We start from the raw sequence: 243,793 nt of genomic DNA on the forward strand, positions 1-243,793 counted from the left end.
CAATAGGCATCCCAACAGGCATTTGGGTATTTGACCACTAAGCCAAACACCTCCTCTTCTCATCCTATGTCTTTTTTTAAAAAAATTCTTTTATTTTGACAATCTTTACTGAGAATACCTTGGCCTCCTAGCCAATGCTTGATAAATGGTGGCCATCAGTGCCACCACTGCTGTCGCTGTTATGCTCTCAGCATTGCTGACATGTTTACATTCTCATATTAAGTGATTAAAAAAAAAAAAACCTAGGTGGAGCAGGTGGCTCAGACATTGGAAGATTCATTGGAAACATCAGTGAGTAATCGGGTTCTGGAGCTGGCTATGTTTTTCTGCCATAGACTCTGTAGGAGGCTTTCCATTCCCCCAGCCTGTGGAGATCAGCAATGCAGAGCACTTCCAGACAGTGAGTGAATAAAATTACAACGCAAAACTCTGCTAAAATTAATAATGTCAGGCTAGCCATAAAGAAATTCATCTCCCAAATGACGTGCTCAGCAGAGCCACACTAACTTCTGAAACAGATGTCTAGACAACTTGACTTGAGGTGCATACCCCAAACCTAAACAGCCTGAAGTTTCCCAGCTGATGCCAAAAGTTCACAGGAGATCAAGCAGGAATAGAAGATTTGAAGATTATAAATAAACTTACTCATAGGGAAAGTGAAGCAAGGATAGCAAACTAAAAATTGATGGCCCTGAGAGAATGAGTCATCAGTGAGACCATGAAAGACATCTTGCAGTGATCACACACAGCAAGTTCAATGTCCTTAGACATTAACTGCCTGTCACATGAAACCTCCCATCAGCCAACTGCAAAAACCTAGAGATGCCCTTGTTAAGCTTGCCAGACAACTCCACTCAGCAAAGAGGCAATCCATCTCCCCTCCATCTTCGGAAGGCTCATGTGGCAATGATCACATCTGAAATTGGTGTCCCTGGTATCCTCATGTATCAGCCACTGGAAATGATCTGGCCCAGGTCAGGCTGGCTTGTCTGATCATTTTAAGACATTACATTCTCGTTTAGGTATTTTAGGGCTAACAACCCTAACAGATGGACAACGACAAGCCAAGTGCAACCTGAGATAGCCTACAGCTCCTGGGACAGCAGGAAAGTCAATTTTTTTGCTCTCATTTTGTTTTTGAAGGCTTGAAACCATCCTTGGCAATCCAGCCCAGCCATTTACAATGTTCTGTTTTCCTGTTAATTGCCTCTGCAGAAGAGCAAGCATGTTTTCAGACACTTGAAATTTATCTGCAGAGCCTTGAGATTTTTACTACAGAACGAGCCTCTGAATGATACTGAGATTCAAGGGTATGATGCAAAGCAAATTATTATGAGGAAAGCCAACAGAGGTGCCATTCATCCAACAAACATCTCCAAAGCCCTGGAAAAATACTAGGATAACTAGATGAGGCTGCATCAATCCTCTTGTCAAGGAATTCCAGGGTTTGGGAGGGGCAACAGGGCAGGCTATGATCCTATAGAAATGGATAGAAATATCAGGATCACACAGGAAGTATAGGTAAAGGGCTAACCTGTAATAAGAAAGGGACCACTTTCATTTGATGTAGTGGGTCAGTAGTGACTTGATCACTTGACAGTATTTTAGTTGAGCCTTAAAGAATGGATATGAGGAGAATGTGGAAGAGTGATATTACAGCATACCACCAAACGGGTGAGTGCCTTGCAGTGAGGGCCAGTACTGGCAGGAAACCAGGAAGGCTCAAATAAAAGTCAGGAGTGTGCCTACCACGGAATGCTCAGAAATCACAGATAGGTCAGTTAGTCCAACAACCACTCTTGAAGAGCCAAGACCGGAAACACGTCACCCAATATATGCACAAGTAGCAACGAGCACCAGAATCTATTATATCTTCTGAGACAGCAACTGGCAAAAACGGTTAAAGATATACTATAGCACATCTTTTTAGCAGACTATACTCACCCATCAAATGTGTTAATATACATTTATATTTACTCACATAGAAATAAGTTTTCATTATAAGAAGTTGGGAAAAAATAGGTTAAGGAATGTCTTATACAAAAGATTACCTACATATATTGCAATAGAAACCCTACTCTACAAATTTATGTGTGCAAGAAACATATATTGTTCATTCATACGAACATGGATCTTACTTGTGACCTGTCTCAGTCAATAGTGAGTTTCCTTCACATTCATTGCACCAGAATCTCAGATGGTATCCTCCCAACAAAATGTGGTCTCTTCTCCAGTCCATGTTACCTACTAGTCACCTCATTGTCCATTCCTCCATGTGCCTTGAAGTTCACCTGTGCCAAGCATAAAACAAGAAAATCCAAAATAGCTATTAATAAGATGGAAATGGCTCTCTCAAACAAAAGACGATAAAGATGGGAAACAAGGGCGGATAGGGCAGTTCCTCAGAAGGCCTTCTATTTCCTCTTCCTCTCCCCTACTACACTGGAACATGGCTTTTACCACTAAGGTCCCCTCCTATTCAAAAATGGTTTTAGAATCTTCACCATTACATCTTTATTTCAGGAGAGAAGGATGAAAAGCACAAAAAAGCAAAAAAATATTCCTTGAAGTGCTATATGAAATTATCATTTCTTTATCATTTAGTTGCAAAGGAGGTAGGGAAATGTCTTTACACCAGTGGTTTAGGTGTTCATCTAAAACTCAAGTTCTGTTACTAAGAACAAAGGAGAAACTGGATGTCAAAGTGAGCGAACAGCTCTCTCTTTCTTCAAAGTCTGAGTTGAGAAGAGGAGGATTACAACAGATTTTTGAGGGTCATCAACGATTGAGGGACAATCAAAAGACAAGCAACACCCAGAATTGCCTGCCAAGGACTGCTAACATTCCATGAATATGAGTTCTCTGTGTGTGTGTGTGTTTAACATGTTTGTATGTAATGAATACTCAAAATGCTCTGTGAAGCAGCATCTTAGTCCGTTTGTGTGGCTATAACAAAATACCATAGATTATATGGCTTAAACAGCAAGTATCTATTTCTTACAGTTCTGGAGCTGAGAAGTCCAAAACCAAAGTGCTATAAGATTTGGTGTCTGCTGAGAGCTCTCTCTAGCTTTGCAGATGGCCATCTTGTTTTATCTTCATTTGGCACTTCTTTGGTTTGTGCATGGAGAGAAATGTCTTGTATCTCAAACTCTTTTTATAAAGACATTTGTGCATGATGAGGACCCTACTATCAAGACCTAACCTAACTAAATTGATTCTCAAAGGCTTAATTTCCAAATATGTTCACATTGGGGATTAGGACTTTAACAAGAATTTTGGAGAAACACAAACATTACATCCATTGCAGGAAGATGTTATTATCATTTTACAGGGTGAGAACTAAGTTACTCACCCAGGGGCAGAGGTCATTTGGTTCCATGTCCATTGCAGCTTCTGCAAACACAACTGCCTCCATAGCAACAGTATATTTTAGAAAATTTCTCGTTATATTTAGAAACAACTCCTTTCTTCTACATTCCAATTTTGTCTGTCATCCTCTTGGCTATGATGAGTTGGAAACCTAATTAGCGAGCTAGTGACAACGAGGGTTTCCACAGAGCAGATCATTATTTTCTTCCCAGTGGGAAGAAATTCAGAGGGACTTGGAGGTCAGAGGTTCCCCAAATTCTCTAGATACTTGAAGACATTTTGACCATATTATCTGGAAAATAATCATAACGGCTAATATATATTGGGCACTTATACTGTAAGCATTTAACTTGTACCAACTCATATAATCTCAACTCAAAATGGATTTTTAAGGTAAATAGAATTGCTATTATTCCTGTTTTATATTGAGAAATTGTATTTTGAGGTACAGAAAAGTCAAGGTCAGTTTTTCAAAAACCAGTTAGTGAACACGGAATCTTGAACTTGATCCAAGCAGAATGATTCTACAGACTGCACATTGACCATTCCCTTACAATAAATTGTTCTAATAGTGAGAGAGTGGTTTACTTAAAAGGGTATCATGTCTGAATCTATCGCACCTCCACGAAATAACCCTGAAGGATCAATTTCTGGCCGTTCTTATCAGAACAAAAGTGAAGAATGAAAATCTGCTCACCTTCCCAACATAATCCTTAGGAGGCCTCCCCAGGCCCTCTGATGTCTAAGCTCCCAATAATGTTTTAAAATGTAGGTGGCGGGTCAGCATGGTGGTCTAGCAGCTAAGGTCCTCGCCTTGAACCTGCCAGATCCCATATGGGCGCCGGTTCTAATCCCGGCAGCTCCACTTCCCATCCAGCTCCCTGCTTGTGGCCTGGGAAAGCAGTCGAGGATGGCCCAAAGCCTTGGGACCCTGCTCCCATGTGGGAGACCTGGAAGAGGTTCCTGGTTCCCAGCTTCAGATCGGCACAACACCGGCCGTTGCAGCTCACTTGGGTAGTGAATCATCGGATGGAAGATCTTCCTCCTCTCTGTCTCTCCTCCTCTCTGTATATCTGACTTTGTAATAAAAATAAATAAATATTTTTTTAAAAAATGTAAGTGATAGGGTCAGACTACCCAGCCAACCATGGCCAATTATCTGGAGCTGTTTTCAGCTTCCAGAAATAATTCCAACTGCAGGAAACAACAGCGTGACCAATCCACTGAGATGCAAACAGGGGCATCTATGAGTACTCCATGGGGGAAAATAACCTGTGAACCATTCCGGCCAAGAAGAAACACTCCAGATGGAACAAAGGAGCTTGTCAGAACATCTTCATGCAGTTAGTGTCAATTCAAGAAGAGAGACTTTTGGAAAGATGGCAGTTGAGTAAGACGCGTGGGTGATCATTTCCCCACAGGACACCAATTTGGACAGCTGTTCATGCACCAGCTCACCTTCACAAGAGCTGTGTAAGCCAGGGAGGCACTGAAATGCCTGGCTTTAGTATAACAATAAGAAAAGATGCATTGAAGAAGAAAAGAAGGAAGGAACTGCTGTGTCACTGCCTCTCAGTTCCAAGTAGCATCGCATGGGGATAGGCATCCTGCCTTGAGAGAAATGGAGAACAGAGAGCAAATTAAATTCAGAGTCAAATTTGGAATCAAGTCCCAGGCATGCCTCAAAACACACACACACACATACACACATACACAAGCTAGTGCCTGCCAGGTCCTGCCTGAGGCCCTGCAAACTGAGACCCTCCTGAGCCAGGCAATTAAGGTACTTACTCCTCCATCCCTTCCCTAATACTCTTGCAGACAGAGCCAGACTCTAGCCACTGGAGCACAGGGCAGAAAGGGAAGCTCAGAATACTGTTCTAGAGCTCAGAATCCGGTGACAGGTGTGTCTAGAAGCACTTGATAAAGCTAAAGGACTCTACCCCCATGCCAGTGCTGACAGATGGATCCAGTGTTGCCCCAGCATCACAATTTTGCACCCCATGTGGGACTGGTCCTCGTGTCATCAGCACTAACCTCATGTGGATACAACACACGTTCTCAAGACTACGCAGAACAGGTGATTGTGAGACCAGTTGTGATCAAGCTCAGTACACGCCTGGGCCTCCAAGCAGCTGCATTCATAACCTCACATCTCACCTCACCTCATCTTTAGGAATACAGCAAGGAACCGCAAGACAATCTTCGCACAAAACACAGGGAAGATACTAATAATCACCACCTCCCAACAATTTACAGAGCCTGAAGATTGTCTAAGTGCCAAGGGATGATTCAATGTCCCAGGTAATTGGACTTTCAGGCCAGCCAACATCATCATGGTTCAGAGCAGCAGTCATGGGCTGTAAGGCCATGTTAGTAGCAGGTAGCTCAGAGCAGTGTGGTGTGGACTTTGATCATATCCTCAGGCTGTACTAGTTGTGGTGGGCTGTGGGTACCAGGTACCAATCTGCATTATGTTATTGTAGGTCATAGGACTGACTGTCTGGGTCTTTTCTAGCCCCCCGGGGGGCTCTTGTAGGGATGGATGCCTCCCTGGTTCTGAGCAGTACAGGAATTGTGGATTTGGAATAAATCTGAGCTCAGGGACTCACTGAGGCAAGGACACCTGAGGCAAATCTGGATTTAAAGTGTCACCTATTGCCAAAGCTCCAGAAATATTCACAGCCTCAGAGGAAATATGTGCACAGCTTAGACTATCTGAAACAATAGCCACAAGTGAAGTGAAATTACAAACACTGGAAAAGAATAACTAATCCTGCAGTCTGTAGACATTATATGCCAACAAGCAGTAAGTACTCTTAGGGAACGATGTTGTGTCTCAGCTACCACACATCCATTTGTGATGCTGGCATCCCATATCAGGGTTTCAATTAGAGTCCTAGTTACTCTGCTTTGGATCCAGCCAATTATAGAATGGGCACTGTGGCACAGCAGGTGAAGTTACTCCTTCGGACATCAACATACCTTACTGGGGTGCCAAAAATTGAGGATCATCTGACCCAGCAATTGCAACGACCAGCATGTGCATAAGCTGATTGGGGCAACGGACTGTGCCGAACCCTGTACTGGCAAGCACACACAAGAATCAGGTTTGGGATCACCTCAGATGAAGTTTCTTTGGAGATCCCTCCAACTGAACTGTTGATCTCAGAACCCCAACCATGATGAGATTATGTCAGTCAGTGGATTCTGAATAGATTTCATTGCAATTGGAACAGTGAGATTGGCAGCAATTCACAACTGTTGAACTGTCCAAGCTGCTTGAGCAGGACCCTCAGAACATGTCCTATATCGGGGACCTGGGATGGGTGGGAGGCTGAGTCGGGCTTCTCCCTTTGTTTCTGATATTACTGTGGAAACAACAGTCTTACCCACTTTCTTGTAGCCCTTGACCTTCTGTACCATAATCAACTAAGTAAGATTATAAAAAAATACATAAACAAATAAATGTTTTTTTAAAAATTACAAGGCAACTAAATAGACAACATAAAGAAATAAATAAAGTTCTTGATACACACACCTTACAAACACTGAATCATGAACAGAATACCTAAACGGAACAATGAATAATGAAATTAAATCAATAATAAAACTACACATCAAAGAAAAGTCTAGGACCAGATGGCTTCATTGCTGATTTCAAGCAAAGATTTAAGGAGGAATTAGCAATTCTTCTGAAATTAGTACTCCCTCACCCCCAAAGAGAAAAAGAAGAAGAGATGAGACTACTTCTATGCTCATTTTAAGATGCCAAGACTACATTGATACCAACATCACACAGGGACACAATCAAAACAAGGGGGAAAAAAAGCTAAAAGCCAATATCCTTAATGAACATAGATGCAAAAATCCCCACTAAAACACTGAAACACAAAATTCAAAATCCATCAGCACATTAAAAAGGTGCACTGCAATGGATGCTTAACCTAGCAGTTAGAATGCTGTGTCTCACACTGGAGCACTTGGATTTAGTTCCCAATTCTGGATTCTGACTCAGCTTCCTGCTAATACAGACCCTCAAGTTCGTGGTGATGGCTCAAATAACCGAGTTCTATCCCAAATGGAGTTCCTGGTTCCTGGCTTTGCCCTAGCCAAACTCTTTTTTAGCTCTCTCTCTCTCCCTCTCCAGCTTCTTTCTCTGACACTCTGCTTTTTCACCTAAATTTAAAAATTGATTACATATGAACACAGAAAATGCAAACTATCATATCAGTAGGTGCAGAAAAGGCATTTAATAAAATCCAAATCCCTCCATGATTTAAACTGAATAAATTAAGTATAAAAGGTGCATGCCTCAACAAACTAATAAAAGGCACGTATAACAAGCCAGTAGCTTACACAGTACTAAATGGGGGAAAGTTGACAGTTTTTCAGAGCTTGAGAAGTATGTGTGGAGTCGGCAAGGAAAAAAGACACAGACATGGTCACTTGGTGCCCTTCTTGTAACAGCTCGAGAAGCTGTCCTTTCTATTTACTCAGACACAATACAAGCCTCTGCACATTTAATTGTTCTATTTTTAACTTCATGACTAAGCAGGCATGCACATATGTTTGATTATTTTATTTTTTACTTCATGGTTAAGCAGGTGCTCTTAAAGATAATTCTGTAATATACTATAATCATTTTTTTCTTCAAAGCAAGCCATTATTCATTCTTCAGTAGTAGCCATTAGGTGACAGCCAGGACTCCAAAGCCAATGCACATGTGGTTAACTATTAATCAGTAATACATTCCTACTACATTTCTATTTCTACAACTTACCTATCACTTAATGAGAGAAATATGCCACAAGGAAAAAAACATTTAGATCCAAGACAAAGTTTCAAATATTAAATCCCCCTCCAACCATAGGCTCTACAACCTCATAAACAAACAACAATTAAAATATATTTCTATAATATTAACACATACATCCTTTAATTCCTCTAGCCAAAGGATTATAAAAACAGCTGAAACAAATACATTTTCTACATATGCATTTTTTATACTTTCTATACATTTCTATAAATCTATAGAAAATGTATTTTCTATGTTTATATGCATTTTCTATATTTATATGCAAAATATAAATACATACATATTTTATATGTGCATACAATTATATTTATATACAATATATAAATGCATATGTATTTAGACAGACACATATAACAGGGATATAATAATTATAATAGTGTGGTATTAGCACAAATTCAGACCCAAAAACCAATGGAAAAGACTAGAGACCATAGAAGTAAATATTTGTAGCAACAGCCAAGTGATTTTTAGCAAAACTACAAAGAATATACATTGGAAAAAGAACACCCTTTCAACAAATAGTGCTGAGAAAATTGGATAGCCACATGTATAAGGATGAAACTAGACCCATATTTCTTACCATGCACAAAAGTCACCTAAAAACTAGTTAAATATCCAGAAGTAAAATTTGAAGCTTTAAAACCACTGGTTAAGAGATCGAGAGAGACTGAGAGAGAGAGAATTGAGAAAACTGTAATGCACATGAATTTTTTTCTTAGACCCTAATTTGTAGAAAGTTCCCTGCTAATGTGCTTGGAAAAGCAGTGGAGGGTGACCCAAGTGCTTGGACACATGCACCCACATGGAAGACTCAGAAGAAGCTACTGGCTTCAAATCTGCCCAGCCCCAGCCATGCCAGCCATTTGGGGACTGAACTAGCAACTGGAAATCTCTTTGTGTTTCTCCCTTTTTTCATATGTAACTCTAACTTTCACATAAATATAATCCTTAAATATAAAATAAATAAAAGATAACAAGTGCTAGCAAGGATGTAAAGAAAAATAAACCTTTACACTTTATTGGTTGAAATAGAAATTTGTACAGCCTTCACAGAAAATAATGGTGGTTCCTCAAAAAAACTGAAAATAGAACTCCCATAGTCAGCAGTGCATAAATCCCACTATTAGGCATTCATGCAAGGGAAACAAAGCTAGTCTGAGAAACATCTGCACTGCCACATTCACTGCTGCATTGTGTGCTAGACACCGAAACAACCTAAGAACGCATAATCTGAATAATGAATCAAGAAAATGTGACTACTTAAACAATGAAATATTATTCAGCCATTAAAAAGTATGAAACCTGGTCATTTGCGATAACATTGGTGTAAAATGAAATAAGTGGGTTTGGGCCTTGGGTTTGGGGGCAAGTGCCACTCCTCACGGTGTGGCGGCTGTGGGGGGTACCCCTGCCAGTCGGACCCAATGCTGGGGGCTCACGCCAAAGATACTGCCGCAAGGCAGTGAACGAGTCCTCGGCCTCACCCAGGGCGGCCAGTTCACCATGTGGTGCCAGGCTTTGCCTGCTGGCCACCTGGCGGTCTGCTCTGGGGTTTTTTAAGATATGTTTGCTGCCTGGGGACACCCATGACTAAGTCCAATTTTAGTGTAGGTGAGTAGTGAATCTTGGGTGATTCCCAGTGACAGGGTCATGGAAGTTTTAGGCATGCTTGGGGACTGAGACCTGGTGGTTTGGAGGGAAGTACCCAGGAGACAATTATGGTTAGTCAGATACACCAACCCAATTCGGAATACAGAAATGGCCTTTGCCTAGAACATCACTGATCGTCACACACCAGCCCACACCAATACTATGGATGGGGGCCTCTTTGGCAGTGATGGGTACCATTACCCAACTGTTTGGTGGAATAGTGGAGTGGTCACATTTGGCAGGGTCAAGACTGTATCCAGCACGCGAGAGAACTTGGTCTGGGGGTAGACTCTATGGGGTTGTGTGGGCCCAACCCTGTGGAAATACAAGTTCCCCTAGTTGGACACCCTAACAGGGTTGAGGCTCCCACCAAGGGGCGCGTGTGCTGGAATGGGGGCTGCGTTCTATCTAGGAAACAGTTGCTGTCACCCAAGGCACTAGTGTGGGCTGGGATTGGATGCACCAGGCCAGTTCAGACCCCAACACCATCTGGTGTCATGGAGAACCAGGGTAGATGTGGGACTGACTAGGCTGGGTCTCAACCCCTTACTGAGCCATGTGTGAGCTCTATGTGGGTATGGACGAGCCATGGCTGGGCTGAAACATCCAACAACAAGAACCAGAATGGGGTGAAAGCCAGCCGGGAAAAGCCACTGTTCCTGCTAGGACAGGAGGTGAACTGAGTAGGGTTGGCTCAAGGACCTACTGGTATGTGCAAAATCTGGCATTGGGAGGGGTTCTGATGGAGGAGCCTGGGCAACTCCTCTGGCAGGACACAGTCCCTGCAGGTAAGCGCAAGAAGCATGATAGGAAACAGCCCAGAATAGGCCATGGAAAGTTTCCCACTGGCACACATTCGGCCTGGGTCAGGGGCAGGCCAGGCTGAATCAGTTCATGTCATCCACTGGCAAATCCGAACACCAGAACAGAGTGTGGGTTGGGCCAGGTTTGGTCGCAACAAAACCAGTACACATTATGGAATGCCAGGGTGAGGTTGCCTGTACTGGATTTGACTGCAGCACCCAACCAGCACACATGAGATCCCCTCGCCGGACAGCTACTCCCACTGGAGAGCGTGGGCTGGGATGAGGACAGACCAGACTAAGCAAGGCTGCAACACCTGTGCGCTGCATGTGGACTAGATCAGGGAAAAGCCAGGCTGGGCTGACTATTCCTGTTGGTGCAAGCATAAATTAGAGTGGGTGAGGGATGTTTGGGCTTGGCTGCAGCATCAGCTGGCAGAAGCTGGCACTGGGGACTAATTCTGTCAAGTCAAATCACAGAACCACCTAAAGAGTGCGTAAACCGGGACTGAGAGAGACCTGGGAGGGAAAAAGTGGGTTCCCCCTTCCTGGGTCACTAGTCCCGTGGGAGGGCATGAAAACTAGGACGGGGGCTGGGGTGGCTAGACAGAGAGGCATTCAACAACATCCGTGAGGGCTGGATAGTTGAGTTGGTTAGATGGAACTAAGCTTTAATACCCATTGACAAGTACAAGAGCCAAATGGGATGGGGGACAGACTGGTCTACTGCTACACATACTGGCAAACCAGGGTAGGGGGTGGGCCTGATGGGGGTTATTGTGGGTCGCCCCGACTAGGCTGCAGCTCCCACTGGTTGATGTAAGGGCCGAGTATGTGCTGGGCAGAACCAGACTGGACTGCAACACCCACTGGTTCCAGTGCAACTCGGGCCTGAAAACAGAACCAACCCAGCAATTGCAACCACCAGCTGATCAGGGTGATGGACTGTGCCAGGCCCTGTGCTTGCTAGAACATACAAGAATCTGGTCTGGGAATACCTCAAGGTTTCTTTGGAGATCTCCCCAAACGAACTGCTGGACTCAGAACTCTAACCAAGAAAAGACAGAAGACAGAACAGGTCAATCATTCATCTCACCTATATGTTGGCAGCGAAATATGGGGCAAACGGAGACTTTATGATGGACCATATCAATCAGTGGACGACCTCATCGAGCGAAACTGGCAGCGATTCATAACTGGAGAATTATTAAAACCACTTGAGCAAATATCTCAGAGCATGCCCCATATCTGGGACTTGGGGTGGGCAGGAAACCAGGTGGGGCTTCTCCCTCAATATCCCCCTTTTACCTCAGATACATGATGAAAACAATATGGACATAATAGTGTTACCCACTTCCCTATACCCCCTGAACCTTTTTTTTTTAACCGCAATTAACTATGTAAAGATTATCAACAACAATACAATAAAATTTAAAAAAATGAAATAAGTCAAACTCAGAAAGAAAAGTATCATATTATCTCACAAGTAAAATACAAAAAAATCGATCTCATAGAAGTTGAGATTCTAATGGTGATTGTCAAAAGCTGGAGCCAATGGTTGGGACAGAGAGATGAGGTAAGTTGGTCTAACAGGGATTAAGCCATGATTAGAAAACAAAAAGAAGTTCTGGATTTTATTCTAAAGCTGACTGTAGATAACAAAAATGCACTCTTATTTCTTAAAACACACAAACAAAAAGATGGAGGAAAGAATTTTGAATGATTTTACCATAGGGAAATATTAAATGTTTGCAGAGACAGATACGTTCACCCTGATTGAACACCACAGATTATACACATGTACAGAAATGGTACTCCATAAAATTTGTATAATTTTCATGTTAGCTAAAATTATCTTTAAAATACATTTTATTGTCTAAATAGACATACGAAGAAAAACTTGGTACTGCTTTCCCCAAAACACTTTCAAATTCAGTTAACGAGCAGCTGAAATAATAGTAGTAATAATAATAAAACACTCACATTTTCATTTAAAGGACTGAAGCCCATGTAAGTGTTAAAAGTACTTTGTTTCTATTCCCACACCTCAGTTCCCTCACATCCTACCATCTAGGAATCTGGCAGGCTTAGAAATAGAACATTGGGCCTGGCGCAATAGCCTAGTAGCTAAAAGTCCTCGCCTTGCACGTACCAGGATCCCATATGGGCACCGGTTCTAATCCCGGGAGCCCCACTTCCCATCCAGCTCCCTGCTTGTGGCCTGGGAAAGCAGCCGAGGCCTTGGGACCCTGCACCCACGTGGGAGACCCAGAAGAGCTCCTGGCTCCTGGCTTTGGATCGGCTCAGCTCCAGCCGTTGCGGTCACTTGGGGAGTGAATCATCGGACGGAAGATCTTCTTCTCTGTCTCTCCTCCTCTCTGTATATCTGCCTTTCCAATAAAAATAAAAAGAAATAGAACATTAAGTTCTGGATCATACATAGGAGTTGGTAAAGGATATATTAAATGTGATTCGAAGAGAACAGTGACTCTGAAAGGAAAGGTTGGTAATGCCAATGTTCTTACTCACTTTTGGATTCTTGAAAAAAAAATAATATTTAATTGCTTTATTCTGATTCTAGGAGATCAGCAAGCCCTGCATGGTCTATGTGGTAATACGTAATGAGCTAACATATTTGCTCAACCATACCACCTCTATTGAGAACCACTGTGGTTGGCTGAGACTTGCAGTGAGTGGATCATGGGTTCATGGATGAAAGAGACCACATGCATCTCTTATTTCTCTTTCACACCTTTCATCATCCGTCCTCTAAGCAGGAGGGTCAGGGCCCCAGTTGAGGTTGCTGATACACATGTACTGAAATAAAGACTCTCAGACTTCTTCCTCTCTCTGGCTATGAGAAGGCTGACAGCAGGCATATATATATATATATATATATACACACAGATGCACACACATACACACAGTACAGGAAGATCTTCCTTGTGAAGTAGAATGAGAGAGCAGAGCTAACCACACTGGTAAGTGCTGTCAGAGGATTCCCGTTGAACAGTCCAGTCAGATCACCCATACTGAAACCCAGAACAGACAAGCCCTATCCACACAGGGATTTCAATCTACTCTACTACTTGATGCTATAAAATGAACAGACAGCCAAGAGAATTACGCCTGTTTAAAATAACAGGGAATACAATAAAATAGACCCCAAAAAAGGCAGTGTGGGTGCTAAAAGGAAGAAGAAAATAACAAAAATTCCTATCACTAATTATCAGAATGATAATAGAGTATGTTGTACCTATAAAACAGGATTCTATTTTTAAAAGGAATATGTGAAAAGACATAATAGAAATTAAGAGGAAAATAATAACACAAGTGAAAATTTCATCAGCAGGTACAGAGAATAATTTTAAGAAAATGTTTTAAAAGAAAAATACAGTGGAAAATAAAAAAAAAGAGAAATACAGTGGAAATAGAGACTAGTAAGAAACAATTTTAAAATTGCACCAACTAGAATGTGTAACTCAAATACTAGAATTTAAAAAAAAAAACAAATATAACTCAAAAAGTTCCTCATTACTGAGAGACATGCTTTTCCAGAATGAAAGTGTCCAGCACAGGACCAAAATAATGTCACACCCTGATACATCACTATATCACAAACAATATGGAAGACAAGGAGAAGATATAACAAGCTCCCAGAGAACTAGGGAGAAATAATTTTCATGTACAGAATTAGGAGCCAGTATGGCTGACTTTTTAACATCATCTCCTGAATCTAAAACATATAAAGTTCTGTCCTTACACTGAGGGAAAATTTTGGATTTTGTACCCAGTCAAGTGTGAAGACAGAATAAAGACATGTTGAGATATGAAGCATTTCAAAACTTTTTATCCTATGTACATTTTCCTAGAAAAAAAAAACATGAGCTCTGGTAAAATAGAAGGAAAAATAAGAATTTATAGCAAACATAATCAATAGAAAGAAAATCCAGAGAATAGAGAAACTAAGGGGAACTCCAGGATGCTTGTGAAGAGAAATTAAAGATAGCAGCTGTAGCTTAGGCCTAAAAGCCAGCAGAGAGATCCATGTAGATCCAAAATTCCAGTGATCAGCAGGGATATGGAGCAGAAGTGGAGCAGCCAGCCGAAACATGAACCGATACCCATGTGGGATGCTGACGTCACAGGCACTGGCATCAACCACTATCCCACAAAGCTGGCCTTATTTCTTTTATAATTCATTATTTTTTATCTCTTCTTTAGGAATTAAGACTCACTGAAATTAACAACCCATATTCTCTTAGTGAAAAATCGAATAAAGATTTTATACAACAGGAGCCCCAGAACCTACTCTTCTAAGTATGGCCTCCATTGAATCTTAAGGAAACCCAACTTCTTCCAGAGGGTTTCCTATCTAGAAAACTCCCTTCCATCCTCGTTAAATTAATTTCTGTCTATCCTGATGTCTCAAGGCAAGACTTTCCTAACCCACAAATCTAGGACCAACTCCTTTGTTACATGTACTCACAGCACCTGCCTCCCTTCTTCAGAGCATTTTCATTATTATGGTGGTCATATACTCCCATATGTGTGAGCATTTACTTACACATTTTCTCGATCAGGACAAGCAGCATATCTGATCTTATTCAAACTATCCCTGGATGAAGTCCCAAGTTCATGAGCAATGTAAGTTTCTGATCTATAGTTTAACTAAGACATTCTTCTAGAGTAACTAGATCACTCTTGCCATTCATAAAAACCTACTCTTTTCAGGTTCCCCAGGGACACAACAGAGCAAGCACTACCCATAGCAATGGTGAAAATCGCCAATCTGGTTGTCACTTTATGTTGTGTTATAATGAGGTTCAGGATTAAGATTTACCTTGATTAGTAAAACAGGCAATAGTATTCACTGGCGTAGAATTTCTGTTCACCTTCTCACTATTCTGGACTCCCAACCCTGAGAAAAGGGAAGCACGAATTATTGAAGGAACATTAAATCACAGAAGTAGCATTCTGACCTGCTGGGTCCCTTCTCAGCAAGTGCTAATCGTTACGAGATTCCACTATCCACTTTTCGCTGGCTGCTTTGGTATTAAATATGCAGAAAGTCACCCATTCTGACAACATAGTTCCCATTGCAGAAGCAGAATAAAAACACCTACAAACTAGTGGCCCATGTAAACATAAGTCAAGAAACAAATATTTGATTGGCTACAGCAATAACAGTACCACATCACTCCACACTTGAACATTTTGCCTCCTAAGAATCTTCTCTGACCACTCCTGTAACACAAAACTTGTCAGCATCTGTCATTAGGTGAGGCCGTTTAGACATCAGGAGAAAGGCTATTCAAGGCCAGAGCCGCTTATTTGACCAAACAGGAAAACACATTCTAACCACTGTGCCATTTAGTTGCAGACAAGTGATTTCCCTGGATTAACACAGTTTGGCTCTTCTTTTTTTTATTATTAGAGAAATACATATCTTTGCCTATAATGGAAACACTCTTATCCATACAATTTAATAGCCACTGTACGATTCAGTGACATCTCACTCAGCCAAGGCTTCAAAGACCATGCATATGAATGAAAGTCTTCTGCCCTTCCATCACATCATCATTAATAGAACTCAAAGACAGGACTCTGGATGGTGATGTTAGTTCTTTAGCTCTGTTTTATAGCACAGCTAGACTGATAGGAAGAAGGTGCATCAAAGACATTGGTGATTTTACATTTCCCTGCCCTGCCTGCATCCTTTCTTGTCTGTTATCCTCCCTGAGATCTGAGGCCCCGTGTGTCAGGCTGCACTCCTCTGCTCATTAGCTGCATTCTGCTCTCGCCCAGACCGAAGAGGGTGCTCTTTGTTCTCCGCTTCTTCGCCTTTCATTCTCAGAGTCATATATCAATACTGCTCACCCCGTTCCCAGTGTTCAGAATCAGGAGTCACATTAGCAATTCCTTCTGAATAGGCCCTCCATTTTTATAGGGTTTTAAAAATTTATTTATTTACATTGACTCTTTTTCACATTTAAAAAATACACACACATTTGCTTTCTGAGGCAGGTACCCTTTGATCCTCCAAAGGACTGAAGAGACTGCCTTTGAGTACCTCATGCTCATATTTAATGACACATACAGATTTGACTTTCACTTCATCCTATCCTCATTTGATCATTCATAGGTAATGCTACACATGCCTGGCTCCTTGACTTTTTAAAATTCCATATATGGCATGATGTACAAATTAGTCCCATATTTCACTATGCAGCAACTTGTCATTAATTATTATCATGGACTGAGCTATCATTATCATCTTTTCATTAGCTTTTGAAAGATTGGAGTCTCTTCTCATGTGTAATCTAGCTGTTATTTATTGTATGCTGTCAATAAGTCTTCTTTTCTACCTGCTTTATTCTGGTAGGTCATCTTCCGGGCCACACTTTGCATGAGCGTCAGAATTATTACTTATCAGCTATCAAGGTTAACCTCAGTGGGGTTCACAGCTTGGATAGACCAAACTCTGACATCCATTACCAGTAATGTCTCAAGACTAACCAGTCTGGCAAGTACTATTTTCTGTAATTCCCACTGAAAAAAGCTACCATCTGCCTACCCAAAAATATTGTAACAGCAGAACCAGACCTTTAAGGAAATCAGACTACCTCATTTGGAAAAATCTTGTGCTCATAAATGTTTTGGCAGGACAGGTGCTGGCTAGCAATATAACCCCACTTAACAGTGCTTCAAAGTTTTAGATAAAAGAGAAGCCCTAAAATGGCCACGTTGCATGCGTCTCAATGCTGTTTTTTAAATCTCTCGCAAAGTCCATTTCCTGGACTAACAGTGTTTGGCTTCTGTATTTTAAGCTCATGCACAGCAATAATCAACATTCACCCAGAGAGCTTAATGGCATTAAACTCAAAACAAAATTGGCCTACCAAAGGGCTGGCTTATCCAGGGTTGAACACAAGCTACATTAAATCAGCATACACTTCATGAATACCAGCAACCAATGTGATATCCTTGGATGAAGAGCACCTGTGTCTTCTTCTCATGCCATATTATTATCTCCTGGTGTACTTCCATATGACTAACCACTTAGGCTATGGAGGAAGGTCACAAAGTAAAGCCAATGGCTAAGGTAGCCCCAGAATTCAAATGTTCACATATTCCTTAGCACAAATCATGACCCCCAAAAAAGTCTTCTTTATTTGGCAAAGGAAATGAGAAAATAGCAAGGACGGATTTTTTTTCAAATTAGCCAAGATTGTGAACAAAATATAGAAAGGAAAACTCTAATTTTTTCCCTAAATTCAGCTGGTGTTCATCAACACTTGCAGAATTAGAGTCTTTCTTGAAAACTGTATCTTGGCAGTCAACATTTATTTCAGCAGTAAGGAAAATAAAGCTCACAAGCGAATCACAGGGCAAGCTCTTTGGGAAAGAAGTCATGTTTTTTATTCCTTCTATGCCAAGTTAAAGGCAAGTGTCAATAAATATTTATCAAATGAATGGACCAGTGAACAAATAAACACTCAAATTCTGCAGAGACTTTAGTTCTCCAGCAATGCCTGCACTCAACTGCAGTGCTTAACCACAGTAAAATGCTCCTTTTACCATTATTACAGTTGAAATTTTCCATCATTAACTTAGCTTGTATGCTTCAAGCTGAGGACATTTTTATTTGATTAATAGCATCTCCTCTTGCCTTCTTCTCCCTTACAAAGACAGTTGGGTTTGTATTTATCACCTACAATGTAGCAGACACAGGTGTTCCTACAAATTTCGTGTTGCACTGCACTGCAGGACTTACAGCATGTTTTATCATGGAACCACATTTTGGCCTTAATAAAACACAACACTGCACAGCGTGAAATTCACTATAATCTAATTAAATACAATGCCAAGGGAAATATGTCACTGTGAAGGTGAAACATGCATGCTATTTCCTTCTCCTTTCCATGCAAGGGGCAGCTGAAGCATAGTTTAGGAAGATCTTTAGCATAGTGAGATTCTGCAGCTTGACAGCAAGACACGAGGCAAAAGAGAAAGGACACACGAGAGAGAACACAGAAATGGAAGGGGGGAAGACACTGTAAGCGATCGGCTATATTTCAACCATTTTCTCTACACCTTAATGATTTCAGAGAAGTGGAGAGTAACTCTGAACAACAATACATGATTATTTTTAAGGTAAAACAAATAAAAACCTTGTTTTTAACTGTAATACTGCCAAAATTCTAAAAGCATTTATTAAACAGCCTCATCCCAATACAGTGAAAATTTGTTTTGCTTTCTCCATCGTTCTGTCACAACACGTATTTAAGGTAAAATATCCTCACCAAGAGGTAGGATATCTGATTTCCAGTAATGGCTAGATACCAAATAGACTGTAATTTAAGGCACATCGTTGCAGATTTAAGACCTATGGTTAGCTTATTTAAAAATCTGAAGGCATTGGATTTAGTTATCAATAGTAAGATTCCAACACTGGTTTTATATAAGGAAATCTACGTATTTGTATTTCTGTCTTCACTGCAATTCCCTTTAGAGTTAGTAGAAGCAATATACTTGTGTCATTTGGGTAACCCTTTCTTCAATGAGACCAGCAGTCTCTGGATCCATCCCTAGTGAAGAGTTACATGAGAGATTTGAAAACTGTAATCCCACCATTTATTTGGACAAATTGTATATTTTTAGTGATTCATGAATTGCAGCTTTTAAAAAACATGAGAAGGAATTACAGGAGAGTGTAATGTGGAGGGAAGGAAAACAAACATTTTTAAGAAAAGCGTGCAGGGCCCAGTGAGATGGCTCAATGGATAAATCCTCACCTTGCAAGTGCCAGAATCCCACAAGGACCCAGTTCATGTCCCAGCTGCTCTACTTTCCACCCAGTTCCTTGCTGTGTTCTGGAAGAGCAGTAGATGACAGCCCAAAGCCTTGGGACCCCACACCCATGTGGGAGACCCAGAAAAGGCTGCTGGCTCCTGAGTTTGGATCAGCTCAGCTCTCGCCACTGCAGTCACTTGGGGAGTGAATCAGCAGATGGAAGATCTTCCTCTTTCTCTTTCCCTCTCTCCATAAATCTGATCTGCATTTCCAAAAACATTAAAGAAATGTATAAAAAAAAGAGTGCAATAAACACTAAACAAAAATAATAAATTTATTCTACATCTACATTTTAGTGAAAGAAAGCAGCATGAAAAAAAGTGACTAGGCAAGGGAAAGCAAGAACAGAACAGGACTACTGGAAGCTCACAGGGAAACAGGGTAGCATTTAGGATGTAAACTAGTAGAAGAAAGATCTGCCTATGTCTGCCTCTCCATGTCTTTCAAATCAGTAAAGAGTAAACTTTTTTAATGTGATGACCAACACTGTGAGCTACTGTATTTTTACTGCCAACAAAACTTGAGACAGTTTGGGTACAGAGAAAGTAATCCACAAAACAGTAAATCCTTAAAATGCATCCGTGATACAGCATATTTAGATTCATGTGTTTAATGATGATGGATTCTACACTCAGGATAAGGCAAGCAAATAATTAGGAAATGTGTACTTGCTTGGTGTGTCATGTGCTAAGCTCTCCCAAAAATTAGGTAAAAGCCAGAGAATTATTTTCAAACCTTTTAATTTTTTCTGTCTTACAAAAAAAAATGAAGAGGTCACATTTTTTTCTTCTTCATAAACACTAAGTTGAGAGAAGACCTTTTACAATCGGTTGTAACTAGGAACACACATAACCCTTTGACAAATGACTGCATAAATATGTTCAGGTGAAACTTTCACAATGTTAATATCCGTCACCAGCCATTAGTATCATCATTTTTACTTCATCATGTTCCAAAAATACTGAAAATGCGCACCTTTCGCTCCTAATCCATGACAGTGATCAATGGAAACACTTCCTAGGGAACGTGCTTTAAAAATGTGTATTTTCTTTTTGTTAGTATTAAAAGACATTTTTTGTAACATTGGCTGTCACATTTTTGCTTCCTACAAGCTTATACACACTAAAAAGATTCAGAAAAGCTTTAATCTCTCTAGCCAACCAGTTACTGCACGTAATGAAGAGTCTGGCAACAACCTGCTTTTTTCTTTCTTTTTTTCAAATAAATATGGCTGTTGCTATGAAACTGTGTCATAAAACTAAATAAAAAAAAGAATAGCAACAGACCATCAAGAACTTAAAAAAAAAACAATAACAATATGGCTCTTGTTGTTAGTATTGCTGTTGTTATTGCTGCTGCTACTCTTGTTGCTTGTTTGGTTGTTGCTATTGTACTAACTAGGCAGAGCAAGAGCTTCTGTCCACTGATTCACATCCCTAGTACTCTCCACAGCAGAGGCTGGAACAGGCCAAGATAGCACCAGGAACTCAATCCAACTCCCCCACATGGGCAGCAGGGACCCAAATACTTGGGCCACCACCAACGCCTCCCACAGCCAGCATTAGCAGGAAGATGGGAACACGGTCAGAGCTTCAACTCAGGCACTACAACACCAGATGTGGGCATCCCTGTATCCCCAGAAGCATCTTAGTTGCTAAGTTAAATGCTTCTGATATTGACACAAATGGAGAGATTTGAAATAGTCCAACATTTACCTGAAATCTTGATATCATACTCTATAAAAAATCCATAGCAAGTAGAGGATTGAGTTAATTATCTGGAAATTTTGAAAAAAAAAAAAAAACTCATGGTATCAAGAGGAAGGGATGGGAAATAGGGAATGGAGACTCAAATTACCCATCAAGAAATCATTACCTCTATTTTAACCATGATTAGTTAACAAATGAAATGCCTCATTTATATGATTAGAATCTCCAAAGCAAAGACAATATTTTAATGTGACTATGTATAATTGTTTTTAAAGCACTTGAAAAATAATTACATCTATAAGAAGAATTTTGTCTATGGAATCATCAGTAAAATTAAATTATTTAAGTTTCCCTACATTGGTAGCCTTGCCCAAATATAAGTTAAGACAGAAGCAATAAAGTAGGAACTTGAACCTGGTTAGCAACCTGATAAAATCCCTTATCCTCTCTTGGTCCCTCCAGTAAAATCAGGGCACTTGTAGAAGACAGGCAGCAGTGAAGTCAACAAAACAACCTGAAGGTGGCTGGAAGTGGAAGTCAATTTGAATCACAAATACAAGTATCATCAATACCATGAAAACATTTTATTTTAGCTATAACATCCAGATTTACTAAATCTTCCCCTGCTCGAAACCTGATAGAATGTAAGATAGACTTATAAGCCCAGACCAATCTTTCTGCCTTCCCATTTAGCAGCCTTAGGCTCCAGCCTGGCTTTCCAGGACAAAATGAAAAACGCACCTCAGCAGAGGGCATCAGTCTAGGCCCCTGGCCCATCATCTCACATGTCTATCAATTGTTCTCTAGGAAGGAGCCATACATCAAGCCTTCCTTTAACAATTTAGCATGAAATGTTGTGTCACACTTTTCTGTCCCAGAGTTCATACTCCTTGAGCAGGTTGAATAAAGTAAAATAAAGTTACCATCTGTTCCTGACACATGTTTAATTTTGGAGGGAATCAGAAATGTGACTAACTCTGTAAGAGGAGCTCAGGAAACGTAAACAAAGCCTCTTAATTTAAAATTGACTAAACACGTGTTTTCCCGGATCCAGACAATCTGCTGTCTTCCAGCTGTGCTTGCTCAATTCTGCATGGTTCTGAGAGCCCTGGTGTCACAGCAGCAAACAGGCAGGGTTCGGTGGAGATGAGAGTGTGCCAACCTGGCCTCCCTTCCAGCATACAAATGAGTGCTCTTATGAAAGGATTAACAATGCACAGCACACCAAGGTAGACAGCTTGGCATGGTCCTGAATGCACATCAACAGAGGCAGCCGGGACTTGCCAACCAGGATGTATCTGCGCAGTCCGCCTGCAAGTGTGCCTGCTCCCCTAATCACCAGTCTCCTTTCCCGTCACCCTCAAGGGCTTCATGAATAAAGATGAAGGACAAACGCTTTCTGCTTCCCTTTAGTATCTCAGCAGGTGCACACTTAATAAACTTTCTTATCTCTTTGGGTACAAATGACCTCAGAGATTCTGCAAGCCCAAAACTGTCATTATTTTTTCTCCTTTCATCCATAGAAATATGCCGAAGTCACTGAGGATGGGGAGTAGAGTTTTCACGGTTGTCAACAAAAGGAGAAACAGACTCATCTCAAAGACATGCAGAATGGCCACAGAGAAAATACCTTTCCACAGCCACTGATGTGCCTTGCTCCATAGCAACTCATCTGCTGGACTCACCAAAGAAACACCACCAATTTTTTTAAAATTTCATATGTTAGCACATGATAAGGAGTTCCTAGTGACACCAAGAAAGGAGAATAAGTACCTTTGGAGGGAAAATTTTTGGATTGTGTTAATTTAATCATCTCCTGAAGAGGAGGCTAGTCCCAAACATGCAGCCATGTCAAAAAGCAGAAACAGGGGTGCTGACATTGCAGAGTATTTTCACATTGTGATTTATATTTAGGTTACAAATGTTATATATCTCCAACATTAATAAATGCTAACATATTCACAAAATTATTACAACTGAAAGACACAAAATGTGTGAATGCACCAGTCAATATTTAGACACATCTGAGTTGTGACCATCTGACAATAGTTTTGTTTTATATATGGCAGCTTCTTTCATTTTGCACTGACTAGCACACAGTGGCATTTGCTCAGTTTCCAGAACAAATGGGTGACTTCACACTGACATGTTGTAGATAAAGCCTTTCGTAAATATTTCTCATTTCCCTAAGTGTCCATTGCCTCTTCCTACTAGCAGTTGAAGAGGCTTCCTATAAAATATGCATGGCCCCTGCCAAAAAAGGGCAAAATGTAAATAAGAAGACAAAGCAAGAAATTCAATAGATACATAAACTAAAGCATAAAGATAAAGCAAGGTGAAGATAAAAATGCAAATACATTGTGTCTAGCTCATAAAGGCCACTTGTGCTGCTTCCAAGCTTTCTGAAAGTCAAAGGGAAAAAAGGGGAATGTCACTTAGCAACACATAAGTGTATTACCAGAGAGGATAAAAACATCTCAATTTCCCAGGAGTCGAATTCTAGGATAATGTCAGTAATAAAACAAAATCCTCATGTGTAGTTCTGCAAAAGGGTTCCCTGTCCTACTGTCACACAAACACATCTGGGTGGTTCCTACCTCAGGCCTCTGTAGCCCCTGGGCTACTGTCTGGACTGCTCCTGTCACTCCCATAACACAGCCTTTCACTGCCTCTTGCCATATTCACTGTCTCGCTGAGATATTTGACCAACAGCTAAAATGGCAAGCCTCCCTTGGTAAGAACCTAAAAACATAAGACACAAAAGCAAAACTAGACAAGAGGGATTATAACAAATTGACATGTACAGCAAAAGAAACAAACAGTTGTAAAGATAAAAATGACATATTGGGGAAAATGGTAAACTATTCATCTGACAAAATATTAACATTAAGAATATATGAGCATCTCAAAACCCTCAAATACAAGGCCTGACACAATGCCTCAATTTACTTATCCACTTCTTACAAGCACTGGGATCCCATATGGGTACCAGTTCCTGTCTTGGCTGCTCCACTTCCAATCTAGCTCCCTGCCTGTGGCCTGGTAAAGCAATGGAGGATGTGGTTCAAAGCTTTAGGACCCAGCACCCATGTAGGAGACCTGGAAGAAACTCTTGGCTCCTGGCTTTGGAGCGGTTCTGCTCTGGCTACCTCTTCTCTGGCTGTTGTGACCATTTAAGGAGTGAACCAGTGGATGGAAGATTTTTCTGTCTCTCCTTCTCTCTGTAAATCTGCCTTTCCAATAAAAATAAATAAAGTTTTTTTAAAAAAAAAAAAACCTCAAAATTAATTCAGCAAAGATGTGGGCAGAGAATCTAAGTAGATTTTGCTCAAAAGACAGAATAAAATAGGCAACAAACATGAAAAAAGTGCTCAGCAGGAAAAATTTAAGTCAAAACTATGGTAACATTTCATCCCACTCCAGTTAGAAAGGCTATTATCAGAAGACAAAAAGCAGCAAATGCTGGCAAAGATGTAGAGACAAGGAGATAAGAATTACACAATCATTGCAGAGAACACTATGGAAGTTTCTCAAAAAACTAAGATCTACCATATTATCTAGCTATCCCACTTCTGAATATATGTACAAAAGAAATGAAATCTTGTGAAAGTAATAACTGTATCCCTATGTTCACTGCAGTAAAACTACAGAATAAATCTAGATATCCACTAATGGATGTGTCCATTAATTTATATATTATACACGTATAAATTTACAGATTTACACATACAATAGACTGTTATTCATAAAAAATAAATCATCACATTTACAGCAAAATGTATAGAACTAGAGGCCAGTATTAAATAAAATAAGCTAGATACATAAGATAAATATCACATCATATGTGGGAAGTAGAAGCAGTCAACCTAAACCAAGGATAAGTGTTATGAGAGGGTTGGGAAGGCTGTGGGAAGTAGGGGGTACAAGAAAATTGGATAAAAGTTATCAAAACATACTCATATGGAAATAACAGGCTCCAGTGTTCCATAGCACAGCAGGGCAACTAGATTTTACAACAGTATTATAATGCTGCACAAAGACCTAGAAGACAAGATCTAATAAGCACCAAACAGAAGGAAAAGATAAGGAATGAAAATCCTAATTGCCTGACTTGATCAGTTCATGCTGTATACATGTGCTAAAAAACTGCATTACATCTATTCAAAATGTAAAGTGTTGCAAATACTCTAACACAGTTAATACAGCTTGAATATGTTACCTCCGACTTAATTGTAAATGTAGTAGAATTAAGAGCTGAGACCATTGTGAGATGATTAAACTAAGAGGGTAAAGCACTTAGCAATAAGATTAATGATGTTACATCAGGCATAGTAAAGGGCTGTTCTGTTTTGTCCTTAGTAGCCCTTTTGCCATGTGAAGATGGCATTCAAGGTCCCAACCAGGTCCAAATCAGGCAGGTTGCACTTGGACTGCCAGCCTTCAACACTGAGAAACAAGCTTATATCACTGATGAGTTACCTGGGCTCGGGTATTTTCTATTAGTAGTACAAACAACAGAACAGAGCTGCCCATTAGAAATATAATGTGATATATCATGCTATATTTTCTATGAGAAGCCACTTTTCAAAAGTAAAATCAATTGTGATCATTTGTATGTCTAAGCAGCATGTAAAAATGTAAAATATCATTCAGGAATTATATTCCCTTTTTTCAATAAATATCTGAAATCTAGCATCTATTACGATTCTGATTACAGAGACTCGTTTGAAGTGCTCTATAGTTGTTGGTGGGTATCATACAGGATAGCACAGTTCTAACAAGACAAATTTCACAAATATCTACACACAGAAAATTAAAACCATAATTTTAGGCATTCCAAGCTGAATACCATCTATGGATTCCCACAGAATTCTCAAAGTTTGGTTAAGAAACTTTCTAAAACTGATTCGAGAGGAGTGAGTGAAGCCCCGTTTACTGAGTCACTCCCCAAAAGACCCTGACAGCCAAAGCTAAAGCAAGGTCAAAACCCGGAGCCAGGAACCCAGTCCTGACTTCCCATGTAAGTGTCGCGAACCCCGTCACCTGAGTCCTTACCACTGCATCCTAGGGTCTGCATTAGTAAGAAGCTGGGGTGAGGAATCCGAGGCAGGCATCCAACCCAAGTGCTCCAGGACAGAAGACAGGACACCTGAACTGACAGACCAAATAAAGAAGTATCGTACAAGAGAAACTTGTTCATTATTCATCCATTGCAATTCTTTTCTAGATCCCTCACTTGACCCTCAGAAACACAGAAGTTGGTTTTATCCTGTCATTTTGAATGAGATTGCAATAATTTCCAGCTTTCCTAGTCTCAGAATCCAGAAAAGAATTTAGTGATCGCAAGTGAGTAATTCAGCCTTCCCAAAGGAATATGGTTTCTTTTCCTACTCTAAATACATTCTTTTTAAAAAAAAAAAAAAAAGCTTGCTTTATTTTATTGGAAAGGCAGATACATGGAGAAGAGGAGAGACAGAGAGGAAGATCTTCCACCTGATGGTTCACCCCGCAAGCAACCACAATGGCCAGAACTGAGCCATCTGAAGCCAGGAGTCAGGAGCTTCTTCCGAGTCTCCCACACGGGTGCAGGGTCCCAAGGCTTTGGGCCATTCTCAACTGCTTTCCCAGGCCACAAGCAGGGAGCTGAATGGGAAGCTCCCAGGATTAGAACCCGTGCCCATATGGGATCCCAGAGTGTACAAAGTAAGGACTTTAGCCACTAGGCCACCGCACCGGGCCCAATACATTCTTATACTCTTTGTAAAATGATGTGCCAGTACGTCTATAATGTTATATTGCTGATCCCTTTTAGAAGAGAAAAAAGTCAAATTCTGTAGCTATAAGTTCACAATCAGCTGCATGCCGTACAATGAAATGAAAGCTTCTCAATGGGTTAATGGTGCTTGGCTTTTCCAAAACAGAAAAGAGATTCACCCATGATCACTGTCTGCAATTAAGTCTTTCTCTGTAACAAATCCCCAAATTCTTCAAAGTCTCAATAATGGGTAAAGCACAAAATACTAAGAAAATTTGGGCCCGGCGGCGTGGCCTAGCAGCTAAAGTCCTCGCCTTGAAAGCCCCGGGATCCCATATGGGTGCCGGTTCTAATCCCGGAAGCTCCACTTCCCATCCAGCTCCCTGCTTGTGGCCTGGGAAAGCAGTCGAGGACGGCCCAATGCATTGGGACACTGCACCCACGTGGGAGACCTGGAAGAGGTTCCTGGTTCCCGGCTTCGGATCAACGCACCGGCCCGTTGCAGCTCACTTGGGGAGTGAATCATCGGACGGAAGATCTTTCTCTCTGTCTCTCCTCCTCTGTGTATATCTGACTGTAATAAAATGAATAAATCTTTAAAAAAATACTAAGAAAATTTAAATCTATAATAAAAATAATTTTTCATTTTCTCATGTAATCATTAGCACAATATATCAAAAAATGGGTTGTATATAAAATTCAGATTTAACTGTATTTTTATTTGCTAAATGAGAAACTCTCTTCCTCTTACATTTATCCTTAATTCTACAGTCTTGAGCAAAACCCTTGGAACCAGGAGGGAAGACTTTAATCTACAGCAACTTCTCCCCTGCTCCCCCACAAGTAACTAGAAATCTTCAAGAATTTATTTTGAAAAAGCAATAATTTCAAGCACTAGATAAAATAATAAAAATCAACATGAAATGAAGAACACTTGGATATAGCAAATACATGAATTAATACAAAAGAATATTAATGTATTTGGGGAAGAACAGCATATCAGTATAAGGAATAAAGCTACCTGTGACATCAGCACCCCATAGGAGCTTCAGTTTGAATTCAGTTCAAGCCCTGCTGCTCCACTTCTGATTCAGATCCATGTTGATGTGCCTAAGAAAGCAGCAGAAGACGGCCCCAAGTGGCAGACCCAAAAGCCCCTGGCTCATGACTTCAGACCTGCCCAGTTTCAGCTGTTGTGACCTTGTGGTGTCAGCATACTATATGGGCATTTGTTCTAGTCCCAGCTGTTCCACTTCAGACCCAGCTCTCTGCTTATGGCCTGGGAAAGCAACAGAGGACGGCACACATACTTGGTCCCTTGCATCCACATGGGACACTGGAAGCAGCTCTTGGCGCCCAGCTTCAGATCAGATCAGCTCTGGCCAGTGTGGCCATCTAGGGAGTGAACCAGTGGATGTAAGGCCTTTTTTTTTTTAATCTCTCCCTCTCTACATAAAATCTGCCTTTCAAATAAAAATAATCTTTTCTAAAAAGAGGCAGGAGCTTTAAAGACAAACTTTTTTTAGTGTATTTTCTTAATTTCTCTTAAATTCCTTAAGAATATATGGCTATACAAAATTATACTTCAACACAACAAATGGCTAAATACTAAAATGAAATAGACACGAGACAGCTGAATGGTACCTTATAGCCATTTTAAGGTATATAGCAGCCGGTCCTGTATATATACTAAAATTGAAATGTCAATGAGCTAATCATAGGTTGTGGTTAAGAACTTGCTTTTTTTTTTTTTTTAACATACTGGTTACTCAAAACCATGTCAATTCCATAATGTTGCAAATTGCTGTTGATGTTATATTGGGACTCTTAATTGACTGGGATGATATTCTACCAGCTCTAACTTCGGACCAGAAATGGTCTCCCCAAGAAACTGTTCAACCCATCTGGACAACAAGTAGCTGGACTCTATGCTTGATATACATATGCAAGGAAAGAATCTTGATTGAATTTGAACTGTAATACTACATCAAGGTGGAGGAATCCACCAGGAGGGAGGGGTGTGGGGGGGGGGGATTCCCAGAGCCTACGAAACTGTCACATAATGCAAAATAATTAATAAAAAAAAGAATATATGGCTATACAGATGTAAATTTGTAATATTATGCTTCTTATATTTAACAATAGAGATGCAATACATGAAGAAATAAGATCATGAAAACGTGAAGAGACTATGGAGCTATATTGCATCAATTTCCACTTTTTTTCCCCATAATTAACTTAGTGTTACTCTAAAGTACACCATGAAGAATTAGGAAACATATTGCAGTCCTCAGAGCAACCACCAACGAAAAAACATCTGTGTGTGAATATATGTATATATACTAATAGTATGATTTAAATAACGCATAAAAGTCTGTAGCATGAAATAAGGCAGTAAAGAACACAAAAAAGGATATTAGACACAAAGATGAAGTAAAATGCCAAGTATGATAACATCAATAAGCACACTAAAAATGGATGAAACAAAAATTAGAGATTTTTGTAGGCAACAGCAAATCAGAATATATCATATACTGAAAGACACAAAAAAGGTTGATAAGAATCTGAGTGGCTATATTAAAATCAAAATATTTTAAAATACAAAATATGACTCCTTACAAAGGACTATACCATTGTAGCAATGTATGGAAAAATCTGTTGGGGGTGGGATCTAGGGGCAAGGGAAAACCAAGTCTCTGTGAAATTGTACCTTAAAATTCAAAAATTCAAAATAAAAAATTTAACCAAAAAAATAAATAAAATAAAATACAAAATATTTTATAATGTTAAAGATTAAATCACCATAATAGTATAAAAGTATACACTTTGCATACCTAACAACAGTTGCAAAACACATTAAGAAAAAACTGAGAAGTTTAAAGGAAAACTATATAGTAATTATAGTTGAAGATTTTGATAATCCCTCTTCTGTAATTGATAAAACCAATGAAAATTCAGCATATATATAAAATAAACAACACTGTCTATAAGCTTAACCTACCTACATCTGGAGAATATTCCTTATGTGCTTGAAAAGAATGTATATCTTCCAGCTTAACCCTGAAACCAAAATTCAACAGGATATTAAAGAGAAGAAAAGCCAATACTCTTTCATAAATATAGATACAAAAGTTCTAAATAAATGGAATTCAGTAACATGTAAAAAGGCTAATTCACCACAACCAAATAGTGAAAAATTTTAGATTGATTTTAACATCTGAAAACAACAGCCTAATCCTCCACCCGGCATCCCATCTGGGTGCCAATTTGAGAACTACTTGCTCCACCTCCTATCCAGCTCCCTGCTTATGACGTGAGAAAGTGGCAGAGGATGGCCAAGTGCTTGGGTCCCTGCTCACACATAGGTAAGTGTGAACAATACCAAAATGAGCTAAGTTCTCTGTGTTTCATCTCCTCCTGATGCCAAGGCAGGTTTAGAAAATCTGTGATACTGGGAACACAGGCCTTGGGGCTTTGACAGGTAGGTGGTCTCACAGTGGTACACCTGGCTCTGAATTCTAACACTAAGGTATCTTTCCTGCTGTTCTCCCCAGAAACTGGATTCTTACCCCACAGTTGTCCAGGGACAAGGTGTGTTTGTGCCTGTCATTAGAATCTTGGTTAAGGAGGATCCAAAAGCTCACTCTGCACTCACAAGCCTGGAGGCAGAGACTATGAGACCCTGTTGAGCATCAATGTTTATCATCATGGGCCTGGCACTGGGCTTCAATGCCTTGGTCTAGAATGAATTTTCTCTCCCTACTCCAAGTGGGAGGCTCCTTTGTTGTGTTGCTTGGAGCTAGGCGAGGGGTGACACAAACAACTCTCCTTTCTGCTCTCTTCCACAAACATTTTCTAGGAGGTGGCAAATGAAGGCTTAAGGAGCTAAGTTCCTACGACCCATGGGTGAGACATGAAGTGAGGGCATCCTGGATTTAACCTTTGGCCAGTCCTGGCTATTATGGGAATTTGGGAAGTTGGCCCACAGATTCAGAAGAGCGCTTGTGGCCTAGCTCACTCATTCATTTTTTCATTCTCTCTCTTTCTCTCTCTCTCTCTCCACAAATAAAAACAGAAATTTTAAATGGTAAATTGAACCAGAGGTGCCAGACAATGGGGAAAATGAAGCAACCAATCAAAGGGACAATAAGAATTGTAGAAGAAACCATAAGGTCAAGGGAAGGCTGTGTCAACAAGTTCACACATTCCTCTCCAGAAAGAAATCTACATAGGACAATGAGCCCCACGGAGCTTGAAGGAGTGAAGATAACGACAGAGCCTGCATCAAAACCGTGGTCAGCCAGCAGCAGATACTGACAGGAAGAGAGGCAAGCACACTGTCTTTGTAAAAATGATGGTACCATTCTCTCCATGGACTAGTCTCTCTTATCTGCTCCTGTTTCCCCACTGATCCCAAGCAATGACTTTTCTCTCCACATCCAACTCCCCCACTCCCACCCACATTGCCTCATCCTCCTCAAGCCTCAATTGCTCCCTTTCCATTTAAACACCTCCAACTAACTGAAGATGCCACTAACCTTCCTGACACTGACTTCCTTCTACATGCTGCAGCATCACATGTGTAACTCTATTATACCCCATCGAGCAGGTGTATAATGTTCTAAGGTATCACTGACTATAGGCATCTCCTAAGAAACCACATACAGTGACATTAGTTAGCTTAAAAAACATTTCCTAGTCTGTAGGCCTAGACACCAAATGTGTCATCACATTATGAGTAAATGTTTTCCTAGGAAGGACTTTACATTTCCAGGCTAGAAACATCCACTTACTTGGAGCACAGAATAGTGGTGGTGAGTTCAAACACCAAAGCTAAATTCCCTAGTTTCAGACACCAACCTCACCACCTACCAGTCATACAACCTGGGGTCAAGTACAGAGCCTGCCTGGGCTATGTATCCCTGTTTGTAAAGTGGAAATAGTAACATACAACAATATCTCAAACACTGTTGTATGATTAAATGAGTTAGTATGTATAAAGTACTTGAAGCTACTACCTGCTCATAGCAAACACTCAATAAAGGTTAGATATCATTTTACTAGATTAGAACAGTGATTTATTAATTTATAGTGATAAATGTAAGTGTTCCAAAGAAGCTAAACTCATAAATTCTAGGTTAGTAAACATGCAGGTGACATCTGCTATGCTGGCATCCCATGGGTGCCGGTTTTAAATCCGGCTCTTCCACTTGCAATCCAGCTCCCCACTAACAAGCCTAGGAAAGTAGTAGAGGAAGCCCCAAGTGCATAGACCCTTGTACCCAATTTGGAGACGTGGAAGAAGCTTCAGGCTCCTGGCTTAAGACTGGTGCAGCCCTGGCTATTGCACCATTGGAGACATTTGGAGAGTAAAACAGTGGATAGAAAATCTCTGTCTCTCTCTTCCCCTTCCCTCTCTGTAACCCAGGCATTCAAATAAAGATAAACCTTAAAAATATATACTGACCAAAACAAATACTCTTTTACAAAATTCAAATAAAAAAATGTTTGTATCATGGTTGAGAACCTGTAGTCCTCCACTGTACGAGCTGAGCTATCAGAGACTTATGTGGTATATATACACTGTGAAATATCACTCACCCATAAGAAAGAATGAAATCTTGTCTTTTCCAACTCAGTGGATTCTATTGGAAACCATTAATGCATAGTGAAATGAGTCAGTCACAGAAAGACAAATATCATGTTTTTTGTGTCTATGATAGCTAATACATTCAGCAAAAAATGTTAACTCCATGAATGAGAATGACATCCCGGGATTCAATTACTGCTTAGAACCTTCATACATACTCCTGAGAAACAGTAGTTTGGTTTTTGATATGTTAGTAGCCTTACCTAATGGAATGTTAAACCTGTGATTGCAACGTGAAATGAAAATAAGTCATTGTAACAATAAGGGGAAAAAAAGAAGGAAGGAGAAGGATGGGTGGAGAGGACAGGCAGGAGAGGCATAGAGTGAGAAGTACTGCTATGCTGCCAAATCTGTGTATCACAAAATTGGTTCACTTTATACAAATAAAGCAATCAAAATATTTTTAAAAGAGCTTGAACTTTTAATCCTGGCTCTAGTTCTTACTGTGCCCCCTTCCTATGTCCTCATCTATAAAACAGGGATGATGACAGGACTTCTTAGGCTGGTTGTTGGATGGATAGAAAATGTTCACACAGAGTTTTGCAATGTGCTTAGCAAATACAAACAAGTCAAAAAAGTAGCTATGGTCATTGATACATATATTAATCATATATATGTGTGTATATATACAAGTGTGTGTATGTATGTGTATATGTATGCATGAGTATATGAATATATATGATGTATGCTTCACTATTCTCATCTGCTTCTTAAAACAATCAGCCCTTCCTCTCACTCGTTTTATTTCCTTAAACACACAGATGGCATCTTCTGACATCATAATCCTTATGCAAACTAATAAAAGAACTTTTATAGCGCCTAGATTACAACAGAAAACACTTGGAGTCTATACTACAAAGGCAGGTGCTAGGCAAAAAGACTACATTTGACTATAGCTACACTATATTATGTGTGTTACCTTGGGCTAGATATTTCACATCAGTTTCATTTCCCCACATTTTAAGACATTCACAAGCAGCAGACAGTTTAAAGCGTCATGCAAGGTTAACCACTAGAAGCAACAATAAGAAACAATATGGCTTAATCTGGAAGCATTACACAAGGAAGGGAAACATCCAAGACCCTAAAATGGAACAATTTGGATTTTGCATTTGCAGGTCACAGATGTTCATGATTTTTCCGTGACACTGGCCTGAGGTGTGAAATGAGTGATAGAAAACTCTTTGAAGGGACAGACCCTGTAGAAATGACAAACAGAAAATAATCCCTGTGTGGGAAGACTACGGGGCACCTCACTTCTGGCAGCACAGCATTACAGTGAGCAATGAAGCACAAAATGAAACCAGAATTTGCTCCTCGGACTTCGTCCTCTCCTCATTCATAACTGCCAGCTCCCCAAGCAAGGACCAAGGACTGAGGCTCAAGCCTGGCAGAATCCCAACCTTACTCCTCATTTATCTGGGCTTGGATCCATCAGAGATCATAGGACTGGGTTTTAGTTTTCTTCTATTCCTGGAAAAGTGTTGTACCTGCAAGATATAAACACTGAACTATAGAGTAAATAACTGACCCTCAAAGAGCACTAATAGAATATGTGTCCCAAAGTCTTTGAAATCCGTATTACCTGAAATAGTTACAGATCCTCACGAAGCAGATGTACCTCAAAAGACCTCACAGCTCCTGTGGCTGCACATCAGGGAATAGGAATCCTTTTACCCCAAGAGTCTGCTTGTTAACTGACAACCAGTATTCCATGACTCATTTGTTGGGTGGACCACACATGCTGAAATTCAAAATGCTCCAAGAAGATTTTATGTCAGGAGATGCAGTGGCTCATCAGGATAATCCTCCTGCTGCAAGCACCAGGATCCCATAAGAATGGTTTGTGTTCCAGCTGTTCCACTTCCCATCCAGCTCCCTGCTTATGGCCTGGGAAAGCAGTGGAGGATGGCCCAAGTCCTTGGGACCTGTGCCTATGTGGGAGACCAGAGGAAGCTCCTGACACCAGGCTGTGGATCAGCTTAGCTCTGCCTATGGTAAACCAATGGATGGAAGATTCTTCCCTGCTTCTCCTTCTCTCTGTAAATCTGCCTTTCCAATAAAAATTAATAAATCTCTTTTAAAAAAGACTTCATGTCAAAATTCTGTGATTTTCAACTGAACATTAATAACCATTTGATCTTTTTGTGAACACAATTTACTATTACACCAAATCAAAAAGCAATGGACAGCAGCCACCTTGTGATTTTTCTGTAGATCAGGCCTGATTCAACTGATTTTAAAGGACCACTCCATATCTTGGACCTACTTCATCTGTAAGAGGAATGATACTGCAGTTTTCAATGTGACCAACTGGGCAGGAAAAAATGGGCTACAATCAAATTATGCACAAACCACACTCAGTAGGAAAAATATTTTGAGAGAAACTGTGGTGCATCATAAAAATAAAAGATAATTGCAATTCTCTAGAACACTGAGAAGATAGAAAACAGAAATACCTAGCAGGTCAGTTTGTTTCTGTAATGGGACAGATTATTTATTTTCTCCAAAATGACTGAAATATATTCTAATGTCTACAAAGGAGCTCTTGGAACAGGGAAAACAAAGAAGAAACTCTTTACAGAGCTGCAGTTTATCTAAGGCAAGGAAACCTGGGAGTTTTGCTGCAGTACTTGCTGAGTTCCGCAGCTTGATTGCAGAATGAGGCTTGATTTGGGACAGCAGGAGTCTTGCTGTCCCACACTTTGCTGAGCATTGGCTAACCCAGACCTAGCAGGGATCTTGGTGATCCAAGATCTGCAGGATCAGAAAAGACCCTGGAGGGCCCAGCATGCTGGCTCAGTGGCTAAATCTTTGCCTTGAATGCACTGGGATCCCATATGGGCACCGATTTGTATATAGCTTTTTGATTGTAGCCTGGGGAAGTAGTACAGCATGGCCCAAAGCCTTGGGAGCCTGCACCCACAAGGGAGACCCAGAAGAACCATCGGCTCAGCTTTGGCTGTTGGGGAATAAACCAGTGGATGAAAGATCTTTCTCCCTGTCTCTCCTTCTCTCTGTAAATTTGCCTTCTCAATAAAAATAAATCTTAAAAAAAAAAAAAAGAAGAAGAAGAAGAAAAATCTCTAAGCATAGAGCTTGGAGTTTCACCCAAGGGCCTTGAGAACTCATTCTGGGCAGACCATTTGAGAAAATAAATATGACACAAAACTTTTATAGCCTCAAGAGAAGCAAACACTTTCCAGTGTGCAGTTACCTCAGGAAGGGCTGTCAGTGACTGTTTCCTAAAGCCAGGAAGAGTTGTCTGAGATTACACAGGTGAAGAGGACAGATAAGGGTATTCCCATGTCCAGCAGGAAGTACAGCCAAGTCTCCATCTCTCATTTCAGCAGACTGAAGTACAGGAAAGAGGTAAGCCAAATTCCACCTCAGGATAATTGGTCCAGCACACTGTCCACTCCTGGTCAATGAAATAAGACTTCTCAGTGAAACCAAATTTTAGCTGATTTTGACCTATTTAAGTTGGTAATCTGATTCCCTGAATCACATTTTATATTGGACATCTGCCTTATTGAGTGGAAGTTTTCAACTCTGACTAATAACCACAATCATAAAAGAGGACATAGAACAGGTTGAGGGAGTCTTGGGAAAAAAAGGGCCAAAGAACCACTAATCACCATCTCCAGGATGAGGTTTTGGAAGGAATACACATTGTCTCCTAATTTGTGCCTTTTTTCTTCACAGTCCCACACTAGTGAAAAAAACAAACTTTGTGACAAAAGAATGGATAAACAAATGGAAATGAAATGAGATCACTCAAGCAATCTTTTTTTTTTTAAAGATTTATGCCGGAGTCCAGCTCCAGCTGAGTTCAGAACTCAAGAACAGTGTGTGGATGAGGCGCAAAGAGGAACGAAATGGACCACTGCAATTCCAAGATCATAATGGACAATGCAAGAAAGCTGTCCTCTTTATTTCTACAGAAGCAGTCCCTAGCTCTGGCACAGACTTGGTCATCATGGTCAAGTGGGTGTTTCTAAGGATAATTCTGCCATTTATTTCACCTTAAAGCAGGATGTTATTCATCCTGACCCTACGGTCAAGAAGTTCTCAATAGATGGTGCATATCAATCAGTAACACATTCCTACTACAATCCTCATTCTACAACTTAATCTTGAATCAGTTAAGGGAGGAAATGCATCACAGAAGCAGGGAGCTAAAGATCAAGGATGATCAATGGGGCAGCAGAGACAGAGACAGAGACAGAATGAATTGTAAAAGGCGCTTTTGCTAAGACGCTATCAGCAGCATCAACTTCCAAGCTCACATTGATAGTAAAGACCAACTCATCAGTGGCAGACAATGGCTAAATAGATTACAGAAATCCCAGCAGGGTTGTCTGGGTATCTGTGCAAAGGCAGGTGGAAATGCCTTCAGGTGGTTGGAGAGACATCCACCAGGCCCTGCCCTGCAACGGGAAATTCCTTGCTGCCCTGCCTGCATGCAAGGTGAGGACTTTAGCCACTAGACTACTGCACTGGGCCCCACACAAACAAATGTACTCATAACAACATGAATGGATTTCAAAAATATATGCAGCATAAAAATATTGAAAACAATGTAAACTGATTGATTCCACAGTTACAAAATTCAAGTAAAGATAAAATTAATCTACAATGATAGAAACAAGAATAGAAACTTTCAACTGTCAATGGATTTTGATTTTTTTCATTTTGACTTTAAAAAGACATGCAAGATTTTTCTGGAAGCAGTAGATATGTAAGTGTATGTAAATATATAATTAAAGCATGTAATTCAGAATAATAAAATTTCTCAAGTACAGTATCTTTTAAAAAAGTTATTACTAAATAGATACATTAATACAATGAAAACTATTCTTTAAAGTTTGGTAACTCCTTTCCACTATACTAACTAGGATATATATATATATGTGTGTGTGTGTATATATATATATATATATGACAAACATACACAGTCATTCTCTACTACTTTGCTGCTAGCCATACTGTTGAATTCTCAGTCTAGGGTAAATTCTACATTAATAAAAATGAGCTATGCATTTTTAAATCTAGTGAATTCTATAAATTATATCATTTTCGCTGCTAGCACAGTATTAACATTCTTAATAGGCTTTTCATCATTTCTTCTCAGATACCGCAACAAAAACAAGAATCAGCATGTAATTAATACAAACCAGTTACACTAAGGAAAATCATAACCCCTCTGTTGTAAATTATTGTACAGATACGCTTACCACTCCATTTTGGTCTTAGAAGTTACTTACACAAATATTTTTTAAAGTATGACTTTTCTAATTATAATTCCTTTAGTCTCAGTGACTTATTCCTAAATTTTGGCTTTCATTCTTTAAAAAAACTGAATGACCTAAAATCCCAATTTTGTTGTACAACCAGTTCCCCCCAAGGGTTCCATTTCATAAGTAGTAGGACACTGTTGGAGTTTCTAGGGCTTCTGCCTGCCCCAGTGACTGCCCAGCTGTGTGTTCCAGGACATGTTACCCCCTGTGTTTATACTTCTCCTGCTCCCCATCCCCTACCCCAGCCACTGATCCCAGCAAGGAGAGGTCATCTGATTCCCAAGAACCTGCCAAGGGTTTCTAAGTGAACTGCTTTGGGGAAACAAACCTTATCTCCTTCCTCTGCTGTACAATGATACCAACCATGTATGATTATAACTCTGGAGCTTCAGAAAGGAATAAAACAGCAGTTACATAGTTCGCAATAAATATTTTGCTCCTACATCTCATTACCCAAACAGCAGATCAACTGAAAACATGCCTTTGCTTTTAGAGGGGTCAGCTCTGCATATGCTGTAATTTAATGCAGGTCTGCTTTTCAGCTCACACCTGCAGTTCCAAATAATACTCCTAAACAGTCTAACGAATGCTCTCATGAAACAAACAGGGAAACAAACAACCTAGCACAGAGCCCAGGAAAGTCTGCAAATATGACTCTACTTCACTGACAAACATAAACAAATATTAAATAAGAAATTGAAACACATTTAAGTATTAAAAAAAGCACTTGTTACAGCTCGTCTTAGCAAAGAACACACATTTATCTGCCTGCCTCCTCCCATATATTACTAAAGCTCTCTGACTCAGCAACCTGGAACTTAAACACAGCTGAAGCTTGGTCAAAACTTTGGTTTTATATTCCTTGACTTCCTTCGATCTAGGGACTTCTAGACCATGACTGTCCATTAATGCACAAGGTCAGACCAAGAGCCCTGTGTGCTGTTCCTACCAAACACAACTTCTTTACTATAACTTTCAAACCTGGTCATCAAAAGCAAATTTCAGATGGGGGCAAGATGACGTATAGGGCGTGAACTGGTTTAAACTGATGGAGAATCACTAGCCAAGATGAAGCAGAGAGCAGATCCTGGGACACAACAGAAGACAGGCCACCAGCCAAGGGACACAGGGAAGAAGCAGAGACAACAGAGCAGTGTTGCAGTGACAAGGTAACCCAGCAGTGGTTAGTAAGTGATGATCTGAGCCCTACCAGAAGCCAGAGCTCCAACAGCAGCCATGTGGGAAAGGGAGTTCACCAGGAGCTCAGGAGGAAAACAAAGGCAAAAAACTGCCCAACCTGCTGATTTGTTTGATCCGACCAGGAGCAGAGACACAGTGGCAGAGTCCAAGGGATGGTGCAGGAATAGGGTGGATCTCACAGCCCAGACCACCACCAGTGCCACAGAGGTGCCGTTTTGTGTAGTGGGGCAAAGGCTGTGGGACTGGAGGGATGGCTGGGATCAGGCTTGTTTCTGGCCCAGCACATTGCACCGATCCCACAGGGAAAGTAGGGACAACTTTACATCCTGCATGTTCCACTTATGGTGGATCTGTGTGGTCAGCAGACCTAACCACCAGTACCACATCAGGTGCCATTTTCTGTGCTATGGCAAAGGTTGTGGGACTGGAGGCACAATAATAAGCTGTACATGCGCTAAACCAGGAGCAATCAGGTGCCATTTTGTGCATGATAGCAAAGGCTGTGAACTGGAGGGACAGCAATGAGCCATACATCCACTAGACGGCACTAAAATCACTTCCAGCTCAGCGCACTGCACTGGTCTCCAAGAGAAAACAATTCCAACATGGCATACTACAGGTTACACCCAAAAAATGTCTGGATGGTTCCAAGACCTGACGGCCAACAGACCCAGGTTTAAAAGTATATTTAATGAAATAATAAGGGAAAATTTACCTAATCTAGAGAAAGAATTGGGAAATAACATCCAGGAGGGGCACAAAACTGCCAATAGGGTTGTCCAAAAACGATCTTCACCACAACCCATGATAATCAAACTCTCTTCAATTGAACATAAGGAAAAGGTCCTTAAATGTGTACATGAAAAAAAATCAATTGACATATAGAGGAATGGCAATCAGACTCACAGGAAACCTTTTACAGAAAACTCCATAGGCAAGAAACGAATGGAGTGACACATTCCAGATTCTAAAAGAAAACAATTGTCGGCCTAGGATAACATACCCAGCAAAGCTTTCCTTTGTCTTTGAAAATGAAACAAAATTCCTCCACAGCAAAAAAATAAATAAATAAATAAAAAGCTGAAACAATATGCCTCTTCCAGACCTGCCCTACAAAGGATAGCTAAATATGTTTATTGACAGAGAAAAGGAATAGCACCTACCAAAACCAAAGGCAAATAGGAGAGCATCCCAGTAAAAGGACGACAGAAGACCAAATCAAAGAATAACCCATTGCTAAGATGAGAGGACTAAACTACCACCTATCCATGTTAACCTTGAATGTAAATGGCTTAAACACATCAATCAAATGTCATAGATTATTGGACTGGTTCAAAAAACAAAACCCATCATTGTCTACAGGAGAAACATTTTACCAACAAAGATCAAGGGAAACTGTCAGTGAAAGAATAAAAAAGATATTCCAGGATAATGGAAAGGAAAAGCCATTCTTATATTAGATAATATATACTTTGACATGAAACACATTAAAAGAGATGAAGAAGGACACCACGTAATGATCAAAGAATCCATCAGCAAGAGGAGATCACCATAATAAATGTATACTCACCCAATGCCAGGGCACCTAGCTAGATGAAATAAATATTAGCAGATTTAAAGGGAGAAATAGACTCCAATACTACAATAATGGGGACCTTAATACCCCATTAACATCAATGGACAGATTGAAGAGATTGCAACTCAGCAAGAAAATAACAGAATTCACCCAAACACTACAGCAAATGGACTTAATTGCTTAACTGTTATCTATTAAACCTTGCATCCTACAGAGAACACATTTTTTTTCATCATTACATGGAAACTTCTCCAGGATTGACCAAGTTACAGGCCACAAAATAAGCCTCAGCAAATTTAAAAAATAAAAATCATATCATGAATCTTCTCAGACCATCATGGAGTAAAATTAGAGAGCAATAAGTCAAAACACCCAGGAAGAAATGCAAATACTTTGAGCCTGAATAATATGCTACTAAATGAGCAATGGGTTGGAGAGAAAATCAAAGGGGAAATTTAAAAATTGCTTGAAACACAACAAAACATACCAAAACTTTTGGGATACAATCAAGTCAGTGTTAAGAGAAAAGTTCATCTCAATCAAGGCTCATGTTAAGAAATTAGAAAAGCACCCAGTAAATGAGCTAATCTTACAGTTGAAGGAGCTAGAAAAACAACAGCAAAGCAATCCCAAGATTAGCAGGAAAAAGGAAACAACCAAAATAAGGGAAGAAATAAAACAAATAGAGACCAAAAGAATAACACATAAGATCAATGCATCAACAAGCTGGTTCTTTGAGAAAATCAACAAAATGGATTCCCCACTAGCCCAATTAATAAAAAAAAAGAAAAAAAAACGAATCAATAGCATCAGAGAGAAAAAATAGAACAACAAATACCTCAGACATACATCGAATTATTAGGAATTATTACAACCAACTGTACACCAACATCTCAGAAGAACTAGAAGAAATGGATAAACTTTTGGACACACACAATCTACCAAAATCATGAGGCAATTAATAATCGAAATAGACCTATAACATGCACTGAAATCAAATAGGTAATTAAAGCCATTCCAACCAAGAAAAACCCTGGACCAGACAGATTCACAGCTAAATCCTACCAAATGTTTGAAGAATTTACCCCAATTCTCCACCAGCTTTTCCGAATAATAGAAAAGGAGGCAATTCAGGCCCTGCAATGTTAGCCTAAAGCTAAAGCTAGTGGCTAAAGCTCTCACCTTGCAAGTGCCAGGATCTTAATATTAGTGTCAGTTCTCATCCTGGTCACCCTACTTCCCATTGAAATCCCTGCTTGTGGCCTGGGAAAGCAGTAGAGAATAACCCAAAGCCTTGGAACCCTGCACCCATGTGGGAGACCCAGATAAAGCTCCTAGATTCTGGCGTCAGATCCACAGAGCTCCAGCCATTGTAGGAGTGAAATCAGCGGATGGAAGACCTTCCTCTTTGCCTCTCTTCCTCTCTGTACATCTGACTTGCCAATTTAAAAAAAAAAATCTTTAATTAAAACAGGCAGGCCCAGCATGGTGGCCTAGTAAGTGGTTAAACTCCTCATCTTGAATGCACCAGGATTCCATATGGGCACTGGTTCTAATCCTTGCAGCCCCACTTTCCCATCCAGCTCCCTGCTTGTGGCCTGGGAAAGCAGTCAAGGATGGACCAAAGCCTTGGAACCCTGCACCCGCATGGGAGACCTGGAGCAGGTTCCTGGCTCCCAGCTTCAGATCGGCGCAGCACCAGCCGTTGGGGTCACTTGGGAAGTGAATCATCAGACGGCTCTTCCTCTCTGTCTCTCCTCCTCTCTGCATATCTGACTTTGCAATAAAAATAAATAAATCTTAAAAAAAAAAAAGAAAGAAAAGAGGCAATCCTTCCAAACTCTTTCTATGAAGCCAGTATCACTTTAATACCAAAGCCAGATAGAGAAACAACAGAAAGAGAAGTGCAGACCAATATCCCTGATCCTCAACAAAATTCTAGCAAACAGGATCCAACAGCACAGCAGGCAGATAATTCACCCAGACCAGGTGGGATTTATCCCTGGCATGCAAGGATGGTTTAACATTTGCAGATCAACCACTATGGAAGTAAGTATGGAGAGTGCTTAGAGAACTACAAATGGACCCGCCATATGGCCCAGCTGTACTGCTGCTAGGAACATACCACCAAAAAATGAGATCTGCATATGAGAAAGGGATCCGTGTTCCTATATTCACAGCAGCACAATCCACAATAGCAAAGACACGGAAACAGATCAGATGCCCATCAGAAGAGGAGTGGATAAAGAAACTGTGGTATATCTACTGTGTGGAATACTACTCAGCCATCAGATGTTTGTAACCAAATGACTCCAGCTACACACCATTACGCTCGGTGAAAGAAGTCAATCCCAAAATGACAAATGCCATATGTTCTCTCTGATGTAAGGCAATCTTCATGCAAAACACAGGATCAGTAGCCCTTTCAATACTATTTTTGCTGCCACTCATGGGTTTTGATGTTTTGTTTTTAACTTCATTTCTTCAAAATAATTTTTCTTGTTAAATTTTTTACTTACTCATAGGTCATATAGTATCATCATTTTATCCGGGAAGGTTTTTTGTTTTCCTTTTTATTTCTTCCTCGAAACATTGGTCATTCACTATTATGTTATTTAACTTCATGGTGTTGTACATTTTTTTAACTTTATTCCTGTGGATTTTATTGTGTGGTTTTTCACAGAAGGAAATGTATGGTAGCTGTGTAATAGAGACTACCATATCCAGATGTGAAGTTACAATGCAGTATGCATCTGCACTTCCAAACTGAAGATGGACTCCCAATGACAGCATTAAATATAACTTGACAATGGGAAGCTGGAGTGTCTGCCATCATCTATACTCGCAATGTCAGGATACACTTAGGTAGCAGAATGGCTGCTTATGAAGAATTATACTATTGTAAAAATATGGGGGAAATTCAGTGAGGGGGAAGGAGCTAGGGGCGGAGGTAAGGGAAATCCCAAATCCTATGAAATTGCATCATAAAATAAAAAATAGGGCGCAGCGCCGTGGCCTAGCAGCTAAAGTCCTCGCCTTGAAAGCCCCGGAAGCTCCACTTCCCATCCAGCTCCCTGCTTGTGGCCTGGGAAGGCAGTCGAGGACGGCCCAATGCATTGGGACACTGCACCCGCGTGGGAGACCCGGAAGAGGTTCCTGGTTCCCGGCATCGGATTGGTGTGCATCAGCCCATTGCGGCTCACTTGGGGAGTGGATCATCAGATGGAAGATCTTCCTCTCTGTCTCTCCTCCTCTCTGTATATCTGACTTTGTAATAAAAATAAATAAATCTTTAAAAAAAAAATAAAATAAAATAAAAAATAAAATTTAAAAGAGCAAATTACATAGTATAACAGAGACACATCTAACTCTTAGGATTTTAGATATAAGTAGGGCTCCTAAAGAGTTAAGAGAAAAAAAAAGTTTGGGCAACTCTTGATTTGTCAACACTCAACAAATTAGAAGAGTACACACACCTACATCTTATTGATCTAGTGGGAGATTATTTGGACTTGCAAGACTGAAAAAAAAACAGTATTTGTCAAATCTGACACCAAGATGATTGTGAGTATAAGTCTTCACATAGTGCTAAAATTAATTATTAATCATTAGGCTCTGAAAACATCTTTAGTGGTTTATGAGTTCCTGGTGAGCACAGTTAATCAAACTATGAGGTTGAGAACAATATTTCTCTACACTACAACAATCCACTAATCCACTGACTGCTACCACAAATTAGTGGTAATTAGGGGACATGAGTGGTAGAAAACCTAAAATGCTTTTGGTCATGTTTGTTTCAAATTGAGATCATTTACATTTAATAAATCACATAAGCTTCTAGTGTGTGTTCGATGAGTTTTGACACAGGTATATAAACACATGTCACACACACACACACACACACACACACACAGAGACACACATTGTAACCATGACACTGGGTCAAGCTACAAAATATTTCCATTACCCAAATTCCCTCACCCTTTCTCTATCACAACCCCACCACCTCCCATGAGTAGCCACTGTTCAAATATCTAGGACCACAGGTAGGGTTTGCCTATTCTGGAGCTGCAAATCAAGAGAAACACAAAATGTGTGCCATTTGCCCTGACTTTGTTTACAGGGCAGAATGTTTTCATCTTTTCTCTTGTTTTTTTTTTTTAAAGATTTATTTTATTTTTATTACAAAGTCAGATATACTGAGAGGAGGAGAGAGAGAGAGGAAGTGGAGCTGCAGGGATTAGAACCAGCAGCCACATGGGATCAAGGCGAGGACCTTAGCCACCAGGCCACGCCGCCGAGCCCCTCATCTTTTCTCTTATCCATTCTCCCCTCTTGATAACAGATGTTTGGAATTTTTCCCAGTCTGAGGCTGTGATGAATACAGTTGCTCTGCACATTCTCAGACAAGTCTTTTGGTGACTCTATTCTTCCTTTCTAGTAAGTAAACACCTATGAGTAGACTTGCTGAGTCACAGGGCAATTTTATTTTTCTTTTGTTTCTTTCTGCTTGAGCATTCGAATTGGCAGGGGCAGTGTTTGCTCCAACTACTGCATGTGAATGACCATGCAAATAAAATCAGAAAAGGGTTCTCAAAGACTTTTTCTCTGCCCATACCAGGACACCAGAAACTTGGCCATAGTCAACAACCTGTTTTTTTGTTGTAAAAGCATCACCTCCTCTGTTACCTCTGAGCTTAGGTTCATGGAAACTTTTTTATTCATAGTATCATTTGGTTTTAGCAGCAACATTACTGCTCCCACAGGGAGGGTATTATTCAAGTTCATATTCTGCTTAAATGCTTATTACTGACATAATCTGAGACAAGTCCTCTTTGTTTCTGCTTTGGAGACTTGGAGTTCCCCAGATGCCCTTAGGTGGCACTCAGTGACTAGCACAAGCAAGAGTGGGAGGGGAGCTAGTCACACTATCAAGACTCCACTCTGCATGATCAGCAGCTATGCTCTTCACAGCAGGAAGATTCATCCCTCCGATAATTCGAGAAACAAAGAAGTTAAAGGTGCTGCTTGAAAATAATGATTTACCACAGAACACACTTTGCTTTAGTCAAACCATTTTTTTCCAAAGGAAAAAAAATGTGTGGGCTTATCTCTTGAAAATGCCAGCATGCCTGTGAACACCAGGGAAATTAAAAGACTGAACAGAATGGATTTCTTAGGAAAAATCAGTATGAGTATGCAGGGAGTTGCATGGCTTATTTATTAAGTTGTGAGCTAGGAGAGGATTATCTGCACTGGACTTATCTATTACTTTGTGGCAGTGGTTTTTAAATATGGAGTATTTTTGCATTGCACAAAATCAAGCTCAAAAGGAATATAAATAACTGGAAGCTTTGGCTATGACACAGAAATCAGAACCTTAGAGATGCAAGTATTGTATCTGCCATCACCCCTTGCCCATTAAAGGAAGAAAATGAAGATCATTCTATAGCCTTTTGCCATAGCATCATTTCTTTCTTGGAATAGAGGTTAGTGTGCCAGCATTGTAACATAACAGGTAATGACACTACCTGTGATCTCCAGCACATTTCAGGCCACCAATACAGGAGACCTAGATGAAGCTTCTAGCTCCTGGTTTTCGCCTGATCCAGTGCTGGTTGTTGGGGCCATCTGGAGACTGAACCAGTGTATGGAAGACCTCTTTTTCTTTTTGTTTCTTCCTCTTTCTCTATAAACTCTGACTTTCAAAAGAGAATAAAAAAAAACTTCTGGCTAATGACAGTGCCTCAAGTAATGACTGTCAGCCAGCAAGGTTGATGGTCAGTATATCCCAAACTCTATTGTTCCCACAAGGTAATTATGGATGAGGAAAAGAGTCACAGTATCAAATCCCATGGTACCAAGCGAGAAACTCCCAGTTCAAAGGAAAGAGTTAGCTCATGTATGAAATGAGGTCATTATGAGTGGGTGCTTTGAAGTTGTATGCTTCTAGTCAATGACAAGTGTTGCACAGTAATGCTTTTTGGTTTTAATTTTAAAAGCTATCTATTATTCTGTTAGTCCAGAATGTTCCTCAGAAGCTGAGTTAATGTTACTACTCTTACTTTGCTTGAGGTAGGGAAGGGAGCTAGGAACAGAAAGATCAACCAGGGAATAAAGACAAATATTGTTCCTTAAGAAAACCTTCCCTGGGACTGTGGAGCAACAGATTGGGCTTGACTCCAGGCTCCACTGGTACTTGAGAGAGCCAGGTTGGGTGTAGAAAAAGCCTGGCTAGGTTTTGACTCCTGCTGGACTATGGCAAATCTGTGTCTGGGTGACGACCAGGTATCACTGAGTTTCAACACCCAACAACAAGAATCAGAATGGGTGTGGGCCAGTTGAGCAAGGTCACTGTTCTTGCCAGGACAGGAGGTAGATAAAGTCAACCTGGGTCAAAGACCTACTGGTGTGCGCAAGAACTACCATTGGGAGGAGGCTCAGTGGAGGAGCTTGGGAAACTCCTTCACTGGGATGAAGTCCCTGCAGGTGAATGCAAAAAGTAAGACAAGGAGCAGCCCAGACCACGCCAGAATACAGTACCCGCCAGCATACATGTGGGTCAGGTCTGTGGACAGACCAGTCTGGGCCAATTCGTAACACTCACTGGCAGATCTGAGAACTAGGTCAGGGGGCAGGAGGAGCCAGACTGGGCTACAACACCAGTCAGTTCACATTAGGACTGGGACAGCAATCAGACTGGGCTGAGATGGGCTGGGACAGCACCCACCAGCATGAGCTGCAACAGGGGGCAGACTAGAACAGGCCAGCCTGTGCAATAAGATTGCAGATGCTGAGGTGAGGCAAATCATGCAACATGGATCCAGTGGGATCAGGTACATGTGTCCCAGGAACAGGGGATCTGACAGGGCTCGGGTAGCTTGGCTCAGGTCCTGGGACCTACCTTCTATGTGGATGCTGATTTTGTGAATCCTGGGGGATATGGCAGGCCTTGGGACCCCTGGCCCAGGCCTTGTGGGCCCACCTACTAGGTGGGTATCAGGTTCGTGAGCCCCAGGGGTAGGGAATTTAACAAGGCTCAGGTCACCTGTCTTGGGTCTTGGGGCCTACCTGCAAGGTGGGAGCAGGTTTATGAGCTCCAGAGGTAGGGGATTTGGTGGGGCTTAGGTCACCTGGCCTGGGTTTTGGGGCCTGCCTACTAGGTGGGTGCCACGTTTGTGAGCCCCAGGGACAGGGGATCCAATGATGCTTGAAATACCTGGCCCAGGGACTTGGACTCACTTGCAAGAACATGTCCTATTTAATGAAAAAGGTGGAGCAGTGGACACAGGCCTTGTTGCAAAAAGGAAAATATGGCAGCACATTTGATGCTATAGCAGAAGGAGAACAGAACAAACTACACAATTATGCCCAAACAAATGATGACCACAAAATATCTCTGTGAATGGAGCCAATGGACATCAGGAGGATGACATCATTCTTGGTTCGGTGAAATCAACAGCATTCCAGAACTATCCAAACCACTTGGACAGAACCCTTAGAATATGTACACATTGAGACTCTGGGTTGATAAGAGGTGGCGGTTCCTCACTCCTGGGTACTGGGACATGTGGAAAGTCATGAGTGGTTCCCCTTTGTCTCTCCCCTTACCCCAGGAACAACAAGAAGAAATAGCAAATTTGGAAACAATGAGTTAACCCAATTTTTCCTAAACATCTAGACTTCCCACCCTGATCAACCATGTAATCATTATTAAAAAATAAAATAAAATAAATACCTTCCCTCCAATCCTGACCAAATTATGTACTTTGAGCCTAAGACTTATCTCTACAAAGAATTTTTGAAATATCCTGTAAGAGCACTTCAGAATGACATTATCAAATATTATAATAGTTATATAAATGACATATTTGATAATGTCATTCTGAACTTCCCTGCAAATGGGATGTGGAATGCTAAAAATTGGATGTATTTTGTCCTAGTATGACCTCCTATTACTCCAACTCCTGCACAGTTAATCCTGGTATTGCCTCTGGGCAATAACCCAGCTGGACTAGCTAGCTAATTAGAACTTCTGAATTCATAGGGTTCTTACTATTGGAAAATAATTTCTAACTCAAGAAAAGTGTATACTTTTTGTCAAGAAAATGAGTGGTCTCTTAAGAGTCTCTGCCTCCGTTGATAGGTCAGTAGTATTTGTTACTTTTGAGAACCAGAGTTCTAACCTAGCAAATTCTTACATGCATTGACCTGACAAACATTCAGAAGCACAACTGCAATAACACAACAGAGCCCCTGGAATCTTCTGGGTACTGGAAAGATTTGTATGGTTTGCCACACTATTTTAAAAACCAGAAAGAACTAACAGTCCAAAATTCCTTCTAGTATTTCCTTAAGAACCCCAGGAAGGCAGGGGCAGGGGTGAGAGGGTGCTGGAGGACCTCACCATAACCTGAGTAAATTTGTTCAGAAACAAGTCTGTGCTGCTTCGAAACAACACTCTTACTCTGAGGGGCTTTGTTAAAGAAGCCCAAGTGGGCTGAGGAACCACTCAAGTACCTGAGGTAAGGATTTCGACAGACCTTTGGGAAGGATCTAATGCTATAAGAGAATGTCACCCCACGTTCACAATTCCAACGGCTCTCAACTCTGAACACACATTACAACGCCTTGAGAGAAAGTTAGAAATAATAGCAATGACCCTTCCACTCTTTCACCACCATAAATTAAGCTGGAATGGCTGGAAGAAGCTTGAACATCAGGAGATTCCGAACCCCGCCGACCCCACCCACAGATTGTTCTCACAGGCAGCTGATGTCAGTAACCCTCACAGTGTGGAGAAATGACGTGTGTAGCAGAAAACAAGAAAAGCTTTCACTGCATCCTCCTTTCTCCACAATGTTGCCCTCCAACCTGCCTAACATATTTTCATTTCCTGCAGTATCCCCAATTAAATTTGAACTGGCCATATAAACTGTGCATTTTCTTCACACAAAGAATCCCCCAACATTTATTTTACTCAAGGGGGGAAAATCTAATTATTTCATTTTAAAAGCCCACATTTTTAAAATGCAGAATTAATGTAGATAAGGAACTGTTTTTTACTGACCTGAAACTTGTATTAGAACAAAACACTTCATGTTATTCATTGCAGACAAACTGATAAATATTTCCAACTAGGGAAAACTTTGACCTTTCTAAGGTGATTGCCAATCCAAACCACAACTTTATTTTTTTTTTTCATGATAAGGATTTGATTTAAGGGAAAGATTTCCTGGGCAGGCAACAGGGGAGGGAGGGTTGGAGAGGGGTTTCCTGCACTTTCTTACTGTGTTGAGGCTTTCTCTCAGATTAAACTGGAGTTAGGAAGGCAGTTCTGCTATTTGCTTCCTCATCCTCATTACTAGTGGTTTTTTTTTTAACTTAAAGTTTCAAGAAGTGGTATTTTTGAACAGTTACGCTGAAATAACCAGCTGCACTCCTCCTAAAATCTTGCTGTGCCCTCAATGAGCACAGAAAAACAAGGAGAAATGACAAGGTATATTCGTTTACACAAATCAAACTGTCTACAGCTCAGCCATCTGACTTCCTGTCGCTAAACTCTGAACATCAACATGCCCACAGAGTATCCATCAAGGCGTGCTTCTTTCCTGCCAGCCCTGGAACAGGAAAGATTCACTCCTCCTCCTCAAGGTGTCAACCTTAGTTGTTATTGATGCATGCAAGCCTGCATTTACTTGCTGAAGCTAATGGGTAAAAGCACTTAGAGGGCTACGCTTTGTGGTTCCATTGTCATAATCCATGTAAAACAAATCAGACACAATACAGCCTGACATGCTTTCAGACTATTATTATTAGGGGCGTATTTAAATTATAGGTTTGACTAAATTTATAATTTACACATTACACTTAGCATACTTTCATTTTTCTTTTAAAAGTAGCCACCAAGAGAGACATTTACAAAGTTCCTTTCTTCATGTTTTCAGATGAAAACAACAAAACAAAATGAAACAAAAAGTCAAGTAGCATGGGCAGCCAGAGGAAATGGTTGAAAGTGTGCTCAGAATAGTGAACTTAAATATAAACGGGATTTTACAGCTAACTACTCTTTACCCACATTGCCATGGATATAGCACATGAATTCATCCTTGTTTTAACTCCCTATTCATCCTGTCATTGCCCAAGACTGGTGTAAAAACTCCATCCATATCATCATCTCCTCTTTCTTCCTTCTGCCTGATTAAATAAGCTCTTAACAAAACCTGAAGCAGTTGCAATAAAATTTAAAGTTTTAGCTGAGGAGGAAGTTTATCACTTCCAACATCTTCTTTGGACAATATTACCCAGATAAGTCAGCAACATCTAAGACAGGTAAGTTAAATGCACATGCACATTCAAAATATGCACCACTGTAAGTGATAACTGGTGTCACTGTTACCAAACACAAAGGTATTTTTCAAAAAAAATTAAGTCTAACAAGGATGATGCATAATGAATTCGTTTACTCATTTATTCAACACAGTTACTGAGCACAGACTCAGGGTCACACATCGCTCTGGGTGTTGGGACTGCACAGACATTGCCTGAGTGATGAGCTGGGCACACACCTGACCATCACAATAGACTCTTAATACACTCTGTAAGGAGCTCAAGATGAATAGACAAAGGAGAGATGATATCTCTGCCTGGTTAAGACATAAGAGAGAGACTGAAAAAGGTTTAAAACAGAAGGTAACTAGAGTTTGGATTTTTAAGGGTGAATTATTCACAAAATTAATCCAATAGGGAAGGACACTGCAAGGAATGGCATGTGTAAGGGTATGAAGTGACAAAAGGGGGAGAGATGACTAGGGAAAAGTATGGTGTTCAGCAGTGAGTAACCACATGGAGTCTGAAAAAAAAAAAAAGGTATGAAATAAAGTTTGAAGCACAATGGGCCAAAACATGAAGTTTATACATCAAGTCATATAGCTTGAGTGGCATCTTGTAAGCCAAATGCCACTGTCAGGTAGCTCCTACATATTTTTAATTGATCCTCACAGTGTTGTTTATTTATTTTAAACTTTACCTAATATGTAAAACTCAAGAGTTGCCCACAAAGTTTCTACCATTCTCTGTGGTCTCCAACTTCAGTCCGTTTATCATTATCTTGTTTTCATGGTAGTAGAGAGAAACATTTTTCTGTGTTCATGTCTCAATCCTAGATGAGCAAACAAAATGTAGTGAGGGGACGGACACATAGTGGTACAAAGCCTAATTTCATCTACCTGGCTTACAAACGTTACAAACTTGGGTCTGTCATTCCTGCTCTCAATAGAGACAACCAAGGTTAGGACAAGATAACACGCCTTTATCTAATAAGTTCTGCGGCTTTGAAAGACTCTGGAGTATTATTAAATGCTGTTTGACTAGAGGATTTAGAATACTCGAATTCTGTCTTGGATTTTCTACCTTGTAATGTTCCTGGAAGAGATAAACTCTTACAGGACAGGAGAAAACCACGACGGTTTGGGCTTGTGCCAATTTTCCATCCCACTGCAAAACTTTGCTTGGAATGGAGCTAGAGTACATGGTTTAGGCCTCACAGGGACAGAGCCTACCAAGACCTCTTCCAATTGGACGCACCCCAAGTGATACTGGGAAAGCTTCCAAATGCTTTGGAGAAAGATAAAAGGCCACACCCAGGTTAGGGAGGTGGCTTTTCACCTGGGACAGGACTCAGGATAGGGAAGTCATTGGTGGCCACGGTGAATGTAGCTATGTATGCAAGAAGAGGTGATTCACAGGACCACGGTGGCATGGAAATAACTTGAGTTATGAATGGTACAAACAGAGCAGTGTGGTAGTGCATTTTGGTACTCCTATATGTCTGTTATATAGGTTGCTCAGCTTCCTAGGTGCCCTCAGACCACAAAACAGGAAAATGAGTCGGACACAACAAAAGTGGCTCCCTTGGCAGCATCACTCTTTTTTTTTTTTTTTAAGATTTTATTGTTATTGGAAAGCCAGATACACAGAGAGGAGGAGAGACAGAGAAGAAGACCTTCTGTCCGATGATTCACTCCCCAAGTGAGCCGCAACGGGCCGGTGCACGCCGATCCAAAGCCGGGAACCAGGAATCTCTTCCGGGTCTCCCATGCGGGTGCAGGGTCCCAGAGCTTTGGGCCGTCCTCAACTGCTTTCCCAGGCCACAAGCAGGGAGCTGGATGGGAAGTGGAGCTGCCGGGATTAGAACTGGCACCCATATGGGATCCCAGTGTGTTCAAGGCGAGGACTTTAGCCGTTAGGACACGCCGCCGGGCCGGCAGCATCACTCTTTACTGAAATCAGAGCAGGCAGAGGTCTTGGGGAAGCAGACCATGCCCCCAGTCACCACCACAACAGACTCAGTTAGAGGCTCAGACTGCCCATGTGCCCCAGGAGAGAAGGCTCTGGTCAAGCGTTACAAGCAGATCATGCAACAACTGTGCCCAGAGCCATTTGGGAATGACCACTACATGGTTCTGCCTCCCCAGGCTCCCTCTTCAGGAAGAGAGTGCTCAGTCATGCATATAGCTGCATGTGAGCTTTTTGGTGACACAAACAGAAAGCACTTTACTGAACTCACATTTCAGTCAAGCATCAGCAGCAGTCCAGGGCCACACTGTGATTCAAAAATGCTACCAGTGATGCTGGAGCCCTCTCCACCCTCACCCTCATGCTGTCACTCCGCAGCTGTCAGTAAATGTTTCCAGGCTCCCCCACACTGTCCTGGGATCTCAAGTTCACATTCAAGATAGGATGCTGTCTACAAAGAGGAGAGAGACAAAAGGAGCACCTCTCAGAACAGGTTCACAGCCACATGGTTCAATTCCTGTCCACGGATTCTGATGACACTCAATATTGTTGTAATACACGACTTTCTGTTTTGGGTTTTTGGTTTTTTGGTTTTGTTTTGTTTTGTTTTGTTTTGTTTTGTTTTTTGCATTGACTATAATCACTCAAATTCATTTCTCTTACTTGCAATTTTTAAGTGCAACTCAGTGCATTCATGAGAGCAAATTCACCTGTTAAGTCACAAATTTCTTAGATTTGAGGCCTTTTAATTTTACATTAGAGGCCTACTTCATTTTATTTTATTTTATTTTGTTTGGGATTCCCCCTCAAACTCCCACTTCCCGACAGATTTTTCCCATTTTACTAAAGTAGTATAGTCCTTCATAAGGAATCACAATTCCATCAGTCTCTTACTTAAGTGTACCCCGACACTGCCGGTACAAACAGTGTCAGACAGTCCGGCATCCCATTGTCTACACATTTCCAACAGTTTCATTGGGAGTCCATCTTTTGTTTGGAAGCAGGAACGCATGTTGCATTATACGCCCACATCTGGATATGATAGACCCCAGTACTCCATCACTATACATTTCCATAAATGAGAAGCAGAGGCCTACTTCTAAGCATTCATACAATAAAATAAGCGGAAGGGCAGCTACTATTTATTGAACACACACCACACGTACTGTTGGAAGCATTTTCCATTTTTCCTGTCATCCTCACCACCCACCCCTGATGAGGCCATGTCTTTCTGCATAAGGGACCTTAATGCTGAGAAAGGCAGTGCTCCTGAGATGGACCACCTTGTAGTGACCCATGGAAGGGACTGCCCCCAGAGCTCACTCTACACAGCTATCACTTACAAAGTGTGATCTGGAGATGATCTGCATCAAGTTCACATTAGGTATTATCAAAAATTCAAGATTTCTCAGTCCTTTCTCAGAAAGACTGCATTATCCATGGGGGTGGGTCTGGAAGCTAAAGTCAGGAATCTGCAGTTTAAATGACTTTCTCCAGTAAATCTTGCCCCTGTTCAGCATTAAAAAAACACACAGCTTCTCCTGTTTCCTGTGGTTAGTGCCTACTGGGTTGTTTCTTTGGCACCCACAGTAGTGTAGGGACAAATAAAAATCACAAACAAGAGACTTAATCCTCCCAGCTAAAATGCATGAAAGGGTTTTTTACATCTCATTTTTCTAGGAGCACATGCTTTAGAATACTTAGCCTTATGGAAATTTTCTTCTTTCTTTGAAATGTATAAGGGGTCTCCAAAAAGTTCATGAAAAGTGCACATTATGAAAAAAATAGCACCCGGATTTCAGATTTTTGCCTAAAAATAAACTGATCATTTAATTTCATTTTAACATGAACTTCCTGAAGTACTCTCATAGGTAAGTTCCTTTGAAAACTAGACAGGCCTTTTATTTGCTTCATAACCCAAGCATACCTTTCTCTTTTTTTTAATCAAGATTTATTTTTATTGGAAAGTCAGATTTATAGAGAGAAGGAGAGAGGAGAGACAGAAAGATCCTCCATCCGCTAGTTCACACCCAAGTGGCCACAATGACCAGAGCTGAGCTGATCCAAACCCAGCAGCCAGAAGCTTCTTCTTGGTCTCCCTTGTGGGTGCAGGCTCCCAAGGCTTTGGACCATCCTCCTTCTTTCCCAGGCCACAAAGAGGGAGCTAGAAGGGAAATGGAGTAGCCAGGACACGAACCAGTGCCCAAATGGGATCCCAGTGCATGCAAGGCGAGGACTTTAGCCACTAGGTTACCATGCTGGGAGCAGGATATCTTTCTCAAAAAACTGGAATATCTTTTTGAATGTGAACATCAGGATAATGACACCCCTATTTCCCACTTTACGTGGAAAGGTAGGAACCTAACTTCAACAAAAGATGGATCCCAGCTGGCAAAGCTATCGCTAGTCACAAGTAAATGAAATTTGCTGTTTCTTCCTGTTAAAGCCAATGGGCTACACCTTGATGGTGACCCCAATTTCCAGGTAAAGTTAATAGGACTTATATGGGGCAAATGGAACTCTCAAGCCTCTTACATGAGGACTTCATTGTTTAGCTTAGCAAAATACACCTAAAAGCTTGGGTCTACTTGGCCAGATAAGAGAATGGGATTCCTTTCTGTGTTTGCAATCTCTTAGTGGGCTGCCTGTGATATGTGTCACATTCTGGTTTAATGCTTGTGCATAATAAAATAGCTTTCTTTCTTACCTTTATGAAGAGTCCTCTGGATTAGAAAAGAGGATTCTGATTTTATCTTCCCCTTTGAAGTAAACCTTTAAAAGGTGCTTTCCCCACCATTGATATGGGTCTTTTCACTTTTCCTCCTGCCACTATGGCAGATGGTAAACGTCCTTTTTATTTCAAAACCCCCTCCTGTCACTAGGACGGGGGTCTCTTTTCTGAGCTTTTCTAATAAATCTTGCTTTAAAACTAAACTGTGTCCACACGAAAATTCTCCTTTCCTGTGCGACAAGAATTGAGCTTGCTGCCGTGTTCAGGCTCAAAAACCCTACAACAGTTTTGCAGGGTTGGGACTGATTGGAATTCCCCCATCTCCCATCTGAGTAACTGGGCCCAAGTCCAACTCTGCTCCCAGTTCCAGCTTCCTGCTAATGCACATTCTGGGAAGCATGAAGACTTTCTCAAGTACTTGGTTCTCTGCTACCTTGCATGGGAGACTTGGGTTAAGTTATTACCAGAAATGCCCAGTGGGTTCTTTCCTCAGCTTAGTATAGAAATAAAAAGCCGGGAATCTGTTGCAAACAGGAAAGTTTGTTTGCAAAGGGACCAGGTAAGCTGGGAAGGGAGAGGGAAGGAGAAAGAGCCTATGGAGGTGGGAGGTGGGAGCCTCGAAAGGGGAGGGAGAGAGGGAGAGAGACACCAAAGGCTTAAGAAAGTGTCTTGGGATTTTAAGCATACCCTGACCCCTCCTTGTTAGGCGAGGAACCTGCAGGTAAGATGTTCCCCATTGGTGATCTCTTAATCAGTTAGGAAATGGGTGGGCAATGCTGGTGCCGCCCACCTGAAGGTCTGGCCAAGACCTCAGAAGGCCTGGATGGTCTCAGAGTCCTGAGCTCCAGTCTTGTGCGTAGTCATTTGGGAGTGAAGTAAACCAATGGATGGAAGATACCTCTGTTTGCGTGTATACATGTACATGTCTCCCTTTATTTCCCTCCATCTCTCTCTCTCTCTTTCTTTCTGCCTTTCAAATAAGTCACTTTTTAAAAAAACCTTGAAGCCTTTTTGGTAGAAAATAATCCTAGAAAAATGATATGATATGACCTTAACAGACACAGAAATAACAACATAAACCACCAGGGCTGCAGACTGCAAACCTCATCTCATATATGTTGCACCCCAACCCTTATATTTTAGAAAAATCCCCACATAAGAACAGCCTTGAAGCCTTTACCTGTGAACTGGGATTCCACAATGACAGCCATAGCTGCTCAGCACTTGCAGGGACTTCCCCCACATACATTCCTGAGAAAGCAATTATCCCTGAAAAGTTCAGGTTAAAATGATTCCACAAACCACACTTGTAAAAACTCATTTCAGGAAACAGCATACAATAGGAGTAAGATAATCAAGTGCAGAAAGGTTAAAACTGACAACTTCCACCCACAAAGCCCCAGAGACAGACTGTGCCAGAGAGAGCTGAAGGGGTCTGGGCTGTCGGAGCAGCTCAGGAGCAGGTTGCTGCAGTCAGTCAGGAACTTACCTACCAGCAGTGGGGGATGATGGGTCAGGGGAAATAGATTCCTCAGGGAACCACATCCTTCCTGCAAGATTACAGAGGATTTCTCCTTTCTGCCACTTTAGGGTCTTCACCTGCAAGGCAGATAAGGGGAAATTTAGCTGAAAGAATTGGAAGAAATGAAAATCAAGGAGATTTCAGAACTTTGCTGCTTGCTGTATTTGCTTTTCAGTTATTTTGGAGCTGCAGAGAAACAGGTTGAAGCAAAGGGCCAGTGACAGGAGAACACAGTACTCAGTATCCCACTGGACAACAAAGGGGGACATAAGTATCATTTACGTCTAGAACAGTGTTCCCACAGTTACATAAGAAGACTTGTGAATTCTATTCATTAAATGAACATTTGTTTATGCCTATCCTGCTAGGTGCTGAGGACACAAAGGACAATAAGCTAAATTCTGTTCTGTCCTCACAGAGCCTACAATCTAGGTAAAGAAACACAGAGCCTGGGTATTGTTCCCAAACCATTCACTGATTTCTAGTTTGGTTCCAGAGTGTGGGCCACTATTGTAAAGCTAACAGCTCATCTAGATTTCAATTTAGATGAATGTACTTCCCCCCTGAGATGTGCCCAGCCCCAGATTCCTCTACAGTTTCCTGCAATTCTTCACAAACAGACCCATAACTGACTCTAAAGAAAGCTACACAAACTGCCCAACCACTCTCTCACATCAGTAATGCAGTAATTTGTACATATAGAATACAATGGGAAACAACATAGAGGCTCACAAAATTCATTATCCACTAGATAGAAAAATAAAGAAAGGATTTGTTGCATATAACTTCTTTGGATTCTTCCAACATGGCTGCCCCCAAAAGGGAAGAGAGAAATTACAGTACGAAAGAGGTCAGTATTAACAACTCCAGAGAGGCAATGTGGCACACCCAGTTAAACCTTGGCACCAGAGTCCCCTGCCACCCACATGGAAGACCCCATTAGAGTCCCAGGTTCCTGGCTTAAGGCTGGCCCAGCCGCACTTATTACAGCCACTTGAGGAGTGAATCAACAAACGAATCTCTCTTTCTCTTGTTCTTTCTCTCTCTTTCTGCCTTTTGAATACATAAATAAGTCTTTAAAGAGAAAGCTTTTTCTTGGTGCTGCCCTCACGACCCATGCATGGGTGCAATCTGGTAATGGGAACACTAAGCCAATGCACGGCTGTGCAGCAACCAGCAGGTGGCAGCTCTCTCTGGCACAGGCACAGTGTGTCCTAGCAAAAAGGTGTCCTCCCTGAGGGCATGGGGACACATGGCATCATCAATATGCACTCTCCATCTTACGCCCCTCTCCCTTTGCCTATCTCCAACCCCTTCTCCCTCTCACGGGATTGTAAACCAACTAGCTGAAAGTCAACTTGATGGCTAGTAGGGGAGAAAGCATTCTAGGACAAGAGAATATTAACACAGGACTGAAATACAGTCAGCATGTATTCACTCTACTTATCTTCCACAAATGGTAAAAACCATGCTCCCCTTCTACTGCACAGAGCCACAGCTGTGACACTACGCCAAATTCTTTCATCCTGCAGTATCTCTTGACTTTATAGAAGTTTCAGACTTGTTTTGCTTTTCTTTGTTTTTTAAGATTTATTTTTATTGGAAAGGCAGATTTACAGAGACCAGCAGAGAGAAGGATCTTCTATGCTCTGAGTTACTCCCCAAGTGGCTGCAATAACCAGAGCTGAGCAGATCCAAAGTCAGGAGCCAAGAGTCTCCTCTGGGTCTCCCATGTGGGTGCAGGGGCCCAAACTACCTTTCCAGGCTACAAGCAGGGAGCTGGATGGGAACTGGAGCAGCCGAGACACAAACCAGCACCCCTATGGGATGCTGGTGCTTGAAGAGGTAGGATTAGTTAATTCCACCATTGCACCAAGTCCATGTTTTTCCTTTTAAACACACACACACACACACACACACACACACACACACACACACACACACACACCATCTGTAGGCTAAAAGAGTCATCCAGGACTGTCTCACACTGTCTCTTCTATGATCAGCCCAGAAATGTCATATGGGTGATTATGACAAGAAAAGCTCAGCTGTTTGCTCTGTATCTGTCAAAAAGTTTGGGAACAGTGCTTAGAGGAAGGTTGAGGAACCAGGTTACTCTGTTGGTCTCCATATACAAAAGAGCTGGAGGAAGAAGTGATGATTTGAAAAGTCACAGCTCTCACTGCAAGAACACTTTCTGCTTACCAGGCAGGTGTCGGGAGGCTGCTGTGTTCTGAGTGACAGCAGCAGTCCGGTTGCAAACACTGGGCCTCTGACAGGCCTCCACAGAACAAGCTTTCCCAGGAGATACACTACAGCAAAGATGACTGAGACAATCAACCCCAGAGTCCGTATTGTGAGCTGCCAGAGCATTCTCTGTTCCTCCTTTTTGCTAATGAAACCATCCCAGAGGCTGAGTTTTATTCAGCTGTATCAATCAAGATCACCCCCATTTCCCTCTTCCCAGCAGGTTTTGCATTGAAGAAGGCACCAGGTTAGCCAGTCCTAGTAAAGACCTAAAAAGGAGTCAGGCAGGGGCCTGCAGCTAGATGTGGATTTCTTACACAAAGCAAAAGACACACTTGGCACCACCCTTTTCTTCCTATTTTCTTTCTGTCTTGAACACAAATGTGTTGTCTGCCTAGATATTTTGCTAAAAAACAGTGAGGGGGACGAAGAGAGTCAGAGATGTCAACTTTAATGTCACTGAGCAACCAAACTAATAATTTCAGCTTGTTATATGAACGAAAAAAAAAACCCTACAATCAGAGTCTCTGCTTTTCAGAGTAGAAATCACTGCTGGATTAGAATATTCGCTTTTCTATTACTTTGATAGAAGAGTACAGAATGATATTTCTCCTAAAGCACACCAATTCTTAAATTGTCCTGATGTTTATTCATAATTGATTATTGGGGTTTCCCCTTCTAATCCATCATTATAATCTCTTTACATCTTTTTCATAATATTTCCACAAGAACCTTTGTGCAGGACAGACATATTAAAACATGACAGTGCTTTTACCTTCCCAGCTCAGAATACTCTTAATCCAGACAAGGTAACTGAATTGGATTCTCCTGCACAGCCTCCCTGGCCTCTGTTCCTCCCACCCCTAACTGCCCACGATCTGCCATGGCCGCACCAAGGGATGGTTTTCACAGCCAGTCAACACCAAAATGTGGCAGGAGACTAAGGTATCAACAGTGAAGGTCACTTCCAGGCAAAACAAAGGACAAAAAGCTAGCAATAGTAAGAAAGCAGATCTCACAATCATGAAAGATATGCAGTCTCCTAAGGAGGGAAGAAAAATGTAAAATGTATCCAAAAGGTGAAATCAGCAAAATAAGAATGACAGTCAGTCACCCAGGACCCCACGGTAACTCATAGGCAAACAAATTGCTCAACTGGTTATAGTCTTGTGTCAATTTTAAACAATTATCTGTTCTCAGGTAGCCATCCAATTTCATGGCTTTCCATGCTCATATGCTCATCCTGCCAGGTACTCTAGTTTCTGCAAAGTTACACCAGCCACATTTTAACTTACATAGAAACATACGAGCATGTGGAAATAAAAATTCACACAAACTATTACAAGATGACCTGCTTTCTAATGAATACCCCAGTGGAGGGCTGATGGGGAAACTACTTCTTTGTAAATCTCAGCCTGCTGAATAGAATGATTAAATCTCAGAAAATTTAGGAACTTTCTTCTGAAAGCACCAAACCACCACAAGTGATCTTTCAAGATTCTTCATAAGACCCAAGTGGACAACATGGTTCATATAAAAATGTCTCTTTTAGGGGACAGCATTTTGTTATAGCAGGTAAAGCTACTGCCTGAAATTCCAGCATCCCATATGAGCAGTAATTTCTGTTCCAGCTGTTCCACTTTTAGTCCAGCTCCAATGGCCTTGGAAAAGCAGCAGAAGATGGCTCAAATATTTGGACCCTGCCACCTATGTGGGAGATCTTGAAGAACCTCCTGCTTCCGTCTTTGGCCCGGCCTAGCTTTTGCCATTATAACCATTTGGGAAGTGAATCAGTAGATGAAAGATCCTTCTCTTTCTCTCTTCCCCTCCATCCCTCTTTCTCCCCCAACCTCTCTTTCTCTCTCTCTCTGTAACTCTTTCAAATAGGCAAATAAATATTTTTTTAAAAATGTTTCTTTTATAAATTCTTCCAAAATTATGATGGAGTTTGATGAATGAGGCAATAGACAAGATCCTTTATCACCAAGAAAACTGACCACAAAAATGGGTAAGATTTACTGAATGGCTGTTATGATTTGGTGCTTTTCATTTAATTCAAACCTCAAAGGTACCCTAGTAACATTACCCTAATAACATCACTAATGTTATTCCACACTATACATCCTAGGAAGCTGGCAAACATCAGTATTTCCAAACATTGACCACTGAACGGGTGGGCTCAACTTGAAAATACAAGATCATCTAATTTCAGAGCCCATCCTCAAAATTACCCATGTGTTCTACAAAATTCCTGGACTCCTCCGGGCTGCTTCCTGCAAGCTGATGCATGTTTGGACTCGCTGGCCAGGAATTGCCATTGGACAGAGAAAGGACCTCATAAAGACTGAGAGAGCTCAATCAAGGCCCCCTAGTTTTTCCCCATATTCTCGTCTCCCCTCCACACGCCATACCATCTAATAACGACATAGGAAATGTGTTTAATTTGCCATTTGTGCTTTCCTTGGTACTCCTAGATTTCTGGAGTTACTTTAGGCTCATGAGACACCTTTTTCCATGCCTAGCAGGGATACACTTACAACAAGCGACTGTTCGTTGCCAAGTTATTGTTCTTATTTAAGTTTCTCTATATTTCATTTTTTCTCCTTGTTCGGGTATATTGTGCCGTTCCATCATGGTCACAATCTGACAACTGCTTCTATAAGCATTCTATCAGCATTCAAAGCCAGAAGAGGAAGACAGTCAAACATTTGCACCAGTCAAGGTTTCTTCCTTAATCATGAAAGCAAAAGCTTTTCCATAATCCCTCTAGCAAATTACACTAATATCTTATCACCAAAGATGTGTCACATGGACCTCATTAGCTGTAGGACAAGCTTCTGTGACAAAAGATTGGAAAGGTAAAAGAAGATAGAATGTTGGAGTGAACCAATTCTAATTCACACAGAGGTTCACACAACCAGTCCTAATCCACACATCAGGTTCACCAAGCAGCAATGCTTGCTCTTCCCTCCAGGTCCCTGTACACCTTCTTCCTTCTCCCTTCAGTCACTGGGAATATGTCCTCTTTCCTGAACCCTCTCCTGACTCAGATACCCCCACACACTCCCAAAGTAAGAAAGCAACTCTCTGTTCTTTAAGCCCTTGGATTCAGCTGCCTTGTTTCTTGTCTTTATTCTCTGCTGGACCCAACTCCTAGAAGGCGGAGCCATGAATTCCTCATTACTATATTTCAGATGCCTATCACTGCCGGTCAACAGAAGCCATTACGGAATGAAATGAAGTGACAAATCAAGGGATCCAAGTTGGGTCTTTCCAAGCCCAGCAAGTATGTTCTATTCACTATAGAATATTGACTGCTTGGAATAGATCAGTATTGTTTTAAATCCACAGGAATATTCACCAGCTCGCCCCAGAGAAACCCCAGGGTTTTACTACTGTCATCATCATCATCAACACCACCACATCTCTAACCTTCCCTCTAATGGAGGACCCAGAAGCATTTGGAATAACCATAAGCCAGGTATAAGGACAACAGAGCCTGAGAAATAGTCAAACTGGGTGACCAGTCTCAGGTTCCCAAGAAAAATTACAAGCTGAATATAAGTGTATTTCAGAATCCAAGTAGGTATACCCCAACTGCAGCTTCAGCTCTAAGGGGCATTTGTTTATATGTTTCCATGTGTGCTTAGTATTTGCAGTCCCCAGCTCATGGTTTGTGATATTTTTTAGCTAAACTCCAAATGTACAGCAATGGCTCAAAGGTAATTCTTCATGCAGAAGAAACATATCTAAGCTTTTAAACAGACAAGATCCCTCAGACATGGTTTATAAAACATTATGCCCAACCTGCACAGTGCCATTAGACAGAAAGATCATTTCCAGTCACCTGTTGTCCTCTACCTGCTCCCTCTGGACCCACACGAGAGACAAACCATCATTATCACTGCCTTGGCCACCTACATGAAAGAAATAATTACCTTCCTTTGGAAGTGTACACTGTTTTCTTCGGCATGAAGCTTCTTCCTTGTCTTTTTCATTCATACTTCCCCTGCTCAATACTCAGAACTCACAATGTATGGGCCATCCACAGCTCTGTTGCAACAAGTTTTTAATTAAAAGAAACTTTTAATTACCATGGTGATCATAAATATAGCCATAAATGCTTTGATATGCTTTCTTTCAAAACATGAAAATTAATTTCTCACCCTTCATATGTGAACTATAGTTAGTGACTCACTTCTGAAAAAAGTGGAATAAAATGAGAACAAAGGTATATGACTGTAAGAATAGGTCATAAGAAAAGGGGTCTCTTTCCTCCACCTCCCTGCCTTCCTCTCTACCGCCACCCCTTCTGTCCTCGCTCCACACCCCTACTCTGTATCACAAGTACATTTGAGATGCCCCAAGGAAATCCCAGTCAACAGTTATATAAGTGAGCTCTGAGGCAAATTCTCAATTGCTTTAGTCTCAGATTACTGACTATAATCTCAAGAGAGAGTTTGAGCCAAAACCATCCTATTATGCTGCTCCCAAATTTCGAAAGCACAAGAACTATGAAATAAGAAACATTTATTGTTGGCCCTAGTACAATGGCTCAGTGCCTAAATCCTTGCCTTGCACCTGTCAAGATCCTATACCGATGCCGGTTCATGTCCCAGTTCCTCCATTTCCCATACAGCTTCCTGCTTGTGGCCTGGGAAAGTAGCAGAGGACGGTCAAAGCCCTTGGGACCCTGTACTGGTGCAGTAGACCCAGAAGGGCTCCTAGTTTTCAGTATTGCTCCGTAGCTGATCTTCTTTTTCATGTTAGAGGATACATAAGCAGTAAGCAGCACAAAGCTGGTTCTCATATTCTATTTTAATAACTTGACAGTACAAATTACTGGCATAACTTCCACCACATTGGCACACATGGACTATTTCTATTGATCTCTAAACTTAAAAGAATCCATGACCTCATCCAAAGTATGCTATTTAATAATTTACTCCATTTAAAGGCCCATTAAAATGTCAGAACTGTCATAAGCCTTGTAAACACTTGGTTACCTCTAATGTCTTAAAATAATAATGCATTATTGATGAAGCTCTGGTTTGCAACCACTTTGCTCCCATTTGACAAAGCTAATACAATATAAGCTTTCTCCGCATGGCCTCATTCCTGAGCCACTCAGAGTTGTTGCAAAGAATTCTTTGGTTTTTTTCTCTTGTCCCCAGTCAGGATGATTGACTTTCCTGTTCCCATGTTTCAAAGGGACAATGGCATGATTATGAATGTTCCTGGATAAACCAGTTTACAAAAGAAGAACCAGGAGGTTAGAAATCCATTGCCAGATGAATGTTTACTTCTTTGAATATATACAACTTTCTTCAGTAGAGATTTCTGAGAGAGTTAAGTGTACAAACTTGACTATAAGTACTTTCTCATTAGAGAATAAACACAAGGAACAGTATTCATCTGGTCATCGATCAAACCAGTAAAACAAAAACAGTTCTCCAACATATAGGGAATCCTCTCCAAAACTAAATTTGCCCAAGAAAATATAGATGCCCCAGGTAAATTTTAATTTCAGATAATAGTAAATAATTTAAAAAAAAAGTCCCAAATATTTTATAGGACATAGTCATACTAAAACATTAATAGTCATCTATTTAAAAGCTCAGATTCAGTTTAGCATTATATATTTTTGTTTGCTACAGCTAGCAATCGTACCTAAAAGGCAAGTCTTAAAACCCCACCTAGCATTAAAAACACTGATGGTATGAACAGTGTTTCCTAATCCTGGATATATATTAGAATTATCTGTGATTGCCTGATGCACCCAGGAGAGCAGTTAAACCAGTCTGTGGGAGGGACCTAGACATTCTTTTAAGCCTCCAGGGAGTTCTAGTGGGTGTCCAGAATTCAGAACCACTATGACAGAAAACTGCACTAAGTCCACTGCAAAATCTCAGATATAAGGCACATTAAGGGTAATTTCGGGATCTCATGGCAGGGAGCTATGTAGATATTTTTAAAAGTATATTCAATGCTTTAATATTTTACATTTGAAAATGAAAAGCAGATTTGTTGCATTATAAACTATACAAGAATTAAGATTCAGTGATTCATGTCTGAATAGTTAAAAGATAACGAAAGACAAGGTGTGGGTCTAAGGGAACTTCCTAGATGGGACAAACCACCTGGTAACAGGGAACAAGAGTTAAGATTCAAGAAGCAAGGGCCAGCATAGTGGCATATAGGCTAATACTCCATCTGCAGTACCGGCATCCCATATGGGCACCAGTACTAGTTCTAGCTGCTCCACTTCCCGATCCAGCCCCCTGTAACAGCCTTGGAAAATGATAGAGGATGGCCCAAGGCCTTGGGACTCTGTACCGCCAGGGAGACCCAGAAGCTCCTGGCTTCCAGCTTCAGATAAGCCCAGATTGGCCACTGCAGCCATTTGGAAAGTAAGCCAGCAGACTGAAGATATTTCTCTCTCATTTGACTTTCAAGTTAACTAAATAAAATCTTTAAATAAAAAAATCCAAGAGGCATGCAGGATTTAGTGGACCCACAGATGTCTCAGATCAGAAGGTGATGTGGACCATAGTTCAAGTAGGCATGCAATAAAATTTCAGCTCCCAACACTAGAATCTCTAGTCACCAGCAGTCTGAGCACCAGCAGATGCACTGTTGATTATGTAGTTGTGCCAACTGAAGAATGTTTTAGGGCATCAGTCTCAGCACCTGGCAGACCCAGGAGTTGCAGGTGATGAGGAACAAGCATTTGTCTAGACTGGAGACAGAAATAGAGAGCAGAGCAACTACTGAGCGCAATACCATGCATTCTGCACTTACAGTGTGCTGACGCTGAGTCTGACACTGACAAAGATACACCTTTTAGTCCTGCCTGCTCGAAGGACGTTGACTTATATTGCTTCATGTCAGAGTTCTTTTCTGAAAAACAAGGAACATGTTTTTCTTCACACAGATGTGGGGGTAGCACGTTACATCACACAAGATGCATGTATAAGAAACGAAATTCACTCGTCAGTATCTAAGGTGGAGCCTATCACTTTCCTTGTAACAGACACTACTGGCACGTGCCCTAAATCCTTCCATGTCATGGACCCACCCTTGAGGTTCCTTCGTCTCTTGTTCACGTAACATTTTTTAGGTCACTGTTTTTTAGGACCCGTGTTTTTAGGACACTGGGACTCTAGCGTCTGACATGGCACTCTACAAAACAAATGATCGATGAGTGTTTACTGCTTTAATTGGACTTAAGAAATCTATGCCGAAGTTCTGCTTTCTAAAACACATTTTGGTATTCCAGACATGGTTTATTTTTATTTTCTCTCCTATCAGTCAATATCCGTGTAAGGTCTGTATTTACTAGATTTGTGACCTTTAACAAGTGATTTAACTTCTCAGAACTTCAGCAAAATGGAAGTGTTAGTGGTATCTGCCTTAAAGGTTTGTGGTAAGCAATACTTTACATTATATATGAATATCCTTGACCCCTTTACCTGATGTATCATAAGAGCTGAGGAAATATTTACTGTGATAGAAAGATCACCACTCAACTAGGTCAATAACCCAGCAACCCTCCTGGTTCAGACATGTGCATTGCAGAGCAGCCATAATCCCGGTACCCTGCAACAGGTTAAACTGAATGTGACAACTTACACCAAAAGCTACAGCCCCAGAGCAGCAACTGGAAATCTGAAGTCACCTACTTCCTCAGAAGCTACAAAAACATGCTGTAAATATCCCACAGCTCTCACCAACTACACAGTAAGAAAAGTCATTCAATACTAGCTGTATTCCCCTCCATCTCCATTGTCTGTCCCAGGTCTGTATTTTACTATACTCCTACCGAAACAACATTGTATTTTTATGATCTTCTCTATGCAAAAAGTCTTTTTTTTAAAAAAAGATTTTATTTTTATTACAAAGTCAGATATACAGAGAGGAGGAGAGACAGAGAGGAAGATCTTCCGTCCGATGATTCACTCCCCAAGTGAGCCGCAACAGGCCGGTGCTGCACCGATCCAAAGCCAGGAACCTGGAACCTCTTCCAGGTCTCCCACGCGGGTGCAGAGTCCCAAGGCTTTGGGCCGTCCTCTACTGCTTTCCCAGGCCACAAGCAGGGAGCTGGATGGGAAGTGGAGCTGCCGGGATTAGAACCGGCGCCCATATGGGATCCCGGGGCTTTCAAGGCGAGGACTTTAGCTGCTAGGCCACGGCGCCGGGCCCTCTATGCAAAAAAGTCTTAAACTTTCCTATCTTGTCTCCCAGAGGCATAAAAGCAAACCCAAAGCCATGTGGCACTGGAATTAAAGTAAATGTATTGTTGCACAATGTAATTCACCATTATTACAAATGATTTCTTGGTGATATTCTGAGAGTAACCCACTCTTCTGTGCACTGATTCATTATAGTTATAAGTTTTCCTTTGAAGCCCAGTGGCTGTCTTTCAAATGGAGCTTGGCTGAATGAAGCCACACAATCATTATACACCAGAACCATTCCCGGGCCCAGCTGTCTCATGGAAACCACCTATTTCAGACCATCCATACAGCTTCCATTTTTCAATACACAAAGAGTCCTACAACTCCATTTTCAAGATTTTTTTATGTATTTGAAAAGCCGAGAGGGACAGGATAGCAGAGGGAAAAACAGAGACAGCTTAATCTGTTGCTTTATTCCCCAAATGGCTGCAACAGCCAGGGCTGGGCAAGGCTGCAGTCAGGAACCTGGAGCTTCCTCCAGGTCTCCCATGTGGAAGGCAGACACCCAAGAACTTGGGCCATCTTTTGCTGCTTTCCAAGATGTATTAGCAGGAAGCTAGTTTGGAAGTGAGCAGCCAGAACACTAATTGATGCCAGCATTGTAGGCAATGGCTTTGACCCACTGAGACACAACATTGGCCCTGAGTTCTCTTTTTGGTTTATGGAGTAAGTTCTATCCATGATTAAAGGCATCTGATATTTTCACTTGAATTGTGTTAAACATTTTTGAATCCAGTACCAGCTGCCTTCCTAATTTGTTCATTTGCAAATAATAAACAGAATTCATAAAAGAAATTGTGTAATTTGACAAGCAAATAAGGAAAATGTGCATTTCCTTCCTTCAGGGAGAAACTTAGTAATTACTAAAAATGTCAACATACATTAAAAATAGCTCTTTGGGCAACCTGTCTGTATATATAAATAAATCACATAATATACATACACTCACAAATATGCTTGGTACTTTGATAGTCCCAATCTTACAGCTCCCTGGGTTCACTTTGTCTTCAATATTCAAGAAAAATAATTCAAAAAACAATTCCATTGAGAAAGAGACAACAGCCCTGATACTTGGGAACTCACCTGGGACATCTATCGGGCTGGCCTTGGTGCTGCCAGGAGCTGGCCTGGCACATGCAACTAAGCCTTGGAGTTCTATTGAACATAAGCAACTTTATGCAACATCAAGATCTGACAAGGCCATTATGTGGCAGTAAGGAGTCAAGACAAAACAAGGCCACTCCATGCCTGTGAAGACAGGAAACAGCACTGTCCAACCAACACATTACTAAGCATCCCCCTCTCCTGGCTAACAACGGTACTGCTGCTTCTTTACTGATTGATAGTTTGGCCTTGCTTTAATTTTCCCTCCTGAAAGATATTTAACACATGGAATTACATCTATTCCTTGACAGCATCCATTAAGAACAAAGACTTACTTAAGACTTCCCCCAAAATAATCCAGTCCAAGCCCAAACTGCCTCAGTCCCTGACAGCATCCTCTCACTGAAACACTTCACAGATCACTACAGTGCACGTTTCCCCTCCTGCAGCTACAACAAAGGTCAGACCCAATTGGTTCCACTATACGCATGTCATTAGTGGTGGTCTTTCGCTAGGACATTGACACCACAAAATAGCAGTCTTAATCCTTCCTACCTTTCAAATATTACTTCTGCTGCATCAGAGTTCTCTGAAAAACAAGAGAGAAGTGTTATCTAACTTCTAGGCTTGGGTCCCTCCTGTGCCATGGCTGCCTTCTGGATCTCATCAGCCCTCTCCGCTCCACCTCGGAAGCCCTGGGAGCACCTCATGCTGCGCTGTCTCTCATTTTGCAGAATATGACAAACACAGGCTGTGAGCAAGAGACATCTGTGTGATGATTTCGAAGTATGCAGCATGGAACATGTGACCTATAAGCGAAAGTTTCTCAAGGACTCCCTCACTCCTCTTACCCACCACAAGTCACCTGTTCCCCTACTTCTTGCCCCTTAAAGAATTTCTATCTGGGTTCACCTTGCAGACTTATCTCCACTGTACCAGCTTTGCTTACATATTTGTCTATCCTTTTATCACAATCATCAACCCTCATCCTCCAGCAGCTACTCCCACATTCTTCTCTTGTATATTTGCAAAGCCCTCCAAACCTTGGCTCTCTTGCCAACAGGAAGTAGGTAGGACGGTAGTTAGTGACATGGAAACTCTGTCAACCAAATCACTTCTACTTGTGATTGTTTACCACAAACAGGCCATGTAGCAGTTGGGATGGAGTTAGGTTGAGTATTTGGGAAAATCACAATGGCTGTAAAATTACGCCCCCCCCCCAAGAGATATTTTAAAGTTTTAAAGAAAGAACACATTTTTACGTGGAACTCTCTAATTCTACTACAGTGTGACTTAGAAATTTTATGGGTTGGGGATGGTGTTGTGACATAGCAAGTTAAGTTGCCACCTACAACTATAGTGTCTCTATGGGTGCCTTTCAAGTTCTGACTGCTACTGAACATTGGGATGCAGACGATCATGGTCCAAGTGCTTGGGACCCTGACACTCATGTAAGGCACCCAGAGATCTTAGCTCCTGGTTTCAGCCTGTCCTGGCTGTAGCCATTATGGCCAGTGGGGGAATGAACCAGGAGATGAATGCCCTCTTCCTTCTCCCTTTCTTCCTCTTTCTGACTTTAACTATGGCTTTCAAATAAAATCTTTCTGAAATTTTTGTGGGTTGAGAACCTCAATAAAAAATACATTTAAGGTCGTGTTGAGGTATCTGCATTCAAGTCCTAGCTCTGCTCTTAATTCCTGCTCCCTGATGCTTAGCACTCTGGGAGGCAGCAGATGAGAGCAGTCCACTTGCAGCATCTTCACCCTTCATTCATACATCTTCTCAAACAGAGGTTTGTAAATACACATTCACTATCTTTCCCTAAAGTTAAATTTATTTTCAATAATTCTGGAGCTCAAGACAGCCTTGCTGGTATGTTTACACTGTTGTGTTTATTTTCAGAGGTAGAAATGCAATAAATGAAAAATATTTCCCCTCAGTAGAAAACATTATACTTGGATATTTATAAATATAGCTAGTTATTTTTTAAAACACTATGTCAAAAATATAATTATTATACATTCCTGGTGATAATTTTCTGATTATTTCTAGTTTACAGACCAGAAGTAATATTCATGACATGAACTACACTTAGAGCTGAATATAGAATAAAAATGGATTAAATAACCAGAGCAAACTGCATATCTGAGTAGTCAAATAAGCTCAATTATTTTATGTTAGAGTTACTGTAATGGGAAATCACCATATGAAGAAATAATAAAGCCACCATTTTTTTAAGATTTATTTTTTATTACAAAGTCAGATATACGTAGAAGAGGAGAGACACAGAGGAAGATATTCCATCCGATGATCCACTCCCCAAGTGAGCCTCAACAGCCAGTGCTATGCCGGTCCGAAGCCAGGAACCAGGAACCAGGAGCTTCTTCCGGGTCTCCCACACGGGTGCAGGGTCCCAAAGCTTTGGGCTATCCTCGACTGCTTTCCCAGGCCACAAGCAGGGAGCTGGATGGGAAGGGGAGCTTTCGGGATTAGAACCGGCGCCCATATGGGATCCTAGGGCGTGTTCAAGGCGAGGACTTTAGCTGCTAGGCCACGCAGCCGGGCCCTAAGCCACCATTTTTTGAGTACCTGTTTTATTTCAAATATTGTGAGGGATATTTATGCTACATTATATTTTCTTTTATATTCAGAATAACCACAAGAAACAAGCACAGTAAATCCCATTTGTGCAGAGAGATAAATAACCTACCCAAGGTCACACAGCCAGTTAGTGATCACACTAGGGTTGAGATCTATATTTCCCAACACAAGTCTACATGTGTTTCTTGTTCCTACATTCCTTGTTCTGTCTCAGGCTTAAAGAGGGTGACATGCAGGTGCTTATTCTGTGACTAGGCTTTGCCCAAACACCAATACCTGTAGAACCTGCTAGAGAATACAAAAGGCAATGACTTCCACTAGGATACCAAGGAATAATCAGGCAGTGTACTCACTCATGCAGAATGAAGGCAGGTGGGCTTCAGAGGGCTTCTTTTCCAGGAGATGTATTCTCAGCAGGTGACTTTTACAACTGCAATTTCTCCAGCGTCTGCCGTAGCCCTTGGATTCAGATAGCATCGGATGGTCACCTCTCAGTCTTTTAGCTAAATCAAGTACAGATGATATGGGATGTTTCCACCCAGCAGACTATAAGCTCCTTCCAGTCCAATGTACCCAGCATCAGGAAGGCCATTCACTGACAACACTAGACAAATGCTGATTTCTGCTTGGGGTCCTTCTCTCCTGTAATGATCTATGCTGTTTCCTGGAGGAATCTTCCTGAGCTCAGAAGCGTGTATTCCAATTAGTGTATTAGGGCAACATGTCTGTGTTTTATTGTGTTCCTTCTTCACTGGTAGAGAGGGGGCTTGAGGCAGATTCCACACCATCACATCTGCATAAATTCCTCGGTGGCAGCCCAGGTGCTCTCTGATAATGAAGCAAAAATGGATTCCTGAAGTGGGTAAGACAGTACTATATCCTTTAACAATAAGGCATTTTGCATTACAAAACTCCCATGTTAATAAGCTAGTAGCTAATGCATTTCTTCAGATTTGGAAACTACATATATTACCTTTAATGTGCACCATCCTCTCTCGGGAGTAGCTATCACTAGTTTTTTTCCCCCAGTTAACACTATGAGAACTAATTATGATTTCTTATACTAACAGTAAGAGTGTAAAATTTGACTAGGGAGTGTGGACTAGAGACCAACCTTGTAAGTTTTACATAAATGGAACAATAAACAGTCATGAAGGAAATTTTGATGACACAATAATTTTTATTAGCTTGATGTGCTGACTGAGGAAAGAAATAGCATGCATTTTTAAAAAGTGACTTTTTAAGGAAGAATAATTTGTTTGCATAAAATATGATTACTTACCCTCATAAATGTTTATTTGAATTTATTGCACTATAACCAAAGCCAACTATATCTGCCACAGCAGGGAAACCAATTTCTGCATTGAAAAACAAACCAAAGGTATGACTGAGAGCACATCAGCACCTAATGCTGACTCAAGAAATCAAAGCCATTAAAATTCTGCTGATTTTTCCAGAATGCAAGGTTCTAACAAGGCTGAATCCTTAAGAAGTAGAAGAAAATACAGCTCATTCTGGGGCCCATTCCTCCCACTAAGAGGAGCACTGGAAGATGCCAGTGAGCACCTCTCAGTTTCATCTGAGTTTCCACCTGCTCTCTACCTTAGAGTCTGTCAATTGGCAATCCGAGGCTATAAAGATAAGAAGCAAGAAGAAAGAAAAGAACAAAGTTGGAAGAAGAGACCTTTCTTGATCCTTGACAAATGCTTCTCAACTAATTTTCTCCCTTAAGGCTACCCAAAGAAACACAAGTCAAAATAGACCGCAAAACCCAATCTCATTTTCCAGAGCACTGCTCTTCCGAAGTTGCTAAACTACCTCTACTCCTATTTGAACAGAAGTTTGATAAGAACTTTGAATAAGAAGTTTGATAAGAAGTTTGATGAAGGAGCCTAGAGACTACTAAAGAACATCTTGGACTGACTGGAGAAAGAAGGGCAAGGCTGTTGGAGCTGAGCCTGACATACTGAAATCTTCAAATTTGCAAAAAGGAATTTTTTTAGCGATGATTCTTCCTAATCGAATAACTTGTCTTAATTTCATCAAGGGATGTCTCATCATTTTTGTTTCTAAAGAAACAGGAACCTATGCTTTCTGATATCATTTTGTTATTCCCATTTAAGTTTCTCACCGAAAACAAATTAGCAGAGAACCAGGAAAAGGGATTGAAATAAATCAGCAAAAAGGCTGAATAACGATATGCTGAGCACGTGGCTCGGTATGTCTCTCACAGGTCGTCATCTTGGAACTTCTTAAATTCCATAAGGTTTCTAAGGTACCTTCATAGTTACATCTGCCGTATCTAAACAAGAGTTAGCTAGCCTGGCCAAGGTCACAGAGCATGAAACAAACTTTCTGGCCTACACTTAATCTTTTATAACTGCCAGCCACACAATGTACAATCGGGACTTCACTTCGTAATTATGATTCATTACGTTTGCCTTTGATTTTTTAAGATTGAAGTAAACATGCAACATGTTTATGATATTTCTTTAGTTGGAAAATTTCCACTTTTCCTTTAGATATCTAGTTAAGGTCTCAGCGGTCCATCACTCATTGACTAGGCACAATTATTAAACTGATTTCTAAGACTGTTCCTTCAGAATACAGTCATATAAGACAGATACATCAGCTGTAACTATGAAGGTACCTTAAAAACGGGCCCAGCGCTATAGCGTAGTGGCTAAAGTCCTCGCCTTGAACCCGCTGGGATCTCATATAGGCACCAGTTCTAATCCCAGCAGCCCTGCTTCCCATCCAGCTCCCTGCTTGTGACCTGGGAAAGCAGTCAAGGACGGCCCAAAGCCTTGGGTACCTGTATCTGCATGGGAGACCCAGAAGAGCTCCTGGCTCCTGGCTTCGGATTGGCTCAGCTCCAGCCGTTGCGGCCGCTTGGGGAATGAACCATTGGATGGAAGATCTTCCTCTCTGTCTCTCCTCCTCTCTGTTTATCTGCCTTTCCAAGAAAAATAAATAAATCTTTTTAAAAAAAAAACTATGGAAAAATAGGAATAGAAGATAAATTTGCTTAGGTGTGAAATATTCTGAAAGCCATGTATAGTTTTTTTCTGGTAATTTTTCCATGCATTTTTAAAAACTCCTCAACCATGGACTTTAAATTTTTCCATGCCAAAATGAACTTAGCTTTTAATCCTATTTTCCACAGACTTTCTTAAGAATATAAATGCACCAAGATAATTATTGGGAATGTAACCTGAAAAAAGATTTTCTGAATTCGCGATTTGTGCTGCCTTTCTTGCTTCCTTTGGCCACAGGACAGAGTTGGGTCAATAATTTCAGCCACTTCACTGGGCACTTCTCCTCATCTGAAGCTCCAGCAATTACCCAAAATGTAAGGGTTGATGACTATATTTTTAGTCATTATGTTATGATTGTGTCTACTGAAGAAAGTTGGTTTTGTCTTTTTAAAATATCATCATGAAAGTATCCTCACAGTGTGAAACTTGAGAAACTTGAATACCTCATGCAGTGTGTCAAGAGGAAAGTTAACAAAAAAATTGCCATATTTTATTTCCACATTATTTCCTGAAGCCCCCTGTTGTCTGGACCCTTCCGGCCTTTTAAAACACAGGTAGCTTCTGGCAAAGCTGGAGACAGATGGCAATGTGGAATTCCTGGCAACTGAGACAAATGTGCATAATATTAAGCACCCACCTTACAGCTTCAGAGGCTCACAATGCCCCCAGCTTCTATTGAGGCCTCAGGAAGGGTTGCTTGCTAAAATAATTTCCTGGTTAACAAGAAATCTATGCAACATTTCATGCCTGGGTGTTTTCAAAAGTCCCCTCAGAGGGATCCACAATATGCATTTTAATTTAGGTTTACACGTTTCATTTTTAATAGAATGAGCCGTGCATAACAATGTATTTTACAATATGAAATAAAAAGCCTTTGATACAGTTTATCTACTGGAAGGTTTTAAATCCAGAACAAATAAAGCAAAATAAACACAGCAGGACTCCCAACTTTCCTCTTCCAAAATTTAGTGATATGTTTGGGCATGGGTTTAGGAACCATTTGGGATACAGAAGAGAAAGGAACTAATAAGGTGCAGAATGTTAGTGACATCCTGTGTAATCGACATTCTCACCTGGAGTTGATGACCTCCAGTGTATATAAGACATTCTCAAACCTTCTTGGTCATTTTGTCACATTCGCTGGAAATCAATCCTTTTGCAATCAGCTCTGATTCCAAATAACCTTTGAGAAGCTTTTTAGCATTGCAGTATGTAAATAGGGATTTCAAATTCATTTGAAAACACAGTAGGAGAGTTGATTTGGAGATAATAGACATTTTCTTTTTGTTTATGTTCGGGCTTTATAGAGCTCCAGGTTGGTTAACACAAATTTTCTAACAGAAGCTCTGTCTGGGAACTGTCAGTGGTCTTACAAAACATCCACCACTTCATCCCAACTTCTGACTGAAGAGTGAGTCCCAGAGCACTCAGATGTTTACCTGTAACACACAGTGTGGGAAAGAGCTGCCTTTAAGCATCTCTTCAGAAGGCTATACTCTGTGTTGGCATTTGTTTCCAAGTCACCATCAGCAGTTCTTGAAAACATCAATATCTTCTGGAAGACTGACCCTTTCCTCCAAGGACTTGGATGATTTTCACTAGTGGGTTTGGGTAAAGGATACTTCAAAGAATCTCTTACAATTAGATTGATCATAAACAACCTTGCTTCATTCCACAAACCTGGAAATTTATGAAAATCTAGAACTTTACTCTCAATTTCTTTTCCTTTTTGATATTTGTTAAATCCTTTTTCTGGTCTCACAGGTCATTTGTGATAGGAAAATAATTGTACTATTTCTCCATACTTCATTAGCCTAAAAGCTAGAGATTTCAAATGAAACTTTAAGACTCACTTCTTTTTTTTTTTCTAGTATTTTCTAAACTCTAAACAGCCTCCAAAATTCGGCCTCAATGAATCTTTAATGAAAACCTCCCAAGATACTCAATCCCCACCCTGACTTGCCATAGACATTAACTTCAATTTCATATACGATCCAGGCCTCTTCTTAATCTGGTTTTTGTAAAAACTGAGGGTTAAGACAAAGAATAAAAAAGGAGATAAAAATATTCACACCCCTCCCCCCTCCATGAGGGTTGCTAAATCCAACCCTAGCCTTTTAATTAAGGCAAAACTACCCCCAATGACCTTGAACTTCTCAGCCAATGAACTTCTCGGCCAATGACCAGAGTCAGAGGAATATATGCCCAAGTGGAACACACACCTTGGAATAGAAACAGGGCGGACAGTCCATGTTCTAGGCGAACAAGCCAGCTCCCAAGAGAAAGAAGAATGGAACTATCCTGAGCACATTTTATCAGTCACATAGGTCACTCTCCCCTTGTGGGGTAGAGTGAATAAAGGGAAAGAAACTGACTGGAAAGACAACCAGTGAGTTCTGAAAAAAGCCAGCAGCGGGCATTTGATGTAGCAGTTAAGATGTTCGCTGGAATACTTGCACCCATAGTGCAGCACCTGTATTTAAGTTCCAGTTCTAGTTCCTGACCCCAACTGTCTGCTAATATCCACCCTGAGCACTTCATGTGATGGCCTAAGTACGTGGGTCCATGTCACCGATGGAAAACTTATATTGAGCTCCCATCTTCCATCTTTTGTATATCCCCTATTCAGCCACTGTGAGAATTTGGGGAGCAAAACATAGGAGAGTCTCTTTCTCTCTCTTCCACTCTCTCCGTCTCTTCCACCTACCTCCTTCCCTCTCTCTCAGAAAGAAAGAGAAGAAGAGAGAAACATGTTTGATGCCAGACACTGGGGAAATATTCCTTCCAATATGTAGTTTTGCATTGTTTCTTTATCCATTCATATTAGTTCTGACCTTCTTCCTGAATTTTTAAGCCTCTTCAGGACAGGAACCAAGTCCTATGGCTGTGTCCCCCACTAAAGTTAGCACAATGCTAAGTAATAAGGTGCCCTTAATAAATATTTATTTCCTTTTTTAAAATATTCATTTGTTTTTACTGGAAAGGCAGATTTATAGAGAGAACGAGAGACAGAAAGATCCTCCATCCACTGGTTCACTCCCCAAAGAGCCACAATGGTCAAAGCTGAGCTATCCAGTCAGGAGCCAAGAGATCCTTCTGGGTCTCCCAAACTAGCACAGGACCCCAAGGCATTGTGCTGTCCTCCATTGCTTTCACAGGCAAGAAGCAGGGAGCTGGATAGTAAGTGGAGTGGACGGGACATGAACCAGCACCCATGTGGGATGCCGGTGCTTGGAGGCAGAAAATGCACCTCTCTCCCAAATATTTGTCTTCAAAAGGACTAATAATCAGCAGCAGTTTGACTAGCTTGTACCTAGGTCCTAACTCATATACAGCTTTATTCTCTACTGCAAAAATCCTTTATATTTTATTTTTCAGAACATAATGGATCCAACTAAAGACCTTAATAAAGTGGTTATTTAAAACACTACAAGTGGGCCCGGCGGCGTGGCCTAGCGGCTAAAGTCCTCACCTTGAAAGCCCTGGGATCCCATATGGGCGCCGGTTCTAATCCCGGAAGCTCCACTTCCCATCCAGCTCCCTGCTTGTGGCCGGGGAAAGCAGCTGAGGACAGCCCAGTGCATTGGGACACTGCACCCGTGTGGGAGACCCGGAAGAGGTTCCAGGTTCCCAGCTTCGGATTGGCGTGCATCAGCCCATTGCGGCTCACTTGAGGAGTGGATCATCGGATGGAAGATCTTCCTCTCTGTCTCTCCTCCTCTGTGTATATCTGGCTATAATAAAATGAATAAATGTTAAAAAAAAAAAACACTACATCTAAAAAATAGAAATTGTAAGAAATAAGAGCTAGAAACCACAGTTTAAGGCTTCAATACAGCAGAGATAGACACAAATTCCTACAAACCAGTTGATGAAAATTTTACAGTTATACCCTAAACAGAAAGAAAAAATAACTGTCCTCTAGAGAAACATCCAACCAGCACATCACCATGCATTTTGTAAGTGGTTTACACACTATCTGCCAAAACACTAAAATTGCAGTTCCAGGCATAAAGGGAAGTACAGAGAATTTAAGAAACTTCCAAACTGAAATGTTCTGAAATCCAAGCTCTGTAAGGCGTCCCCTTCATTCTGAACAAGCGCAGACCATAAGAGCAGTAGTGTCAATTTGTTGGTCAGTGTCTTCCCCTACAAAGCAGTGTCTAAATACCCCTAGGATGAAAAGTAGGGAGAACTCTTCTGGGTTTGCCTCAGCCCACTTTATCCACAACTGAGAAGCACTCTTCTGTGAAGGAGATTTACCCTCTTTTTTTTCCTTTTCAAAGATTTTATCTTATTTTTTATTGGAAAGTCAGATGTACAAAGAGGAGGAGAGACAGAGAGAAATATCTTCCACCCATTGATTCACTCCCCAAGCAACCACAATAGCCGGAGCTGAGCCTATTCAAAGTCAGGAGCAAGGAATCTCTTCCATGCAGACTCGGGGTCCCAAGGCTTTGGACCATCCTTGACTCCTTTCCTAGACCACAAGCAGGGAGCTAGAAGAGAAGCAGGGCTGCTAGGGATCCTGGTGCGTACAAGGCAAGAACTTCAGCTGCTAGGCTGCCATGACTGGCCCAGGAGATTTACCCTCTTAAATACCATGGAGACAATTGTTTACATACACTCTGGGACAGGTGGGTTTTGTAACCTCCACGGTCACATCTGAGGAGCATTCTGCTAGGCATGCATGACCTGTCAACTGCTTACAAAAAAACCAGGCTCAGGAGGTGAAGTTTTAGAGTATGGGTACACCTTAAGAAACTAACTTCAAGAAAAGCTCCTGGGTTTGGCATTGGGTTCAGCATGTTAACCTGCAGTGGCAGCATGCCATATGGGTACTGGATATGGCCCTGGCTGCTCCAGTTCCCATCTAGCTCCCTGCTGATGTGCCTGGGAAAGCAGTGGAAGGTGGCCGCAGTGTATGGGCCTCTATACTCCTGCGGTGAGAGACCTGGAAAGATACCCTGACTCCAGGCTTCAGTATGGCACAGTCCCAGCCTGGCACAGCGCTAGCCTTTGAAACCATTTGGAGAGTGAACCAGCGAAAGAAGGATCCCCCTGCCTTGTGTTCACTTCATCTCCCTTGGTCTGTAACTCTGCCTTTGAAATAAATAAGTAAATCTTCAAAAGAAAACTATTACAAAAATAAATGAAAGGCTCCAAAACCTGTGAACCTCACCAGCAGCTCTGTGATTTTTTTTTTTAATTCTTATTGTAAAGTCAGATATACAGAGAAGAGGGGAGATAGAGAGGAAGATCTTCCACCCGTTAACTCACTCCCCAAGCAGCCGTAACGGTTGGAGCTGAGCCAATCCAAAGCCAGGAACCAGAAGCCTCCTCTGGGTCTCCCACACACACATGCAGGTTCCCTCGACTGCTTTCCCAGGCCACAAGCAGGGAGCTGGATGGGAAGCAGGGCCGCTGGGATTAGAACCGGTGCCTATATGGGATCCCAGCATGTTCAAGGCCAGGACTTTAGCCACTAGGCTTCTGTGCTGAGCCCAGCTCTGTGATTTTAAAACTATTCCTTGTACTTAAATTAACCTTCCTAAAATTTCGTTTTAATTTCAAAGACTTTTCTAAAGTTCTGATTTCATTATTTTATTTTCATTTGAATAATAAAAATAGGTATCCTCCATCCACAGGTTCACTCCCTAAATGCCAGCAAAAATCAGGGTTGGGCAAGGCTAAAGCCAGGGGATCAGAACTCCATCCAGGTCTCCCTTGTGGATGATAGGGACCCACGTGCTTGAGCCAACTCTTGCTGCCCCTCAGGTGCACATAGCAGGAAGCTGGATAAGAAGCAGAAAACGCAATATGCAAACAAGGCACATGTCCCGAGTAAGCAATGTAAGCCACTATGTCAAATATTAGTCCTCACCATTCATTTACATAGTACTTCACTATGTGTCAATTAGGGTTCTAAGTGTTTTATTCCTCTAATCAAGCCTACTCGGTAATACTTTCATGATCTGTATTTCACAAATCAAGTCAGTAGGCATAAAGAGACTAAGTAACTTGTCTCACATATCTCTACCACATTTTCTTTATCCAGTCATTAGATAATGGCCACCTTGGTTGATTCCAATTTTTGGCTATCGTGACGAGCACAGCTTTAAACACAGTGCTACTGATATCTCTCTTGTGTTCCTGTCTTCTGGATCTATATCCACTAGCAGAACTGCTGAGTCATATGGCAAGTCTATTTCTAGTTTTCACTTGTGCTGTTTCTAATTTCTCAAGAGACATCCTTGGCATGTAATCTATTCCTTTGCTTGGAACATTTCAAATCCCTAAATTGAAGAAGATTGTGCCACAGAGGATGAGTTTGTGTGTGTCCCTGTGTATGGTCAAAAAATACAAATGCATGTCATTGTTTTAAATGGACTATTCCTAAGAAAAAATAGTATCCCTTAGTATTTTATTAGGATGGGAAGTCATTCCTAGTGTTAGACATACTCTAATTCTATCAAGTTTGAACATTTATGTTTAGTAAAATGATATGACTACATAAACTGCTATTTTGAGTAGCTTGTAAAGTACTGTAAAAATAATAAAATTAAAAAGCACTGTAAATCCATATTAATGTGTCCATTCTATATGAAAGGACATGCAAATAAGTAAAGTTGAAACCAGATTCCTTTTACAGCATTGGCTAAGCATTTAAATATCTCAGAAATTTTACTTATAATATGCAATTCTGAATGTTGCTTTGTGTTGAATTAATGTTTATGATACATGAACAAAATTGAAAACAAAACATTAATATTATGCTCATATTGTGAGTTATGATTACATATTAAAAACAGAAAATAAAAACATTCATATACAATATAATAAGTATAAACATATAGGAAATTGAGACAGCAAAAATGTGTTTTTGAATTATCGTCTTAGGAACATACACTAACTGTAACATTAATATTATTACTACTTTTGTTCTTATCATTACCTACAAGAAGTATACTATGTCTAGAAATGTAGTTTAGTGTGAGTATAACTGAACAAATCTTTGATTATTCCAAGTGGTGACTTTGTTAAGGTCTTAGACTTGCAGATTTTGTTTATACTTTTGAAAAGAAGGAATCATGACATTTCCATTTTTATTTTTTAATAATAAATTCATTTTATCTTTAACAATGTTTACATAATTGAGAGGGATGCAAGCCCACGTGGACCACTGATTATGGAATTTTCATTAAAGTCAGAATTTCAAATTTTAGGCAAAGAACTATGAATTTTTGTTCTAATCTATAATGAATTGCATAAAATGTAAAACTCAGTAAAATATAGCTATAAATCTCCCTAATATGAGATCTAATGAGAAACTTCATCAGGCTTGTTAGAAATAAGATAAATTTGGGCCCAGTGCAATAGCCTAATGGCTAAATCCTCACCTTGCAACCACTAGGATCTCATATGGTACCAGTTCCTATCCCGGCTGCTCCACTTTCAATGCAGCCCAGCACTATGCTTGTGGCCTGGGAAAACAGTCGAGGACGGCCCAAAGCTTTGGGACCCTACAACCACATGGGAGATCCAGAAGAAGCTCCTGGCTCCTGGTTTCAGACTAGCTCAGCTTCGTCTCTCCATAAATCTGACTTTTCAATAAAAACAACAAATCTTTTCATAAAATGGGAATAGGATAAATTTTATGAAACCAATACTGTTTTATTCCAATCATAACCAGATGGAAAATAATTTTTGCAATAAAATATTTAAGAATCAACCAATGAAATAATAAGATCTTCATGGAGAATTTCTGTAGAATATAAAATGCATGTTATATGTATTGAATATTTATATCTATCACAGGGCATAAGGAAAATATTTGAATACACAGAAGTGATAACATAATAAAGAAAGCAATTGTCTACAGATTCATTTACAGAATTAGTATGACCCCAAATAGAATTCTGGCTTACAACTTGGTAAATTCACTCCAAAATGTATACAACAGGGAAAGAATATAAATTACCACATCAACCTTGAAAAGGAGCAGAAAGTGAAGACTCAGTTTACCAGATGTTAATATGTTTCACAAAGCCTTCACATTACAGGGAGTAAACTGCTCTACAAGAACAGACACACACATGAAAGAACAGAATTGCACTCCGAGTCACATGTACATAAATTCATGTTCATAACACACAAATGTACGCATACAAGGCACACACATGCAGGCACACTAAGGCACCTGATATATAATCAAGAAAGGTACCATAAGGCAATGAAGGAGAGACAGGTTATTTAGCAGATGTTGTGCTCACTTTGATTTCTACAAAAATTTACTATCTAATCTTCCTGGTTCCTCATGAGCCATGAGAGCCAGTTTATTATTAATCCTGTTAGCAGTGAAATCTGGGCAAGTGGAGACTCTAGGGTGGACTATGTCAGCCAGTGGATTCTGGAGAGATTTTATCGTGCTTGGAATGGTGAGACTGGCAGCAATTCAGAACTGTCGAACTATCAAAACCACTTGAGCAGTGCCCTCAGAGTATGCCCCACATAGGGTACCCTGGGATGGTTGGAAGGCTGGTTCAGGATTCTCCCTTTATCTCTCCCTTCCCCCAGATACAGGAAAGAAAAAAGAGAATGTGGAAATAATGGTCTACCCACTCTTCTGTAGTCTTTGTCCCTTTGTGCCCTAATCAATTATGTAAAGATCATCAGAATAAAATAATAAGAGAATAACCAATCCTGTTAAAACAGTCAAATTATGCTTGTATTTTGAAAATACCAACAACTTGGGGTCCGGCTCGATAGCGTAGTGGTTAGGGTCCTCGCCTTGAACACACTGGGATCCCATATGGTCACCAGTTCTAATCCCGGTGGCCCTACTTCCCATCCAGCTCCCTGCCTGTGGCCTGGGAAAGCAGCTGAGGACGGCCCAAAGCCTTGGAATCCTGTACCCACGTGGGAGACCTGGAAGAACTCCTGGCTCCTGGCTTTGGATTGGCTCAGCTCCAGCCGTTGCGGTCACTTGGGGAGTGAACCATCGGACAGAAGATCTTCTTCTCTATCTCTCCTCTTCTTTGTATATCCGCCTTTCCAATAAAAATAAATAAATCTTTAAAAAATAAAATACCAATAACTAAAGATACAAAAGACTTTTTCTAGTCCAACAAAATGAGGCAGAGAATAGTCAATAATTTCTACATATTTTCTATTAGTAGACAGTAGCTGACTTACATATATCTGAATTCACTTAATCTCCACAACAAACCTCTGAAAAGGCACTATTATTTTTCCCATCTTAAGAAAAAGGGAGTATAGAGTACACCCATTAGTACAGGCAGAAGCCAAGGCTAAGGACCAGCTGGGCTACTACACCTTTAGGTGCATAATAGCTGGGTCTGGGAACTACAATAGTAGTGTAATAGTTTCCCTAGCTAGGTCACTATACACACCAATGAACACATGGCCTGGGGTGGGGTGTGCACTGGGCTTGGTCACTGTATCCACAGCACACACAAATCTGGGGATTAGCTCGGTAGGGTTCGCAGGGGTCACCCCAACAGGACTGCTCCACCCAATCTCCGTTCTCAAGAAACATCACATGCATCTTTTGGTTCAGTCTCAGAGCACATGTTGGGCTGCCTCCATTGTTGACTCCTATGCTAGAATAAACAGCATACCGGGATGCAAACAAAAGACAGGACATCCTGCCTCTCTGACTACTACCTTGAGTGTCTCATCAAAAGGTGGAAAGAAAAGCAGGTTGAACAACAGTATAGGCCAAGTTCCCCAGCAAATACCAAAAGTCATGGACATAGACATGCAGAGCCAGCAGATACTGGAAGTGGAAGTGGTTTCTCACCTCTGGCATACCAAGCCAGCAACATCTCAGAATAACAGCTGCTACTCAAGTAATATGTTCACAACATTCTGCCCCCAGAGTCCCTGGGAAGAAGCTGGGGGGAACATCGTTGTCCCCTGGCACTGATATGATCCGGCAGTAAGGAACAGCACATGTCCCTGTTCCACGGTCACAGGAAGCAGGGCAGGTGCTTTTTCCTCACTCACCTACTTCTTTCCTTCCTCTCCATCCTACTCAGAGGCCTGCACACTCTGTAACTTCTTCATCTATGTAACAAACATTAAAAATTAGACAAGGATTTTTTTTTCCAAAAAAACAGAGATGTAGCGGTAAAGTGATTTACCAAAAGGCTACAGGCTACTTAACCTGTCTAGATGCAGAATTTGGATCCAAACTTTGGAATTCTGGCTCCAGAATATTTATGAAAGGATAATAGTATGAGAAGATTAATTTGCTAGAATTATAAATCCTCCACAGGTTTTAATTAGGATATTAGTCACAGTGTTCATAATTGATTTTATGGCTATTATTCAATTTTGCGGTCAGAGAGAATTATTATAAAATGTATTGCAAAAATCCAACCTGTGGTGTCACTCTGTCCCAGCTTTCTGATATTCTCCTGCCTTCTGTGTTTACCATGCTACTTTTTCTGCTCCTTGGCAGCATGCATGGGAGACCTTTCCTTGGCTCCTTGGTTCTCCACTTCACAAAGTAAACTGGCAGAGACCTGTATGTTCGAGGTCAGTACTTACAACTGGTTGTGATACAGCAGCATGGATATGGAGATGGGGCAAGACATTACTTGGTTTTGCTGAAACAACTATAGACTGAAAAGGCAGAGGAGGGCCATGTAGTATGGCTGCCATGACAGGGGATACCGTCTACAGGAGTCAGCTCACAGTCTAACACGAAAACCACCAACAAAGTTTAAAGCAAGAAAAGTAATACAATGTGCAGGACAGACTGAGGTGTGTGTGTCTGTGTCTGTGAGAAACAGAAAGTGGGTGTTTAGTGTCAAGACTTTCCTGTGCTAAACAAACTACACATTTACACAAGCGTTGCCTGAAGCACCTCAATTATCTAAATTATCTAAAAAGTCAGGGACATTAACCCAGAATAAAAAACAAAAACTGACCTCTGTGACCATAACCTAAGGGGAAGACTTAATTTAACTCTAAACATGAAAAATTGGAAATATCATTCACCTTCCGGGTTGAACTTGAGGATTCTAGCAGGCAGGAGGGAAACTGGCAGTATATTAGCTATTAACAACTGACAGTATTTTACTTTGAAATTTAATAAATGTGTCTTTAGAGCATTGTACTATTATCATTTAATTTTAACATTAATAGCATGTCTAGAAGTGCACATTATGGCACAGTGAGTTAAATCACCACTTGGAAGGCCTGTGTCTCATATCAGAGTGTTGGGTGAAGTCCTGGCTACTCCCATAGTTTTCCAGTCTCCTACACATGCGCACCCTGGAAGGCTTCAAATGATGGCTCAGATTACGGGCCCCTGCCACAAACATGTGAGACCTGGATGAAGCTGTGGCCTCCTGGCTCCAGTATGGCCCAGTCCTGGTTGTCACAGGGCGTTTGAGGAGTGAACAAGCAGACAGAAGATACTACATCTGCCCCTGTCTCTCTCCCACACAATCTTCCAAATAAAAGGAAACAAAATTTTGAAGAGAACAAAATAGTACAAGTTCCGGTCCTTTGTATTTGTTCTACTCCCTCTCCCTCCTAGAAGTGAACATAACCTGAAACAGGAGTTTCATCATTTGCAAGCTTTCTTTTATATCTGAACTTCATATATGTGTATATTTAAACAATGGCTTGTATTGTTTTACTTATTTATTTAAATAAATGGTGGTAAGACCACACCCTCCCTCAGGAGAAATGTTACACCACTCCTTGCTCCCAGATCACATCAGCACCACGGGACAGAGATGATCGCCTGGTTTCATCCCACTGACCCTGATGGAGAGAAGAATGTCCTGAGAGTGTTAGTTGAGTAGTCTTGTTTGTTCTGACATGGCTTTGGCCTCATTGCACCAAATATGAGACATCACTTCCCAAAACTGCCAGCTGTCTATATTTTGGTATATCCATAGCCTTAGATGCTTGGTGGAAAATTTGGCCTGTAGCTTTATTCAACTTGTTCTTTTTTCCATTTTAAAAAAATTTTTATTTATTATATTTATTTATTTTTGGTGAAGCATTCAAGCTTCTGTTGAATCAGAGTCTGGCTGTCTTGTCTGGCATGTGCATCCCAGTACGTTGTCTCCCTTTATACAGAGCCAGCAATGGGGGCAGCCCAGTCCCACAACATGAGCTCCGAGGTCAGATCGGATATCCCTGTGGTGTACTCTGAGGTTGGGAACTGGTTGAAATGGACCCATCAGGTTGACTCATATGTGCTGGCAGATGCTGCCACCTGTTCAGGGTGACCCCCAATAATCCCAACCAGGCCCTTGCTAAGATCCAGCTCCTATGCATGCCAGCAGATGCTGCAGCCTGGCCCAATCCATTCCCAGACCCGACCCTTACTTATACCAGCGGGTACTACAGCCTAGCTGGGAGATCACTGAGGATCTTCTCAAGGTTCATCCCCTGACATGGCTCTCACATTCAATGAAGGGTGCTGCAGCCTAGCCCATTCCAGCCTGCTCCCAGACCTGGCTCTCATGTGTACCAGAAGGTGTTACGGCAGACTCAGCCCACCCCTACCTGGCTCTCATGTGTACCAGAAGGTGCTACAGCCAGACCTGACCCACCCCTAGCCCTGGCTTTTGCTTGTACCAGCAAATGCTATGACCTGGTTGGTAAAACACCTGAGGACCCCTACCAAGTCCATCCCAACCCAGCTCTCATATCCACTAATGATGTTGCAGCCTAGCCTGTACTGACCCACCCAAGCCCAGCTCCCACTTGCCATTGGATGCTGTGGTCTAGTCAGGGTGACTTCCAGGAACCCCAACCAGGCCTGCACCCACATCTGGCCCCTACCTATGCCAGTGGGTATTATAGCCCAGACTGGCCCAGTATGTCCCAGTAATGACAGGTGTTGTGCTCTGGTCCAACCCACCCCCAGAGTCAGCTCTCATGTGCACCAGTGTGTATGTGGCCTGGCCCCACCAACCCCCAGACCAGTGGGTGTCGTGGCCTAACCAAGGAGAATATTGAGGCCCCCTTCCAGTCCTAACCCCTGACCTGGCTTTCATGTTTGTCAATGGGTGCTATAGTCTAGACCAGCACAGTTTGTCCCCTGCCCCAATGGATGCTATAGATCTCTGAGGACCACTAACTACTTGGCCCATTCTGTGACCCAGTTCTCATGTTTGCTGGAGTGTGCTGCAGCCTAGCCTGGCCCAACCCACCCCAGCTCCACTGACGTGTATTCCAGCAGGTAAAGTTGCCTAATAGGGATGTCCCAAAAGATCCCCTACCAGGTCCACTCCCAGCTCTGGTTCTTGTGTGTTCTAGTGAATGCTGTAGTCCAGCCTGGCATGGTCTGGTCCCAACCCTGACACCCTGCTGGGGCCTAGTCAGGGTGACCCCAAAGAACCACTACCAGACCTGCTCCCAACATGGCTCTCAGGAGCACCAATTAATGCTGCAACTTAGCCCAGCCCAGTCTATTCTCATTCCCAGCTCTTGTGCATGTGAGCAGGTGCTTTGGCCTGACCCAGTGAGGTCCTCCTTATTCATCCTTCTGGTCAACCTTGTCTTAGTTCCCTTGATTACCTGTGGGTTCAGTGGCCCAGGCCATGGAAGTCCCAAGGAATCATATTATGTATGCCAAGCAAACTCCCAACGGCTCCCATTCTGACCCTTTCTTAGTCCCCAAGTCCCTAGCAATGCATGGCCCCATAACATACAGTGACAGTAGGGTGGTCTTGGCTGACAAACACCCACAGTGGTACAGTGGGTGCTCCGTTGCCTTCCCCCTAGACCTTTAAAAAATAGAAAAAAATATGATAGGTGACTATGCTGACACACTGGCATAGTTAACACAAAACTGTCATTTAAACAGGCTCAGAATGCCCATAGCTGCTGGCTGCTATCCTCCCAACAGTAACAGTTGCTTAGGTACAAGACAACCTAGGCCACTGCCTACAGCTAGGGGCCAAATAACATTCTACTTCATGAATACATCACAATTTGTTAGTGTTGTCTTCTGCTGAGGAATATTTAAACAGCTGTGATTTTTTGCAATTACAAAAATACTGCAGTAACCATACTTGTGCTTTCTTCTTCTGTGCAGATCCTTTCACAGTGTATTTTAAGGAAGGATTATTAGGTCATAACAAACACAAACATTCGAATTTAAAAGATGTAGAAGCTCTAGGTTCACTGGTAGGGCAGACAAAAAGAGGTGTATGTTAGCCACACTTTGGGATAAGCGCTACAGAAGCTCACAGGAGGAATGGAGTGAATAGAAAAAGGAAGGTTCCCTGAGAAAATGACCTGTAGTTTAAGAATTCATGGTGGTCAGAATCAGAAGGGAAAAAGAGTAAAAGTGAAGAAACAGTATCTGCAAGTACAAGGAGGTATAAAGACCCTGGTAAATCCAAAAGGGTGACAACTAGTTCTAGCTGATGAAACAGAGTCAGCATGAGGCAGACAAGTCATTAAACAATGGAAAGGGCAACCAAACAGTGAAGATCTTGTTTCTGCCCTGACTGTATCAATCAAAGGAAGCCATTTAAGAGCTGTGAGCAAAAAAAAAATCTCAAGATCCCATGTGGTGCAACAGCAGGGCAGGAATGAAAAGGAATGAGCTCCGATAGAGGCAGGACTATGAGCAAGGAGAACAGTTAGCAAGCTGCAGTGTTGGTGAGAGCCTGCACAAGAGCAATGGCAAAAAAGCCAGAAGGAGAAACTGAATGTAAGGGATTCCTAGACCAGGGAAGCAAGAGAACTTGGGAGTCTATTTGAAGGACATTGTATGTAGATGTTTAAACAGTTGATAAATAGTGTTTCCCTTTTTCTAGCCTGAGTTTAGAAGTCAATTAAGAGATACTGTGTCAAGGCAGATGATTACGAATTTACCAGCTTTATTACTGAAAAACTCTGCATAGAATGGTATGTATTAGGTGTGCAGCAACAATGAATTTATTAATGCCAAACACATGAAAATTATACTTGTCAATCCTGAAGACCTAGGCTCCCAGCCATATAAGGAGGCTTGCCCAGGAGAACATAAATCCTTTGCAGGCAGATGGAACTCCAAAGAGAAGCAGGGTGAACATGAGCCACCTACACCTCAATTGTTCTAGCAACACTTACCAATAAGCTGGATCCTCTTTCTCCGGGGAGGAATGAGTGTAAGTGTGTGTTCTGAGGCTCCCTCCAAAAGGAATTTTATACAGAAACGGATCCTTCAGCTCTAACTAATCATAATATCCCATTTTGGACAGTGAGTATGACCTAGCAGAGTCAACCAGAACTCCAGCCCTGCCTTATCACTTCAGGTTTGTATGAATTTGGGTAGACAATATATAAGAGTACAGCTAGGACTCAGCATAATGACTCAATGGCTAAATCCTCCCCTACAAGTGCTACAACCCCATATGGGCACCAGTTCATGTCCCAGCTGTTCCACTTTCAATCCACCTCCCTACTTGTGGCCTTGAAAAGCAACAGAGCATGGCCCAAACCCTTGGGACCCTGTTACTACATGGGAGACCTGAAAGAAGCTCCTGGCTTCTGGCTTCAGATCAGCTCAGCTCCAGCTGTTGCAGCCACTTGGGGAGTAAACCAGGGGATGAAAGATCTTCCTCTCTGTATATCTGACTTTCCAATAAAAATAAATAAATCTGTCAAAGAAAGGAAGAGAGAAAAAGGAAGGAAGGAAGAAATAAAGAAAAAAGCACAGCTAACTCCTATGGAAGCACTGCTATGTACCTCCTCACTAACTGCTGTCTATACACAAACTCAATCTTCACATAAACTCCATGAAGAAAATTTCCCCAAGCAAACTGTAACTGAGCCCAAAATTTACAGGGTAAATCCTAATATTCAATGTGACAGTACTTTGAGGTGGGGGGTTGGGAGATTAAGTCATGCAAGAGGCACCCCCATGCACAGGATTATAAAAAAGGCCCCAAGTACTCCCTCCTCAAAAGCAGGTCCTCTCCAGACACCAGATTTGCCAGCACCTTGTTCCTGGACTTTCCAGAGTTCCGAGCTATAAGAAATAAGCTTCTGTTGATAAGTTATTCAAACCATAATATTAAATCACAATGGTCCAAACAGACTATGTCAGTTCGTAAGGCCATAAAACACACTTCACTCCCAAATCATGCAGATTTTATTAACTGGCAAAGGGACGAGCAAAATTACTAAAATTGGAATTGTCACCATCCTTCAACAGTCACAGTAGTGTTCAAAGCAACCACCACTTCTTTGTAAAACAGGCCAGAGTGAGTTGAGGTAAGACTAAGCCAAGTGTTTCTTGACATGGTAATGATGGTATTTATTCTAAAAAACAAACAAAACAAACAAAAAACAACTTCAAGGTCAAAGCCACCCTCAATAGAGGAAATGTTCCTCTTCCCTTGACACTGATCTGGTATTGGTTCCAGGAACCATGAATAATTGCCTTGGCAAAGTAGCTTACTTTTAAGGAACTGAATAAGAAAATTAGCTACTGAATTCTTCTTGGCAGTCAAACCACTGATTTTAGAGAATTCACATGGACTCAGGTGTAGGACCAGAGGCCACACCACCACTGCCCAAATACTTGGTGAACCGCTCACTGTTAGAACTGTAGGGAACTTCCACTGCTTGAACTCAACAGAGCGGCCCTCCCCAAACTTCCCCTCCCCTCCCCTCTCTGCTGCTCCTCTCTCCTTTTCTGCTTTCAGAAGCAGAGAGGCAGAACTGTCATTCATTGGCTCATTCTCTCATAATTGCCACGGGACTGACTCTGGGAGCCAGAAACTCAATTCACAACTCCCACATGAGTGGCAGGAGCCCGATCATTTGAGCCACTGTGTCTCCATCCTTTGAGTTCCTTTACCCGTAATACCATCACTGCTGCCTATCACATTCCACATTCCTGCGTTAGCAGGAAACTGGCGTCAAAAATCAAACCCAGGCACAATCACACAGGATTCTTATCCACAGTCTTCACTGCTAGGCTAAAAACCCATTTTCTGTTCTGTTTCAAGTATGATAAACTCACACAGAACCACAAAGGAGAGACTGCCCTGTCCCAGCAATCAGCACTCGGCAAGAGCTGCAGAAGAGATCCTGGAGGCAAAAGCAGCAGGAAGGGTAAACAAGCGATTCTCCAAGTTCACATTAGGCCTGGAGGAAGACAGTGACCTTGGACTGAAAAACAAGGCAAAATTCCGGGCTTGTCCAGCAGGATGCCCCATTACCTGATAGGATGAGGGATCAGCAGAGTGGACACAGAAGGCATTACTATGACACTGACTGGCATTCAAGAACCATACTCGGGGTATAATGTGTGAGGCATGCGTGGACCAATCCCCTGACACTCTGACCCCATTGGACAGTTTAGAAGGGCCGGTGGAGTCTATGCAGGAGGCATGACAGTCTATAGGACGCTCTGGGCTGACCAGAGCAACCTCTGGCATAGTTAACAGTGGCTGGCAACAGGCCTGGTTGGAGAGCGTGGTGGAGGCCTTGGCTGCGTGGAGCCTACCACTAAGGGGCACAGGAACTGGAGGGAGGCTGAGTTCTGGTCGGGTCACAGTTGTAATCCCTTGGCACAAATATCAATTCGGCTTTGACGCACCATGCCGGATTAGACCACAGCACAGTTTGGTGCTCCGGAGGACGGGCTCGGCTAGGCCTCAACCCCATCTGAGCCATATATGAGATACGCGTGGGTATGGACGAGCCGTGGCTGGGCTGAAACTCTCAACAGCAGGAACCAGAATGGACTGAAGAGCGGAGCTGGCCGAAGGACCTGCTGGAATGCGTGAAGCCCGACACCATGAAGGAGTCGGAGGGAGGAACCTGAACAGTTCCTCTGACAGGACACTGACTCTACAAATAAACGCAAGAAGCATGGAGGTAAATAACCCAGAAGAGGCTTTGGAATGTGACCCACTGGAATACACTTGGCTCGGGTTGGGGCAGACCAGGCTGAGTCGGTTCACATCATCCACTGGCAAGCCCAAGTGCTGAAACTGTGTGGGGGCCTGGCCGGGTTTGGTTGCGATTAAAAAAAAAAAAAAAAAAACAGTACAAAACACAAAATGCCAAGGTGAAATGGCCTGTGCTAGTAGGGAATGCAACACCCGACCAGCACTCCTCCCACTGGTTTACGTGAGGGATGAGAGTGTGATGGGCAGAGCCGGGGAGAGATGCGATACTCATTGGTTCCAATAGAGGTCGGGGCTCAGAAGAGAACCAATCCAGGGGTTAAAACCAGCAGCTGATCGGAGTGATGGACTGTGGCGGGCACTGTGCTTACTAGTAGTACATGTAGGAGCCTGGACTGGGAATGCCTCAAAGTTTTTTTTAGGGGGATTCCCCTGAACAAAATGGAGGAATCAAAGCATTAATCAAAAAAAGATGGAAAATGGAGTAGATGAATCAACCACCTCAGCTTTATGCTTGCAGCGAAAAACTGGACAAGGGGAAACCCTAAGACGGACTATGTCAATCAGTGAACTCTGCACCAGCCTCATCATACCTGGACTGTTGCTGATGATATGTTGGAGCTTCTAATTGATCGAGGTGACGCTCTGCTGGCTCTGCCTACAAACCTGAGAGGGCCTCCCTAAGAGGCCGTTGAACTTGAACTGGACAAGTGGGATGCTGGACTCTGTATGGTGTAAACTTTTAATTAGGGAATCTCAACGGAACTTGAGCTGTGGTTATGCATCAAGGTGAAGGAATTCATGATGGGGGAAGGGTTTGGGGTGAAGGGGGGGGAATCCCAGTACCTATGAAATTGTGTCATGTAATGCAATGTAATTAATGAATAAATGAATATTAAAGAAAAAAAATAAAAAAATAAAAAAAAAACAGAGAAACCATTTAGCAAATCTGCAATTCTACAAGCATCTGCTACATTTAAACCACAACCTTTCATAGAATCTAGTTCTCTCAAGGTTTTTTTTTTTTTTCAGGAAACCAAGAGATCCATGGGACATTTCAGCCCCTAAAATTTGGACAAAACTAGCTCAACTGCATGCTTCCTTGCTCTTTGGAAGTCCAATGCCTTCTCTGCACTTCTTATGAAGTTCCAGGACCCTCTGTAGCTGGCTCCTGCTGAAGTCGATCTGTTGTCTCCGCTGCTCAACAATACCCTCTAAGTCTGACTTAAAAACACGGGTGGATTTAGCATCATTTATTGAAGGCCAATCAAACAAAGATGGTTTGCAGCAAGCACAAATGCCCCTTCAAATGAGACCAGAGGCAGCACCATTCTTAAGGCTTTGGTGGCCAGGCCCCTCCATTCTTTCTACTTTCTTTTCTTCTCTTTTTCCCTCTTCCTTAAAGAAGGAAAAACAAAAAACAGCCTTACCATTCAATGCAGTAGTCTTTTTTTTTTTAATTGCCCATCCCTTAGAGCCTCACTCTTTACCTTCATCAGAGTCAAGCTTTTTTATTTATTTATTATAAAGATTTATTTGTTTTTATTGCAAAGTCAGATTATATAGAGAGAGGAGCCAAGAAGGAGAGGAAGTCAGGAGGAGCCAAGAGTTCTTCCGGGTCTCCCACGTGGGTGCAGGGTCCCAAGACTTTGGGCCGTCTCAACTGCTTTCCCAGGACACGGCAGGCAGCTGGATGGGAAGTAGGGCCGCCAGGATTAGAACCCATATGGGATCCTGGTGTATACAAGGCGAGGACTTCAGCCACTAGGTCACTGTACTGGGCCCTATTTATTTATTTATTTAAACAGACAATTCCCTTTTGGAATTTTCAGGTCAGGTAAACAACTCAAGATTCAGATGAGTCATTGTAAGAAGATGAATGAGTTATTAAGTAATCAGGGTCAGGTCCCTGCTGGAGTAAGAAAAAGGGAAGCCTCTTTAAAAGCACACCAAATGCTTGCTTGGACCCAGAGGTACTTACGGTAAGACAGAAGTACCTTTCCATCCTTCTGAATTTTTAGCTTCTCATGAGAATGGAAAGAAGCTACCAGCTACACCCTTCAAAAAAGGGTGTTTTGTGCTGTGCAAGCTAGACAGGATCATAGTCTGGCTTTGTCCTCACACTCTTGTTGATTGTTAGCAGCTATTCTGCTCACCTGAATTGTGCTTAATAGACACCACTTCCAACATTTTCTTGAGTTTTTCTTGAAAACACACCAGCACCCAGCCACCACCACTTATGCTGCAGCAAGAGGTTTCCATCTTTGATAAGCCTCATGTTGCTCACTGCAATTGTCTGCATGAAAATTCTTCCTTCAAGTGAGATAGGAAGAATCTCGGTCACTTTTGTTTTTTTGCATGATACAATGACAAGATGAAATGCTGATACTCTAGGCCCTCTCACATACTAAGTGACTCATTAACACTGGTTGTTATTACTTTCTGCATGCTGTATGACAGCTGTGATAGCCAAATAAGTTGATTGCTTTTTGACGTTAGGCCTCCTAATTTTATATTGTACCCATTTAATTGATGACATTATTTGAAAAGTTATGTTCTTAGCATGACAAAAATTAATTTTATAGTAATAAATGATACTATTCTTACTCTTTCTCTTCAAGATATATTATTTTGAAATATTTTGAAGTCTAGTCCGATAGACTAAGCGTCCCAATCCAAAACTACATATTAACAGAGTGTGATGGCTCCATCAGCTAGTCTTCTGTCTTCAAGCGCTGGCATCCAACATGGGCCTAATTCATGTCTGACTGCTCTACATCCCATCCAGCTCCCTGCGTGTAGCCTGGGAAAACAGTCGAGGATGGACCAAAGTCCTAGGACCCTGCACCCTTGTGTGAGATCCAGAAGAAGCTCCTCACTCCTGGCTTCAGATCGGTTCAGCTCTGGTTATTATGGCCATTTGGGAAGCAAATCAGAGGACAGAAGATCTTTCTCTATTTTCTTCTCTCTGTAAATCTGCCTTTCCAATAAAAATATTAATAGAGTGTGCAAATGTTAGGATGTCCACAAATCACCATCTTTTCTTTAAAAAGCAACCACTTAATGTTGAACTTTTATGTGTTCTGTGAAAGCTGCATAGGAACTTTAATCTTGTACCAGCCCAACAAATTTTTATAGATGGTAAAGGAAGCTCAGAAAGGAGAAATAATCTCCCAAGTATAATGCATCTAATAAGTAGAAGAATGGAGGGATTTGGGGGCCCAGCTCGATGACTCAGTGGCTAAATCCTCACCTTATATACATCGGGATCCCACATGGGCACAAGTTTATGTCCCGGCTACTCCACTTTCCATCCATCTTCCTGTTTGTGGCATGGGAAGGCAGTTGAGGATGGTCCAAAGACTTGGGAACTGCACCCGCATGAAAGACCCAGAAGAAGCTCTTGGCTCCTGGTTTTAGATCCGCTAAGCTACACTCATTGAGACTGCTTAGAGAGTAAATCTGCTTTTCTAATAAAAATAAACCCAAATCTTTTTTTTTTAAGGAGGAATTTTTAATGTTTGTTTATTTAAGAAAAAAAAAAAAAAGATCTTCTATTAGCTGGTTCACAAATGCCCACAACAGCCAGGGCTGAGCCAGGTCGAAGCCAATCCAGTTCTCCTGCATGAGGGGGCGGGGTATGTACTCAGTACTTCAGCTATCATCTGCTGCCTCCCAGATGCATTAGCAGAAATCTGGATGGAAAGTAGAGGTAGGACTTAATATCAGGCTTTCGAGTATGGGCCAGGGGAGTCACAACATTCGCCCCTAGAATGGAACTGGGCTGGTTGCTTTGCATTGGCTTGTTCCCAGATCAGGAGCACTTCTCCTTTACAGAATTCTCCATTTATCAGTGACTGTCACCACATAAACGGGAAAACAATGATATGGCAATAGCTCTCCAAGACTGATGTGCTGACGCATGTATGTTTCCTCTGATGAAATCTTCTGAAGAGAGTCAAATGCTGGATTAAGTCTTAGAATAAAAGAAAACTGAAGAGTTCTAAGAGAGTCTGAATACAAGTTCTTTGTTTACATCAACCAGATTTCAAGGTAGCACAGTTTATGCCTTTCCAACAAGTCCTAAGAAACCCAGGGATGCTCATGGATGCCCAACAGGAAGAAAACCAAGCTGGAAAAAATATGCCTTATCATTGTCACAAAACTAAAAAGGTGGCCAGGGGCAAATGAAAATTAAAATACTTGAATAAACTCGGTCTATAAATTCACTTGCCAGGCAGGAGGGTTGAGCAGTTGGGGCTTTTGATGGTTCAGATGCTGTTTCATTCTTTTTCTCCCACTTGGTCTACTTGGAGTTTTTTTTCTCCTTCAAATGCTCTAACACTGCTGATATTGTTTGAAATCAGCATGGGATTGGAAACAAAAGATGCAGATGCAGTTATAGAAGCATGAACAGCTGAAGCATGAAACTAATATGATCAAGAAAAGTAATAAAAAAAATCCTGGAGGCTGGCTTTTAAAATAAAGGCAATGCTAGATCCAAATACATGTTGGACAAATGAGCTGGAAGGACCATTATTGAAAGGAAAGTGATCATTATTCATACCTCCGTTAGCTGGGGCCAAGGCTAGCTATGAGCAGCATGCTTTTCCTTCGAGGTATCGGGTGGAAGCAACGAAACAGGCTCTTAGCTGTGACCTTCCTCATTTCCTTCCCCTCCATCCCTGTGGCCTGGTCAGAATTTTCTGGGACCAGGTTCTAAGTCTGAGATCAGATTTGGAAAGAAATTCCTGCCACTTTCTGAGATGCCATTAACCCAGCTAGAAACCCCAAGCCTCCACAGTAGTACCATATCATGCTTCCTAACAGTTACAGCTCCACCACCTCCCAGGCTACTGGCCAAAATTGTTCACACAGGAGGGAGGCATCCTCCCTGCAGCTGAGACGAGGATGTGTTTTTAGAAAATGTGAGGCAGCGTTTACCATTATTTACTCCTACGGACTCAGAAAAATAAGACAGAACAAATATTAGTCAGGAGTTACTTTGCATTCTGGGCAGATTTCTGCGATATGAGGCCACCGGGCAGCAAAATGGGCCCTTCAGACGTCACTGAAATCAACAGTAATGTGGCAAGCAGGAGACACTAGGAAAAGTAAAGCAGAGGCAGTTCCCATGGATTTCTGATTCCAGAAACTACTGCCAGAACACTGAGTTCAGAGTTACAGGTGAGTGCCACCATATTGATTCTTCCTGTCCTGCATTCTGTTTACACACTAATCCCTATCCCCTACAAGATGCCCTTATATGCCCCCAAATTTCATTTGTTGGAATTTTAATCCCCCAAATCACACATTAAGAGTATTTGAGAGGCAGAACCTTTAAAAGGTAATTGGTCATGTGGGCTCTTCTTAGGACCACTGCATTCACAGATTCATGGCTTAATGAGTTGTTGCAAAAGGACCTTCATCATAAAAGTAAGCTCTTTTGGAATGAGTGTTTAACTTAGAGGTTGAGGGCTGAGTCACAGTGAGATGCTGGGCTTGATTCCCAACTCCAGCTCCTGACCCCAGCTTCCTCCTAATGGAGATCCTGGGAAGCAGCAATGGTGGCTCGAACAATTCTTAACTGATGTTCTCGGCTTGGACTCTGACACAGCAGACTTGAAGGTGCTGTTCATTCAGCCTCTTTTGTTGTTGTTGGCCATCCAGCCTCTTTGCAGCTTAACTATCCTTATAACAAGCTCCTCAGGTTAAACACAGCCTTTGCTGGAACTGTAGCCTTCTTGTTGCAAACTATATCATGAGTTGGAAGGTGTGTTGTCCAAACCTATTGTTTTTTTCTTTAAAATGTAAAATATAAACAGAAGCCACAGCACTCCATCACACTCAAAATCATCATGCCCTATACACCTCAACATAGTTCATGTTCCTGGGCCTCTCCTACCTCCACAGCGTCCCTGTGTATCACAGATGAAAGAAAGCCTTTAAAAATGCATTGCCAGGGTCATTCCTGCCTCCCTTGTCACTGACAGTGAGACTGCTGAGTAATCCAGTGAAGGGCTCGCACAGCCCTTGTCAGGCAAACACTCACAAGGCCCCTCCTGTACATGTGCCCTTAGGTCCCGCAGTGCCTCTAAGGTGTAAAGTATTTCTTCCTGAAGAAAATATTTAGCTTGGCTTCCCTCAGACAGTGGAACCCAAGTCAGGATCTATACACCAGCGTTTTATTAGAGTACAATTCTGGGGGATGAGAGTGAAGAACCATTAAGTGAGGCACAGAAAGACTGAGAGCCAAACTACTGATACATCACTGAATGGCCACCACAATGTGTGACTGCTTGCCTGGCAGGCGGGATTGTACTCCTGAGAAGCTGCATATGCACATTCTCAGGATCACAGGAAATGGGGGAGAAAGGTTAGGAAATCATCCACTGGAGCAAAGATTCAGCTTCAGATCCTGATTACAACTTCTTCAGAACACAGATCCTGGCAGGCATCAGTGCTGGTTTCCGTAATTGGGTTCCTGCCACCAATGTGAGACACAGGCTCAATTCCAGACTCCCAGCTTCAGCAGAGCTCTGCCCAGCCCCAGCCACCGAAGGCATCTGGATAATGCACCAGCAGATGGAGTTCTCTCTCAGTGCCCCTCTCTCTTTCCTTCTGCCTCTCAAAACAAACACATTTTAAAAAACTATCCATTGCTACTCATGCCCCTTTCTTGGATGTTCACTGCTTATGGGTTGTGAAGAAGGGGGCCTGGGTTTCCATGGCAGTGTTAACAACAAAGCACTGACTGTGGAACACAGAGGTTGATTATGCAGCAAGAGAAAAGGGGGAAATGGGTTATCAAGTTGTACCTGGACAAATGCACTCAAAGCCTACAGAACTGGAATAAGATACAGGCAACACAGAAAACACATGAACAGGTGCAAAAGAGGTATCTAAAACAATAAATGTTCTATGCTTTGAAAAAACTAGAAGGGCAGACTACAGATACTGGTTTAAAGAGTAAGATCATAACCTCTAGACAATGATAAAACCAAACCTGGAAGGTCAATGGAACACTGATCAATCTTCTTTTGGATACATCAGGAGAACACAAATTTTTCAGCTGCACTTTAAATATTCACTTTTATGTGTTCATCATGATTAGCATTCACTAGATCCATCAACAAATACCTGCTAATATACTCATAATGACTTTTGCTACTTCTTTTATTCACATTGATATGGCATTCAGGTCTTAAAACAAGCTGTGGAAAGGTAGCAAGAGGCAAACATGATGAATAGCTAGGAGGGGAAATATAACAGAATAGTCTCACAGTGCAATCATCTCCACATACTTCTCTAATATTAACTACTGACCAGCACTTTGCAAACTACAGGTCACAGGCTACATCTTGCTCCCGCCCTTTGTGTAAATATGCAAGTTTTATTGCAGCACAGCAATACTGCTTTGCTTAAGTATTATCCGAGGCTGTTTTCACTGTTACAAAGGCAGAGTTAAGTAGTCATAACAGAGGCCATATGATCCACAAAGCCTAAAACTAATTACCTGGCCCTTACAGAATGACTTTCCCAAGTCCTAGCCTAAAGGCTTTGCACGAGGTTTCTCTTACAGCTGGTATCTCCAACTTAGCAGTGACCCAGAACTAGTAATGCTCCCTCAGCCAATAATCAGAAAATTCCATTTCCTATTCATAATCATGTACAAACTAGGCAACTTCTTCTGCCAGGACTAATGCAAAGTTTGCAATGCTGATATCACAGAAACCAGAGATTCATGCAGGAAAACAATGACAAAGGAAAAGTGATGACTTATGCTAGGTTTTAACCAAAAATTCTCAGAATCTTCTGCTGAAACCCATGTTTAGAAAACTACCCCATGCACTTCACCCTGATTAAAATCAAGTCGCACCTAGGCCATCCCAGCATTATGGTAATATGAAGTAGGTGCTAGAAAAGAGAAAGAATCACTTTTTAACAAGCTAAATAAATAACAATTTCCACACTGCATCTAAGCAAAGCTTGACAGCATGCATGTTTATTACCCTCTGTGAAGGTGAGTTCAATTCTGTAGGCTCCTAACTTCCTCTTTGGGTGCAATTTAGGTGTCTTGAAGAATAAACTGGGCCCTTCCAGGCACCAGAGGCCCATCTTATTAGTGTTTTGTCAGTAAATAATGTGTCAGTATGTTTTTATGTGATTCCAACTCAACTTCTAAAAGAAAGAAAGCAAGATAAAACAAAAACATTCCTTTTGGCAAAGAACAAAACATAAGGAGATGCAATTTTGCTAGGTCACAAAACCCCAAAATTTTAATTTGTGATTCGTTGATGGGCATAATTAACCTCATAACTTACTGAACTGTGCTGTAAATGTAGAACTTAGCCATTTTTCATCTTTAATTGCATCATGGGTCTAATTACATCCCCACAAACACAATCACAGACAGGAAAATCCTGAAAAATGACCTACTGCCTGTTGTACTACTTCCTTGGGCATGGCAATGCCATTATTAGTGGTTTCTCAGCTTTGGTTTCTCCCCCTTCAATTTCATACACATTCCAATCATGTTATGCTTCTAAAACATACTGCACAAACTTTTTTGCTCCTCTGATTTAAACTGTTGCAACACTTCCATGCTTGTTACATGAGGATCCAAGTTCTTGGGAAGATGAAGCTTTTTGCAATAGGACCCCAGCTGAATCCACAAGCCTCATTTCTGTCTTGCCTCCACACATACAGGACATGGTTGGTTTGCCATCAGGTGTGTTAAGGTAGTTATCACACTGTCCTTTGCTTGTTTCATACACATGATCACTGTACTCTTCTGGACAGCCAGCACGCTGACCATAAAGTGTTAGCACACACTGCATTTTGTTAAGACACTGTTTCAAGTGAGTATAAGGTCTCATCTCTCAGTTCTCCCAGGTCTAGCCCCGGTGGACTAGACCATGGAAACAAGTATGATATTGCCCTCAAGCTACTGCTACATACACCCTTTCAAGTGGTCCTCTCTCCCTGGTGTGACTAACAAGACCCAGAATGGAACACTGTTCCCAGGGGCTGTCTGTTGATGTAGTGGCTAAGGGGTCTCAGTCAAGGCGGCCCTCCTTCTCTGCCTCTTTCCCTCTCTACCTGCCCCTCTCTTTCTCCCTTTTCCTCTACCTCAACTTGTCTCACACACAGTGATGCAGCTGAGTGGTCCAGAGGTTCTGCAGGGAATCTGTAGTCTGTTCAACAACATTCACTTACCCATTCAAGAAACATTTTAAAGGACTTACTATGTGCCAAATCCTTTTCAGCTGTCAAACTGTTATCACTACTATCCAATTGACCACATTCACTTTCACCAAAAGAGAGCCTTTTTAAAATGCTCTCAACATTCAACAATATGAGTGCATGAGAATTCACCATATGCTTCCCAAAGCCCTGTCCTTTCAACCTCTCCTCTGGGTAAGCGCAATGGCCTACAAATCTTAGATTCAGGTCTGATTGTTTTCATTCACCAACTAACTACAAGTTCTGCTACTGAATTAAACTTTCTAAAGGTCAGTTGGATCATGCTGCTCTCCCTAATGTGGAAATCTTCAAAGGCTCCACCAGTCTTCTGGCCAGATGCCTCATGCCAGCAGCATTCAGGGCTTCATCACTTGGTCCCAAACTTGTTTTCCTAGTGCGAACTGTTTCAGCTGTCAAACTGGTATCACTACTATCCAATTGACCATGTCCACTTTAACCAAAAAAGAGTCTTTTTAAAATGCTCTCACCATTCAACAAAATTCTCCCCAATAACTCAAATGTATCCAAAGTATCATGCCAATGTGTCTTGCCCACACGTTCTAATCAGCATAAAGGCACTTTTGCTCAGGTCCACTCATCACAGAATGCTATCATGCTGCCAAGATTTGCAAAGGCTGTCTCTCACCTCTTAAGCTCTTTTGGAATGTGGAAGACAAATATTATTGTTCCCATATTTAGCATCTAAAATGCTGCCTCACTGACATCCTTAAGAAGGGATGAATGCCTGTAATTCTCACACAAAGTAGACTGAAGAACCAAAATTGTTAGTATCAAAGGGCAATCAACTGTGGGACCTGCATCCAGAGCTTCCCTGGACAACTCAGCTACCTACTTCTCCAAAACACCCGACTCTTAGCCAAGCCAAAGAATTAAATCCCAACTGCTAACAGGGAAAAAAAAATTACAGGTTTCAGGATGTATCCTTAAAGTCTAGACCCCAGTCACTGGAGTCAAACTTATAGTTCATATCTAATTAAGGAAGGCAGGCCCCTGAGGAAATGCAAGTTCAAATAAGCACATTAAGTATGTATTCAGTTCCTTCTATGCAGTGACATGGCCACCCATACTCTGCCCTCCTTCACTTGAATTTTGGCATAAAAATGACTCTATAGGATATTTTCCTTTAATAAAAAATATATATATTAACAAAAAACTGAAAATTTTCCAAAGCCTAGAACCTCATTACGCCTAAATGTCATGAATTAGTCATGGTGCTCCAAGAGAGAGTGACTGGATTTCATTATGTTCTGAGGGTGCATCTAGAATTAAATGGAAAATATCCTATTTGTCTACTGAGCTGTTTTAAGAACAAGTTATCATGCGCTTTCTACAAAAATGTATTACTGAGAAACGAAAAAAGGCTCAATGGATCCACAACAGCAGAAACAATATGAAACCAGACAGTCCTCTCCATTTCTACATGGAGCCTGTTGCTGAATGAAATGTAGCCAAGAATGACACCGACACCAACACATGCAAACCCTAATAAATTAGCTGTACCCGATTATTAAGAGGCAGCCTTAGGTCATAAAAATGATTTTGTGAAATTGATCCTAAATGAAGAATGTGTAATTACACTAAAGCAGTTACAGGCTGCTAGTCAATGAAAAATTTATATTTCCTGTGGAGTTATGCCACTTTCTGTGCATATAAAATTAGCTGGACTAGTAGAACTTATATTACAATTTGAACTGGTTCAAGAGACAGCAACATTTTTCAATACATTTTTCTAAATGACCCACAATCTGGCTCATTATATACCCAATGTACATGTTTAATTTTACTGATTTTGGCCAAAAGCCACACTTAGGATCCACTGTTCAGAATTCTAAGCATGATTCGCAATATTCTGTAAAACAATGCATACGTTATTTCCTATATTTCTTTAGTTATTTTTTATTGCTGTTGGGTGGTGTTAAGATTTCAGAGTCTCAGTTGCAAAAGCAACCTTGAGCTAGAGGGTATACACGGACAAAGTAAAGGATTCATTACTGAATCCTTGATTTCCTCCCTCATTCCATACATCACAACATCTGTAAGTTCTGTGCCCAAGTGAATCTCAATGCTATGTCCATCTCTCCATGTCCACTGCTAACTCCCTGGCCCAGGCCACCAAGGCACCAAAATTTTAATTGGCTTTTTTCCTGTTGCTCCTGACCGACTCAATTCATTCTCCCCATAGTAAGCTGAGAGGTTTGTAAAAACACAGTCTGAACTTGTCATTGTTCTGCCTCAGACCTTTCAAAGGCTTCCTAGTGCCCTTTAAGAACCCCAAACCCGGGGCCCGGTGGTGTGGCCTAGCAGCTAAAGTCCTCGCCTTGAAAGCCCCAGGATCCCATATGGGTGCCGGTTCTAATCCCGGCAGCTCCACTTCCCATCCAGCTCCCTGTTTGTGGCCTGGGAAAGCAGTTGAGGATGGCCCAAAGCTTTGGGACCCTGCACCCACGGTGGGAGACCTGGAAGAGGTTCCAGGTTCCCAGCTTCGGATCGGAGCGTTCCGGCCGTTGCGGCTCACTTGGGGAGTGAATCATCGGACGGAAGATCTTCCTCTCTGTCTCTCCTCCTCTCTGTATATCCGGCTTTCCAATAAAAATGAATAAATCTTTAAAAAAAAAAAAAAAAAGAACCCCAAACCCGAAAATTCATAAAGGACACACATTATGAACCTGGAGGGGAGAACGGGGGGAGGGGGACTGGGGGAAGTGGGAACTAGTGGGAGGCAGAGGTAGAGCCCAGTGCCAACTAAATTGTATCAGAATTAATTAATTCATTAATTAATTTTAAAAAAAAAGAAAAGAAACCCAAACCCCTTCAGTATCATAGGAGATCTTACTTGTTCTGATTATGAGCCGCTTCTTCAATCTTCTCGCTTCTCATCCCAACCCTCTACTTAGAGGACCATTCCACTCCATTCTATTCCTGAATTTCTCACATGCTCAGGGCTTTAGGGTTCCTCTTTCTTTCCTTCAGAACATTCTTTCTCTGATTCATGATATCTCAGTCCTGTTTAATGCCTAGAGAATCATCATTTATTGATTTGCTTACTTTTGTGGTCTTTCGTGAATGCAATACAAGTGAAATAATAGATTTCAGGAATGTAACATTGTTCAGAAATACCTGTATAAATAATCAAATTGCTTAAGGGAAGTTCAAGTTAAAGCATATAACTTTCTGTTAAAATAAAACTAGCACCTTTCATGTACATATACATTTTAACTATATTAAAAATTCTACTTTGCTTGCTATTTTTTGCTTCTTACCTGTGTAGAAACAATATTAAAGAAACAATCCTGATACTAATACATTTGTAACATTTTATGGCATTTTAAAAAGAGATTTTAAGGCACATAAGAATATACATATCTATGACGCACCATGTGATGGTTTGGTACATGTAGACATTTTCTAATTTCCAATCAAGATAAACACATCTACCTCTCCAAATCATTTTAAAAAATTAAATGATGGCAACATTCAAAATCGCATAGAGAAAGATTTCCATCTTCTGGCTTATTCCCAAGTGGTTGCAATGACCAGGGTTTGGCCAAGCCAAAGCCAGGAGCCAGAAGCTTCATCCAAGTCTTTCATGTGGGTATAGAGGTCCAAGCATTGGGACCATCCTCCATTGGTTTCCCAGGCACATTAGCAGGAAGGTGGACTAGAAGTGGAAAAGCCAGGATTTGAACAGACAGGGGATGCCAGCATCACATATGGTAGTCACATATATTATGCCGCAATGCCAGCGCCTGCCTTTCCTGCCCCATTTTTTAAACGTATTTATCTTACTTATTTGGAAGGCAGAATCACAGAGATAGGGAGAGAGAGAAAAGGGTCTGTAATATATGTTAAAGTCAAGCAGCATCAGACCCAGCCTGAATCCCAAATGGGCTCTCTGGGTCATGTCCCAGTTGCTCCACTTCCCATCCACCTACCTGCCTGTGGCCTGGTAAAGTAGCTGAAGATGGCCCAAGGCCTTGAGACTCCGCACCCACATGGAAGAACCTGAAGAAGCTCCTGGTTCCTGGCTTCGGATTGGCTCAGCTCTGGCCACGGCAGACATTTTCCAAATGATCTGATAGATCATGAGAGCAGAGAACAAGTTAACCTCAGATAAGTCACTTGAATCTTTCAGTTCAATCTCAGTTCTTTCTTTGGCAATCCTAGTATTTCCATACACCAATTTAGTAGACGTACATATATGTAGCACATACTTTACTTTTACAGAAAAAGTTCCTGGAGAATAAACATTCAAGTACTTTTCAACATGGTACAAAAAAATGGAAAAACATTGTGTGAAAAATAAAAGGCATTTTAATACTAGAATACTAATTAGGGAGCAGGGGGTTAGAAATCAGTCAAAAGAAATTAATTCATATAAATAAATACCAGTACCTAATTAGAGTTATACTAACAAAATATTTAAGTTTAAATTGAATATGGAATAACTTAGACAGCCTTGATCAGTTATGTAGCCACCATGGTTGGAATTTCATTCAAAGTACAGTGTTTCTGTAAGCTGAGGACACTAAACTCAGGGCAACTCTTAGCAACACTGAGAGATGAGGTAAGGATCAGGAAATAGCTCTTAGACATTGGCAGATATAAAACATGAAATGCTATAACGGGACAGTGTCCTTCCCTTTTCCTAACAGAGCTAATGGAAATCTGTATATATAAAGTATCCCAAACAAGGCAACCTAGCAATTCCTGCGAGTGTCTTCCTTGATGGTTTATTCTACTTTAGTCTTTGTTCCACATTCAACTCTCACTCATCTATGTCAATGGGAGAGAAATAACTTGGGGAGTATGGACGGTAGAGATTGGTGATCAATTGTCTTTTTCTGGCTTGTCCTCTTGAACCCAGCAGGAATCTAGCTGCAGCTCTGATGTAGAGCAACAGCAGTGAACACAGTGAACAAAGTATTTTATCATCACTGGTTTGTGCAGCTTGAGAAAACATTCCCAGGGACACAAAGTAAGTGAGTAGTAAGCACAGAACTGGAAATATTCATTTTAGGGTCCCAAACTTCTCCACATGCCACACAAACAGTATGCTGCTTTCCAAAATGGCTGAGGCATGCAGTGGCTAATCCTCTACCTTTAAGGGTCAGCATCCCACACCCCAGCACCACTTAATGTCCTGGCTGCTCCACTTCCCATCCAGCTCTGGAGGATGGCCCAAGTCCTTGGAACCTTGCACTCATGTGGGAACCCTGGAGGAGCTCCGCTCCTGGTTTCAGATTCACTCAGCTTCAGCTGTTGTGACCATTTAGAGAATGAAACATCAGATGGGAGATCTTTCTCTCCATCTCTCCTCTCTGCCTTTCTTATAAAAATATTTTTAAATGATCAAAATGACATTGAACTTAAGCAACAAATGGAGCACATTAAATCACTGAACATAAATCCATTTGTGCCTCTACACTGTTAAAGTGAAGACGTTTGATTCATTAGGGCCAGAGTAAGATTACCACTTGCTAGATAATTTGCAATTGCTCCCATCTTTCTGGAAGTTTTTTTCCTTCAGGCTACATATTTCACAAGAAATGCATTTCCTTACAATACCCTCAATGGTACCAGCATTCCTTATGGGTGCTTCTTTGAGTTCTTGCTACTCCACTTCCCATCCAGCTCCTTGCTAGTGTATCTGGGAAAACAGCAGAAGGTGGAACGGGTGTTGGGGCCTCCGTATCCATGTTGGAGATCCAGAAGCAGCTCCTGGCTCCTGGATTTTGACTGTTTCAACTTCAACCACTGCAGCCATTTGGGCAGGTGAGCCAGGGGATGAAAGATCTTTTTCTCTTTCTCTGCCTTTCAAATAAATAAATCAATCTTTTTTAAAAAGAAAGAACTGTCCATAAATCACAATGAATCTGTCAAAAGTTGAATAAAATCTAAATAAAATTTACATTAAAAATGTGATTTTAGAATTAGGCATACTTTAGTTCACTAATATATCTTGCAAAATATATGTTGACCCAATGTTGGACTAACTAGAACATATTCTCTTTCAACTATACCAAACAATAATGTTTGATATCACATAGATTCTTTTTTCATTTACTTATTTAAGTTATTTTTTATTATTGTTTTATAATACAGTTCCATTGGCGCTGGGATTTCCCATCCTCCTCCCCAAGTTCCCTTCCTTCCCGATATTATATAGATTCTTTAAAGTGATGTGTGGGTAGATACACAATAGTTTTTGAATGTTCTTCATAGCTACAATGTAATGTCCTATAGATTCTGATGCCTAAATTGTAAGTCATATTTTTACTATACTTTTAAAAAATTAATTATTTTTATTGGAAAGGCAGATCAGATTCACAGAGAGAAAGATCTCCCATCCACTGCTTTACTCCCCCAGTAGTCGCAACAGCCAGACTGAGCCTGTCCAAAGCCAGGAGCTAGGAGATTCTTCTGGTTCCCAAGCCCTTGAACATCCTCCACCACTTTCTCAGGCTACAAGCAGGGAGCTGGATGGGAAGTGGAGCAGCTGGGGTATGAACTGGCATCTATATGGGATCCTGGCATGTACAAAGTGAGGATTTAGCTACTGAGCCATAGCACTGGGCTCTCTACCTCTTACCTATGATTCCTGACTAGAGTTTTTATAGAAGAAAAACTCCATTTCTTAATTTTTAGATTCCCTCTCAACCACCTTTGCTGTTCAATATTGACTTGAATTCAGTGTCCTCTTTCTAGACATGTGGTGGTCCAAGACACTGAGGTCTAAGTCTTGTGGGACGAGCCAGGAATCATCATGCATACAGTCAAGTGACAGCATTTTGGGAAGGAGCCAAACCAAAACAAACTACCGAGTGGAATTATTATCCAAAAAGATAAAAAACAGAAACCAGTGTTCAAGTGTAAGCCCCAAATCCATGACCTTAGGAATCAGCTGCCGCAGGATACACCTGGAAAACTCCCCAGAAAAAAAAAAGAAAAGAAGAAAAAAAAAAAAGACAGAGGGAAGATAAAATTTTAAACACATCAAATTTTTGGCTTCTATATATTTTGTGAATAAACATAACGAACATATCACACACTTTCACATACTTCAGGTGATGGAGGAAAATAACAATTAACAAACAGTTCCTTTGCCAGGTATTCCTGAACTAAGCAGAAAGTGGACTTAATAGACATGTAAGATGGATTCTACCATGTGAAAAACTGACAGTGGTATGGTCCACAAAATGATTTCTTTTAAGGGAATTTCCTCTACTTGGTGGAAGTGGGAGTAAGGCAAAGTTACACTAGCTATTTATTTTTTAAAGACTTATTTTATTTATTTGAAAGGTGACACACAGAAAGAGACAGGGAGAGGTAGAGCCCTTCCATCCACTGCTACACTCTCCAAATGGCCACAATGTCCAGGGTGGGCCAAGTGGAAGCCAGGAGCTAGGAGCTTCATCCAGAGCCCCCAAGTGTATGCAGGGATCTAAGCACTTGAGACAGATTCCACTGCTTTCCCAGGCATATTAGTAGGGAGTTAGAGGAATGCTAGCATCTCAGGCAGTGGCTCAACCTGCCACAATGCTGCTCTAGAACCTACTATTTAAATTAGGGTCTTCTAATTAGGAGTGACAAGTTTATGAGTTCAGAAAGGTTCTTAAGATGCCACATATTACCCTAGAAATTATGAATACAGTGGTGCACTAACATCCTTAATCAAGTTTAAAGTGACTTCATATACAATAACAACGATACAGAAATCTAAATACTTGGGATCATCATAGTATTCTCTCAAACTTGGGCTGTTCTCCAACACCCATATCAGTTCCTCTAACACACAGGATGAAAAGCTACTCAGAAAGGGAAATGGTCCTGCCATTTCTTTTGCAGAGTGTAGTAATGTAAGTTTATTGCTTAGTCATTAATTCCCCATTATTTTCCAATGAGACTTTCATTTCATTAAAGGCATTAGAGTTGGCAATATATTACTCTCCTTGAAACCCTGAATTATTATTGTTATATTTTACCATAGAGTATAAAAATAATATACACATACTTCCATAGATCATCAATTCAAAGCAAGACAACTTAAGACTTTTAATATTCAATGAAATATTGTGTAGGGAGCTATATTTCCTGTTTGGGCATTCTAATATTTTCTAAGTGTCCAAAAGAGGAGACCAATAAGTTGTTCTAAACTCATCTCCATTATCATTACTTAAAATAAACAGAATGCTAAAGGCAGCAGAATTCTTAAAGCTCCTCCAAATCAACATGGAGAACATCTTTTTCTAAGACAAAGCCACAAATGTAAATCGTCAACCAACAAAGAATAAATTAAATTGATTAATTGGTATAGTGAGGTTAAGGAAGGAAAAAAGTAAATGCTATTTGCCATTTGATCTTGAACTGATTTTGCTATATTTATAATAACAATAACTTGAATGGGTATTGTGACATAGTAAGTTAGACCACCACTTGGGATACCAAGAGCCTATATTATAAAACCAATTTAAGTCCTAGCTCTTCCACTTTGATCTAGCCAGCTTCCTGCTAATGCATGTTGGAGGTGGTAAAAATTAAACATACACTTGGATTCCTATCATTCATGTGGGAGACCCAGATGGAATCTCTTGCCCTGGTTTCAACATAGACCAGCCCCAGCTACTGCTGGAAAATTTAGCAAGAGATAGAAAATGTCTCTCTGTATAAGTGCTTCTCTATCCTTCTCTCCCTTCCCCCGTCAGAATGCCTCTCAAATATTTCTAAACAATAAATAATAAGAATAGTATCTAATTCAAAGCACTTATTCCAATACCAAGAACATAATTTAAAGTTTAGAATTCTTAGTTGCCATTGTAGTTTTATTTCCTATGAGACAGCATTATCACATGAGATTAAAAATATAAACAAAGATAATTGTTACTGAAACATAAACAGCATGCCAAAGAGCCTGGACTTCAAATGGACAGAAAGAAATAAGAAAACATTTTAGTAACAATTAAAACACAACCCTATCTCACTTTTAGGAAAAACACAGTATCTAACAATGAAAGATATAGAGATGTATCTGTGCATGTGTACAGAAATAGATATAGATTTAAAATTTTTAATTTCAATTTTGTCCATTCAAAAAACATCCAAAATGCCCTCTGAGGCCGAGAACTCTGAGGTCACCCACCCCCAACCGGAGCTTCCGCAGGGGATGGAAGAAGTCCAAACACTACCGTGCAGAAACCAACATCATTGGAAAGATAACCAGAAGCCCTGAGCGGTCCGCAGAAACAGAACAATAAACGTACCCTGGGACCAGGGAGGAGAGCTTTCTCTGGTCCTAGCCTGGCTCCGGCTCTGGACCCCCACTCTCCCTCGCAACGACCATCGAGATCGCTCCGAAAACCCCTCATAGCAAACAATCATACAAACTAAAAAAAAACCTAAAATAAATAGACAAACAACAAAAAGTAGAGCTTGGAATCTGACAGGAAAGAACTGGCGTGGATCTGCTCATGCCTCGCTGGGTGGGACACAAAGATTAGTCACTCCTCACCATGGTGTTGAGAATTTTCCTGCACACCCCCCACAAAAAAAAATGTTCTGCACCTTAATTGTCGACAAATGTCTTGTTAGAGTTACAAGCCCGTCTAGATACCTAAAATCTGCCAAGATCAGCAAATCATACTTCAACACAACAAATGGCTAAATACTAAAATGAAATAGACACGAGACAGCTGAATGGTACCTTATAGCCATTTTAAGGTATATAGCAGCCGGTCCTGTATATAGACTAAAATTGAAATGTCAATGAGCAAATCATAGGATGTGGTTAAGAACTTGCTTTTTTTTTTTTTTAACATACTGGTTACTCAAAACCATGTCAATTCCATAATGTTGCAAATTGCTGTTGATGTTATATTGGGACTCTTAATTGACTGGGATGATATTCTACCAGCTCTAACTTCAGACCAGAAATAGTCTCCCCAAGAAACTGTTCAACCTATCTGGCCAATAAGTAGCTGGACTCTATGCTTGGTATATGTTTGCAAAGAAAGAATCTTGATTGAATTTGAACTGTAATACTGCATCAAGGTGGAGGAATCCACCAGGGGGAGGGGCGTGGGGAGGGGTGGGGAGATTCCCAGAGCCTATGAAACTGTCACATAATGCAAAATAACTAATAAAAAAAAAACATCCAAAAGCTTCCTTCCTGGACATTAACATCTCTCCTTAAGTACTAGCAAATGCTTATATTGGCAACCTGCTGCTCTGAGTGTAAAGATGCCAAACAGGCAGGTTTTACCAGTCAGTCTTCCAATCAGTAATCTTCCATAGCAGGTACTATCATAGTGTTATTGATTTTTAATTGTCACCTCACAGCCTTGCCTCTATTTGGCTGTCATTTCAGCTGGGCAGATTCTCTTAGGATATCCAAACTGATAGTCTGAGACAAACAACACATTTGACACAATATTTTTTTTAACTTAAGTTTCATTTATGGTAGGAAGGCAGAGATGGAAATCTACTGGTTCACTCCTAGCTGTCTTGCAAAAGCAAGGGTTAGGCCAGGCTGAAGCTGGGAGACAAGAACTCAGTCTGAGTTCCCATATAGTTGGAAGGAATCCAAGTACTTGTGCCATCACCTGCTGCTGTTTAGCACCAGGAGGAAGTGACAATCAGGAGTGAAGACAAGACAACTTCAGGAACCTCAATATGAGATGCAAGCATCCCAACCAGCATCTTAACTGCCACACCAAATGTCAATCCTTGACATAAGTTCTTAGAATATTAATTTAAAATGTTACATGAACTATTTATTTTTTTATGATTTACTTTTCTTGGAACAGAAGATTGACAGAGAGAAGGAGAGACAGAGACAGAGATCTTCCATTTGCTGACTCATTCCCTAAGTGGCCACAATAGCCATAACTGAGCTCATCTGAAGCCAGGAGCCAGGAGTGTCTTCTGGGCCTCCCATGAGGGTACAGGGTCCCAAGGCCTCGGGTCATCCTTGATTTCTTTCCCAGGTCACAAATAGGGAACTGGATGGGAAGTGGAGCAGCTGGGACACCAACTGGTGCCCATATGGAATTCCAGTACTTACAAGACAAGCATTTATCCACGGAGCCATTGTGCTGGGTCCATACAAAAGTTTCATTAGAAAACAACCATATTCCATTCATGGACACATGATTAATAGATGTTTTCATACTACAGTAATAGAATGAGATTAAAAACTGCAGTAAATGGCATGGTCCCAAAGCCTAATGTATTTATTATACTGCCTTTACATGAAAAGCTTACTGATCTCTTGATTAAATAAACCATGACTTGATCATAAGTTTATGCAGCCATTTAAAACTGTATAGAAAGTATTTACTACTGAGAATGCATAATGAACTAAGTAAGATTATATATATAATAGTGTATCAAATTAAGACCACACTTTTGCTCATTTTAATAATTACAACATAGATGGGGATAAGCCCATGGCTAGCAAACAAATCCTCTGCCTGCTGTGCCAGCATCCTATATAGGCACCATTTTGTGCCCCAGATACTCTATTTCAATACAGCTCCCTTCCCTGGGAAAACAGTGGAGCATGGCTCAAATACTTGGGCCTCTGCACCCACATAGAAGACCCAGAGGAAGCTCTTGGCTCCTGGCTTCGGATCAGCTCAGCTTTAACTACTGTGGCCATTTAGGAAGTGAACCAACAGATTCAAGAGCTCTTCCTCTGTCTCTCCTTATCTCTCTCTGTAAGATATGCCTTTAAAAAAATGAGTATTTCAAAACAGTATTAAATATAGTAACATAAAATAGAAAATACTAGATGATTATGTCAAAATAAACAGTTTTTGACCTCTAAGATAGAATTTATATCTATTTTTGGAACTTATCCACATTATACTTTCTAAAACAATGTATTTTAATACTAATAAAAATAATATTGTGACAGGCAGACTTGAAAATAGACTCTGGAGCTATCTTCAGCTCCTGGCACTCATGACTTGCTTCTAAGCTATGGAACATGGGCCGAGCACAATAGCCTCGTGGCTAAATCCTCACCTTGCATCCACCAGGATCCCATATGTGTGCTGGTTCATATCCTGGCTGTTCCTCTTCCCATCCAGCTTCCTGTTTGTGGTCTGAGAAAGCATTAGAGGGTGGTCCAAGGCTTTATTACCCTGCACCATTATGGGAGATCTGGAAAGAAACTCCTGGTTCCTAGCTTTGGATCAGATCAGATCGGCTCTGGCCATTGTAGCCACTTGCAGAGTGAACCAGCAGATGGAAGCTTTCTTTCTCTCGCTCTCTCCTTTTCTATATACATCTGCCTTTCCAATTAAAAATAAATAAAAATAAATTACAGAACATGGGAAGTCTGAAAGACTATCACTTCCACAAACAAGGTATGTAATACCAACTTCATTCCTGCCAGCACATCTCCCTGTTGCCTTGTTGCTTGTACACTTTACAGCTATGTAAGACAAAACCAGGTGGTTAAGCAACTGAGTGTGGTCTTTGGCAAAGAGACAAAAAGAAATAAACAGCCTCAGTTCAAAGGCTGCAGCAAAGGACATCTTGCCAACAACCACCTAAGACTGGAAGTAGATCCTTCACCAGTCAAACTCTCAGGTAAGATCCTTTTGCTGGCCGACAGGTGGACTGCAAGGTCACGAAAAGACCCTGAAGCAGAGAATTCTCGTAATCCATGCCAAGATTTTTTTTTATTATTCTTGGGATTCCCCCAGTAACACTTGCTTTAAGCTGAATTGTATTCTGTGTGGACTTCTGGTTCTGAACACAAACTCAAGCCTTACAACTATCACCACAGAATAATTGTGGCTGGGATGCCCACACGGCATCTCAGAGTCCAATCCTTGACTCCAAGTTTCCACCAAGATTCTGACAGGAAGCAGCCAAAGTTCAAACAGTTCCCTTCCTATCTGCCAGGAGACCTGGCCTGAGTTCCCAGCTCCTGGGTTCTGCCCAACCCAGGCCAGTCCTTGCAAGTATCTGAAGAATAAATCAGCAAATTGGAGTGCTTCTTAACCTAAATAAAGAATTTTAAATTTCAAGTAAAAAAGAGTTAACTGCTCTGAAATTGTAGCCACCAACAAAGTCTAGTCTCTTCCCAGGACTCCAAAAATAAAAAAGAGTAAGATACTCTCTAATAGGATTAAGTAAATGTAAGTTACTCATTTTCACCTTGATCAACAGGATAATTACATATGTAAATCTCTCATTCTGATCCCAAAATTGTCTTTAAACAAATGTCATCTAATTTGTATGTCTAACAAGCCATTGCAGTTTATCACTGAAGCAGTAATAGTACTTTACTAGTTTTAGAAGTGCCGCACTTCCTCAAGCAGTTCTTAAAAGAAAAAGCCATTGTCAGCATTAGTACTGGATACTGGCAATAGATCATAAATATCCATTTCTTACCACTGGTATTTGGGGAAGTAAAATATAACAAAATGGACAAACTGTCCCCTGAGTCAGGTAAAAGCATCTCATTTAGGCTTATAAATATCCTGGAGATGTAGTGGAAGGATTGTCAAGACCCTTATTATTTGCATTTTTCTAATGAAACAAGAAATCGATGAACATTGACTTTGATCTTATCTTGCCCCCCCCACAAAACTCCACCACAGATACTAAATGGAGGGGGAAAAATCCACCTGCTGAATTCCATCCCTCTGAATAACACTTCAAATTTTACTTACAGTTACTCTTGTTACAAACTGTTCTCACATTCATTTCCCCTAAGAGTAAAATCTCGGTTTTAAAGGGCTCCTCGGTCATTCTGAGAGCTGGTGATGCAAATTATTTTAGGAGATTTTACAGCTGGAAATTGAAGACTGCGAGAATGAAAGTTCAAATCGGCACTAAGGATAAATAACCTTTAGTGAATTGTTCCAACAGAAATCATGACAAATAGATATTTTATTCATTCAGTCATGACTCTTGACATGTGTGAAGTCCTTTGGAATGGTGGAACTTTCCATGCTTTATTTCTCTTTGGCTCCTATGGTCTGATTGTTTGCATCCTACCTCCCTGTCTTCCTGCAAGATTCATATTTTGAACCCCCAATCCTCAGTGTAATATTGGAAAACAGATCCTATGAAAGGCAAGGAGGGTGGAGTTCATGATGGAATTACTGTCTTTATAAAAACAGAAGAAGCAGAAGATCCTTCTCTCTCTCTTCTCTGTCTGTACCAGACAAAGCTATAGAAAGAGTCATCTGGGAACCAGAGGCTGGACTCTGGCCAGACAATGAATCTGCCACTGATCTTGGACATTCCAATCTTCACAAATGAGAGAACAGATACTTGATCCAGCTTCCTTCCAAAAGCAGAGCCTAAATCCTCACTTGTTGAGTATGAATAACATTTGGTGATTTGCATTTAGCAAATAGAATGGATGTGAAACCATGCTGTTGGGACCTTCAAGAAGATAGACATTGTGGCATATGACTTGGTCTGGCTGTTAGATCAGTTGCACTGGTGTAGAGAAACTGACGTGTTGTGAGACAAATTGGACACCTCTATGAAAAGTATCACAAGAAATGAAGGCCAAATATGAGCTCCAAACATCCACATCACTACCAACCCAGTTTACAATCTAGATGCAATCTGATGACAGATCCTGAGCCATAACTACAGTCTTGAGTTGAAACTTCAAGGTACTTTGAGTTACTGTCTAAAGCTGCAACATTCCTGAAACAATTCAGTATATAGGAATGTATATCCCATACCAGCAGAAACAAGGAATGTACTAAATGGCAGCATGCAAATACACCTAGCAAAATCTAGGCAGTAGTAAATTTTGCAAGAAACAAATCCACATCTTCAGTCAAAAAATTTTTAAAAATCTTAACAACTTTTTACATGTGAATTCAAACAAGGTATTTAAAAGGTTATAGGACAACAATGTGTAAATTATGGATATTTGATGATGTTAAGGAATTATTACTGATTTTTTTTTTTGAGGAAGGTCTGATGACGGCATCACAGCTATGTTTTAAGAGTTCTTGACTTCCACCGATACATACTAAAATATTTACAACTATTTTGCCTGGAATTTATGAGAAAGAGAGTCAGTAGGGAGAGTGGAAAGGAAATAGGGTTGGCTATGAGTTTATAAATATTGAAGCTGAGTGATGGGAACATGGGCATTCAGTTTGCTTTAGATTTTCCACAACAAAGATTTTAAAAGGGAAAAACTATGCAAATATTCCAACACACATAATCAAATAACATAGCTTACTTAAGAGTGCACTCAGTAAAATCAAATAATTAAAAGCAGATAAAGGGGCCCGGCATGGTGGCCTAGCGGCTGAAGGTCCTCACCCTGAACGCCCCGGGATCCCATATGGGCGCCGGTTCTAATCCCGCAATTCCATTTCCCATCCAGCTCCCTGCTTGTGGCCTGGGAAAGCAGTAGAGGATGACCCAAACCTTTGGGACACTGCACCCACATGGGAGACCCGGAAGAGGTTCCAGGTTCCCGGCTTTGGATCGGCGCGCACCGGCTGTTGTGCTCACTTGGGGAGTGAATCATCGGACGGAAGATCTTCCTCTCTGTCTCTCCTCTCTGTATATCTGAGGTTGTAATAAAAATAAGTAAGTCTTTAAAAAAAAAAAGCAGATGAAGACCATAAGGGCTCAGATTCTGTCATTTAATATAATTAAAGGCAACAAGCCCAAAATCCAGACTGCACATTACGAATGAATGCATCTACTTAAATGACTGGTTTGTAGTTAATATCTTTGGCAAGTATTACTTGATCCAATAATCCATAACAATGTCAAAGATATTATGTCTTCATTTTAATAGTTCAATTCAAATCAGGGTCATATTTAGTCACCATATGGATTTTCTTCTTCATCTTTTCCATCATGTTAGAATGAGTGTAGATTAGAACCTTAAAATGATTCATGCTAAACTTTTATCATCCACCTAGAAAAGCAGCAAGGAGAAGGTTATACTTTCTGGATGGTAAAAGAGACATAAACAGATGCTCTTCACAAGTCTCAGTGCGCCCATGGCAATTATCACCTGTTCTGCTTCATCTATTAGTGCTATGCAAGAAAAAGAAGCCAAGAGACAGAAAAACACAGACAAGAAACTTTACTGCCATAGTTGTTTCAAATTCCTTTGTAAAAAAAAATACATACCACATCATCCGAACTACATAATGGAAAGGATAAGCAATTGTAAAGCTATCCTGTGCCAAGACCAGATAACTAGAGCAGTTCACAAAGATCTCACCTCTGTTCCCTTCTTCCCTTACAAACAGAATGGAGAAACTACCTTTCAGCAGAAAAGAATCAATCTAGAGATCCCTCATTTCCTCCAATTCAGAATCTGTTGTGGTAACTCAGGGCCTACCTTGGCAGCATACTTCATTAACATGATAACAAAACAAGATGGATCAAGATTCAAATTGTAAAAGTGGCTTAACTATGAAAGCAAAAAAAAAAAAAAAAACTTTATAGATCAAAAAAAAAAGGAAGAAAATATTCTAACATGTGGGTTAAAAATAGGTCTGAACAAGAGGACTAAAGCTCCATCTCCTTTTCACATTTTGAAATACGTTCTCTTGAGTAACGTATTTTATTAAATGTCAAACATTTCAAATGTCCAATTCTTATTATTCACATGTAAGATTTTTTAAGACTTCACAGCACAGCTACGGGTTAATAGATGTTCTTTATTTAAAATTTAAATAATTATATTCACTAAAGCAACTCCAGAAAATATATACTTAAAATCTACGCCCAAGTTATTTCAAAATAGATGGTTGGCATGAAAGATATAATTACGACTGGCCTCCTCTCAGTGTGAATTACTGATGTGGTACTGCATATAGAAGTTATACACTATTCTCCCAATATGTCAAAGAAATACTAAGCATTACCAGTTCTGTCTCAACAAAAGCACACAAATGTACAGAACAAAGGTAGCTTACTTACTGCAAGGTACAGTGCTCCAGTGACTGCTTGCCTTTTAGTAACAGCAACACTGATAATACAGATGAAAACAGATACTTCAGCCTCAAAAAAAAATAAAGAGGAATCAAAATAAGTAACCAAAGTAACAATATTAGGGAGTATTGAATTTTTCTTAACACACCAACTCTCTGTTTTTCCATAAACACAATGGAATTTCTTGGTTTGGGCTCCATTTCCATCTTAATCTGGGGAGGAGGGAGAAGGCAAGTGCTCCAGTATGGGAAATTCATAGTACCCAAAGTGCTATTAGATATGTTCCTAGCAACCAGGAAAAGCATTAGAGATTCCTTTCATTTAGAAATCCTCTTTGAGTATTTGAATGAAGCCTAAGGGCTAAGCTTCCATTCGATTTATATAAAGTAGAACATGAATTCAGAAGACTGGAAGGCAGTGTATAATTTTACTCATTTTTCTCCCCAAATTGTCAGATTTAAAACATTTGGTAATGAATACTAAATGGTCCCATTACCAACAACTTCACTAGCTCTTAACCCACCATTTAAAATCTTTCCTCAACAGCACTAACACCTGCTGCCTATAACTACACTAACAATTTCACTTCAAACAAATACCTCTATGACTAATCAGAGAATACCATTAGGGAATATACTTTTGAAAATAGACAGGCTTATAAAATGAAAGGCAAATTTTTAGATGAATTCCTTAACTTCCTTCCACATTCTACTCTGGCAGAACCATCAAGTTCTATTCCAATATTCCAGAAAAAAAAAAAAAAAACCAATGTGGTTACTTACATTCTCATTAATTGGTGATTATAATATGCTTTTAGGACCCAATAAAATCACAGCAAAAGCTTTACGGTGTAACCAATCAAAGTATTCATATGTTTTTCAACTCTATCTCACACAACACTCCAAGATATATATTGAGCCTGGCGTGATACTCTAGCACATGCCGGGATGCCATATGTGCACGATTCTCGGCCCCACTTCACATCCAGCTCCCTGCTTATGGCCTAGGAGGGCAGTTGAGGACGTTCCAAAGCCTTGGGAGCCTGCACCTGCATGGAAGACCCAGAGGAGGCTCCAGACTCCTGGCTTTGGATAGGCGCAGTTCCAGCTGTTGCAGCCGCTTGGGGAGTGAGTCATCGGACGGAGAATCTTCCTCTCTGTCTCTCCTCCTACTCTGTATATGTTTCCAACAATAAATAAATAAATAAATAAAAACATCTTTTAAAAAAAGATACATAGCACCATTTTAAAATGGATTTAAAATTCTGTGAAAACAATTTACTAATTGGTCACGTGACATATATATATATAACACAGGCTGCAAGTCAAGAACTGTCACTGTTATGGGTGACCATTGGACACAAAAGGAGTGTAAATTATCTCTTGGAAGTAAGGCCATGTGCAGCTGCTTGTTATTTGTAAAAATGGGGAAGAAAATGAAAAGAATCACTGTCTGGGTTAACTGTTTTAGTCAGACAAATACATCTTACAACAGGAAGGACCAACAGTAAACATACTTACAAGTCAGAAATCCATTATCAAGCCACTGGCTGTGTCCTTCTCTGATAGCATGTACCATCATTAGAGAACTATAGTGTTAGGGTTTTTCATGGCACTCCCCGAGACTCTATGCTAAGTATGAAAGTCCCACTGTGCACAAAGGGAAGGACTTAAAAGTTCACAGTAACTAACTGTACAATTTTGATTAGAAGATGTAACTATAAGGGCCGGTGCCATGGTATAGTAAGTTATGCCTCAATATGTGGTGCCGGCATCCCATACGGGTATCAGTTTGTGTAATGGCTGTTCCACTTCCTATCCAGCTTCTTGCTAATCAGCCTGAGAAAGTACAAGAAGACAGCCCAAGTTCTTGGGCCCCTGCACCCACATACAGAAACATGTGAGAACCGGAGGAAACTCCAGGCTCCAGACCAGCTCAGCTATGGCCATTGCAGCCATCTGGGGAGTGAACCAGTGGATGGAAGACTTCTCTCTGCTACTCTTTCTCTCTGTAAAACTGCTTTCGAATTAAAAAAAAAAAAAAAAAAGGTGTTTTTTTTTTTTCTTAAGTAAAAGCTACAAATCATCTACCTTGCATACTGTTAGATTGCATTTTCCAGAGTTTTTGCTCTAGGTCAGAAAACCAAATACTTTACTATAGGAAAGCCTAAAAGAAAGGCACATTGTATACAGGCAAAATCGTTTATCAAAGATCAGGACTTTGAAGTGTTTCTGAAGTATAGCTGCTCCTTGACTGACAATGAGGTTACGTTCTAATAACCCATCAGTAGTTGAAAATGTCCTCAGCTGAGAATGCATTGAACATATCTGACCTATGGAACATCCCAGCACAGCAGCACAATACCCTGCAGAGCATCAGCTCTTTCCGCACGTTCCCGGGAGATGAGCCTCCTGTCAGTGTCCAGCATTACCAGAAAGGCAAAGATCACAGTGCACATCACAAGCCCAGAGGAAGTTCACAATCAAACTGGTTTCTACTGATTACATATTGCATTCACACCATCACAAAGTCAGAAAACCTTAAGGAAGGTGCCCTCTATCTGATTTGAAGATTTTTAATAAGTATAGCACAGTGAGTTTTTGTTCTGTATTTGAACATAAACCACAAAACAATTCACTTTCAAAAATAAACATTCTGTGTACATTTGACCCAAAGCAAAAATCAAAGAAAAAACTGACGTTTTATACACGGAGTTGAGACAATGAAGTATATGATAACATTTTAAGACAACATAGTGCATGTACAGTTTTGCAATTTGTTACACTTTTCAGAATTTCCACTGGGTGGCTCACACTGAACCTTATTTCTGACTGCCCCTCTCATATCCAAACTATCTCCACACTGCAGACAGCACTGTTTCTGATGTCAGAGGTTGGCCATCCTTTGTGATCTTGCTGTTGCCTCTCTCAGTCTGCCCTCATCTCTGCTTTTGTCAAATAGCAAAGGCCTTTCAGAGCAGGGTTCAAGTGACACACTTCCATCTACTTTAAGCCACACGTTCCCAATAGGCCAGGAAATTTATCTCCTGTGGACCCCAGTTTTGAGTGTGTACTACAACAGTGATACTCTCACAACCCTCTGTCCAACCTCCCACACAGCTCGGTCAAGAGAGCATTCAGTTTCCTCCTAAGTAACTGTGAAGAGAGATGAGGCAGTGCCCCATTAACCCAGGATTTCGAGGTCTTTATTTAATGGACTGTTTGATAATCTGCCCACGTACTAAAAGGGAAAAGCACTGCAATATTAATAGGCACAGCCATTAATGCTTCATGGGAACAAAGCCACTCTGATACTGGGACAGAACTAAGCCTGAATGTCTTATTTGCCATTACCTCAGGAATATATCCTGTTCTGTCTTTAAAGACAATGGCACAGAAACACCATTAAGATTAATACTCTAACTCTGACAGAATGCTTACTTCTATCAAAACTTCAATTTTTTTTCAACTGAACTGTTTTTGCCTTTGCCAGTTAGAAGTATGAGAAGCTTTTGGTCAAAGCCTATGGAGAAACTGCATGAGGTGACAGGACAGCAATATGGCTGGTTTTTCCCCATTCCTTAAAAAGTTCCCCTCCTCCTATCCTGAGTTTACAAGGGAAAAGGTAATGAATAGAGATCAGCTCTTCTTAAAGAATGACTAAATTAAGGGCCCAGCACAGTAGCCTAGTAGCTAAAGTCCTCACCTTGCACATGCTGGGATCCTATATGGGCACCGGTTCTAATCCCGGCTGCACTGCTTCCCATTCAGCTCCCTATTTGTCACCTGGGAAAGCAGTCAAGGTTGATTCAAAGGCTTGGGACCCTACACCCATGTGGGAAACCTGGAAGAGTGCTCCAGGGTCCTGGGTTCGGATCGGCGCAGCTCCAACCGTCGCAGCTATTTGGGGAGTGAATCATCGGACGGAGGATCTTCCTCTCTGTCTCTCCTCCTCTCTGTGTATCTGACTTTCCAATAAAAAAAATTTTTTTTTAAAGATTTATTTTATCTTCATTACAAAGTCAGATACACTGAGAGGAGGAGAGACAGAGAGGAAGTGGAGCTGCCGGGATTAGAACCAGCGGCCATATGGGATCAAGGCAAGGACCTTAGCCACTAGGCCACGCTGCCGAGCCCAGACTTTCCAATAAAAATTTAAAACACTTTAAAAAGAGTGATTAAGTTAAAACATGAGAATAGAATTGCAAGACAGGAAAACTTGCCATTTTATAAACATAAAAGATATTCAACTCCCAATAATAATAATAAAAGATTCAATACCAGTTACAAACACTTCTAAGTTAAAGTTTTACATATTCCATTCTTAGCTCCTAGCATCAGATAAACATGAATCATGGTAGAAATAAAGCCAAGTTTAGTGTTACAGGCAGCTTTTATTACCAGAATGAAGCAGAAAATGATCAGACAAATAAATATTAAAACACAAAAGGTACTGGTGATGACACTATACTAAAATAACATGGAGGAGATTTACAATATTTTGGAAGGGGCAGGGAAGCCCTACTGTAAACAATTACTTTAAACTCCACGCTCATCCCCTCAAACTGAGCAAACCTCACAAAAATTATCATCTGTGCCTGTAAAATCATGAAGTTTGTACTCATGGCTCCTTCGCTTCAGTGTTTTTCAGAGCAGGAAATGAGCTACGTTAAGTTGTCTCACTGACTTCTCCATCTTGAATAGCTGTGAACTCTGGAATCTCATTCATCCTCAGAACGTCTGAATACAGCAAGTAATTATGTAGGCTCCTGGGAAGCGGCAGCTGACAGATACAACTGTCAGACTGCAGATGTTTTGGTTTTAGGCTGGACCGAATTTCCAAACGGCAAAGATGGGTCAAGGATGGGACAGAAACTGAAGAAACAAAGAAAAAAGCAGCAAGGTAAAACATTTTTTAACAGAAAAGATTAACAAGACATGAAAGTAAACGCCATCCCCTTCCCCTGCTCCCATCCCTGTATGTAAGAGAATTAAGGTGTTTCTTTAGACTTACTTTGAAATAAGACTTCTTAGGCCAGATGACACTTGCTACAGCCTTCAGCTGATTTACTTCCCATCCGTTGTCAGCCACACACTCAAAGTTAGTACAGTACCCGGTACCACAAAAACTAAACATTCACATTCTACAAACCTGACAATAACAATGGCACTTGAGAAGTGAATGAATTACTTTTAGAAATGTTAGAAGTTCAGAGCAACAAATGCTAAATCCCTTCCAGACTGTCTCATTGTAAACCTTCTCAACGAAGTCTCTCAAGTGAAGGGATGGGAGGCTTACAAATTCTTTTTGTTTGTGACATAAAATGAATTTTTTAAATTGGCACAAAAAAAGGAACATTTACTGAGTGCCTTCCAAGCCATATGCCAATGCACTTCATACATATTCTGTTTCCATCTTCACGGACCCTATGGTGCTATTCTAGAGGAAAGAAGTTTAGGCAGGTAAAGTAGGTTTCCAAAGGCCACTAAGCTAGTAAACAGCAGATTCAAGCCCAGATCCATCAGACCCAACACTGTGTTGCCTAAATGTTTGCTGAAGCCACTGCCAATTAAAGAATAATCCACATGCAAATAATTAAGAGGCATGTGACAACCATTTCATTTTCCAAGATAAAAACTGGAGAGTCCTAAAGCAGTACTTTTATGTGAAACAAAGTTACATCCTTTTGTTAATAAAAGATATGTTTTATAAATTTCTCTGAGATTGGGATCAGACTGGGACCAGAACATCAAAGACAAATTCTAGCAAGAGCGCAACTAATTCCAGACCAGCTAGTCTGACTTTAAATCTAGGGTTCACTACCTACTAAAACCCCACTGGTCTTCAGACAAAGTAAGTCCACAATATTTTCAATTTTAGTGCATTAGTTTATTTTAGTTTATTCAGACTGTAAAACTCCTCAAATTAGTGTTTTGAAATGCTAAATAAGGAAAAGTTATCCATCAATCTACATGAAAGGCAGAGAAACAGAGAGAGGGAGAGAAAGAGAGATCTCCCATCCACTGGTTCACTCCCCCAAAACGTTGCACCAGGCCCAAGAGAGGAGTTCTGCACTTCATTCCCATCTCTGATGTTGGTGTTACGGACCCAGATCTAGAACTATCAGCTGCTGCCTGCCAGGTGCCCATTAGCAGGAAACTGGATAGAATCAAAGGCACACACGAACCCTGGCTGTCAACAGGGGATGTAGAGGCTAACCACCTTCTGCTGTTAAGTATCAAGATGTTCAACCGGGGTTGGTGTGGTGTCACAACGTGCTAATCCTCCTGAAATGCCAACCTTTCACACTGGTGCCCTTCATGTCCAGCAGCTTCACTTCCAATCCAGCTCTTTGATACTGGGCTGAAAAAGCAGTAGCGTATGGTCCAAATCCTTGGGCTCCTGCATCCACATGGCAGAATCAGAAGCAGCTCCTGGCTGCCAGCTCACTTCTGGCTGTGGCAGCCATTTGGAGAGTGAACCGGCAGATGGAAGATCTGTTTGTGTCTCTCCTTCTCTCTCTGTAAAATCTGCCTTTCAGATAACTAAATTTTTTTGAAATGTTCAAATACTAGTAAAGACCAAGAATAATAATTGGCCAGTTAATGGAAAGTCACCTTAAAGAGGGTGACCAAACCAGATATATTTTTAAACATCCTAATTTAAAATGTATACATGAATTACCTTCATAGTGCACTGTGATTTATAGCTTTGCTTTCAGGCAAGACACACACGAAACAATGTGAGTACACAATCCTTCTACATTTTCGGAACTATTTTCATATCTTTCAGTTGCCTTACATCCATGTCAGATGAACACTTCATAAAATCTTTTTTAACAAGATTTACTTATTTTTATTTGAAAGGCAGATTTACAGAGGACAGGCAGAGAAAGAGATTTTCCACTTGCTAGTTCACTCAAATGACCTCAATAGCTGGAGCTGGACTGGTATGAAATCAGGAAATTGGGAGTTTCCTCCAGGTCTCCAATGTGGCTGTCGAGTCCCCAGGACATGGGCCATATTTCGCTACTTTATCAAGAACATCAGCAGGGAGCTGATTCAAAAGCAAAGCTGCAAGGACTTGAACTGGCGCCCACAAGGAATGCAGGTGGAGCTTTAACCTACCATGCCACAGCACCAGTGCCTAAGAAATGTTTTGAAAGCATTTAACTTTGCCTTAAAAGAAACAGTGATTCTCTTCTCACAGTCATAATTCATTGGGTTACGCAATTTGGAATGAAATAATTGCAGTAACTTGCCAAATATCATAAAGTTTCATAAAACACAACTAATTCTTGCCAGGCACACAATTCAGTTGGTAGAGATAAATGTAATGTTTGCACTCCAGACATTAGTCTCTCAGATGCAAAAACACAAGCATACCATGGGCACAGTCATATATGACTAGGAGAGGAAATATCAATGCTAGTTAATCCTGTGTAGGGATGGCAGGAAAGCTGGTTAAGAGAATTTTTACTGCTATTGAGGTAGAGTTTAATAAGTATCTGATACATTGGATATCTTCCATTCTGCCCAATATTGGCAGTATGGATACTTACGATGTACCCAGAAGAAAGATAAATAATGGTCGTGCTCCTTACAGGAGAGCTGCCCACTAGGGATGAAAGACTACTGTTGCTCCAGCCTCTCCGATTTAACAGATGGCTCAAAACACCTCAGGCTGACTGGGAAAGCTTCTTTGGCCATCACAAAACCTCCTGCAGTGCTAACAAACCTTTCCAGAATATATGACAATACTACAGTCCTAAGCGTAAGGTTTAATGAAGAATTTGATTGTGTTTCCATGAGTGTGGAAACTTAACTATTTGCCATCAAGCTAAACTGGTCCCCACACACATTCGTATAGGATTCTTAAGATCCGCTGTGACTCTATATATAGCTACTATTAACTAGACTGGAACTATCTTGATCCAAGTCTAGGGTTTTTTAATTGTAAAAAACCAAAAATATTTCTATAACATTTTTCAAATCACTGCACCTCTTCCAAGTTTCAGAAGATTTTGCTATACAATAATAATTTTAAAGGGTGGGTAACATTATGTCAGATTCTAGCTCCAACTCAAATCACTTTACTCTGGTTTTCCTCCAGGGATCACCACAGACCACTGGCCTAATGAACAATTAAGAACTGTGTTCAAGGGGTCTGGTGCAATGGCCTAGTGACTGGATCCTTGGTTTCCATACAATGGGATCCCATATGGGTATCACTTCCTGTCCCGGCTGCCCCACTTCCCATCCAGTTCCCTGCCTGTGACCTGGGAAAGCAGTTGAGGATGCCCCAGGGCCTTGGGATCCTATGCTCATGTAGGAGACCCAGAAGAGGTTCCAGATGCCTTGCTTCAGATTGGCTGAGCTCTGGCTGTTGTGGCAACCTGGAGACTGAACCAGCAGATGGAGGATCTTTCTCTCTGTGTCTCCTTCTCTCAGCATATCTGCTTTTCCAATAAAAATATAAATCTTAAAAAAGAAAAGAAAGGAAGGAGAGGAAGAAGGAAAGGGAAGCGAAGGGAAGCAAAGGGAAGGGAAGGGAAGAAAAGGGGAGGGGAGGGGAGGGGAGAGGAGAGGAGAGGGGAGGGGAGAGGAGGGGAGGGGGGAGGGGAGGGGAGGGGAGGGGGGAGGGGAGGGGAGGGGAGGGGAGAGGAGGGGAGGGGAGAGGAGGGGAGGGGAGGGGAGGGGAGGGGAGGGGAGGGGAGAGGAGAGGAGGGGAGAGGAGAGGAGGGGAGGGGAGGGGAGAGGAGAGGAGAGGAGAGGAGAGGAGAGGAGAGGAGAGGAGGGGAGGGGAGGGGAGGGGAGGGGAGGGGAGGGGAGAGGAGAGGAGAGGAGAGGAGAGGAGAGGAGAGGAGAGGAGAGGAGAGGAGAGGAGGGGAGAGGAGAGGAGGGGAGGGGAGAGGAGGGGAGGGGAGAGGAGAGGAGAGGAGAGGGGAGGAGAGGGGAGGGAAGAGGAGGGGAGAGGAGAGGGGAGGGGAGGGGAGGGGAGGGGAGGGGAGGGAAGAGGAGAGGGGAGGGGAGGAGAGGGGAGGGGAGGGGAGGGGAGGGGAGGGGAGGGAAGAGGAGAGGAGAGGAGAGGAGAGGAGAGGAGAGGAGAGGAGAGGAGAGGAGAGGAGAGGGGAGGGAAGAGGAGAGGAGAGGAGAGGAGAGGAGAGGAGAAGAGAGGAGAGGACAGGAGAAGAAATAATGAAGCAAAGAAATGGGGATCAGGCCAAACCTTGTGGAAATACTAGCCCCGCTGGTTAGTTCATGAGTTGGGGTGGTGATGGGCTGCGCTAGGTGTGACCATGGAACCTGCCATCACTCACTGGTAAAGGAACTGACAACAGTCTGGGCTGGTCAAGGTAGCAGCACCCAAATTTGCATCCTAAAATAGGGTGTGGGGTGGGCTGGGCTGCAACATTCACTGCGGGCTACTCCAACTAGGCTGCAGCTCGCACTGGTTTGTGTGAGGGCCGAATGTATAGTGAGCAGAATCAGGTTTAATTGCAACACCCACAGGTTCCAGTGGAAGACAGGGCTGGAAACAGAACCGACCCAGTAATTGCAACCACCAGCGGATCGGGGCAACAGACTGTGCCAGACCCTGTACTGGCAAGCACACACAAGAATCTGGTCTGGGATCACCTCAAAGTTTCTTTGGAGGTCTCTCCAACTGAACTGCTGATCTCAGAACCCCAACCATGAAGAGAAGTGCAGGTTCCATGGTCTGATCATGGAGTGCAACTGTCAAAGCTGAGCCTCCTCAGAGGCTCAGACAGAGCAGTGGACAGCGTATCCAGGTGCACATGGAGGGTATGGCAGTGCATGAGAACCTGCAGAGGATACCTGGTACCACAACAGAGGATGGAGGACAGAACAAATCAATCAACTACTCCAGCTATGTGCTGGCAGTGAAAATCTGGGCAAACGGAGACTCTAAGGTGAACTATGTCAGTCAGTGGATTCTGGAGAGATTTCATCGTGTTTGGAATGGCGAGATTGGCAGCAATTCAGAACTGCTGAATTACCAAAACCACTTGAGCTGGACCCTCAGATCATGCCCAACATAGGGGACCTGGGAGGGGTGGGAGGCTGTGAGGGGCTTCTCCCTTTATCTCCCCCTTTACCCCAGATAAAGAAAAAAAAAAAGCAATAATGTGGAAACAACAGTCGTACCCACCTTCCTGTAGCCCTTGACCCTTTGTACCCTAATCAACTAAGCAGATTGTCAAAACAAAGCAATTAAAAAAAGAAGAAGAAGAAGAAGAAAAAGAAAGAAAGAAAGAAAGAAAGAAAGAAAGAAAGAAAGAAAGAAAGAAAGAAAGAAAGAAAGAAAGAAAGAAAAAGAAAAAAAGAAATGGGGCCTAGGATGATAGCTTGGTAGCTAAATCTTTGCCTTGAATGGACAGGGATCCCATACAGGCGCTGGTTGGTTTCCCAGCTGCTCCACTTCTCATCCAGCTCCCTATTTGTGGTCTGGGAAAGCAGTTGAGGATGGCCCAAAGCCTTGGGACCCTGCAACCATATGGGAGACCCAGAGGAAGTTCTTGGCTCCTGGCTTTGGATCAGCTCAGCTCCGGCCATTGTGGGCACTTGCGGAATGAATCAGCTGATGAAAGAGCTTTTTCTCTGTAAATCTGCCTATCTAATAAAAATAAATAAATCTTAAAAAAAAATAAAATTCAAAAAATTTTAAAATAATTGTTCACAACTAAATGGAGGGAGTTTTTCATGTACAGACTACTGACACGGATAATACCATACCCAAGCCCATCAATGTCATTTTAGTTTAATACGCCAGTGAGAACTAAAGGAATATGCAATATTTCAAAGCATGCAAAAGTCCTATGAAAGTTTTCATGATGCATATTATTTCCAGATGTGTTGCTACTAGGCTGAGAGAAGATCAAGTCATGCCTTGAATTTATTATAAGGAAAAGACTGCAGAAACAGTAAGTAAAGCATACCTTTATGGAAACCCTTTAAACCTGGATTTTAATTTGTGCAATAAATCTCTGTGCTCTTGAATTAAGGCACTAACCATATCTCATGAGTAATAAAACCATGGTATAGTTCTAGGTCACTTTTTAAAAAGGATTTATTTATTTTTATTGGAAAGGTTGATTTACTGTTAGGAGGAGAAACAGAGAGGAAGCTCTTCCATCCATTGATTCCCCAAGTGGCCACAATGGCTGAAGCTGAACCGATCCGAAGCCAGGAGCCAGGAACTTCTTCCAGGTCTCCCACATGGGTGCAAAGTCCCAAGGCTTTGGACCGTCCTTGACTGCTTTCCCAGGCCACAAGCAGGGAGCTGGATGGGAAGAGGAGCATCCGGGACTAGAACCAGAGCCCATATGAGATCCCGGCGCATTCAAGGAGAGGACTTTAACTGCTAGACTACCTCACTGGACCCCTCTATGTCACTTTTAAAACAATCATTTTCAGGCAGAGGATCTTGTACTCAGTCCCTCCTCCTCTCTGTATATCTGACTTTTCAATAAAAAATAAATACTTTAAAAATCCATCTAATTCATTTTCTAAGAAATATTTTTTATTTTCCTTTGAAAGGCAGAGTTACAGACAGAAAAAGAGACATAGAGAGAGCAAGACACATAGAGAAATCTTCCATCCCTAGTTCATTCCCCAAATGACCACAAAGGTCAGAACTGGGCTAGTCCAAAACCAGGAGCTTCATCCAGGTTTCCCGTGTGGGTATAGGAACCCAAGCATCTGCCCCATCTTCTGGTACTTTCCAAGGTTCATTAGCAAGGAGCAGGATCAGAAGTGAAGCAGCCAGGACATGAACAAGCACCCATATGAAACGAGAAGTGCTGCAAGAGGAGGCCTAGCCTTTACATCACAGAGCCAGCCCCAATTCATCTCTTGATCCAAGGACTGTTTTTACACCTAAGATAATGAACAACTCTCTGATGTATAAGCAATAACAATGATCGTTCTTATTTTATTAAAAAGTATAGCAAAGATAACATATCTAATATCTAATAATATAAAATTGACCTTGTGTTATATATATTTAATCATATATTAATGTAATATATTATATATATATATTTAAGATTTTTGGACTTTCATTATATGTGATTTTTTTTTTAAAGATTTATTCATTTTATTACAGCCAGATATACACAGAGGAGGAGAGACAGAGAGGAAGATCTTCCGTCCAACGATTCACTCCCCAAGTGAGCCGCAACGGCCGGTGCACGCCAATCTGAAGCCAGGAACCAGGAACCTCCTCCGGGTCTCCCACACGGGTGCAGGGTCCCAATGCATTGGGCCGTCCTCGACTGCTTTCCCAGGCCACAAGCAGGGAGCTGGATGGGAAGTGGAGCTGCCGGGATTAGAACCGGCGCCCATATGGGATCCCGGGGCTTTCAAGGCGAGGACTTTAGCCACTAGGCCACGCCGCCGGGCCTATATTATATATATTAAAGGTCAAATTTTTTTAAGATTTATTCATTTTATTACAGCCAGATATACACAGAGGAGGAGAGACAGAGAGGAAGATCTTCCGTCCGACGATTCACTCCCCAAGTGAGCCGCAACGGGCCAATGCCCGCCGATCCGAAGCTGGGAACCTGGAACCTCTTCCGGGTCTCCCACGCGGGTGCAGTGTCCCAATGCACTGGGCCGTCCTCAACTGCTTTCCCAGGCCACAAGCAGGGAGCTGGATGGGAAGTGGAGCTGCGGGTATTAGAACCGGCACCCATATGGGATCCCGGGGCTTTCAAGGCAAGGACTTTAGCCGCTAGGCCACGCCGCCGGGCCCTTAAAGGTCAATTTTTTTAAAACTTTCTACAATCATAAAACTCTGGCTGCAAGCATTTTCCTGAGTTAGCCTATTAATGATGCAATAAACTCATTTCATAGGTCATAATAATTCCATTAAAACTGATCTGCAAGGTTTTCTTTCCTCATCCTTATTAGCAATTTTCCCATGCTCATTCAATAGTGTTTGCAAATAAGGAATGAATTTTACCCTAAATTTAGTCACACTGTGGCAGGCAGAATACCTGTTTTCAGAATGACTTAATCTTTTGTCATTTCATAAGAAAACACATACACAACCTCAAAAATTCTAAGCACTCATCAGTAAGTTCTGATAATAATGGACTGAGACATCTATAAATTTAAACACTGATGAAGAAAAAAAATCACAGGGTTTATCTTTACGCTCCGGATATTTAGAGTATCCTTCTGATAATGAGTTATGCAGCAGTCAATACCTCAGTGTACACTGCGCATGTAAGACTTGGGGCCAGCACTATGACACAGCAGGTTAAGTGGTCACTTAACAACACAGGCATCCCATATACAAGTGCTGGTTCAAGTCCAGCTGTTCTTCTACTCCAGCTTCCTACTAATGCACCTGGGAAAGCAGCAGTAAATGGTGCACGTGCTTGGGCCCCTGAGACCCACATAAGAAACCCAGATGGAGTTCTGGCTCTTTGGCTTTGGCCTGATGAACCAGTCATGAAAGATTCATTCATATATTCTCCGTCACTTTGCTTTCCAAATGATTCCACCCCCCAAAAAAGCAAGGTTTATCTTTAACATTAGAAAAGATAATATCTTAAATACTTCCCTTGGTAATTCTGAACTTGTCAGCTCCATAAGTGGCAGTCATTGTTATGTTGGCTCAATTTTTAGTCTGTTATTATTATTATTATTATTATTATTATTATTATTATTAGTTATGTTCTTGTTTTTTACAGAGACAGGGAGAGACACAGAGAGAAATCCTCCATCAGCTGATTCACTCAAAGGCCAGAGCTGAGCTGGTATGAAGCTGGGAGCCAGAACCTTGTTCTAGGGCTCCCATGTGAGTGGAGGGGCCCAAGAGCTTAGGCTATCCTCTGCCATTGTTCCAGATCATTAGCAGGAGCTGTATCAGAAGTGGAGCAGTGAGCTGTATAATTAGCCTCCATATGGGATGATGGCATCACAGATGGAGGGTTAGCATGCTACACTACACTGCTTGCCTACTTCTTGTTGTTTTGATTCTATATTATATATTTATGGTATATAACATGATTTTTTGATATAATTAACTTAATTGTAACATGTGGTGATGAATAGTTAAACAAATATGCCCAACACCTCACACAGTTACCTTTCTGGTTTATATATAAATATAAACATATATATAAAGATGTAATAATTTTCATTGGAAAGTCAGAATTACAAACAGCAGGAGAGACAGAAAGATCTTCAATCTGCTAGTTCACTCCCCAGTGGCCACAATGGCCAGAGCTGAGCCAATCTGAAGCCAGGAGCTTCTTCCGCATCTCTTCATGGGCATGCAGAAGCCTAAGGCCGCCTTCCACTTCCCAAGTCATAAGGAGGGAGCTGAATGGGAAGCAGAGCAGCCACGACATGAACCAGCCCCTGTATGTGATTCCAGTGCTTGCAGGTGGAGGGTTAACCAATTGAGCCATTGCGCTGGGACTGTGTATACATTCTTGAAAGATATCTAAATTTAATTTCTTGGGAAATCATTAGTATATAATGTAATATTACTAAAAGCAGGCCCCATGCTGTTCAATAGGTCTCTAGATTTTTTCCATCATACAAGGTTGGAGTCAAGGGACCCAAGGACTTCAGCCACCCTACGCTTCTCTCTTGGGCCATAAGCAGGAAGCTAGATCACGAATGGAGCAGCCAGGACATGGGAGACCATATGGAATGTTGGCTCTCAGGTAGAGGCTTAACGCATTACACCACAGTGCTAGCCCCATTTTAATATCATTTTAAAACACCTGAATGAAAAGGCTTGTATCAAGTCTACTTGGATCTGATCTAGAACCTGTGAGGAATGAATGATTATTTCCCTGTGGGGGAAGGCCTTTTTAGTGGCTTCATTACTATTAATTACAAGTTCCTAAATTAACTAATTTACAAATAGAACTTGATAGCCTTGAAGGTAGAATAAGTCTAGGGAGATTTTTACTAACTTGATTGCAAGAATAACATATTACAGTTAGCTCTTCTTTACTTTCTACTGTATTTAAAATGAATATTTAAGATTCAGAATGCATGTTCCTTCTGTTAGAACTGGGCTATAGCCATTCCAGGGGTCTGCCTGCACAGTAATCTGATGCAGTGGGTATGCAGGAGAAGTGATATGAACGTTAAATCTACACAGATGGCCTGAATACTTTGGGCACATTTCCTTAAAGAAAAACTGTTTTAATTGCTGTCAAGGAATCATTTCTCCTCTTTTAACTTACCAATAGACTACTGGTAACTTGAAAGCAGTTTTAACTTTAAAAAGTTTCAGCAAACATGAATATAATCCTTTAGTCCCTACTTTTTTTTTTAAAGATTTATTTTATTTTTATTGGAAAGGCAAATATACAGAGAGGAGAGACAGACAGGAAGATCTTCCGGCCGATGATTCACTGCCCAAGCAGCCGAAAGGGATGGAGCTGAGCCAATTCGAAGCCAGGAGCCTCTTCCAGGTCTCCCACACGGGTGCAGGGTCCCAAAGCTTTGGACCGTCCTCAACTGCTTTCCCAGGCAACAGGCAGGGAGCTGGATGGGAAGTGGGGCCACCGGGATTAGAACCAGTGCCCATATGGGATCCCAGCGCATGCAAGGCGAGGACCTTAACCACTACGCCATCACACCGGGCCCTAGTCCCTACTTTTAATAAAGATTTATCCCTAAGAATAAAAGTCGAGATCATCATGAAACTATGTGAAGCTACAATTGTGTACATAGTTGCATGTTATTAAAATTTTGATAGGTTTTTAAATTCGAAGGGTAGAACCAAAGACAGAGATTCACTGGCTAGTTTCCCAAACACAACAACTGGGTTTTGACAAGGCTACAGTCAGGAATCTGGAACTTAATTTGGGTTTGCTATGTTGGCAGCAGTGACCCAAGACTTGAGCCAACACTGGCTGCCTCCCGGGATGTGCATCATAAAGAAGCTGGAATCAGAGTGAAGCCCGAACTCAAACCCAGGGATCCTTATGCGGGAGTCAGGCATCCCAAGCTGCATTTTAATCACTACACCAAGTCTCCAACACCTGGACGTCTATTAAATTTTAAGTTAACCATGAATTTCTCATTTTTAAAAAAAGAACCAACTTCTGGTGTTTGTGTCTAGAAAACACTTGTCCTGCAATTCGCTCTTATTATTATATTTAAGAGTTTGACTTAGGTTTTTGCTTTCTTCTTTGTAAAGAGAAATTTATAGTTAACTTAAAAATCAATACACAAATCCGCTAGAGTTGTGAAGGTCCACAACACAGTTGATGTCTGAGAGATTCAGTTCCCCACTGGACAAATGGAAAGGCATATGTCCAATTTTTTAGGATGACAGGCAATTATGGGTAGAGTTCCTAGCAACAACACCTCATCAGATGAACAGCATCCAGAGGAAATGCCTCTAGGAATAGTGGCCTCTGATTCTCTATATTTAGGTTTATTAATTCCACCAGCTTGGTCCCCATGGCTAGACACAACACACAATTTATCTTGTATTTAAAAAAAAAAGTACTCACCAAATTTAGAGAATTTGTATCCAAAGACTCCAAGTTCAGGCTTTGCACAACAGTGTGCAATGTAAGGAGCAAGTTGACATTAAACAAGGAATGGCACTACAGAGTACTCACATATTTTCAATACCAAGTATACTATTCAAGCATATTTGCTTTTCATTGACCTTGCTTTAGTCACAAACTCTGCGATAGGATTTGCTTACAGGTCAGCTTGGTTATAGGCAAGGTCATGTCATGGAAGCAAACAAGCCTGAAAACTCAGGGACTTAATACAACAAAAATGTATATGCTGTTCATGGAAAATCCTCTGTAGCTCAGGCAATTTTCCTAAAGCAACAACTGATTATTCCAGGTTCTATCCATTTTGTTCCACCACCATTTTAAATGTAGCCTTCAAATTCTCTCACCAAGAAAAGTCAGAGCATAGAGTATTCTCCCCCATGTTACACTCTGACCACTTTATTTGTCTCAAGGAATTAAAAAACCAATAAAATCCAATTAATGCAAACCACAATTTCAATGTCTACGAAGAAAATGATATGACACAGGTACTATTACCTTTTCTTGAAACTGGAGAAACCAAGGTTCAGAAATTAAAGTAACTTCTCCCCAGCTAGAAAGTGGTAGAGATATGTCAGAGAGTCACCCCTGCATCACTGTAACCTGTTTGATGTGCATGTGGAACATGCACCAGATCACTATCTTGACAGTTAAAATCAGCAATGAAGTTAAAATTTTTCATTGGCATTAATAAGATTGTACTCCACCTTTTAAACAAATAATTTTATCACAGGCTATCACTTATAGCCTATGTTATTTATATGCTTATGTCTACATAATCTGTTATAAAGCCACCAGGATTTAATTGCGGTAGAATCTTCCCTAACAACCTAATCAATCCAATCACCACCCAAAGGCTCTGACTGAAGACACCACAATGGGATTAAATTTCTACTATTTTAGGGTTGTTAATGTAAGAATTTGGAAACATTCTTTTAACACAAAGGCCTTTGGGAGTCTTTCAACATACAAATTAACATTCAAACCACAGAAATATTACATAGGTTTCAGTTTTCTTTTCTTTTTTTAAGATCAACTGTCTAAGTTCAACCTGTAACACAAAATAGTTGCAGTGATACTTCCTAGATAACTTAGTTCTGAATTCAATGCTACCTACAACTATTATAAATCAAGTTGACAGATGCACTATTTAGAGATGAATTTTCAAACAGCACACGGACTACCCACTCTCTGGATATTCTAAAACCTAGCCCTTGGTCAAGTAGGAGCAACAGAGACTAGAGTACATAAACCACACTGTATCGACTACTTAAAAATTGCTTTCTGCTAAATTATGCTCTAACGACAGAAAGAATCCACTCTGAAGACTGGTAAAACAAAGTCCAGGGGCCTTAATGTGCACAGTGGGATAGCACAATAAGCCTCCAGTTGTGCTGCCAGCATCCCATACAGACAGCAGTTCAAATCCCGGCTGCTCCATTTCTGATCCAGCTCCTTTTTAATAAGCTGGAAAGGCAGCAGAGGGGAGCTCAAACGTTGGGCCCTGCATCTATGTGGGAGACCCAGAAAAGCTCCTGGCTCCTAGTTTTTGACTGGCCCAAATCCAGTCATTGTGGGCATCTGGGAAATGAACCAGCAGATGGAAGATATCACGGTGTGTCTCTCCTTCTCTCTGTGAAACTCTGCCTTTCAAATAAAAATAAATAAAACTTTAAAAAAAAAAAAACCTCAGAAACAATGGCTACCAAGATAAAGTCTAGCAAAGCTGAATAACTTTCAATAGTATTCATATTTTTGAATACGAAGTTCTGTCTGAACTTATCACCTAGTATTAAAGACTAGACAGCTCAGGGGTTAATGTGGTAGTACAGCAAGTTAATCTTCTACCCGCAGCACTAGCACCCTATATGGGCGTCAGTTCACATCCTGCTCAACTTCCAATCTAACTTCCTAATTATGCCTGGGAAAGCAGTGACAGACAGCTCAAATCCTTGGGCACCTGAACCCATATGGGAGACCCAGAAGAAGTTCCTGGTTTCTGGCTCCTGACTCCTGGCTTCAGATCACCACAGCTCTGGGCTGTTGTGGCCTTTTGGGGTGTGAACCAGAGGATGGAAGACCTCTCTATGTATCTCTCTTTGTCTCTGTAAATCTGTCTTTCAAATAAAAATTTAAAAAAAAAATCTTGGGCCCGGCGGTGTGGCCTAGCGGCTAAAGTCCTCGCCTTGAACGCACCGGGATCCCATGTGGGCGCCGGTTCTAATCCCGGAAGCTCCACTTGCCATCCAGCTCCCTGTTTGTGGCCTGGGAAAGCAGTCGAGGACGGCCCAAGGATTTGGGACACTGCACTGCGTGGGAGACCTGGAAGACCTGGAAAAGGTTCCTGGCTCCTGGCTTCGGATCGGAGCGCATCGGCCCGTTGTGGCTCACTTGGGGAGTGAATCATCGGACGGAAGATCTTCCTCTCTGTCTCTCCTCCTCTCTGTATATCTGACTTTGTAATAAAAATAAATCTTAAAAAAAAAAAACTCTTAAAAAAAAAAGAGTTCAAAGCTAAATTTACAGCTTATCAAGTTACCATGACTATGATTTCTTTTACATCCACTCCCATGTTTTCTGTTTTCTTTCCATTTTAAAAGATTTATTTATTATATATTTTGGAAGTCAGAGTTACACATAGAGAGGGAGAGAGATGGATCTTCCACCTGCTGGTTCACTCCTGAGATGGTCTAAACAGCCAAAGTTGGACCAGGCTCAAGTTACAAATCAGGACCCAAGAGCTTCATCTGGAACTCCCACATGAATGGTGGCAGCCCAAACACTTGGGCCATCTTACGCTACTTTTCTCAGGTTATTAGCAAGGAGATGAACTGAAAGTAGAACAGCTAACATGCTGACATCCTAAGTGATGGCTTAACCTGCTATGCCGCAATGTCAACCCCCTTTTTCCCTTCCTTTTTAAATTCCTAACTATTTTGTAATAACATAGTCACACATAATGTCCTGACAGGAACACATTCTGACAAATGCATTGCTTGGTGATTTTGCTGTCCTAGATGAAACAGGTCAATGACTTGTTATAGTCATTTGATGTGCTCATGAGACATAGTAAAGGAAAGGCTGGTGCTAACCTAACACAGGATACTAAATAGGAGTACTCTCCAACAATGCTGAAAAGTATACTATAGTAAATCATACATTAGTAATACAGTCACTTAGTATCATTATCAGTATTATACTTTACATAGTTATAGTTATTATCTTTTTATGACACGTAACACAATGAATTTGCTAACACAAAGATGTGAAGAACACAATGTTACAATGTTATGATGTCTCAGCAATAGGAATTTTCAGTTCCTTAAAAATACTGTAAGATCACCATCACATATATGGTCTAACACTGATCAAAATATTACATGGTACCATGAAAGTATACAGTATTATAAACTCATTTAAGTCCTTTTCTCAAACAAAGTAGAGGAATGTTTGAATAAAAAGACCAAGACAGTTTCCCTTTAGAGGCTCTAGATGCAATTAACACTGTGACAGAACTAAGTATGCTTGATCATTGAAGGTTCAGGATGAACTATAGCCATGTGCTTTTATACGAAATGAGTCGTTCTGGGTACATTTCGATTGGTGTTAAAACCATGAAATGCTTCTGCTGACTACTGAGCTGCAGCTCCAGGAAAAGGAAGGAGTCTATATGACCAAATGCAGGAATTAAGTATCCTGAAAACTGAAGAGAAAAGGGTGTACCAAGAGAACCTTCAACAACAGAGATTACTAATACAAGAATTATGACGGATTAGGACTTTTCAGCCTCAGCAATTGATACCTGCACCTGAGTAATTCTTTATGATGAAAGGTTGTCTTGTGCGCCATAAGGTGTTCAGTAGCTTCCCTGGCCTTTACCCTCTAGACAGCAACTGCATTTCTATCAGTTGAGACAATTATAAATGTCTGTGGGTTTTGACAAATGACTCCTGGAGGGCAAAACCACCACTGTGCAAAACCATTACTGTGGATGAAAGGATGAAAACTGCCAAGCTCAACTTAATTTCTTGGTCATAACATCCCCAAATCATCTCACCTTCCAAACCAGAAAACACAGGTTTGTGTGAAAAAATAGCATTTTCAATTTTGGATATGTTGAAATCTGAAATGTCAAATGGAGATGGCCAAAAGGTACCTCAATATGTAAAAATAAACTGAGAAAAGAGGCCTTGGCTAAAGAATCAGACCAGAAAAGCATTAGCTATATGAATATCGCTGAGAAAGATTTTCTGCAAATATTCAGGCAACATTAAATCTTCGTAAGAGATAAGGATTATTTTCCTACCCCAGACTTACCTAGCACCTAATCAAAAAGAAGCCCAGATTGGTGAAATGGCTCAATTGGCTACTCCTCCCCCTTCAAGTGCTGAGATCCCATATGGGTACCAGTTTGTTCCCTGAGGCTTCAGATTGACTCAGCTCCACACATTGTGGCCATCTGGGGAGTGAATCAATGGATGGGAGATCTTTACCTCTCTATCTCTCCTTCTCTCTGTAAATCTCCATTTCCAGTAAAATAAATAAATCTTAAAAACAAAAACAAAAAACAAAAAACAAGATGCCCATGATGGGTTTACTCAACAGTAGGGTAATGTACTCATGTACAAGTTTTACCATCATCTGGACAAACCTGTCATAGGCTAGGGTCTTCAGTTCAGCGTAAGCTCTCATGTATCTTTACTAATTGATACTTTGTAATAATTCGTCCATTTAGCACTGTATCTCCCTTTTGTCTGTCTGTTCCCAAATCCATTGTTCCTATTCTTTCTGTTCTGAATAGTTAACTCAGTCTTGTTGCTGCAGATTCATAATTAGTATAACTAAAAGCAGATGCAATTCCCAACATTACGAATCACATGCAGGTGGGTGTCCCAACATTTCTATTAAAATAAATTCTAAACCAAAAGGATGAGAGACTCCAAGCAGATTACTTTTTAGCTCCAGTAGAAAACTAACAAACTATCTGAATACACCTCAGTTCAAAAACATATTTTTCTGAATGGTTATTTTTGATTGAGAAGATTTATTTAAACATACTTTTCTAAGATTAGAAGACTTGTTTCCACATATGCATAAGTTTGTTTGGTAAAAACACATTCAAAGTGTTTTATGAAGAGTTACACAAAAATAGCAGTGAAGAAACAATTTTCCTCACACCAGGAACCCAGAACTTCATGCAGATCTCCCACATGGGTGGCAGGAAACCCAAGCAACTGAGCCCTCATCTGCCACCTTCCAGGGTGCACATCAGCATAGGGACTTAGAGAAGGGAATTCCAGGTGGGTTCCAGGTGGTCATTTTACTGCACCACACACCCACCTTTATGCTTAGCTTAAAATAGTTTCCTTGTGCAGGATTTTCCCCTACCTGCACGCTCTTTAATTTTTTTAACTAACTGAAAAATGCTTTTAAATTTTAAAATGCTTTTAAAAATGCTTAAAAATTGCTTTTAAATTGTCATTTAAAACGTCATTCAATTCACAGAATTTTCACTTAGATCACTCCCAGTTATACCAATAGACTAAAACACATTCAGTAAAGATAAGTGTAAATAAAGAATGGTAACAATTCTTTCTAGAGAGAATAAAAATGTCATAGCAAGAACAAAAACCCACAAATATTCCAAATTTTAAAAATATCTTTGGCAACTTTCTAACTACAAATTAAAATGTATTAATGTCAGCAGATTTTTGGGATCACTTTTGTTGATACAATGCTTATCAGAAATAAAAGGATATCATTTAATAAAAGTACCAGTAAGCATTTGTTTTTAAAAATGCCCTCTGTCTGGGCCCGGCGCCGTGGCCTAGCGGCTAAAGTCCTCGCCTTGAAAGCCCCGGGATCCCATATGGGCGCCGGTTCTAATCCCGGCAGCTCCACTTCCCATCCAGCTCCCTGCTTGTGGCCTGGGAAAGCAGTTGAGGACGGCCCAAAGCTTTGGGACACTGCACCCGTGTGGGAGACCCGGAAGAGGTTCCTGGTCCCAGCTTTGGATTGGCGCGTACCAGCCTGTTTCGGTTCACTTGGGGAGTGAAACATCGGATGGAAGATCTTCCTCTCTGTCTCTCCTCCTCTCTGTATATCCGGCTTTCCAATAATAATAAAAAAAAAAAAAAAAGAAAGAAAGAAAAGAAAAAAAAAAGCCCTCTGTCTAAATTTATAAAATCAGATATAATTTTTATTGAAGTAAATTACTATATTTCTCTCCCACAATCCCATTCTTTCCTGACACTAAAAAAAATGCATATTGTGTAGTTTAATATGTACTGCCCAATGAATATTCTTTTCACTTAAAAATACAACAGAGTGGGCCTGGCGAAGTAGCCTAGTGGCTAGTCTTCACCTTGAACACGCCGGGATCCCATATGGGCACTGGTTCTAATCCCAGTGGCCCTGCTTTCCATCCAGCTCCCTGCTTGTGGCCTGGGAAAGCACCTAAGGATAGCCCATGTGGGAGACCTAGAAGAGGTTTTTGGCTTCTGGCTTCGGATCAGCTCAGCTCCAGCCATTGTGGCCATTGGGAGAGTGAATCATTGAATGGAAGATTTTCCTCTCTGTGTCTCCTCCACTATATAATCTGACTTTCCAATATAAATAAATCTTTAAAAACAACAACAACAACAACACAGCATTGTAGCACAATGTGTTAAACCACATCAGATGCTAGCATCCCATATAGACACTGATTTGTGTCCTGGCTGTTGTTTCACTTCCAATTCAGCTGCCTACTAAAACCCTGATGAAACAGAGGAGAAAGGTCTGATTGCTTGGTTCCTTGCATCCATGTGGGAGTTCTGGGTCTCATGGCTTCAGCCTGGAAAATTCCTGGCTGTTCTGGTTATTTGGGGAGTGAACTAGCAGATAGAAGATTTCTCTTTCTCTCTCTCTCTCTGTCCCTTCCTCCCTCCCTGCAACTTTACATTTCAAGTAAATAATCAGATAGATAAATAAATCTTATCAAAAATGTAACCTAGCTTGCAATACAAGAAACGAAAAAGTAGTTGAAAGCATGTAAAAACTGTTCTTGTTTCTTACCAATTCGTTGCTGCAACAGCCCAGAGGAAAGTGAGGCACGAGCAGAGAGCATCTGTTCAACAGAGGACGGAAGTCTTCTCCAGTTAGTAAACTCCAAAGTGAAAATTAGGGTGTCTTCGCTGACTGAGTCAATCCTATATTGTCAACATGTTAACAAGTTACTAGACACCAAGCATTCATCTTGGAAACAAAGAACACACATATTTTTACATCTTGATGAAGAAGGCAGAAAAAAACTGAAGCACAGGAATATTTAACTGAAGGCTAGTTTAATAAGTATGAATAATCATCTACAGGTGCCCACTGGAAACTGGATTGATTCTTTGTAGTTGTCCAGGAGAAGAGGAAACTCTGCCCTCAGAAAAAAAGAAAATCAAATAATCGCCTTGGTTTCCAGGAGTCCCAAAGCAAAGGATACCTGGTTTTAGTTCCTTATTTCTTGTCTCTGTGTGTGTGTGTGTGTGTGTGTGTGTGTGTTTGCTGTTTTAATTTTATTTTTAATGATGTTTATGTAGTTGATTAGGGTGGGAAGGGTCGAGGATTAGGGGAAAGTGAGACCACTGTTTCCAAATTTTCATTTTCTTCCTGAATCAGGTGGAAGTGGGGAAAAGAAGGGGAGAAACTGCACTCAGCCCCTCAACCACCTGAGCATTGGGGATAGGGAACGGCCACTAGATGTCATCCCAGGGTCCTCTATGTGCAGCATGCTCTGAGGGGTCTGCTCAAGTGGTTTTGATAGTTCTGAAATGCCATTGATCTCATCAACCCAAGGATGAGGAAATCCTTCTAAGGTCCATCCATTGGCCTACACATACCACCTTAAGGTCTCCAGACACTTTGCTGTCAATGTTTGGCTGGGGTAGTTGATCAATTTGTCCTGCCCTCCTTCTTCTGCTATGGTACCACATGTCCTCTGAAGGCCCCAATGGGCTGCCATATCCTCCATCTGGCTATCCATCCACTGCTCTAAGTCACTGAGAAGGCCCAGTTCTGACACATGCACTCCACACTCAGACCACAGATCCTGTCATTCTCTCCATGGTTGGAGTTCTGAGTCCAGCAGTTCAGTTGGGAGGAATGCCAAAAGAAACCTCATCTGAAGTGATCCCAGACCTGAGTCTTGTGTGTGCTTGTCAGTACAAGATCTGGTTCAGTCCACCACCCAAATAAGGCTATGCATACACTGGTAGTTACAGTTGCTGGGTTAATTCTGTCTTTGAGGATAGCCAGTCTGCAACTGGCAAGACGATTTAATCAGGAGGAGATAATGGAGAACCCACTGTCGCTGGGACTGTCTGCGCTGAGATTTCCCTTTCTCTTACATAAACCAATGGATGCTGCAGCCCAGTCCAACCCTCCCCACCACATACTCAGCCCACATATACTCGCAGGAGCTGCAGCCCAGTCAGAGCAACTCCCAATAACTCTAACTAGACCTGTCCCCAGACCTGGTTCCTGTGCTTGCCAGTTTGTGCAGCAGATTGGTCCAGTCTGTCCCACATCCTATTCAGCTCTCATACATGTCAAGAGGCATTGAAGCCTAGCTCAACCTAACCTACCCCTCTATTCAGCCCATACTCATTTTGGAGGGTGCCAACACTTGTCTAGCCAGGTCCACCTCCAGTGCTGGTTCTCATTCTCACCAGTGGGAATTGCAAACCACTGTTTCACTACCGGGCTCATTCCCAGTGTCAGATCTTGCATTCTCTAGGTGGTTCTGCAGTCTAGCTTGACAGGATTTTCCCCGAGTCCCAGCATTTGCCAGCTGATGCTGCGGCAAAGCCCAACCATCCTGCTCTTACTCTGGCCTATACATGACCAGTGGATACAGTCAGTCCAGCGTGGCTCTCTCCCAAACCCACTTCACAGGCAGGCCAACAGGTGTTGTAACCCTGCCTGACCTGATCTGTCCCCAATCCCAGTTCTCATGCTCACCAGTAGGATCACTGGCCCAGCAGGAGAACCACCCTCATCCCCTATACCAGGCTTGCACTGCCTCATCCCAGGTCTAACGTGTGCCTGGTGTGCCCCCATTTCCAGCTCATACTGGTTAGTGTTGCAGCCTAGCCCAGTCCAGCCCGGCCAGCCCCCAGTCCCAGCCCTAATATGGAATGGTTGGTACCGTGGCCCGAACCAGCAGGTGAAGTGAACTGGTCCAGCCTGGCTTGCCCCAGACCTGAGCCAAAGGTAAGTCCATGGGTGCCATAACCTATCTTGATCTGGGTTGCTTCCTTCCTTGGTTCTTGTGCTCACCTGCAGGGACTGCATCTTGACAGAGAAGTTCCCCAGGATCCTCCATCAGAACCTCTTCCCATGTCAGATCTCACACACACTGGTGGGTCCAAAGGCCAGTCCTACTCAGTTCACCTCTGGTCATAGCAGGATCAGTGGCCTTTTCTGACTGGCCCTCACCCTTTCCGGTTCTTACTCGGGTGCTACAGCCCAGCCAAGCTAGTCCACACCCAGACACAGCTCATCTATGACTCTGCAGGGACAGAGATCTAGCCCAGTCCGTCCTATACACACCCTGGGTGCTGCAGTCTAGCCCAGTTGGCATACCCCAAACCCAGTCCACATCCATGCCAAGAGACACTGTGGCAATGTCCAGATCAGACCACAGCCACCGCTCTAGCCCCCGCCTCACTAGTAGGAACCACAACCCAGCCAGGGCATCTCCCTAGCTCCCCAACCAGGCCTGTTCCCAGCCACAGATTTCACGTGCGCCAGTGGTTGCACTGACCCAGCTTGGCATAGTCCCTCACCTGTCTTAGCCTTTGCCGTGGGATGCTATAGTCTGGCCTGGCCTGGCCTGGCCAGCCCTCCAGTCCCAATTCTAGCTGGTGGGTGGTACGTCCTAGCCCTACCAAGTCTGCTCCCATCCCTGACTCATGCAAACTGGTAGGTTTGACAGGCTGGCCTGGCATGTCCTGCACTCCACCCTAGCTCCTGTACCTGCCAGTGAGCTAAGGTTGGTCTGGCCCTACCCAGTCTAGCCCCTTCAGAACCAATCCACAAAACTGCCAATGGGTAGAGCTACCTTGCCTGGCGTGACCAACACCCAGGCCTGAATAACATGCTCACCAGCAGGAGCTATGGTCCATCAGAAGAGTTTCCCAAGTCACCCCACTAGGCCCACTCCCAGACCTAGATTTCACATGTGTCGGTGGGCACTAGGCCCTTTCCTGGCAGAGTCTGCCACCCTGTTTCCCGGCCTTTGTATGAGTTGGTGGATGTTGCAGCCTTGCCCACCCCAAACTCTATTCTTGGGTGCACATGCATGTGCTGCAGCCTGGACCAACCCAGCTATTCCCAACCCAGCCATTCCCAACCCAAGTACCCATGAGCATCAGAGGGTTCCATGGTCATGTCTAGCTCACACCAGTGACTTCCTTCCACTTTTATGGAGCTGGAGCCGTGGCTACACTCTCTTCCATGAGCTCTGGGGTCTAGTGACTCGCACAGGGGACTGTCGGAGCAGGCCAGAGACCACACACGTATTTAGGTCCCAAGGGCAAGTGGAGAGAAGGCAATGAAAGGCCTCAGGCTAGCATGGTATACCCAAGGGTCTTTGCCCGAGGTCTTGCGCATGCACTTTTGTCCCAGGCAAGTGGAGAGGCAGGTTCCCAGACCTGCACATCTCTGGGAACCCACCTATGATCTTGGTCTCTGGTAGGCAGGCAGAGCTCCATGCCAGCATGCCATCCCACCAGAAAACCGGGCTTGGGAATTTCAGGCTGGGGAACCCATGTGCTCCCAGGCACAGGGACTATGCATTGGTCCGAGAAGGGGGTGTGGGGATGTGAAGGAAGGAAGACCACTGAGGGAGTATGTTGCAGGTGAGGAATGGCTTTTGGGGAATTTCCACTAATAAGGCCACTGTACTTGCAAGTAAACAAGAGGGCTGAAACTAAGCAGTTTGGAGAGGGGAAGCTGGAAGACCTTTCTAGGACAGAATGATGCACCTGCCCACATGGGAGACCTGAGCTGGGTTAGTTAGCATCAACCACAGTCAATGACCATCCACCAGTACACACAAAAGCTAAGGCTGGAGGCAGGGCTAGATCACAGTACCCACCAGTGAGTGCTGAAACAGAGGATGGGTCACCTGAGGCTGGGCCATGACACTAACCAGCACATGTGAGAACCAGGTCTGGGAACAGATTTTTGTGGGGGATATGTGAGACCTACTCTTGTGGAACTGCAATTCCCACTGGTTTTAGTTCCTTATTTCTTTCTAAAATGGTTTCATTTTTCAGCCTTAATGTGCTTTCAGTCTCACTATGACCAAATACAGTCATTTTTACGCGGTCATCCGAACATACATGAGAAATAAATTAGTCTGCACAGCTGTAGCTAATATAATTTTATCAGCAACATAAATGCCAATGGAAATGTGTTGTTACTGTACATTGACCATTACACTGTACACATTACACCGTACACCTGATCATTTATGTATGATCATAAATGAGTGACAGTTAATCAGCCACAATGCTCAGATGACATTTGTTTCCTATTATTCTCCCATTACATTCTGGAATAGGAGAGTTAGTCTTGCATTGAAAATTTTTTTAAAAATTCAGCTTTGTAGATTATATTATGACAGGCAATTATTCAGGCAGATACACTTTTAAGATAAGCAATACTAAAGAATGACATTTATAATTTATATGACAAAGATTAAGCAACAGGCTTACCTGTGATATAAATAAGAAACAACAAAAATCCACTTGGACAACAAACTGGAATTTTTATGAGAATTTTTCTTATAATAGTTCTTTGAAAATAAATTTGATCAAAGAAAACAAAACATTTATCATGTTTGATATAAATACTGGTCTAACCAATAAAACATTAGTAAATAAAAATGTGACCATGTTGGAATTTTCTTTACTAAAGTTAAATTTTCCAATGTCATTTTTCTAACAAATGCAAAGCGATTAAAAGCTATTCCTTAAGAGTAAAATATACTTAGTTCCCTGTTGGATAGCTGAAACCGCCATAATTTACTTCAAAATAATTTAGTTTGCCAGTACTTAACTGTTTCCTAACATAGCCAACAAATACAAAGACAGCATAACTCGGTGGTTTATTATCACAAAAGTTTGCAAAATTTCACATGGAGGGCTGGAGAGGTTGTTTCTGAACTGGGGCAATGAAGAGTATGAGGATACTTCAAAAGGCTCATGGCCAGTATTGTGTCTCAGTGGGTTAAGCTACCACTTGCAGTGACAGCATGCCACATGGGACTGCCAGTACAAGTTTTGCATGCTCTACTTCTGATCCAGCTCCTCTCTACTGCACCTGGGTAAACAGTGAATGATGTACTTGGGTCCCTGTCATCCATATGAAAGATCCAGATGAAGCTCCAGCTCCTGGTCTCAGCATGGCCCATCCCAGCTATTGCAGCCATCTGGAGAATGACCCAGGAGATGGAAGCTCTTTCCCAGTCTCTCCCTTTCTTCGTCAGTTTGCCTTTAAAATAAATTAGTCTTTTCATTTAAAAAATATGATTTTATGAAGAAATTGTTCATGGAATTCAAAAGTTCTTATGTCCGATAAACCTCTTAATTCCATTTTCCACAAACTTTTTGAAGTACCCTCCTATTTTTCGAAAGCCCACTAAGAGAATTAAGTTAACTTAATTCTCAGTTTGTTTACTTGGCTGTGAGGGAAGGAAAAGAGTCGTTAGTTTTGTTTTTGCTTTTGTTTTCTCTGTAGAAAACCTTAACACAGAAGCAGGATGGAGCAAGAAAAATTGGCACTGATCTCCAAGTTCAGGCCAGGTATTTAAGCACCTAAAAGGTAACAGGAGTCGGTACTGTGTATTGGGTAAAGCTGCTACCTACAGTGCTTGTATCCCATCTGGGCACCAGTTCAGTTCCTAGAAAAAGAGCAAATGATGGCTCAAGGACTTGGTTCCTTACACCAACCTGGAAGACCTGGAAGAAACTCTTGGCTCCTGGCTTCAGATTAGCCCAGCTCCAGCAACTGTGGCCATTTGAGGAGAGGAGTGAACCAGTATCTGTAAGCTCTCTCTCTCTTTCTGTATAAATATGTGTCTTTGTAACTGCCTTTAAAATAAAATAAATATCCACAAAACAATGGGTGTGGGCCCGGCACTGTAGCCTAGTGGCCAAAGTCTTCACCTTGCATGCACCAGGATCCCATATGGGTACCGGTTCTAATCCTGATGGCCTCACTTCCCATCCAGCTTCCTGTTTGAGGCCTGGGAAAGCAGTTGAGCATGGCCCAAAACCTTGGGATCCTGCACCCGTGTGGGAGACCTAGAAGATGCTCCTGGCTCCTGGCTTCGGATTGGCACAATTCTGGCCATTGCGGCTGCTTGGGGAATGAAACAACGGACTGGCAATCTTTCTGTACCCTCTCCTCTCTGTATATCTGACTTTCCAATAAAAATAAAGCTTTTTAAAAAAAGGAAGTATATCACACTGATTAGTAACAGCATTGATCCACATTAAAGGACAACACTGATTCCAATCTAAGCAGTGTGCTAATTAGCTATGTAAACCTGTGCAAGTATGTAAGATACTTCGTACCTCAATTTCTTCTTTGATAAAACAAGAATACAAATACTAACTACTATACATTATGGTAAATCACAATTACCAGGTGTTAGGGAGTAACCTAAGTTTGGGATAAAGAAATAAACAAATTAGAAAACAGGAAGAAGAATACTAAAAGTGGAGTTGGCAATTGGTGCAACAATAAAAGTGACATTTGGGATACCTGCATCCCATAGCAGAGTACCTGAGGTCAAGTTATAGCTCCTACAGTTTCAACCAAATTTTCTAAAGATCATTCTGGGAGGCAGCACTGATATGGGAGACCTGGGTTGAATACCTGACTCCTAAATTTGGCCTGGCCCAGCCCTGGCTGCTGTGGGTATTTGAACCAGGAATAAATATCTGTCTCTCTCAATGTTTATTTGACTCTCATGTAAGAAAACAAAACTGAGGAGGGCAAGGGTCAATGACACAGATCCAGTCACCTGGAATCAGTCAACAGCTTTAATGGAGGAGTGTAGTAGTGTGACCAGGACGAAAGCAGGCACCCTGGGGACAGGTGAGAGTTGAAAAGGCTGTCTGCAACCACCTCATGTATTAGGATTTACACCAGTGGTCAGGGAGTAGTTTCTGGAAGTCAAAGGGGCAAATGCTGCCAGCTGTGTAGACACTAGACACAATCATGAAAGGCAGAAGTAAAAAATTAAGGCCACTTAAACAACTCTGCCAATACTGAGTTACAGCATTCATGAGCAAGTGTTCCATAGCTTACCAGTATGCAAATATATGTATGCATGTACATGCAAGGATGGAGCATTGCGAAGACAAATATCATACACTAATACATTTTAAAACTTACAGATGCCTCAGTAAATTGACAGTAGTCTTTATACATCTCATTCAACTACCTGAAACAAGAATGAATTTTTGCAAAACCCTTTTTTAAACAATAAAATGCACAGGTTTATTTGCTGTCTGTCTACCTTCTGCAGGACATAAATGCCATCATGGCAGGGATTTCTGCCTGCCTCCAGCACTGCTATATTCCTGAGACTAAACCTGGGGAGCACAAAAACAACAGCTGCCAAGCAAAGTGGCCCAATGACTCATGCACTTGCCCTTCAGGTGAACAGATGCTCCTACCTCTAGCAGTAAATCGTCTTCACAAACATCCACAGAAAAAACTGTCTGTCAGTACCATGCAGGTGAACAACAATGTGGGGTTGGGGAGAAGGAGCCTGGTGTTGCAAAGCAATTTAAAAAGTAGAGAAAGGAATGACAGACAACTATGTATTTATTATTCAACTGTTGAAGGGACATTAAATACAACTAGGAACTCAATCAGTTATAAACTACTAACAAAAAGTAAGGTGGACTCAAAGGTGTACCTCAACTCTACTTTTACTTATATGTTCTCCAACTTATCTACCAGAAGGCAGTTATGATGATGATGATGATGATGATGCAGCACATATCTGAAATACCATCAGAAAGAGCATAACACCTCTACCTAATGAAAATTCCTGAATTCCTCCACTTTAGTAATGGGAGACACAATAAAAAGGTGAGTTACTGGAATACTATAAATAAAGAGAAATGTCACCAGGTGGAAAGTGGAGTCTTTACAAATGCAAACAAAATTAATAAACAGGGGCCACAGGAAATGAATGAAGAAGGCCTCTTTTATGAAATATGTAACAGAAAAACAAAACACTTTCGGCTAATATATAAAAAACCTAAGTATTTATCTCTACTTCAATGAACGTATTTTCTAAAGTTTAAAATGAAGGTTTCTAAATGTTATACTGAAATAATGTCTTCTAGGTTTCTGCAGACTTCGATTCAGTTTTCTCATTTGGCTAGCCCAGCATCCTCTCACTGCTACAATTAGGTGTCTCAGGACACTAACAACTTTTTCTTTTTTTAAGATTTATTCATTTTTTTTTTTTTATTTGGAAGGCAGATTTTACAGAGAGAAGGACAGAGAGAGAAATCTTCCTCTGCTAGCTCACTCCGCAAATGGCTGAAACGGCCACAGCTGAGCTGATCTGAACCAAGAGCCAGAGCTTCATCCAGGGCTCCCACATGCGTGCAGGGGCCCAAAGCCCTGGGCCATTCTCTGCTGCCTTCCCAGGCCACAAACAGACCTAGTCATGAACCCAGGACATGAACATGTGTCCATACGGGATGCTGGCAACTGCAGGTGAAGGATTAGTCTGTTGAGTCGGCTCCAGAACACAAACGAATTTTGCAAAAACCATGGGGCTGATAGAAGAAAAATTTCTTGCCCAAGAAAAAATTCTGTCCTAACATTCACATAAATCTCTTGCAGAGGGCTGACTTCTGAAAACTATCTAAATTTCACAAATTACATCCTTATACTTCAGAAATCAGTGCTTATTAAGGGTGATATCCCAACATAGAAGTTGCTTCAGGGCAGGAATTTTCAGTGTAGGCTGTTGAGGGAAAAGAGAAATCCCCAAAATCCCTACAATCATTCTTCTATCACAGAAAGTTTAAGAGCACATTAAGTATCCAGAAGTAGAAAGTTTCCCTCTCTGAAGAGTTCACTGGCATCTATCCCTTTTGTTCTCCCTTCTGGGGGTCTTTCATCCTTTGCTAGGACTCTGTGCTTAATCTAAACCTCACTATTAACAACACCAACACCAACCCAGCTCAGACATCAGAGTCAAACCACACAAGTAGATATCAAGAAATTAGGAATAATCAAATATGACACATTCACTCAAAAAAGGGTAAAGCCCATGATGGTAGCAGGTCTTCTTACCAGGAACTGCATAGTAGAGTCAGCGGGTCAAATCCAGCAAGCAGGAGATGCGGCAGCCATTCCTTGTATTTTGTTTGTGCTTTAACTGCATAACTTATAAATTCAGATATATGGCTCCAAGGTGCCACAGGGCAACCTTTCTTCAAGAAGTAGCGAAATACTGAAAACTTTTCATATTTCAGGCAATATGCCAAATGAAGTTCATTTAGCTGGGCTCCATATTTCAAAAGAATATTCACGATTCCAAAGGACTCACAGCTCCATTACAAAATAAGATAAAATTAAAAAGTTAGACCTTTACACACAAAAATTTATTCCTATATATTGTTAATAGTAATTATATACAACAGATAACAACTGTAGATAGGATAGATATTTTTTTAACATGTCTAATATAACGGAGTTGGAAACTTTTACTTTGAAAATTCCCCAGAATGGTTTTCAGTTTTTCAAAGATTTATTTATTTTTATTGCAAAGTCAGATATACAGAGAGCAGGAGAGACAGAGAGGAAGATCTTCCATCTGATTATTCACTCTCCAAGCAGCTACAACAGCCGGAGTTGAACCAATCTGAAGCCAGGAGCCCGAAGCCCCCTTGGGGTCTCCCATGTGGGTGCAGGATCCCAAAGCTTTGGGCCATCTTCGACTGCTTTCCCAGGTCACAAGCAGGGAGCTGAATGGGAAGCGGGGATGCTGGGATTAGAACCGGTGCCCATATGGGATCCCAGCGCTTGCAAGGTGAGGACTTCAGCCGCTAGGCTATCCCACCAAGCCCTTCAGTTTTCAATGGTTTTTAGTAAGTACTCCCCTTACAGGTTAAAGCAGTTGTATTACTTAAATACACAGCTTTAAAAATTATCATTAATAGAAACTCATATTTTCATATAACTAAATATTTCAATTCTATCAAATACCTACTAAATAGAGTTAATAAACAATGTGGTTGGTCTCTAAAGATTTATGATTCATTCCACAAATTTCGAAGATACCACATCCCATGTATACATTTACTAATATACTTCATTTATTCTCCAACATGTTTTTTAAAAGTTTAAACAATATTTGCTTTATAATTAATTACTCACATAGCAATTATGGATATTTATAACTTCATAATCTTGTAAAAACCAATAAATGTCTCCTGTCTGCTAACATGCCATTTGTTCTTGACGGGAAGCATGCCACCATTCATATCATTGTTCTAGAATATTACGACCCTATTCAGATGTATCTTGTTCCTCTGGCTAGCTTTAGACACAGTAAAAGCTGACAGTCTATTGCCTGTAGTCTTGCACTACAAAACATGCAAAGGATATCCTTCTGAATGAGGCATCCAAACAGTTACCACTTTAAATTTATCTCAATCACTTTGACCTCATTTAACTAAGCTCACATTATTGCCTGCAGTTATCTCTTGGAGAGTATGCTACAGAAGAGAGAAACTACACATGGGCTGCTAAACAAGACACTGCATCATTACAAATGTCCTACACAATTTTCAAGAAACTAGAAATAGTCTAGACACATGTGTATATATGTACAATTTGGAGCCTGTCAACCATTCTTCCGTGAAGCAACTGAAACCATCAGTAGCCTAACCACAGATATACTAGCACTTAAAAGTACACATCAGAGGACATACTTTTGCTACAGAATATAAGTGCTTGCTATTAATATCCCCTAACTATGCCTTATGAAATCAGATGCTACAGATAGGCCTTCTAGCCACTTCCCATTTTAAAAAAGTTAACAAAACCAAGAAAAACTTTTCCCCAACTATAGACAAACTGCCTAGGTTGCCTTGTACCTAGGAAAATGTTACACTGTTAGGAGAAAAGCAGTATATAGCTGGTGGGCATTCTGAGCCTGGTTAATATCAAATTTGTGTTAATTATACTAGCATGCCAGCACGTTGCTTATTCATTCATTCATTCATTCATTCTCTCTCTCTCTCTCTCTCTCTCTCTCTCTCTCTCTCCCTCTTTCCCTCCCTCCCCCTCTCTCTCACTCTCTCTCTTAAAATATGGGGAAGGTAGGGAATGTCACATGCTAACCTATGCCCTGGTCAGGGTGCTGCACACTGCCCAGGGCAGGGGATCGGGGGACAAATCGGAGTGGGAGAGGCCAAGGGCAAGTTTGACAGGAAGGAATGACTCCTGGGCTCTTCCATGAACCAGGCCACTGCACTCTTAAGTAGGTGAAGGGGCTGAGATGAGGTAGTTTAGAGTGGGGAACCCTCCGGCTGATAAGTATGAGAGCCAGCGCTGAGGGAAGGAGGCAACACTTGTCAGCATGTGTATGAGCCAGGTTGGGAGCAGGTTAGGCTGAGCTAAACCATAGCTTCCACAGTGTGCACAAGAGCCAGATGATATAGACTGGGATGGGTTAGGCCACAGCAGAGGTTGGCACACACAAAAACTAGGGCTGGGAGTAGGCCTGGTAGGGATTATTGGGGGTTGCCCTGACTTAGCCATGGCACCTGCTCATATACATGAGTACTGGGTCTGTGGTGGGTTGGGCTGGTCTAGGCCGCAGCACCGATCAGTTTATGAGATATGGTGCTGGTGTGGAACTAACCACACAGCTGCATCTATCCATATGGGCATGTGCTCATGCAGGTGACAGACCAAAACTGACCCTACACCAGTTGGCACACCCAAGAGTCGAATCTGAGGTCACCCCAAATGAGATTTCCAAGGGGACTCCCAGACTATATCACTGGACTCAGACCCTGGCCACATGGAAAATCTCAACATATATGGTCCAACCTTGGAGTACATGTGTCAGGACTAGGCCTCTTCAGTTGGGTGATGTCTGTGCAGTGGACAGCGTGTCAAACTGCACTCAGAGGACATGATGGCCAACTCAGCTAGGACATCAGGGGACATTAATTGCCTAGCCAGAGGATGGAAAGCAGAACAGGTTAGACGCATCTCCTGGCCAGGCTTTGCAACTTGTTCCTGGGTCTGTGGATGCACAAAGGTGGACTCGGTCAACCAACAGACATAATGAAGATTTTCTCAACCCTGAACAACAAAACCAACAACTTCTCAAAAGTATTAAAACCACTCAAATAATAGCCTTGGAATACTCTTTCCCACATCAGGGTCTTCAAGTTTCATCAAATGACCATCCCCCATCCCCAGGTGCTGATGTAGCATGACAACAGGAAGTGGAAAAAAATGAAGTATTTGTCCCACCCATCTTCCTCCATATCTGACCCACCCCACCCTAACTGGAGACCCACATGGGCATGAATCCCTCTCAAGTATGTAAACAAAAAGTAACAAAAATTTTAAATAAAAAAAAATCTTGATCAAAATTTCAATATAACACATAGACCTAAGACTCATGCTATGAAAAATTTTAAGGGACAAAGCCAAAAGATAAATTATCCTTCTCTAAAGTGTGAGAAAACACGGACACATAAATTTTCTAAATTAACAAACTTTACAAAGCATTTTTTCTAGGCACTGTGTTAAATGTGCTACACGCAAGATTTCCCCTCCAAGATAGCCCTTGGAGACTCTACCACTATTTACATTCTGGATGTAAAACTGAAGCTTAGCCAAAAAGGCTAGTAATTGGCAGAAGTGGAATACGACAACACCAGAATCAAACTGTGATTATGACACAACAAATTCTGAAATATCTTAATTCTAATTAGGAAAACTGAAGACTTCTTGAAATAATCAAATTGAAGCATGTTTTAAAGCTAAACATATGTTTCTGTAGGTATACTGCTTAAAACTTCAGCATCTGAAATTATTTGTATAAAAACAACACCCTAGGGCCCGATGCCGTGGCCTTGCAGCTAAAGTCCTCGCCTTGAACGCCCCGGGATCCCATATGGGCGCCGGTTCTAATCCCGGCAGCTCCAATTCCCATCCACCTCCCTGCTTGTGGCCTGGGAAAGCAGTCGAGGACAGCCCAATGCATTGGGACACTGCACCCGCATGGGAGACCCAGAAGAGGTTCCTGGTTCCCAGCTTCAGATCGGCGCAGCATTGGCTGTTGCGCTCACTTGGGGAATGAATCATCGGACAGAAGATCTTCCTCTCTGTCTCTCCTCCTCTCTGTATACCTGACTTTGTAATAAAATAAATAAATCTTTAAAAAGAAACCAAGACTCTATTAAAAAGTTTAAGAAATTACAAACTACAAACTAGAAGAGAAATACAGAATCTTCTTCAACAGAATGTTGGTTACATTTTCAAAGTGTATCTCAACGTTTCCTTCAACCTCCAAACACTCTTTAGAAGTGTTTACTCATTAATCATAAGAAAGCAAATAATACAAAATGCCCCTCAAAAGTCTATAAATACGAGAATAATAGTATATCTATAATAAATATACAAGTTCAGCGTATATCTCTGGGTTTTACAAACCATTGTAGACACACTGCCCTCTCAGGAATCCACAAGGCACATCACCACAGGTAAAACACCAGAAAGTCTCCACTAGAGAAACCTATTCAACACTGTTTAATTTGTGTTTTTCAGAATTATTTAACTACAGAATTCTATACATCTCACTTAATACCTATTAATAAGCTATGAAGTTAGTATTCTACAAAACATCTACCAGAAAACCAGCTCTAAACTTCTTCCAGTTATTGTACTCACATTGCCTCATGTTAAAGGGGAAAGAGTATACTCCTGGAAACCTCATGAAATGATCTTGTACTAAAAGCATTAAAATACATAACTAAACTATAATTTTCTATGAGATTAAAAACTCAAAATAAATTGGAGAATTACAAACAAAGAGGATTACTGAGAATTTCTCAAATATATACACACATTCCAGCAATGTATGCCCCGGGATCCCATACAGGCACTGGTTCTAATCCCAACAGCCCCACTTCCCATCCAGCTCCTTGCTTGTGGCCTGGGAAAGCAGTCAAGGACGGCCCAAAGCCTTGGGACCCTGCACCCACGTGGGAGACCCGGAAGAGTTCCAGGCTCCTGGCTTCAGACTGGTGCAGCACTGGCTGTTGAGGTCACTTGGGGAATGAATCATCGGATACAAGATCTTCCTCTCTGTCTCTCCTCCTTTCTATATATATCTGAGTTTGCAATAAAAGTAGAATAAGTCTTTTTAAAAAAAAAAGGAGAAATTTAACAGTGAAAATGTATAGACCTTATTCAGGGCTTGTACATGTTGTACATTGTGTTCTTGGAAATTTAAGAATGTGCAGATAAACAGTAGTCACATAAAAATAGTACAGTAAGAGAAAATTCAATGAAGTTATAGAAATAGGCAAATACCTGGAACACTGAAAGCTTATTCAATTAAGCAACAGAAGAGTTAACCAATTCAAGAGTGTGCAGATAAACAGTAGTCACATAAAAATAGTACAATAAGAGAAAATTCAATGTAGTTATAGAAATAGGCAAATACCTGGAACACTGAAAGCTTATTCAATTAAGCAACAGAAGAGTTAACCAATTTGTTAGCTGACACATGAAAAGGCTGTTTCACTGTTTTCACTTCAGTCCTTAGCTGAAAATACCAAGTATTGTCAGATATGCAAAATATGATAACCCAATGCATACAATGGACTCTAAGAAAGTGTGATAACAATGATTAGAAACAATGAGAATGACAAAATGTGGTCAGAAGAACTATGATAAGCTATAGCCTTATATAACAGCCATTAAATCCTTGTTCAAATCATCTTGAAATTTCTCAACTTCCCTCCCCTTCCCTACTTCAGTGGCAATAATTTTTTTTTAAAGTATGTTCTCACTTAAGTTTAATTATTCAACTATGCCCTTGAAAGACTAGTTACGTATCAGTGCAGTATTAACCTTTTGGTCCCAAAGCTTAATGGTTACTACTTTTAAAAGAAAGTAATGAATACATTGGCCCATTCACAAGTTCTTACTTGGAAGAAAACAGCTTATAGAACTTTGTGGCAGCCCCCAAAACAGACCTAATTGTGCTTTGTAGGAAGCTTGGAAGACCAACATTTCCAAGAGGATCAAAAAGCAAAGTTTCCTAGTTCATATCTGTGACCAGAGACAGCTGTATGCCATATTCCTTATCCTTTATTTATGGTTTACAGCAACTTGATCCTGAGCAGACTTTATTCCAAATAATCATGCTTAGATTTGCCAACCTTCTTAAATACACAAATAATCCAATGTTATACGCTTTGGGCCATTAAAATTTACATATATTATTCTACACCAATATTTCCTCTTATTCTGGACTTAATCTATTGATATTTTCCCTTGGATTCCTAATGCTCTTGGTTTGTTTTTTTTACTCCCTTTCCACTTTTTTTTCTATGTTCTTCTATGAAAATTGTTTCTATTGGTCCATCTTTATATCAATTTATCTTTTCTCTGTCACTTCCGTTTTGCTAGAGAAGCTATAGGTGAGCTTTTCATTTATGATACTATATAATTTCAGTTATAAAGTTTATTTTTGGTTCTTTTTGAAGAGTTTTTCTGCTTAGCTGAAAATTCCCACCTTCCTGTTTATTCCATATGTTTAGCTTCATTAAACAACGTGTACAATATTTGCTTTCAGTTATTTGATATTTATAATATCTGAATCATCTCAGCATTGGCATTTGCTAACTGTCGTTTTCCTTCCTGTTCAGTCATGTTTTACAGAGGTTCTTCATTTGTCAAGTCATTTTAGGTCATGTCTTAGACATTGTGAATACCATGTTGCAGAAACCCTCAATCCTATGTAGGTCTTGTTTTAACTCTTATAAAAATACTTTATTTTAGCAACCTAGTTAGATTCACACTGTTTAACCTTCTACAGGGGATCCAACTCAGTTTATTTCTCAAAGTCTTTACTATGCTACTTTGGGCCTGATGCCATGATTGCACCACGCAGAGTTCACCCTTAGTCTTTTATTAGCAGTTTGCATTAAGCTTCCAACAATCTCTCTTTATGCATTTGAAACTTTGAGTGAGTGAATCCAAAAACGTACAAACTCATACACAGAAGTAGGGGGCCTTCATCTTCAGGATGTAAAAAAAGAAATCAACTGTAGAGTTCTTCAGAAGTATGACTCTGGGGGCTGGCATTGTACGTAGCAGGTAACAGCATCCCATACAGGTACCAGTTTGAGTCCTAGCTGCTCTAGTTCTGATCCAGCGCCTGCTAATGCTCCTGGATAAGAAGCAGAACATGGGCCCGGCGGCGTGGCCTAGCGGCTAAAGTCCTCGCCTTGAAAGCCCCGGGATCCCATATGGGTGCTGGTTCTAATCCCGGAAGCTCCACTTCCCATCCACCTCCCTGCTTGTGGCCTGGGAAAGCAGTTGAGGATGGCCCAATGCATTGGGACACTGCACCCGCGTGGGAGACCCGGAAGAGGTTCCAGGTTCCCGGCTTCGGATTGGCGCGCATCGGCCTGTTGCGGCTCACTTGGGGATTGAATCATCGGACGGAAGATCTTCCTCTCTGTCTCTCCTCTGTATATATCTGGCTGTAATAAAATGAATAAATCTTTAAAAAAAAAAAAAAAAAGAAAGAAGCAGAATATGTCCTAGCGATCAGGTCCCTAAGCCCACGTGACAAACAAGGAAGAAGTTCCAGGCTCCCAGCTTTGGCCCTGCCTAGCTCCTAAGGTTGTTACAGCCATTTAGGGAGTAAACCCACAGCAAATTCTGTGTGTGTGTGTGTGTGTGTATGTGTCTCCCTCTCTCTCTGTAACTCTGCCTCTCAAATAAATCTTTACATTAAAAATATAATAAATATATACATATACACACACACATACCTCTGGAGTACTTGCAAAAGAAAAAAATTATTTTTTAAGTCACTATTTAAGAATGATGTAAATATTCTGCAAGCAACAGTAAAAGATCTCTTGTTCACCAGGAATAAAATATATAAAAAACATTTTTGTGGGGCAGGAGTTTGCCGTAACCGTTAAGGTACTGGCTGAGTGTACACTTTCCACATTTGTTTGGTAACCAACCTTGCCTCCTAAACTACAGCATTCTGCCTATGATGATGCTGGGAGGCTGAGTGGTATCCCAAGTAACTGAACTGCCACCCATGGGGGAGCCCTGACTTGAGTTCCCAGTTTCAGCTTACCAGACTCTGTCCTGGCCACTGAGGACATCTTGAGAATGAAGCAGAAAATAGAACAGCAGCTTGCTCATTTTCTGCCTCTCAAAATCAAACAAACTCCAAAAACTGAATTTTTAAAATAACATTTCCTTGATAGAGGTAGTAAAAAAAAAATGTGTATAATGTAGTTAATATCCACATGATTAAGTTTAGCTTTTAGGCTCATAAGAAGTTTTACAAACATAAATTTAAAATGATAAATCACCTAAAATATATAGTAACCGACTTACTTGATAAAAATTCTTGTATTATTCTGAAGAATATAGACATCAGAGAATTATTACATTTACTTTAAAACAATGAACATGTTCACTAAAGTTATCATACTAAAAATGCAATCCAGAACCAAAGAAGAAAAGACATTCATCTTACTTTTGCTACAACTTTAATTAAGAAAGTATCTCACGCAGGAGTTTTACTGTTTGTTAGCAGTGTAGCACTGACACATACTAAGTTCTGACAAGAAAGTCACTTGCAAATACATCTCCACAAAGAAATCAAAATTTAGGGCCAGGCGGCGTGGCCTAGCAGCTAAAGTCCTCGCCTTGAACGCCCCGGGATCCCATATGGGCGCCGGTTCTAATCCCGGCAGCTCCACTTCCCATCCAGCTCCCTGCTTGTGGCCTGGGAAAGCAGCAGAGGACAGCCCAATGCTTTTGGACCCTGCACCCGCGTGGGAGACCCGGAAGAGGTTCCTGGTTCCCGGCATCGGATCGGCGCAGCACCGGCCCATTGCGGCTCACTTGGGGAGTGAATCATCGGACGGACGATCTTCCTCTCTGTCTCTCTTCCTCTCTGTATATCTGACTTTGTAATAAAGTAAATAAATCTTTAAAAAAAAAAAAAAAGAAATCAAAATTTAGCAAAAAATACATACTCCTTTTGGAAAGCCATGCACATGGGAGAACTGAATCCAAAGACCAGGCACATCTGGGCATCTGGGCTGTAGCCACTGCAGAGAAGCAGCTCTAGGCACTCTTCATGTCCTCCAAACACTGCTGAGTACACAGGGCTCACTTTGTCTGGCCGAGTGTCACGAGCCCGGTTAGTGACTGGTATCAACAAGTCCAAGATTCTACAAATACACACATTCAGGAAGACATAATGTTTTCATATGCTTATACAGATATAGGCAACATTTCCACAGCACATACCTTAAGAATCACCCATGGGCCCGGCGGTGTGGCCTAGCAGCTAAAGTCCTCGCCTTGAACGCCCCGGGATCCCATACGGGTGCTGGTTCTAATCCCGGAAGCTCCACTTTCCATCCAGCTCCCTGCCTGTGGCCTGGGAAAGCAGTCGACGATGGCCCAATGCTCTGGGACCCTGCACCCGCGTGGGAGACCTGGAGGAGGTTCCAGGTTCCCGGCTTCGGATTGGCGCGCACCGGCTGCTGCATTCACTTGGGGAATGAATCATTGGACGGAAGATCGTCCTCTCTGTCTCTCCTCTCTGTATATCTGACTTTTTAATAAAAATAAATAAATCTTAAAAAATAAATAAGAATCACCCATAAAGGATGTTGGTTTGTTTCTTACATTTTGAAAGGCAGGGCTTCAGAGAGAGAGGAAAGAAGAGAGACAGAAATCAATCTTCCATACACTGGTTCACTCGCCAAATGTCTGCCGATGGCCAGGACTGGGTCAGCCCTAAACCAGGAACCAGGAAGCCCATCTTAGCCTACCCACAAAGATGGCATGAGTTCAAGTCCTAAGGCCATTTTCAGTTGCCTTCCAGATGCATTAGCAGGAAAATGGACTAGAGGCAAAGCTGCTAGGACTTGAACCAGTACTCTAATTGGGATACCAGTGCTTTTACAGGAAAGTTTAACCCTCTACGACACATTGGCCTCTATAGACGTCTTCTGTCTTCAATATACCGTCTATGTACACTAAATCACTACATGTTACGTACTTAACTTCAGAATATTACATTTACTGTTGTTTAATAAAAAGGTCCTTTAATATATCTGAAACAAACTAAGTAATATTCTGGTAAGTAAAAAGGTAACCTGTTTTTCCTTTTAGTCTGTTTGTCAAAGATTTATTTTATTTACTTGAACAGCAGAGAGGGAGAGAGAAGGAGCTCTTCTATCTGCTGGTTGTCTTCCCAGACCAAATTCAAGAGCCTGGAACTCTATCCAGCTCACCATGTGGGTGACAAGGGTCTGAGCACTTGGGCAATCATTTGCTGCCTTCCCAGACACATTAGCAGGAAGCAGGACCAGTAGTACAGCAACCAAGTCTTAAAGCTATGCTCTGATACAGTATGCCAGCATGACAAGTGCAGGCTTAACCTGCTGTATCACAATGCTGGAAGAGCTTGCTCTCTCTGTCTTCCTCACTGTATGAACTCCACGTTTCAAATAAAAACAAATCTTTAAAAAATACTTGTTTTCTTATTAAAGTACCAACTAGTTTCATTTTTCCAATTAGTAAGAACTTTTAAAGAGAAACATGATATGAAAAATAATATTTCCACCAGGAAGAAAACAAAAAAGAATATGAGCTCATTAAAATCTGAGCTGGCTGCCAGGAAAACAAACTTCTGAAGAGAATCATTAAAAGGTCCTTCTTAGATTATTTGTAAACTTACCTCCAGCAGTCAGTGGGAAAAAAGTACAGTTCTGATCTTTAAAACTAAAAACTTCAGGAATGAAGTAGGCAAGAAAACTCTTCTTTGTGAGAAAAAGAGAGAGAGAGAGAGAGAGATGTTTCAACTGCTGGTTCACTCTATAAGTAGTTATAATGGCCAGGACTGAGCCAGACCAGACTGAAGTTAGGATATAGGAACTCCATTCGTGTCCTCCATGTGGGCAGCTGGGGTCCACATATGTGGGCTATCTACTGCTGCTTCTGTCAGACCAGTGGTAGAAAGCTGGATCAGACGTGGAAACGCCTGGACATGACCTGGCACCCATATGGGATGTCAGCATCATAAAGGGCAGCTTTATACACTATGCTACAACGCCAATCCCATAACTAAAGACTTTTTATAAGATTTATTTATATTGACTTGAAAAGTAGATTTTGCAGTGAAGGAAATACACAGAAAGATCTTTCATCCACTGGTTTACTCCCCAAATGGCCATGGTAGCTGGGGCTAAGCCCAGGAGCTCTTTCTCTGTCTCCCACATGAGTGCAAAGGAAGAAAGACTTGGGACATCCTCTGCTGCCTTCCCAGGCCATAATAAATAGGGAACTGGATCGGATGTGAAGCTGCTGGAATATTAACTGGCACCCACATGCATTGCAGGCAGAGGATTAGCTCACTACACCAGCACACTGGTCTCATAACTAAAAATTTTAAGCAGACATTTTAAAAACTGCCTGCCAATTTATGGCAGGCAGCTATATTTTCATAAGCAAAACCAGATTATTGGCTTATAAACTTGCTGGAACTCTCCATTTACTTTTGTCTCCGGAAAAATGCCAATAATTTTATGGAAATTTTTTGTTTTGAAACAGAGTAATAGAACCAGAGAAAAGTAGTGGGTTTGACTTGAGATAAAAGAGAAATCCAATCAAAGGGTTTAAGGTGGAGAAGACTACTCAGCACATATGAAAGGAAAAAAAAAAAGATTCTACTCCAACAGGGGTCACAAACTCAAAAACCTGCTGGGATATGCGAGGCAATGTGAATAAGGCCATCAGATTGCCTGACGGGTAGGGAGGTTAATTAGAGGACAGCCAGATTACCCTTCTCCAACTCTTCCTGCCTTAAACGAGGAAAGCGTGGGAGAAAGATTAGAAGTAGATCTGCTCACCATCAGATTGGTAGGAAAAATTACACTGGATGTTACCTGTAGATAAAATGCCTGGCCCAGATTTACTCCTTAAGCTTTTTTTAATTCTCTGGTTTTAAAGAACTGTTTGAGAAACAGATAGAAAATCCCCATCTACTGGATCACTCCCCAATATGCCCAAAACAGCTAGCAGGGTTAGAAGCTAAAAGTTCAGTCCTATGAATGAAAGAAGCCAACTACCAGAGCCATCAACGGTCTGTGGTAGCAGGAAGTTGGCAAGAGAAGCAAGAACCAGTAAAAGAACCCAGGAAATCTAATACAGGAGATAGGCATCCTAACCAGCATCTTAAATGCTGGACCAGATGGCCACCACCACAATTTTCTGTCTTTGAACACTTACTTTGCATGGCCCATTTGCGCAGCAGCATGAATAGGTAACTGCCAGTTATCCTCATTACAGTAAAGATCAGGATCTGCCCCACTAGACAACAAAAGCTCCACACATGTCGTGTGACCCTCCTGAGCAGCAATAAACAAGGGAGTAGCTTTGTCCAGAGCTTGACAATTGACATTTGCACCTAGTGAAAACAAAACATTTAATAGATAATTCTCATCTATGTTAAAAAAGTAATAAAGTCCAAAGCAACTACTCAAAAAGGGTTTTATAGCATACTAGCTTTTTCCTCCTCAGTAGATGTTCTTGCATAAATATACTCCTTTTTGCTAACTTATTGGTAATCATTTAAACAGTTTTTGCTTTAATGACAACAAGAAAACAAGTGATTCATATTTTAGATTCCTTTTTAAACTAAAATACTACTTATTTTAATGAATGCACATTTCATTCTGATCCTTCCTCAAACACCAAAAAGTGTATAAAATGGAAAAATGCAAACCATCAAATACAGATAACATTTCTGAGCATTATTTTTAAAAATTCTAAAGCCTAAGATGTGAGAATCTGTAGATGATAGTCACCAATTTAGGCTAAGATTTATCAAAAGAGATTCCATTAGAAGCAACATAAATGAGACTAGACCTTAAAACTAGCCCATGGTCTTTTTCATATCTCTTTCTTCATTACCATTACATGATAAAGCACACAAGAAAGGAAAAAAGGTATTAATAGCTTTCTAAGCAGATGTTCACAAAATCACAAACCTAATGAAGTATTTGCATGACATGAAGATTTGAAAAGTTGAAAATGACCTTGAAACTACAGAACTCTTCAGATTTCTCTCACTGGAAATGACATATTAAATATGTTAAGTATGGCATTTTTCTATATGATCAGGAGAATTTTTAAATTTCTTGAGTATGAGAGCACTTCAGAAAGCTTATGAAAAATGTAATTAAAGGTAAGTTTATTTGGTGCAAAATAATTTGAAATTCATACTTTTTTCATAATGTAAATTTCCCATAAGTAAGGGGAAAATCATTATAAGGGGAAAAACTATCTCTAGTTAAAGGGATATTCTATTAGTGCACACTGAATAAACCAAAGAACTCAGATGGATAAATACTATGGAAAGCACAAATGGTAATTTAAAGAGTTTAATGGAATCCTGGAAAATTCCAAATATACTAGACAAAATCTTGACTTATAAGAGGACCTGCTTGCATCTTCATAAAAAATTCAACAGCATTCTTGAGAAAAGACTAACTCAACAAAGAAATTTGCCTTTCTTTCCAAATTAATGTGTCCTTCTGAGAATTTCTAAACATCAAAAATAAGAAATCAGTCAAAAAAACTGCATAATTCACTACAATTAGAGCCATTTTAAGGAGTTAAAAGCATATACTTACAACACAAACATACCTAAATGACTTTCAAGGTGCTATTCCTAATATATCAGATTAAAAGAAAATTTTTAAAAGAACAAAACAAAAAGGTGTCTAGAACTCCAGATGACAGGAGACAGGTTGGCTGGCACAAACATAGATCCAATAAGGTCAAGATTAGCCTATTTTATTCTAATATTACTTTAACAGTAATAACTGGAACATACTGGGGCTGAAAGTCATCAACTGAACTAGGCTAGTCCTCAGTATGACATAGCAGATGAAGGAAAATCAGAAGTCAGAATGCCTCGTCCAAGTCCCAGTTCTGCAAGGAAATAATTCTTCTGGTACTTTAACAGTTAGGGCCTTGCATTCTTAGCCTAAAAAATAACACATCTGAAGAAACTATTTTTGGTGATGCCTCTCAAACATAAGATCTGAGCACTCATTACTGCCAAAAAAAATCCTGAAGATAGCACTTAATAAGTGTTTATTGCTTTCACTTCCTACTTCATCTTAAGTATCTGGAGATTGATAAAGAGAAAGCATAAATAAGAAAACATATGCCCTGATGTCTAAGTATACTTTGTCTTGCCTGTCTGGAAATAGTTCCTGGCAGCAAACACATTTGTCTTTTCCTTCATCTTCACTATACATGCTTTGTCAGGTTAGGACAATGACAGCACATACACAGAGCACAAGAGGAGTTTAGTCTTTGCATGATTACATTCTGGCCACATAAATATACAAAATAAGAATGCCACCACAACACCGTCTCCTCTGGTATGCAGAACATGCAGTGGGTATCACTGAGCAACCTTTAGCCAGCTTTATGTATCCATTAACCACAATATTAAGTGGAAACATGCTTGGAAATAAAACTAAATAATAGCTTAACTATCAAAACCTATAACCAAAGGCTATATATACAAAACAACCATCTAATAAATTATCTTAAAACAATCATGCACCCTATTGAGTTCAAACAGCTCACATCCCTATAGAAAACACAGTTCCCTCTTCAACTTGCAAATGAATCTCCTTTAGTGACAGGTCGTTAGATTCCAACTCTGATACCTTATTAACTGGCAATGAATTGTGAGAATAAACACATAATAACCAAATTATAAATTAATTTGTATTTACTCTTAATTACAACATCTAAAAATCATAAATTTCACAATCATATTTAAAAAGTATTCTTCCCTAAGAAGATACAAGGTTAATACTCTCGATCTCAACAGTGCAAAAGCTAATGGATTAATCTTACCCGATGAAATAAGTGTGCTCAAGCTCTCTAGCTTGCCATACTGAGCGGCCACAAACAAAGGTGTGATTCCAAAGTCATCCTGGCACTCCTGGCTTGCTCCTTTCTTAAGCAGCAATTTTATTATCTCAGCATTTCCCTAAGGCAAAGATTCATATTTTAAATATGAGAAAAGAAAGACAATAGAAGGTCTGGTTTTTCTTTTTTTTTTTTTAATTTTAATCCACTCTACATTCACAGGTTTAATTTTCAAGAAATCAAAATATTCAACAAGTATTTAAAATGCCACAGGACTACATTTCCACTGGAGTACATGCACGAGCTAAAAACAACAGTCCTGTCCTACACCTTTTAGTTTATTCTGTATTAGTTGCCAGAGGGAATACGATATTTGTCTTTTGAGGGGAGGTCTTTTTTTTCTTACTATGCTTTGTCTGCTTTTTCTTTTCCTCTCATTAAAGGTAAACTTGAAAACTAAAAACAAAATAAAGCAGACTGGGTGCAAAGGAAAAGGCAAAGTAGATTATCCTATACCTCTCACTAACCAATTAAATATGAACAGATGAAACACATAGCTCTAGGAATCCTAATCCTTATAAAATTCTGCAAAATTAGCTTACTAACCAAGGACTAAGGAGCTATCTCAATTTCTAAACATACTGTTCTAAATAAAGTAGAACAACTGTTCTTTGTTAATTTATATCCCACATACTACAATGGCTTCTTAACTGTACTATCAACACTTGAGAATTTAGATAATCCCAATAGCCTAAAACTACTACAGCTACTACAGCAGTTAGCTTATTCAGATTGATCATTAGCATTTAGACTGCCTTTTCAGGATTACACTAACCATCATAAATCACAGGCAAGCGGGAAGCAAAACCAGTACAGTGCTGTCATTTTAAAAGGGTAAAACACACAATTTACATGGAAATGGAATAATAAATTCAGAGCTTACCTGAAAAGAAGCCTGATGCAAAGAGTTCCATCCACACATAGAATGGGATCCATTAACATTTGCTCCATGTCGAAGTAACAGCTTTAATGTATCTATCTGTCCACTTTCAACAGCTGCAATATAGCAGTCAGAAAAATTATTGTCACCAAAGAAGCATGTCTGTAGGACTGAACATTTCATTGATACCCTCATCATTTATTCACATCAGAACTCACAATACTGTGATCATTAGGAACAGTTCATCACAATTGTCTCAGTCCAGACCCATTAACAGAAACCTACCACTACCTGTCCACTGGAAAACTATTTTCAGTAGTAAAAGAAACAGAGGAAATGGAAGCAAGAAACATTCATTCTCATGATAGACACATGGTTCTGGTTTACTAAGATACAGTTTGAAGAGGGATAGGATGCACAGTTAAGAAGCAGCAATAACAGCTTGATAAAGAGAACAAAAGATTGCTACCGTTATCACTTGATCAAAAGTGGCATGAGTCACAAACAAAGCAAAAATGCAAATTTTGTACCTTAGATAATTCTTATCATCGTAAACAATAACCATTGTTAAGATGATGCCCTGGGTCCAGCGTGGTAGCCTAGTGGCTAAAGTCCTCGCCTTGCATGCACTGGGATCCCATATGGGCACCGGTTTATATCCAGGCTTCACTTCCCTTCCAGCTCTCTGCTTGTGGCCTGGGAAAGCAATACAAGACCCTGCACCCATGTGGGAGACCCAGAAGAAGCTCCTGGCTCCTGGCTTCAGAACGGTTCAGCTCCAGCCATGTTTCTATTTGGGGAGTGAAGCAGATCCTCTATTGCTTCCCCAGGCCATAAGCAGGGAGCTGGATGAGAAGTGGAGCAGCTGGGAGACAAACTGGCACCCATTTGGCATTCTAGTACTTCCAAGGTGAGAATTTAGCCATTTAGTCACTGTGCCAGGCCCTAGTTGTTCTATTTTTAATAGTATTGCCTAATTTATAAATTAAACCTTGTTAGAGGTTCCTAAACCTTGTTTAGGAAGAAACATAATATCTACAGGGTTCAGTATTACCTGTTCTTTCAGGCATCCACTGGAAAAAGTACCTAGCATGGATGGGGAAATATACAAAAAAGGACACACACATGCACACAAAACACTGGAAATAAAGTATATCATGAATGCTATTAAATGACTGCTATAAATGGTACAGTTGGAGTAAGAATAGTGTCTGTTAAGATAGTTAAAATTTGGATAAAAAATTTTGGATTCACAGTCTTGGGTACCAAAAAAGAGGTTTTAAAACTTTCAACTTTAATTATAACTGTTTTGTTATTCACTCTGACTGTAGTAGACGGAACAATATGGAAATCAAGAACACTCATTCATAAAATTAGAAAGGCACCAGACATTTGAACAATGGGTCACACTTGAAAATGTTAACAAAGATCAAACAAAGAAAAGATAAATCCTTAAAAATTTAAGACAAAAATGATAAGTATACTCACTATTAAAGAAAACATGCCACCGACACTCTATTAATCCAATAAATTGAATTTACACAAATGCTTATTTCCCCATCAGGACTCCCAGAAGTTCTTTAACTGAAAGTTCTCTTATCCTGAGGGGCTTCAGAAATGTAACCAATGGCTGTGATAGCACCACTGAGGTAGAAGTTCAATATAACTTGTTTTATTACTAAGTGGATTCTGAAGTGATGAAGTGATTTTATCGTGGTTGGAATGGCAAGATTGGAGGCAATTAAGAACCTGAATTGTAAAAACCACTCGAGCAGGACACTCGGAGCATGCCCCACATCGGAGACCTGGGATGGGTGGGAGGCTGGGTGGGACTTCTCCCTTTATCTCCCCTTTTATCCCAGATACAGAAAAAGAAAAAATAATGTGGAAACAATAGTCTTACCCACTTTCCTATAGCCCTTGACCCTTTCTGTCCTAATCAACTATGTAAAGATTGCCAATACAAAGTAATTTCAATTAAAAAAAATATATCCAGCAACATTATAGGTGAAACTAATTTTCTATAGTCAATCTAATCTTGGATGGCAGTCATGACAGAAAACAAAATTTCAGATCCAATTTAAACATTTAAATAATTTAAATCAGTGATTGCTGACCAAAAAATACTACAGCCAGATTCCAAATTATTTCCCATCTATTGGCAATGTTTTAGTTTGCCTGGTACCTAAGCCATTGCTAAAACTGCTAGAAGAAAAGCAGCCAAAGTTGGCAGGCATTCTAGATCTGGCTAATGCCAAATCTGCGTTAACTATACCTGTGTGCCAGCATAGTTGTCTATTTTTTTATAGGTGGGGAAGGCAGGGAACACCTGGCTGGGAAACGCCATCCTGTCCCCCAAATGGAGAGGGTCACAGATTGCCTTGGGAACCACTGAAGTGGCAGCAGCAGAGGGCATATTTGACAGGGGAACAATGACTTCTGGGGGTTTCCAAGTACCCAGCCATGCGCTTGTAAGTAGGTATGAGAGATGAGATGGAGTGGTTTAGAGGGAGGAAAGCCAGAGGGAATGTCTGGGTTAGGCCAAGGCACCTGCCCATGTGGAAGACCTGGGTTGGACCAAATAGTATCGCCCATTGGCTGCTGGTACACACAAAAGCTGGGGCTGGGAGGTATGCTTGGATGGGCTAGGTCACAGTACCCACTTATGAGGTCACAGCAGGAGGTGCTCCACACCACCTACCAGAATGTGAGAGAACCGGATCTGGGGGCAGATTCTGTAGGAGACTCATGAGCTAGCCTCTGTGGGACTCTCCTCTGGTTATTGTGCTAGGGTTAGTGATGGGTAGAGCCACGATGAACCACCTGACAGGAACAAACCTAACACAGGAGTTGGGGCTGGGAGGAGGCTGTACAGGCTGGACCAGGTTGCAGCACCTGCTGGAACATGCAAAGGACAGGACTAAGGGCAGACTATGTCAAGCAGGGTTACTGTACCAGCTGGTACAAATAAGAACCTGGCCATGGTAGGGAAGCTTGGGAAACTCCCTTGCTAGGCCATAGCTTCCACTAAGGAGCATATTATTGGGTTGGGGCCTAGCTAGGCCAGGCCAGGTTACAGCACTTGTAAGCATTTGTATAGGCCAGGTCTGGAGGTGGGCCAAGATTGGCCAGATTGCAGCACCCACTGCCACACAAGAGAGCCAGGACAGGATGTGGGCTACGCCCAGCTAGGCTAGGTTATAAAACCTACCAGTCAGAGCTGAGACTGTGGGTGGCCCATGGCAGTCTGTCAAAGCACCTGCCAGCAAGCACCAGATACAGTGCTGAGAATGGGCCTGGTAAGAGAACTTTGGGAACTCCCCTGACAAGCTGCAGCTCCCACTGGGAAGTGTAAGAATCAGGGCTGGGGGAAAGACCATGGTGGGCAAGGCTACAGCACCCATCAGCATGCATGCAGGCTGGGTTTGAAGGTGGGCTATGCTCCAGCACCTGTTGGTGCTCACAAAAGACAGAATGGATGTGGGACAGGCCAGGCTAGACCCCAACATCCTAGAGTTCACATGAGAGCTGGGTCTGGGGGTGGGCCAGGCTGGGCTAAGCTTTAGCACCTACCAACAAAGAGCTAAAATGGGTGTGGGCCATTTGGGTTATCCCTTAGCACCCACAGGCACTCATGATATTTGGAGCTGGGAGCTGGCCTGGTAGGGGAACTTGGAGAAACCCCCTGCTAGGCTGCAGCTCCCATTGGTGAGCGCAAGAGCCAGGGCTTGAGGCAGGCCAAGCCAGGCTGGGCTGTCGCACCCACTGACATATGCGTGAGCCAGGTCTACATCAGTTCACAGCACACATTGGCACAACTGAGAGCCAGGATGAGGCACAGGCCAGGTTAGATTGGACCGCAATACTTGCCAGTTGACATGAGGGCTGAGGGTGGGCTAGGCTAGGCTAGGCTGCTGTACTAGCTGGAGAGAGCTGAGACTTGGCATGGGCCGGGCTGAGCCAGGCTACAGTATGCTGGCGAATGTTGAGACTGGGATCAGGCCAACTCAGACTAAGGACATTATCCGCTGGTATGTGTTAAGACATGGGGCCGGGAGCAGGTCTGGTAAGGGAAATGTCAAGGATTCACTTGCTGGGCTGCTGTTTCCATTAGTGAGCATGAAAGCTGGGACTACGGGTGATCTGGTCTGGGTTAGGTTATCACACCTCTATTGTGCACAAGAGCCAGAATTAGAGCGGGCGGGCCAGGTTAGGCCACAGCATCCACTGACAGGTGATGGGACTACGTGCAAGTCATGTCAGGTTGGACTACAGTGCTCCCTGGCTAGCACAAGATCCAGGGCTGGGAGCAAGCCTGGTTCGGAAACTGTGGGTACTCCTCTGCTAGGCTGCAGCTCCCACCAGTAAGCATAAGATCCAAGGGTGGTGGTAGACTGGACTAGGCAAAGCAGCAGCACCCATGGGCATGCAAGTGGGCTGGTCTGGGAGTGGTGTGGGCTAAGCTAAACCATAGAATCCATGGGTGAACATGAGATCCAGGTGGGATAAAGGATGGACCGGACTACACCACAGCACATGCTACACATGCAAAAACCAGAGCTAAAGGCAAACCTGTTGGGGGTAATTTGAGGCCGCAGCACTTACTGGTGTGTATAAAGACCAGGCCCTTGGTGAGCTGGGCTAGCTAGTGTAAGTCACAGCACCCAGTTTGCATGAGAGATGGGGTTGGAGGCAGAACTGACTAGGCAACTGCATCCACCAGTATGTGCACTGCCTCATGCAGGTAACAGGCTGAACCTGACCCTGCACTGGCTGGTGCATACAACAATTAAGTCTGAGGTCACCCCAGGTGAAGTTTCTCAGGAGACTCAACAAAGAGATGGCTAGACTCAAACCCCAGCCACAGGGAAAGTCACAATATATAAGGTCCAATGCCCAGATGCACATGAGGACCTAATGGCCAGCTCATCTAAGCCAGCATAAGATATTGAGTGTCTCATCAGAGGATGGAAAGCAGGACAGGTTGAACCACTGCCCTAGTTAAGTTGTGTGACATGTTCCTGTCTACGGATGCACTAAGGTGGGTGATTATGAGCCAAGAGATCTTGAAGGAATTTTCTCAACCCTGGTGCAACAAATCTAAAGACATCTCAAAACTACTAAAACTACTCAAGTAATACTCTTGGAATATTCTTCCCTGTATCAGTCTCAAAGATGCCATCAACTGACCATTGTCCCCATCCCCAAGTGCTGACGTAGTTTGACAGCAAGGGGTGGCTCTCTCCTCTTCCCTCCCTGCAGACACAGAAGAAAAAAAAAAGAGAGAGAGAGACATTTGTCTCACCCACGTTCCTCCATATCTCAACTCTCCCCTGATTAGAGACCCACAGAGACATGTGTCCCTCTCAAACATGTAAACAATATTAAAAGGAAAAAGAAAAAAAACAGAGAGAAAAAAAATAGCATGACTGGCCTTGTAGTGTTGCGTGCTAAGCTGCCACCTATAATGCTAGCATCCCATATGAATGCTGGCTTGGATCCCAGTTGATATCCCTGCAATCCAGCTCCCTGTAATTGTCTGGAAAAGGCAGCAGAAGATGGTCCAAGTGACTGGGTCCTGGAACCACATGGGAGAGATCTGAAAGATGTTTCTGGGTCCTGGCTCTGGTCTGGCTGTTGCAACCACCTGCAGAATTAACCAGCAGATGAAAAATTTCTCTTTCCCAAATAAATAAATTAATCTTAAAAAAAAAGATTACCATGTTAATAGCAATGATATATGAAGCACACTGTAAAGGTAAATTTGCTTTCCACAAATTAGAATGACCTTCTAAAATTGAAGAAAAAAATTGTTTTGACCATTTAACACAGTACAGAAGTCAGACAGAAAAATTGTTTTTGCTTTTAACATCATACATACATTAAGACATTGTATTTCTAATGAAAACATTTCCCAATGGCAAAAACTTAGACCTATCTATAAGTAAATAAATGGGATTTGGCAGCTTTTCACATCTTTTTCAAAATAAATTAATAACAGAAATGATGGCTTAGAAAAATGTACTTAGAGCTTAGATTTACCATCTACCTACATCCCTACTTTAGAAGAAGCTGTTTTTACATAACAATTTGGAGCCACCAAATTGAGGAATGGGAGAGGTTACAACTGTGCTTAAGGATTTGCTTCCAAAAGGGCAGACATTTTACACAGACAATCCTACCAAGAAAATTAAGTATAAAAGCATACTGAGAAACAACCCAGCACCTAAAACAGACTATATAGTCCTCTTCCGAGAACAGTCAGTCACTGAGATTATCTCCACACAGCGGGGACTCCAGCTCTATGAGATTAGTGGGCACATAGGTGAGAGAAGGAAAAGGAGAGCAAAGAATCAGAAAAGTGCTTCTGCTTGAGGGCTTTTCAAATAGAAATATGATAACTCTGTCAGTGACAGCAAACTCATGCCACCCAACCAAATCTGTAATGTTAACAGGAATGGCCCATATAAGGCATTTTACAATGGATTTTGTGTAGAAACTTGATTTACTTACCCCTTCCTTCCTATCTGAAAAGAAGAGCTTCCTCCTTTCAGGTGTTATATCTGTGTCCCAGCCCTCACTTGCACATCTTTTTGTTTGTTACTTTTTTGAGCTTTCTCTTTATACTGTCTCAAGATTTTGCCATCATTCCTTCTCTATGAGGTTCTACTGCTCAACCTACAAATTGATGTATCTTTTCCTTTAAAAAAATTAGAACAAATATTTCATGACTCCTCTTACCAATATGCTAATTTTTCTCCCTTTTCTTATCCCTCTAAACATTACTCTTAAAAACAAAAACAAAGACTTATGTTATTTATCTGAAAGGCAGAGGGGGAAAGAGAGACAACAAAAGAGTGGGATCTTTCAGTCGTTTATTTACTGATCAAATGGCCACAATGGCCAGGACTGGGCCAGGTCAAAGCCAGGAGCTTCTTTCTCCTGAGTCTCCCACATGGGTGTCGGGCCTAAGCACTTGGTCATCTTCTGATGTTCCCCAGGATCATTAGCAGGGAACTAGATAGGAACTGGAGCAGCTGGACTAGAACTGGCACCTACATGGAACACCAGTGCTGCAAGCAGTGGCTTAACTTACAGGGCCACAGCACTGATCCAAGATTTTTCTTCTTCAGTTTACAATGATCCGATTTTTCACATATTATTTATTCATTCAACAAATATCTACTGAGTACCTACTATGTACCAGGCAATACTTCAGATACTAGAGACACAGAAATGAATGAGAGACAAAAAATCCTGCCTAGGTAGATTCTACATGTCAATGTCACTGTCGTAACTCATTAGAAGCTTCTCCACTGACAATCATTAGTGATTTCTGAGTCATCAGCTCCCATTGCCTTTTTGTCAGCCTCTCATCTCTTACACTGTTCCTACTGTCTTTGACATTAAATTCCCCATATTTCTTTAATACCAACTTTCTTCAGTATTAAATAGTTGCAGTTCGAACAACTCATTTTCTCTTTATTTTTTCTATTAATTTCAAAACTATGACAATTTATCAAAATTCTGTCTTCAAGCCTTACCTTTTATTCCTTTTATTCTCAAACAGTGAATGTGCTAAATTTTGAAGCTACAGTTTTCAGTTTTTTGCAAATATGTTCTCCTTTCTTAATCTTTCCCTCATGATCCAGAACCAAATTTCCAAATATCTACCAAATACATCCACTCAAAGGTTCTGTCCTGTAAAATCAGTATGCTTAGCACAGAACTGAAAGGATAAGTCAAAGAAATTGTATTAAAAACCGCATTATCAGGCTAGGTGCAATGGCTCAGTGGCTAAGTCCTTGCCTTGCAAATGCTGGGATCCCATGGGGCACCAGTTCGTGTCACAGCTGCTCCACTTTTCATCCAGCTCCCTGCTTATGGCCTGGAAAAGCAGTCAGTGACAGCCCAAAGTCTTGGGATGCTGCAACTGTGCAGGAAACACAGAAGAAGCTCCCGGTTCCTGGCTTCAGATCGGCTCAGCTCCAGTTGTTGCAGCCACTTGGGGAGTAAACCAGCAGATGGAAGATCTTTCTGTACCACCTTCTTGCTGTAAAATCTGCCTTTAAAAAATCTCATCTTATATATATCTAAAAGGCATAGTTATAAACAGTCAGGAAAAACACAGAGAGAAAAGGATTTGGCATCTGCTGGTTCATTCCCTAAATGGCTACAATGGGCCATGGCTATCCCAGGCCAAAGCCAGAAGCCTCTTCTAGGTCTCCCATGTGAGTAAAGGGGCTCAGCACTTGGCTATCTTCAACTGTGTTCCTAGCTGCTTAGGGAGCTGAATCGAAAAGTGGAGCAGCTGGCACTCAAAATTGTGCCTCTTTGGGATGCCAGTACTTCAGGTGACTGTTTAACCTGAAAGCCACAATGTCATTCCTATTCAAAAATCTTTATATTGGGCCCGGAATGGTGGTTCAATTGGCTGGTCCTCCCCGCCCAAGTGCCAGGAAACCATATGTGTGCTCGTGTGTATCCCAGCTGCTCTACTTCCCTTTCAACTCCCTGTTTATGGCCTGAGAAAGCAGTCGAGGATGGCCCAAGGCCATAGATTCCTGCACCCATGTGGGAGACCCCAAAGCAGCTTATATCTCCTGGCTTCAGATCAGCTCAGTTCAGGCTGTTTTGGCTACCTGGTGAGTAAACCTTTTCAACAAAATAACTGCCTTTCCAATAAAAACAAATAAATCTTTAAACGTTGAAAATTCTAAAATACCACCAAGAACAATAAATATCTAAAACACAGCAGGCTACACCAAAGGAAGATCCGCTACTGTAAAAACACAAATTTGTCACAAAATCATGTAAGTTTACATGTCAGCCTACTCAGAACACCTAAAGGTGTTATAAAGATTCTTTTCATAATTAGAGGGGAAAACTGATTCACACACATGGGAATGCAAAATACCAGGTAAAGCCAAAATAATCAGGTATCAGGACTCACAAAGCTAGAATGGTTAAAATAACATGGTATCAGCAGAGAATAGATAAAATGGTCAAAGAAACATTAATGAAATTCCAGAAACACACCATTTCCATTCCCCTAAAATGGTCACCATTATGCCAAAGATGAAAATTAAACAGTCATAAAAGGGCAGTTTTATTCAAAAAGTAGTGTTGGGTCAATCAAAAATCTGTACAGAAAAAAAAAAAATCTTGACCTTTGCCTCCCCAATACCATAGATAATAATCAATTCCAGATATACTGGGGTTTAAATTTGAATAATAAAGCTTCTAGAAAAAAAAAGGAACAATATCCACGACCTGAGCTCAGGGGAGAAAAAAAAAAATACTTAATCATGAAAAACAGTGATAAATTAGACTGTGTAAAAATCAAGAACTCCTGGAAATCAATAAAAACATTTATTGGATTTCTTATCCATTAAGTATGCCTACACTCTCTCTCCAAACTAAACAGGCATCAGAATTACACTTCTGCCTAAGACAGTGGAACTGGTATGAAATTCGCCATCAGTCCACAAGCAATCATCAGACTGGACAGGATATCTAAAAACTTTTTATTTGAGCATTAAATAACAGAAGACTGACCCCCAAGAGAAGGGAAACAGCTAACGCAAGAACTGTATAACAGCCCCACCTCTTTGCCTGGGTACAGTTTCTGATTATACTGACCAAGACTAAAGTTGTGGGGAAAGTACTACAAGTAGATGAAGTACAGATGGTAGTTCAAGCAGAACACCTAAGTTCATTAAACTGAAGTTTTAGGAAGTTAAAAACTTGAATAAATATTCAGAGAAGAGAACTGTGCAGAGGGAAGATCTCAGTATGGAAATTCCCCCAACAAACTTCAGTAAAAGTCTGGGATGTTCATGTGCTGGGCAGGACTAAACATATCCCAGAAGAATGGAATACAGATGATTAGAGGGCACACAGTACTCAGGCACAAAGAAACTTCTGGAGCTTTAGCCTCATTAATGGTAAAACCACATTATGCCTTGTTAACACCCGAGGCACACAGCAAAGACACCCAAAAGGCAGGGCTCTGGGGTAAGGTCCACATTAGAGTAAGGTCTACTCTAGACTTTCCTCTGAGTTTAAAACGAGCCCTGACAAGATCAGATACTGGCAGGTGTTTGTTTGTTTGTTTGTTTGTTTAAGATTTATCTATTTTTATTGGGAAGGCAGATATATAGAGAGAAGGAGACATAGAGGGGAAGATCTTCCATCTGCTGGTTCACTCTCCAAGTGGCCCCAACGGACAGAGTTGAGCCAATCCAAAGCCAGGAGCCTCTTCTGGAAATCCCACACGAGTGCAGAGTCCCAAGGCTTTGGGCCGTCCTCTACTGCTTTCCCAGGCCACCAGCAGGGAGCCAGATGGAAAGTGGAGCATCTGGGATTAGAACCAGAGCCCATATGGGATTCTGGCACATGCAAGATGAGGACTTTAGCCACTAGGCTACCGTGCCAGGCAAAGATACTAGGATTTTATGTCACCAAATTAGACAGGTTTAGGAAACACATTAAGCTCTCCACAGATCACTTTTCTTTTTTACAGATTTTTTTTTTGTTATTATTGCAAAATCCGATATGCAGAGAGCAGAGAGAGAGGAAGATCTTCCGTCTGTTGAATCATTCCCCAAGTGGCCACAAACAAGTGGTCACAATGGCCAGAGGTGCATCAAAAACAAAACCAGATCACTTTTAACAAAGTATAAACCCAAACCTGAGCCAATTTGAGGTGAAAAACAACAAATTGTCTGCCCTTCAAACGAGAAACCAACACTGTTTCAGAGGGAGATAACAGAACTCAATTCTCTATAACATAGTAGCCACAATGTTCATTCTACTAGAAACCAACACTTAGAAACTAACTCCCAAGATGGCCCAGATGTTGGATATAACAGGTAAACTCGAGCACCTGATGGAGTCTGAATGTGTCTCACCATGTTCATGTGCTAGAAACATAATTGATACAAGTAGTGATTAGGTCATTAGAGGACTGCTGTCAATGATGGATTAATGTTACTCTGGGAGTTTGTTGGCTATTGTGAGTGAATTTGACCTAAAAATTAGTTCCATTATCTCCATATCTCTCATACTCACTCTTTCCAGCTCTTTTTCCTTCCATGATGTGGATTATGCAACACAGAGCCTGACCGCTATCACAGTTTCAGATTTACAAATCTTTTATAAACTATCCAGCCTCAGGTTCCAATACTCTTCATATAAAGTCAGGTTATGTTTCCAAAAGCCACTGGAGGGGGCCCAGCAAAGTAGCCTATTGGCTAAAGTTCCAAACAGCGATCACTGTTTAATACAGCATTTATTAAAAGATAAGTCAAGGTCATTCTTACATGTAAATTATCCTAATAAACACTTTCAAAAAACATTTAAAGTTATGATGTGTTCTAGGGAATTCCAACAGTTAAGTACTGTACCAACTGCAAATCACAATGAGGTTAATTTCCAAATCTTAAGCTTTCTCATTTTAAAGGTCGAATTTTGAAAGCAATTCTAAGAAATGTCACAGTCAGTAAGGTTATAAGCAGCAAATTAACCAGACCTTGCAACTACTTTAGTTAGAGAAGCAAGCTGGCAATTTCTGAAAGTCTGATATCACCTATAGATTCTATTAGGACACCTGAATTATATATGAATTTTGAACCGTGTCTACACTTCTTTGAATTCTACATGTACTTTATTCTCTATTATGCACTTCATGTGTTCCTACAATTCCACAGAAAAATAATCTTTACACTGTATATCTAGTTTATGCCAAACATTTTCCTTACTTTTATGAAGTGAAAAGCCATTTATCAGCTGCAGTATTTTTCTGGTCCTGGGGTTATACTGACATCTGGTGGCACTAGAAAAGAAACTCCAATGCAATGACTATAAATTGCTAACTTATTTGGTAACCTTAAGCTTACAATTTTCCAATACTTTATGTCAACGACAGAATCATTCGAGTACCATCATAACTCCAGTTGGAGACAAACATATTTGCAATCCTTTACTCTGTCAACATTACTGGCAAGAATACTGAATCTTCCATTATTTTAAGAATGTCTGGCCTTGGCAAAAAGCAGCAGTAGAAGGCCCAAATGTTTTTTTTTGGCCACTGATACCCACTTGGGAGACCAGATAAAATTTCTAGCTTCAGCCTGGCCCAACACTGGGTACTGTGATCATCTGAACAGTGAACCAACAGAAAAATCTCATTTGCTCTCTCTCTCTCACTGCAACACTTTCAATAAATAAATCCCTAAAATTAAAAGTAAAGTTTATAATGAAAATATTAAAAAGTGAGGCTGTCCCATCCAAGACAGATACACCCTTAATAAACTTAGCTAGTTTCCTATAAATGTGTTTTGGCCTGGGCCTCGTGCAGTGGCCGAGCAGCTAAAGTCCTCGCCTTGAACGCACCAGGATCCCATATGGTTGCCAGTTCTAATCCCGGTGGCCCCACTTTCCACCCAGCTCCCTGCTTGTGGCCTGGGAAAGCAGTCAAGGATGGCACAAAACCTTGGGACCCTGCACCCGTGTGGAAAACCTGGAGGAATTTCTTGGCTCCTGGCTTCAGATCGGCACAGCGTTGGCCATTGCGGTCACTTAGGGAGTGAATCATCGGGTGGAAGATCTTTCTGTCTGTCCTCCTCTCTGTATATCTGACTTTGCAATAAAAATAAATAAATCTTTTTAAAAAATGTGTTTTGGCGTCTAGCCTTTATTCTGAAATGTGTTATTTCACTGATACTTAGAAACACTTATGCTAAATCTTAATGAAAAGTTACATTTATTTCTTATAAATTCCCTCATGTCTTCCCAGTGGTTAAGAATCTTAAAGATGTAGACTGATGGGCAAAATCATGGCCTGGCGGTCAAAACTCATTATGTTAGGAATGTAACAAAAAAGGCTGTGGGGACTACTCCAATCTAGTTTAAATGTTCCTGACAGTCCACAAGGTTTTTAACATATCACAAAAGTTTAATGACCATACTACACATCAGCACCCACGTTCAGAAAAATGCATCTTTCAATCACATGCAAGTATCAGAAGACAAAAACCTAAAATCCCAATATCTTGCTATATATTATTTTTGTTTGCCTCTCCCATGCAAAAAAAGTTTAGAGAAATGACTCTCAGACTCTCAGAGAAGTAACAAATCTCTGGATCTGTATCTTCTTGTAGCATTAAATTCTAGAACCTTCAGAAATTATTCAAATATTTGAAAGCATTCATTTAGCAGAATTCTTGTAGGAGACACCTCTGTAAACAATGGCTGTGTCCTTCACTGGAACACCAGGTTTCTGATGATGAACCCCAGGGAGGCAGCAATGCTAAATCAAATAATTGGATCCCTGCCACCTATGGGAGGAAATAAGACAACTCCACGACAGAGTTCCTCAAGCTTGATTTTGGCCTGGCCCAGTCACAAGCATTTAGGGAATAAAACAGCAGATGGCAGTCCACTCCCTCTCTTTTCTCTGAGTGTGTACGTGTGTCCATGCATGCTCCTCAAATTTTGCTTTAAACATAACCTAAAACTCAGAGCTCGGTCTCCTTGCCTCTCTGTAACTCAGAGAAAAACATTTAAAAATATAGATAAAAGTAAATATGGGAAAATAAAATTAACACCTTTTAAATGCAACTTTTAGTGAACTCCATATTTTTTTTTTTTGTTCCTAGAAACTCATATCAATATTTTCAAGAGCCTATCCTAACGTAAAAAAGCTTTTTTAAAAAAAAAAAAATAGGCTGGGCCCAGCGCAGTGGTCTAACGGCTAAAGTCCTCGCCTTGAAAGCCCCGGGATCCCATATGGGCGCCGGTTCTAATCCCGGCAGCTCCACTTCCCATCCAGCTCCCTGCTTGTGGCCCGGGAAAGCAGTCGAGGACGGCCCAAAGCCTTAGGACCCCGCACCCGTGTGGGAGACCCGGAAGAGGTTCCTGGTGCCTGGCTTCGGATTGGCGCGCACCAGCCGTTGTGGCTCACTTGGGGAGTGACTCATCGGTCAGAAGATCTTCCTCTCTGTCTCTCCTCCTCTCTGTATATCTGACTTTGTAACAAAATAAATTAAAATCTTTAAAAAAAGAAAAAAGAAAATAAACAACCTGAATATTAAAATCATAAGAAGCCACTTTGTCTATAACTTAATACGGATAAATATAAAGAAAGAAAATGAAAAAGTAAAATGGTAAAAGAACAAAATTAGACTGGAAAGTATATAATTCTTCATGTTGCTACTAAAACTACTCCGATTCTAAAACTACTCCAGGGGTCAGCATTGTGATAAGGTAGATTCAGCAGCAGCCTCAGATCCCATCTGGGCACCTATTTGAGTCCGTGCCGCTCCATTTCTGACCAGCTCCCTGCTAATGCACCCAGGAAAGCAGTGGAGGGCAGCCCAACTCCTGGGACTCCTGCACCTCTGTGTGAGACCCAGATGAAGCTCCAGTTCCTGGCTTCCACCTGGTCCAGGCCCAGCTGCTATGGCTATCTGTGGAATAAACCAGCAGACAGAAAAGATATCTCTCTCTCTCTCTCTCTCTCAATATATATATTTACATATATACCAAATTCCATCACTATCGCTCTGTAGTCATTCCATCATTCAAAAAAAATTTTTAAACTTACCTTGTTAAATAAAATGAACTTTGCTGTATATATTATACACTTTTTAAAATAATTTCTTTTAAGTTCATAAGAAAAAAGTACCTTCAGAGACATCTCATTTTATCTCAGGCAAACAACAAGGACGGAATGGATGCTATTACTCTCATCCTCACATTAGAAGTCAAAAAAAGAAAAAAACTGGGGAACAGACGTTTTGGCACAGCAGGTTAAGCTATTACCTGCAATAACCAGCATCCCATACACTCACTGGTTCAACACCAGTTGTTCCACTTCACATCCAGCTCCCCAGTAATGCTCCAGGGAAAGCACCACAAGATGGTCCGAGTGCTTGGGCCCCTGTACCCTCATAGAAGAAGTTTAAAGTTCTTGGTTTTAGTCTGGTACAGTACCAGCCTTTGAGGCCATTTGGGGAAAGAACCAATATCTCTCTATATGCCTTCCTCTCTCAAGCCGTTAACTCTGCTTCCAAATAAACTAAAAAAAAAAAAAAAAAAAAGGAAATTGAATCACAGTAAGTATATGAATACACACATTACATATGGTAAGTTCAAAATTGTATTTCTGATATACTGGTTTGATTTCAAAGATTTTATCCTCCTAATTATCTCATGTTCTACTAAGTACTCTGAGACAAAACTTTCAAGAAAGAAAACAGGATCAGAGACAGAAATAAAAAAAAGAGATTCACCTGAAGGGTGCCATTTACATGTTGATCTTTGACCTTAGGGAATTAAAAAAACAGAATCCATAACTGAAGACATCTAAATAGTGAACTGGAGCCAGTATGGAGACGTAGCAAACTAATCTTCCTCCTGTGGTGGTGCAGGAATCCTGTATAGGCACCAGTCTGAGTCCCAGCTGCTCACTTCCAATCCAGCTCCGTTTATGGCCTAGAAAAGCAACAGTGGAGGTCCCAGGCCTGTGGGGCCTGCAACCACGTGAGAGACCAAGAAGAAGCTCACGCTCCAAGCCTGAGATCAGTCCAGCTCCGGCCATCAAAGTCATTTGGAGAGTAAATCAACAGATGTTAAGATCGATCTCTCTCTCTCTCTCTCTCTCTTTTCCTTTCACTCTGTAACTCTGACTTTCAAGTGGAACAAATAAATCTTTAAAATAAATGAATGGATAGTGATTTAAGGAAGCAGAAAACTGACATTCAGAGATCAGCTGATGATTTCTTTCATAATACCTTCCTAATATCTTAATGCCAAGAAAAAGAAAATACAAGCATAAAACATTCACAAGTAACCTTGTACTACCGTGGCAACAAACAGAATTTGTGACTTTAAGTAAACAATGAAGTTCCAGATACTATCTCTGGAGGGTAGAAAACAAGAGGTAACCATTAAAAATATTTTAGTCTCAGAGTAAAAAAAGTGGTGGTGTAATTTTTGCTTAAGGAACACACTGTAAATAAAACAACTCAAAGAACAATTAAATCATATGTGTGCCACAAAAAGTATACATTACCTAAAAACAATGGTGTAGTTTCTTCTAAAGTGGTTGCATTGGGATCTGCCCCAGCTTCTAAAAGAACCTGCACAATCTTCCAGTGTCCTTGACTGGCAGCAAGATGCAATGCACAGGAGCCCTCAAAAGTCTTCGCTTGAATGTAATTTTCAGACGAATCTATGAAAGAATACAAACCACTCAACTAGAAGATATTACTGCAATTTCTTGGGCTTAAAAAGCAAACATCATAGGTGAGTGCTCTGAGCAACAGTTAAGATGATACCAGAAACACCCACATATCTTACTGGAGCCACAGCCCATATGGGGTGCCTAGGTTTGAGTACCAGATTTCCTCACATTCCTAGCATCCATCTAATGTATACCCTGGAAGGAAGCAGGTAATGGATACAGCAATTGGTTCCCTGGCACCTACATAGGAGACTGGCTCTGAGTGCCAGGATCCTGGCTTCAGCCTGGCTCAGACCCGACTACTGCAGCATTTGGGGAATAAACCAGTGGACAGATGTCCCTTTCCCCATTTATATAAATAAATAACTTTAAAAGTAAACTACAGGGTCCAGCGCAGTAGTCTACTAACTAAAGTCCTTGCCTTACCTGCACTAGGATCCCATATGGGCGCCAGTTCTAATCCTAGCGTCCCCTCTTCCCATCCAGCTCCCTGCTTGTAGCCTGGGAAAGCGGTAAAGGAAGACCCAAAGCCTTGGGATCCTGCACTGGCATGAGAGATCCGGAAGAGGCTCCTGGCTCTTGGCTTCGGGTCAGCTCAGCTCTGGCCACTGCGGCCACTTGGGGAGTGAACCAGCAGACGGAAGATCTTTCTCTCTGACTCTCTTCCTCTCTGTATATCTGACTTTGCAATAAAAAATAAATCTTTTTTTTTTAAATTACAAGAAAGTAAATGTCTCAAGAGGAATTTAATGAAATAGCAAAACAAAAGGAATTTACAGGGACAACTCATAGTTTAAAATTTTCTAAAAAAAATTTTAAAATTCTAAGGTATCCAAGAGTCAACAATCCTTTGATTTTGCTTGTTTGCTTTGAGAGGCATAGACAGAAAGAAGTACAGAAGGAATGACCAAAACTGGCTTACTCCACAAACATGCACAGCTCCCAGGCTGGGCTGGGTAGGGGCCGGGCCAGAAGGCCAAAGCTGAGATAAGAAACACAGCCCAGGTCTCCCATGTGGGTGACAGAGACATAACTACCACAGCCACCACTGCAGCTCCCTGTGTCTGCATTAATCAGGCACCAGAGCCAGGAATTAAACGTAAGAACTTGGACAGGAGGCTTAGGAATCTTAACCACTAGGCTAAACACGAGCTTCAGCCCTTTGGTATTATTACCACACAAATTCTCCCTAAATCGCTCTTATTTTCAGGATCTGAAAGGCACCATAAAACCAACATCTGAGAAGATACAGCACTGAAGATATGTCTAAGCAGTATCTATTAAAATATGAGTAAATTTGAGTTTTAACTTCCATAAGGGAAATGCTTCATCTCTAGTATGACTTTCTGGTACTCAACTAATGACATAAATGCAATTTTACAAACTTCTTTATAACTTTTAGCAGGACAAAACATGTTCCAAAGAAACCAAACTGGGTGAGCATGCTGATGTAACAGGGTAAACCTCTATATACAACACCAGCATCCATTTGGGCACCAGTTTGAGACCCAGTTGCTCCCCTTCAATCCAGCCTCCAACTTATGACCTGAGAAGGCAGTGAAGGCTGGTCCAAGTTTTTGCACCCCTGCACCACATGGGAGACCCTGAAAGAAGCTCCTGATCCTAAGCTTCAATGGGCTTAGCTCCAGCCATTGCAGCCACTGTGAAATGAAGCAGCAGATGGAATACCTCTCTCTGTTTCTCCTACTTTCTGTAAAATCTTCCCTTCAAATAAAAATAAATAAGTCTTCAAAAAAAACTGTTACACAGAAATCATAAGGAATTTATGACTTACAGAAAGCATCTTACAAAATACACAACATTCTGGCAATATTAAAATTATCGGGCCAGGCGGCGTGGCCTAGCAGCTTAAATCCTCGCCTTGAATGCCCTGGGATCCCATATGGGCGCCGGTTCTAATCCCGGAAGCTCCACTTCCCATCCAGCTCCCTGCTTGTGGCCTGGGAAAGCAGTCAAGGACGGCCCAAAGCTTTGGGACCCTGTACCCTCGTGGGAGACCCGGAAGAGGTTCCTGGTTCCCGGCATCAGATCGGCGGGCACCAACTACTGCGGCTCACTTGGGGAGTGAATCATCGGACAGAAGATCTTCCTCTCTGTCTCTCCTCCTCTCTCTGTATATCTGACTTTGCAAGTAATAAAAATAAATCTTTAAAGAAAAATTAAAATTATCATTAATATCTGCTTTAAATTTTTTTAAAACTCCAGAGTAAAAGACAACATTGAAATCAATCTTTCTTAACTTTGCCACCCAAATAGTAAATTCTAAGCTGTTATTAGAAGGACAGCCCCTAAGGTAAATTATGAAGACAGGCTTGGTTGAATACAGTAATAAATAAAACAAACAAAAAAAACTTCCAAAAAAATTACTTTCTTAAAACACCAGAATTAAAACTAATGCTCTTGACTGAAATAGTCACCTATTGTAATTAATTCCTATCATTGCAACTTACGGATAAAACATGCAGCCCATATATAATAATTAAACAGTAACACTGTACAAATATTTTTATAAGTCTCAAGATTTTATAAGCATATACAACCAAACAACAAGACACCCATATTTTAAAAGTGCAAATCACAAAAACAACATTTCAGAGATAAGTCAGAAATTGATCTATATTCAAATTAGTTTTTCAGATTACTCAGAGACTGGTCAAACATGACCTTAATCTTATGAATTAACTTCATAGGTTATTAGGTAAAAACGACATGAAAATCTAGGATTGAGACATCTGTACTCCCGTTTTTATTGCTGCACTGTGAATAACCGGCAAGAAACTAATAATTAAACCATTACAGGGCCCGGCGGCGTGGCCTAGCGGCTAAAGTCCTCGCCTTGAAAGCCCCGGGATCCCATATGGGCGCCGGTTCTAATCCCGGCAGCTCCACTTCCCATCCAGCTCCCTGCTTGTGGCCTGGGAAAGCAGTTGAGGACGGCCCAATGCTTTGGGACACTGCACCCGCGTGGGAGACCCGGAAGAGGTTCCAGGTTCCCGGCATCGGATCGGTGCAGCATCGGCCCGTTGCGGCTCACTTGGGGAGTGAATCATCGGACAGAAGATCTTCCTCTCTGTCTCTCCTCTGTATATATCTGGCTGTAATAAAATGAATAAATCTTTAAAAAAAAAAAAAAAAAACATTACATCAGGCCCCCGATATATTTCTGTATAAAAACACAAAAGCTCCAAGATCAGATTTATGCAATAAAGGAATTCTAAATGTTTAAAAGGACAGTGATATTTATTTTGCTGTATAACACTGTATACATACAGTGATATACATTGAAACACCACATGGCATCCATAATTGTATATAATTTTTTAAAACTAGGAATGAAAAGATGTATAGATAATTGACACAGTGATGATTAAAAGTGGGAAATCTCAGTACTATAAAGATGTCAATTATTCCCAAAAGAATTAATAAGCAATATAACTCTAATCAAAATGCCAGTAGAGCTATTTGTTGATTTTATACTTAGCAACTAAAGCTAATGATGGTAGACTAAATAACAAAGAATTTAGAAAAATAGACAAGTATTGAAAAGAAACTTAGACTTACTATATATTAACCATGTCTTTAACTTGGAAAAAAAGGGTAAAAATAATATGTTATTAGTATAAAGGCAGGATTAAGGTGTCTATCAAGAAGTGGAAGATTCAACAGAACCAGCAGGAAGCTAAGAGAGAAAACAGAAAGTAGGAGACACAGGCCAGTATTACATTATAGAAGACAAGGTAACAGGATGTTTTACACTCACAGTAACTTATCTTTGATCACATAAGAAATACTTTGGGGGATAATGCCGTGGCACAACAGGCTAATCCTCCACCTTAAAGTGCCAGCATCCCATATGGGTGCCAGTTTGTGTCTTGGCTGCTCCAATTCCCATCCAGCTCCCTGCTTGTAGCCTGAGAAAGCAGTAGAGGATGGCCCAAAGCCTTGGGACCCTGCACCTGCATGGGAGACCTGGGAGGAGGTTCCTGGCTCCTGGCTTCAGATCGGCACAGCACTAGCCACTGAAGTCACTTGGGAAGTGAATCATCTGGCGGAATATCCCCCTCTCTGTCTCTCCTCCTCTCTGTATATCTGACTTTACAATAAAAATAAATAAATCTTAAAAAAAAAAGTGGAGCAGCCGAGACACAAACCAGTGCCCATATGGGATGCCAGTACTTGGAGGTAGAGAATTAACCAGTTGAACCAACATGCTGGCCCCGAAAAATGATTTTATAACAAAACTATAAGACTGTAGATAAAAGACTGGTATATAAACACCAGTCTCTAGTTGTAAAACTGGTTCTGAAACCACTGTACACGTGTACTAACACACAAACAAATGGTTGGTAGATCTGAGAGTAAGGTTTCTTCCTGCAGCAAAAGAAACTAAGTTTCTTCTGGGAACGACTGATTGGGCTAGGAAATACACGAAATACACAAAGTGAGGCTGAAGCATATAAAGGTCCAGAAAGTAAAAAGTGTTCAAGAAACAATAAACGAGGGTCATGTCAAAAAGATACAGGAACTAATCTGAAAGAATACTCAATTGCAAAAGCAATTTGAGAAACAATATAAATAATCCCACACTGAATTACAACTCAAAGGATAAAATATGTCCTTCAGTTCATGCAGATAAAAATGACTCAATAAATAAATAAGAGACACAGTAAATTTCCCATACAGACAAATTCCAAATAATTTATGCACAAACTCCCTCCTCAAAATGCAGGCTACTCTTAGTGATTTGAATACATACCCACCTAAGAAAAAGGACAAAACCTTTCATCTCTAAACAATAATGTAAATAAAAGGCATTTCTCACTCAGAATGAGAAATAATTTACTTTTGACTTGAGATCTTGAAAGATTTTTACCTATGGAAAGAAAAGATACATTACAGCTAACTTTAAAACCACTGAACTGGGAAGATCACATTTGGAGTTATAAGACTGAGGCAGCAAAACCTTTATCTGACAGTCATAGTTTGAATTACATTTTGGGTAAATTAAACTCTCAAAAACTGAGGTTCTGTAACAGTAACACAAAGCTAAATGGGGTTCAACAGAATTATGCACATCGTTTCAATTTTTGCAAAATACTTATACAGATAATATGTCACAGCTAGAAATTTGATGAAATCTCCAAAATATTTCAAGAATTCCAACACTTTATATAAACTGACTTGAGGACTCCACTGATAGTCTTTTTAAAACTGAAGTAGGTTTTCCCAAAGGCACTGTATTTGGTACTGGACCATCAACCACCACCCTCTCACTTTCCTTCTTTCCAGTCCACTACTCTGTACTTCCTGCTTTTAACATTTTAATCTCTTTATTCTATACAGAGGGCAAAGTGATTTCTGCTTCTCATTCAGTTTTTGCAACTTTCAATGGTATTAAAGGGCATTAGAGACTTCCTTGATAAACATGAAGAGTACTTCAGGTTGTTTATAGCAACTTGTCAGTTCCTTCTTGGCTACATTTGAAGACTGGGGCCATCTCAGTGGGACCAATGCCAACCACGGATACCTGTGCAGCAGTGATAAGCTTTGGCTTTAATACCCAGTTAGTGACACCACACCCAATACTTGCTGACACAGAGTGTCCTATGCTTATGAATAATAACCTTCTTCATTACTTGCCCTTTTCTGCAAGCCCTCAACAGATTGTCAGGAAAAAAAAAAAATCAGGTTAAAAATAATGAACATAGAAACTTTACTTCAACAATTGAGCCAGAACTTAACAAGCCCAAACAGATCCATGATGTGCTGATCACAGGGGTGATGTCAATTCCACACATCTGACATATTAAATCGTATATATATATATATACATATATATATATACACACACACACACATATATAATCTACATCATACTGCATTTTACTTAAGAATTCTGAGAAAAATATGAAATAATTTCCACACACAATGAATTCTATATATGCAAAATCCTTAAATCAGACAATCCTTAAATATAGTCAAGATACAGGGAAGAAGTCAGGAGAAGAAAAAGCTGGATGGCAGTACACAAAAATTAGACATCAATTTTTAAAAGATATACAGGTAGAATCAAGAGTGATCCTGACAACCTCTTAACAGGAGGTCATATGCACAAAATAGGGAGGACCCCAGGGTGGAGCAGGTGGACAGAAGGAGGCTTGTATCCCAACCCTGCGGACTCCCGGATCCTCACCAAGGACTATCAGTATGGGCACCAAGGACTGCATCCCAACTGCCAAGGAGACCACAGGGAACTGGAATGCCTTCGGAGGCCAAGAACTCTGAGGTCATCCACCCCTGTTTGGATCTACCACATGGGCTGGAAGAAGCCCAAACCCTTCCTTGCAAGATTCAAGGTCATCAGAACAGTAAGCTTCCTTCAGGAATAGGGAGAGGAGCTTTCTCTGGTCCTCAGTTCCAACTTTGGATCCCCACCCTATCTTGCAATGACCATCAGGGTCACTCCGGAGCTCCCCACCCCAAAACACACACACACACACACACACACACACACGTACGTACACACACAAATTAGAATAGACAGAGAGCAACAAGGAAAGCTTGGAACCAGACAGGAAACAGTCGGTGTGGACTCACACATTCCTTACTAGGTAGGACACAAAGATTAGTTACTCCTCAATAAGGTACTGAAGATTTCTCTGCACACCCCTCCTAAAACTGTTCTGCACTTCAACTGCTTCAACACTATAAACTGCTGAACACTAAAATGAGACAGCTGAATAGTACCCTATAGCCATTTTAAGGTGTATAGCAGCCAGTTCTGAGTATAAACTAAAATTGAAATGTCAATGAAGTAGTCACAGGAGGTGGTTAAGAATTTGCATTTTTTAACATATTTGTTACTCAACACCATGTCAATTAATTCTATAATGTTTTAATTGATGTTGATGTTATGTTGTGGCTTTTAATTGATCAGGATATTCTGCCAGCTCTGCCTTCAGACCAGAGATGGTCTCCCCAAGAAACCGTTGAATTTATCTGGACAACAAGATGCTGGACTCTATGCTTGCAATGAAAGAATCTTGACTGAATTTGTACTGTAATACTGCAACAAGGTGGAGGAATCCACCATGGGGGGACGGTATGGGGAGGGGTTGGGGGAATCCCAGAGCCTATGAGACAGTGTGACATAATGCAATGTAATCAATAAAAAATAATATAACGAAAAAAATGCAAAAAACCCTTTCTAGTGAATCTGAAACACATGAGACAGCAGAGAATTAATAACAAGAATACACAAGGAGCTCTTCAAAGATGAAGTAATATTAGCCCCCAAGGCTTCAGCACATCCTCCTCTGCTTCCTTATGCTGCGGCTTTTAGATATGGGAACTCAGCAATGCCTGAAAGATTTACAACTCAGTTATGACATTTACAAAAGCCATTACCGGGGCTGCCACTGTGGCACAACACACTAAAACCCTCCACCTGTGGTGCTGGCATCTCATATAAATGTCAGTTCAGGTCCCTGCTGCTCCACTTCCGATCCAGCTCCCTGCCAAGGGCCTGGACAGGTAGTGGAAGACAGCCCAAGTTCTTGGAGCCCTGCACCTATATGGGAAACTCACAAGAAGCTCCTGGATTCTAGCTTCAAAGCAGCTCTGCTCTGGCCATTACAGCCATTTTGAGGAGTGAACCCGCAGTTGGAAGATCTCTCTCTCTCACTTAGTATGTGTGTGTGTGTGTGTGTATAAATCCTTTAAAAAAAAAAGATTTATTTATTTTTATTTAAAGGTAGATATACAGAGAGGAAGAGAGACAGAGGGGAAGATCTTCTGTCCACTGATTCACTCCGCAAGTGGCCACAATAGCCAGAGCTGAGCCAATCCGAAGCCAGGAGCCAGGAGCTTCTTCTGGGACTCCCACACGTGGAGGGTCCCAAGGCTTTGGGCCACCCTCTACTGCTTTCCCAGGCTACAAGCAGGGAGCTGGATGGGAAGCAGGGACGCTGGGACACGAACTGACGCCCATATGGGATCCTGGCACATGCAAGGCAAGGGCTTAAGCCACTAGGCTACTGCACTGAGCCCCTATACAACTGACTTTCAAGTAAAATAAAATCTTTAAAAAAAAAAAAAGAGCTAATGCAATCTAAGTCTCCACTTTGATTAAAATAACTTCTTTCATAATCAAGACAGTCTTGATTCATTAAGTATATAATTCAGCAATATCTACCAGTACTTTAACTTGGTATATATAGGATGGCTAAATCCAGGCTGATTTTTAGGGGATTTTTTTCAGGGTTTTTTTTGCTTTTCTGAGAGGCAGAGAGAGCAACAGAGAGAAAAAGAGCTCTCATCCACTGGTTCACTCCAAAGGTCCACATGGCTGGACCTGGGCCAAGGCCAAACCTGGAAGCCAAGCCAGGTCTCCCACACAGGTGGCAGAAATCTAATTACTCTTGTCATCAGCACTGCAGGAAGCTGCAAGCGGGAGCCAGAGGCAGTCATCGAACCCAGGTACTATGATGTGGATGGGACACAAGTGTCTGAACCACCAAGCTACATGCCTACTCCCGTTATGGTTAATGAACTGCCCTGGATTTTTAAGATGGATTCTTTTTTATTGCAAAGTCAGATATTCAGAGAAGAGGAGAGATAGAGAGGGGGATATTCCATCTGATGATTCACTCCCCAAGCGGCCGCAATAGCTGGTGCTTCGCCGATCTAAACCCAGGAGCCAGGAACCTCCCACATTGGTGCAAGGTCCCAAGGCATTGGGCCACGCTTGACTGCTTTCCCAGACCACAAGTAGGGAGCTGGATGGGAAATCGAGCTGCCGGATTAGAACCGGCACCCTATGGGATCCTGGAATGTTCAAGGCAAGGGCTTTAGCCGCTAGGCCATGGCGCCAGATCCATAAGACTGATTCTAAAGCATTGTTTCTGAGTGTACCAATAAGGATATTTAACAAATAAATTAGCAGTTGAATCAGGAGACTGAATAATAATTACCTGTCCTCATGAAATGTGAACCAGAACCCATGCAATCATTTAGGGCCAGACAGAACAGGAAGATGGAGGGAGAATTCTCCTTGAACTAGAATATGTATCTATTCTTAGGCATTAAAACTCCCAGTTTTTAGACCTTCGAGCACAGGGACTTACATCAGTGATCTCTGATAAAGAGTTACACCACTGGTTCCTCTGGTTCTCAGGCCTTTGGACTCAGGCTGAATTATACTACCACCCTGTAAGTTCTCTGGTTTTGAAAGACCACATACCCTGGGACCTATCAGCTTTCATAATTACATAAATCAATTCCCATAGTAAATCCCTTCTTATTTACCCAAATATAATAGTACTTCAAGAATTCATTGAAAAGTAACATTAGGGCCCGGCGGCGTGGCCTTGCAGCTGAAGTCCTCGCCTTGAACGCCCCGGGATCCCATATGGGCGCCAGTTCTAATCCCGGAAGCTCCACTTCCCATCCAGCTCCCTGCTTGTGGCCTGGGAAAGCAGCAGAGGACAGCCCAATGCTTTTGGACCCTGCACCCGCGTGGGAGACCCGGAAGAGGTTCCTGGTTCCCGGCATCGGATCGGCGCAGCACCGGCCCATTGCGGCTCACTTGGGGAGTGAATCATCGGACGGACGATCTTCCTCTCTGTCTCTCTTCCTCTCTGTATATCTGACTTTGTAATAAAGTAAATAAATCTTTAAAAAAAAAAAAAGAAAAGTAACATTAAAAGTTCAAAGCAGGCACTCTGCACAAGATACTTCTTCACTCCATGTCAGAATGCCTGGGTCTGCTTCCAACTTCCCTTCCCTCCAGTGCAAACTCTGGGAGGCAGTAGGCTCAAGCACTTGGGTTCCTGGCAATCATGTAGGAAAACAAAATTGAGCTCCATCTGGCATCAGCCTGGGCCAGCTCTGCTGTACGGGAATCTGGGGAATGGGACATCAGATGAGAGCTCTTTCTGTCGCTCAAATTAAAAAGTAGTAAGTAAATAAATAAAATTAACTATATACTTAAACATCTACTTCAATTAATATTAGACATACTGTATGATTGTAGGAGAGGGCTTTAGAATTAGAGCAATGCATCCAAATCAAAATCATTCATTCACAACTCGTGTCAAGTCAGCTTTTCTCAGCTTTGACCCTTTCACTAATGAAATGAGGCTAAAACGACCCCTAATGTTAGCTTTGTATGTAATAGACAAGTCTGTACATCCAATATTTGGCACAATGACTGCTAACAGAGCAGCACTCAATCACCCTTAGTTTCCTTCCCAATCTTTCCAACTCAGCAGTGTGTTGGCTAATGTTTAACTAACCCTGAGAGGGAAACAGCCCAGTCTGTAGAACTGATGTGCAGTACCTACTGACTTACCTAGCCTACTAAGGTCAATCCCAAGATGCAAGGGTGAAGCAACTCCACACAGTTCCAAAGAGACCTACAACAGCATATTAATGCTCTCTTTGCCATCACAGTTTTATTTTCTCCAAAAGCACTTCTGTATTTTAAATTTTTTTCTTTAATTGTTTAGGCATTTATGTCTCTCCCAACAAAAATAGAAGCAGTACGGAAGGCAGGTATTTTGTTCATGCTTTACAGAATCCTCAGAAAACATATAACCCAAATAACTAGGAAATTGGCAAGAATTTTAAAAGACTAATTCAAACAAAACAGTCACATCAATCGGTTTTAGTAGGCGACCTTCTGTTTGGAAATGGAAGTAAAAATAAACATGATCAACAACCACTACATGTGATGGGACAGTCAGGGGTCAGGAGTAGGGATGTTGGCCATAGCACTCTTGACATCAAGTTAAGCAACCAGTTGAAATGATGCAGGCATCCTATTAGTGTAGGCATCCTATTAGGTGCTCCACTCCAACCTAACTTCCTGCTGATATGCAAGGGAAAGCAGCAGAAGATGGCGCAAAGACCTGGGACCTGCCACCCACATGGGAGATGCAGATGGAGTTCCTGGTACCTGGCCAGTCCAGCTTAGCACCAGCTGTTACAGGCATATGGGAGTGATACACTGGACACAAGACCTTTTTCCTTCTCTAACATTCCCTTTCAAATAAATAAATCTATCTTTTAAAAATATTACATAATTTAAGTTATAACTGTAAAGTAATTTTGCTATATCCTCTGGCTCAGTTAATAAAAATAGGCTTGAACTTGCTTAGTGATGTAGCAGGTAGAGCTGCTACCTGAAACACTGGCATGCCATATTGGGGTCCAGTTCAAGCCTCAAGTGTTCCACTTCCAATCCAACTCCCCACCAATATACCTGGGGAAGCAGCAAATGATGGCCCAAGTCCTTGGGACCCTGCCACCTACACAGAAGACCAGAACAAGCTCTTGGTTCTTGGTTTCCGATCAGTCCAGATCCAGCCATTGCAGCCTTTGGGGAGTGAATCAGCAGATGGAATATCTCTCTGACTTTCCACCCTCTCTCTGTAAATTCTTTCAAACAAATGAGTAAATCCTAAAAGCTGTATAAAAATTTTAAAAATTAAAAAAAGCATGCTAGGCACATGTGACTAGGACAGGGAGTTGGAAAGGAATAAATGAGCTGAGACACTTTCCCACTCCACTCCATTGCATGACAATTTAGTGCACCCACTTTCCCATGATGCATCTGCATCTCATCCAGGACTGGGAAGAAACAGATGCCAGGATGGCCATGTAGAAATTAGACTCCAGGGGTCAGGGCTGTGGCATACTAAGTAAAGTCTTAGCCTGCAATGTCAGCACCCCATGTGGGTTCCAATTCAAATTCCAGCTGCTCCACTTCCAGTCCAGTTCCCTAGTAACAGCCTAGGAGAAGCAGCAGAAGATGGCCCACATACTTGGGTTCCCACCACCTCTTTAGGAGCCCCGGAGCAAGCTCAGGGCTTTGGCCTAGCCCAGTCATTTTTTATTTTTGGGAGTCAACCTGCAAAAGGAAGCTATCAATGGTACATGTGTGCATATTTTCTCTCTTTCTCTCTCTCTCTCTCCTTCAATGGTACATGTGAGTGTGCATTCCCTCTCTCTCATTCTTTCAAAAAAGCAACTAACTTATTTTCTAAAAAAAAAAAAAAAAAGTTAAACTCTACACAAAGATGCCATAAAATTTCCAGAAAACCTTAAGCACGGTAAGACCTGCCCAAACCCCACCCAATTTGTACATTCAGTTGAAGAACCACGTCCACCCCACAAAGGGAAGACAGAGAGTTCTTGTCAGCTACTGTACCCTTGTCCCAGCTTCTCCCCTTTTCGTTGTGAGCATCTCTTTGGCCCTCAAATGATAGGTATTCCTTGCTAGGTGGAATTTATTTTCTCTATCACTGTATTTATGCCTCTGTTTTGAATTCTCATTTCATGTGGAAGCAGGAATTTTCGATAAACCAGAAAACACATTCCCATAATACAAGAACTTCCATATAAAGGACAATGACATGAGATTCCCTCCAAGTTCCTGGTGTGTCAGGAAGAACAGGTGATCAAACATGTTAACCCTATTCTGACCTGATTGATTCCAAACCCCTTCAAGCAGAACTTGTTTTATCAGCACTTCTGTACATCTGCTGCCTCCTATCTATATCAATAACCTTTCCCCAACATGCCGTCATCCTCAGCCAGGACGGCAGGTTTCAGTTGTGGTTCTGCTCCCACAATGACCAGCAATAAAGCCCTTCCCCTCTCAAAAACCAGCATCATAGAATGTGACAGGAAGCAAAAGACAGTGAATCTACCCTGTTCCAGGACAACACTTACATGGAGAAATCCAGTTGGTATACCATGCTGGTGTAACCCTGGAAAGATAATCTTGTCATCCTTAATAACTTGGCGCAGGGGCCCAGTGTGGTAGCCTAGTGACACGCACCGGGATCCCATATAGGCACCAGTTCTAACCCCAGCAGCCCTACTTCCTACCCAGCTTCCTGCTTGTAGCCTGCAAAAGCAGCAGAGGACGGCCCAAAGCCTTGGGACCCTGCACCAGTATGGGAGACCCTGAAGAGGCTCTAGGATCCTAGCTTCGGATTGGTGCGGCTCTGGCCATTGCGACTACTTGGGGAGTGAATCAACAGATAGAAGATCTTCCCCTCTGTCTCTCCTCTCTGTATATCTGACTTTCAATAAAAATAAATAAATCTTTATTAAAAAGTAGCTTGGGGCAAGCATACGGCCTAGAAGTTGAGATGCCCATATCCCTTACTGGAATAACTGGATTCAAGTCCCAGCTCTATTCCTGATTCCACTTCCTGAAAATGCACATCCTGGGAAGCAGCAGGTGATGGGCAGTAATTCTGTACCTGCCACTCACTTTCAAGACTTGGATGGGGCTTCTAGGACCCTGCTTCCGCCTGGGCCAGCCTCAGCCATTAGGGACATTTGGGGAGTAAAGCACTCATTCTCTTCCTCTCTCTGTCTCTCAAATAAATACAACAAATTTAATTAATAGGACAGTTGTCTGTAATTACAGAAAGGGAAACAAATACTGCTGTTAATACAGATGAACTGTCATCTTTGTATGTTTTAGGCATCCAGCACATTGGCACAACCTTCCGTCCCTGGAATTTACTTTACCTGCATGAATTAACATCTGCAAACATTCTACAGAGTTGTGGTAAGCTGCTTCATGAATTGGCATCCATCCCCTATTATCAGCAACATCGACACTGCGACCCTTTCTGAGTAGTTTCCTCAATAATTTAATATTGCCTTCCCTGGCAGCAAGCCCAACTGTAGAACATGTGTCCGAGTAAGCCTCTGTAAAATCCATTCTTTGGACCAGTCTGCAAAACAAGACAGAAAGATAATACTTCAGTCAGTAAAATGCCATTGTACTCTGAGAAGCTAACATCAGTGGACCTGTCTAGCAACTCTCACACGACTGGAAAAGAAGAGCCCAAAGCAGGAAGAGGGGACTATCATACCACGGCACCTGCCAGAGTTTAGATCAGGAAGTCTTTCAGTATGGCAAATTAGGACTGCTTGGAATGCTCTCTAAAGCAGCAAAGGAGTATTAAGTATTTATCCTTCCTCCTCTGGAAATGTCTAATCAGCTCTTTCTAGCAGGTTTCTGTACTGTTCACCTTCCACCAAGGTACATTCCTGAGCGCTCCACTGACAAGAAGCTGAAGGCCTCAGCTGATCTCCAAGGCGCACTGTGTTAGAGGCTGATCTACCAGCAAAGCTCAGCCCCCACAGCACAGCCTTCCACAGGCAAAAGCTAAACCTAAAAGACCATAAAGAGTAAAAGTCATGTATTGAGAATAAAGATACACAGTTGTTCTAGTTATCCAGCACCTTCTGGTCCTTTCAGGAATGCAATAAACACACAGGTTCTTCATTCTTAATGAAATAGTTCCAATGACTAAATACACTGTAATCAAGCAACTACACCATAACGAGATGGGCTCTGCTTTCCTTTTTACTCAGCCAAAAAAAAAAAAAAAGTTCCTCACAGCAGTTCTGCCCTAGTTATCCTCTCCCTCAAAGCTATTTCAAATTCCCGGGCAACCAGCATCCAGTACAGTTCTCAGCATATGCCTGCCTCACAAAGCTAACTTCTCGTTATTAACACCATGAAACCAGTTGAGTGGAGATTCAGAATTCTCATGTAAAGTCACTCCTTAACAGAGAGTCCTTCTCAGTAACACGCCCAGGCCACTCCTCTTAGTTTTTCCAATAATCTTATGAGCTGGTTCAGGAAATGTCAACATATATGCCCAATACAGCTGAAAAGCATTGTAGATCTATTTTTAAATAAGCTATAAAAAACAGTTTGAGGAAAGAGATTGGAAGAACCATATGGCATTAGCTAAAGTAAATAAACCCTTGTTCACCTTTAACTATAATGCTATAATTAAATATACTGACTGGACAGCAAACCAAATCCTTAATGTTACCTATGGATTATTCTAATAACATCAAGTAGTCCATTACTATGTTTAAACATTGGTTACCAAACCCTTAATTATTCAACTAGCTATTATTGAGCACCAACTTAAATGATTAGCAATGGGAAGTCCACAAAGATGACAAAGGTATAGCTTCTACATTAAGCTGTGTGCAGTCTCATGGAAATGATAAATACAAAGTGACATAAAGTAGAAAATAGAAAGTACTGGGGACTGATGCTGTGGTGAAGATAAAGCTGCTGCAACGCAGGCATCCCATATGGGATGTCCCAGCTGCTCCACTTCTGACCCAGCTCCCTACTAACGCGCCTCAGAAAGCAGCTCAGATGGCCCAAGTGCTTCTTGGGCTCCTGCGCCATGTAGCAGACCTGGATGAAGCTCCTGGATCCTGGTTTCATTCAGATCAGACCAGTGCAGTCAAAGCAGCCATTTGGGAAATGAACCAGTTGATGGAAGATCTCTCCCTCTTCTCTCCCGTCTCTGGCTCACCCTCCATCTCTCTGAAGACTCAGATAAACAAATAAATCTTTAGAAAAAAATATAAACTACCATAAGAGAAGAACATATGAGGAGTCACAGAATCCAAAGGAGAAACTGCTTCAGTTCAGAAAAGGATGTGTACTGTGCATTAAAGGACAGGGAAGATTCAAAAATCAGACCTCATTGGTACAGAGTTCCTAGGCAGAAGGAAAGACAAAACCATGGCGATAAACAAGCAAAAGTGAGAGCAGCAAGAAAATCAATCTGTCAATTAAGTAAATAAAGAACAGAAGGAAAACGAGGTTACAGAGTAGGAGGAGGCCAAACAGTGGAGGACTATAAATGATAAAGTATACTTTTGGATCCTACTAACTTGTAGCTAAGAAAATTGCACTAAGTTTTGCACTAAGTTTAAGCTAAGTTTTGCAAAGCAGCAAATTATACACTTTGCTTCAACTTATGAATATTTAATACCAGAAATGTTTCTATGTAGAAAACATGTATACACACCAGCACAGGAATACCTAAAAACATTAAAAACACCATCCAGGTATAATCCCCTTTCCAATTTTACTGGTTTTTCTCTTAGTTATAAAGAATGTTCATGAATCCAAAATAATAGGCACAAGCCTGGAAAAATTCAAGACCAGCAATATTTTTTAACTTAAGGGAAGAAGAGATAAAAAGAAATGCACTGTAACAGGGGAATATTCAAACCCTATTAACAACTAATAAACATAAATCCCTAAGATTTTTCCTTTTACAAAAACCTTCTAGACTAAAAGATGTCAGAGTCAACCAAGCAAATTGAACAACTGAATCTCAGATTGGTGGGAGAAAGGGTGAAATTTAGAAACGCAATAAACATTTGCTTTATGAAATTACTGATTTTATTAGTGATAATGGCATTGTGGTCATTAGAAAAACACCCTTACTCGTAAAAGATACATGTAGAAGTGTACACCAATAAAATGCAACACATCAACTTCAGATGTTTTTGGTTTTAAAAGTATATAGAGATAAGGGGCCAGCACTGTGGCCTAGCTAATAAAGCTGCCACACGCAGTGCTGGCTTGGCATATTGGTGTTGGTCTGAGCCTGGCTGCTCCACCTAGAATCCAGCTCCATGCTCACGGCCCTGGGAAGGAAACGCAAGATGGCCCACAAGGGACACTTGCAAGCAGCTCCAGGCTCAGACTGGCCCAGCTTCAATGCTGTGGCAATATGGGGAGTGAACCAGTGGATGGAAGACCTCTCTTTATTTCTGCCTTCAAGTGAATAAACAAATCTTGAAAATTAAAAATGTAAATGTGTGTATGTATGTGTACAGACCAAAAGAAAGTTAAGCAACTGTGGCAATATATGAGTTATTATATCTATAAAAGGTCTAGTAATTGTGATTACGATCTCTTTTTCTAACTTTTCTGTATGTTTCCAAGTATGGCAGATTATGTGAGACTACAACTTACAGAAAATATGAAAAGGCCAGGTTACTTTTCACTCAGTTTTTCTTTGTAGCAGCTTCCTTCTGATTGCTTTTTTACAGGTATAAACAGTACCCTCCGACCTTCAATGTTTTAGATAGGTAAAGACCACGAAACAAATCTTCAAGAAAGAACAAGCCCTTTGTGAAGCTTGATTTTGCATTACACCAACGTAGCCAGGATGATCCAAATGAGCTTCCTAACGAATACTTTCGGAGCAATGGCTCTGAAGAGCAGACCTTACCCTCTTTAGAACTTCTTAGAGAAACTCACGGTGATACAAAGTTCCCCCTCCCGAAAAAAAGCAAATACATCCCAAATTTTGCAATTTCACTAGGTTCTCCAGCTCATTTCCAAGTCTATAACTAACACCCAAGAACTTTAATCACTCTTTTCTGAGTTACTGAGGATACTAAAGATAAATAAGATTTTGCACATAGAACTTAAATTTGAAACATTTTCCGGCAAAGTAAGCTGCTTTTTGATATGTGTAAGACTTCCGTAAATTTTCTATTACTTGAGGCGTAAAGAGGTTAGGAAAGAAAGGTACAAAACGTCACGTGTGAGCACATTTTCAAACTGAGCCCTTCCGTTTCGTGCACAGAACCCCAATTCTTGAAGAGGAACAAATGTGTTTCAACTGGCTACAGCGCTGCCGCTGAGTGTCTTCTATTTGGACAGCAGCGCTCCAACTCCTGCCCTTTTTCGACTTCCCCTCCTGACGCACAAAGGCGCACAGCCAATGGCACAGCCACGGACTCCCCAAAAGGGGCTATGGGTATTGTAGTCCTGCTCACACGCGACCCAGAAGGTTCCGGTGATTTAAAGGGGCCGCAGAAGACTCCGTTGCTTAGCATACAGAACGTCAATGCTTTCTAATCCTTAGCAAAGAAATAAGACGAAGCTTACTGAAACAGTCGGAAGACGTTCCTTGAACTACAATCCCAGGGTGCCTTGCGCCCCAGCAGCTGTGTGGCCACCGCGCCTGCGCCCGGTGCAGCCGGTTACTAGCGTCCCGAGGCTGCAGTGTCTGGCGGGTCGCAGAGACCTCGGCCAAGGATCGACTGTCACTGCGACAGGGGCGCGAGGAAAAGATGTGGGTTTTTGGTTACGGGTCCCTGATCTGGAAGGTGGACTTTCCCTACCAGGACAAGCTGGTCGGATACATCACAGACTACAGCAGGCGCTTCTGGCAGGGCAGCACGGACCACCGTGGGGTCCCCGGCAAGGTGAGGCACTAGCCAGATCCCCTACACTAGATGCCCCGAGTGCGTCCCCCTCCTCCGGGCCCACAGGACCCACACCCCCTGCACCTTCTGGTGGCCGATCACGTGGGCTGGGGGCTGACTCTGTTTGCCCCGGGCATCTCCCTCGGCCACCCGCCCCGCACCCCTCCGAAGACCCTTAAGATGCCAGTGGCTAGTTTATTGAGGGAGACAGAAGACACAGCCACAGAACAAGGCTCATGTTCTGGGAGGGGACTCCATCTCTTGGCAGCCTCTGCCAATTAAAAAAAGAAAGAAAGAAAAATTAAAAAAATACTGGCCGTGACATGGTTTTCGTGTTACTTAAGGAAGTGAACTATTAAGATCAACTTGCAAATTCAGCGTCCTAGCAATTACATTTGTTGACAAGTCTGCATGCTGGCCGACTTTGATTAGTTTCAATTTAAACATGCTTGTTACTTCCAGCATTTCAGTGTATCTTTCTAAAGATGTTATTTTATAACACCTAAGTTAATCGAAGAACTGGCTTCCAAAATGCTCTCCGATTGCTAAGCTCACTCTAGTCGCTTGTATTGTCAGGTATTAACTTAGCTGAATGAAGTTCCTGGCCTGTTACAAGAGTAACACAGTGCCATACCAACATTATTTTCATATCCTTTCTCCAAGATTTTTTAAAATCAGAAATGTGACCTGTAAATTCTTTGATACAGTTTTCAGTCATTCGTACTTTGTATGCCATTTTTCTCAAACAAGTGTTCCAAAAAATTAGTAGCAGTTTATTGCTTATGCACATCAACTTTGTACTGACTACAAAACAAACCGTAAAGAAACTCAAACTTGTGCTAAGAATTTTGATAACTTATTTAAGCTCCTTTCAGAGAAGTACAATTTTTTTCTTATTGCTTGTATGTTTCTAACATAATCCAAGGATTTACACGTACTTCATTATTGGTTTTAGAAAAGAAATTAATACTAGCCCAAAAATACTACCTAAAATGCCAGCAATTAGATGCAGGAAGAAAACAGGGCTAATTCCAAAGACAACGCCTGCAGTCATGCAAAGGGGAAGAAGTAAAAAGTCTTTAAAATACTTGGAACATACTCATAAAGAGAATTAAACTGTGAGTTAGAAACCATTCTGCCTCAACTACAGTTGGTCAAGAAAGAATTTGGCTTTAGGGCAGAGTAACTTGCCCACTGGGATGCCGGCAGATGAGATGACTTGAAAAGGGGATGCTGGAGATATTGGCTTAGGGCAAATGCACATTTATGGGCCAAAAAAAAAAAAAAGCCATTGGCTCAATTATCTTCAGGATATATTTAAACCCATACTCAAGATAGTAAAGAACTAAACTAAAATGATTTTTATCTGTTTTGATAGAGGCATTCTGAAGAGAACAACCTTAGCCCAGGTTCCAATTTCAATGACTAGTGAATATTTATGTATATGGTTATAAAAGCACATTTTACTACTGTAGTCTTAACCAAAACATAAGATGTTTGTTACATAGAACACTGAGAGGTGCATGCTTCAAGAAAGATTTAAAAAAAACTGTCAACATGACAGTACAGGATTCTTTCAAAGGAGAAGGGAACCAAAAAGCTAGTACCTCTCTGCATTTTACTGATGTATTAGAATGGAAATTTAGAAAGGAAATGTACATTGGCTGCTTTACACCTAAGTTTTGTTCAAAGAATCCACCCAAGAAAATTAAAGGAAAAATTAAATACTAAACATTTTTTACTGTTCTATTACAAAAAAAATGATAATTTTACTTCACATTAAATGCAGTCCTAACCTTATATAAATAATACCTGTTTGACAAACAAAAGGTTCCTAGAATTGCTGACACATTAGAGGAATGACAAGTCAGGATATATTTTTAAAAACACCTGTTTTTTTACAACATGCCTCAGTAGTAAGTTAGTAATCAGAAATACACCATTTTAATATACAAATGTTAGGCTTATTTCTTCAGTGTATAATACGATATCTGTGGGAAAAATGCAGAACCTGCATTTCTCTAGGGAGAAATTAAAGTTTAATTAGACTAAAAAAGACAAACAGGTTCTGCATTTTTCCCACAGATACCATATTACACACTAAGGAACAACTTAGGGTGCAATTAGTTTATTCCTCGGCTTTGACTTTTTCAAGGTTATGATACACCACAGAATAGACTGAAAATCCTTTGAAAAGTTAACTGCAAACCTGGGCCCGGCGGCGTGGCCTAGCAGCTAAAGTCCTCGCCTTGAACGCACCGGGATCCCATATGGACGCCGGTTCTAATCCCGGCAGCTCCACTTCCCATCCAGCTCCCTGCTTGTGGCCTGGGAAAGCAGTTGAGGATGACCCAAAGCCTTGGGACCCTGCACCCATGTGGGAGACCTGGAAGAGGTTCCTGGTTCCCAGCTTCGGATCGGCGCGCACCAGCCCGTTGCGGCTCACTTGGGGAGTCAATCATAGAACGGAAGATCTTCCTCTCTGTCTCTCCTTCTCTCTGTATACCTGGCTGTAATAAAATGAATAAATCTTTAAAAAAAATAAAAAAGAAAAGTTAACTGCAAACCTTACTGATTTCTTTCCACTTTCTATAATTCACAAACATTTATATATGGGTGCCCAATAGTCCTCCCCTGTTCTTTCCAGAGATGCATTGCCTGTGCCATCTGTAGTCTTTGATTCACCCCCAAAGTGGAGTTAGCAGTTCTTTCCCTGAACTCTAATTGCTTGTTTTGTTCATTTCCCCTCCAGCACTTATCATGTACTTTTGTTTGCATAGTTGAGTTCCACTTACTTAGGTGCTCACTAGTCATTGTTGAGAGGAACAAGAAAGGTAGTGAAGTCTTGGACTTTGGTGGTGGCAGGTAGAACAGAAAACAAGGTGTGTGCAGGAAATTATTTTAAGGGGGAAATAGCTGGTATCTGGGCTTATGAAGAAATAAATGTGAATTATGGACACTATTAATATATATTGCTATTAATAAATCTGACTTGGAAGTATTTTCTAAAAAGCTTAAGTTGCACATGACATATGTTGTGAAAAACATTGTAAATGTGTAAAGGCACTTAAATGTTTTTTTTGTTTTTGAAACTAAAAAAATATCTTTCAATATGAATGGGAATGGAGAATGTTTTGAAATATGACCCATCATGGGCATTTTCACTGGGTTGTGAGTAATACTTCTCATTTGGAAAATCTGGAAGTTTAGCAAATATTCATAATTGTCTCTTATATTAAACATGTTTATTTTTGAAATTGTAGTACTTTCTACTTGATTTGTGAAAAATCACATTCAAATAAAATTCTTATTTTTGTTGAGTCTGTTTTGTAAATTCTGAGATTTGAATAATCAAACTATAGAGGGACTGGCTTAGCAATGTAACTATACCAACCCCTCCAGATAATCTTGTTCAAAAGAAAAAAAAAAATAAAGGAAAAAAAACCTTCCTTTCAGGAAAATAACCCCAATAAAACTATAACAATTTGTTTTCCAAGAGAAATAACACGAATTTTACTTATACTTGATGCTTCCATTTGCCTTTCACTTAAGGCAAACATTGCTGTGTGGTTTTTAATTTACCATTTTCAGTGGACATAATATACCTAAGATTTGCACATCACAGAAAATCTTTAAGAGACTGACAGTGTATAAGGTAAATTCTCATAATTCAGTTTAAACTTTATAAGTAAAGGCTTTTTTAAAAAAAGGATGCTTCTTTGAGCAAATACAGTTATACTGTTCCATGTCCAAAGTAATTGCTAATGCTCAGTTACTTAAAGAACTTTATCTAATTTTCAAAAATGGTTTTATCTCTTTTTACAACAGCCTGGAAGAGTTGTGACTCTTGTGGAAGATCCTGGGGTATGTTTTTTTATTATTATTTTCAGTTTTAGTTATCACCGAAGTTTGGTTCAGAATTATCACCGACACTTTAAACTGTACTTATGTCTATACTCTGTAACTCTGGTGTTTTTCAGGCTTTCTTCATTTTATAGTTTCTTTGCCTTGTTTTGTTTGTGTCTGGCAAAGAGGCCAGTGGGAAAAGCTAGACTGAGTGCACAGCAGTTCAGTCATACAACCTAAAAGGTCTTAGTCTTGTTTGTTGTTTGTTCTTTCAACGATTTTGTTAACCAACAATACTGTGTTCTCCTTTGACATTAAAAGAGACGGATCTGAGGCAGACTTCCAGCAAGAAGCAAGGAGGGCCCCTACAGCCTCCCTGCATATCTGTGAGGAGTCTAATATTTTCAATGGAAATCCAACTAAGGAGTTCTTTCTGAATTGCTTAATTTTATCAATAGCTGCTTCCTTTGGAAACAGAAAGAATTAACTTTTGACAGTCCTCAGTTTTGTAAGTGGTTTTAACTATTTTACTTGAGTGCAGATGCAAAATTTAATATTATGAAATTAAAGCTTCCACTTAATAAAAAAATTTGACACACTAAAATTATAGCATGTAAGTAGCAAATACAGGAAATGTACTCATATTTCACAATAGGAAAAGCATCTATAAGAACAGCTTTAAACAGCTAACTATAACTACTAATCAATCCAGTGAACAAACAGCATTTTATTTCTGTAGAATTAATAACCAAGAAAACCAAGTACTTTTCACCTCCATCTCATTAAAGAAAAAAACCTAATGTTTTAGAATGTTTGAAAGTACAACTGTATAGGGGCTTGGCGGCATGGCCTAGTGGCTAAGGTCCTCGCCTTGATCCCATATGGTCACTGGTTCTAGTCCCGGCGGCTCCACTTCCTCTCTATCTCTCCTCCTCTCAGTATATCTGACTTTGTAATAAAAATAAAATAAATCTTTAAAAAAAAAAAAAAAAGAAAGTACAACTGTATGCTTATGATACACAGAAATTATTTTTTGTCATACTGAGTATTTTCAAATGCCGATTTCCTTCAGTGTTTCACATGCATCTCTTCAGTGCACTTTAAACAAGATATTCTCTTAGATCACAACATCTTTAACAAAGTAGCCTAATAAACATTAAATAGTGTACTCTTTCCATTTTTTAACAGGGTTGTGTATGGGGTGTTGCTTACAAACTGCCAGCAGGAAAGGAAAATGAAGTAAAAGCATACCTTGACTTCAGAGAGAAAGGAGGCTACAGGACCACAACAGTGAATTTCTACCCAAAAGATCCCACAACAAAACCATTCAGTGTGTTGTTATATATTGGAACATGTGATAACCCTAATTATCTTGGTCCTGCACCACTGGAAGACATTGCTGAACAAATTTTTAATGCAGCTGGTCCAAGTGGAAGAAACACAGAATATCTTTTTGAACTTGCAAATTCTATGAGGGACCTTGTTCCAGAAGATGCAGACGAGCATCTTTTCTCTTTGGAAAAATTAGTAAAGGAACGCTTGGAGAGAAAACAGAACGTCAACTGCATATAAACGCCTAATCACTGACCTTTTCCAAACAATACCTTTTAGTCTTCAGATAATAATTTCTATGTATAGTGGCAATATGAAGTGGAATGTGTTTACATGAATGTCTTATTATTTTTAATGTTGTGGCTAAGGTATCCTCTAAATTTATACCTTAACTGTAGGTATCTGAAACACAAAGAGGGAAATTCAAGATTAATATAATTTCCTAATTGTATGATATTGAACAGTTACTCATTAGAAATCAATTCTTTAGAAAATACAGTGAAGGATTCAGTTCAGCTCTTGTTTTTATCAGAGTAAATATAATTCATTTGTTCCATGTCACAATAGTATTTTGAAGTTATAGAACATTAAATGATCAATAAATAAAATTATGCCTGCAAAACAATCCTATATGATTTTATAACCATGGTTTAGAATATACAAGCTGAAAATAATGGAGATAAAAGCAATACAGACAAGATTTCAGCCTTGATTGTGAATTTCTTTGTTATCTGGATATTAAATAAGATTCAAATTTAAGCCAAAAGTGGCATTTTTAACATAAAAATGTTCCTTGGAATATAATGTTCTATATAGATCTTTTTTGAATAAATGCATTTTGTTGTGTGGAGGGCAGGGAACTTATCAAACTAAAGAGCACAAATTACATTATACAATCACTTGAATTAATGATATAATGTCATTCGTTTATATTACTGTTAACACTAAAGCTGAAAAAAAGATGTTTTTGACATCACTAATTAATGGAAACAAATATATAAGTGGTCATGGAAAATGCATATTATGAGGGAACTATGTTTGGGAGTAAGCCCTGGAAGGAGCAGTGAAGAGGCCACGTGGAGTGCCTGAACCCTGGCTCCAGTGCCACAGGCTGAGTCCACCCCTGCTGCTGATCCACCTTCCCGCTCAGGGATGCCCTGAGAGGCAACAGATGATGCTCTATGTACTTCCACCCCACCCACCACACGGGAGTCCTGTGGGAGTTTCTGCTCCCTTGTTTTAGCTTGATCAAGTCCCAGCTGTTACAGGAATTTGAAGAATGAGTCAGAATATAGAAGACCCTGTATGTGTCTTTCAAATAAATAATATTTAAATTATGTGCGAATTTCAAAATTTTTTTCTTCAAAATAAACATGTCTTCTAATTCCATTACCTGTGAATTTTTTTCATGTTATTATCATCTTTTTAAATATTTTTTTTAATTGGAAAGTCAGATATACAGAGAGGAAGAGAGACAGAAAGTTTTCCATCAATCCCCATGTGGCAACAATAGCAGAAGCTGCACCAATCCAAAGCCAAGAGCCAGGAGCTTCTTCCGGTTCTCCCATGCAAGTGCAGGGTCCCAAGGTTTGGGCTGTCCCTGATGGTTTTCCCAGGCCACAAGCAGGGAGCTGGATGGGAGGCTGGGCTGCCGGGATTAGAACCTGCACCTATATGGGATTCTGGCACGTGCAAGGCAAGGACTTCAGTCACTAGGCTACCACATCAGGCCCTATTATTATCATTTTATGATACAGTTCCATAGGCCCTAGGATTTCCCCTACCCTCTCCCCAGAACTCCCCCTAAGTTCCTCCATATCATTACAACAGCACAGTTTGTCATAAAGAGTCATAAATCTATCATTGCGGGCATGGACAATGGCAGAGTCCAGCATCCCACTGTCAAGACACATCCAAGAGTTCTACTGGTAGTGCACCCTCAGTCTGGAAGTAAAGATGCACACTGCACCATAGCCTCACAGCTGGACATGTCAGCCACCCAGAGCTCTATCTGGGATTCCCACAGAAGTGGAACAGGCCCATGGGGTTGGGTCATTTCAGCTGCCTTTCCAGGAACATTAGTAGGGAGCTTCATCAGAAGAGCAGTACTCAAACTGGGACTCAGATAATGGGATGCAGGTGTTACAAGTAGCAACTTAAGCCAACACACCACAACACCAACCTTAGGGCCCCCAAAAGTTAGTTTCAAAACCCCTTCCCTAAATTCTACCCTAATTACCAGAACCAGCAGAACTAAGACTCGTGTTCTTCAGAGTACAAATATTGGCTAGGTGGGAGGTCTTAGGGATCCTAGACCTAAGCTTAAACCCTACACTCAGAAAGCGTAAGTTTAACATGTCACTAACAGGAGGGATTTTTCTTGAAGTAGGCGTTTCTGCTGTTCAAAACAACTCTTACAGTTCACTTCCCCTCTACTAAACAACACACTCTTCAACTTGCCAATCACATCTAGATACCAATTCCAAACCTAAAAAAGCTATGTAGGGGGGCCTGACGCAGTAGCCTAGTGGTTAAAGTCCTTGCCTTGCAAGAACTGGCATCCCATATGGGCACTGGTTCTCACCTCAACGGCCCCGCTTCCCATTCAGCTCCCTGCTTGTGGCCTGGGAAAGCAGTCAAGGACAGCTGGAGACCTTGAAGCCTTGCACCCACGTGGCAGACCAGGAGGAGGCTCCTGGCTCCTGGCTTCAGATTGGCGCAGCTCTGGCCATTGCAGATACTTCAGAAGTAAACTAGTGTACAAAAGATCTTCCTGTCTCTCCTCTCCTCTGTATAACTGACTTTCCAATAAAAATAAATAAATCTTAAAAAAAAAAATTTTAGGGGCTAGTGGGGCTCAACAGGCTAATCTTTCACATGCAAGCACCAGCATCCCAGATAGGCTCCAGTTTGTGTCCCGGCTGTCCCACATCTATCTGCTTGTAGCCTAAGAAAGCAGTTGAGGATGGCCCAAAGCCTTGGGACCATGCACCCATGTGGGAGAACTGGAAGAAGCTCCTGGCTCCTGGCTTCAGATCAGGTCAGCTCCAGCCATTACAGCCACTTTGGGAATGAACCAGTGGATGGAAGATCTTTCTCTCTGTAAATTTTCCTTTCCAATCAAAATAAATAAATCCTTAAAAAGAAGAAGAAAAATTTAAATAATCACAGCTTTAAAAAATGTCCAAAGCACAAAAAAATGAAAAATTGCACCTGGGCTGAAGGACGCAGTTATTTCTTTAAAAAAGAAAAATTTAACTTAAAAATGTTATCCTCAAAGAAGCTCATGAAAACATGGCATCCATTAACACAGAACCACTGGGGCAGGAGTAATGGTTCAACAGGCTAAACCTCCAGCTACTAGTGCCATCACCCCAAATGGGCACCAATTTGTATCCCAGATGCTCCACTTCCATCCAGCTCCCTACATAAGGTCTGGAAAAGAAAGGGAAGATAGCCTGGGTCCCTGCACCCCTGCACCCATGTGGACGACTTGGAAGAAGCTTCTGGCTCCTTACTTCAGATTAGCTCATTTCTGGCCATTTGACCATTTGGGGAAGATCTTTCTTTCTGTCTCCCCTTCTTTCTGTAAATCTCCCTTACAAATAAAAATAAATATAAATTTTAAAAATAAAAATAAATTTAATAAAACTGAACAACTGGAAACCATGGAAATAAAGACTGAAACACTAAACAAAACTCAAAAAGAGAACTAAAAGTCAAGGAAATGTCCCTTAGAATGTTCTTCCAAGCTACTTAAATTTTTTCCTTGTGCTTTTTCTATTTGGAACAATCTTTCTAAGTGGTATTTTGAACAGAAAAGAGAAAACAGAACACAATAAGGAAATGCTAGAAGAAAAACTTCCAGAAGTAAACAAATAGTATTCACAGATACCATGAAGAATTAATGAAAAAAGACTCACACCTAGAACGCATCATACAACTGAAGATAAAAGAATCTAGCGGTAAATCTGGCCAGTAAATCTGACCAGTGGTTACAGTAGCAGGTGGGATGCCAGCATCCACAACCAGAGTTCCAGTTCAGCCCCCAGTTCCGGCTTCCTACTAACCACATCCTAAGAGGCAGCGGTGAGAGCGTCCCCACCACTCACTCAAGAGACCAGGAAGGAGTTCCAGGTGCGTGGCTTGCCCTGACACAGCCCTTGCTCTTGTGGGCATCTAGGAAGAGAACAAGGAATTAAAAGCTTGAGCACTCTAGCTCATTCTATGTCTTTCAAATGAATAAGTAAACATTTACTTTTTTTAAAAGTGACTTTTTAGAAAATATTAGGGGAGACCAAACTTGAAAAAAAATTGTTTTCCTAAAATGTGAGAGTAGCATTACATCTTCGGTTATACAGGAGACATAGCCACCAACGTTTTATTTTTTTAAGTACAGACTAATTATCATGTAGACTATGCTACATTTTGAATTTATTATTTTCTTATTAGGATGCAGTTTTAGCAAAACCACTACAAAGGTTTTATTGTACACATGGAATTTTGACTACCAGCTTCTATTTTGTGTGCTAAGAAACAAATTAATATTCATAATCTCATACCTTATACAAAAGAATTTACTGGTATTGTCACCTATGTAGACATGCTATATTTTAGCCAAAAATCATTCAAAATCTTCCCTTTATTTTTCTTCCAAAAAGCAAACATCAATCCTCTGAGGTCTTCTTTTTTTATTATCACAAAATTAATTGTATTATAAGGAGCCACTGCAAGGAAAACAATCTTTACAGGAAATTAAGAGAAGAGGGCAATTACTGTTCTAGAATCTCTGACTGCATTCTAAATGTTAAGTTGAAGAGGTGTCGTCCATTTTGCCATTATTACATACGAATAGCAATAGTGAAATTTTAGGTAACTACTCAAAGTCTAAATTTCTGGTTATCATCTCTGACTCTTTCAAATACAATTAGAATTCCTAAATCCCTTCCCAGATGAAAATTTTGATGAATTTGACTTTTATCTTAAATCATTTTTATACTACCATTACTAGCTAGGGAAGCACCTCAAAACCGTATTTGTGGAATGAATAACATGACAACTTGTTTTCACTCCTCAGAACGGAATAGCACACGAATGGCACAGGAACTCTCTGGACCAGGAAGTTCAAGACTATCCCACTATTTGAGAGAAAACAAATGATGTTCTCCACCCTGGGAAAAAAATTATGCCAAAGACAGAAATTTGGAGAAAACTGGCCAAAATACACAAGACCACTCCCAATGTCATCTTCGAATCTGGATTCAGGACTCATTTTGGTGGGAGCAAGACAACTGGCTTTGGCATGGTTTCTCATTCCTCTGAGTGTACAAATGAAAATAAACCGAAACATTGGTTTTTTTAAAGATTTTATTTATTTTTATTGGAAAGTCAGATATACAGAGAGAGGAGAGACGAAGATCTTCCTTTTGCTGATTTACTCCCCAAATGGCCCCAATAGCCTGACCTGAGCTGAACTGATCCAAAGCCAGGAGTCAAGAGCTGCTTCTGGGTCTCCCACACCGGTTCAGGGTCCCAAGGCTTTGGGCCGTCCTCAACTGCTTTCCCAGGCCACAAGCAGGGAGCTGGATGGGAAGTGGAGCATCCGGGATTAGAACCAGTGCCCATACAGGATCCCAAGACATGCAAGGTGAGGACTTTGGCAGCTAGGCTACAGCACTGGGCCCAAACCCAAACACTGAACTGCAAGACAGGGCCTGTATAAAAGCAAAAAGATCTCAAGAAAACAGTGAAAGGAGTGCAAGAATAGAATGAAGGAAGACCAGGAACACTGGCAAAAAGTAAGCTAAGATTGGATAATAGCTGAAGCTGTAAAGAGTTTCAATGGCTTTAAATATAGTGATTTTGCAGATTTTTCATGGGGACCAATAAATTGTAAAAGCTGTTTTAGAGGGGCTGGCGTAAGGGCATTGTAGGTTGTCTCTGTCTGTGGCGCTGGCTTCCCATATGGGTGCCAGTTTGAATTCCAATTGCTGCACTTCCAATCCAGCTTCCTGCTTATGTGCCTGAGAAAGCAATGGAGTAAGGCCCAAGTCCTTGGGCCCCTGCACGCAAGTGGTAGACCCAGAGGAAGCTCCTGGCCCCTGGCTTCGAATTGGCCCAGCTCAAGACACTGTGGCCATTACAGAGTGAACTAGCAGATGGAAGATCTTTCTCTGTCTTTCCTTTTCTCTTTCTCTCTCTCTCTCTCTCTCTCTCTCTCTGTGTAAATCTACCTTTCAGGATCCGGTGGCGTGGCCTGGAGGCTGAGGTCCTCACCTTGAATGTCCCGGGATCTCATGTGGGCGCCGGTTCTGGTCCTGGCGGCTCCACTTCCCATCCAGCTTCCTGCTTGTAGCCTGGGAAAGCAGTCAAGGACGGCCCAATGCTTTGGGGCCCTGCACCCACGTGGGAGACCCGGAAGAGGTTCCTGGCTTCGAATCAGCACAGCACTGGCCATTGCAGCCGCTTGGGGAGTGAATCAGAAGACAGAAGATCTTCCTTTCTGTCTCTCCTCCTCTCTGTGTATCTGACTTTGCAATTAGAAAAAAAATCTTTAAAAAAAAGAACTTAAAACAGATTTATCAAAAACAATAAGCAAGAGATCCCGCCATATGGAAGACCCAGACACCTGGCCCAGCCCAGACCACTGCAGCCACTTACGAAGTTAATCAGCGCATGGAAAAAATGTTTCTCTCTGAATCTCAATCTCGTGGTCACTCTTTCGCTGTTAGCTTGTCGTTCAAAAAGTAAAACAAATCCGAAAAAGAAAAAGAAAAAAAGGGAAGGGGAAGAGGAAAGGAAAAAGAAAAAGAAAAGGAAAGGGACAGAAATGAGGACAATGACAGGGTGTTGTGGGTTAAACCATGCAAGCACCGGCATCCCATACAGACACCAGTTTCAGTCCTGACTGTTCCACTTCTGATCCTGGTCCCTGTTAATGCACCCACGTGCCTGCGCAGGGGCGGGGAGCTGGGGGCAAGCGGTGGGGAACACAAAGGATGCCACATCCTCGGGTCCCTGCCAGCGACAGGCAGATGCTCCCCTGGCCCAGACCTTGCTGGTGCAGCCATTCGGAGAGTGAACTACGAGATGGAAGATTTCCCCCAATGCCTCCCCCTATCACCACATCTCTCCCTATCTCTGTCACTCTGCATTTTAAACAAGCAAATAAATATTTTGAAAAGTAAAAAGGTGTGTGATAGATCATACATTTCAAGTAAAATATTACTAGTTAGGGGATCTGGGAATTCTTGGAACAATTCTCACAACTTTTACCTCAGGCTGAAAACACTTCAAAATGCAAAGTAAAACAAACATGTTAGATGCCATCAGTGCGCACGGTGCTGCTTTGCGTCCCAGCACACTGCACCACCAGCTGCTGGGGAAAACCACCGGGGCATCGGGGCATCCTCATTGCCTCTTCCTGGTTCGACCAAAACATCCCCCCATCCGCCAGCATACTCACAATGCTACACCTAGAAAAACATTCCAAATCAGGTTATTTCTCCACTTCTCCAGGGCCACCAGCCTCCTAAACGGTCCTCCCTGTGTCTTGCTTGCCCTGGTAGCAGAACCCATGCGCTGCTATAACAAATGGACACAAACTGGGGAGCACCGAGCAACAGAAATGGATGATCTACACAGCCGTGGAAACCTAGGGGTCAACACGGCTGCTCCCTGCGCCCTGCGCCCTGCGCCCTTCTCTCCACGATTCTGTCTGGCTTCCTTCTGCCTGTGGTTGCCAGGCAATCTCCGGAGTACCGAGGCTGGCAGACGCCTCGCTCCGATCTCTTCCTCCCTCCTGACACGGCCTTCTGCCTGCGGACTTCTTGTTGAAGATACCAAACACTGCACTGGAGACCTAGCGGCTCACGTCAGTCTCCGGGCCCCCCCGACCACCTCACACCGCCTCCCTCACGTTTCCTGTCCAACCACTTTCCTCTTACTCGCGGCCGCCCCTGGTCCCTGGGACACGGCTCTCCTCTGCCTGGGGATGTCTACGCGGCTCCCCTCTCATCACTACCTCACAGCAGCCTCGTGAACAACACAATAGGGCTGCGAGGTCCGAGCCGCCTTCCCTCACGAGTGTCCTCCGCGCAGGCCAACCCGCAGGATTCCCGCCGAGGGACACAAAGTTTCCCCAGCCTGGGTTTGTCCTTTAACGCGCGGCCTCAGTCAGAGCCGCCGAGGACTCCTGGCCGGCAGCCACAGCCCGCACCCAAGAGGCGGGACAGAAGCTTCCCGCGCCAAAGACAAAGTGCTCACCGGGCGGGCGCCCCGAGAAGGGGCGCGGGAGGAAGAAAGCAGCCGGAGGGCAGATCGCCGCCGCTAAGAACTCCTCAGGTCCACCTCGCCGGACGCACCACTCCGGGGGTTCGAGGCAACGCCCACCCCCGGCGGCGGCCGCCTCCACAACTCACCGGCGCGCAGTGCCGCCGCTCGTCAGGCCGCGTCCCCGGGCGTTCGGTTCCTCACAGGCGACCGCATTCGGTTCCTCCCCGCCACACACACACACGCAAATGTGAACTACGGTGGTCGGCGACCAGAGCAGCCCTGCCGGCGCTCCGGCTTCCGTAGGAGGACGGCCCTCCCGGCCCCGGATGTTGATGTTCCGCTGCTACCGGAAAGGGTGGCGGACTGTCCGAGGGGTGGGGGCGGTGTTGGCCGGTTCTCCGGAAGGAGACGTGGCGGCGGTTGGGCCCCCGGCTGCCCGGGCGCTCTCTCGTCCCGCCGCCTCCTCCTCCTCCTTCTCCTCCTCCACGTCTCCGCTGAAGGCAGAGGGGGTTCGTGGCGGCGGCTGGGGAGAGCGGCGGCGGAGGATGGAGGCAGGAGGCGGCGGCGCGCGGAGCCTGGTCCCCGGTGGGCCGGTGTTACTGGTCCTCTGCGGCCTCCTGCAGGCGTCCGGCGGCGGCCGAGCGCTTCCCCCGCTCAGCGACGATATCCCTTTCCGAGTCAACTGGCCCGGCACCGAGTTCTCTCTGGTCAGTGCCTCCGCGAACCCCCGCAGCCATCTCTCCTCTTCCTGGCACTAAGGTTGCAGCCTCTATCCCACCCCGCAGGTTCTCTTTGCCTTTCTGTCCCCTCCTTTTCTCTCCCCCCACCCCCCAAAAAGAAAAATGTCTGCAGGTGCTTTCCTTCCGCCTCCCCGCCCTGCCCCAGCCAAAGCTGCTTTTGCCGTGCGTTCGTTCATTCATTCACTCGCACACATTGCATAGGTGGGCCCCTCATGCTAAGCACCGGGCAGCCCGACGGTCTGCCTGCTCAGCCCTCTTTAAATCCCGTCACACTGGACCGGGCTTCCCAACACTCCCACCGTGTGGCGGGAGCCTCCACGGACGCCCTTACCGGGCTGCACATCTTCCTTTTGAATTTACTCACCGTACACACACACTGCCCCAGGGGAGCTTTCGTACTTAAAAAAAAAAAAAAACAGTTCCAAAGAGAGCTGTTTGCCATGTGAGTTGGTAATGACCCTTCCATTCGGAATATACATTCTTGTTGTAGGACTGTTAGAGAGTCTATGTGGGTTTCTTTTTGTTTGTTTGTTTTTCTTTTTTCTTTCTCCTTACACTACTAACGCATTTATAACCTCAGGGCAATGAAAATTCTGTTCTAGTGGCGTCAACTGCTGAAAAATCTGACTACCACGTATAGCCAATAAGATCATGATCTTACAGTAAGCGTAATTCATTTCTTTTCAAATTAAAGCCCCGGAAGAAAAAACAATTATAATTTTTCCGATTGTCTGCAGTCATTCCAGTTGGGAGATTATTTATTATATCGTTCTGTTACTGCTTTATTGAAACATGAAGAAGTGACACCAAAACGTAGAAAGAGTAGCCAGATTGTCATTTCCACATAGCTTTGTATATGCACAGATGTTAATCTTTTGCTTGAATTGTGTTTCACACCTGTTTCGGTTTTCCACTGCTTGCCATGTTCTCTGTTCTGGTTGTTCAGTGGCTCTGTAGTTTATCTAGGTAAATATTTATCTGCAGAGTCAAGTTTACATTTGTATTAATGCCATTAAATACTGATAAATAATGGTGAAATACCTACATGCAATTTTTGTTAGAAATTACATATCATGTAAGCTGACTTGCGGTGAGTGAGAATATTTTGGGTGAATTTGGTAAATACTGAGAGAATGTCATCATTAAATTTTTTTACTCTTGGACCTGTGTTGGTTTTTTTGTTTGTTTATTTGTTTTAATTAAAACATGCTTGCATGCATCCCAAAAATCTAGCAGACTATTAGTGAATTACTACAATTAGCTGTTTTTGGTTACTGTTGGCAGACTATAAGTAGATTATTGACGTTGGTGTTTTTGGCTACTACCAAATTTTAACATAGTTTTCTTTGTGGCACCAGTGCTTGTTAACTAATAAGAGAAATGAATAAAGATTCCAGTCTTAATATATATTGTTAACCTTTCACTGATCTGTAAATTACATTTTGTAGTATCTGATTACTTTCATTTTGTAATAACTTAATCTTTAAAAAAGCACTTAATTTGGGGAGGAATTTTTTTTTATTTAAATGATTCTGAAAAAAACCTAGAGATATTTTCTATGAATCAGGAAAAACCATCTATGCTCATCATGGAAAAGTCTTTTTATTTTTGTTTAAATACCTCTGTAATCTTACATCTGCCTTCACAGTTTGACACCACTGTCCTTCTCACCTGACAGTGCCAGTTGGTTGGACTTTCATATAGAGCAGGTATATGAATTGGTAGAACAAGACCCTTTGTCTCTCTACCACCTGAAATTGCAAGACACTAGAAGATCTGGAATTTTTTTACGCTTTAAAATTCTGTACATCATCTTCTTATGCAGATATCTCAAAAAATTATAATCTCTTACAGTTCTATTTTTAATTTATTTGGAAGAGCATTAAGTACCAAAAACATTTTAGAGTGTAACAAGTTAATACTTCTGATATTCTTTGTTTGCTGCTTTTTAAAATCACTGTTTTGCTTTAGGGTGTATGTTTTCCTTCTGAAGTATCATCTCTGTGTTGCTGAAGCAGTCAGCTACTCCTTGGGTCACAGAGTTGATGAATTTCACCAAGTTGAACCAGGAAATAAACTCAATTTTGTATCTCCTTCTGTTGCTACTACAGAATATTCATACTGAAAACCATTACCAAGCAGAACACTTGGGAGGAATGCTAATTCTGTTGTTTACAGTGTGTCAGTTACTTGTATACTGCCAAGTTGTGTCACCAAGTCTGTTTTACAGCCTCTCCAGAGACCGTCTCATCTCTCATTTTCTAATAGTCTTAATTCCTCAAGGTAATATCAAATATTGAGAATTTCACCTGTGTCTAAGACATTTCTTAAGTTCTTTAACCTGGTCCCCTATTCTTTGATTGGGTGTTCACCTTAGCAGTTAACATATGTACTACACATAGGAATACCTACAATCAATTTCTCTTTAAGATTTATTTATTTGTATTGGAAAGTCAGATATATAGAGAGGAGAAACAGAGACAGACTCCTTTTGCTGGTTCCCTCCCCAAACAGCCCTAACATCTTGAACTGAGCTGAGCTAATCCAAAACCAGAAGCTTCGTCTGAGTCTCTCACACGATGCAGGGTCTCAAGACTTTGGGCAATCCTCTACTGGTTTCCCAGACTGCAAGCAGGGAGGTGGATGGGAAGTGGAGCAGCTGGGATGTGAACCGGCGCACAATGGGATCCCAGCGCATGCAAAGCGAGTACTTTAGCCACTAGGATGCTGCACTGGGCACTGGAATCAGTTTCTAACCCCAGCTTCCTACCAGTGCAGGAAGGCAACAGTGATGGTTCAAGTAATTGGGTTTCTGACACTCAGGTGGGCGATATAAACTGTGTGCTTGAGTTCATCCCAGGTTTGGCCACAAAGGCCTTTGGGGAATGAACCAGCAAATAGAACTTGCTCTCTTGTGTGCTCACTCCTTTTAAATTAAAAAATAATCCCTTAGAATAGTTTTATGTTAAAATTTGATGTTAGGGATTGGCATTTGGGAGCAAAGATGCTGGAAAGGGCAGGTACCTCTCAGGGTACCAAGGTTCCATATTGGTGCTGCACTGATTCCAGTGTCCTGCTAATGCATATTCCCTGAAGCAGCAGCTGAGTGCTGGGGGACTTGAGTCTGTCACCCACGTAGGAGTCCTAGATTTGATTCCCAGCACTGCCTCAGCCTTTCTGGCATGTGGGAAATGAACTGACAGTGGGCAGGGCTCTCTGTGTCCATCTGTTCGTCTTACTCTCTGGATCCCTGCCTCTCAGTTTTAAAAAAGAATAATTTTTATATCAAATCACTAGTATCTCATAGCGAAAATATCTTAGTTACAAGAAAAAGTTTTGTTCTATTTCTGCACATTCAGAATATTTTATTAACAAAATCAGAAAAAGGCATTTTAGTAAGTCAAAAATATTTTAAAGAGAATTATTGTTTAAAGAGATATATTTAGGGAGTCACAGTTACACACAGAGAGAGACAGAGAAACATCTGTTATCCACTAATTCACTCCCCAGGTGATTGCATTGGCCTGGGCTGGGCTAGTCTGAAGCCAAGAGCTTCTTCCATGTCTCCCACATGGGTAACAGGAGCCCAAAAACAGCCCATCTGGATGTTCCCAGGGCATTAGCAGGGAGGTGGAATGAAAGTGTGGAGTAGGTAGGACATGAAATGGAATTCATATGGGATACTCCCCAGGCAGTAGCTTTACCCACTCTTCTACAACACTGGCCCCCAAAGTATTTAAACTTTAGAAGTCACAAAAGCTCAGTTTTTCCAGTGATTTGTATAAATTGTGTATCTGTGATCCCTATAAGTGGCTCACAATTTCACATAAAATTGTATTTGGTCTGTTTTATTGAAGAAAGTCATGCCATGGTTCAATAAGTAACTTTGATGCAGCAGTTTCTCTTCTTTGCTGTGGTTTCAACAACATATTTTTTTCTATCCTTAGTATTGTAGTGAACATCTTTAATTGAAATATAACGTTTTATTTTTTAAAAGATATTTTTATTTGAAAGGCAGAGTTAAAACAGAAGAGGGCCTGGTGTGATAGTGTAGCGGTTAAAGTCCTCGCCTCGAACACGTCGGCAGCTCCACTTCCCATCCAGCTCTCTGCTTGTGGCCTGGGAAAGCAGTCAAGGATGACCCAAAGCTTTGGGACCCTGCACTGGTGTGGGAGACCTGGAAGAAAGTTCCTGGCTCCTGGCTTCAGACTGTATCAGCTCCAGCCATTGCAGTCACTTGGGGAGTGAACCATCAGATAGAAGATCTTCCTCTCTGTCTCTTCTGCTCTCTGTATATCTGCCTTTTCAATAAAAATAAGTGAATCTTTAAAAGAGAGAGAGAGAGACAAAGGGATCTTCTGTCGGCTGGTTCAGTCCCCAAATGGCCAGAACAAGGCCAGTCCAAAGCCAAGAGCTTGTGCCAGGTCTCCCATGTGGGTGAAGGCAGCCAGACACTTGGGCCGTCTTCTGCTGCTTCCCCAGATCATTGAAAAGAAGCTGAATTCGAAGCGGAACAGCTGGGACTTGAACTGGCACCCATATGGAATGCTATCGCCACTGGGAGAAACTTAAAGTGCAATGCAGTGACGCTGGCCCCTGTGGTAAACTTTTTAGTAAATGATGTTCTGAAACTCTACTTTTAACATCAAGAATTTCATGTTTAAATCATAAGCTACTGTCTGCCTTCACTACAGAATAGGAATTATTTGACAAGATTGCAGGCCAAATTCTTGGCACAACTCAGTACATGTTTCTATGAATATCTTTATGTTAAATTTGACCTCGGGTAACTGGATTCCTGCCAGCTGCTTGGGAACCTGAACTGAATCCCTCCCTCCCAGCTTCGCCTTACCTAAGTTGTTGCAGGCATCAGGGAAGTGAACCAGCAGTTAACAACTTGCTTCGTCTCTCTGCCTTTCTAAATAAAGTAAACTGCAATGGATTCTCATTTGTAGACAGAAATTACTATTAGAGTTAACGAGTAGGAGTGGGTGTTGTGGTGCAGCTGCTGATTAGAATGCCTGCATTCTGAAGTGCCAGTCTGAGTTCCAGAAACAGCTTTCAAGCCAGCTTCCTTCTAATACACCTGGGAGGGCAGCAAATGATGACCTGGGTACTTGTGTCTTGTCACCCACCTGGGAGATTGGACAGGGTTCTAGGTTCCTCGCCCAGCCCTGATTGTTGAAGCCATCGCTTCTCGGCCTTTTGGCTAAGATCAAGTGTAGTACCTGATTGTTGAAGCCACCATGGCATGAGCCAGCAGATGAAAGATTCTCTGTTTCCTCATTCTCTCATGGATACACATACATACTCTCTCCTTTTCAAATAAAGCTTTAAAGAAAACCAAGAAAAAATAAGTATATCCCATGATGGAATATCTTCATTGCCTCTTACTTGGTATTTTAAATATCCTTTTGCATTATTACTATTTTTCTTTTTTTTTTAAGATTTATTTTTATTGCAAAGTCAGATATACAGAGCGGAGGAGAGACAGAGAGGAAGCTCTTCTGTCCGATGATTCACTCCCAAGTGAGCGCAGCAGCCGGTTCTGCGGTGATCCGAAGCCGGGAACCAGGAACCTCTTCAGGGTTGCCCATGCGGGTGCAGGGTCCCAATGCATTGGGCCGTCCTCGACTGCTTTCCCAGGCCACAAGCAGGGAGCTGGATGGGAAGTGGAGCTGCCAGGATTAGAACTGGCGCCCATATGGGATCCTGGCGTGTTCAAGGCGAGGACCTTAGCCACTAGGCCACGGCGCCGGGCCCTACTATTTTTCTTATATTCCAAATTTTATTTTGCTTATTTTTTAAAAGACGTTTGTAATGCCAGGAAAGTCTGTCTTGATTTTGTCATTAAAAAAAAAATTACTGGGGATAGCACAGTGGTTTAGCCTGTGGCACTGGCATCCCATTTGGGCACCAGTTCATGTCTCAGCTGCTCCGCTTCCTTTCTAGCTCCCTGCTTATGACCTGGGAAAGCAGTCAAGGATGGCCCAAAGGCTTAGGACCCTGCACCCATGTGGGAGATCCTGAAGAACCTCTGGACTCCTGGTGTCACACCTGCCCAGCTCTGACCATTGTAATGGCTGGAAATAAACCTCAGTGTGGAAGATCTATCTCTTCTCTCTCTCATCTCCAGCCTTCAAGTAAAATAAATAAATCCTTTAAAATAAATACGTTGCAGAGAAGATTTTGAGTGGGTTGGAGTTGTGGCACCATGAGCTAAGCTACAACCTGCGATAGCAATATCCCCTATAAGAGTACCCCATGTGAGTCTTGGTTGTTCTGCTTACAATCTAGCTCCCAGCTAATGTGATTGGGAAGGCAGAAGATTATGCCCCAAGTTCTTGGTTTTCTGCCACCCACATGGGAAACAATGATTGAGTCCTGGCTCCTGGCTTCCATTTGGACCAGCCAGCCCCAGCCATTGTGGTCATTTGTGGAGTGAACCAACAGATGGAAGATCTCTGTCTCTGTATCTCTGTCTCTGCCTTTCACGTAAGTAAGAGGATTCTGAGAATTTATCTTAATAAGAAGAGATGACTTCAAAGAGATGATGGGTCAGGATGAAGGATATGCCAATTACCCTGATTGGATCATTACAGAGTATATACCTGAATCAAAACTTGACATTTTACCCTATAAATATATAAAATTAGTGCATGCCAACCAAAATATTTAATAAAGAACAAAAACATGTAGAATATTTTTCCTTCCTTTGAAAATACATTTTTTTAAATCTCTTAATAGTTTGAAGAATTTTCATCTTATCTAGGATTATATGATGATAACAATTTAACTGAAGAGAGTAATATATATTTTTGTTGTTTTCTAGCCCACAACTGGAGTTTTATACAAAGAAGATAATTATGTCATCATGACAACTACACATAAAGAAAAATATAAATGTATACTTCCCCTTGTGACAAGTGGAGATGAGGTAAGTTTTTAGACCATGTTTGATAATTCCTTTCACTGAACAGTGTAACTACATGAATGAAAACAAAATTGAGTATCAGGTTTCTCAGTAACCTTGTTTTAGGTTGAAAGTATTAACTCATTATTCTTAAATTCTTTGATAAAATAGCATCCAATTATTAATATTTTTGAGATCTGTTTTATTTGAAAGGCAGAGTAAGAGGGAAAAACAGAAAGATCTTTCATCCACAGGTTCACTACTGAGGTGCCCACAGCAGCCAGGACTAGGTCAGGGCAAAGTCCAGAACTTCATTTGACAGGAGCCCAAGTACTGGTGCTACTGCCTTCCCACACACATTAGCTGAGGCTGGATTGAAATTAAAGTGGCCAGAACTGGAACTGACACTCTTGTGTGGGGTGGTAGCATAATACACAATGCCTTAACCCACTGTACCACAATAATTCTCAATTATTAATATTGGGAATGAAAGTCAAACTTCAGGTTTGCTTTCTCTTATAAACATGAGGGTTTTAAAACAAAATACAGGGGGCCCAGTGCGGTGGCCTAGTGACTAAAGTCCTTGCCTTGAACGCCCCGGGATCCCATATGGGCACCAGTTCTAATCCTGGCAGCCCCACTTCCCATCCAGCTCCCTGCTTGTGGCCATGGAAAGCAGCTGAGGACGGCCAAAAGCCTTGGGACTTTGCATCCATGTCCAGGACCCAGAAGAAGATCCTGGCTCCAGATTGACTCAGCTCCACCCATTGCAGCCACCTAGGGAGTGAACGAGCAAATGAAAGATCTTTCTCCCTGTCTCTCCTTCTCTCTATAAATCTGATCTGCCTTTCCAATAAGACTAAATTTTTTAAAAAGTTTAAAGAATATAATTTTTAATATGACATTTTATAAAGAATGAATTTTATTTGAAAGACATAGAGAAAGAGATTTTTCATCATCTCATTTTCTCCCCAAATGCCTACATCTGTCAGGGCTGGAGTAGACTGAAGCCAAAAGCCCAGAGCTCAATGCAGGTCACCCAGGTGGCCATGGCTGCCTTAGCACTGCTGCCTGCCAGGATGCTCAGCAGCAGGAAGCTGAATCTCAAACCTAGGGATTCTGACTTAGCTTGTGTGATTTTCTTTCCTTAAAATACCCACATTTTATCCATCCTTCAAGGATGTGACTTCTTTGAAGTTGATACAGGAGGGCAGCATGGACAAATGAGACTGTCACCAGCCAAGAGGAGGCCATGGTGTAGTCTACTGTTAGCAATGGAACCTTGAGCTAATTTGAAACTCATTTTCTCTACTCAGAAAAGTTACTAAGGCAATTACATATTTTCGTGATTGTAAAGTAGAAATATTAAACTTAGTGCTTAGGTTTTCTTCAGGTTTGAAATCTGAGATGATTATTTCATTTTGTTTTAAACTTTGATAAAAGTACACACACATAACCACATACCTTATGTGGTGTTTAAGTCTGAAAGATTTAAAAAACAAAGAAAATTGAAATGTACCTTAAAATTTCCCAATATATTCTAAAAGACTGAGCTGTTCTAAAGTTTTCGTAGTTTTAACTTCATTAGTTGAGAGCATTTTATAATTCTGAAATACATTTATAAGATCTGTTTAAAAAAACTATTACCTAAAAACTTTTTAAGAGAAAATAGAAGGACCAACATTGTGGCATAATAGGCAAAGCCTCCGCCTATGGCATCAGCATCTCATATGAACACCAGGTTGTGTCCCGGCTTCTCCACTTCTAAGCTAACACCTGCTTATGGCTGGGAAAGCAGTGCAGGATGGCTCAAGGCTTTGCCCTGTACCCATGTGGGAGACACAGAAGAAGCACCTGGTTCCTGACTTCACATCAGCTCAGCTCTGGCCATTGTGGCCATTTGGGAAGTGAATCAGTGGTGGAGGAGCGCTCTCTCGGTCCTTTTCTCCATACCTGTTTTTCAAATAAAAATTAGTCTTTTTAAAAAAAGATAGTGGAGGAAAGTAGAATAAGGACTGTGGATGATTGTTCTGTGGCTTCGTGTTTTATACTTAAATTCATTTGACAGAAGTGGGATACCATAACTTCTTGTTAAAAGTTTTGACTTTGTCCTCTTTTGTTTCCAAGTATTTTGATTTGACCAATGACTTATATTCAAACAGCACAGTTCGTAAGTTCTCGAAAACTTGCAACCATTAAACTCCAATTCTTTCTTAGGAGGAAGAAAAGGATTACAAAGGCCCTAATCCACGAGAGCTTTTGGAACCACTATTTAAACAAAGCAGTTGTTCCTACAGAGTATGTATTTTATGTTTATTGATTAACTAGAAAATAACTTTCCAGCAGCCAGTAGAACCTTGAACTTACTTCTGTATTTCTTCTGATTATGTTGAATAACATTTTTAAGTTAGGAATAAGTGTAGGCTGCTGCTTCATAGCATTTTGTTTATTTTGATTCCTGTATTTCATATGCAACAGATAAACACCATTTAACCTGCTTTGTTTTTCAATTCAAAACAAAGCTTCCTAACATAATTTTATTTAAAGGTGTTAATTCTTATTTATGTTTATACAGACTTGAAAAATTTTCTAGGCATATTTCCTTCACAAAATTGTCATATACAAGTATTGTATTCAAACAATACATTTCACATTTTTCTAAGGCATAATTGTGTCAGTTAATGAAAACTTACCCAAAATCTTAGGGACAATGTATTCAACTACTTAAAATACCAAAAAATATTTCACCTAAATTATATTGAAATGCGTCCATCTTTCTTAGATCGAGTCCTATTGGACTTATGAAGTGTGTCATGGGAAACACATTCGGCAATACCATGAAGAAAAAGAAACTGGTCAGGTATGTTCTTTTCTTCAAAATATAAAGTGAGGAGCATTATAAATTTAATAATGAAATTAATCATTGAAAATTATATTCTTTAACGTGCATTTATGTGGCATAAAAGGTACCAATATAAAGAACTGGTGAGGAGATGGCAGTGCTAATGGACCTTGATTAGATCAGTATGGATGGTGTATATGCGTTGAAATATCACATTGTACTCTATAGTTATGTACAATTACTATGTTAATTAAGAAGATAATATATATATATATATATGTATATATTTGCAAAATACTCACTTTACTTTTTTTTTAAATACAGAAAATAAATATCCATGAGTACTACCTGGGAAATATGTTGGCCAAGAACCTTCTGTCAGAAAAAGGTTGGTCTCTGTACAGTAATTTGATGGTAATGCTCATGTATTGTATATATGTTAAAATTGGAATTGAAGATAATTTCTTGGAGATTGTCAGTTTTCAAACACTGAAATGAATTTCTTCACTGTCCCTTTGGTCTTGCAGTTAAGAAAACTTTTTAAAAAGGTTCATCTATTTATTTATTCGAAAGTCAGGGTTACAGAGAGAGAAGCAGAGACAGAGGAGAGGGAGTACAAGATCTTCTGTCCACTGGTTCACTCCCCAGATGACCACAACAGTCAGGGGCAGGCCAGACCAAAGCCAGGAGCTTCATCCAGGGAGCCCCTGTGTGTGCTGCAGTCCTAGTCCATGGCCCATCTTCTGCTGCTTTTCCCAAGCCATTATCAGGGCAGCTGGGATTTGAATCAGCACCCTCACAGGATGGCAGCGTTATAGGCTGCAGCCTAAGCCACTGCGCCACAACACCTATGGCCAGTCCTAAGAAAAATCTTTTGAAGAAATCTTTGTTTTCATTCTTTTCTGCCTTGGAAAACATAAATTTTTTGTGCTACTATTATAGTTTTTAAAATCTGATAGAATATACATGTTAGTATCACATATTCATATAATTACTGTTCATGTTTGGTTTAAGCAAAGCTCTTATATATGAAAATAGATATATTGCTCATATGATGAAATAGTTTTATTAATCTGTATTAGTAGAACTATCCAACTAATTTAAGATGAAACTTCTCTTAAAAGTTTTTAGAAATCTCTTGAAAGAAATTTTTAAGTCTCTTCAGAGAGAGTAAAAAAAAAAAACTGGTAAGACATTGCATTGCACAGTGGAATACCTGAGTTCAGTTTTCAGCCGAGCTCCTGGCTTCACCTCCTGCTGAGCACGGAAGTGTTGGGGTTCCTGTGTGAGATCAGAATTGAGCTCCCTGTTCCTGGCTCTGGCCCAGTAACTGCAGGCTTTGGCAAATGCAGCAGTATATGAGAGTTTCTCTTCTGTCTCTCTCTGTCTCCATCTCTGCTTTTCAAAGAAAGAAGAAAAAAACATTTAAAACTTTGGAGGTGGACATCTTGGCATGGTGTATAAAGTTACCACTTGAGACAACTACATCCTGTATCAGAGTGTCTGGTATGAGTCCTGACTGATGAGCCCCCAGTCCAGCTTCATGTTAAGGTGATCCTGGGAAGCAACAGGTGATGGCTCAGGTAGTTGAGTCCCAGGCTGCTGGCTTCAGTCTGGTCTAGTGTTGGCTCTTAGGGGCATTTACAGAGTGGACCAGCAGATGAAACAGGTTTCTCCCTCTCTTTGTGTGTCATTCTGCCTTTCAAATGAAAATAAGTTTTAAAAAGGATTTATTTATTTTTGTTGGAAAGGCAGATATACAGAGAGAAGGAGACACAGAGTGAATTTTTCCGTCTGCTGGTTCACTCCCCAAGTGGCCACCACAGCTGGAGCTGAGCCAATCCAAAGCCAGGAGCTGGGAGTCTCTTCCGGGTCCGCCACAAAGATGCAGGGTCCCAAGGTTTTCGGCCATCCTCTACTGCTTTCCCAGGCCACAGGCAGGGAGCTGGATAGAAAGTGGAGCAGCCACAACATAAACCAGTGCTCAGATAGGATCCTGGTGGTTGCAAGGTGAGGATTTAGCCACTAGGCCATCGTGCCAGGCCCAAAAATAAACTTTTAAGAACATTCCAAAAGAAAATGGTTGTGGCAAGGTTTTTTGCATGAAATAAAGTATTTCTAAGGGGAAAGATATAATGATAAAATTTTGTGTCCTTTGATACATAATCATTTTGAGGTTAGTGAGATAAAATTATGTGTTTTGGTCTCCTTTATAGCTTAAAGGTTTAAAGTTAGTCAATAACTTATCCGTTTGTGTCTGTCCCATGCATTCTTTGCAGTGACTTTTCTTTTATTCCACAGAACGAGAAGCAGAGGAAAAGGAAAAGTCAAACGAGGCAAGTGCTAAATGTTGATTTTTTTAACTCAAAATTTATTGTTAATGAAGTATGAATTAATGCAACTTCATCTAAAACATCAAAGGTTTGAGACAAATTTACAGTGTATTTTTTCTGAAAAAAAGTTATATCGTGATCCTTCTATTTACTGTTAAAATAATACCTGAATAAATGGATATGTTAGTGTGTGTCTGGAAGAGAGCCTGGATAGCATTGTGCTTCTGTGCTTAGCAGTGATTTCTTCTGTTTGGTTTTGGGAAGAATTCTAGCAACAGTTTTTGCATTTTTCTCTTATTTGGTCCTATTGGTGAGACAGAGGAAGTGCATTGTAAATAAGAAGCCATCAGACTGCAAGCATCTTACAGGAAGGCATGGTCATCTCCTCAGCTCATAGTACAGAACACTCAGCAGTTCATAAATATGTACTGAATAAGTGAATAAACAATACACTAAGATAATTTTAGAAAGAAATGATTCCATAAGAAGCCTAATCATAATTATTAGATATCTATGTAGTTCAAGGAGTGCTCTCTGAATCCTATGAATTTCCAAACTTTAAATAGTATCTTGATAGAGAATATTTCATGATATTTTTCTTTAAAGGTGAAGTGAAATGGCAGAATCCTTAAAAATCGCTTAAAGGAACACTTGTAACAGTTGTAAAAGGGTGGCTTTTGGAGAACTTGATAAACTATATAACATTGTTATTTTAAAAGATTTTTATTTTACAGACTGCCTTTGAGATAAAATATTTATTTACTGTGACTTGAAGGATAGCTAAATGGAACACAATGTATAAAATGACAAAGGAAGAGAAAGAAAAGGATAAGGGGGAAAAACTAGCATTTCTTGAACCCCAGTTTATAAGCCAGACACTGCCAGGTGTGTAGCAAAAGTTAATGTTTTATTCTACCAACAACCTGAGATTACTTATCATTCTGCTTGTATGAATGGCAAAAAAAAAAAAAAAAAAGATCAGTCATACTGGTAAAATCAATTTGTCTTTAAACTTGAATGTTTCTGATTTCATATGTGAGTATAAAAATAGTAAACCAGAAGATATCAAATTATCTTTTCCTGAAGCATTTATTGTTTACCTGTCATGGAGAGGAGGCCGAAGTGGTGAGAGATCGCTGCCTCCAAAGAGCCTTCTCAGAGATGATGAAAGACATCTTTGTAAAATACTGACATTACGCTTTTCTTGTGTTTGTTTAGACAGAAGTGTGGGAGTTAATTTCTTGATAATCAACGCCAGTTCATGTTATTCCTCCATTCTTTGGAAATTTCTTAATTTGTCTTTTGCTGACCTTGAATAGAATTTTATATGTAAGAGTTGAAAGTTCTACGGTGTTAGTAACAGAAAGACCAAGCATATTGATAAAGCCAGTACTGTATTTAGAAGATTAGAGTTACACTACATAGCCCTACTTTTTGACAAGTCAACCTTGAGGTTTGTAGAACTAAGACAACTATTTACTAAGAATTCAGGGAAGAATGCCCTAAAAAGTTTAGTAAAGGCTTAGTATTTAGCCTTAGTTTCCTACAATAGAAATGTTGGGGAAATTTCATGTTAATCATGATCTTAATAATCCTTTACAAAAATATACATTAACAATATTATCATTTTAGTGTCAAGTAATAATTTTCCTTTGTATTAAACAAGTTCTGAAAAGAGCGACTGATACTTGCTCAAATAAACTCAGGAATCTGTACCAGAAGAAGAGCTTAAATACACAAATGTTACCTTTCCACTTATAGATAAAATATAGTTCTCTTCCCTTCACAATAATAAGTGTTTCTCCCTTTCTAATAAAAAGTCTGTCTTACACTCTTTTTCTTTTTTAAGATTCCCACTAAAAATATCGAAGGTCAGATGACACCATACTACCCAGTGGGAATGGGAAACGGTACACCTTGTAGTTTGAAACAGAACCGGCCCAGATCAAGTACTGTGATGTACATATGTCATCCTGAATCTAAGCATGAAATTCTTTCAGTAGCTGAAGTTACAACTTGTGAATATGAAGTTGTCATTTTGACACCACTCTTGTGCAGTCATCCTAAATATAGGTAGGAAGTGCATTTAATATTTTAAACATAAAATGCACACATGCCTTGAAGTGTGCTATTCTCAGCTAGAATGTTTTGTTTTCCTGAATAGGTTCAGAGCATCTCCTGTGAATGACATATTTTGCCAGTCACTGCCAGGCTCACCATTTAAGCCCCTCACTCTGAGACAGTTGGAGCAGCAGGAAGAAATATTAAGGGTGCCTTTTAGGAGAAGTAAAGAGGTATGAGCATTGTTTATTGGTAATTTCTAAATGCTTCATTTTCCAAATTTCAGAGCATGTATCAACATTTAAAATTTCTGTAGTATTGTAGTGGTAGTTTATTTTATTGACTCAAATTTTAAAATCTATTTCTCATTGTTTTTAATTCTTTTGTTTACTACTTCTCAGAAACATATTAACATTCTTGTATACTCACAGTTTCAAATATAATAATGCACATCTTGTACATTATAGTCAGTTACATTTTTACGTAGTTGATTCAGCTAAACCTTTTAAGACTACAAATCTATCTCCACTTCTTTATTCTTCAACTCACTGCTATACTTCTAACCACTTCTCTGTACTGCTTCCCACATATCAGCTGCAGGGACACCACCTTGCACAGTCTCAACAATGTCCTACTCATCATTGTTCCTCTTTCATGTTTGTATCCTCCCTACTGCCTTAAAGCACTCTGCTGGTCCCAGTTGACAAAATCAGAAAACTGACTCCTTTTTGCTAGTTCTTTGCTTATATCTAACCCTGATCATTTTCTAAGACAATTAGTCTTCTACATGTTTTTTAAGCAATACTTTCTATAGTTCTAGAACTCATTATTTCCTAGTCCCAGAAACTGTTCTCACAAATCCCCTTTCTAGTCTTCCTTTGCAGCTGATAAAATGCTTTTCTTTAATGAATATTTGATTATGTATTTAATCCTTTGGTAGTTAACATGTTCTACACCTCAAGATAAAATCATTATTTATGTAATAAAACCCATTTCTGATCTAGCTTCAGCATCATCTTCCATTACCATTCCTTGTCTTTATTTGAGGAACAGATGGACAGAGCTCCCATGTATTGGTTTATTATCCAGTGCCCACAACATCCAGTTCTCCCATGTGGGTGGCAAAGATCCGAATACCTGAGCCTCCCAGGCTGCTCATTAGCTGGAATCGGAGCCAGGGTCGATGTTGTGATGTAGCAAGTTAGGATGCTGCTTATGGTGCCAGCATTCCCATATTGGAGTGCCAGTTCGAGACTAAGCTATTCCATTTTGGAAATACAGGTATACAGAGAGAAGGAGAGACAGAGAGAAAGATTTTCTATTTGCTGGGTCACTCTCCAAGTGGCTGCAATGGCTGGAACTGAGCTGATCTGAATCAGGAGCAAGGAGCTTCTTTCGGGTGTTCCACAAAGGTGCAGCGTCCCAAGGCTTTGGGACATCCTTGACTGCTTTCCCAGGACACAAGCAGGGAGCTGGAAGAGAAGTGGAGCAGGCAGTATACAAACCGGTGCCCATATGGAATCCTGGCTCATGCAAAGTGAGGACTTTGGCCACTAGGCTACCACGCCCTGCCAGCTATTCCACTTTCAATCCAGCTTCCTGATCATGTGCCTAAGAAGTACGTGGTCCCTGCCACCCATGTGAGAAAACTAAACAGAGTTCCACGTTCCTCCCAGTATGATTCAATATGATTCAACCACAATTGTTGCTGCCATTTGGGGACTAAACTGCAGATAGAAGATCTCTTTTTATTCCCTCTGTCTGCCATTCTGCCTGTCACACAAATAACAGATCTTTTAAAAAGAAAAAAGAAGTACCTGAAACCCAGTTACGACAATATTGAATGTGGGCATTCTATACCAGCATCCTAACTATCAAGCAAAATGCCCTGTACCTTCCCCATCTGTTTAAAAACAATGTATAGGGCTGGGCGGTGTGGCCTAGTGGCTAAGGTCCTCGCCTTGATCCCATGTGGCCGCTGGTTCTAATCCCAGCAGCTCCACTTCCTCTCTGTCTCTCCTCCTCTCAATATATCTGACTTTGTAATAAAAATAAAATAAATCTAAAAATAAATAAATAAATAAAAATAAAAACAATGTATAGCTGTGAGGTTTGGCACAGCAGTGTAACAGGCTAATCGTCTGTCTGTGGCACCAGTATTCCATATGGGTGCCAGTTCAAGTCCTTATTGTTCCACTTCCATCCAGCTTCCTACTAATTTCTTGGGAAAGCAGTAGAAGATAGCCCAAGCCTTTATACGCCTGCAGCCATGTGGAAGACCTGGAAGAAGCTCCTGGCTCCCAGCTTCAGACATGCCAGCCTCTAGCCATTTTGGCCAAATGAGGAGTGAATCAGTGGATGGAAGATCTTCCTCTCTGTCTCTCTTCCTTTCTATATATCTGACTTTGCAGTAAAAATAAAAATAAATCTTTTTAAAAAAGAATAATGAGAATATATGAAATAGAAGTTACCTGTGTTCAGGATGGTCACCATACTTCTTACTATAGTGGAAATATTTGTTTAAAGTTTTCTCTATAATGTTAAACATTACAAAATCTTTAATTTATTTGTTTACATAGAGAGGTTTTATTTGTGTAGTGAACAAGTGAATGGGAAGGGAAAAGCACTTCCCCCAAGAGATCCAGAGTGATGGTCCTCTTGAAAGCAGAGAGGGAGAGAACACAGTCCGTTTTGCAAGCATACATTAAGAACAAGAGGATAGTTTTTATTTTGAAAGTGTTCTGGTTTATACATACTTGAGGCAGGTGTGTTGCCGCATGTTAACTCCCCACTTGGGATCTCTGTACCCCATCGCAGTGGCAGCTAACATGCCTCTGATCTAGCTCCCTGCTGATGCTCAGGGGAGACTGGATGACAGCCCAAGTGCTTAGATTCCTGACACACGGATGACACAAATGCCATTCCTGGCTCCCGGCTTCAGCCTGGGCTGGCCAGAGCTGCCATGGGCATCTGGGGAGTGAGTCAGTCAGTGAATAGATCTCCCTCTCCTCTCTCACACTCACTCACTCTCAAGTTACTCTGCCTTCAAATTAATATGTAAATCCTTAAAAATAATAGTAATAATGGAAGCTAGATCTGGCTAAAAAAAAAAAAGATTAAATGTGGCATGAAAGCCTTGAAACATGTTTTCTGTTTAATTTTAGGAAGACCTGCAGTCAACTAAAGAAGAAAAATTTCCAGCAATCCACAAACCCATTGCTATTGGCTCTCAGCCAATGCTCACTGTCGGAACAACTCACATATCCAAGCTGACGGATGACCAGCTCATTAAAGAGTTCCTTAGTGGTTCTTACTGCTTTCATGGGGTGAGATGGAACTTTTTCATTTAAATATTTACTCTTGTCACTTATTTTAGTCAATGGGTATTATCCATACTGCAAAAAAATTTTCTCTCTAGAGAAATGACAGATCCTGTCTTTCCCCATGGACATTTTTCTCTGCAGTCTTACACTACCACCTCTGTATACTCTAACCCATGGTCACTATGTTCTCCTCACTCACAAGGTAAAACTTGACCTTTTCTCTGGCAGTTTTCATGATTCTGGTTGGTCACTGGTGTGGGCATCTGATTGTATAGCCTACGTTTTCACTATGTAACAATCACATTTAAAGCTTAAGCTAATATCTCCCTTTACAGAGGTAAAATTTTGTCCCTGTTTATTGACACACTGACAAGTAGACTTGTCATTCCATTTTATTTTACTAAAGCAAAACAACAACTACTCTATCATTTTTGTATTTCTCAGGAATTTAAATTTTCAACCATATAATTACTATGATATGTAATTACATATATTTTCATCCTGTCACATAGCAGTATTTAATCTGGCCCAAATTCCATTCTCTATGCATAACTTGATCTGTTTATTTCCTTTAGGGTGTTGGTTGGTGGAAATATGAATTCTGCTATGGAAAACATGTACATCAATATCATGAGGTATACAATAGCATTTATGTATTATTCTGCAACTAGGTAGATTAAAGTTCTCAAAATCTTTTGTAAAAAAGGAGGAAAGTTGGTATTACTTTCAATTATGAGATGATGTTAATATGGAATACAGTCAGGTAAGTAGTATTAAGCCTCTGCTTGGGTTGCCCTCATCCTGTTTCAGAGTACCTGAGTCAAGCCCTCGTTCCTCTGCTTCAAATCCAACTTCCTGTTCATGTGCCTGGGAGTATCAGATAATGGCTCAGGTGCTTGGGAAACTCAGTGGAGTTCCTGGCTCCTGTCTTTGGCCTGGTCCCAACCACAGCTCGCTCACTCTCTTTCTCTCTCTGTGTCATACCACCTTTCAAATAAATAAAGTACATCTTAAAAATATTTTTAAAAAATGCTTCTCCGGTCCATATCTATTCAAGAACTTTCAGTCTAGTTGCTAATAAAATGTTTACTATCTTTTTCTCCCATTAAACAAAAAGTGCCACTCGGGCAGTGGCCTTGCCTGTTTGATTTGTCATTCAGGGGTTTTATTTCTAGTGAGGAGTATATTTGTGACCAACATGGTTGTCTACCTTTAAATATGAAAGAAGGAAAGGATAGCAAAGAGGTAGGAAGGAGTGAAAGGAAGAAAGTGCACGTATAAGATAATGTGGTTAGTATTTGATTTCTTGGCAGAGTGCATTGTGTGTGTATATATATATACTTACATACACATATATACATGTATGGCACGAGGAGAACTTTGATCTGCTGGTCACTCCCTAAATGAGTGCCGCATCTGGGTCTGGGGGCCAAGGCCCAAATCAGGAACCAAGAGTGCAATCCAGGTACCCCATGTGAGCAACAGAACCCCAAACACTACCATCACCATTGCCTACCAGCATTTGTATTAACAGGAAACTGAAGTCAGGAACGGAGCTGGGTATCAAACCCAGGCACTCCTATATGAGATTTAGGTGTGTTAACCAGGCTCCTAATTATTAGGCTAAATGCTGGCCCTCACCAGAAAGTTCTAAAATGCAAGTAAGCATGGGGGGAGGGGGAGGGTCCAGCATGTTAGTCTAGTGGCGAAAGTCCTCACCCTGCATGTGCCAGGATCCCATATGGGCACCAGTTCATGTCCTGGCTGCTTCACTTTTCATCCAGCTCCCTGCTTAAGGCCTGAGAAGGCAGTCGAGGACAGCCCAAGGTCTCAGGACCCTGTACCTGGTTCCTGGCTTAGATCTGCTCAGCTCTCTGGCTGTTGCAGCAACTTGGGGAGTGAATCAACAAATGCAAGATCTTTCTCTCTGTGTCTCCTTCTCTCTGTAAATCTGTTTCCAATGAAAGTAAATAAATAAAATTTTTTAAAGTAAGCATGGGATCAAAAAAGCAGTATTAAAATCACTTGAAGTTTTTCATCTGAAAGAGTAAAGAAGATAGGCAGCAAAGCATAGTCAGTCCCATTTTGTATTGCTACGACAGAACACCACAGATGGTAATTTGTGGGAGGTCTAATGCAGCATGTGGTAGAGGCTGCCCCACTGTGTTATCCTCAAGCCCTCCTAAAATCGGCAGCAATCTACTCCAGAACAGGAGCCTTCCTAAGCTAAACACCTCCCATTAGGTCCTACTTATGCTCCCATCGCATGCTTTTGGGGGTGACACATTCACACCATAGTAGACATACAGGCCAAATGTTTAACTGAGAATCAAAGTGATACATGGTTGTATTATCTAGGTTATCAAAGAGAGACTCAAGTGGCAGTTGGGTGTACTGAAAGTGAAATTGTGTGTCAAGTAAAAAAGATGTCCAGGAAAGAATTGATACAACTTACAGATGTAAGAGAGAAAAGAAGTAGAAATAGTAGTCAGAAATAACAAGTCTACAGCCAGACTGACTAGAAATGAGTTACTTTATTTGGAAAACCACAAATGGAGAAAATAACGAATTGAAGTATCTACTTGTTGAATGTAACTAACATCATTATATGTAAATGTAGATAGTATGCAGATGAAAATAGACTATGGCTTCTCAGAGGGTCAGGGCAACAGCATAAATGCCTGCTGGCGGTGTCACACATGCATTGTCACAGATCATTTTTCACGATTTAGGACAAGGATAGTGGGAAAACCTCTGTGGTTGTGGGGACATGGAACCAAGAAGAGCACATTGAATGGGCCAAGAAGAATACTGCCAGAGCCTACCATCTTCAGGACGATGGCACCCAGACAGTCAGGTAACCGTGAACTTTATGTCTCTGGATTTGATGAGTCAAGTGTCTAATACTTAGAATTTAAACACTTAAACCTTTTTAGGACTCCCCCCACCTCCCAACTAGGGACATCTTTCAGATTAGTTTTCTGGGGCAGACACCGTAATCTAACAAGTAAAAGCATTTTATGGAGTCATGTTGCTTGGACTCAAATGCTTGCTCTTTGCTGATACAAATTACATGTTTTTTAAGCCTCATTTTACTTGTTGATATTTGTCTCCCAGGATTCTGGTCACATTTAAATGACACAGTTCATGGGCAGGATAGTATCTTGCAATGGTATACAGTAAACTTTGCTTCCCTAACTATGGTTGTAGTACATTGCTGAGAGTGGCCATGGTGTTGGTAGCAAAAGCTCAGTTCCCTTACAGCTAAAGCTATCTTAAGCATTGGCCTGTTTCATGTGTAACCTTGACCTTTATACTTTAGCTAAATGTTTAAATACAGTCGGGCATTTCTCTTTGCTACTTAGCCTTTGTGTTGTAATGCTTAAAATAGTTGGACAGGGCCCGGTGTGATAGCGTAGCAGTTAAAGTCCTCTCCTTGAATACACCTGGATCCCATATGGGTGCTGGTTCTAATCCCGGCAGCCCCGCTTCCCATCCAGCTCCCTGCTTGTGACCTGGGAAAGCAGTAGAGGATGGCCCAAAGCTTTGGCACCCTGCTCCTGTGTGGGAGACCGGGAAGAGCTCCTGGCTTCTAGCTCCTGCTCCTGGCTTTGGATCGGCGCAGCTCCACCTGTGGTGGCCGCTTGGGGAGTGAACTATCAGGCGGAAGATCCTCTCTGTCTCTCCTGCTCTCTATATATCTGCCTTTCCAATGAAAATAAATAAATCTTTTTTAAAAAAAATTAGTTGGACAGTAGCTTATTTTGTTTTATCTTTTTGAAAAATTTATTTATTGAAAAGGCATAGTTCACAGAGGGACAGAGAGAGAGAAGGAGATCTTCCTCTCGCTGGTTCATCACCCCCTACCCCATGGCCACAACAGCCAGGGCTGCGTCAGACCCAAGGCAGGAGCCAGGAACTGCATCTCTCACTTGAGTGGAAAAGGCCCAAGTACTTGGACCACTTTCTGCTGCTTTCATAGGCCATTAGCAGCAGGGAGCTGATCAGAAGTAGAGCAGCCAGGACCTGAACCAGCACTTGTGTGGGATGCCGGCAGCTTTGCCTTCTGTGCCACAGTGCCAACTCCAACAGTAAGCTTTTTTTAAAAAAATTACTTTGGGCAGTGCCTTGACATAGTTAACTAAGCCTCTGCCTGCGGTACCTTCCATCCCATTTGGACACTAGTTTGTGTCCCAACTGTTCCATGTCTGCACCAACTCCCTGCGTGCAACTTGGGAAAGCTGTAGAGAATGGCCCTCGTCCTCAGGCCCCTGCACCCACATAGGAGACTGGAAGACGCCGCTGGCTTCAGATCAGCTCAAGCCCAGTCTTTGTGGCCCTTTGGGGAGTAAGCCGTTGGATGGAAGAGCTCTGTTTCCCTCACCACCCTCGCTGCCCCATCTCTCCTTCTCTCTGTACTCTGCCTTTCAAATAAAAATTAAACTTTGTTTTTTGAAAAATGACTTTACCTTTCTTTGGGCCCATATGGGTTTCTTTTGTTACAACAAAATTAAACCAATCTCACCTCTCAGATACTCTCTTGCCCAGTGAATTTTAAATTATTCATTCCTTTCAGTGTGAACTTTGAGCTTCCAAAAACAGATGGTATGGAGATTGTTTTCAGCATGTGCTGAATTTTCTGAAAATTAACAAAATTAAAACAAACATATGAGCCCAGCGCAGTAGCCTGGTGGCTAAAGTCCTCGCCTTGCATGTGCCGGGATCCCATTTGGGTACCGGTTCATGTCCCACTGCTCCACTTCCCATCCAGCTCCCTGCTTGTGGCCTGGGAAAACAGTCAAGGACGGCCCAAAGCCTTGGGACCCTGCACCCACATGGGAGACCTGGAAGAAGCTGCTGGCTCCTGGCTTTGGATCAGCTCTGCTTTCTCAGTTCCAGCTGTTGAGGCCACTTGAGAAGTGAACCACCAGATGGAAAATCTTTCTGTCTCTCCTTCTCTCTGTAAATCTGGCTTTCCGATAAAAATAAGCAAATCTAAAAAAAAAAATGGGCATTTACATTTACAATAAGCAGAATAATTTCTTTCTTTTTTATTTGTTAGAAAAGCAGAGAGAGAGAGGGAAACATGACTTTCCCTGGTTCGCTGCCCACGTGTCTGAAAGCAGCGTGTCTCCCACATGGGTGGCAGAGACCCGAGTCCTGGAGCCCCTCACTGGCTGCCTGCAGAGGTGCACATTAGCAGGAACCTCAGTCAGAACTGCAGCCAGGACCGGGACCCAATCACCCCCATCTGGGATACAGCCCCCAGGTGCTGACTTAACTGCTGAGCTCAGCACCTATGCTCAGGTTGGTTTTTCTGACACTTGTGCAAGGCAGTATCACAAAAGTTCACGAGGGTCCGTACGGCAAAATAAGAAAAAAAAAAGTTCACAGGGGCCCAGCGGCGTGGCCTAGTGGCTTAAGTCCTCGCCTTGAGCCCCCTGGGATCCCATATGGACGCCGGTTCTAATCCCAGCAGCTCCACTTCCCATCCAGCTTCCCTCTTGTGGCCTGGAAGGGCAGTCGAGGACAGCCCAATGCTTTGGGGCCCTGCACTGGTGTGGAGACCCGGAGGAGGTTCCTGGCTCCTGGCTTTGGATCAGCACAGCACCAGCCCTTGCGCTCACTTGGTGGGGTGAATCATCGGACAGAGGATCTTCCTCTCTCTCTCTTCTCCTCTCTGTATATCTGATTTTGTAATAAAAATAAAAATAAATCTTGGAAAAAAAAGTTCACGGAAAATGGAAGTTAAACACTAATGTATGTGCATATTCTCCACGAACTTTTTAAAGCCCCCAAGTTTATATGTCATGTGAAAACAGTTTATAGCATCGTATGCAATAATGCTACAGAATGAAAATATGAGACCAACAAAATTAAAGCTTTTCTTTTAATACTGCTCATTTGAGATTTATAGTTTGACGTAGATTTTGCATTTTGTAATTCTTTTTTTTTTTAAGGATTTATTTGTTTTTATTACAAAGTCAGATATACAGAGAGGAGGAGAGACAGAGAGGAAGATCTTCCATCCAATGATTCACTCCCCAAGTGAGCACAGCAGCCGGTACTGCGCCGATCCAAAGCCAGGAACCAGGAACCTCTTCCGGGTCTCCCATGCTGGTGCAGGGTCCCAAGGCTTTGGGCCGTCCTCGACTGCTTTCCCAGGCCATAAGCAGGGAGCTGGATGGGAATTGGAGCTGCCGGGATTAGAACCGGCGCCCATATGGGATCCTGGTGCGTTCAAGGCGAGGACTTTAGCTGCCAGGCCATGTTGCCGGGCCCACATTTTGTAATTCTACAGCACATTATTGTAATGACATTAACTTGAAGGAGGACAAAACAAGGAATTATTCCATAAAACAAGTAATGTATGTGACTGGGACAACAAATAGCTTTGAAACAACTTTTATAACTATTTGTATACAAATAAATAATATGCAAGTTGAAGTCATTATTATTAATTTTAAGCCAGTAGAAAATATCTTTTAACTAATACTCTATAGAATCTTTAAGACTGTCTTTCACATATAACCTAAAATACATTTTTATGAAAGAATATATTTTGAAAGAATTTTTGAAAAAATATCTTTTTTAATGTTTATTTTTGCTTATTTGAAAGGCAGAGTTATAGAGGGGGAGAGAAAGATCTTCTGTCCACTCGTTCTCTTCCCAGATGGCCACAATGGCCAGGGTTGGGCCAGGGCAAGGCCAGGAGCCCAGAGCTTCTTCCAGATCTCCCACATGGCTGCAGGAGCCCAAACACTTGGACTATCCTTTGCTGCTTTCCCAGGCACATTAACAGTGACATTATTTTAGATTAGTATAATAAGGCTTGTATGTTTCTCTTCATCAGGATGGTGTCCCATTTTTATGGGAATGGAGATATTTGTGATATAACTGACAAACCAAGACAGGTGACAGTAAAGCTAAAGTAAGTGAACCCTCATGTCATGCTGTGTGCCTTTCTGTTTTACCTTTTTCCTGTGGGCCAAAAAAAATAATTATGAATAAGTATCAAGTTATTCATTAAATTATACAAAGCCTAAATGAATAGAATTTTTATAACTTAAGAGGAAAATTATTAGAAGTAATCTTACTTTGTATGATCTGGGCAATCCCTTACAAGCGTCTCTTTTAGGTGTAAAGAATCTGACTCTCCTCACGCCGTTACTGTATATATGCTAGAGCCGCACTCCTGCCAGTATATTCTTGGGGTAAGTTAAAAAACATTGTTTTTGTATACACTTAAAAGTTTAGCATTATATCTAGAACGGATTGTCTGTAATCTTTCCTCTACAACTTAATAGAACTCCCATGCCACTTTTGTAATGGCTAACATGTTTTTATTGATGTGTAATTTATATAAACTAAAATGAACAAATCTTAAATGTTGAGTTTAATGAGTACATCCCTGTGTAACAGAGTATCTGGCTCACATTTCACTTTGGCAAACACTCCTTACCCCCTCCCATTCTGCGATACAGTATCACCCTTTTTTTGGATGCCATACAGATGAAAAGATATTACACATCGTTCTTGCCTGGCCTCTGACTCAGCCTGTTTTTGAGACTCAACCATGTTGTTGCATGCATCAGTGCTTCATTTTCTTTTTATTGCTCATTTATATTTTTATATGAGTATACTAAATATGTTTTTCTATTTATCTGGATGTTTGTTTCAGAGTATTCTGAATAAGGCTAAACTGTACAATTTTTTTAAGTGTTTTTGTTTTGCTGGTATGTTTTCATTTCTCTTGGACAAATGAATAGGAAAACTGCTGAGTCACAGAACTTTTGCCCTGAGTTCTGCAGAGCAGTAATACCATTCTGCATTCCTCCTAGCGCTGTGTGAGCATGCGAGACGCCAGTGTTCTACACCCAGCATTTGATCAGACATGGTCAGTGGAAAGCCAAGTGACAGAAATGGAAGCACTGAGAAAAAGATGTTCCAAACCACTCTGCAACTGGCTACATTTTTTTTTTTTACTTTTATGGCTATCCTTTATGTATCCTAAGGAATTTTTGTTATTCCAAGTCATGAAAAGATTCTCCTGCCTTTCTTTCTAGAGACTTTATGGTCCTGCCTTGGATGGTCCAGGCCTAAATGTGGTTTCTCTGTTCATGCAGCTTGGAACTCAGTGAGCTTCTTGGTTTTGAGGGTTCAAAATTTCGGAATAATTTCAACAATTATCAAAGATTTTCTTCTGCCCCATGTTTCTCGCCTTCATTTCTGAGACTCCAGTTAATCCTATTATATTGAGATTGTCTCTCAAGCTCAGATTATTTTATTCACAACTTTTTTCTTTGTTCCAGTTGGGTAACATGTGAATTGTCTCCAGATATACTGATTATTTTCCATTCTGTGCTCATTCCATTGAATGGATTAGTCTCTTATATTTTTCATCTGTAATGTTTCTATTTGATTTTTATGTGTTCCTTTTATCTGCTGAAATTCCTTGTCAGCTCATGTTTGCTATCTAATCTCTTATTTTTAAAATTTCTTTTTTAAAAATATTTATTTTGGGCTCGGCAGCGTGGCCTAGTGGCTAAGGTCCTCGCCTTGATCCCATATGGCTGCTGGTTCTAATCCCGGCAGCTCCACTTCCTCTCTGTCTCTCCTCCTCTCAGTATATCTGACTTTGTAATGAAAATAAAATAAATCTTAAAAAAAAAAAAATAAAATAAAATAAAATAAATCTTAAAAAAAAATATTTATTTTTATTAGATTTACAAAGAGAAGGATAGAGAAAAAGATCTTCCATTGCAGGTCCCTGTGACTCTGCCTTTCAAATAAATTAATCTTTATAATAAATAAATAAAGTATAAATAATAAATAAAGTATACATCAAAAACATTAAGTGAAGGAGTTCCATTTCATACATATCTGGTATTTCTTATCAGTGAAAAAATGTTATTTAGAAAGCTTTGAGTTTGTAGAAATTGTGTTAGGTGGTTGATCCGAAACAAGGACTCATACATACTCAGCAGATGTCTTCATCGAGCAGTAAAGAATCCAACTTAACAATTTCTTAATGACTTGTACTTTTTTTTAGGTTGAATCTCCAGTGATCTGTAAAATCTTAGATACAGCAGATGAAAATGGACTTCTTTCTCTTCCCAACTGAAGGCTATGAACACTGGGGGAACCAGATCATTGCGAGTCAAGATGGTCTCTGTCTGACCATATGGCTCATAGAGTTCTAAGCCATTGGACCTCATCTAAAGGATCATATAAAAGGACTCTCAACTACTTTGTGAATGTATATGTGTATATAAGAGGTTATTGATAAACTAAGGCTACATTTTTCTCACCTTTTTTTCATCTTTTGTTGTGTGTTTTGAACTGTTTTTTTTTCTTTGCTTGAATAATGTGATTCTGAAATAAATCTTATCCAAGCAATATGGAGTCCAGCCTATTCAAATGTCATAATTGTTGTATCTATTAAAAGCTATTAAAGATTTACTATGTAAACTATATGACTAGGTAATGAAGTAAAGATAATGAAGAAAAGATGCTGAAAGAAGGTTATTTAAGTGAGAAACCATGTAATATGTGTAAATTACAGTGCCTGAAATCCCTTCAACGTTTCATCTAGCAGCTACTCTCTGGCAGTCACTAAACTAGAAAACTGGGCACAAAGTAAAACTTCACAGGGAGTTTTCTTGGCCCAGAATAACCTCAAGAGATCATTATTTAATAGGCTTTTTTCTTCTGAACCTTGGTTTGTTTGTTTCTCCTTTTTGTAGGAGCACGTTTTCTCGCAGAGTGTGTATCTGGTGTGGACAGTTGGTGACCCTCTGATTCAGAATGATTTGCTCTGGTGAAACACACTGTGCTGGACAGCCATTGTACTTAATACTGTATACTACAGATTTTAGTTCTGGACAGTTTTACAGTACAATATTTATTTTCAAGTGAATAAAATGTTCATAAATAGTGTTGTCATGTAGTTAATTGATTGAACACATCACTCGATTGATTTTATCCATTATCCTGTTACAAATCTTTTGAACATATATTATTTAAACAAAGAAAAATGGCTATTAAATACTTTACTTTTCCTCCTTTCAGTAGTTCAGGCCAAAGATATTTTAGCTGAAGGGAAAGCTAATGTATTTGACTAATATTTTAGGGTTACTTGTAAATGCTACTGGGAAGCAGTTATTATGAAGAGCAAACACTCTGAAGTTCGACCTACATCCAAATCTTTCTCCACGTAATATGTAACAGATAGGAAAAGCCAAACTCTTCGACACACAGCACAGAACAGAAGATTTTGTTTATCGAACCCTCCCTCGGGTTCAACAATTTGCTAAGATAATTCACAGAGCACACGGCGACACTTTACTTAGACGTTTACCAGGTTGTTACAAAGAGTATAACTG

General features: G+C 41.2%; 3 protein-coding genes, 2 long non-coding RNA genes and 1 pseudogene across 10 annotated transcripts in view; 3 read left to right on the forward strand and 3 right to left on the reverse strand.

Annotated features, from left to right (window-relative positions):
- Positions 1-3,660, reverse strand: part of LOC131480922 (uncharacterized) — a 10,112-nt gene extending 6,452 nt beyond the window's left edge. The window contains exons 1-2 of the long non-coding RNA XR_009245887.1: positions 3,356-3,660; positions 2,139-2,291 (exon numbers count right to left, since the gene is read on the reverse strand). This is a non-coding gene — a long non-coding RNA (uncharacterized LOC131480922). The remainder of the gene's footprint in view (positions 1-2,138; positions 2,292-3,355) is intronic.
- A 65,099-nt stretch (positions 3,661-68,759) lies between these two features.
- LOC131480990 (uncharacterized) lies at positions 68,760-120,766 on the reverse strand. Of its 2 annotated transcripts, XR_009245952.1 has the most exons (5): positions 120,681-120,766; positions 118,579-118,659; positions 100,389-100,557; positions 71,783-72,282; positions 68,760-68,972 (listed from the first exon to the last, which is right to left on the reverse strand). It is a non-coding gene; the product is annotated as an uncharacterized LOC131480990 (long non-coding RNA). The 2 variants fall into 2 exon arrangements; XR_009245951.1 differs by lacking the exons at positions 118,579-118,659; positions 120,681-120,766 and adding an exon at positions 115,326-116,879.
- Positions 120,767-122,959: 2,193 nt separating this feature from the next.
- On the reverse strand, positions 122,960-215,456 carry ASB3 (ankyrin repeat and SOCS box containing 3). Of its 4 annotated transcripts, none has more exons than XM_058667776.1 (11): positions 215,343-215,456; positions 197,215-197,423; positions 188,446-188,539; positions 183,475-183,653; positions 167,400-167,512; positions 166,442-166,577; positions 163,790-163,967; positions 160,522-160,719; positions 151,541-151,798; positions 142,226-142,359; positions 122,960-123,464 (listed from the first exon to the last, which is right to left on the reverse strand). In XM_058667776.1, the coding sequence occupies exons 2-11, from the start codon at positions 197,408-197,410 to the stop codon at positions 123,259-123,261; spliced, it is 1,692 nt and encodes a 563-aa protein (XP_058523759.1). In that variant the 5' UTR covers positions 197,411-197,423; positions 215,343-215,456; the 3' UTR covers positions 122,960-123,258. The 4 variants fall into 4 exon arrangements, with proteins under 4 accessions (XP_058523759.1, XP_058523762.1, XP_058523761.1 ...); XM_058667779.1 differs by lacking the exon at positions 215,343-215,456 and adding an exon at positions 215,188-215,209; XM_058667778.1 differs by lacking the exon at positions 215,343-215,456 and adding an exon at positions 200,920-201,055.
- Positions 201,330-207,937, forward strand: CHAC2 (ChaC glutathione specific gamma-glutamylcyclotransferase 2). Its single transcript, XM_004580148.4, has 3 exons — positions 201,330-201,744; positions 205,573-205,608; positions 206,779-207,937. The coding sequence occupies exons 1-3, from the start codon at positions 201,610-201,612 to the stop codon at positions 207,160-207,162; spliced, it is 555 nt and encodes a 184-aa protein (XP_004580205.2). The 5' UTR covers positions 201,330-201,609; the 3' UTR covers positions 207,163-207,937.
- Positions 215,457-215,571: 115 nt separating the features above from the next.
- ERLEC1 (endoplasmic reticulum lectin 1) lies at positions 215,572-243,344 on the forward strand. Of its 2 annotated transcripts, XM_004580145.3 has the most exons (14): positions 215,572-215,903; positions 222,769-222,873; positions 225,067-225,147; positions 225,632-225,709; positions 226,016-226,079; positions 227,993-228,027; positions 229,874-230,097; positions 230,189-230,318; positions 233,250-233,411; positions 233,984-234,043; positions 236,141-236,265; positions 240,262-240,339; positions 240,547-240,622; positions 242,461-243,344. In XM_004580145.3, the coding sequence occupies exons 1-14, from the start codon at positions 215,742-215,744 to the stop codon at positions 242,530-242,532; spliced, it is 1,452 nt and encodes a 483-aa protein (XP_004580202.2). In that variant the 5' UTR covers positions 215,572-215,741; the 3' UTR covers positions 242,533-243,344. The 2 variants fall into 2 exon arrangements, with proteins under 2 accessions (XP_004580202.2, XP_058523764.1); XM_058667781.1 differs by lacking the exon at positions 240,547-240,622 and having other exon boundaries at positions 215,651-215,903; positions 242,461-242,807.
- On the forward strand, positions 221,126-221,228 carry LOC131481076 (U2 spliceosomal RNA; annotated as a pseudogene).
- Positions 243,345-243,793: the final 449 nt, after the last annotated feature.

This window comes from Ochotona princeps, chromosome 8 (genome assembly GCF_030435755.1).
Source record: "Ochotona princeps isolate mOchPri1 chromosome 8, mOchPri1.hap1, whole genome shotgun sequence".
Classification (NCBI taxonomy): domain Eukaryota; kingdom Metazoa; phylum Chordata; class Mammalia; order Lagomorpha; family Ochotonidae; genus Ochotona; species Ochotona princeps.

Coding starts and splice junctions, on each gene's coding strand:
- ASB3 (XM_058667776.1), bottom strand. CDS start 197,410: ATGGATTTTACAGAGGCTTACTCGGACACATGTTCTACAGTTGGGCTT. Junction 163,968..166,441: donor GAGCACACTTATTTCATCGG/GTAAGATTAATC, acceptor TGTTTTCACTAG/GTGCAAATGTCAATTGTCAA. Junction 142,360..151,540: donor ACTCTACTATGCAGTTCCTG/GTAAGAAGACCT, acceptor TTGACAATATAG/GATTGACTCAGTCAGCGAAG.
- CHAC2 (XM_004580148.4), top strand. CDS start 201,610: ATGTGGGTTTTTGGTTACGGGTCCCTGATCTGGAAGGTGGACTTTCCC. Junction 201,745..205,572: donor ACCGTGGGGTCCCCGGCAAG/GTGAGGCACTAG, acceptor TTTTTACAACAG/CCTGGAAGAGTTGTGACTCT. Junction 205,609..206,778: donor CTCTTGTGGAAGATCCTGGG/GTATGTTTTTTT, acceptor ATTTTTTAACAG/GGTTGTGTATGGGGTGTTGC.
- ERLEC1 (XM_004580145.3), top strand. CDS start 215,742: ATGGAGGCAGGAGGCGGCGGCGCGCGGAGCCTGGTCCCCGGTGGGCCG. Junction 228,028..229,873: donor AAAAGGAAAAGTCAAACGAG/GCAAGTGCTAAA, acceptor TTCTTTTTTAAG/ATTCCCACTAAAAATATCGA. Junction 234,044..236,140: donor ATGTACATCAATATCATGAG/GTATACAATAGC, acceptor TTCACGATTTAG/GACAAGGATAGTGGGAAAAC.